General features: G+C 40.6%; 5 protein-coding genes and 16 non-coding genes across 30 annotated transcripts in view; 15 read left to right on the top strand and 6 right to left on the bottom strand.

Moving 5' to 3' along the window:
• TRIM55 (tripartite motif containing 55) overlaps nucleotides 1-23,984 on the bottom strand; it is a 38,367-nt gene extending 14,383 nt beyond the window's left edge. The window contains exons 1-9 of the mRNA XM_010198116.2: nucleotides 23,796-23,984; nucleotides 23,249-23,421; nucleotides 15,709-15,874; nucleotides 13,921-14,016; nucleotides 9,301-9,534; nucleotides 8,230-8,252; nucleotides 8,006-8,130; nucleotides 5,595-5,845; nucleotides 3,426-3,707 (exon numbers count right to left, since the gene is read on the bottom strand). Of these exons, the coding sequence (XP_010196418.1) occupies nucleotides 3,426-3,707; nucleotides 5,595-5,845; nucleotides 8,006-8,130; nucleotides 8,230-8,252; nucleotides 9,301-9,534; nucleotides 13,921-14,016; nucleotides 15,709-15,874; nucleotides 23,249-23,421; nucleotides 23,796-23,984 (1,539 nt within the window). The remainder of the gene's footprint in view (nucleotides 1-3,425; nucleotides 3,708-5,594; nucleotides 5,846-8,005; nucleotides 8,131-8,229; nucleotides 8,253-9,300; nucleotides 9,535-13,920; nucleotides 14,017-15,708; nucleotides 15,875-23,248; nucleotides 23,422-23,795) is intronic.
• A 14,800-nt stretch (nucleotides 23,985-38,784) lies between these two features.
• TRNAR-ACG (transfer RNA arginine (anticodon ACG)) lies at nucleotides 38,785-38,857 on the top strand. Its single transcript has one exon. It is a non-coding gene; the product is annotated as a tRNA-Arg (tRNA).
• Nucleotides 38,858-42,384: 3,527 nt separating this feature from the next.
• TRNAY-GUA (transfer RNA tyrosine (anticodon GUA)) lies at nucleotides 42,385-42,474 on the bottom strand. The gene is given in 2 exon segments: nucleotides 42,385-42,420; nucleotides 42,438-42,474. It is a non-coding gene; the product is annotated as a tRNA-Tyr (tRNA).
• Nucleotides 42,475-42,651: 177 nt separating this feature from the next.
• Nucleotides 42,652-42,724, top strand: TRNAR-ACG (transfer RNA arginine (anticodon ACG)). Its single transcript has one exon. It is a non-coding gene; the product is annotated as a tRNA-Arg (tRNA).
• Nucleotides 42,725-43,961: 1,237 nt separating this feature from the next.
• On the bottom strand, nucleotides 43,962-44,034 carry TRNAR-ACG (transfer RNA arginine (anticodon ACG)). Its single transcript has one exon. It is a non-coding gene; the product is annotated as a tRNA-Arg (tRNA).
• Nucleotides 44,035-44,341: 307 nt separating this feature from the next.
• TRNAY-GUA (transfer RNA tyrosine (anticodon GUA)) lies at nucleotides 44,342-44,431 on the top strand. The gene is given in 2 exon segments: nucleotides 44,342-44,378; nucleotides 44,396-44,431. It is a non-coding gene; the product is annotated as a tRNA-Tyr (tRNA).
• Nucleotides 44,432-48,579: 4,148 nt separating this feature from the next.
• DNAJC5B (DnaJ heat shock protein family (Hsp40) member C5 beta) lies at nucleotides 48,580-71,953 on the bottom strand. Its single transcript, XM_061995643.1, has 4 exons — nucleotides 71,847-71,953; nucleotides 58,250-58,463; nucleotides 54,191-54,365; nucleotides 48,580-48,674 (listed from the first exon to the last, which is right to left on the bottom strand). Exons 1-4 carry the CDS (start codon nucleotides 71,951-71,953, stop codon nucleotides 48,580-48,582), a joined length of 591 nt encoding a protein of 196 aa, XP_061851627.1.
• TRNAA-AGC (transfer RNA alanine (anticodon AGC)) lies at nucleotides 62,008-62,080 on the top strand. The gene has a single exon. It is a non-coding gene; the product is annotated as a tRNA-Ala (tRNA).
• Nucleotides 62,777-62,865, top strand: TRNAY-GUA (transfer RNA tyrosine (anticodon GUA)). The gene is given in 2 exon segments: nucleotides 62,777-62,813; nucleotides 62,830-62,865. It is a non-coding gene; the product is annotated as a tRNA-Tyr (tRNA).
• On the top strand, nucleotides 63,157-63,229 carry TRNAA-AGC (transfer RNA alanine (anticodon AGC)). Its single transcript has one exon. It is a non-coding gene; the product is annotated as a tRNA-Ala (tRNA).
• On the top strand, nucleotides 65,831-65,919 carry TRNAY-GUA (transfer RNA tyrosine (anticodon GUA)). Its single transcript is given in 2 exon segments — nucleotides 65,831-65,867; nucleotides 65,884-65,919. It is a non-coding gene; the product is annotated as a tRNA-Tyr (tRNA).
• Nucleotides 66,229-66,301, top strand: TRNAA-AGC (transfer RNA alanine (anticodon AGC)). Its single transcript has one exon. It is a non-coding gene; the product is annotated as a tRNA-Ala (tRNA).
• Nucleotides 67,430-67,518, top strand: TRNAY-GUA (transfer RNA tyrosine (anticodon GUA)). Its single transcript is given in 2 exon segments — nucleotides 67,430-67,466; nucleotides 67,483-67,518. It is a non-coding gene; the product is annotated as a tRNA-Tyr (tRNA).
• TRNAA-AGC (transfer RNA alanine (anticodon AGC)) lies at nucleotides 67,828-67,900 on the top strand. The gene has a single exon. It is a non-coding gene; the product is annotated as a tRNA-Ala (tRNA).
• TRNAY-GUA (transfer RNA tyrosine (anticodon GUA)) lies at nucleotides 68,671-68,759 on the top strand. The gene is given in 2 exon segments: nucleotides 68,671-68,707; nucleotides 68,724-68,759. It is a non-coding gene; the product is annotated as a tRNA-Tyr (tRNA).
• TRNAA-AGC (transfer RNA alanine (anticodon AGC)) lies at nucleotides 69,069-69,141 on the top strand. Its single transcript has one exon. It is a non-coding gene; the product is annotated as a tRNA-Ala (tRNA).
• On the top strand, nucleotides 69,902-69,990 carry TRNAY-GUA (transfer RNA tyrosine (anticodon GUA)). Its single transcript is given in 2 exon segments — nucleotides 69,902-69,938; nucleotides 69,955-69,990. It is a non-coding gene; the product is annotated as a tRNA-Tyr (tRNA).
• A 21,329-nt stretch (nucleotides 71,954-93,282) lies between the features above and the next one.
• On the top strand, nucleotides 93,283-166,196 carry PDE7A (phosphodiesterase 7A). 6 transcript variants are annotated; one of them, XM_061994771.1, is made up of 14 exons: nucleotides 93,283-93,486; nucleotides 131,876-131,936; nucleotides 138,877-138,909; nucleotides 139,405-139,488; nucleotides 152,347-152,498; nucleotides 154,070-154,133; nucleotides 156,364-156,459; nucleotides 158,052-158,152; nucleotides 160,196-160,327; nucleotides 160,654-160,745; nucleotides 161,361-161,505; nucleotides 162,349-162,445; nucleotides 163,450-163,530; nucleotides 165,204-166,196. In XM_061994771.1, exons 1-14 carry the CDS (start codon nucleotides 93,349-93,351, stop codon nucleotides 165,407-165,409), a joined length of 1,482 nt encoding a protein of 493 aa, XP_061850755.1. In that variant the 5' UTR covers nucleotides 93,283-93,348; the 3' UTR covers nucleotides 165,410-166,196. The 6 variants fall into 6 exon arrangements, with proteins under 6 accessions (XP_061850755.1, XP_061850756.1, XP_061850758.1 ...); XM_061994773.1 differs by lacking the exon at nucleotides 93,283-93,486 and adding an exon at nucleotides 124,750-125,094; XM_061994772.1 differs by lacking the exon at nucleotides 138,877-138,909.
• A 3,386-nt stretch (nucleotides 166,197-169,582) lies between these two features.
• MTFR1 (mitochondrial fission regulator 1) lies at nucleotides 169,583-194,521 on the bottom strand. 2 transcript variants are annotated; one of them, XM_061994776.1, is made up of 8 exons: nucleotides 194,364-194,521; nucleotides 188,207-188,349; nucleotides 184,034-184,132; nucleotides 178,473-178,591; nucleotides 175,154-175,392; nucleotides 173,159-173,417; nucleotides 172,869-173,037; nucleotides 169,583-171,272 (listed from the first exon to the last, which is right to left on the bottom strand). In XM_061994776.1, exons 1-8 carry the CDS (start codon nucleotides 194,443-194,445, stop codon nucleotides 171,213-171,215), a joined length of 1,170 nt encoding a protein of 389 aa, XP_061850760.1. In that variant the 5' UTR covers nucleotides 194,446-194,521; the 3' UTR covers nucleotides 169,583-171,212. The 2 variants fall into 2 exon arrangements, with proteins under 2 accessions (XP_061850760.1, XP_061850761.1); XM_061994777.1 differs by having other exon boundaries at nucleotides 194,368-194,402.
• On the bottom strand, nucleotides 181,203-181,275 carry TRNAV-AAC (transfer RNA valine (anticodon AAC)). Its single transcript has one exon. It is a non-coding gene; the product is annotated as a tRNA-Val (tRNA).
• A 180-nt stretch (nucleotides 194,522-194,701) lies between the features above and the next one.
• ARMC1 (armadillo repeat containing 1) lies at nucleotides 194,702-228,278 on the top strand. 4 transcript variants are annotated; one of them, XM_061994709.1, is made up of 7 exons: nucleotides 194,702-195,295; nucleotides 197,878-198,078; nucleotides 201,606-201,697; nucleotides 221,619-221,808; nucleotides 225,220-225,336; nucleotides 225,421-225,495; nucleotides 226,034-228,278. In XM_061994709.1, the coding sequence occupies exons 2-7, from the start codon at nucleotides 197,905-197,907 to the stop codon at nucleotides 226,223-226,225; spliced, it is 840 nt and encodes a 279-aa protein (XP_061850693.1). In that variant the 5' UTR covers nucleotides 194,702-195,295; nucleotides 197,878-197,904; the 3' UTR covers nucleotides 226,226-228,278. The 4 variants fall into 4 exon arrangements, with proteins under 4 accessions (XP_061850693.1, XP_061850695.1, XP_061850691.1 ...); XM_061994711.1 differs by having other exon boundaries at nucleotides 197,875-198,078; XM_061994707.1 differs by lacking the exon at nucleotides 194,702-195,295 and adding an exon at nucleotides 195,610-195,774.
• Nucleotides 228,279-288,358: the final 60,080 nt, after the last annotated feature.

The following is a 288,358-nucleotide window of genomic DNA, read 5'->3' as shown; positions in this document are numbered from 1 at the left end:
TGACCTAGAGAAAAAAAAAAGGCTTTGCCTACAGGAAAACATTTTAAAAGCATGGATATTTAAAAGCACACACACAACTCTGAGTGTCTAAAGGGTTGTGACCCCTCTGTGCCCCCCACCCCGGCTCCAGCTGCATGGGCATGCATTTCAGGGCCACATGGGGTACTCCACACTTACTGGCAATGTGTGAGAAATGACTTTGGATGCCTTTTGGTAGAAAAAGGACCTGAAGATGAGTCCCAAATGTGAGGAGTGTGTTGTGTGGGCTGGAGTGGGAGGAGACTCCCTCCACAGTGGTGCTCTGATGTGTGGGGAATGACTCCCATGGGGACCTCTAGGGAGGTTGAGTCATCCCATGGGGACCTCTAAGGATGGCTTGAGCCATCCCCCCAAGGGAACACCAGTGATTTGCTTGTGGTGAGAAACTCAGGAGCAGCATTATTCAGTGGATTTTTCTTCCTCGTGTATACCCTACCTCACATACATGGTGACAATCATTACTCTCCAGATTTTCCTTCCCCATTTATTGGACTGAACAAGCTTGGGGCTCTTCACATCTCCTGTCAACCCACAGGTACTCCATCCTGCTGGTCATCTGAACAGCAACTGAAATATAAGCCCATAGATCTGAGGGAGTAAATTTCTCTTTTAATTTTGAACCAGGGAGATGCAGTGTTTAACCATGCAGGAGTAAGCTGAAGGGTGGCGTTTCAAAGGTGCGAGGAAGAAATGTTTAAGGCAGTTTGTATTGTGAACTAGCATGATGTTTCTGGATGGAAGGAAAGGGGAAAAAATCCTTTTAAATAATGTAGGAACAACACCAGAAAACTATTTCAAGTTAGTTAATGGTAAAACAAAATTTTTCCTACCCATGAAAGTACAAATCATGTATTGAATCAGATTCCAAAGATGATGTAGTATGATAAGAAATGCCAAAAGTAATATGCAGAATGCTAACTCCTGTGAGAAAATAAGAAAAGTGCTTCACCAGTGTTGTCATGACACAAACTAGTCATTATTACTACGTTCAATGAAAAAGCTCTGTTTCCACAGCACTTTTCCATGATATCCTTTAATTGGAAGTAGAGGGTAAAAACAGTGGTGTGAGCAACATGAGCCAGGGTTTTTAAAAAATAAACAAATATGGCATTTCAGAGTGGGTTATGTGAAAATCACAAGCAGGAAAAATACAAAGTCAAAGTTCACATACTTTAAAATGATCACAGAGGCCATTTTTCTCGTGACAGACACATTTCAGCTCAGATCTGCAAATCTGACCACGGCATCATCTCACGGCATCACCTGTCCTAGCTTGGTCACTCTGTTTTTTTCTGTTCTTCATTACACTCATCACCTTTCTGCTTCCTGAGCTTTCCTATATCTTTCTCTTTCTCCAGTCCATGGGCAAGATCATCCTCAACTGTGTCCCCTGCTCCTTCGCCTTCCTCCTGTCTCCAGAACCATGTACTACTCTTCTCAACATCTTCCTCCTCCCAAAATGTCAATGTCACTCATGATCTGGGAAAATATTGAAACACAGCACCCCCAAATTCCCATGCCAAGGGGAATTGACATCTTTCCCACACTCCTGTTTTCATTCCTGGTACTCGATGAAGAGAGCTGGGTACCAGATTGCTGCTTCAATGGGACTGAAAGCCACTGCCTCTGCTTTTTCAGATAGTTGGCCACGTCAGACCTTAGTTTTGGTCTTTTACTTGCTGCTGGTAAATTAGCACCCAGGGAGGCAGACCACTGTCAGGCAAGCTCCCAGGGAACTCACCCAATAAGGATCTTACCTGCCTAGGGTGAGGTTTGGCTGCCCATTCATTAGTGGAAATGATATGATGAGACAGCAGTGATTAATTTCATTGTGAATTTACATGCTTTTGCCAGCTTGTTTGGAATATACTGAATCACAGAATGGTAGGGGTTGGAAGGGACATCTAAAGATCATCTACTCCAAACCCCCTTTTCCAGCAGGTCCCTCTAGATCAGGTAACAGAGGAACACATTCAGGTGGGTTTGAGAACCTTCAGAGGAGACTCCACACCCTTCCTGGGCAGCCTGTGCCAGGACTCCCTCACCCTTACAGGTCATGGTAGATTTGGTAATTTTGAGATACTGTGGTTTTTAAAAAGCCCATTCAAATATTCTCAATTTAAACCCTGACTTGAAAAATAGCAGCTGAATTTGCGGATCAAATGTTGCTTTTGTTAAGACTGAATTCAGTGAAAATTCTTCCACCACTAAATTCAAGTTTAGCCTACTAAAGCCTCCAGCTAAAAGATGTGTCCCTTTTATCTATATGAACTCCTTCCTTTCCTAACTTTTTGCCCACCATGTGAAGGTTTATCATGGTAAAGGTTGTTTATGTATGCTATATGGTCAACTCCAAATTTAAAGGAAAAAGCACAAAATACTTACTACCCACTAGTGCTTTTTCACATACATATAATCTCCTCCCATCAAACAGATACAGGTAATTATTTTGTTAAAACATATGGCTTAAACCTGTAAATCAGGATGGTTTAATTTAGAGAGTGCTGCTCATGGGCTGGTAGCCAGGCAGTAGAGCAGGAGTTGGTGTAGTGTGCAGATACTTCACACAGAGCTCCTTCAACTCTGTTCCTTGGATCTTTGACCCATGCGTAGTTTGTACAAATATGTAGAAGAAGGAATGTTCAAATTTAGGTGATATCAACTCTAATATTGTAATTTTAAGAAAAATACCGTCCTGTACCAAACACATCAGTCCCAGTTATGCCATCATGCTGCTGGTAGTCAAAACACAAAACTGGGAATATATTCATGCTCTCCTTTAATCAAGTCCCAAGAATTCTTGGAGGAAGCTCTCTGCAAAAGATCTGAAGATCACACTACTTGCTAAAACACAGACACACAAGAAGGCTCCGTGTATTTGCACAGCTTTGCATTCACATGGAGAAGCCATAGACTCCACGTGCGGCCACAGTGCTGCAGAAGGCACAGCCAAGCCACAGCTGCTCAACCAGCTCTGGTAGAATGGCATGTAATGCACACAGGCTTTCAAAGGGTGATGAGAATAGTCTCATGCATTTGTCTGCTACTGAATACATGCAAATATCTGATGTGCAGAGACACAGTCAACCTCTTCAGCAGCTCCTGTGCCTCAGCAACTCAGATAACAACTCGCATAAGTGAGGGGCACTGGTGGTTAACCACACACACAGCCATCGGCGTGCTACTCTGAAGCTGAAAAGTCAGCCTGTCACATACTGAAACCATGGGGATTTGCTGAAATGACATTTTTTTGCTGTTTCCATATTTCTGCAATTATTCTTATTCTTTAGCATGCAGAGGAAAATTGAGTCACATTTTCCTTAACAATTGCCGTTCCCGCCTTGCTGCACATCACAGCCCTTGGAGGCGATTTCGGTAGCACTGACCTTGGACGTCGCTGCAGTGGTATTGCTTTCCTTACCACTCTCTGGTGCAGTCTCCTCGATTGCTGCCTCTGCTGGGGTTTCTGCCTTCTTTGCACTTGTTTCCAGAGAAACAGGAGGCCCTACTTTCTCCAACCCACTCACAGGGGTTGGACTGCTTGATTGCCGTGACTGAGTCTTATACCAGCTAGGGTAAAACAAAGGATCGATGGTTTCTGCTGTGGCCGGCACTTGAGGATCAGACTCTGCAGTCTGTTGAGAACCACCCGGTGTCACAGCCTCATCCTTAATGAGGACAGATAAAGAGAAGAACAAGCAGAGTGCAGCACGTTACCTTCCTGACGTAGCCACATTGCTCTGCATGCTGTGTTTGTTGTATCTCACTGCAAGGAATAGATTTGTCCTAATATATGATCCAAAAGAGTTACAATCAAAATATGAAGTAAAAGCAGCTACGATTTGAATAATACAGGTATAGGAATGAAAACAAGTTACCCCCACAAATAGAATGGGAGGGTAGAATTAGCTGGGAAGGGGAAGCAAGAAAGAGGAAGAAGTGAACAAGCAATTCCTTAATTCAAATAAAGACCCAACTCAAGCCTAAAAATACAGGAAATTCTGAATAAGGGCCTCATGAACCAGTACCAGTTATGAGCAACAGGTATAGGTACCTTCACATGGCTTGTTGAGTTTAGAATTAAGAACAACAGATTTGCCAATGAGTCTGTTGACTTGAGCAGTCAGAATAAGGAGAATGCAAAGACACTGGAGAGAAACATTTGCCCATCAGCCTCACTATTGATGCTGTAAGCCAGGCATGGTTGCTCTGCCAGGAAGAGGAGCAGCCAGCTGAATCACACCTCTTTACCTGCATCAGGCTCTTGGGGCTCGCCCACATGGTGCCTGCTGTCTCACAGCATTATCTGCTTTGCCTTTCTCACAGCAGAAGGGAAAAGCTGAAATATGGGTATCCCACACACCACAACACCCACATGCCATGTCTTACTCTACGTCTGACCATCTCCTGATAGCATTTTACAAATTGCTACAGCAGCATGCTGCACCTTTCCCATTTTAGCTTTAGAAGTGAGGGACTTCATCTTAGTGGGCAGAATCACTTATGTCTAGTTCTTGTTTGCATAAAAACCTACATCAGTTAGGCGACACAAATTTAGTCAGTGCAAATCTTCAGAAGACAAACCTTGTTTAAATCAATAAAGTCTGATTTGAGAGTATTTTCACAAAACTAGTGCAAACTCATGTATGTTTTAAAATCAAAGCAGTAATGAATCTGTAGTATTTATTTTCCCTTGTTTTATGTGAAGACCTTGCTACAATCAAAGATTCTTTATGTTCTCTCTTGTTTTCACACTGGCCTCCTCAAATATCTTCACAGCAGGTTTTACCCACTCAGCAACTCCATTGGGTAAATTGCATAAGAGGACATTTTGCTAAGTTAACTATATGTAAGGCCACCTAAAGTACCACACAAAATAATAGTTTTTATGTAGGTCTTTCAGAATACGTGGCAATTATGGTCTCATTCTAATTTCATTCCTTGAGGAAAAGTGCTGACCTAAATTATTGACACCCTGAATCTGTTTGCTGATAGGTTGTAAGAGGCAGTTTCCTCTCCTGTTTGGTGTATGATATCCCTGCACCCACCTAGATGATAATACTAGGATGAACAGAGAAGGAAGTGGCAGACATCATTCATAGAAAATAGATTAGAAATATGATCTAAAAATTGGTGGTGGAAAGCTCACTAAATCCAAAGGCAATGCTAAATTCTCCTAGTGTAAGTATTTTAATAGTCATTTCATTTACAGTAGTTAGTCCGAGTTAAATCACAGCAAGCACAACATCCACTGTAGCGTGCTTAACTCCCAAAGTCTGTCTCTTTTATGTATATCTTAGGTATCCCATCTAGGTCTTAATTTATCTAGCAGTGTAATTTTTTGCCTATCAAGCAATGTATACACAGGTTGAGAGGACAGGGTACAGTGCATATATATGCATATGGGCAATAAATCATTTTGCTCTCCAGTGCATTGACTCCCTTAGCCGTGCTCCTGATATACGGTGCCTACAGGCTTCAGGGGAGTGTGCCCTTGCCCTGCCAGGGTGCACTCGGCACAGCTGGCAAGGCTGCAGGGTACTGAGGGCACTTACCTGAGGTTCTGGGCTGGTGGGCACTGCCACTGGCACGGACACTGCCACTGGCACGGGCGCTGGAGTGGGCTCAGCTGAGGGCCCTCCCGCTGCACTCTGTGGTTCCAGGTCTTGCTGAGGTGGCTGTGATACTCTCTCTGCTCTTTCCTCCTCCACCTCTTCCTGTTCCTCCTCTTCTGATGACTCTGTGCGGACTTCATCCAAACCTTCACCGTCCACTGTCTCCTCCTCTTCTTCTTCTCCTTCCTCCTCTGATTGGACAAGCATGAAAAGATAGGGCTGAACGCCTTGTGAAGATGGCTATGGTCTTTATGTAACTAAAAGCCGTTTACAATTGCACAGCAAAACTACTGATAATCTGCTGTCTGGCAGGCTCGGGAGAGGGCATTGGTGAGGAGCCTGCTCCCACCAGCCTGGACTGGGCACTGCCATGGAGCTGCCAGCAAATGCTTTGCAGTGAGGAGGATACCATACACAAGTGCTTGTTAAAATCTTGAGCTAGTCCTTTCCATGGGAAGGAGGATAGGGAGTCCTGCCAATGCAGTTGTCCGCATGAGGGATGTCCAGCACAGCCCTGCACTTTTTGGAGAGAAGATACCTAGTGTGGCCCAATCGGCTAGGAAAGAAAGTCCTCTTGTAATTTTAGATATATGTTTGTTTTAAACACCATGGAAGCCATCATAATAAGTCTTTGCCAGATCAATGCTTTGCAATACATGACTGGAGGTTTGGGATACCAACTTCTCTAAAACCAGACTGAGCAACTTAGTTGAACTGTTGCTTTTCCATCATCTGCCACATTCTGTTGTCACCATTTGTGACTGGGCTTGTTTCCAGAGGGAGCTCTGTAACAATGATTTTTTTTTTCATAGTCACACTATTAACCCTCACCAACATCAAGTGTTGCTCAGAGTCATCATAACACTTCAGACAAATAAACTTAGACAATGCATTAACCCAAGATCCTAATTGTCTGCCCATTTTGCACAGGTTATGGTTATGCCTGAATATGTAGCAGGAATGTAGATCTGCAAACTAAATAGCACTCTTGTAATGGACAAATGTTTCTGCAGGCTAATACACTCCTATAAGCAGAGTGCTGAATCTCTGCTTCCATGTCCCCTGGCTGCAGAGAACTTCACTGGCTGTAGTAGGAGTTTCAAATGCTGGACTGAACTTCTGATTGCCAAAGCCCTTGCTAATGCCTTGTCCCTGAGAGCTGGGTGTCACATTCCCCATCACATGGTGGGGATGTGTGTCCAAGGTCATGTTCTTGGCAGATTCACGAGTATGGCAGGGATGTGGCAGCTGTGTCTGATCACAGGGCATGAATTGGGCATCAAGCTGTGACTAGGGGTTGTCTCTCCCAGGACAAATCCCTGGAGGTTCACGGCCCTGCAAGATACCACCTGCTCCTCTGCTGCTGACTGGTGTCACAGCTGCTGTCCTGATACATGGAGCCCTGTGCCAAGTACAGCTAGTCCATGGATCCCAACCTATGAAGCAAGATCTGCAAGCGGGCACACAAGGTCCCTCACAGGCAGCAGCCACAAGCTCTGAAGTTAGTGTAGGTTGTGGCAGGGGAGTAAGAGATGGGTGGTATCTGCATGAGACTTAACTGGGCTGACAAAGGGAAATGTAATTATACTAGCAGAATCCAGTGCTAGCAGGAAAGTTAGAGACATCCAGATGATTATTACTGATGTCTTTTAATCTGCTCATTTGAAACATTTTTCTCCATTAACTTCTTGTGGCTTACTCTGTAAGGTAGCATAGGTAAGCCTAGATTTCAGGCTACTTTGGTAAATGTAGGATTGCAACTTTGCATTACTATGTAGACATATCAAGCATATTTAGTCATGATGTCACGACAAATGACATGACACAAGATGTTTAAATGCATGAAAGATGATGACAACTTTTGCTTCTCTCTCTAACTCTGTGATATCGAATTGCAATTATGTTCCTTTTACATTTCTTGGTTATGATAAAAAAAGTTTTTAGAAAAATACCTTTCATGAGTACTTCCTTTAGTTGTAAAGATTCTATTACTTTAGTGACTTTTTAAGCAGATAGGCGATACAGTAATGGCATCTTTTAGGGAAAAAAGGACTTTGCAGACTGAGTTAAAAGCTCAATTTTGTGGTTTCTTCACATGAGGAGTCAGTAAAGAGCATGGGCTTTGGGAAGTGTTAAGCCTACATAAAAGGCAAGATGAATGATGTCAACAGATTATGTGATTTTTTAACTGTAATAGATTTTTGCTTTTGATTATAACTAATACAAGATGATCTTGTTACACTTTGAGATGGAGAAAAATATCCGATTCAAGTTTTCCTAGTCAGTATCATCATATAAATTACACACAGCTGCAATTTCAGAAAGCATTTCAGGTGAAATAAATTACATACCTCTGTCAAAATCAATTTCTCGTATTATCTTTTCTTCTCTACTGAGGTTCACTGTGAATTGGTTCATATTTTCATAACCATCCTCTAATTTTTCCATTTGAAATCCTTTAGATGCTTCAGTAATTCTAAAACAGAGAGACTGGTTATTGGTCTTTGCATTTGCAGATAAATTTGTACTTTGTAATTCATTATAAAGATCAAGAATCTCAAGTTTAAATACTTACTTTTGTAGCAATGTTTTGGCATTCTGTGAAAACAAAAAGAAATTAATTGACTTCTTAAATGGTTCCATTTTTTCAGAGATGTTATGCATTGAGATCTAATTCTTACACTGGTTGCTTCAAAACTCACTAATGTGGACCTCGTAACTGACAACCATAATATCTTTGAATGACATCAAATTTGGACGGAAATTAGTATGCAGCTGAGTAAACCCTTTAGTTCGTTTAAGACTTTTTAATTAAAGTTTGGATATGATGGGGAATATGTACAATTTCTACAAAAATGAAATGGAAATATTTTTGCTCTTTTTTGAGTATGTTTGTGGTGAAAAGTAATTGTTCTGTTACCATCTTTAGTCACAGTATGTATACTTGTGACTATCCATGAGGGCATACTTTTTGAGCCACAAAATGTTCTTTGTTTGGAAATAATATTTTACTCCTCAAAGGAAATTATTTGATGAAAATAAGTTTGTTTAGGGTTTTGTTTTGTTTGTGTTTTTTTGGGTTTTTTTTTTTTTTTTGGTAGAAAACAGCCTTCCAGTCTTTAATATAAAGGAATTATAAAGTTGCATGTAGGAAATTCTACACTAATAAATCAATTGAACAGGTTGCAAATGGTTTCCTGATCATCTCTCTTAAGTTTTTAGCAAAAACTAGAAGAATAAAAAATGAAGTAAAGGCAGAAAAATGTGACTTAGAACATAAATATTTAATTATTGGAAAGTTAATAATTAGGAAGCCTATAATTCATAGAACTTAATCTTCACATATATTACAGTGGTGGGACAATAGAAATATGTTGGAAAATGTTGAAGCTCCCATTTCTTCTTTGGGGACCAGAAATTCTTACACAGGATAGTATATTTTGGTGCAAATAGCCAATACTGACATTCTTGGTTTGGATACTACTCACAAGAAGACTAGTCTGTGCTGATGCAAGGGTTTAAAAAAGTGAACTTGTATAAATGTTCACTCAAAGAAACTCTGAATGTGCCTAAAACTGAGAAATGCTCAAACAGTATTTTGATAAACCCATCATTCTTTTTCTGTCTCTCCCTATAGACTTTATACCTGCAAAAACACAGCCATTTCTGGTTCTTCCATGAACTGAATTCCTGATTCAACCAGCTTTGACACAGCTTCCAAATGATCCGCATACTTCTTCATCAGAGAGCGGACGTGTTCCAGTTTCTCCTCTTGGGTTCTAGTGATTATTTGTGTCATCTCATTTTTTCTTTCTTCCAGTACAGAATAGAGATAATCAAATTTTTCACACAGTTGCTCTTTCTGTCGTCTGCAGCATTCCTGTGAATCATTTGGTTTATGTTAAACATGTTATGTTCTTAAAAGAGTTTCTATTTTTACAGTTACTTGGAAGCACTTTCATCAAAGAAATTCCTCTTTCTGAACAGTGCAAAGAATTCTGAATGACCCCAGAGACTTTTACAGTTTTCAAAGTCCAAGCTATTGGAACAAAAGTTTTAAAACTGTTCTGAAACTCTGAGTTTCAAGCCACTGAGAGCCCCCAAACAGGTTATTGTCAATCTGATAAAAAAATTGTGAAAGATATTTATAATGTCTGTAGCGTTACATCAAAGCCTGTAGAAAAAATACACCCCCCTGCCCATCTTAGCAGCTGGGTTCATTTGCACTGATAGAATGGTTTTTAAAGGAGTGATGATCTCAAATCAGATCTAGAGTTTTGGTTTTTTTTCTACTAGAGAACCTGGAACTATCCTTGCTGGGCTTGATTTTCACTTGCATCCGCTTAGACTCTGTTTTGACAACAGGTGTCCATTGTATTCCATATACTGTGCATTGAAGGAAGTGGAGGTACCACAAATTACATAGTGTGTGACAAAAGCACAAGGAGGAGAAATCAGTTTCTAACCTTGCCTTCAGACACTGATTTTCACATCATTTTTTGAGATACACTTAGTGTCCTTCCAAAGAGAAAACATGGCATATTTTACTGAGTAAGGAGGACGGATTTGATGACCGCTTCATTGAGTGCTCTCTAATACGAACACGCTGCACTTGCAAGGATTTATGAGGAGGAAATGGGAGACAAGTTATCTGTAATGTCTGAGGTCAACCAAATAGAAGTACTTGAGTCATCTGTGTGCCCTAGGGCACACAGATGGGCATAACCTTATTGTGGTTATGTCTGGTTGTGGATGGTGGTGATTATTTAAATCTTTCCTAGGAACTGAAGCTGAATCAATTCCTCATCTTCATCTCTTGAGGCATAATGCTCAGATCCTGGCAGCATAGGATTATTAACAGTCCCACAGTACTTCTGGAAGTGATAAGACTAATTATTCATAGCACTTGGCCAGAGAGAATCCCACTTTTTTCTTGACTTTCAGCCAGAGCCCTTTCCTACAAGTGGTGATAGTCTGCTCTGTGTGGTTCAAAGGAGAAAGCCTTTCAAAGTTAGATATGTGGCCAAAAATCGCTGAGGTGTGGGGAGTGAATACAGATCTGTTGCTTTGACTCAAGCACTCACCTCTGCTTCCCAATGAGAAAGTCTAGGCTAAACAGGCACTCCTAATTTAAAACTCCTTGTGGGGGGACAGGCTTGTCCTGCCCTTCTGGAGGTCCTTGCCACTTCCCAGAAATGCCTGATTAGTGAATTATAGGGTGAGGATAGGGAAGTTTTCAAACCAACTGAGTCACAGTTCCTGCCTGTTATTCTATTGTTCAGACCTCAATCTTCCTCTCCTCTTTCACTCCTCTCATAGTGTTCTCCCAGGGTTTCCCGCACTTCCACTTACTCCAGACTCCACTTTGGTTTAGTCTACAATGATGTCCTCTGAAATGTCATTGGGATCAATTGTAAAACAACCTTAATTTCAAGACAGGTGTGTGCTATCTTTGCCATTTGACACAGGACAAGCATTAGGGGAAGAAGAGTAAGACAGTGATAGTAGTCTGAAAGATCATTAGAGAGGTCTCTAAGCTCTAATATATATTATTTCCTGTCAGCAAACATTACAGAGTTTTGAATAGCAAGGGTGAGAGTGCAAAACAGGTTTCTAACTCCAAATGCTGAAATACTTCTGAAGTATTCTTTTTCTGTACAAAATGTTCCCATATGAAGTCTCTGCCTGATGGAATTACCCTAATCCGATTCTGAACAATTAAAAAAGGTTGACAAAACCACAACTTTCCATTCTATAAAGTTCTCAGCCTTTTTGGTTTTAAAACATGGTTACAGCAAAAAGAGAATTGTCCTTGCTGCTGAGCATGAGTCAAACTGCTTTTTCTGAAGTATCTGAATTGAGTGGCCTGCTCTATTAGCACATGAAATAAACACTGTAACTTTTCCTTCAGCGTTTGACCCATATTGTTTACAGGGCTAAACAGTACTTATTTATAATTGTTTTACAGTATTTAGCACTGTATATTCCCTTTTAAAAAATTTCCAGTATAATATGTGAATTTGGTCTACCTTGCAGTAAGTTGAAAGCTGTACAAGTATTATTCCATTTTGTGGTTTGTTTTTTTCCTGTATTTTAGAATTGAATAGGAGCAGTAGATAAATATAGAACTGTAGGCTATTGCTTACTCCAGCTAAAGGAATACAGGCATGTATTTTCTGCTAAAGCAGATATTTATTGCTCTCTGCAAAGTGCTAACCAGAGAGAAGAGACCATCCAGTATTATATGTGTTATTTCCACTTTTCTCAGTTCCAGCTGCATCTTTTCATCTTCAAGGACAAACTGATGGCAGTTCAGACAAAGCTCTTGTATGGTAGTAAATGTGATTTGCTTGAAATGTAGCATGGAAGTGCCAAAGTAAGCTCTAACATCTATTGTCTGCAATCTTTGACTTTAAAGGTGAAAAGCCAGTCAAAACATCTAAAGGTAAAATGGCTGAACTTTCTTTGGGCTCCCAGTTTAAAGGTTAGACTTTAAACTGAGTGGATGACTCTGAGGAAGCCAGTTTCAGAAACTGTTGTATTTGTTAAGGTATTTTTAGCACAGTGTTTTCTCCATGCTTTAGAATAAATGTTTGAAGTTTTGTTTCTGGTTCAGCTAGTTCAACGTAAATAAGTATAAGCTTTTGCTTTTGTATCATTCAAATTTCTGCAGTTAACCTACTTGAAAGGCTTTTATTCTGTCTGCAAAGTCCTGATAACAGTCAATTTCATCCTTCCAACATGGAGGCTTCCTGACTACAGAGTTCTGCCTGCTGCTAATGTGCTCTCTCATTTACTTGGGCTAATGGTTTTACATTCTTTGAACCAAACTTGGATATTTTCTGGTCTTCCTTGCTTTGAGGAAACAGGAGCCTTGGGCAATTGTGTACATAGATTGTGGAATCCATTTTTCGTACCAATTAGAATCTATACATCTTCGATTAACTTCTCATTCTCTGCCTTTTCTCTTTTCTGCTTCAGCTCTGAAGGGTCAATATAATTCTAATTGGGCTGAGAGAGATGCGACTCCTTCACTAGATGCTTCATCAACCTCTGATCATAAAATCAATTCATATGAGTCCCTTTCAGCCTGTTGCTCTGTGATGTTCAAATTGGTCAGAGCTGATATTTATATTTGCTTTGCTGGTGCAAACATCTTGGAGGAAACGAAAGCCACTTCTGCTATTGAATGACACAAAATTAATTCCAGCTGTGTCAGAATAAGACCTTTACCAGAAAATCCACTAAGAACTCAAACTCGTGACCCTCAAAACAAAACTGCTTAAAAGACAATCTAAGTGTAGTAAAAAAATTCTTCTGTGCAGCAACCAAAATAACCAAATACAGAGACATACCTGAGAGCAGCACTGTGGCTATTCTGTGGCTGGCACTAAGGCATAGGACCAGTCAGGCTCTAGACTAATACTGGTCCTTGACAGCTCTAAAACCTGATCTTAGATGTTAAATGAGCTGGGAGTTGATGGCATTTTGTTGGAACTGCTTGTAACTTTAGTGATATCCTAGCCACCAAGAAGTTTGAGCAATGTCTCTCACTATAAGGGAGACATTGTGGTGCTGAATGTGTTCAAAGAAGGGCAACAAAGCTGGTGAGGGGTCTAGAGAACAAGTCTTACGAGGAGTGGCTGAGGGAACTGGGCTTGTTTAGTCTGGAGAAGGAGAGGCTGAGGGGAGGCCGTATCACTCTAAACCTGAAAGGAGATTGTAGTGAGGTGGGGGTTGGTCTCTTCTCCCCAGGAATGAATGATAGGACAAGAGGAAATGGGCTCAAGTTGTGCCAGGGGAGGTTTAGGTTGGATATTAGGAAAAGCTTTTTCACTGAAAGGGTTGTTAAGCATTGGAATAAGCTGCCCAGGGAAGCAGTTGAGTCACCATCCTGGAAGGTATTTAAAAGATGCATAGATGTGGCACTTAGGAAAACAGTTTAGTGGTGGACGTGGCAGTGCAGGGTTAACGGTTAGACTCGATGATCTTAATGGTCTTTTTCAACCTAAATGATTCTATGATTCTAAGATGTGCTGATATGGATTACCCTTACCCATTGTGCTCAACTGCATGTCCAATGTCAGGGGCAGGGTGCTGAGCAGGATGTTTGGTTGAGGCAGTATGAAGCCATGGGCAATGGTTTAGCAAAATGACATAGAAATGCATTTGGTAAAGTGAGATCTGTCAAAGAATGATCATTACCAGCAGTTTAAAAGATGTGGCTTCACAGTGAAATAACTGCATTTAAAGAGGTATTACCTACCTCAACAGTCTTACAGGTTTCCTCCAGCTGCGTGACTATCCCTTGCACTCTGTCGTTGGTCCCCACCAGGACTGCAATGCCATCACTCAGCTCAGACTAGGCCATAAGGGGAGAGCAAGAAGGAAGGTGTTAGACATTGTTTGACTTCAGGCTCGCACATCTGACAGTGAGGAGCAGGAGACCACTGAGCTATACCAGTGTATTAGCGTTTCTTTCTGCCAGAACCAAGGAAAATTGGAGCTTTACCCGCTCACAAGTTACCTGCAAGTACTTTGATGTCAGTTTCCTCTCCCAAAACACCATGAAAACATCAACATTTTGAAACTTTTCCTGGAGAAGAAACTGTCATTTGGAAAGGAGGAAGCACTTTGTTCTAGGAGCCTCTTCTAGATGCTATTGTCTGAAGTGCTATGTTTCAATAGCCCCAAAATATTCCCTTTGGATTTGTTGAGAGAAAATACTTTGTCTCTAGTGGTTTTGTGGGTATTTTTAATATCAGGGTCTAGCTGTGCCACTGTGGTATTTCCCTGAGGACTGTAGCTCTTTGCCCTGGTAAGGACAAGAGGTGGTCCATGGACCTGGAGGGACCAAGGCATTACAGAGACCCTGATATGAGGGCAGTGGGCTGGGGCTGTGGTGAGAGGGGAAAGGAGAAGGGAGAGGGAAAAAGTGGAAGCTGAGCCACCGGTATGAGAGAAATGAGTGGAAGAAGGAAATGGCCTCTGGGGATGGGTGGGGGTGGGTGAAGTATCTTTGGAAGAGAAGAGACAGAGAACCTAGTCCCTAGGGAACTTGGTGAGGGTGCTGGGGAGGGCAAGGGACCTCTGGCACACCATTTTAGTCACAGAGGCAATGGTGTCCATGACCTCACAGCTTTGTAAAAGATCCTTTGAAGCACCTATCCTGAAGCCTCTGGGTTATACCTCCAGTCTTGGGCATGACAGTCCCTTTCAGCAGACAGTCTGAGAAGGAAACCACTGCTTGCAAATCTCCATGCAAAGAGAGTGATTGGGGGTATGGATTAGGTCCAAGAAACTTCTCCCCCTTCTCTCTCCTTTTTTGATTGAAAAGGATGTTTGTAAGTACTTTCCTAAAGCTACTTCTCATTTGTAGTTCCCACACACAAGCATCTGTGTGACAAAGTTGGAGGCTGGGATTGCAAACTTGGCCTGTCTGATTGCTTGCCCCACTGGGGCCCTCAAGAAAAATGAGCTGTTTATCTCAGGAGGATAACCTAGTGAGTCAGGTTTTGAATTAATACTGTATTAAAAATAAACAAGTCTTTTACTGGTGACAGCAAGGGCAGAGGATGTTAGGTACATCCTGTGCAGCCAACTATTGAGTATTCTTGCGTTCACTTGCAAGAGCAGGTTTTTCACTTAACTTTTCTTAAAAATTGAATGCTTAAAGGAAAAAGTGCCTGATAGTTAATTGTTTGGTTTGTAATGATCTCTTAGCTTTTCAGTTCGTATGTTGGAAATCTCATTTGTCTTTCTGATCTAAAAGCACTGGAAAAAAAAGCCTTGAAAGAGAGATCCTCAGCTTCATATCAAATCACCGTCTAAAATGTTTACTCACTATATAGACAAAAATTGGGTCACTTTAATATCTTTCTGTCCTGTGTTTCTAAACGGTTCCTATAGATTTGTGTGAGCCTTTCATTCATACACAGGAATGGCAAAGGCAACCCCAGTCCCCTTTGGAAACTCACAGCAAGCCCATGGGAATATTTGCCTGTCAATGGTCCTGTCATTTGCTGGGAAGACAGAGATACAAAAAGATATTTACCTTCTGTTGCTGGTAAACATTTGTGAGAGGAGCAACTTGACAGTCTTTGTGGGCACCAAAGACTTTGCACAAGGAGCAGGTGGGCATTTCACAGTTCAAACAATAGATATTAATTCTCTCATCTTCATGCTCTTCACACATTGGCTGGTCACATTTCCTTTCAGGTCTGCAGAAGAAAACAAGTTTAAAACAAACTTGGCGCTCAGGAGTTTCTGCTGACAACACTTATGGTATCAGCATGAAATACAGTACATTTGTATAGCAATGCTCAAGGCTGGCCTGAATATGCAGCATAGACTAAAACCTGCCACATGGGATGACTAAATACACAACAGTACAACTTAATGTCCTTACACAACAGGATGTGGTGAGAAAATAGCAACATGACTTCATACGGGGATTCCAGCTGGGAGTGTGACTGAATCCTTGCTCATATTTAAAAATGTAAATAACCTCACTTACAGTGAGCTCAGACTACTTGTGTACTTTAATTAGCATGTTATCTAACATCTGTCTGAAATATGAAACATATATAATTTCTTTTCCTCTTGCAAAACATTGGGCACTTAGCCTTAATTCAGCAAAGCTCTTATGCAGGGGACTCATTTGAAGCAAGAGTTGTAGGTATTGATGAACCTTTATGCCCTTAAATCTCTATCGCTGATGATGAGCTTGTGAGGCCCAGGTCAGGACTGTCACTATCAAAAAGGATTGGGTCCTTGCGGCCTTTACACTAGGCCAACCACCAAAATAAGGTCTCACACAAATTACTTTTAGTCAGATGATACATGTCTGGCTTGTACAATGTCAAACATTTTAACAGTATGTAACTTGATTGTACCTGTCACCAAGGGCATGGGTTACACAAGAAGCATTCCCCTCCTGCGCCAAGCCAGAAACTGTCACCAGACTATAGTTGAGTCCTAACTTTGTCTTCACCAAAATGATTTAACCATATACACACAAGCCATTCCCTGTCATTTTAGGAGCTTATCATTATTTTAGGTTATATTACAGTAGAGTTTTTCCATATAGTCAGATAGAGTGGGCATGGCATTTATTTTTTAATGACAAAGTACAGGTTTTCTCTTCCAAAGGGAATAGAACATGATCAATTAGATGTGTTTAAAAAAAGATAAGAAAATATCTCGTGTATTCATAATTTCTACTTTCAGGAGGGCACTGCAATTTAAAGGGCTCATAAGAAAAATCTGTAACTTGCAATGTAACACGATATACCATCACAAACCAAGATGGATGCTTCTGAAAGAAGCCCATATTACTGGAGTCTGATTTCCAGCCTACATTTACATAAGGCACTCAGTATGTCAAATCCAGCATTGTTTCAATGCTAGTCAAATGGGGTGTGTTTCCACTATAAAAATGTTTTGCATTGTTTGCAGATGAATGTAAACAGCCCTGTACATATTCATGTTACAGTGCAGCAGTGGGAGGGCAGTGGGAGTAGTGAGGGAAATAACATACAATGAGTTTAAAAGTGATTAATTAAGCCTGAAATAGCTGCTCTTCTTGCAAATGTTTACAAGACCAAAACCAGAAACTACTAGAATGTTATTTGACACTGGAATGGTGCCACATGAAAGACATAGTACAAAGCAAAAAGGTGATGGTGTCAAGCAAGTTCAGCCAGAAGTAGCCAACCTTCAAAGGTGCCGCAAAGAGCTGGAAGAAACCTGGCAGAACTCCCTGAACTAGTGGGGCCCTGAGAACACTAGAAGTAAACAGACCTACAGTTTCCTTCTCAGGCTGTGGAAAATAATGAGTGATTTTTTTAGTATAACATTCCCTGACTTTAGAACAGATCTAGGTCTGTATTCGTGTAACAAAGATCAAAACACAGCCTCTAAGTTTAAAATGGTGGCTGCTTCTGAAACAGGAGATTAAAGAGTAGCCAATAGGTAAAGGACAGCATGGCTTTAGCAGAAGAAAAGATGCATCACAGCTGTGCTTGTGACCAAAGAAGCTGCAGATTGCTGAAATGACCTAAAAGCCTTGTGCTCTCACTCTCTGATTCTACTCTTTGAGATGCTAAGCCTGTGTTTGATTACTACAGGATTATTCTTTTCCAGTAAAATTTGGTTTATACCTTAATGTGCAGAGCCTTGTCCATGTTTTATGGAGGGAAGGATTCTCAGCATTGGTAAGGCCACATTTGGAGTACTGGGTCTTGTTCTGGGCTCCCCAGTGCATGAGAGATATGGACATACTTGAGGAGCCTAACAAAAGGCCCTGAAGACATGTAATGGTCTAGACCATCTCTCCCCTGTGAGGAAAGGCCGAGACATCTGTGACTTCTAGTGTGGATAAGAGAAGGTTCAGAGGAATCTTAACAATGATCTTGATCTTACCAGTACCTTCAGGTATCTAAATACTTGAAGGGAGGACGTAAGAAGGACAGAGCCAGGCTCTTTCCAGTGGTGCCCAGTAACAGGACCAGATGCAACAGGCACAAACTGAAACACAGGAGGTTCCCTCTGAACATCAAGAAACACTCTTTCACTATGAGCGTGACTGAGCACTGGCACAAGTTGCCCAAGGAGTTTGTGGAGTCTCCTTTCTTGGTGATACTCGAAGCCATGTGAACATAGTCCTGGGCAACTAAGTGGCCCTGCTCAAGCAGGGGGGTTGAAGCAGGTGACTTCCAGAGGTCCTAACTAGGCTCAATCATTTTGTGATTCTGTGATTTGGTGAGGAAATACAAAGTTGCTGGGCACATAAATGAGCACACATGAATTAAGGACATAGTAAGACGTTAGGACAACTGCTGCTCACTTAGCATATTTTCCATAGGATTTACAAATCCATTAAAATATCTACTGAAATCCTGAATCCAAGTCTGATAGTGTTTTCAGCGAATACCTTAATGTAGCTGTAGCTCTTCCTGTACCACCACATCACCTAACATCTGCACCTGGTCAAGGGATGGAGAAAATCTGCATGATGGTATGAGGTACAGTCAGGTCGCTCGTGAAGATATGAAACTGCATTGGCCCTAATATCAACCTTGGGCATACATTACTAATGACTGGCCTCCAGCTGACTTCCTCTGCTCAAAAGGTCCTTTTGAGTCTAGCAGTTCAGCCAGTTTTCAGTCCACTTCACTCTAGACCTTATTTCATCAGTTTGTTGCTAAAGATGTTACAGGAAAGTGTTGAAAGGCTGGATAAACAATATCCACTGCTATGCTCACTTTCACTGAGTTATCTCACTATGAAAGGCTATCAGGTCAGCCAGGCTGTTTTCCTCTATGATGATGACTAAATCTATGATGACTATTTCTAATCACCTTCTTGTCTTTATATGTTTGAAAATGGTTTCCAGGAGGGTTTGCTTGAACAGCTTTCCAGAGACCAGCGTGATGAAAACCAGCTTGTAGTTCCCTGGATTCTCCTCCTTGCACTTCTTGGCGACTGGAGTAACATTTGCTTTCTTTCACTCCAGTCCTCAGAAACCTATTCCAATTACTACAACCTTTCAAAGATTCTTGAGAGTGGCCTTGCAGTGACATCAGTCAGCTCCCCCATCACTCCTTGGTGCCTCCCATCAAGATGATAAATTTTTTTAACATTCCCTAACCTTATTACCCGTCCACTGAGGGTGAGTCTTCCTTGCTCTAGACTTTCCCACTGGTCTTAAGATTCCTGAAAACTGAAAGCTGAGGAAGGCTTTGAGTTCCTTAGCCTTTTCTATGTTCTTTGTCACAGGAGTCATTGTTCCATTTAGCAGTGTATCCACATTTTCTCTATTTTTCCTTTTGCTGCTGATGTACCTGTAGAAGTTCTTGTTAGCCTTCAAGTTCCTGGCCAGATTCAGGTCCAGGCAGGCTCCGAATTTCTAAACTCCATCAGTATATGTTTGGACAGTGTCTCAAAATATTCCTGAATTGCCCACCCACCTTATTGAGCACCTTATTGTATTGCTTATTTTTTAATGTTTTGTTTGTTTGGGGTTGGTTGGTTGGTTTTTTTTTAATCAGGAGCTCCCTGTCAATCAATACAGGTATCCTGCCACCATTACTTGAGCTCCTGTGTATGGGGATAGACCATTCCTGAGCTTGGAGGAGGTGGTCCTTGAAAATCATCTGCAATGATGGACTCTCCCAAAAATGGTGAAAAGCTTGTCAATACCCATTGTAGAAATGGAGCTTGTAAAATGAGAAGACCATAAAAATTTATATGGACATAGGGATTTGTGCAGCTTCATTACACTTGTCTCATGGTGAATGCATGGCCCAAGGAAAAAAAAACCAAACAACAAAACATTGGCGCACGTGAGCTTGGGGCTTTATCTCAGTGGGTAGTTGGAGAAGATCCAGGTGATCTCTCTCCTTGTCTCTTTCACTGCACAGTCTGCAGAGTTCCTCTTGCAGTTCACTCACTTGGCAACCTGTGGGCAGGGAGCTCATCTCCCTGGCCCTATCTGAGATCCCCAGGCATCTCTGCAGCCCATCCTGGAAAGCCACATGCTCCCTTGGGAGCTCTGTCTGAGGCATCTGATCTTCCTGGGACAGCCGCTGCTAGCAGTGCTGGCCACCCAGTCTCGTGGCATGTCACCAACATGGCTGGGGCTCTGCTGCAAAGGCTGCTGCGCATACTGCTCCCTCTGTGCTCAGGGCTGCAGGGACAGTGTTAGGTGTTGCTATTGTTAGGTATTGGCAGTGTGAGGTCAGTGGTTGGACTCTATGATCTTACAGGTCTTTTCCAACCACAATGATTATATGACAGTCTGTGCCAGGCTCTCCCTGATAGGTGCAAGGCAGAAAGAGCGCTTGACCCTCCCTGTTCAAGATTCAGCTAGTAACAAAGCTCAAAGCACCTTTTGATCAAGAATAGCCAACCAGGCTTGTTAGAGGCTGTCAGAGCTTGTGAGAACTCACAGCCTCCTGTGGCTACCTGTTCCTGGTAGCAGCAGGCAACCTGATGTTCCTCAGATAATTCATGTAATCAGTGTCCTACAGGCTTTCAAAGACTGGTTGAATATTTTAGTCAACTCTGTTTCCACCGGGTTCGGCCCTTAGCCAGCCTTTAAAGTATTGTTGGAGCCATGTCCTGCTTGAAGTTATCTTTCCCTGTGTTGCTAATAGTTTCTAAATTGGGCAACAGGCTACACTGTCATCAGCTGGAATTCGATGAGCAATGGGATAAAAGACCAGATGACGTGATTTTTAGTAATAGGAGCTGCTGTGTGTGAGGCTTGGGTAGACCCACCCCACAAGCCCATAGCTCAGCTCCTGCCCCGGCTTTTATTTTAAAAACCTTCCAATTACTTAATTCAAACAGAAATTCATTTAAAAAAAATATTGTTGAAATAAATTATGTTTGCCTAAGCAGGAGATAAAGCTTGCTCCCTGGCTGTATTCCCCTTACTCTCCTAAGTTCAAGTGAAACGCAGTTGGGAGCTAGAGTCATTCTGGCACATGGAAAGGTGATTTATACCCACTGGAGGACCTAAGGGGAAAAGGCTCCTGTGTGGAAATCACAGGTGCTGCCACTTTGAAGGGTTGTCTTGGGAAGATACAAGGAGGCAAAAGTCGCATCTCACCCATTGTCTTATATATATCTGCCAGACCCCAGCCCTCAGTTTGGAATAGAGTAGTACAAAAGGAAGGAACAGAGAAGACTTGATTTCCCTTGACTTTTTGGTTTCAGTGGGACAGCACAGGGTAAAGTCATGACAGATGTTGCTCAGAGTCTCACGAGAGCCTGAGGAACGTTAGGTGGAAGGAGATAAGCAGCTGAGGCCTACAAAGTGCCAAATAGTTTAGATAATGCTGCTATGCATTGCCACTGCTACGTAATCCTGATGACAACTTTCATCCTGAGGACACGTACAAAGGTTAAATGAGCACCATATCAGACTAAATAAATGAGCCTTTTGGACAAATATCTAAGCAAATTTTTGTTCATATTTGGATTCTTTTCTATGGTTCCCTTTTATTCATCATGTGTTTTACTTTTGTGGAAATAATAATAAAAAAATCTACTAAACCTCCTATGTTTCCATTTAACTGAATTTTGTTTCAATTGCCCATGAACTACATGGGAAAAGGAGCTGCATTGCTTTAATTTTTAAGTTAAAGACAAGTGCGAACTCTAAAAGAACCAAAACCAAGAAAGACATGAGATCACACATGTCCAACTTAATTGGTCAAAAGCAAAGTCCACCACTGCAGCTTTGCTGATTCATTTCCTCTGAGATTTTCCTGACTAAAATAATATTTGGGTATCAATGACACACACAAGGGTAGCTGACCTTCCCCTGGCACTGAGCGTGAAGGGTAGCAGAAAGGACAATTTTGTGCCAACTTCGTGCTCTCTGATGCTTTGGACCTCCAACCTATGCCTAGCTACAACAGTCCCTGAAGGGATTCAAACAGCTGAGAACAGCCAAAGCCGCTCTCAGGCTCCAAAACATTTTCTCTGCTGGTGACTATCCTCCTCTGCCGGAGGACAGTAGAAGTGCCCTAAGCCATTCCAGGCACTGGGCTCTGACGGTTCAGCTCCTTCTTGGGTTAGGATGGGAAGACTGTCAGGCAGCGTGGCCAGGATTACACCTTTCTTCCATGCCACACAAAAACAGCTCTATGGATTCATGCTGGTGACACCGGGCAGCTTCCCTGGGCGAGAGCTGCTTGCTTGGCAGCCTGGGGCCAGTCTTAGCTTCCCCCCTACTAAGTTCCTCAGAGTGGTACTACACATCTGACTCGTATCAGGGAAAAAGAGATGAGAATGCAACATTTTTCTATTGCTGGGTCCGTTATATATCCAATGCAGGCAATTAACATTCAGGAGTAATCTTACTTTTTAGGATTAATTTGTTTCTCTGCCCTGAGGTCCCAATTCTTGTGCACACCACACAGCATTGACGTGTATTATTTCTGATTATTCCTTCTTTTTTACTGAGTCCTAAATAAGACTTGATTTTATGAGTTCACTTCCCAATCTGACAGGAATGGAGGCTTTTTTCTTTCATTGAGTTTTGACTTGACATTGTGATGCAGGGTATCTTCTATGTGAAATTCAACCTTCTTCTTATTTGCACTGTCTGTCCCTCGAATTTCTAACAAGATTTGAAATGTCTTTCCCTTCTTCAGCATATGAACACGCCAGTTAAAGACAAATAATAAATATATGAGCCACTTTTAAAATAAATGATGTGAACCTAGCTACTTTTCCCTTGTTCATGTGAGTAGTCATGTTGACCTTAAGGGCTTTGTTTGTGCAGGTAAGTGTTGCTCATGGGAATAAGCACGGCACAGTCCTCTGCTGTAAGTGGAAGCAGGGAAATCCAGCACCTGCCTGGACATGGATTTCTGTACTCAGCGAGAGCTAACTTCATTGCACAGCAAAGAGGTATAGACACACACAGCAGCACGATCCCTTTTCCACATTTCCAAGAGACAAAAGAACTAAATCAACCTCACATGTGCCAAACAGAAAGGTCAAAGGCTACCAAGTCTCCTAAACTCTGTCTGCTTTTGTGGCAAACCTCCTCTGAAGTGCTTATGTTCCCTCATTACCTTGTGGACTCCTGCTTGTAGATGTCGATGATGTTCTCCACCAACAGGTTCCTCTGTAGCCCGTAGACACCGTGCCGGTCTAGCACCACTTCATGCCTGCAGGAGGGACAGCGAAAGCGGCCTCCCGAAGCCACGGTTGTGCCTCCCCTGGTCGGCAGGTAGGGATTGGAGGCCTGCTCTTGCCAAGCAGCACAAGGAGAGGTGAGTAAGGCCATGCAAAACCACAAAAAACCCTTTCAAAGGCACCAGGGTGAAAACAATTTGTCAGAATGCCTAGGCAGCTCCAAGAGCCATACACAGGAAAGCACCTGGCAACTGCTGGGTGAGGGGCCAGGTCCTCAGCTCACACACACACACGGCCACGTCCCCGCAGATAACAGGTGACACCTTAATCTGTGGTGAGCTCAGCCCTTTGCCAACTTTAAATCACTCCTCCCCCAATCTTACCAATTTAAAAGCAATCAACCAAAACATGTAAAAAAACCTGCTTTTCCATTCATTTCAGCCTGTGCTGCTTGGGAAGCAGCAGTAGTAGGAAGAAACTTACCTGGAAAATGTCGCTGGCACATTTCCGGCAGAGGTTGTGCTGGCAGGGCAGGATGACCACAGGCTTGGTGAACATCTCCAAGCAGATGGGGCAAATTAGCTGTTTCTCCAGGTTATCCATGGTTTGCTGCTCTTTGGAGAAGGACTTGTAGCTCAGGGAGGTGCTCATCCCTAGCTTTTCCAGGGGCATACGCTCAGGATCACGGTCTCGTGGAGAGGTTTCCGGGTTAATTTCCCTTGAAGTAAGTCCAAGGCTGCGCTGCAATCAGAGGCTCTCTGGATTGCTCTGGCTGGAGGACATTGTTTAAACGTGGGGCTGAGGGGAGCTGGGGCTGTTTTTAGCAGCACAACGTCACAAGATGCCATCCTGCCGTGCCCATATAAGCGCGTGAGAGGAGGACAGGCTGGGACAGGTGATGGCTGGTGGGGGAACGGGGAGGGGGGGGGAGTGGCTGGTGGGTCCCTGTTTCTCCTCACTCACACATGGTGGCCTTCATCCCTTGAGGAGGAGAGTGAGCGATAAGCAAATGCAGTCCACTCCCCTCTCTTATGTCTGCATGGCAGCAGCGAGCACTGGGCTGCCCCAATCTACTCAGGCACAGGCTGCAGCCTAATAAATACTCTGCTTTGAGCAAGCAGCCATGGCTATGAGATGCAGGATGTAATTCTGTTCTTGCATTTTGGCAGGCTCCGGTATCTTCCCTTTTTCCAAGGTGTGAAGCATATGTGTTTGCTGGAGAAGACAATAGGAGTCATGGCTGTACCTGAGCTCAGACACTTCAGGGTGCAAATGTGTCACCACCTTGAAAATCAGTTGAAAAATCCCAACTGCTTGCCTATAACTGTGCTTAAGTTTCTTCTGGAAATGTTTTGTTTGTTTTAGGAGATGTAACATAAGAATCTAACTCAACTGTTCAAGCTATTAACTCCACAGTGGCTTAAATATGCCCCAGAAACATTATTTGAATTTTCTTATGAGGAAGAGACAGAAGAAATATAGTATGAAAAGCTTTCATTTGTACTGCTAGAGAATAGGTGCTAATTGTATAAGCACTCTCTCTGCATAGTTTAATTCAAATATATTTTCGTTTTCGGCACTGCTGTGTTTATATCTGTTTATTAGACACTGATATCCCTCTCAGCTTGGCACGTGTTCTAGAGTTATTTTTAAAATGACAATTTCCCAGATAATTTGTGGCATGTGATGCCTGATCTTAAGGGAAAGCCATCTGTGCTTCTACTTGTCAATAATTTGTCACACAACTGTACAAGGAATAAATATCTCTTCCTCAAATTTAAGACAAAGTCCCCACATGCACTGTATAAAATCACTTTGCCACTCTACTGTACATGTAATCAGAATATTTTCTTGTCTTTCAGTCAATAACCACAATACCTTCTCCATTAAGTGTTCTGAAGAAAGACCTCACATTTATTCCACTCTGTAACTGAATAGGGTTTGCATCTGAAATATGCTACAGAGCGACTGAGCAAGTCCCTTACGTGTCAAGGGGCAGACCCTGACTCCAAAGCAGGGCCCTTTATCTGTGTGCATACAGTCTGGAAACCATGCACTTCAGGGAAATGTAAAAGTGAAGGTTTTCATGGATTTCTTGCATGAAAATTAATAGTGTTCTCTACATGCAATGGCAAGGAATCATGTTAAATTAAATGTGTTATTGACTACCTTATTTTCAATGCCTTGCAGACTTTTAAGTGAAATGGGTGAAAAGTGAAAAGTGCCCCCATTAGCAGCCTACCAAGCTAGAATTTTCCCCACGTAAACACACATATTTGTCAGCAGTCACATAAAAACAAATGGATTTTTCTGAGGACTTGCGTTCATGGGAAATTTGTAACAGCTTAGTTAAACGCATTTGAAATCACACCTTTGTTCCAACTGCCTGGTTGAAAATCCTGGAGCCAAACAGGAGAGGCTGCTCCAGCAGCTGAGCCACGGACAGCTGGGGCTTTGGAGGAGGGCCGGCAGGGAGCCCTTCCTGGCAGCAGTGGGAAGGTATTTCTCTTCTTCCCTTCCCCTCTGTGTCCGGGTCAGAGGTGACTTTTGTGTGTGGAGGAATTCGAATGCCTCATTCCTGCCCTCCTAACTCTGAGTCAGCTGCCCCTTGCACACCACAATCTGCTTTAATAAGGGACTTTGAATTAAATGAGGAAAGCTGTCCTTGCCCGATGAGGCAGGCACGGGTAGAAATGGAGAGATTCTTGGGAGAAAAAGCTGAAGGTCAGAAATGTCAGTGCAGAGAAACACCTGCATATGGTGACGTAGGGATGGGGATGTTCATGGCATGGAAAAAAGATGAGGGATCATGATGCTGTGCTGGACTATGAACTGAGGCACTTCTCAGAGTGTAATGTGCCTCTGGGATGTAATTTTGGTGAATTTATACTTACCTGTGGTAGCCCAAAAGAAACTTTCCTTCAACAGGCTGAGTGTGACACTTGATGCATCTGCAGAGGACACTCGATGGCAACAAGGCAAGGGACGGTCTGCTGCTGGTTCTCCCCCTTCTGTGTGCTGAAGCACACTAACACAGAATGGATAATAAACATACGGGAGGGTAGTGCAGCCTGCCTTCAGCTGGGATTGCTCAGGCTGGACTTTGAAGAACTCACAGTGAGAAAGAGCTCGTCAACCTTCTGTATCTCCCTGACAGCCCTGTCACCTTCCTCTTCCTCCCCTTCTGCACCTGCAATAGAAGACCACCAAAGTATATCATCAGTATATGTCCAAAGAGCCACCAAGAAGGGCAAGAGGATCTGCTTTAACCTCACTCCCCAACAAAACTCTGGACATCTACCAGCCATCACCAAGAAGAAAACATCATTTAAAAATGGAGTTTTTTTGCAGGGTTGCTTGTCTGGGAACATTACCTGGCTTTGCTGACACGAACAGAACACTAGTTCCTAGAGACACACTTGCTTTTACAGACATTACTTCTAACTCCTCTATTTTTGCAGCTGAATAGCAGCTTGCAGGCTGTGGACTGATGGCAAGGAGAGCCTGTAAGGCTGGCTGCAAAGCAGTGGGTTTAGGAGGGGGATTTGGAAGAGGAAGGAGAGGTTGAACGATGTCCAGCTTCAGGTTTCAATGCCATAATGACATGCCTGGATTTTGCATTCACAGAATTCCCCTCTGCAACCTCTTATCTTGTACCAGTACTGCAAAGTTCTGTGCATCAGTCAGAGCCCTGTGGCTCTCTTGCATGGCTGGAAAACAAAGTGAAAAATGTGTATTTTCTCCAGAGGATAACTCCCGTGTGACTCACCTCCCCACTGAGCCCAGCAAAGACACAGCCCGCTCTGCAAGCACCAGGGTCCTTGTTCAGGCATCCTCAGTCCATGGTGGTGCCGTGGAGTTCCCTGGTCCGTGGTCGCTCAGTGCCCCAGCCTGCCACCATGTCCCCTCTCACTTGCCTTCATGGCTGAGCTAGCACCTTGCCAGCAGACAGGCCAGGGATAGGCAGACCCCTGTGTGCTGCTGCCTCCATTTCTGCCCACCTGAATGTGAGATTTAGACTAAAATGACAATGAAGCCTTCTCCTCCCTCCATCCTGATAGCTCTGCTTGTTGTTTTGACTGAAAATTATTTGCATCTTTAGCCAAGCATCCCTTGGGAAGGTAGGGCAGAGGCTCTCCATCCACCTCACCTTTTATCTGTACCCATTCATCCTGCAGCAAACAGTCCCTCAGCAGGGGATGGTGAGCACCAACACTCCCACCTACAGCTGGCATATTGCAGAAACTTTAATTTCAGTTACACTTGCAGCAACTTACCAAGCCAATGAGACAGCTAGAAAATGAAGCCCTCCTACCTATACAAGTGCAAACTGCAAATGGTATCTTGCATTTCATGATTGTACTGTGACCAGCCCACGACAAAACTACCAAAACTACCCTTGTATGTGACTCAATTTATGCAGCCAGAGAGAGTCTCTGCAACAGAGACAAGTAGTTTTGAAAACAGTTGCCTTTTGAGATTGACATTTTCCCACTCAACATATATATTTGTCTTTGTGTACCTCATACATGATGATGGGCCATATGCGGTCAGCATTTGGAGACCTTCTAAAAACAACCTGAGAGACAGTTTCAGATCTCCAGGAAAACAAGGACCAGCACAAGAGAGAACATCTTTAAAAAATTCCTTTTTGCATGTACAAAATCACAGCAGCAGGGACAAGTACAAAAAACATTTCTAAGGGGGAGTCACTGGGAGCACATCAAATGTGTAAGAGCACGGGATTTCAGGGGCAAGCTACAAAGAACAGTCAGAGGGATGATAGCTGCCCTTTTCTTTTGAATAGGGGATGGACACTGACCTGAGCTGAATTGTGTTCAAAAGCAGCCTTCTCTGGCTTGTCCATGTTCAAGGAGCTTCCACAGTTTCCAGCAGACAGAAACATGGGACAAAAAGGGCACATGAACTAGATTATACTGTCTATTCCAGATTCATCAGTAGTACCAACATAAGTCATAGCAGACAAACCTCAGAGATTTGGATTAAAAGACCCTGAAATGAGGAAAGTCCATGGATGAACCGCACTAGGGAGTCACCCACTCAGTGCCGTCAAGACACAAAGCTGTGATGGGGATCACCACCCTTGGCTGCCTGTCTGGGAGAGACAGACCATAGAATCCTAGAATCATAGACTCATTACAGCTGGAAGAGACGTTTAAGATCATCAAGTCCAGCCTTTGTCCCAGCCCTATCAACCACTAGACCATTTCCCTAAGTTCCACATCCAACTGTCTCTTAAACACCTCCAGGGATGGTGACTCCACCACGACCCTGGGCAGCCCTTTGCAATGCCTGACAGTGCTTTCAGTAGAGAAGTTCCTCCTCATATCCAGCCTGAACCTCCCCTGGCACAACTTGAGGCCGTTTCCTCTTGTTCTATTGCTTGCTATGAGGGAGAACAGGCCGACTCCTACCTCACTACAACTTCCTTTCAGGTAGTTGTAAAGAGTGATAAGGTCTCCTCTGAGCCTTCTTTTCTCCAGGCTAAACAGCCCCAGATCCCTCAGCCGTTCCTCAGATGAGATGTGCTCCAAATCCCTTCCTAGCTTGGTAGTCTGCCTCTGGATCCTCTCCAGCACCTCAATGTCCTTCTTGGAGAGAACGGGCCAGAACTTGGCACAGTATTCGAGGTGTGGCCTCAACCAAGTTGAGTACAGGGGAGTAATCACCTCCTTCCTCCTGCTGACAACACTGTTCCTGATCCAGACCAGGATGCCATTGGCCTTCTTGGCCACCTGGGCACACGGCTTGCTCATGTTCAGCCACTTGTCAACCAACACCTCCAGATCCCTCTGCCTGGCAGCTTTCCAGACACTCCTCCCGAAGCCTGTAGCACTGCTGGGAGTTGTTGTGGCCCAAGTGCAAGACCCAGCACTTGGCGTTATTAAAACTCATGGTATTAGCCTTGGCCCAGCCATCCAGCCTATCTAGATCTCTCTGTAAAGCTTCTCTACCCTCAAGCAGATCGACACTTCTACCCAGCTTGGTGTCATCTGCAAACTTACTAAGGGTGCACTCTATCCCCTCATCCAGATCAATAATGAAGATGTTAAACAGGAGTGGCCCCAGTACTGAGCCCTGGGGGACACCACTCGTGACTGGCTGCCAACTGGATTTAACTCCATTGACAACCACTCTTTGGACTCAACCGTGTAACCAGTTTTTCACCCAGGAAAGTGTCTGTCCATCCAAGCCAAGAACAGCCAATTTCTCTAAGAGAACGCTATGGGAAACACTGTCAAATGCCTTATTAAAGTCAAGGTAGACAATATCCACAGCCTTTCCTTCATCCAACAAGCGGCTCACTGTCATAGAAGATCAGGTTTGTTAAACAGGATCTGCCCTTCATAGTCCCATGCTGAGTGGACCTGATCACCTGGTTGTCCTGCGTGTGCTGCATAATAGAACTTAGGATGATCTGCTCCATCAGCTTTCCAGGCACTGAAGTGAAACTGACAGGCTTGTAATTTCCAAGATCATCCTTCTGTCCCTTCTTATATATGGGTGTTATATTTTGTGTGATTCTGTAACTGGGTCTTAACTTCCAGGGAGATGGGGTGACCCCAAATGGTGACTAAGATGAGGTGTTTATCCTCATCTCTGCAGCTACCTGTATTCTCTGAGATCTCGAATCAGTGAGTCTGAAAAGACAGACTGCTGGTGCTGCAGAATAATAAACAAGCGATGAGCAGTTCAGTATCTCCCTGAGCTATACACTTTACAAGCCCAGAGATTTCCCAAATCTGTCTCCCCTTGACATGTTAATGATAAAAAGAGACCTGCATTTCACAAGCAAAGCATAAGAGTATGTCCAAAGCACTGTATGGAGGAAGTACTGCTTGTGGAGAAGAAATAGCCCGGCACTACTGCCTACCTAAAAATAGGTCCTCTCCAGGGCAAGGGACAAGTTTCAGAGATAACAGGCACAGGCTTGCTTTTCCACACGCCCAAATATGCCCTGCAATGAGAATGAGATGTGAAGGGAGAAATGATTTATAAATAGAACAAAATCAGTTAGCAAAATGGCGTTTGCACAGGTTAGAAAAGTGGGAGAATCTTGTTTCTTGTTGGAGAGTAAGTGCTTTGCTATTTTAATGCTGTCCCCCACTTTTCAAATGCAGCCATGAACCTTTCCTCTCTACTTTGCTACCGCATCATCCCATGGGAAAATGTTTGTAAATCATGGCTACAAGTCTGCCCTCCTGGCAGAGAGGAAGGAATGATGGCTCCTCCCTGAGCTCCTGCATTGTATGGAAAAACACAGGTGTTTAGTGCCCATTAGCAGCAGAGTTGGTGCTGTGACAGCAGGGCTGGAAACAAGTGGCACAGCCAGGGCAGTGCTAGGGGCCCTCCTGAGGGTACCAGGATTTAAGGAAAAGGTGATTGTAAAGTTTTAGCAGTACAAATTTTGACTGGAGGACAGATTTGATTTCTGCTCTGGCCTTAATGTGCCACAGCACTTCCCTTTAAACCTTGCTGCCCCAAACCCAGCTGTGTCATTAGGAAAACAAGTGATGTTCAATAGAGAAGCAGCTTGCATTTCACTGTACAGATCCAGCTCAGGCTTCCCAGCTGGTGTCAGCTCATCACTTCACAGAGATATAGCCCTGTCCCAGTGTCAAGTTTCTTCCCAGCCTTGGTCTGCTCAACATAAGCCACTTGATGCTATTTCAGTATGTCCTCTCTGTAGCTCAGCTAGCAGAGCAGAGGAGCACAGGTACGGGGTTTTTTTTTAATCCAGGACAATGCTAAGTTCTTTAGTTCAAAGGAGTAACTGGTTTTAAGGTTATAATCAACACATCACTTTACATCATGAGACTGTCCCAGCTCCCTAGGCTGGTCTAGGTTATGTTTTTACTCATCCCCATCTTGAAAGTAATTCCTTCAGAACAGAATTGAGATTCAGTGCTGGAGGACAAAAGACCTAATGTTATGGTATTACAGCTAAACAAAAGTACCATGTGTGGGAGCAGGAAGGTTTTCACACATCAAGACACTACCCAAACTGGTCAAGAGGCTGCTTAATATGTGACTGGTGACAGAGATGGTACCTACATCCTTTAGCTCTTTTTCAAACACCTCTGTTTGCCTTGTAAATGCTCTTTAGGCATATAGCAAAACCAGCACGACTATTCATTTCTGAGTGTCGTTGCCTTTCTTTCTTTTGAAAGTCAGATTACAAAAACATGTTTGCCTTTTGGCCATTTTCTACACTCCCTCACGTGAGCTTCACGTTAGCTAGGTGAGCACAGTGCATGAGATGCACGTGTTTGCAAGGATAACAGCTGGGAATGCCTTCAAGCTGGGCTGGATTTGAATGAATGCACTTTAAGCTGTGATCAGGGATGCCATCCACTGTGGCACTGTGTTCACTGTACTAGGTACCAGTCTATTAGATTAATATCTTTTTGAATTATCACTTCAGGAAGCATCTCAAACACATCAGCCCGTGTCTGCACGCACAGTGTTGCATCCCCGTCTCCCGTCAGGCTGTTCCCCACGCAGGAGTCAGCCTTTCTGATTCTGGCGGAGTTTAAGGAATGCAAGGGAAGAAAGGGCAGACAGCAAGACCTTTGGCCACAGAACAAATCAGATTTCAGGTGCCTCTTCAAAGGCTTAGGCCTTGCCATGTAAGAGGCAGCTTTGCAGTAAAATCTGTCTTTTGCCTGGGCTGCCTGAGGATGCACGTCTCACTGTGAAGTCCTACCTCCCTGCAGCCAACACGAACAAGTAATTCATGGCAGAAAATGGCAGCATAGTAATCTCATACCACAATCTAGGGAGAAGACAAAGAGTTTGAGGCATTTTTCCTGCGCAGCCCAAATCCTCTCCCTGTCTCCACCTCACCCAGCTGAGCAGAGCCTGCCCTCAGCCCAGAAGGTGACTCCTGGTGAGCTCAGCATCAGGGTAGGCTACTCCAGCAGTGTGTGCGAGGGAAAGCATTGCTGCCTCCCTGCTCCTGTCACTGTGGCCACACAGGTGGGGAGAGAGGACACTGCTGACCCCATGTCTCCTGCCACAGTCACCCTTTGGGTGAGGACAAGACAGCTGGGAGAGAGGATAGGCATGTGAAGGGGGCAGGGACGGTGGCAAAGCAGAGCATAGGGTTGGTGCCAGAGCATGTGAAGTGAAGCATATAGCTGACTGCATGTAATCTGCAACAAAGAAGAGGTGGTGCAAAGTTGGTACTCTGATGCACCTGCTTAATGTGAATTTTGCCTCTTCTAATGCCATGGGGTTGGATCTGCCTCATCTCTATCCTGTTGCAGGTATGCAGGGAATCTTACTTGGGAAAGCTTGGGAGGCGACAAGCTGGAGCAGTACACAGCATGCTTCTGCTGATTCTGATAATCCCAAAGACTGTAATGAAAACATGAGAAGGGTAATAATAGATTGTTTGTATGTATGAGTAGACTACAAATCACATCTCTTCCAGTTATCCACCTAGTATGGCCTTGGTGCTATTTCCATCCCTAATCATTGCCACGAAGCACTTCACAATGAGGCAACAGCTTTGCAGCAACATCACTTTGTGAAGAATTTGTATTTGAGGTGCCTTTTAGGCTGTGGTTCCCAAATCCCAGAGTGATGTGTCTGCCACTTGCTACGATGCTGCTTGCTAGGAGTCTCTCTCAGGACCACATCTCTCACCCTTTGATAGCTAACCTCCCAGCGTGGAGGGCTGCAGTGCTTTCAGAGTAATCCTTAGTCACTGGTTCCAATTCCATCTCAAAAAAGAGGGGGTTTTGGGGTGGGGAGGAAGGTTCCTGCTCATCAACGGGCTTCTTATTGGGCTCCTGACAGACACCTTGAGGAAACTCAGGAGTTGAGCCCACAGCAGTGTCCCCGGTTACCTCTGCTAACAGAGGATGGCCTGCCATCCCTGACCTCCACCAGAAACACTCACTAGAGTAGCCAGAAATGCAGACAAAATGGGGCAGGCATGGCTATCACAATCCTTTAGCAGTCTGGAAAACATGCCAAGGAGCCCAACTTAGAATTAGGTAAACATAACTTTCGGCAAGCAACTCCAGCAGGCAACCAATAACACTGAAATCCCACTTAATCTAGAAGAGATGAAGCAAAATCGCAAATACTTTAACCATGAAAAATCCATTAATGTCAATCCAAATTAGATTATATTTATGGAGTACTTTAAAAAGCTAGACAGGCTCCTACCCTTGTTCATCTAAACAGGCAAGACCTTTCACTCATCCTGGGCTGGCGTGTGGGTGATTGCCCTGAGAAGGTTCAGTGCTTCCTGAAAAGCTGCCTCTGTAGGCCATGGCTCAGGTTGCGTTCACTAGGGCACACCCGGTGTGTCAGGCCTCAGAGTCAGCTCCTTGGGCTCCTGGAAGACTTGAATCTGAAATATGTCCAGACTGGCTGCTCACTCCCAGGAGCTGAAGTCAGCCATCACGGACTTCACTTCCAAGGAGGTATAAATGTCACTTTGTCAACCACTGTTACCCAGTCTGGCACGAAGAAGCTGACAACTCTCCCACCCTTTCTCTGGTGACTTCTTAACATGATCCCATGTGAAATGTTCTTTACATCTGACTCTCATATGTTGCATCAAGCTCTAAACTGAGAAATAAATCATCTGAAATGGCCAATGTCCACAGCAGTAAGCTCCACCTTTTTCCATCTTGGTGATCCCATGCCCATCTTTTCCTTCACTTTACAGCTGGGGAGCGTTTCTAAGGGAAGCATGCCCATCCGGCATGTGGGAGGCAGTGGGACAAGTGCTTCTGCTCTCTGGCTCCGGCCTGGTGTTGTCCCCACTCCTCCCTCAGCCCCACACGCTGTAGGAGCTGTACAGGGGGGCAAGAAGGGGGCTGGGACATTTCCTTCTAGTTTAGGGAGGAAACTACTGCCAGCTGGTTAACAGATATCTCCTGTGGTCCCTATGTGAGGCCCCTTTGTAAAACTAGAAGGAGAAATTTTGCAGAGGCAAGTGGAAGATGCAAATGGAAAAAAAATCACAGTAACAGGGTAAGAAAGGAGACCATATGTGTTTGCACAGCACAGGTGCCAGGATGCCCTCTCCATTGAACAAGATCTTTGAAGTGATTCCCCAAGACCAGCACAGCCCCTCCCCTATTTCCTCCCCCTACTTTTTACTGTGCACCATAACAACCTACTTGTAATCCTTCCCACATCAATATTCAGCTCCTTTGTCATCTGCCATGAAGGGAGTGAACCCTTAAGATTCTGTGATTCTGTGACTGTCTCACTCTCACCCCAAAAAGACAAGTCCTGTCAACCAAAGAGCAGCCTCTGCTTGAGCAGGCAGGAACTGCTCCGCTTACTCCTCGTCCTAACAGCAGCTTGAAGCAAGATAACCCCTCAAAACTATGGCTCACTACGTACACACACTTTGCCTCCAGTGTGCCCTCCAGAATGATGATAATAGGCAGGGCAAAGAAGAGATGTTTGCATTATTACAGGGGAAAAAAATAAATTAATTAAAAAACAAGGAGAAAACCAAACTGGTGATATTCAAGCATCAAGCCAGTGCCTTTCCCATGACAGCACTCTGGCTTAGCAATAGAGCCAAGGCATTGTTATCTGGGCAGGTAATGCTAAAGGAATGAAATCATTCTTTACTTTTGCCAAAAGGAAGGGCCAGCATGTCTCCTGGATAAGGAAGAAACAGGAGGAGCTTCATACTAAAGTGGCGGGCCTCCCTGGTAGGAAAGAATTTGGGTTTTGAAAAGAAATTAGACAGAAGAGGTGCTTTTTCACACACAAGGAAATACTTCTTGGTCAATGCAGCCTGAAGTGTAAGGTGTGGGGGAAGGTAGGTTCTCAGCTTCCCACTGTGTCAGGAGAGCCTGTGGCAAAATGCCTGGATATGAGAGAATGGCCTTGCTGATTTAATCTTCAAAGTCAGCAACTGAAGCCTGGTTTTCTCTCATTTCTCACCTACCTCTTTTATATCTGTCTTGGCAGCTGTGAGTAGATGTTTTTATTTGCTTTTTGTCTTAACCTGCCTTGAATTAAGTATGATTTCAGTGTAATTGGATACTAATGACTTGTTTCTTGCCAAAGGATGTGGTAAATCTCCACATAGAGCTTGGGGCACCTTACAAGCACTCTGGGTTGCCAGCTTGTTCTCTGTAACATCCAAAGGACTACTGAATGTGCCTTCATTCAGCTGCAAGCCCCTCCTGAACAGGCAATAACCAGGAGAGAAGTGTCTTCTAGAGATGTATCACACCTTCTAATTTCCAGCTCTTACTTGTATTCACTCCTTTCCCAGGCCACCAGACTGATTTCTCACCTCTGGCTCCAGCTTTTTTCAGGTGTGAGGATGACTCCCTGCTTGACATAGGTTTCACTTAAAACCATTATTTTAGTGTCAGCCCTCTCCTGGGTCCAATCAGGGCCCAATTTCACTGGGAACTGACTTCTGAGCTGCAGGGCACCCCAACACAGCTGCCCGTGTTTGCAATACATGCTCTATGAGTGGCCCTCTTTGCTCACAGCAATTCTTAGAAGTGCAAGGGAATCTGAGAAACTACCCTTTTCTAACATCATCCTTTGTCCCATCATCACAGCAAGGCTAAGTGACATCCCTGGGATCTCTGAACAAAGCCATGGGAGCCCTCTATCCTGCCTGTCCCGGGCATGTGGTGGATCATCTCTCTGGCTGCCAACTAGAGGAACAGGTGCAAGACCAAGCCACCCAGCTAGAAAAAGGCATTGCCTTCATCCTCTGTTTTCCTGTTTGCAATTACATTTTTCCTGATGTTAAACGCCCACCAGCCATTTGGACATCCTCATCTCCTTTCATTCACTTTGTGATTTTTCATGATTAATTCAGGAAATAAAACCCATTTGCAAAAGAGGAGCTATCTGCAAGTCTCTGCATATGAAGGAGCTGCTCCCCTCAGAGCTCACCCCTCTGCACTGGCCTGAGGCAATTAGGAGGAATTTCACCTCATCTTCCCCATACACCTTACTAGTGCCTGCAAAAAATCAAGAGCAAGAAAGAAAATAGAGGATGGAAGAAAATAACCCATCGTGAGGTGTCTGTAGAGGCAGATAGTGGCTCTACCTCTCATCCACTGGATACCTTCTTCATTTCTCACACCTTGCTTCTGCTTCTCCTCCTTGGGCTGCAGTTTAACAAGCAACTGCAGGCAGCTGAGCTGCTCTGGGCATCAGGATGGGGCAGCCTTGTGCCTCCTGCCTTCCTCATGCTGGCCCTGGCTGCTAGGCCTGGTCGTCCACTTTGCACCAGCTGAGCTGATTCACTTAATTGACCATTAAAAAAATTAATCACTTAGAAAAAAACCAACTTCTCTGCTGGATTATTGACTCAGGCACCTGGAGTGACTGCAGACCACCAGAGCAAGAACAAGGCAAACTGTGTAGCTGAGTGTGGTGGAGAAGAGGGGAGGAGAACTGAGACTGCGTTACTTTGGAACCAGGAGCTGATGAGCTGGCTCATCCTCCTTTCAAATTTTACCTTCAACATCATTGTTTTCACCCAGAATGTAAGACCTTCAGTACTCCACAAGATGGTCTATGACCTGAATGAGTGCTCCAAGCAAGCCAAGCCAAAAGCCATCACTTACCACAGCAGTCTGGCAAAATAGCTGCTGCTGAGGGCAGGTGGGCAGCAATGCAGGTCCAGCGAGGGCTGCAGGGAGTAACATCTGTCTCCAAGAGCTCCTGGCATTTTCCCATCCTGCTCCTAAGGAATGGAGAGTCGTTCATGTTTCTCTGTCCTCCCCAATGTCCGAAGCTGCCTAACTGGATTTTTGTTTGCCTAATGAAGCTAGGGATAAATATGCAGAGTTTGTTTTCAGTAGCTGGTGTCTCTTTGGCACAGAACAGCCCAAATGGACAAGTGTCAGGCCAGAAATCAAACAGCAATGAAAGGCTACCATTGAAAAGAACCCAGCAGCTCACTGACACTTTGGTTATTATCAGTGATGGGCCAGTAGGTTTGGCTGCTACAAGGTCACTGAAGGGCTCAGAAAAGCAGGCAGCAAGTGTCACCAAGAAGTCCTGAGTCTTAATCCAACATGTTCTAAATCTGTGAGGTGTTCTCTAGCTCTCCCTGGAAAAGCAAAACTTACTTTGCATCTGATTGACAAGGAAAAACTGGAAAACAAGTTCTGGGATGTTGTGGCCTTTGTGGAGCATGCCAGGTGACCAAGACCACAGTCACCGGGATGCTGGTCTTCTTCCTGAAGCACCAATGTGGTACTTTGAATGGATTCAAAGGCAAAGCCCCAAAGACAGTCCAAAGAGCGTTGTCTCTGACAGCCAAGTTTTGAGAAGAAAATGGTTCAAGCCAGATCAGCAACAAAACTCCACGCAGTCATTCACCCTTCTCTCTCCCCACATCTCACATAGGATGGGGGGAAATGGAAGAGAAAAATTCAGACCTGTGAATTAAGATAAGAACAAGAATTATAACCAAATTAAAACATAATAACAGTAAGAAGAACGAAATATAATGATAGTAATTAAAAACAAAACCCAAGAGAAAAAAAACCCCAAACTGAAATCAATGTGATTGCTCATAATTTGCTGACTGATGCTCAAGCAGCCATCTGTCCCTCCTGGCCAGCTCCCCCATTTTATGTACTGGGCATGACATTCAGTGGTATGGAATAGTCCTTTGAGTAGTTGTGGTCAGCTGTCATGGCCATGCTCCCTCCCAACTTCTGGTGTACACACTGGCCTCCCATCCTGCCTCCATCCCCAGCCCATTCACTGGCAGTGCAGGATGAGAAGTAGAAATGGCCTTGCTGCTGTGTGAGTGCTGCTCAGCAGTGACAAAAACATCACAGTGTTACTACATTCTCTTAAGTATAAACCCAAAATACCACTCTGTAGCAGCTACTAGGAAGAAAATTAACTATCCCAGCCAAAACCAGGACAGTGGGGTACAGACCAAGAGTTAACTCTGAGCTTGGGGCAGGAGCCAACATGCAGACATGAAGTCAGGCACATCATAACAGGGCAGGTATCGCTGTGACAGGAGAGTGGGGATTACCTGGAAGATAAGGTGCTGATGCTGTGTTGAGCTGCCCTTATCCCTCTGAACAGATAAACTCTGTGCTGCACCCTCTCTGACCCCACGGACCCTGCCTATCCATTCTGAGGTCCTTCTGAGGAGACAGGACCAAATGTGGGGTGAAGGTGTGTGTGACAGAAGCTGGGGTAAATCCCACCAGCTGGGATCCCTCCTCTAGATACCAGAGGAGTGGTGAGACTCTGCTGGCCCCAGGGACTGATGGTGGGGGTGGGAACAGAGTTTATGAGCCATGGGGCATTACGCAACACACAAGATTTGTGAACTGAGAGAACCGGGGTGCTCAGTACCGTGTTTTGGCAGGGTTGAAGCCCAGGGTCACTGTCCTCAGGGCTCCTTCCAGTACCCGGGAGGGAGCCGCGAGGGGGGGCTACCCCATCCCTACCAAATATGGGGCCAGTGGCGCAATGGATAACGCGTCTGACTACGGATCAGAAGATTGTAGGTTCGACTCCTGCCTGGCTCGGTAGTTAGAATTTTTTTACAACCACGTCTTTTCTTTCTGGGGGAGGGGATAGAGGGGGAAGAAAACAAACAAACAAACCTCCAGGTAGCCTGCAAAGGTTTATCTTCATAATCTTAAACTACTCTGAGATTTATTCTAATTCCCCTTTCTCCAGGAAATGAGACAACTTTTGCTTGAAATGCAAACCTTTTATTACAACATGGAAGATTAAAAGTTCTTTTTGTGGGAGTGGGTGTCTCTGCCTGTACCTGTCAGGCCATTTGACAAGCCCTCAACCATCTATTTGTCTGCCCATCTCACCGTGGAGCCCTAGTGATTCAAGGTGAAATGTCTTATGAACACAGGTTTTAAAATCACTGGTATCACAGAATCGCAGAATGGTAGTGGTTGGAAGGAACCTCTAGTCCAACCCCCCTGCTCAAGCAGGTCCACCTAGATCAGGCCACACAGGAACACATCCAGGAGGGTTTTGAAGACCTCTAGAGATGGAGACTCCACAACATCCCTGGGCAGCCTGTGCCAGGGCTTCCTCACTCTTACAGTAAAATAGCATTTTCTTATGTTTACATGGAACTTTTTGTGTTCCAGCTTCACCCCATTACCCCTTGTTTTATCACTGGACACTACAGAAGAAAGGTGTGCCCCATCCTCTTGACATATACTTTATAAATACTTGTATTAATGAGGTCCCCCTCAGTCTCTTCCAAGCTGAACAGCCCCAGTTCCCACAGCCTTTCCTCATAAGAAAGGTGTTCCAGTCCCCTGATCATGTTGGTGGCCCTGTGCTGGACTCTCTCCAGAAGTTCTGTCCCTCTTGAGCTGGGGAGCCCAGAACTGGACACAGGACTCCAGATGAGGCCTCACCAGGGCAGAGTAGAGGGGAAGAAGAACCTCCCTTGACCACACTCTTCTTGATACATCCCAGGATGCCATTGGCCTTCTTGGCCACGAGGGCACATTCCTGGCTCATGGTTAGTTTATTATCAACCAGGATTCACAGGTCTCTCTCTGCAGAGCTGCTCTCCAGCAGGTCAATCCCCAGCCTGTACTGGTGCATGGGGTTGTTCCTCCCTAGATGCAGGACTCTACACTTGCTCTTGTTGAACCTCATGAGGTTCCTCTCTGCCCAGCTCTCAAGCCGGTTGAGATCCCACTGAATGACAGCACAGGCTCTGGTGAATCAGCCTGTCCTGCCAGTTTGGTGTCATTGGCCAACTTGGTGATGATCATGCTTGACTAGGATATACGCACATAGCTCATTACAGGCCCTTGCTGGAGACCAGGCACAGAAATAATTAAGCATTTGCAGGTGACCAGTCACTAGTAATTTGCTCCTAAATGAAATATTTAGCAAGCCACCCTATCAACCAACTACTGACTAGGCTATTTTTGGATTAAAAAGCATTTGGTAAATTTAAATACATGAGCATGCCCTAGAAGAGTGGGAAGCCGAGCCAAGCAGTTATACTAATGTGAAAGGGTCATAGCTCAAGAGGCAGGATAGTTGCTTAGCTCCTAAATTTTTTGAGGGTTTTTTTGATTATTTTTTTCTTTTCTGGTTTTCATTCTGTTGTACTTCTATCTTCTTTTTTTTTCTCCCTGCCTTCCTTCTCAGTTGTGGGCAACACACAGTTACATAGAAATGCCTCTATGTTAATACTTTCTGGGTGGGTGAGAGAGAAAATATATCTTGGAGATGGAGATGGAAGAAGAAAAGAGATGGTACCTTCTCCAGAAGAATAGACTAGATCAGAGTAATTCAGTTAGGAGGGACCTATAACAAACACCAATTACTCCCCTCCCCCCTCCCCTCCTCTCCTCCTCTTGTGGCCCTCAATGGAGTCAGTGCCCTGTCCTACAGCAGGAGTGGTTGTGGATTTGGATTTGACTGCTAGTATGTGCAACCATGTCAGATAAAAGACTCCTAAGGAAATGAATGCCTTCCTCTAATTTGTGGCCACTGGGGTGCCCCTGTTTCCCGACGGGCAGGCTTTTCACACCTGGATTTCTCCTAAGATAATTCCTGAGAGGGATGCACTGCACCACACTGGACGAGAACAGAGAAAAGGTGCTCTGTGTGTGTCCCCATATGCATGCACAAAACTGCACTAATTCATAGAGAGGTAGCTGGGGCCAGGGATGTAATGCATAAAGCATGTAACTACAGTGCAGAAGCTTAAAGGTCACTTTAAGCTTTTTGTCACTTTCTGAGCTTCACAAGTCTGTTTCCCTGCTGATAATTGTGCTTGCATTATATTCCCACAGATAGTGAGTCTTCCTTGCTCTCATATCTGAAATCTGTCTCAGTAAAACACTCTCACACAGAGAAGACTCATTCTGGGTTCTTTTGAAGGAGAAAGCTTCCATTCTTCCCCTGCTATGTAGGCAGATGTGGCCACCTTCAGACATGTTGACTCCCTCCAAGCCAGGGGTCATTGCCAAGCATGTTCTTCTGCATGTCATGGGGCACCTGTAATGGAAAAGAAGACTTGCAGGGATGATCCTTGAGACAGGACCGCAACACCACAGAAAAGAAGACAAGGGAAAAGCAGCAGGGTATGAGTGCTGGCCCTGGCATTTACAACACCCTAAGCAAATCCACATCCATCTGCAATAAGCCCTTCCTGCATACAGGGCCCCTATGCCCTCCCTATGGCTCCACCTTGTCCCAGATCATCCTGTTTTCCAAAGAACAGATTTGCTAGCCAGTGTGCTCACCAATAATTACATACCAGGGAGAAACACTGATTATTTATTTCAGGTTTATGTGATCCCGGGTGCTCTGTGGGGAGCACCAAACCAAGAACACACCAACAGTACCTCCTGTGCTGTATTTATACACAAAACATCAGCATTTCTGTATTCTAATACATATGTATTTTTATTCTAAGTAGTGATTGGTTACTAGTCCTTCACCTGACATGTAAATGAATGAGTACACTGCTCAGTTCATTTTCTCAGCACTCTTCTTTCAGGACTGAGGTGTACACTGGGTAGGTGGGCTGTGAGTTGGTGGTCATCATTTGCCCCTGCCACCTTTACCTTTCCTCTGATTGCTACAGATTTTTGCTGACTTCATGCTAATTTGGCAACCAATACAGCCTTTGGGCCCTCTAAGGTAGGAGGTTTCCTCCTTGCCCATCTTTAGTCCCTCTTCAAGGATACAGAGCAGTCAGGTTCACACAATCACACAATGAAGCTGCTGATTCATGGTCATCCCAACCCAAACATTACTATATCATAGTCCTTCTTCTAATCACTAGAACCTCTTTCTCAAGATACTCAGATCCTTGTCCTTGCTTAAAAGAAAATCCCATTTTACAAAGTACATCACTCCCTTTTCCCCCTTATGACACAAAGGCCAGGACTCAAGGGAACGTGGTGGAGCACTTTTGTCCGCTCTCATCGAGCAGGCCGTGAGGAAGACGGGAGGAGCTGGCACAGCGGCTGCGCCCCCGTTCATCGCCGATGGGCCCGTAAAAGTCAAATTCCCCCAAGAAGGTAAACAAAACAAAAGCACAAGCGCCTCCTTCGAGCCGGAATCGAACCAGCGACCTAAGGATTCCCGCGGGCCGTGCCACTACAGTCCTCCGCTCTACCAGCTGAGCTATCGAAGGGAGCTGCGCGGCACCCCCCAGCGGCCGCCCAACGGCGGGCTCCGCCGCGCCGCCGGCCCCGCGCATGCGCCCTGCGGTGGTGGCGGCGGCGGAACGCGGCAGCGCCTGCGCGCGGCGGCCCGGACGCGGGACCGGGGGTCCGGTGAGGGGCGACGGCGAAGTTCCGTGGCGCGTGTAGGGCCAGTGGCGCAATGGATAACGCGTCTGACTACGGATCAGAAGATTGTAGGTTCGACTCCTGCCTGGCTCGGGCACTTTTTGGTGCCTCGATGGTGTTTCGTGAGGATACTTCTTCACGCACCCGCGGAAAGGAAAGCCAAACTAGCCTGGTTCTTTCTTTCTTCTCTCCCTCTGTCCCGGCGGGCAGAACACGGTGCCCCTTTTTTTTTTCTCCTTTTAAATAGCTATCTCCCAAGCCATATGCTCTCTAGGAAGCACTCCGGATATTACTCCCAGTGACTGTTATAGCCGAATGTGAGCAACAAGTAGAAACGGGAGGGGTCTCGAGGACTCATGGTGGGTGCCCTTTCCTTGTGCTGCCTTCCTCCTCCCTGCACAGCCTTGTACTGTGACTGTCAAGCAGCGCCGATCACAGACATAGTGAAATAAAGGATGGTGACCGCAAAAACTGGCAGCCCTACAGCGCTGCCTTGCTTAATTGTGCATGACAATAGAAACCAATTTTCATAGTAAACTTGTCCAGAATCCACAGATGGTGGCTACTCCAAAGCTGTGTTCTCAAATGTAATCAGTGGGGATGTCTCCTTCACCTCTCCTGGTTGCAAGCTGCTCTTTACACACTGCATAGCCTTTATCTATATAAAAAATACAGGGTTTTCATATGCTTTTCATCCAGCTGCACAAGGGTGCTCTTGCACTTCTCATGACTAATGGATAGTCACTATGAGAAAAGCATGACAGGCTTTTTTAGGAAGGTATCTGGAAGGGAGAACAGGATGCGGTAGGGAAGTCTCACTGCTTTAGCTGAGTCCTTAACCTTTCAGCCTAAAGACTTTTTAGATCGGGCTGGAGTTATCAGCCTTAGTTTCAACCTGGTGCTCTTTTGGACAAAATATACATAGAACTGAGACCTGAATGCTGAATCTTCTGCCTAACATAAGGCTACACTGCAGGGGCTGTATCAAGAACTTTGCTGCAGCATTGACCGCTGCCTTCAGAGTGGTTATTTGTTGCTTGTAAGAATAATTGTACAGTGTCAGTCCGACTGCTTCTCCCTTGGGGCCTAACAGATTCTTCCCTGTCCAATTTATTGGCTTGTAAATGGGGTTAATTTGTTGGCACACCTGATGCATTTGATGAGATGCTTATTTAGATCGTTTGAAAAGTTTAAACCTAGCTGGTGTCTGCTTTGGGAGACTCCATAACCTAAAGGATGTGCCGGTCATTTAAATGGAATTAACTGATGAGCTCTAATGTTCCCTTTGTGCATGTGGAACAAGCAGCGCCGGCAGAACGAAAAACAAATGCGAGCCAGGCAGGAGTCGAACCTACAATCTTCTGATCCGTAGTCAGACGCGTTATCCATTGCGCCACTGGCCCCACATTTTATGGTGTTTTCTTTGTTCTACTCTGTACCAGCGCCTGCCTCAGTCTTACTCACCGCCCTCGGCTCTGTCTCGGGCACGCCCGGCCTCCCGTCACGGCAGAGCGCGGCGCGGCGCGGCACGGCGCTCCCTGCCCCGCCCCGCCGGCAGGAGGCGTTCCCGCAGCCCCTGCCCTGCCACGCGTCGGTCCCCGCTCAGGGCTGACTCGCGCCCCGGGGTCGCCCGCCCCGCGCATGCACAGCGCAGCGCCCAGGCCCGGCCACACCACTCTTGGAGTGGGGCGGCGAACCACCAACCAGCTCCCTTCGATAGCTCAGCTGGTAGAGCGGAGGACTGTAGAGGCGCAGCCCACGGGAATCCTTAGGTCGCTGGTTCGATTCCGGCTCGAAGGAGATGCTTAGCTTTTTTCTTTTTCCTCCTTCACGCCGCACTCCTAAGTGGCTGTTAAACAGCTCATCTTTAAAACCAGTTACACTTGTTTACCTCGAAGAGATCCAGCTACGTTGCTAAAGGGAGACGCTCGGCTGTGACTCGCTGGCTTTTCGCACGAGGTATTGCCTGCTGCGTGACTGCCGACACGTCCTTAACTTCTACAGGAAAACAAGACTGATGTTGTTCTTTCTCCAACTTAACCACAAAGCAAGCTAGCACAGGAGGATACCTGTTAAGATCCTTTCGTCTCATCACAGTTAATTAGGATGTTGAAATTCGAAGGATCTTTTTTTCCAAACCTACTTTCTTCTTCCCAATTTTTCCCACAATAAGGGAGCATCATCCAGCCAGGCAATACTGGGCAGTATCTGGGACTCTGTGCAGATATGGGACAGATGTAAAACCCCCGAGGGAGATACTAGCCCAGAAAAGTTCACAGGACCTCTGCCCTTGTCCTCAGCGGCACGACAGTTTCAATTTCTGCACACTCCCTTTGCTGTGGGAAGTCATCTCATCCAGGAACCAAAGGCAATAAAACTATTGTGTTGCGTCGCTTCATCTGAGTGCTTGTTTTTGTTTTTGTTTTTAAAATGCACATAAACATCCTGCATTACATAAAGGCTTTGCAGTGTGTGTCTGCTTTGCATAGGTAGGCACATCTGCTGCCAGCTGCTTGCCACTCGTCAGGGTGCAAAGCCATAATTTTGGACAGCTATCTCAAAAGATTTTCTAGCTGTTACCAGAATGAAGTTTCTGATAATTGGGGGGGGAAAAAAGGGAGGGCTACAATGCATACACACAACCTTTATTTGTCACAGTGGTTGACAGCAAAGATATATTGGAAAATATAGTACTTTACATATAAATAAATGTAACAAAATGAACAAAAAATTAGACTCTGTATTTTTAGAAGATTAATGGATGTGCAACTGAACTTTACACAGAAACAGATCATGTAAGCATATCTATCTTCATGTTAGGAACTTTTCTGAAAAGAAGCGAATGAATAAAATGACACCAAAGAGTGTCGTGGTTCAACCCCAGCCAGCAACTAAGCCCCATACGGCCATTTGCTCACTCCTCCTGCCCCCCAGTGGGATGAGGAACAGAATCAGGGGAAAAAAGTGGGTTGAGGTAACAACAATTTAATAACTAAAGTGAAATCAAATATAATAATAACAATAATTGTAATGAGAAGAAATGTAAGAGGAAGAGAAATAAAACCCAAGAAAAGACAAGCGATGTCCAGTGCAACTGCTCACCACTCACTGACTGATGCCTGAGCAGCTATTTGCTCTTCCCTGATAGCTCCTCCCAGTTTATATACTGGGCAAAATGGTCTATGGTGTGGAATCACCCTTTGGCTGGTTTGAGTCAGCTCACCTGGCCATGCTCCCTCCCAGCTTCTTGTCCACCTCTTCGTTGAAATAAAAAAATCCTTCACTTAAGGATAAGCTCTACTTAGCATCAACTAAACCATCAGTGTGTGATCAACATTGATCTCACACTAAATCCAAAATACATCACTGCACCAGCTGCTAGGAAGAAAATTAGCTCTATCACAGCTGAAATCAACACAAAGGCCTAAGTCCTGAAATCCTTATTCATCCCTTCTCCACAGAATAGCTGATCCTGACAGCAGTATGAGAGGCAAATGCTCTGGTGTGCTGAAAACTAAGTTTGGAATTAAACCATGAGTTCAGACACTCAGATTTTAAAGCTGCAAGTCATGGAGAACCCACTCAGAGCTTGAAGACGCGTTTGTTCTGATGTCTTTAGCTAGCTGAGATGATAGGTTGTGGCTCTTCTGTACAGATCCCCATGTCTGTAAAAGGACTTCGGAAACACGTGGCAGCTTTTCCATCTTTGCATCATTCTGTGAGACTGGGTCAGAAATCTTTCCCAAGAAAAATCTCTCATTTAGACGGAGTAAATAAGAACTACATGATTTGTGCCACATCTGAAGGCCATAGGGATCATTTCCTTGGTTTCAGTAAACTTCAGCTTTGGCCCATAGAGTAGGGTCCTGAGGGTCAAAGGTGTTGCATGTGAAAAAATTCCCCAATCGCTTTTGCTAAGTCAGGGATTTGCCTTTCTACTGGAAACAGTCACTACGTAGCATTTGCACACTTTCACAGCAAATTCCTCTCCCAGTGAAGCTTAGGAAATTATTTCACCTGCAGATTTAGTATGTACTACGTGCTCTCCCTACTCCTTCGTTTGGTGATAACATCTTCCACCAGAGCAAACGCTGTGCCAGGTTGAAGAAAGCCAAAAAATGTGTGTGTACTCTTCTGTGAAGTAGAAAAAACAGGGCTATTTCTGAGTACAATGTGAGCATTTAGCTGGCCCCAGTGACTGCGCCTAGCAAACAGATACATAACCTGAACTGGAATTGATGGCTTTTAAAATGTCCATGTGTTATGGGAACTTTAAAGAAATGTTGAAAGTAGTATTTCTTGACTTTGGAGTTATTGCTGGTGCTACGAAACACTCTCTTTTCCCATATATTTAGTTGACACTGAATGGCATTTGATGTGAAAGGTGAGAATAGAAGGAAGATCATGTTTCACAACCGCAGGATCCAATTTTAAGGAAGGGAATAACACTTTCAACTAGCCATATATCCACCGGTCTATATAATTCAGTGGTACATTACGGCTCCCTTTGGACCACAGAACTGTGATTAGACGAGCAAAAGTAGCAAATGCACAGAACTGACAATGATTGATATAATGTGATTAATAAAAGAGAAATTCAGCTAAGGCTTCAACTAGCATGCCAAACCTGTGAAGTGCTAAGTTTAAGATCTAAGAGGTATTTTTTTAGCTCTTAGAAATTAGGGGCCTAATTTCTTCACTCTTGCTTTAGCCAGATCCACACATATGTTCACTGATTTGTGTAGTGTTACACCCGAACATACGCCTCATTCCTACCTCCATATTTAAAATCACACTATGTGCTCCTAAAGTCCCCGTGCCTGGGGCAGAGGAGAAGATCCAAGCTCACCCTGATGCACCAGGCCATGAGGAGGACGGTGGCTCCTCTGCTGCATGCATGCCCTGCAAAGTCCTTGCTGCTCCCATAGCCCTGGTGCCAGTACTGGCGCGATGGCTCGCAGCCCAGTGCCAGTGGGGCAGCGGGGCTGACAGCCAGGGGCACAGTGCAATAAGCAAGCCAGCAGAAAGTTGTTGGCTAGGGATCAATTTCCAGCAGCTTGAAGCTGCAGACAGAGGAGCTGGGGCCACCTGGCATGGGCAGCAGTCTTGTGCAGGCAGGATCAGCAGAGCTTTGCCACCGGGCTGTCTGTCACTGGCTATGGGGAGTGGAGAGAGGCTCTGAGGCAGTCCAGAGCCTCCCCCTCTAACATGGTGCTCGCCCACCATACCCTGGGTTTGCAACTTGTGCACGGGAAGACACAGAGCCTATGTGTGCTTCTGGTGCTGCATGAGGCTCCTGGATTTGGAGTGACTTGTGTTGTAACCAGCAGCAGAACAATCCCCAAGCACTTTGGCCTGGCTCAGGTTTCTGATTGCTGGTGCTAGGCCCCAGCAAGCTGCTAGCTGCCTTCCAAAGACTCTTTAATCTCTGGGAAGGACAGCCCTGGCTGTCTTACCACCAACTTTCCCTCTGATACCTGCTAAAGAGCATTTTCAGGGCTCCATCACAGGAAGGTTTCACATCCAGCAAAACTGCTGCATACAAGGAGTATTCCTGGGGCAGGAAGAGAGGGAGCCGGTGTGTCCAGAAGGGGATTCAGGACTGTGCCTGAGTTGGGAAACCACAACTGAGGGCAGGTAGGAGAGCAAGTCTACCAAAGGGTGGATTATTAGAGGGAAAGAGCATGCCAAGTCTGGCAGGTTGAAGCTGTGAGAGACCAGTGTGCTGGTCTGTAGAGCTCTCTACTGGCCATAGGTATCTCCTTGCAGGGCGCAGATACCAACCTATTGGAAGTGGCCTGGAGGGAGATTCTGCCTTGATATGAAATTACTCTCAGGTTACCGTTGATTAGCTTAAAGACAACTACATATACAGTCTGCAGGGCTTATCATGTTTTGCTTTGCTGTGACACTCAGTGGGAAGCACCTACAGGTCATGTTCGTCAGCTCTAGGAGTCTGTGCAGTAGCTCCGATGGCTGTCCCCTATGAGCTGCGTCTTCTCCGTTGCGTTAGTCGGCTGAAGCATGATAGGAGTTTCTCCATCTAAATTGGGGAGGAGGACAGAAAATACCTTAAGAATCCTTTCCTTGTTAACACCACATCTCATCTGCTGTTCTGGCTGCGGCTTAACCTTCACAGACACCTGCATGGGTACTGAAAAGGCGGCAATGCTCACACGGAGTCTACAGATGCTCTGACTCCTTGTCCACATGTAATGGCAACTTTCTGAGTGACTATCGCTGGTGTTATTAAACTGGACATTAGCTGTACCTGGTGCTTTGCAGAGAAGGCAGGATAAGGGTTCCTGCCTGTTCCCATTGCAAGTGCTTGTTCCTGCAAATGTCTGGATATAATGAGTGCTGTTGTGAGTCAGCAAGCACTAACCTTGACAGCATTTGTGAGAATGGGCCAGAAATGACTCTTGAAGAAGGCAAAGTTAACAATGAAGAAAGAAGAGAGTTAAAAGGAAAAAAAAATAGCGTGAACAATAATATACTTGAGGCAGAAAAATCACATATATCCTGAAAGCCAGCTAGCTGAATAAAAATGTTAAATTGCATTTTAAAGTCTTACGTAATATATATACAACAGGATTTAGAGAATTGCTGTTTTAATGAGTTCGGACTTGCCAAAACCTCATATTATCACTGTATAAATCCTTACTGCTTTGCACTTTCTCATTCCATGCAGTTACATGCTCAATTTCCCAATATATCTTTAAAAAAATGCGTTTGTTGTAGAGTGGAGGAAAGTGGAGTCCTTACAGAGTTCCCTGACGGCTGTTGTGTTCCCTCTGATAATAAACAAGGTTTGGCTGCCCTTCTCCTGGGCCTCTTTCCAACTCACCGTTTTGGGTGGGGGAGAAGGAGACTCAAGACTCAGAGACTGACTTTTAAAGGTTCAGCCATCTCAGTGAAGTGTTTTCATATGAAAAATCTTGGACTATCTATATCTTGATACTAGCACAGCCTTCACAGTAATGGAATACAAATGATTACTTTTTTTTGCCAAATAACCAAATGTTAAAAAAAACCCCTCATCTGATATTTCCTCCTGTTTACGTGACAGTTGATGGGATGAATCATGGGCAAAAGATGTAATGTACAGGAGTAAGTTAACCCAGAGCAGGAATCTAATTGCATACCATACGGCTTCCCCTCAGTGAAGGTAGTACAACTTTGACTCTGACAAGGTGAAAGGCAAGAATGATTAAATGCCAAGCAGCTTGTCTGTATGGGCAATTCCATATTTAGACACAAGGTCAAAGACAGGCATGTTTCATAACTTCTAAAAGTATATGAGTAATTAACACTTAGAGCTCAACTCAGCTCAGATTGGTTTGGAAGTTCTAATCTCTTTTTACTGTGTATTTCCTACATTTCTGAGCAGCACTCCCTCCCACCCTCTGCTGCCACCAAGTTGTTCGTTTTCTGGAAGATCATTGATGGAGGGCAGAGAGTAGCAGTTCATTTTGCAGAGATGCCCAGATGTGCAACAAGAAAATAAGGCCCACTGCAAATCTGCCACATTTCCTCCAGCTGATCTGCAAACAGTTCTGAGCTGACACCTTCACCAAGCATTTTTGCTGCTCACACCTTTCTAAAATTGACAATGGTTTTTATCAGATCAGGGACCCATGGTATACTAAACTGTACAAATTTAGCTTGCTAGTGGAGAGCTGCAGAATGGAGGTGCAGCAGAATTAACAGTTTAAACTGTTTTCTATAGATAGCTCCTGCTCACTGTTCGCCTACATTGGTATCATATGGAGTGTGGAGGAGACAATGAAGTGCTAAAAACTTACTGCTTCTGAGTTAAGAAAGTATTTTGTCATTCAGGTTCTTTTTCCTTTTTTTGGGTGGGGGTTGGAGGGTGGGGGGAGGGGGGGTTTGGTTGTTCTTCCAGATCTCATTTTCTGTCAAATGAAAGTTGGTCTAGAAATGATTTGCTTTGTTCTTACAGTGAAAACCAAACAGGAGAGAGGAACAAACCTGCCAAACTGCATTGAGTGCATCTTTGCAGCCTGAAGTACCAACACAATCCAAATTCCAACAGCACCTCCTCTGGGACCATGAAAGTCAACAAAAGGTTTGCCGTGGACTTCAGTGGAAGCAAAACCTGGCAACCTGCCCATGTGTCTGAGTGAAAGCAATGAACTGTTGCACGTGTCTGTGCTGGGGGCAAGCAAGTAAATCTTCCCTCTGCCAGTGTATTTTTGCAGGTCACCCAAAACATCATGGCAAATAGATTACTCTATTTGACAGTTTTTTAATGTCGTGCTTGATCTGAAATGCTAAAAAAGTCATGTTTAAAATATAAAGTGAAATATAAGATTCATTTTTTTTGGACCGTAGTCCTTCTGTGGTACAACTCAATAGTCATGGAAAGAAATCACTGTAACTTAAGTGCAGGCCAGGTCTTGCAAATCACTAAGGTTCTTCAGTTCTGACAGTAATCTGCCACCCATGGAACTGCATGCTGTAAAACTAATCTCTCATAGCAGATACACAAGCCGAGCACTACAGCTATTCAAATGTGTGTGAATAAAACTTTTTTCATCATAACTGAAGTCTTTGACATGTTTTTATGTTGATTTCAGGGACAACTTAACTTCTACATTTCACGGAACAGATCGCTGAGTTTTTGGCCTAATGAGTTTTATGGTATGCTAATTTTAAGGAATGAAATAAACTCTAACACCTTGATTTTGTTAAGGAGAAATGAGAGTGAATCTGAAAACTATCACTGTTGTGCCAATTCAAAGATGAAGCCTAAGTCTCGCCTCCCACAACAACACATATTGCCTCCTCTGTGAAGTACGACTGGCTCCAAGCAGCTCCCACCGAGTGCAGCAATAACCACCGAAGACTCACTCTCAGAGGTTTTTATCATCAGGAATGGTGATGTTTTATTGATGTTACATTCCTCAGAAGAGCAATGACTGACTACAAAGTATTTAGATAAATTATGGCCTCAGCATGAGAATATACTTTTTGACCTTAGTGAAAAAAGTTCTGGCTAGCAATAATACAGATACTGGGGACAGCAGGAAGCAAAGAAATTAATTACCAGCTAGAATGCTCAGTCTGTGGGCAGAGAGCATGTGAAGAATTTGGATCCTAATACGATTTCCTCTTCCAAAATTAAATCAGCTGCAGGAGTGATTACAGTTTGTTTCTGAGTTACCTACAGGAGCTTTTCTATTATTTTCAAAAAGAAGTCATGAGTATTATTTTCTATGACTCAACATTTGAAAATATTTGGTGGAAAAGCCCAATCTTTACCTTCCTAAGTCAGCTGCATCTTTTTGGACAGCATCCCTAAAATTAGGGAGGGTGAAGGAAGTCATGCAGTTTAAGCTGGTTATCATTCATTTGTCTAAATGCAGTGCCTGTTTTCCTTTCAGCTGCAGAAAAGATGCTCACATTATCCTCTGTCATGAAGTTTTTCCTTTTTTGCCTGATATGTTGTGCTTTTTTAATCTAACTTTTAAAATATAGAGAATCCTACTCTTCTGAGGCAACCTGGTTTTGATTGGTAGGAAAAGGTAGCAAGACTGAAGAGATGGGTAGGATGGCAGAAATATCTGTTTTTCTCCAGACCCTTCTTATATACTTAGTATTGTCTTCAAAACATGTAAACCATGTAATTCTACATTCTGGTTTTGGGTTTTTTTTCAGATTGGTACTTTGCTAAGCATTTACAATTATTTGTTTTTTAAATGGCATCTCACTGAAACTTGCTGGGAGTATAGGAATGGGAAGGTGGCCTAAAATTACTGAATGCCAAGAAACACCACCTTTGATGGAAGCAGGGAGGGAGACTTTTTTTTTTCCCTGTGGAATTTTGTGCTGGATTTTGAGAGCAAGCAAAATACCTGCCAAATTACAACAAAGGCAGAATTAAAAAATTATTATCCTTCAGAGTTCTGTCGTTATATTTTAACCTTGGCTTTGGTGTCATAGACCCAAAAATATCAAGATACATTTTAGATTTGCACTTTTCAGGCACCTAATGTCCTAGAATATATTACATTTCTTTCAAATGATGTATTGTGGTAATAAAGTTTCACTGATAGATTTTGTTGCCTTTGCAGCATGATCAGCTTTTAAACTGACTGTATTTACCTTGATGCGCCTTTAGGCAAATCCAATTTAAAAACACCACCACATTTGACATATCAGTTATATAAATAGCATTTGTTTCAACTGCTACAAATGTTTTGATACATATTTATGGAAGGGTAAATTTGTGTGAAAAGTGAGGGGGGGAAAAATTCTTTCTGCTAAGGGAACGTGACATTTGCAATCTGGCAGTGCTAATTTAAGCACAATAAACGTAAGAATATAACAGCGTAAGACCTTCCATAACAATAGAAGAGAAAAAGAATGAGCCAACTGCTTAAGTCCTTCCTCATAAAAATGTGTAATCCTAGTTATAATTTATGTAAATTTGCAACTGAAAAGCAGCCATGGTCTTCCCCTGATACCTTGCCCTCTTACTGCTGGAGCAAGGGTCATTGTCTCTCTCAGACAGTCCTGTAAATGTTCACATCTAGCCAGTTTGAGATGGTTTTGCTTTCCCTGAAGATGAAGGCAAAACTCTGCCCCACTTCAGCAGATTAGGACACGGGTCTTAGTTCAAAATACATAACTGATTTCCCAGTGACAGACTGGGAAATCACCACCATCATCCTTTGATATAGCCAAAACCTGAGTATGCAGCCTGGGGATGTGGCAAAGCCAAGAAAAGAGGGTGGCCTGCTACGCAAGGTGTCCTCTTGCCACTGGCCTTTGTTCCTGTCTAGGCATTCTTGCACCCTTTCTCTGAGCCACCTTAGCACTTGTCCTGCTCCACCATGAAGCATGGCAGGGAGTTAAATGGGAAGGGAACGGCACATATTTTTGAGAGGATTAGCTCTCACCTGGATGATATCCAAGTTCTGGCTCTTGGTAAGGCAGCACGATTGCTGCTGCCAGTACAGAAGCAAGCAAGCACCCTGGGGGCTGAATAGGAGAGTGGTGAAACTTTGGCAGCTCCCATGCAAACTTTCTTAGGTTACTGAGCAACCTCATTGTTGGAAACATTGCATCTTTTCTTGGAGCCTTTTTTTTGAATGGATACAGTTGGCCCATCATAGTCAGTGATAAATTTTACATGAATTAAAAAAAAAAACAAACAGCTTATTCAGGCAGGTCAGATATGGCAAACACCAGTCCAGGCAGAGCCTAATGTAAAGTACAGGATTCACGATAGGAAGCAACATAGGCATGGGGCTAGAGGGTAAACATCTCTTAATATGAGCCATGAGGCTTCTAATGTTTAAATGTCATATAAGAGATAAAGGAGATATTTAATTGCTAGTGCCCTAAGTTTGTTTCTTTGTTAACACATAACTTAGGAACTTCATCAGGTCCTGGTGTCAGCTAGTGTGAATTGGCATGTCTTCACTGATATCTGGAAGCAGCCTCAGCACCATGAGCAGAACATCTGGCCTACAGGCTTTTAAAGACTGTTTTGAACAGCTTTGCCACACAGTAAGCCTCTACAATACACACCTGTTTCCATGTCTTTCTTAATTTGCTCTTCCAAATCTTCTGGAGACACACAAAACTCCTGCTCTTCCCCTTCAGGTGCTTTGGGTTTACACTTTCCACAGCAGCAGTTGAAGCAGCAGCAAAGGCAGCAGCAGAGGTAGCAGCCTGTCAACAGGCCACAGACTGCAAACAGGCCCTGGGTTAAACACAGAGGGAGGAAAACCTTGTGAGCAATGACCTTCCTCAAACTCGTGGCAGCCTCTTACAGCTGAAGGCAAATTGTCAAAGGAACTCAGGGTCCCAAGTGCTTGGCACTCAGAGGAGTCCAGCCACAGGCCAAGTGCCTGAACAAGGGCTATGAGCTCCTACTTGCCCCTGAGGACCATGTCACACAATCACAGAAGACATCAAGCAACAGGCCCCTGCATGCTCAATTTTGAAAGTCTGTCTTCAGCTGATGGCCCTCAGAAAAACCTTCCAGGCGGTATGCAAAACCCCACCCACCTTAAAATGACTCATTTCCATCTTAAAAATGACTCATTTGCCCAATATCATTTTTGCACACACTTATTTACTGGCAGATTCTTGTCAATAAAAAAGCCAAGATAAAAAGAAGCAAAAACTCAGATGCATCCCACATAACTTTAGGCACTGAACTAAGGCATCCAAATTAGGACTATAGCACCTGTAGGCTCCCCACATATCCCATGGGAAATTTAAAGCCCTTCCAGAGGGTGATTCAGCCCTGGGAGGATTTAAATTCTCTCTCTCCACTACCCTGTGCAGGAGCACACAGGTGAGATCTCTTAAATTAGTCTCCTCGGTCTGTGGTTTCTTGTTCCAGGGCCTCAGAAGGCAAAAACTTCCCATCTGCATTACCCTCTGGTCACTCCTGTCCCTGCAGCAGAAAGTACAGAGGCTTCAGCAGAGCCAGCTCAACTGCTTGGGCTGAGACCAGAGGTCTTAGCTAGACTCGACAACCAGAAAACTTTGATTTACAGAGTTTTTCTTCCTCCAGACCAGGTCACTGAGACGGGGTTCACAACACAGCTCCAAGCTGCTTGCATTGGAGGCTGCATGCTGCATTGCAGCAATGGGATGAGAGGTTATAGGAGGGGAGTTCCTAGACTGGCACTGCCACCCCACGTGCCATGGGGACATGATGGCAGCCTGGCTCCTGACCCGAGGGGGATCCAGGCCTGAAATAAGATGTTTGTGGCAAAGGAGAAACTTCTATATCTCTTCGTGGTCATGGTGGTATAAGAGCAAAGGAAAGCCAGTGACATTCCTGAAGAGTGAATCAGAGCTGGTATGTGGAATGTGTATATAAAGCCAGCATAGCTTTGTGGCCACTAGGTATATATGGGTTGGAGATACAGCCTGGCTTTAGCATTATAAGTTATACAGTCTGCCCTTTGCTAACTGTTTGTTTTAGTCATAAGAACACATTATGCTGAAGAAGAAAGCAAGCACAAATGTCAGGATATTGTCAAACTCTGACAATGAAGCTACGTAAATAACAGCCAGTTATGTATGCATGTCTCAGACAATGTTAGTGGAGGCTGACTGGAGCATCTTTCAAAGTAGTAAGACTATTTATGTGCCTAATATTGATATAGTCATGCATCAAGAGTGAGCAAGGTGGTTTTAAAGGAAAAGAATTACTCTGACTTCTTATTTGAAAATGTTTTCCTTCCAATGGACACCCAAAACTGTCTAAATGCTGTAACTCCTAAAATAAGTTATCTGACTGTTTATCATTTATTCCAAAATAGAGAATAAATCATCACAATGTATAGAATAAAAAAAAGAAAGAATGAAAGTGTTCAGTGGGAAAAAAATGCTTGAATTTGTTTGTGATACCTTAAGTGTTTCAAGACTTCTTGTGCTTGTATTATCATTGTTAGTAAATCACAAATCTATTTATTAATATGATCAGTAAATTGTCTTCATGGTAGAAGGAGAATTGCTTTTTGCTAAAACAATTAAACAAACAACCTCTATGCCTGCCAGTGGAGGAGCAGCTCGGTTCTCATTGCCCATGTTATTATGTTCCCAGTTGAATTTGCCCGCTAATAAGTCTGGCATTCTGAAGAAAAGTAATTTTTACTTTGCATTTCTCCTTTCATTTGAGTTTCCTTACTTCTAGTGATACACCTCCTCAAAATTGTTAGCTTTTCTGAATGTGAGTGTGCTAGGGAAGGAATGTTTGTATTTGAAGAGGAAGATAATGAATTAAAGCTGTGGTCTCTATAGTGTTCTACCAGAATGGAGGAAATTAGGGGTCCAGAGGTCATCTGCAGATGGTTGTACCTGATAGTATCGTGCGACTAGTATTATGATGGTCAATATTAAAATCTGAAACTGGCTCAGCATTTGTGAATGAGTTAAAAGGAGATGAGGAATACTGAGGTCAGATTGCAAAAAAACTACTCAGTGGACTGTTTATGCATTGGAGATGACAAGATTTTGGACTGGGCAAGGGCAAGAGAGGCCGTCTGTGACAATCCTCAAGTGAGTCTATATGCATTTTCAGTACAGAGTGCTTAAAGAGAAGGAAACAGTGATTACTTTTGCTGGGATATTCAGCATACCTCATCTCACCTCCCAAATACAGCTCCCTTGAAACAATGCTCACATTCCTTGTTTAGCTGTAAGGAACTTACTCTCCTTTTGAGCCAAAGACACAGTGTTCCTGATTTTCTAACCACAGAGGATTTCATACTTCATAAAGTCCCCATTAATGATCAGTAAGCAGAAGAGGAAATAAGCTAAAAAAGAAGCAAACAGTGAACAAAACCTTGTTTACCAAGACCGTTAAATGAGTCAATACTGCTGAACTCCCACTTCTAAGTCAATGCCTCCTGGTATCTGAACTGTGACGGAGGCTGAAGAAGAGAGTGGACAGCGAAGAAAAGGGGGAATGGTCCTGCTGTGATGGGGAATCCAGCCTGCAGCAGGACATGTCACAGCAGCTGCAAGCACACAGCCTTTAGCCTGCTTCTGAGGATGCAACTCTGCCTTTGCAAGTGTAATGGAAACACTAGTATTTTATTCATTAGTTTCATTTACTGTTCTGCATTTGAGCAGCTTCTGCCTCATCCTGGTTCAGCAGTCAAGTTACGGCTTCTCAGACCTTCAAGTTCCCAGAGTGACTTCCAAATGACTGGCCTGATCAGTGCTGAACACAGGAATCCATGTTCTATGGTTCTCAGATCAAAGCTGTCACAGGGTGCTTGCTCCACTCAGTACAGGTCATTTTCCTGTGCATTCCTTGCTTTGCTGTGCTTCTTTTGCTTTAAATAGGTGGCGACAACATGGATTTTGCACTTTTGCAATTGTTTGTTCAATTTCTGTAACATTTCGATATTTGCAGAAATACTCAAATTTAACATATGCAAACAGCAGAGGATGCCAGTGACATAATAGAACACATGAACACAGCTCCTTTATGACTACAGCAGCCCATGATACATTTTTCTTTTAGCAATATGCCAGTTTTGACGTATCATTCTCTTCCTCCACTCCACCATTCCCACCTTTGCTTCTACTTCCTTTCTGTTACCCCCTCACCAAGGCACATATATGACACCATTACCACAGAGGGTTATGTATTATTTTTATTGCTTACTTATGCTATATGCTATATATAGCAAAGAACACAGCTAAATTTGTCCTGTAATAACTTATTAACTGGTTGTCACATAAGTGAGATTTTTCATTTTTGAGCAATGAGTCATTTTATTTAGTCATTACTGAAAAGAAAGTCAAAATTAACCTGGAGCATTGGATTAAAATCTAATTAATGTCTGAAAGTGTTACAAAACATGCACTTATTTAACTATTTACCAAGTTAAAAAGAAACACATTCTACATTAGCACTATTCTGAACCTATGTTACGTTCTGCAACTGTCAATTTTCCAGATAATGCTGTTTAATTAAGCTTTTACTAGCAATTCAGATTCAGATCCTACTATTTGTTAAGCTTATAGAGACCATGTTTCTCAGGTGGTTCCTTGTGTATGCAATTGTTTGTTTACATTCTAACATTTGATTTTGAACAGGAAATAGCAGCTCACCTTTGCCCACCAGCTTGAGAGCATGAAGTAAGTGTTAACATTTTCCTCACCGAACTGTTCTGCCACATAGAGCCCTAATGATCCATACTTGTCATATATGTTTCGCTTGGACAGATCAGTCAATGTTGCATGAGCACTGTTGATCTCTTTAAATTTTTCTGCAGCCTCTGGATTGTCTGGATTCTTGTCAGGATGATATTTCAGAGCCAATTTTCTTAAACATGAAAAAAAGCAAACAGAAAACAGAAGGAAAGTAAGTCGTGTGTATGTATGCATGTATACAGACACAAAACATTACAAATGATTTTAAATGAGATATAATCATTCTGAAGAGTGTGTTCAGTGTTCTCTTTTTTTTTTCCAGTTTTGCTGTACTTAGTGGAAGAAAGTTTTTGGTAAACCAGGTGCTCATATTACATTGAGCATGAACTTTGTGTGTTGATACCTAGTCATCTAGCATGTTAAAGGACACAGTGATATATGCTGAAAGCACAGATTGCAGCATGATAATAAATCACAGGCATTTGTTGCATTATGATTGCCAATTGATTGCATCAGGTTTCAACAAAGATAAAGATTTTTTTAAAGGTTGTTTAAAAATATGTTGATCACACTGGTTATACCATCAACATTATCTTCTTTATAGCAAAGAAAACTCTGTATTCGATTGCTCATCAATAGTAGCTATATTAAAATTTTGGAAACAGTGTCTATGTTTGCAGAAGCCCAGACAGTGATGGTGGAAAACACAGTTGGGAATCGTAAGAGAAAGGGAAAGGAAACATCTTTCTGAAGCACAAGGTGGAAAAGCATAGTGAGTTAGCCCCAGTTTAAAGTGCCTGTCCACACTGTTGCACTTCTAGGGCAGTCTTCAAAGCAGTGGAAGCTGACTTGTCAACTGGTTAGGGCTCTTTATAGTGATGGGAAGCCTTTGCTAGGACAGGGCTCAGTACTGCCTGTTTTCCCTTACTGTACTCAGTGGTATAGCATCCAGAGACAGGTACAGCTTGAAAGGAACAGTGTGGGGCTGTTGCCTTGCAGGCAGCAGTGTGGGAGCACAGCTTAGAGAGGAAAGGGTTTGCTTCCAACCATACTGAAGCTCTGGCAGTGTGAGCTCACATTGCACTTGCAAAACAAGCGTAAACAGAAGTGCGTATTTTCAAAAATCTCTACTCCCTTTGAGGAACTAGTAGGATTTTCCAGGACATTTATTTAATGACTAGTGCTGGCCTCTAGTGGCATCAAGAGTGATTTACTAGTGTTTTAAATACCGTGATTCTCACTTCAGTCAAGTTATGCTGCATTTTGTAAATATTCCTCCCGAGTGTTTCAGGAGCTAGCTATAACCATTATGCCCCAAAATATTATTGCATTGTGAAGGCAGCGTACCCATACTTCTTCTAACAAATTCATCCTCAGAGCGAAGTCTTGCCTGGCTTTCCACTGAAGTCTCAGTACAGATTATTCACCCAGTAAAAAGTTACTGCAGTGCTCCTGATGACAGCTCCTGCCTTAAGGATATTCTGCCAATATCAAGACTGATATGATTCTGGGAAAAGCCTCTGTCAATGATCTCTTCAGTCGTGTATGGTGAACTCAAATCATCTTCTCATAGTTCACAAATAACTAAGTGTGTCTCCAAGAGCATGAAGCATGAACCTTCAGTCATATACTGTGCATGTGGTACCTTAAACATAAATTTTCAGTCCTATTTAACATGTGGTACCTTAAATGTAATAAAAGATTAAATAGGAGAATTGAAAAAACAAGCTATGTCTTGCATGACTAATGACATCAAGTGCTGTCGAAATATTGAAGTAGTTTATACAGTCTATCCCTTTTCTTATCTGGAACCAAAACCCAACAATTAGAATAATAACTTTTAAAAAATAAAATGAAAAATGAAAGTGGTATTACTTTCAAAACCCATGTGTGGTGGCAGCTATTGGACAATCAATATCCAGCTTTTTTCTTTCCTTTCCCACAGACTCAAAGACATTTTTTGCCCTCTTCATATCGTACACAAGCTCATAAAACATAGAAATTTGAACAAAATGTAGTTTTGAAGAGGTGAAAGACATTAGTTATATACTCATGTAGTATTGTTTTCAAATGCTAACAGAATTACTTTGAACATACTACAGTTAACAAAAGTTGAGATACATTTGTACTTCAATTTTGGAAAAAATGTCCTCATATTACTATATTTTAAAAACTACTCCCTGCATACCAAGATGATATATACTAACTAAATATGATTTAGGAATGCGTAAGAGATTTACATACTTGTGGTGCAATTTGTATCTGTGAGAAATATTATTTCATTAGGTCCAACACAAGAAACAATAAAAGAAAGGAAAAAACCTATATAACATAACACGAAGTATCAGCTATGTAGAAGATTCCCTCTGAGTCTCTAGAAAAGAGACTACTATGAGTAGTGGAAAAGGAAGAACCAAAGAATGGAGAGAGAACTGAACAAAGGAGTTTGTTGGCTTCTTCCCATAATAAACACATGGATATATGTCCATTCAGATACTTCTAATGATGAACGGCGTTTTCCTTCACCACCTTGAAAATACTGACCACGGCATCTCTTCACAGCAGTAAGCAATTTGATGTTTTTGAGAAAGAAAAATGACAACAAGCACATAAGCATTGCCCACAAAATGGAGAGGCCACTCATGGAAATAAAGTCAGGGAAATGTGCACAGAAATTCTGATGCTGGGAGACACGGAGTAAGAGGTGAGATAAGACAATCAAGGGCTGTCTGCCTTAAGCTCTTGCCTCAGCCAGGTACGACAAACAGCCAAGGCCATGAGTTAAATAAGGCCAAGTGCTGAGCTCTGCACTTGGGCCACAACAACCCCCAGCAGCACTACAGTCTTGGGGAGGAGTGGCTGGAAAACTGCCAGGCAGAGAGGGACCCAGCAGTGTTGGTTGACAGCAGCTGAACATAAGCCAGCAGTGTGCCTAGATGGCCAAGAAGGCAAGTGGTATCCTGGCCTGGATCAGGAACAGTGTTGTCAGCAGGAGGAGGGAGGTGATCATTCCCCAGCACTTGGCTTTGGTGAGGCTGCACCTCAAATATTGTGTCCAGTTTTGGGCCCCTGTCTACAAGAAAGATATTGAGGTGCTGGAGAAGATTCAGAGGTGGGCAACCAAGCTACTAAAGGATTTGGAGCACGTCTCATAAATAAGAAATAGCTGAGGGATCCGGGGCTGTTTAGCTTTGAGAATAGAAGGATTGGGGAGACCTTATCCCCCTGTACAACTACCTGAAAGGAAGTTGTAACAAGGCGAAGATCTGTTCTCCCTGGTAATATGCAATAGAACAAGAGGAAATGGCCTCAAGTTGAACAAGTGGAGGTTCAGGCTGGATATGAGGAATAATTTATTTTACTGAAAATGTGGTCAGGCATTGGAATGGGATGCCCACAGAGGTGGTGGAATTACCGTTTCTAGAGATGTTTAAGAGAGGTAGGATGTTGCACTTAAGGAACAGATCTAGTGGTTGGCAGGGCTAAGACAAAGGCTGGACTTGATCTTAAAGTCTTCTTCCATCTGAAATAATTCTGTGATTCCAGGATACCAAGGCCTCCTGCAGTGAAGCCCAAGGAGGGGATAGTGTTACTGAGTATTGTGGTTGAATGGTGGCGGTTGGAAGGCAAAGTCAATGGAAGGCCCATTGTTTGGGTTTAGGGCAGCCTGGGTTAGGGCTGTGTGCCTGGGAGGGGAGACATCTTCAAGCAGGGCTGGGGAATTAGCTCAAGTGGTAGAGCGCTCGCTTAGCATGTGAGAGGCAGCGGGATCGATGCCCGCATTCTCCAAAGCTTTTCCTTACCCTTGCTTGCATAGCAGAACCTTGGTATGGTGGACAGGGTCCTGACTTCTCTGGGGGCTGTTGAGAGACCTGTACCCAGGAGGCTTGAATGAGGAGGATGACCAGGGCTCTATCAAGACCAGTAAGGAGAGTCCCACAGAGGAACTGATTTTCTTCCCCTTTGCTTGACAGTCACCAAACATCATCTCCAGTTCTGTGTCCACCTTTGACCTCCCCCACAAATAAAAGGATGAGGATGACGACATGAAGGATGAGCTGAGGACAGTAGGCATGTTCAGGTTGGAGAGAGAGAACCAGAGGGCTTAGGTAGGACCTTGCAGCTTGTAGAAACAGGTTATGGATTAGAGGAATGGGTGTCCATTTGGCTGGTGCTTGAGCAGTGAGCAAATGACAGCACAGTTGAAGTGGAATCTAGAGAAGGTGCAACTGGATAGGGGTGAGGTCCTGCTTTTTGGCCCTGAAGGGAGTGCAGATGTAGAAGATGAGGTGGCAGGAGCTTGTGGAGATGTTCTATTTCTGTGTTGATGACAGAGCAGGCTAGAGGGTTGAGCAAGGTGGTGTGATGCTGGTGCTGAGACAGATTGAAGCAGGATGTTGGAATAGAGGCATCGTGCCGTGCTGTGCCTGGGGAGGTGTTGGATGAGTGTGTGCTGGGCGAGGTACTGGGCATGGCCCCATGATTCCTTCGATAGCTCAGCTGGTAGAGCGGAGGACTGTAGGCTCCCTTGCACGGCCATCCTTAGGTCGCTGGTTCAACTCCGGCTCGAAGGAGTGTCCTTTTGGCTCTGGCCCAGGACCCATGAAACCTGCGCCTTTTGGCCCTGCCTGCCTGGCTCCCCTTCAAGGACTGCCTGGCCTTCAGTTCTTGCTTCAGCTGGGCAAGATGACAAGTCAAGGCCTCCCTGGCTGGAGCATGGGCACATTCCATCAGGCAAGTGAGTGGTTGGGGTGGTGCTGGTTGGAGGCCAAAGCCAATGGAAGGCCCATGTTTGGGTTTAGGGCAGTCTGGGTCAGGGCTGTGTGCCTGGGAGGGGAGAGGTCCTAAGGCAGAGCCTGTGGGCTGGGGAATTAGCTCAAGTGGTAGAGCGCTCGCTTAGCATGTGAGAGGCAGCGGGATCGATGCCCGCATTCTCCAAAGCTTTTCCTTCCCCTTGCCTGCACAGCAGACCTTGGTACGGGGAGGTGGGGCCTATGTCGTTTGTAGGGCATGGCACCTCTGTGTTCATCTGGGCTGCACAGCAGAGGACGACCTCCAGGGCTGTAGTGATGGCACCATGTGCACTGAATTGAGGGAAACCATTCTAGTACTTTGCTTCGCATCTGATCAATGGCATTTGGAATGCTGTGCCAGGATATCAGTGTCCATGTCTAAGAAAGACCTTGACCAAGTGCTGTGACCTCAGAGTAAGGCCAGCAGAACAGCTGGGAGCAGGTGTGTTTGCCCTGTGGGGTGAGGCCAATGAAAGTGGGCTTGTCCAGGGTTTGGAGAACAGAGGGATTTGGGGGAGTTAAGCAGTGCCTACCCCAGTGCTTCTCAGCAGGTTATTACCTCAACATTTAGGCCTTTTACTGGGATGATGGGACATGGAATGAGAGGCAGTGGGCCAGCGCTGCAGCAGGACAGGTTCAATGTTTTTCTGCCCTCAGGACAGCCAGGCATGAGACGGAGCATGCTCTGCAGTGCTGTGCTGTCTCCATACTTGGAAGCTGACTTGAGCTGACTGCATGAAGCCTTGGGAGAGGTGGTGTGATCTGTGAGCTGGGAGTGCCTGTCGGAGGAGGTTTCATAGAGATGTCCTGAGGCCACATGCAAGCTGGTTTCCTTGACAGCTGTGTCATTGAGGCAGAATGAGGAGAGGGCCCTGTGGGTTCATCCATAGCTCTGCTGGTGAAGCGAGGACTGCAGGTTGCCTTGCATGGGGACCCATCTGTCTTCTTTGGGCCTTGATTGGTCATATAGACCTGACTGGCCCTGACCAGTCTCATGTGAGGTCTCCACCTCCACAATTGAGCACATGACTTCTCTTTCTATTCAGCTCTGGCATTGACAGTTTTTGGTTTCTGCATTGTAGGAATCCTGGTCTTCATCTCAGTCATGGTGATGGCCTCAGTGAGCCTTGATGCAGATGCTGAGGTGGATGCTGTGGCTTGACCTCATGCCTTGCTTGTAAGGGTGGAGATGCTAGTCTCTGCGTAGAGGCTAGGGTCACTCTGAGCTATGCAATGAGTGCCTGGCATGCAGTTATGCCATGTTACCATGATGGTAGAGGCTTCTGTTGTGGATGCTTGTTTAGAGGGAGCCAGAATGAGTGGGTCTCCAGTGTTAAGGTGTTGTGAGCTTGTGAACTTATGTGCAACTAGAGGTAAGGCAAGTGTTTCTTTCTTCCTGCTGATGAGAGTTATGCAGGAATGCGGGACAAGTGTGAGACCTGAAAGGTTGGATGAGAGTGTGTGATGAAGGTGTGTGGCATGAACATCCCATGATTCCTTCTATAGCTCAGCTGGTAGAGCGGAGGACTGTAGGCTCCTTGAATGGCCATCCTTAGGTCACTGGTTCAACTCTGGCTCGAAGGACTGTCCTTTTGGCTTTGGCCCAGGCCCAGTTACACACGTGCCTTTTGGCCCTCCCTGCCTGGCTCCCCTTCAAGGGCTGCTTAGCCTTCAGCTCTTACTTCAGATGGGCAAGATGACGAGCCAAGTCCTCCCTGTCTGAAGCATGGGCAGGGAACAGTGGTCCTGAGCACTTGAGCTTCCTGGGGACACTTCCATCAGGCAAGTGAGGGGTTGGGGTGGTGCTGGTTGGAGGCCAAAGCAAATGGAAGGCCCACGTTTGGGTTTAGGGCAGCCTGGGTCAGGACTGTGTGCCTGGGAGGGGAGAAATCTTCAGGCAGAGCCTGTGGGTTGGGGAATTAGCTCAAGTGGTAGAGCACTCGCTTAGCATGTGAGAGGCAGTGGGATCGATGCCCGCATTCTCCAAAGCTTTTCCTTCCCCTTACCTGCATAGTAGAACCTTTGCAGGGGGATCCCATCTTCACTGGGGGCTATTGAGAGATGTATTGAGAGAGCCTTGTGTACCCAGGCAGATTGGGAGAGGAGGATGACCTCCAGGGCTCCATCAAGAGCAGTACAGAGAGTCTTAGGGGGGAACCGATTTTCTTCCTCTTTACCTGATAGTTGCCAAACGTCATATCCATTGTGTATCCACATTTGAGGTCCCCTGCAGAGGAAAGGCACCCAGGAAATAGAGCAACCTCAGAGTAGGGCAGCCAGTAAGCTCAGGGAACACAGAGATTTCTCTTGGAGGATGAGCTGAGGACGGTGAGCATGTTCAGGTTGGAGAGAGAGAACCAGAGGGCTTAGGTAGGACCTTGCAGCTTGTAGAAACAGGTTATGGATTAGAGGAATGGGTGTCCATTTGTTTGGTGCTTGAGCAGTGAGCAAATGACAGCACAGTTGAAGTGGAATCTAGAGAAGGTGCAACTAGATAGGGGTGAGGTCCTGCCTTTTGGCCCTGAAGAGAGTGCAGGAATAGAAGATGAGGTGCCAGGAGCTTATGGAGTTTGTCTGTTTCTGTGTTGATGACAGAGCAGGCTAGAGGGTTGAGCAAGGTGGTGTGATGCTGGTGCTGAGACAGATTGAAGCAGGATGTTGGAATAGAGGCATCGTGCCGTGCTGTGCCTGGGGAGGTGTTGGATGAGTGTGTGCTGGGCGAGGTACTGGGCATGGCCCCATGATTCCTTCGATAGCTCAGCTGGTAGAGCGGAGGACTGTAGGCTCCCTTGCACGGCCATCCTTAGGTCGCTGGTTCAACTCCGGCTCGAAGGAGTGTCCTTTTGGCTCTGGCCCAGGACCCGTGACACGTGTCTTTTAGCTCTGCCTGCCTAGCTCCCCTTCAAGGGCTGCCTGGCCTTCAGCTCTTGCTTCAGCTGGGCAAGACGATGAGCCAAGGCCTCCCTGGCTGGAGCGTGGGCAGGGGATGGTGGTCCTGAGCACAGTCCATCAGGCAAGTGAGTGGTTGGGGTGGTGCTGGTTGGAGGCCAAAGCCAATGGAAGGCCCACGTTTGGGTTTAGGGCAGTCTGGGTCAGGGCTGTGTGCCTGGGAGGGGAGAGGTCCTAAGGCAGAGCCTGTGGGCTGGGGAATTAGCTCAAGTGGTAGAGCGCTCGCTTAGCATGTGAGAGGCAGCGGGATCGATGCCCGCATTCTCCAAAGCTTTTCCTTCCCCTTGCCTGCACAGCAGACCTTGGTACGGGGAGGTGGGGCCTATGTCGTTTGTAGGGCATGGCACCTCTGTGTTCATCTGGGCTGCACAGCAGAGGACGACCTCCAGGGCTGTAGTGATGGCACCATGTGCACTGAATTGAGGGAAACCATTCTAGTACTTTGCTTCGCATCTGATCAATGGCATTTGGAATGCTGTGCCAGGATATCAGTGTCCATGTCTAAGAAAGACCTTGACCAAGTGCTGTGACCTCAGAGTAAGGCCAGCAGAACAGCTGGGAGCAGGTGTGTTTGCCCTGTGGGGTGAGGCCAATGAAAGTGGGCTTGTCCAGGGTTTGGAGAACAGAGGGATTTGGGGGAGTTAAGCAGTGCCTACCCCAGTGCTTCTCAGCAGGTTATTACCTCAACATTTAGGCCTTTTACTGGGATGATGGGACATGGAATGAGAGGCAGTGGGCCAGCGCTGCAGCAGGACAGGTTCAATGTTTTTCTGCCCTCAGGACAGCCAGGCATGAGACGGAGCATGCTCTGCAGTGCTGTGCTGTCTCCATACTTGGAAGCTGACTTGAGCTGACTGCATGAAGCCTTGGGAGAGGTGGTGTGATCTGTGAGCTAGGGGTGCCAGTCGGAGGAGGTTTCATAGAGATGTCCTGAGGCCACATGCAAGCTGGTTTCCCTTGGAGGATGAGCTGAAGACAGTGGGCATGTTCAAGTTGGAGAGAGAGAATGAAAGGGCTTAGGTAGGACCTTGCAGCTTGTAGAAACAGGTTATGGATTAGAGGAATGGGTGTCCATTTGTCTGGTGTTTGAGCAGTGAGCAAATGACAGCACAGTTGAAGTGGAATCTAGAGAAGGTGCAACTAGATAGGGGTGAGGTCCTGCCTTTTGGCCCTGAAGAGAGTGCAGGAATAGAAGATGAGGTGCCAGGAGCTTATGGAGTTTGTCTGTTTCTGTGTTGATGACAGAGCAGGCTAGAGGGTTGAGCAAGGTGGTGTGATGCTGGTGCTGAGACAGATTGAAGCAGGATGATGGAATAGAGGCATCATGCCGTGCTGTGCCTGGGGAGGTGTTGGATGAGTGTGTGCTGGGCGAGGTACTGGGCATGGCCCCATGATTCCTTCGATAGCTCAGCTGGTAGAGCGGAGGACTGTAGGCTCCCTTGCACGGCCATCCTTAGGTCGCTGGTTCAACTCCGGCTCGAAGGAGTGTCCTTTTGGCTCTGGCCCAGGACCCGTGACACGTGTCTTTTAGCTCTGCCTGCCTAGCTCCCCTTCAAGGGCTGCCTGGCCTTCAGCTCTTGCTTCAGCTGGGCAAGACGATGAGCCAAGGCCTCCCTGGCTGGAGCGTGGGCAGGGGATGGTGGTCCTGAGCACAGTCCATCAGGCAAGTGAGTGGTTGGGGTGGTGCTGGTTGGAGGCCAAAGCCAATGGAAGGCCCACGTTTGGGTTTAGGGCAGTCTGGGTCAGGGCTGTGTGCCTGGGAGGGGAGAGGTCCTAAGGCAGAGCCTGTGGGCTGGGGAATTAGCTCAAGTGGTAGAGCGCTCGCTTAGCATGTGAGAGGCAGCGGGATCGATGCCCGCATTCTCCAAAGCTTTTCCTTCCCCTTGCCTACACAGCAGAACCTTGATATAGTGGGGAGGGAGGGTCCTGTATTCACTGAGGGCTGTTGAGAGACATGTTGAGAGAGCCCTGTGTACCCAGGCAGCTTCTGAGAGGAGGATGACCTCCAGAACTCCATCAAGAGCAGTATGAGTGTCTCAGAGAGGAACTGATTTTCTTCCTCTATGCTTGACGGTCAACAAACATCATCTCCAGTTCTGTGTCCACCTTTGAGCTCCCCCACACAGGAAAGGCACCCAAGAAATAGAGCATCTTCAGTGTTGGGCAGCCATCAAGCTCTGGGAGTTCAGGGATTTCCCTTGGAGGATGAGCTGAAGACAGTGGGCATGTTCAAGTTGGAGAGAGAGAATGAAAGGGCTTAGGTAGGACCTTGCAGCTTGTAGAAACAGGTTATGGATTAGAGGAATGGGTGTCCATTTGTTTGGTGCTTGAGCAGTGAGCAAATGACAGCACAGTTGAAGTGGAATCTAGAGAAGGTGCAACTGGATAGGGGTGAGGTCCTGCTTTTTGGCCCTGAAGGGAGTGCAGATGTAGAAGATGAGGTGGCAGGAGCTTGTGGAGATGTTCTATTTCTGTGTTGATGACAGAGCAGGCTAGAGGGTTGAGCAAGGTGGTGTGATGCTGGTGCTGAGACAGATTGAAGCAGGATGTTGGAATAGAGGCATCGTGCCGTGCTGTGCCTGGGGAGGTGTTGGATGAGTGTGTGCTGGGCGAGGTACTGGGCATGGCCCCATGATTCCTTCGATAGCTCAGCTGGTAGAGCGGAGGACTGTAGGCTCCCTTGCACGGCCATCCTTAGGTCGCTGGTTCAACTCCGGCTCGAAGGAGTGTCCTTTTGGCTCTGGCCCAGGACCCGTGACACGTGTCTTTTAGCTCTGCCTGCCTAGCTCCCCTTCAAGGGCTGCCTGGCCTTCAGCTCTTGCTTCAGCTGGGCAAGACGATGAGCCAAGGCCTCCCTGGCTGGAGCGTGGGCAGGGGATGGTGGTCCTGAGCACAGTCCATCAGGCAAGTGAGTGGTTGGGGTGGTGCTGGTTGGAGGCCAAAGCCAATGGAAGGCCCACGTTTGGGTTTAGGGCAGTCTGGGTCAGGGCTGTGTGCCTGGGAGGGGAGAGGTCCTAAGGCAGAGCCTGTGGGCTGGGGAATTAGCTCAAGTGGTAGAGCGCTCGCTTAGCATGTGAGAGGCAGCGGGATCGATGCCCGCATTCTCCAAAGCTTTTCCTTCCCCTTGCCTACACAGCAGAACCTTGGTACAGGAGGACCTCATCTTCTCTGGGGGCTGTTGAGAGATGTGCTGAGAGAGCCCTGTGTTCCTAGGCATCTTGAGAGAGGAGGATGACCTCCAGGGCTCCATCAAGAGCAGTATGAGTGTCTCAGAGAGGAACTGATTTTCTTCCTCTTTACTTGATAGTTGCCAACCGTCATATCCAGTTGTGTATCCACCTTTGAGCTCCCCTGCAGAGGAAAGACACCCAGGAAATAGAGCAACCTCAGAGTAGAGCAGCCAGCAAGCTCAGGGAACATAGAGATTTCCTTTGGAGGACGAGCTGAGGACAGTGAGCATTTTCAGCTTGGAGAGGGAGAATGAAAGGGCTTAGGTAGGACCTTGCAGCTTGTAGAAACAGGTTATGGATTAGAGGAATGGGTGTCCATTTGGCTGGTGCTTGAGCAGTGAGCAAATGACAGCACAGTTGAAGTGGAATCTAGAGAAGGTGCAACTGGACAGGGGTAAGGTCCTGCTTTTTGGCCCTGAAGGGAGTGCAGATGTAGAAGATGAGGTGGCAGGAGCTTGTGGAGATGTTCTATTTCTGTGTTGATGACAGAGCAGGCTAGAGGGTTGAGCAAGGTGGTGTGATGCTGGTGCTGACAGATTGAAGCAGGATGTTGAAATAGAGGAATCGTGCCGTGCTGTGCCTGGGGAGGTGTTGGATGAGTGTGTGCTGGGCGAGGTACTGGGCATGGCCCCATGATTCCTTCGATAGCTCAGCTGGTAGAGCGGAGGACTGTAGGTTCCCTTGCACAGCCATCCTTAGGTCGCTGGTTCAACTCCGGCTCGAAGGAGTGTCCTTTTGGCTCTGGCCCAGGCTAAGCTGAGCTCCTTCCTCATATTGGGAAGATGATCAGCCAAGGCCTCCTGGTGTGAACACTGGGCAGGGGACAGTGTTCTTTAGCACTGTGTTTTCCTGGGGTCACCACCAGCTTTAAAGTGATAGCATTAGCTTCAGTACCATTTCCTTTGGGCTTACTAGGAGCCTGTCATATTTCCAGAGAATGACAGCTTGCAGGGCTATATGAGGAGTAGTACAGTCCATTGGCCTATGCATAGGAAGTGACTATCACTCCATTTTTCAGTTTTTAAATTGTATTTTGAGTGCTAAATATCTCAATCATCAATATCTACTCTCTTACTGAGACGTTGTTGTACTTACTTTTTGTAAAGAATCTCTCATACTTTTTTTTTTTTAAACTTCTATGGAAAATATTAGAATTATATTATGTCCTTGCTTATTGCCTCATTGTCAGACTGGAATAGGGAAATGAAAGCCCAGTTTAATTTAATATGGAAAAAAAAATGAAAGATTAATTTTGTAGGGTATTGACAACATATCTCCTTTGAATTTCTGCTGATTAGAAGCATGTTAGCTTTACTGCTTGGTATCTTCAGCTCTGCCAAACTACAAATAAAAACACAGAGTGATACCTTGGTCATGTTTATTAAAATTAAATTTTTCCCTAAGCTGTGATAGTATGATTAATAATGACTTAATTAATAATGACAGGAAACTCAGAATCAAGAATTGCTGGTTTTATACCTTGTACTAAAGAACATCCATTAGATATTCTCAGCAGCAGATTTTTGGATTAGCATAAATTAAAAGATAATTAAAGGAAATCTATGAGACTGACTCATCATTTTATCTTGCAAATATTTACAGCTACTCCATTAAAAATATATCCCTCTGACATTTCCACTTTAGTGAGAAGTAGTCTTTTTTGTGTTATAATTACTAATAAAGATGGATAAAACACAATTGTCTGTTTTACCATAGATCACTGTGTAAATAATCTGTATTCGTGCTCAGCAGTAAATAAAGTTAATTCCATTCTACATTCTCTCATGACAACTCTATCCTTTGGGAATAAAGAAGGCCTCCTTTCTAGAAAATTAAATCTAAAAGCAACAGGAAAACAGGAGGTGTGATACATAAGATTGTTTCTGCAGCTAGGGTATACTACAGGGACAGAAAAGGTGCAAGTCATGAGTGAATTTGATACTGTAGTAAGTTTATCCCTCAGTGATACAGTTATGCAAGAGAACAGAACCATGAGATGTTAACAGTTTTCCTTCCATTACTTGAAGAGTTTGGACATTCACTATTTTTCTCACCTCCATTGAATAGATGCTTTCAGGAAGGAAAAGCAGAGAGAAAATTTTTTTTAAAAAAACATAGAGAACAGAGTCCCAGCAAAATTCAAACTAAACAGTGATGCAAGTAGATGTATTTCCTAAGGCCTTTCATTTTAATTATATTCTTACATTTGATAGGAATAGCAAGCTTTATTGAAGTTTGACAGGTAATACCAACAACACTCAGAATGATGCTATAATAAAAGTTTTACTACAACTTTTAAACCTGCAAGTACACGTCTGGCATATTTTGATGTTAAGAACATCTGTTTTACTCACAACATTTTAAAGTTTTCCTTGAATAGCAGCAGAATAGATTTAAGAGGAAAATTACCTCCTTCTAGTCTTACTTCTAGGTCCTGATTCTTTTCAAGTTCACAGTGCAAAAAATCCCCAGGAATTGTAAAAATAAATGTCAACCGTGCAGGTAACTCAAAAAGTTTTACCATCATAATCATGCCAGACACACAAGCATTTTTATATATGTTGCAAAGAACATTTTACATACCTATAGGACTTCTTAATCTCATCATGTGTTGCTCCCTTCTCTAAGGCCAGGATTTCATACAATGCTTCCCCTGACGTTGACAAAGCACGTTGCCTTTGTTCAGTCATGTTAGCACTGCATTACCAAAGCTGCTAATGTAGAAAAGAATTTGCAATTGTAGTGACTTCAGGTATACATGGAAAGTATTTCTTATGGTTCATTTTAAGATATTTTAATCAGATAGTAAAAGGTTAAAAATACACGACAGTAAAACTAGAATGAAATCTCCTCTAAATTATTCTCCATCCCTTAAGGTATTTTACTATTATTTGAGAAGATAGAAAAGCAAAAAAAACAAAGAACAGAAGTTCTTCTGTGGGATATCACTCTTCATCTTAAAGGTTTGACGTTGCTCTCATAGAAATGAATGGCTTAATTTCCTACGGCCTTCATACCTGCACATTGTATTTCCACCTGGTTTTGTGTTAGTTTACACCTACCTTTTCTAAGTCTTAAAAGAATATTCTACTATTTGTTAAGGCTATTGACTTCTTGCAGTGGGATACTCAGTGTATCTCTGAGTATAACCCAACATAACACAATGGTGAATTTTTGCTTTCTCAACACAAGGATTCTAATTCAGCCTAACCAATGTTAAGTGCCTAAGTTGAGCAATCAAGTTTGAAGCTTAGCCAACCTCGACTCCTTACATTGTCAATACAGATACATACTTGGATGACAACTGACCAAACACTTTCTCTGTATTACCTCTATAGTGTGCTCCGGACAACGTATTCTCATCTCATGTGCCTGAATACAGGTGGAATGAAACTGGACCTAGGCAATGAGACTAGATACCAAGAAATGATCTCAGTATTATAAAGGAACCATTTATTGCAAATTTATGGGAAGTACTGATGTCAATCAGGGTCCTATCTTATTTGAGATACAAGACTTTGGGCTGACTTCATAAGCTTGTGATAAATTTAACAGCCACAGTACAAAAAAAGACTAAGCATGGACTGACGAATTTAGTTCACTTCTGATCTTTTGCTCATTCCTCTTTCAGCACAGAAGCAAAGCAGACAAACAAATGATTCTCCACCAAGTGGCTCTACTCCTTCTTTACTGTTCATCCTTCTGGATTTGAAGAACCAAATATTTTTAAACTAGACCTAGCTAAAGACATGAAGAAATTCCTATAAACCATCATTTAAAACACCAGATACAGATACCTATATTCATAAGGGAAAGCTTCAGCTCTTTTATGGCAGACCTACCAAACAAAATCCCACCACAATCTCTTTATTTGTATGTTGCACCCTTCTCCAAATGTTGAGATGTGATTACAGAAAAAGCCTAAAACACAACTGAAACCCCAGCCACAAGAAAAAATTCTGAGAACCTGTGTTTTTAGATAAGACTACCCACTCTGCTATTTCATCTCTTGTTGCTGAGCTAGAAACACTATCTTACCATTATTCATATATTATTTACTAGGCCTCATTTTGGTTGAGAAACAGACTTGTAACACTTAAGCTCTTCAACTCTGCTCAATACCAAAAATAAAACCAAATACCATGTAAGTACACACAGAAATATAATCCATTGAAGAATTCTGGCTACTGATTTGCTAAATGGTCTAAACGTATTCTTATGTACCACAATGTTTTCTTCTTCTTCCAATAAGCTAACATGCAATTTAGGGTCTTGTGATTTACTGAAAAAAAAAAAAAATCCTTTCTACTTTTAAGTGCTGTACACAAATCATCAACTAAATGGACTGAACTTTTTAACTTAACAATTAAGAAATTATATATGAGCATCTAGATATTATGTACCACCTGTAGTAGTTACAGTGTTGCTTGTTAATAATATTATGCCCAGAGTATGTTTAATATAATCCTGGGATCTATCCTGATCACACTGGAATCATGAAAGGCACATAAAGCTTGCTAACACAGAAGATAATGGTGGGCAACCATGTAAAATCACAGATGTATAGCATTATTTTAAAATTTCATTACATAATGCTGTTTAGCTACATGACAACCGTGAAGCATTAAAGAAAAAGTTGTGATGGATCTTATTCTGAAGAACTAAAAAGTAATGTAATTTATATTTCATCATAGAAGAATTTTAATAACCTAGTCAGCTATGGAAATTTATACTCACTAGCCTATTTGGTCTTCCAGTGACTAATCACCTTAAAAGTCTAGCTACTCAAAATTATTTCTTATTGATTTAAAGCAGTCCTATAAAATACTAAAAGTACAATGAGATTACACTTTCCTAGAAAAAGTTATGCTCTCTTTAATAAAGAAGATAGAACAGCTACAATTTTAGTACTAGATACATTTTGGATGGCTGAAATTACATTAGAATCCTATTTCCAAGCTGTGTATTTGTGTTCCAGTAGAATAGAATAAAAAAAAAATAATTTCCTTTCTTCGATGACAATAAAAGACAATAAAAGACAAACCAAATTCTGATAATAATTCCACATGTCCTAAGTGGATATGACCTCAGTTAAATTCATCTGTTTCTGTACAAATTTTGTACTATCTGGTGTTAATTGTTTTATAAGGGGTTGCAATAATATATCTTTCTTCTACAATACCCGTAATTCCTTTGGATTTGCACTGAAAAATAAGGCAAGGTGAGAATAACATACCTGCTTCAAAAAGTGAGCACACTCTGGCACATATAAACTCACAACATCATCAGTTCAATATCTTGATGTCTTTAAACCAATGTAATCCAAAAGGAAAGAAGCAAGTTCCATGAGAAGCCCTGTTCCACAGAAAGCAGATGCTGCTTTTCATCCTTCACAATCAAGGTTAAACAGGTCAGTGGAGTCTGATTACTCCTTTTGTTTGTTTGTCCAGTATCCATTTGATTATCTCTCAGAAAGATCTATGAAAGAACAAATAAAAAATTCATGAGCCTAAAAGTTGATATATCTGAGAGTTAATGACACCAAAAAAATGGGACGACTGTGTATTTAGTTATTTGCTCTTCTGTGCTTTACTCTTAATAGAGTCTTGAGTTTGTCTTTTTGTTCCCCTGTAAATGTATTAAATTTATTTAAAGATAAAACAGTCTACCTCTTAAAAGGTTCACTTATTTGACTTATTTCACTTTTCACTGTTTTTTCTTCATGGCTTAGGCTTAATATATAGTCTTTTCCAGAACAGGATTAACTGAACAATTCCCATTAGGACTTCTCCTGAGTGCTTGCAAATTTTTATCAAAACAAAAGATGTAGGATGTCTTCTCTTGTTCTGATGGAGCTTATCCTCTGACTTATACCATGAAAAAATCTGGAGAGCCATTCCTTTCCATTTGGAATAGAGAAGACAATAAATGCCAGAGGCATAAAAAGCCCAGTTGCTCAAGTTATGTCATCCTTGGAACCAAATAGTTCACCTTTTAAACTCCAAAAGTTAGTTTCCCAGATCATTCAATTCCAAATTATAAACTTGGCTGTCTGACAGACCCCTACCTAATTTCTGTCTCATTCCCCCTTTTTAATAGAATAGTATGAGAAAATAAGATTAAAAGCTCATAGATCAAGATAAAGACAAGCAAATCACTTACCAATTACTGTCACGGGCAAAACAGACTCAATGTGGGGAAAATTAATTTATTGCCAATTAAAATAGATTTGCATATTGAGAAACAAAGACAAAAATTAAACACCTTCTCCTCACTAGTCTATTTCCAGGCTCAAATTCACTCCTTCATTCCCCACTCATCTACCCTCCCTCACTCCTGAGTGGTGCAGGGCAGACGGAGAATGGTGGGTTGTCATGAGTTCATAACAGCTCCTCTCTGCTGTTCCTTGCTCCTCAGACTTTTCTCCGGTGCCAGAATGGGTCCTTCCCACAGGCTGCAGTCCTTCACCAACTGGGAGTCTTCCACAGGCTATATTTCCTCTCTGGAGAACCTGCTCCTACATGGGCTCCTCTTCATGGCCCATGGTTCCTTCAGGAAATATTCACCTTCTCTGGCATGAGGTGGATGGGTTGCAGCAAAATACTGGCTGCACCGTGGCCTTCTCCACGAATGAATGGAAATACCTGCTCCACCATGGCCCTCTCAACAGGCTGCAGGGGACTCTCTGCTCTGGTGCCTGGAGCACCTCCTGCTCCTTCTTCTCTGACCTTGATGTTTCTCACACTTTTCCCTCACTCCTTAGTGCAATGTAGTGTTTTGCTTTTTCTTAAATATGTTTTCCAGAGTTGCCATCAGCTTGGATGATGGGCTTATCTGTGTCCTGTGGCAGGTCTTGTGGAGCTGGCTGTATCCAGTGCCTGATTTCCTCCCATGGGTGTTTCCCTACAGTGCTCTGCTACCTAGATCTTGACTTGGACACCCAGTACAGTTTTACATAGACTAAAGTCCTGCAAATGGATTAATGGAGCCCCATAACCCAGTTAAGTCTGCTTTGTCAAGAGTCAGTGAGTTTGTGCTTGATTGAGACTGTAACTATAAATAATTTTTAAAAAGGAGTGTAATTAATTATGATTACATAAACACCACTATTTATGAAACAAGAAGCAACAGTATGACAGATTATTAAAAAAAAAAAAAAGTGGATGCTGTGTAATGTGAAGTATGGGATTTTAACATTTCTCTTGCTCTAGGGTATATTCTTTAATTTCAAATATTCCATCAAATTTCACCTTTGAATGGGGACAAGGCAAGACACGTCAACTTAAAATGTGAGTGTTTTTCATTCTTATAAGAAGTCAATATAGCATAGTTAAAGTATCTTTTCCAGGACATAAACAATAGAATAGGTATAGTTAATTCTATTACATTGTATGAACACAATGAACCAGATAACTCAATCTACTTCCTTGATCTCAGTCTTTGAAATTACTTTATCATTCTTCCAAAAGAAAATAAATCAAAAAGTACACTTTTTAATGGTAAGAAGTAATTAAGGGGGAAAATATAAAGGGAAGAAAATAAACACACTTTCAGGTTACCCAACTCTTCTGTACTTATACATCCTATCATTAAGAAAAACACCACTGTTCTGCAGTCCTGTCATATACCTCGACCTACAGTTCTGTGTGAACGCAGCTCCCTCTGGTGTGTTGAGCTAACACTGCTCTGTAATGTGTGTTGCTTTTCTGATACGTATTCTTGTTTTATTTGAAGGAAACAAACGCAATCTCTGCAAAATCATTCTTTTCTTTGGGGATTCTGTATCCTGGGTACATTCAAATGGATCTTTAAAAGACTTATACTGTAACAAATTGTCATAATTCTTCTATCGAAACATCTATATAGAGTAATAAAATATATACTTCAATATTTGTTCACTCTCCTCATTAATTTTTAAATTTTTTGTATCACAAAAACTAACAGTACATCTCAATGCCACTGTGGCAGGCAATGCAAAACTAAAAGACAGTCCTAGTCCCGAAGGACTTAATATCTAAAATGTCTTACTTTCATTTATATGGTACATGTATTTCAAAACAGACAAATCAGAACATGTCTAGAAATGCGAAGTTGCATATCAGCCTATAAAAAATTTGAAACATGGCTGAGACAGAGCAGGAGATCTGGGGTTGCTTCAGGAGTCTCGAGTTACATACAACCAGAGCTAGGGGTTGAAGAATTCTGAGTCACTCTGGTCCTTCCTCCCACCACTCCCTACTTTTCCTGGCTCATAGCAAGTTCAGGAACTAAGAAGCTGGAGCTGAAAGACATAAATGGATGAAAACACCCAGCTGAGCAAGCTAATCAAAGGACAAAAGACAGAGCAAGTGGGGAAAGGGTGCTTCTGCCAAGAAGTGCTGGGCTTCTGGCTCAGGCACAAGGATTGACTTTTGTTAAGAAGGAAAGAGTACTTCTGAGGCAGATATGTCCCAAAATGTTCTTTTTGTCCCTTCTTTCTAGCCAGTTCTACTTCACGTGCCCCTAGACATCCAGTGCCCTGTCTGAACTGTATTGCATGCTACCTGTTAGACATTCAAACAATCTCTTAATGAAGAGAGAACTGTTTAAGGTGCTTCCTTCAGAGTGAGACTTTTTAGATCTCAGACAACAATTCTAGAGCAAGAAACTACATTCCTCTTGTCACATTTCTCTGTTACAGATTAGTTACTGTTATTATGGCTACAAAAGTAATAACAGAATTGATTTGGATAATGTGATTGTATTGCATCCATTTTTAAATACATGTAACTATATTGGAAGAAAGGTATTCCATCTGGTAACCCATCTGCAACTCCATCTATACAAGATGTATTCATAAGAGAACATTCATATATTTGAATTTTCTGAACATATTGTGACCTTCTGTTACTATTCATGTCGAATATCTCAATTCAAATATATGTTGCACTTTTAATATCTTTCAACAACTGCAGTGTTGGAAATAAAGCAGCAAACTCAAGAAATGTGAACTGTAAACGAAGGTTCATATCAGTTGCATATCCAAATTGCTCACACCTTTGAGAGGTCAACTTGACAGAGAGAAGCAATCTAAAACTATAACTGCCTAGCTCATTCCAGTAAGTCCAGTGCAAAGGCTTGGTGGACTATAGCAGTGGCAGGATATAAACATTTCTTTCCCCTGGAATTATAGGCTTAAAAATTATTATCCTCCCTAATTTAGAGTGGGTCATGCTTTTCAGTTCCTACTTTGTAAGTACCAGAGAGATTATGATGAAATGCAAAGGGTAGGAAGTCCCTACTTTATATAGCTTTGACCACTCAGGGGTGAGTTACCTAGAACTTCAAGCAAAAGTGAAGTAAAAGAGTTCCTTATTTAGGCAATGTCTTGGTGATTTATTTTGCAAACAGATGTGGCACTTTAAGGCAGTATTCTACCACTTCTTATCATAAGTTAACAAATTCACAGTTCTGGTAGCAGTGGTGTTCGTTTTAGCCTAATCAGACTCACCTACGAATCAGGAAGATTAGCTAGAACAGTATAAATAAGTGCTTTGACCTATTTCTCAGGTCATTTTACTGGAAACAGCAGTACCACATCTTCTCGGTACCTGCTCCTTTGGAATCAACAGCTGCTTTCAGTCCTCCCCACCAGGTACAACCTTTTCATAAGCACCCAACAGTTCTCCCCACTTGTTCCTCCTTCACGTAGTTTTCTTAATCAACCACTCTTTGACATCTCCTGCAGTCTTTGTGTAAGCAACCTTGTCACTAAAATCCCCAACATAATCCTCAGTTCTAACCTGTACCTACTCCCAACTACTTTCTCCCAAATTCCTACAAGCTTTTTCCTTACCTACCTAGTCCCCAGGAGGGAGGGAGTGCAGCTGGGGAGATGGAAGTCAGTAGCTATTTCTTTTCACCGCTTCATTAGTCCTCACATAGGATTTATTACACTTAGAGATGCTCGCTTAATTGATGGCTGAGAAAGGTAAACTCTTTCTAACATGCTGATGAGTAACTACCTTTTCTAGTTCCAGAAAGAAATGTCTCTTCAGTGGTTGAGTTAAAACTCAAACAATTAAAGCAATATGCAATCACAGGAACAGAGGAACTACAGATTAATGGATGAGAAGGAAAAAATTCCTAAAACTGTATTTAATTAGTATAACTATTTCACCAGTAAAGAAGCAAAAGTATAAACTCCAATGCTATTCTCCACATACTAGGTGTAGAAAAAGCTGCTGGAAATATTTCCCAATAATTCAGCAGACTAAGATTTCAGTAAATTAATAGCTTCATTGTTTACCATTTATCACAACTGTTCTCAGGGGGTTTTTTCCCCCCTTACATGACCTTTCATCTGGAAAATACTCAGAGCTGAAACTCAAAGTCTGAACCCATGGGCTTACAGTTGGCTTAAGGCAATCTAAAGGCTGCCAGCAAAGGAGTGGTTCAAACTTTCACTGATTTTTTTTTCTTTCCTTAGTTTTCAGTTAAATCAACTTCTTAGTCTGACTCAACCCATGACTGGCATTATTACTAGAGCTGATGCAATGGAAGTGGTGACATAAGACCTTTTCAGCAGCAGTAAGCCTTACTGTGTCTTCAGCTCATCACAAAACCGCACCTTAAAAAGCATATAGGGGCCAGAATACTAGGCAAGGGTGAAGCACAAGTAAATTCTGTGGAAAACAGCATGAATGAGGAGAACTAAGACTTCACCGAACTAGACTGTGGCTATGGAATAGGCCAATGTTTGACAGTATATTAAATATTTTGGAGGCTTCTGCTCTGCCAGCTTTACAGTGCCATGGGTGCGTGACACAATGTGCTGTTCCCATTTTTTTCTGCCAGTTCAATTTGTTCAAACAAAACTCTGTCAGGTTAACTTTGCCCCGATGGGAGGACTGCTACAACAGGCACTGGTTGCCCACACAGCCCTAACCCTCTGTGGTTCAGACACCGCATGTTCCTCATCAGTCAGGATAAAAGCAGACAGGCGGCATAAAATCCTCACGAAGTGCTCTGCTAATTTGACATAAATGTAATCGTGTGCCCACACCTGATTCAGATCAAATTTGTACTGCTGGGTGATGTGGCATGGCCCAGAGCCAGCGGTAATGATTGTGGAACCACAGCACTCGGCTAAGTCTTCTCCTGTAGATGAATTACCTGTACAGGAGACTGTAAATAGAGAGTGTGGCCTATCACTGTGGAAACAGCTTGTGCAGGCTCCCCAGAACATGCCCCGATATGCACAAGAGAAACATAGCGTAACCCCTTGCCAAACCACCTTTCTTTCTACCTTTAGAGGGAGGGTGCTGGCTTAGCCTCTGACTGAGAGCATTAAGCAGGGGAGGAAAAAACCCGAGAAAAAAAAAGGAAATTACATGTCTGAGGTTTTTCTTTCAGGCAAGTCTCTTATAAAAACAGAGGAGTGTACAAATGTCTTTGTTTCCCTGCCAAATTTTATAAGAACTAATTAAGACCAAGGAGAGTTTCATTTTCCTGTTTATTTCATACATAGAACAGCTAATGAATTTAACCTATTGATGATTTTGCAGCTGCCTGCTTTAATTTGCTTATGACTGAGAAACAAAAAGTCAGTGTAACAGCAACAAGTTGCCAAAGCCGCAGAGCAGTCATGGGTGTGTGATCCAGCTGTGTGATCAAACTTCAATTAGGCAGCTGTGACAACAGAGTGAAGGCTGCCCTTCTGAGCAAGAAACCAGTCCTAAAATTATGGCCACTGCTCTAGTAGCTGCTTGATTCCACATTGGATTTGCCCATAATAAGGTCAATATAATCACAGATGTGTAGAGCACTGGCATTTATTCCCTGATAAAGAACAATATGCACTTTTCAACTTTATGATTTATCCATTGATTGCAACAGAAAATTCAGGCCACAGAATTCAGCAGCAATCGCTATCAATAAATGAAGGGTTATGCATTACCAGAAAACAATCTTCAGGGGTAAATATTCACAGGCTTTAGCATAACTCCTATTTCTTAGTTCAGGCAAATTGATTACAAGGCATTTATTATGCCAAAGAGTCCTATGGACTGAAATCGTGCAGAATTCAATAAAAAATTTTATGGCTGCTATAAAACCCATAAAATAATTTTTAATGTCCTTTTGAGGTGAGGTCCACCCCTCTATAAATCACTGACAAAACTCCCAATTGAGATTGACAGAAAATAAGCACCCAATCACTTGCAATCTCATATATAAAACTTTCCATAAATTACTCTGCGTGACTGGGCAACCTTATGGGTTTTACTCACATTAAATTCTACAGTTTGGGGTTTTTTTCTTCAAGACTGATGGAAAGGATGATTCACTTCAGTGGAAGCGAGGTACTTAATCTTCTTGCTATCCTTAAAAAAACAGCTCTTCGAACTTTAACATCCTATTTCGAAATATTATTTCAAAACAATTTACAAATATTATGCAGGGATTCACAAACTGTGGTATCCTAGCACTGAAGTACCTAAGCTACTGTGCACCTTGGGAGCTCCTGCTGCCCTACTATTCCCCAAGCCAAGGTTAACTCTGCCCCAGCTCATGCATGAAACTATGTACAATTCTAACAAGCAGAAACTAGAATATTGAATAACAGCTAACTCTCCAAGTTTGTCACATGTTTATTTTATTCTAAACTAAAAAACCAGGAGATGTGAAGCTTTTCCTGGGAAGTTGGGTGAAAGCTGTCTCCTTCCAGCAAGGAGAAATTTGCCATCAGCACCCTCTGGAACGTAGCAGTGTTATAAAGAGTTCTAGTGTGTGCATGGAGTCTGTACCATAGAAAGGAGGAATAATTTGCTGCAGTACGTATGTCAGATTTGAGCAGAACAGAATCCATATTATATATTACTTGGTAACAGTCAGTATATGCTGCTACTGTTTGCCTGTGTTGCAATCTCCTCTGCTGGTGCCAGGCACCTGACTTTGCAACCTTTCATCATCAGCTTTTGTTGTCACAATTCAAAATCGACAATTTGCAATAACGGATTTTACCAATTCTTCCTTTTCTTATTTGTATATTATTTAAAAGTCACATGTGATTTAAATTATTGTTACAAATTACATACATACAAATACATACAACTCTTGTTACTACATTTGATAAGAGGCAATTATAAATAAGTTTGCATGATGAACATTTTTTCTGAGTAATGTTTAGAAAGATCTATTTCATCGATTGTTTCTGCAAATGGGCATTCATACATATAGACACGATAAAGTGATAAGAAGATAAAAATATATCTGAAAATTGAATTATGCTTTGAATTCGTATGCTGCTTGGGAGCATAGCTTCGTGCTGTATGTTCTTTTCCATATCTTGCAACAAGCCAGTCACTTGTAATGCAAATAGTATTGACTTGCAGTGTATTGGTATTAGTTCTGACGTCTAACAAATTGAAGTCAATTCTCCCATTACCTGGGATTCTATTATCTTGACTACAGATGCAATGTCACGTTGCCTGCCTACAGATCATTGAGGTCAAGATCAGCAGCAATATAACCAAACTTTCACCAAATTATTTGGGCCTATTGGCTTTCAAATCTTTGTGTCTTACGGTAAAGTATCAGGATCTTTCTTTAGAGGATTTACACACTTCTTATCTGTATAGACTGATTACAGGTACTGCAGAATATGTTTTTTTCTACTTATTCTGTGTAATCATGAATTGAGTGCATAAGTAAAATCTCCTGCATTCAGCTGAGCAAATGTCATGGTTTTCCCTAGTTTTAGGCACTCTACAAAACATGCTGTCTTGCAGGTTTTGAACAATTTGCAAACTAGTACATTCGTTTGGATTTTATACATTTTAGAATGAAGCTGCTTAGTAAAGAATTATATTCACAAATATTCAGAGTCCAAGGTGGCTTTATACAAAAACAACATTATAAAAGGTGCCTATTTTCTTAGGCCTGTACCTGTAAAAATATTCTACAAACATCTAGTCATGCAATTTAATCTAAAAAACTGCTGACACGATATTGATTTATGTAGATTTAACTGATGTTCTGACACATGACTAGAGGGTGTTCACCATAATCCCAGCTCAGCAAAGCGCGTAAGAACATGCACAAAATTAAGTACATACTTTGTACCACTAGCACTTTATGCCAATTAACCCACATTTGCATGGCAAATTCTGCTGTTTTGTATCATAATCATATTACGTATATATTCCATTTATGTTATATATTCCATGTATTTGTTAGTCCACATATCTGCTACGTATTTCAATACATTATACATATCTTCTAAATAATATCTTTATGTGGGGTTTCAAAAGTAAATTTCTAAAATTAACTACGTTTTGAATTGTATAGTATTAGAGTAATCTCCTATACAATCCTGATTTACATCACATAGGTGAGTTTTTATGATACAGAAGACATGGTATAACTGTGGACTGATTCCAAAAGGGGCACTCCTATTGCCAGGTACATACCTGCATCTTGTACCAGCTGTGCCGTTCCGCTGGTCTCACTTTTGGCAGGTCATGCTAAGGTTCATTTTCTGTCAGCTTAACTCCTTAAACTTTCTAGTCTTACCCTGGAGCTCATCATCAGTGTTAGTAGGAGCAAACAGCCAGGAGGAGTGAGATGGAAGGGCATGGCCCCTCTGCACAGCAGCATCTAGCTTAGCACAGATGCATTGTAAAGCTATAGTTACAGTGCACTCCACAGCACTAAGAGGCCCAGCCTCTGTGTTTTAATGTACTACCCCCACCCCAGCTTTTAAGCAAGAGATGTGTCTCCAATTACATGCAAAGCTGCTTTTAAGAAATTGATTGAAAAATGTTCTCCTCATACTCAGACTGGCTTTTATCTGAACATAAAAGTCAGTTTATCAGAGTTCATCTTTTTAGTATGCACTCATCTTACAAGAATCATTCTGTCATTTGGTCAAGACAAAAGAATTCAGCAATTTCTGTAAACTAATCCTCATATTGCAGTTTTTGTTGACATACTGGCAACAATCCTTCCAGTTTTAATTGGATTAAACACATAGAAATTTAGTGAGTTGTAAATCAGACAGGATTCCAGCTACTATTTTGCTATTGTTAAAAACAAAAGGTCTAGCAATGAATAAACCTAAATGCAATCAGAGGCAGTCTCCTGAAAGTAATGAAATCTTGTCCCTGCCTTTGCTTAGGTAGTTAATAGGAAGATTGGCAGATTGACAGATGTTTTTCCAGACTTTCAAGGAGAAGTCATGTTAATGTTAACCCAGATACATTCTTTCCTTCATAAAGAAACATCAGGATGTTAACATGGCGGAAAGCCATGAGTTGCTGCAAATACTTGATTCTTTCACTTCTATGCATCTAAATGGGATTACCTTCTACTGCTGTAGGTTTTGATAGAAGAGCAGTCACCAATTAGCTAACAAGCAAGCATAAAAAGATGCAATACCTGATTAATTTTTTAATTAAGCTCAAATTTAATGGAGAAACTGAAGGAGGATATTGGAGTTTCTTTTGAAAAGGCAGAAAAAAATAACTACTTGGAGTATAAGGGAGTAATTTAATTTGAATACTAATTAGTATATATTTTTACTGCTAATGTGATTCTCTGAATGTAATTGTTAATTCTAATTGTAGTTAATATTTATTTCAACTTAACTTTTTTTTTTTTGTGAGACAATAATTGCACAAAATGGCGCTTCAATAAAAATAAAATTGAAGGCTAAAAAAACCAAAATGCAAGAGAAAGGTAGGTGTAAGAGAAAGACTGGTTTCCCATATTTAGTCATTCATCAGATGTGCAAATGCTGCAAGTTACTCCAGTTCTGATTTCTGATTTGCTTCATCCACCAAAGGGAGATTCTTGTTTATGTGTATTTTTTTGTTGCTAGGAATTTTCCAGTAATTTTAGCATATATTAAAAAGCAACTATTCCACATTCTCATACAAATAAGCTTCGGCAACGAGGGAGTACACCATCTTGAATATTACCTGGAATCAAATAAAATGTTCTTTGTTTGAAAAATTCTAGTGTTATTAAGAAAGGTCTAAGTTTTGAGCTTTAGAAAAAAATGCTTTCCTTTAGTTTTTGACAACACAGCACAGTGAGATTAACAAGATACTGTTGCTTCAATACCGTTGCTTCAGTCTAATTGATGATCAGGAACTTTAGCTTATTATTTCACTTCAAGCAGCATTTTATATTATCAGTTTTAATTTTAGAAGACATCTTCACCATATTCCAATAGGCTAGTAAAGAATCAGATGGGACACTGGGAACCTAAATACAACTTCCAAATCCAAACCTAACTCTCAGTCCCTAATTATTGGAATACTTACTTTTTATTTTTTTTAATGCAAGCCAAAATTACATTTAATTTTTAACATTTAACCTAGTTAAATTGTACTGAAAACTACACCTTCACATAAAGAAATCACGAAAGGATGTGCAATTTTAATGAGGTATTAGGGCAACGTATAAAACATTTTTAAAAGTTAGAAAACCAAATTTAAAAAAAACCCCACATTTTCTAAAGGCAGAAAGGGGGATTGATGCTGTACAGCTTATCACGGAGCCTACCATGTACTGTGCGCTGAATGGTACACTGAGGAATGATTCAGCTGGTGAACGTGCAATGCATTCGTTATGTCTGTTCATAGGGGTCCAAACCCATTTCCATTACCAATAAAGAGCTGTGCATTTTCAGCTTCTAATAACACCATTAAATTTGTGAGCTGCACCTCTGAAACTGCACCTGTGGTTTTCATATCCTCCCACTCTGATATTAAAAATATTCTGCGCATCAGCTGTTATTATGCATGCGAAAATGACACAAAGAGAAGCTTTCTCCACAGGCTCATGCTGACACCAACGCCCTTAGTCATTTTAACACTACTGTAGTATGAGGATTTTTGTCCAGGCAACTGTAATCACTGAGAAAACCAGGCCTTTAATGGCTGAGACCATTTAGGCTGTGTGCACTGGAGCAAGTTTTCTAGAAATGCATTTAAGAAAGAAAAACAGTGTGAAAAGAGTCACCTTTTCATGCTGTTATTCCCAGTAATATCTTCAGTGCAGTTACAAAAATCTGTCTTTGAACCAATGTTAAACTTTTGATAGTCTGCATCTGTGTTCAGAACTGACTTCTTCCACAGTCAGTCCCATTTCTGGAGGCTGTAACTTGTCAGTAGGACTCCAGCCTTAAATTAAGCATAAAGGAGAATTCTAAGGGCTGGAAGCAAAGAAAAATTGAAATCCTCTGGAATCACTCTTCTTTATGTTTCAGCTTGCTGGGTTCAGCACCACTGTCCATTCAGTGAAACTCCAGTTATTACAAGTATTGAAAATATTCTAAACAGTTTCCAGTATAATATTAAAAATACCAGAAATTGAACCAAAAGCAAACAAGCAGTCTGCCCAAGCAAGTCAAACCAACTTAATCAGCCTCTCCAGCAGTGACAAAACATGTAGCTAATGGGAATGTGGTAAAAGTGATGTAGCCCATCTTCACTCATACTTCCCCATCTACACTGTCCACCCTGACACTAGCATAAACAAAATCACATATTCCCACTTCATCTGATCAACTTCAAGCACACAGAATGAAGAGTCTAAATTAGGAGAAAATTTGGCTGTGCTGTGTTCCTTCTTTTCAGTGAAGAGAAAGACAACTTCAAAGAATAACTTGAATGGCCTGCTGTCTTTCCCTTAATTATTGACTATGAAATTAGCCTTAGGTAACTACTCTCTAGGTTAAGCCTCTAAAGTTAGGAAAGATGAGCCTGGGCCACCGAGTAGAGGACTACTGCTTTATCTGGGTGTCAAAATGCTTGGAAACCATTTGCAGAGGACTATCTGAGGCCTTGACAGCACATACTAGATACTATTTTTCAGGTCTCTTCCAGACCTTGCACTTACTGTTGTGGCTTTATGCCCTGCCAGGTACGAGGACCACGCAGATGCTCACTTTTTCTCCCCCACCACCCATGGCAGGATAGGGAAAAGTAAAGGTAACCAAGGGCCTCATGGAGATCCCCAAGGACAGGGAGGGCTCACCTACCAATTACAGTCCTGGGAAAAACAGATAAGACTATTAGTCTTGGGGAAGAAAACAAAATTAATTTGCCACCAACAAAAGGCATAATAAACAGTAAAATAGAGGGTATGAAGAGTATTGTAGTGCCTTTGCCTGGGCCAGATTTTTTGGCAGTGGGGGAGCTACACAGGTGGCTTCTTTAAACAAAGATCTGCCAGAAGCTTCCCCTGTAGCTGACAGGGCTAATGCCAGTCAATTCTAAGATGGATCCCGCAGCTGACCCAGGCCCGAACAATTAGTGATGGAGTTAACGCCTCTGTGAATAATGTATTTGACAAGGAGAAGAAGTTGCTGGGCAGTGGCTAAACTGCAGCAGCAACAAAGACTGAGAATGTGAAAACATCTCCACAGACACCAAGGTCAGTGGAGAAGGAGGGGAAGGAGGGTGCTTAGGCTCTGAAAGAAAGGCTCCCCTATGACCTGCCGTGACGACCATGGTGAGGCAGCTGTGCCCCTGAAGTCCATGGAGGCCACTGGGGAGCAGAGGTCCACTCACAGACCATGAGGGACTCAGGCTGGAGCAGTCTGTCCCTGAAGGACTGTTCTCCCGGTGGATGACCCACATTGGGGCAGAGTGTGAGGAGCTGCTCCCGTGGGAGGCCTCATGCTGGAGCAGTTCATGAGGAACTGTAGTCCACAGGAAGGACCCACGACGGAGAAGTTTGGTAGGGATTGTATCCCATAGGGAAAGACCCCACACTGTACCAGTGGGAAGTGTGATGAGGCCTTCCCCCTGAAAAGAAGCAGAGGCAAAATCCATCTGTAATGAACTGACAGCAATCGCTGAGGAGGAAAGAAGGAGAGTCCCAGGAAGAGGGAGGGGTGCGGGGAGGTGTTTTAAGATTTGGTTTTATTTCTCATCTCCTATTGTTATTGTTCCTTTAATAAATCAAACCTTTTTCTCCCCAAACTGAGTCTGTTTTGCCCATGACACTAATTGCCGAGCGATCTCTCCATCCTTAACTCACAAACCGTTTTTTATATTTCTCTCTCTCTGCTGTCCAGTTTAGGAAGGGGAGTAATTTTATGACTTGGTGGACACCTGGCTAAAGCACCACAAGTATGACCAGCCCTTTCAGACCACTTTCCCCCATACCTCTCCATGGGCTCAAGCATCTGATCCTGATATCTTTACCTCCTCCCCCTCTCAGTGGTGCAGGAGGGGCAGGGAATGGGGATTGTGGTCAGTCCTGTTCCACTGGCTCCTGTGTTTGTCCTCAGGGGATGAGAACTCCTCACAATGAGCAGTCTTGCTCAGATCTCTCACATGTGTATTCGTCCCTGGGGCTGCAGCTCCTCACTACCTCCTGTGTGGGTCTCTGCAGCCAGCCCTCCACCCAGCCAGTCCTGTTAGATAGCTGTCTCCCCACACAGTCTCTTGTCCCTCTGGACAAAGTAATCTCTCTCTGCCGTGGGGTCCTCCTGGAGCTGCTGGCAGGTCAGTCGTGCCACTGCCCTCCACAGGTGACAGGGGGACAGTCTGTCTGCTTGCTGAAGGCTACAAGGGGATCTCTGGTTCTCTGGTCTGGCACACCTCCATCCCTTCTCTCTTCCTGACTTCAGGGTTCCCATAGCAATCTCTATCTTGTCCCACTCCTTCCGTCTCCTCCAGCTGCAGATTTCTCTTCTTAAATAGTGATTGCAGAGCCACCAGATTGGCCTGTCCAGGGCCAGAGCCACATTTAGATCCAGAGAAGTTTCGAGAACTCCTTACAGGGGCCAGCACTGCAGGCCCCTCCACATTACAAAGGAAGAAGCAGCTCCACACAAACTCAGCACACTCATTCATAGAATTTGTACTGTTGACCTGACTGTTTTTGAGAGTAGACTTATTAAATCTGCAGATGACAGCCGGGAAAGACTGCAAGTATACTGAAGGACAGGACTAGTATTCAGTCTTGACTAACTGAAAATAATGGGTTGAGGAGTCAGGTAAAGGCAAGTGCAAATTATCCCACTGAGAAATGGTGAACACAGTGAGGGCTGGCTACAAGTTCTGCAGAAAATGATCTGAGAGTGCAGGGGATGGCAAACCAAGCAGGAGTCAACAATGTCATATAGTCACAAAAACTCAAGCAAGCCTGACACAGACCCAGGGCAAGGGAGAGGGAAGGGACACACCAAAAGGGCATGCTTCAACAGGGCTGCCAGATGTTTGGAAAACCTATGGAAATATATAGTATTCACACAGACAATAAATGGGTATTCTAAAAGGATGTGTCTGGATATGTGCCAGAGAAACGGTATATGCCAAAAACAATACCTAAAAATGCAGCTACTGAAGATACAACAAATGAAAAGATATTTTTCCTGTATCTAGACATAACCCTGCCTTTTATACCGTTTAACTTCTTCAGGAAAGAAGAAAAGGTAAAAAGTTTCTTGTGCTTGTCTTAATCATGTATCTATACAAATAAGTGTGTTCAGAGATTATGCATTTTATGCCTTTGAGGACCCCTATTTTCCACTTTGTACACAAACATGGGAAAAGCATCCTCTTCTCTTCAGAGCATTCAGTTCTGCCAGTGTTAGCTGGCTATGCCCCAGGGTGGCACTCTGTGCTGTGTGGTTAACCCAGGAGATGTCTTGCTGGAGTACCTGTGTCATTTCATCCTCTTTTCATAGTAACCAGGAAACTAAACTTTGATTTTATGATCTTCCATCTCTCTATTTTCATGTGAGTGCCCCTTGGGGCCATCAGCAATGCTTCCTCCTTGTTAGACAGCACCTTGAAAATGATAATGACATGTAAAAGACATTAACTATAAATGTATTAACTCAGCCTAAGTTTTAATAAATTCTGATGCTAAGTTTCTTAAAGTCTGTATGATAAAGAAGCCACAATACACAGGGCTTATGGAGGTGGAACTACACCACCTCATGATGTCACATGACGCATATAAGAATTGCACTATCGTGGTGCTCAAAGAACTCCATGCTTCATATGGAGAAGAAGTTAATTCAAACAAAATGCAGTGAATAAAAACTTTGGTGTTGCTGTACTTCTATAATAAAAATAAATAAAATACTCTTTTCTGTGCTACAAGCTCTTAACTGGCAGCAAGATAAGCCAGTAGACAGAATAGGCAGGATCTAAGACAGGTAATGTGCTGCTTTTTTGTAACAAACATACTGAAGCTGATCATATGTGACTTGGCTGTAATTCTAAGGCTTTGTCTAGCACCCTAAGGTGGGATTCTTCTTTGCAAACTCATTAAAAAAAGTCACCTGGCTAATATTAATATTTCCTGTAGTTATTAAAATGAATAACATATATTTATTAAAAGTGGTAATTTCCCCAAAGCAGAACAATTATGAAATCAGTCCCTGCCTGGAAAATCTATGCTTACTTCATAAGAATATATTTCAGATTCCTTAAAGGTGTTTATGTAACATGAATTAGAGATCAAAGATAACTTGATTATTACTGAGGGAAAACACTGGTTATGTTATTTAAGGATATACTGGCTCAGACTATGCGCTAATATGACCTTCAAGAAGTAATTTCAACTAGCCAGATGGAAAGTATGCAGAACTGATAGGAACCGTAAAACACAGTATCAATCTTTATTTATAGTTTGACCTTGTAGAATTAAAATACACACTATGTATATTAATTGAAAGTAAGTTCACGCTTTTTTCCCTTACAAAACATGATATATTGTTCATAAATTGAATTTTAAATTGGCTAGAGTAAAATTCCATCCTTGCAGAGTACAGAAAACTAATTCGTTATTAGTAGGCAAGAAGCAATTGTGTAAAATGAATGGAGGAGGGAAAGCCTGACTCCAGTGAAGCTCGTGGAGTTCTATCAGTAGCTTAAATGCACTGCTGATTTAATGTAAGCTAGTGAAATATAAGTAATCTGTCAAACAATGTGGAAGAAAACCTGACATACCTTTACTCTTGAAAAAAAACCTCAAAAGGCTTTATTTGGAATTATTATGTGCTTATCATGTTTTAAATTATTCCATGTGTGTATTATAAAATCATACAAATGCTTGTGATGTTTTTATTTCAAGGAACAGAAGAAAAACAGATAAAGCTTTTAAGATGAGGCAGTTGATTGTCCCCTCTCTCTCGTGTCCACATGTCCTTGTGAATATCCACGAGACAATGTGGGATTGCAGCTCTGCAAAAGAAAAAGGTGCATTTCTTAGCTTTGAAGATTGAAGTAAAATGGCCATCAGTTCACATCTACAAAATAGGTTTCTATGTCTAGAACAGATGAAAATCCTCCATATGAAGCATCCATTCTTTCCAAATGAGTTCCTCCTAAGCATGTCACTGCCTATAAATAACCATTATCATGTGAAATCTAAACCTTTCTGCCAGTATGCAAGTACTTATAAGAACAATGTATTATGCAAAATTAAATCACATGAATCATTTTGCAAAATCTGATTTTTAAGTGGGTACAGGCACTTCATATATTATTCAAAGAACAGAAATGTTCCCATGCCTATTATATTTAGGATTTTTTTTTTTAATGACAAAAGAGATAAAAAGTTTAAAAGCTGCTGCACAAAAAGACAAAGGGAGGCTTAGACTTAGAAACTACAGCAAAGTTTAGTTCTAAGCGTTAACGTGATGTACATTTCAATGGACCACATCACCTCACGAATTACTGTTTCTTCCTTAAAGGTCAATTCTCGGAATTCTGTTTGCCAGGAATGTCATCTCCTGTAACAGAAGTGGCATGGTTGTACCTCTTCATGTTGCAAAAAAAAACCCTAAAAAATTAACGTCAAGGATTTAAATGCAAATACAAAGTTCTCTGTGTATTGCTTCCGATAATACATTTTAAACTGTCTTTGTAAGTTTGATTTTCGAGTAGCTGTGCATTTTGGGCGCTCAAGGCTGGGCCATACAGACTGTTGCCGCCCCCCGTGGAAGAAGCGACAGAAAGTGGATCCTGCCCCAGGCAGACCGCTGCACCCTCAGCGACGTGCCCTCAGGACACAGCCCTTTGGGGCACCGACTCAACTCCCGCCACGATCCCCCTTCCCCGCTGGGACCCGGCCCCCTCAAGCCTCGCCCGAGCAGCGCCTGGCACGGCACGTGCTCAGCCCGCCGGGGGAGGGGAAGGGAAGAAAGGAGGGAGGCAGAGCGAGAGGAAGGCGCCGGCTCCCGATTCCACATGGGCAGCACCGCCAGCCGCGCCCTCTCATCACCTCCCCAGCGGTCCCTATCCCGGCCTCGCCGGCCACCGAAGGCGCGAAGAGGAGGGCGCATGCGCCAGGCGCGGCGCGCGGGGCCCGCTGGCGGCGCCGAGCCACCCTGCTGCGCGCGGGCGGGAGGAAGGGGAGAGTGGGTAGTTACGTGATGACGCTCTGCGTGTCGCCAGCCGCGCGACCCACGCAGAGTCCGTCGGGCTTGTGCCTCCTCCTGGGCCGGTGCGCTCGGGGCTGTTCCGAGTGGGGGCGGGCGGGGCGAAGGCTTCCTCTCTCCTCCTCCTCCTCCTCTCCCTCCTCCTCCCCTCCCCTCCTGCCTGCGTCCCCTCTCTGAGGGCCCGGCCCCTTCCCCCCGGTGGAGTGGGGCCGTGCGGCTGCGACGCCTCCTTCCTCCTCCTCTCGGCCGTGCCGGACAATAGGGGTGAGCGCGGCGTGTGTCTCACCCAAAGCGGCCCTTCCCGGCCGGCCTCGCCTCCATGCGCGGCGCCCGGCAGCGGGGCTGACAGCGGCTCCCGCCAGCGGCACCGAGGCCAAGCGAGCGGCGGCGGCTCCGGGCCGGGACTCGTCGCCTCGGGCGCTGACAGAGGCGTCCCGCTTCGCCGCCTCCCCCTCGCTCCCGGCGGCCGTTCCCGCCAGGCTTTGGCGGCGGAGGACAAAGGCCCGGGGCCCGGCGCGGCCCGGCCCGACCCCCGGAGGGGCGCGGGGGCGGTGAGGAGGCGCCGGGCCCCCGCGGGGTTGCGCCGCGGGCTTCCCCCCGCCGCCCCGCTGCGGCGAGCCCTGTGCGGGCAGGTGCGGCGGCGGGCGAGGCCGCTGCCCTGCGGCGGGTCGGCGCACGGAGGCTTCTTCAATGGAAGTATGTTACCAGCTGCCGGTGCTGCCGCTGGACAGGCCGGTGCCGCAGCACGTCCTCAGCCGCAGAGGGGCCATCAGCTTCAGCTCCAGCTCCGCTCTCTTCGGCTGCCCCAACCCCCGGCAGCTCTCGCAGGTAGGCACCGCCACGGGGCCCGCCGGCCAGCCCCCACTGTGCCGACGCCGGGGCCTGCGTTGAGTGCCAGCGCGGAGCCGGTGGTGCCGGTGGGCTGGCGGCAGAGCTGCCCCGCGGGCAGCCGAAGGGCCGCGGCGGGGGCGAGCGGCCTGCCGCCCCGGCCCAATCACCCCGGCCCAGCCGCCCGTCGCGCCTTCCCCGCATGCTACCGAATACCGGCGGTGGTGACGGGAACGTGCGGCATTTTACACCTTTATGGCTAGTTGTTGTTGAGGTTATCTCTTTAGCGTTGATTATAGTGCGAGCGGATGATTTCCTTGGGGTTTATTCCCAGAGCCAGTTGATTATTTAGGTGGTTTTTTTTTTTCTGTAATTTTAAAACTTGGGCTCTTTTCTGGCTTTTCAGCTTGAAATTCCTTGAAGGGTCTAAGTTTCCTATGGGGTTGCCAAAAGCAGCAGTGACTTTACTGAAATAATGAACATGCGTTGCAGTGTTTTATTTGGGATGCTAAGCTGTTTCTCCCTCCAACTATGAAGACTTGGCAATCCCTCTAGAAAGAGACAAAGATCCTGAGCTTTTTTCATTTCAACGGTATTGTTCTCTGCCCACATTACATCAGCCACAAGCGAACTATGCTGTATTTTGTTTCATCTGATCATGTTGGTAATACTACAAAAAGGGTCATTATAACTGTCAGGACAAAATAAAGGTTTTTCTTGAGAATGCTGCTCTACATTTCTGAATATGCGTTAGTATAGTTTCCCAGAAAACTGATAAAATTATATTCTGGTGGAAGTCTCTGTAGAAAACTTATAGTTACAGTGGAAAGTGTGTGTTCTGGTGGTAAGTCAACTGGTTTTGGCTTCTAGGGATTACCTATAATGTCTTGATTGAAAGGTCTCTTTCAGTTTTCTGAAGTATGGTGTCCTTACAGAAGATATTGTCTTCCATCTTTATGTGTCTAATGGTCTTTTTTTGTTCTTTACACTTTTGAGATATCTTATTAAGTTATTTTGGGGGTTTTTTTGTGAATTATTCTGCTTAATATATACAAATATAGAAAATATAGAGCTACCAGTCTCTTTTGGCATTGGCCCTGGTTTGGTAGCAGTGAGTCTCTACGGGTGTGTGTTTGGGAAGTAGGAATCAACAAAACACTGTGTTAATGACCAGGAATTTGAATGCGTATGGAAATAATTATTAGTAAGCAAATGAAGATGAGCATACGTGTACAACCCTCCCTTTCCAGAGCATGAATGTAATAACTAACAAAAACGTTGGGTTTAGGACCAATTAGTTATTCACGTAGCAACTGGGTTAGGATGTTTTTTCATTTCTACCACTTGGTCTGAGCTGTACTTGATAATGGTGAATTTTCTGTATGTATAAGTCATCTTGAAAGTCCAACCTATTTTAGTACCTTTTGTCCTGTGCAAATCTTTCTTGTTTGAAGCATTTAAGGCCTTCTGAGAAAAGGAATAAGCAAAATGTTCAAGGTGATGTATTGTATTTATTCTTTTTCTGCATGGTCTCCAGAGCAGGTGATACATAAAGTGTATACAAGCTTATCATATGAAATATGTCATTGACATTTAAGTTGGGTTGTATTTTTTCAAGCTTCTCAATGGATTCCCTGTTTTCTGAGCAATATGCTGCATATAAGTTAGTGAGTCACAGGAAGAGGTGCTCAAGTAACTTGTAAAAAGGTGAAAACTATATGTATGCCTGACCAAGCAGTATTTCTTTTGAGTAAACCTGAGAAAGAAGTTTATGCATTAATAAAAGGGAATTGAGACATCTAAGTGAGGAAGTCTTTACTAATATCCGCCAGTGGATTAGAGTACAGTTATGTGTTCCTGTCTTTACCTTTTTTCCTTTCCCTGAAGTCTCCCACAGACAATAGAATGTGAATGTCTACCAGATCTGCGATCTCAGGCTGTTCTAAATGATGGACTGAGAAGCAGTGAGATTAATGAATCTGAAATTAACTTCACCTTGCCAAGTCTTCTGTAAGACTCCTGGTATTCCAGTTCCTTTGCTGTTCAAAGAGGTCTGAACACTTACCAGTCTGTGATTTTCAGTCTTCTGCTCAAGCTAGCTTTAAGCAATAGTAAAACTGGAGGTGTGTATTCGCAAGTGCAGGGAGCCAATATATACAGCTAGAACTTCACAGTTAATACACATCTGGCAGATTTTCTTAAAAATATGTACAGTCTTGAAAATCCATTTCCCACTTAGAGATCAAAAGTGGAATGATTGAGGCATAAGATATCTGAGGCTCATCCTTTCAACAACAAAGTATATGGGAAACACAAGTGAGAAATTTGTGTGACATTAGACATAGTGTTTAATTGTGACAATCCTAAGCAAGCAAATTTATCTCTTTCAGTATATTAAGTTCCATTTCAGTTTACTGTTTTGTTAGTTTTGCTAAATGGGCTCAAAGTGGGCTGGGTGTTGCTTTTTTAAAGCTTAAAGTGAGTGATGCTGGGAATGACCTTGAGAATTCTGCTCTACTCCTCTCAGCCCCAGAAAGGATAAATTGTACTTACAGTAGTATTAGCAGACATTTGTCTAATCTGTCTGATCAATTTGTTTTTTAAGATACAGTCTTGTGAGATGCAGTGAGCTGACATAACTCATTATTCCTGAAAGTTAAAGTCCTGACATTGGGCATGTATTATGGCTACTTCCTTTATGCCATCTCTGATGCTTGTCAGGTGTTTGCTGATTCAGTTCACTAAAAGAGCAGAAAACCAATACAAGCAGGAAACAACATAGCTCTGCCATCTCTTTGAATAAAATAGGCTTAGTGAAGTTTGTCAGAACTAATGTAAAGGAGGGGAATGTACCACTAGTCTTTTGAAAACCATAAGAGCCTCAAATAATAGAAATTACGCAATCCTATTAGACAGCGTAACTGTTCTTAGTAATGCCTAACTGTTCTTGTCATAAGAGTTCTTAATAAGGAATTCACATCTTCCTTGTGATTTACACCTGTTACTGTCCCCAGTAAATGTAGAGAAGAGCTTATCTTTTTTCTCCTTGTGGTTTTATTTTATGTGTGAATTATTCCCCTGAAGTATTCTTTTCATTAATTTCGAAGTATTAACAACAAAAGAATAGTAGAAGTGACATCTGTTACCTGGAGGTTATTTGTGATATTCATTGTTCAAGTCCAGTCAAGTGAAAAGCTGCTACTGTATGGGTTTATTCAATTGAGTTAATAATTATGTCTTTGAACATGAAATAATATTAAATGCTAGTGTTAAAAGCTGTTTTTAAGGGCACTTGAATGGGTAACTGTTGAAATGACTAGGACGTTTCACGCTGGTGAGATTGAATTTAGGTTCACTTTGAGGTCAAGTGGATGTTAAGTAGTACCTTGGATTTTATGTTTAGGTTGTTCATTCCAAATGTTATTAAATGATCTTTTTTAAATTAAAGTTGAGCTTTCGGAGGACAATTTTGTATTCTTTGCCTCATCTGGTTTTTAATGTGTGTTGCTAATAGTAAAACTGAGTTTCTAAAACTAGTACTTATTTTGCATGAAAATTTTTAGTCTTTTTTTTTTTTTTTTAATGAATAAGGGTTTGTAATGAAAGCCACTTCACAAATTTAGCTGCAAGCAGGTTTAGATTGTGTCCTGTGTTGCATGCCTTCCCTGTCTCCCAAGTTGAATTGACATAAACAAATGAGTACGAAAACTTTGGCCTAACCTGCTATTTTTGACTCATTTCCATCACTGTGCCTTGTAACTGGTTCTGCACTTTCTTCAGCGCCTCCAAAAACGGCATCAGTGGTATCTAGGTAGCAGTGTCTGAATAGAAGTAAAGATCTAGTTTTGACCTTTCTATCCTTAAATGTTTTAGATTGATGGTAGAGAAAGATATCTCCTGAGGATGATACTATGTGAAGAAGGAATTAAGCAAATAATAGAAAACTCCAGAAATGTCGATGCTAAGTCTCTACCTAAAGCACCAATTGCTACTGTGTACCAGGTAGTACCAGGAGCTGCTACTTGGTATTTGATAACTCCGTTTATGATCCCTCTTTATTGAATCTCCATTTCATGCACTTAAGCAATATACCTTTATGCTTTCTGATTCTCCATGTGGTATATACCTGAACAGTAAACTGCAGATCATATTCATGGAAGTCTAGATTTGACTTAAAGAGGATACGGTGGGGGAAAAAGTTGCCAGGAGCAGGTGAGAGTATGCTGCACTGATGGATTCCTTAGTGAAAGGTACATGCATCCCTAGAAAAATGTATTGCCCAACATAATCAAGTGCTTGTCTCACCTTTTACTGTGTAACTCATCTTTTTAGTATTTATCACCTCATGCTATACGAGCGTCTTTCATTTTGCATGTAGCATTACAAGGTACCAGATATCATTGAGAGGTGTATTTTTATGATCCAAACACAGGCATTGATCTTTAATCCCACAGTTGCACCTTCTTGCTGGGAGAAATGGTGGCATGACCTATTTCTCCCTTTCAGCTGCTCATTTCCGCTTCTGCATTTTCCTCTTCTGCATTTTCCTCTTAGTTGTGTGAACTTCTCCCTCCCCCCCCCCATTTTTTTTCTTTTTTGTTATTTTTCAGCCCTGTCTGACTCATGGTATGATTGTGCCTGTTAGTAAGGAGGAAGCAATACCCTACAGTGCTAAACCAGGAGTAATGAGCAGTTGGGAGGCAGAAGGAATGCCTTAGGTTGGCCCTGGTACTGAATGTGGAACCTTACCGTAAACTCCTTTCTTTCCTCACCTGCTGTTTTTCATAACTTTTCTTCCATACCTTTATAGTCCTCTCCATCACTGTTTCTCAGTTGCTTACTCTTTTATTAGCTTTCTCCTGCAATTTCCTATATCTCTACTGCATGACTAATTAACAAGCTAAAATAGTGAAATGATTTTCATGATGTGATTCCTAGTCTCTGGATTAATTCTGTTGCTGCCATTCTCTTCATCTTGTAGTGTTTGTATCTGGTTGCTGAGATTGCATCTATTCATGTGGGAGACAGAAACTGACTCTCCCTACACACAGCATGGACAAGTTCTGATTGGGGATTTCATGCACTGCAGTAGTTTTATGTAGCGATTCATTTTTAAAATGCTCCCTGAGCTTTATGACCAATTAATTTTTTCATATGTTGTAGTGTAAAGCAACATTTTTACTTTCATTCTGCAAAAGGTCATAGCAGCTTATTTCATGGCCTATAATTGCTTGTGTAAGGTCAAAGCAGAATAATAGAGTCCCCATTAATTAGATTGTCTTAAGTCACCAGAAGTTAATTCTTCTTTGTCCAGATGGTGTAATAGTATGTTTTGTGCTTTGTATGAACTTCAGTTTTCTGATGCCATCTTTAAAGAGAAATTGGTTTGAGAAAAAAAGATTTGTATGTGCCACTTAAGTTGTGAAATACTGAATTTTAACCATAAACCAATTTTACAACAAGTCTGCATTAGCATATATGTATTTAGTGTTCCAGATGAACTAATAATCTAGTAATGTAATGCAAATACAGGTTGTTGGAACTAAAAATGTTTTGTATAGGGTGTCTGTTTCAGTGGCTTTTCTCTAAAAACCAAAACCAACCTGTATTTGCCAAGTAAGTCCGTTTTCTGTGGTTTTTGTCTTGGGGTGTGTTTTTTTTTTTTTTTTAGGTTACTTAGGAGGAGCAAGAGCTTAAGGTTACTCTTGAGTCAGTATGGTAATATGCTCAATTATGAGTTGTTAGAGTATCATAAAAATCATGTAAATTTCTGACATTTCTATTGTTCTACTGTTTTGGCATGTTAAAAATAATGTGGAGGACATCTGCAGTTGAATCTTTATTTCTTCAGTTCTTTGATTTTCTGCAAAGCCTACAGGGAAAGAAAAGCCCTGGTAACCATTAGAACGGTGATTTGTTAGAACAGTTCTATCATGTCAGTTACAATTGACTTATGGTTTTCTTGAATTTCTCTAGTAGCTCAGTATCTACAAGTTTTTACTGGTTTTCTACTAAAGTTGTAGGTTTCTGAATGTACTCGATCACTTCCTAGCACAGAGGATCTCAGATTCGTGACCATATTTTCAGGCCCTGCCTGCCAGTTTATGGCTTGTGTAAGAAACACCTTTTGGATTGGACCAAAGTTGTTGCATTTGCCTGCCTTAAAAATTCACTGAATATGCCTGGAAATAGTGAGTAATTTGGCATCTCAAATTAGATTTTTTTGTTTCCAGAAGTGTGAAACCAAAGTAGCAGGATTTCTTTACTGTGTAAATCTTTTAACACACATCAGTATTTCCACATGTGAATTTGTACAGCTGGGTGTCTAAGACACAGGTTCATGTATCTCATGATACAATTAAAGGAATGTTATGTATTCTGTTGGAGTATCCTTTTCTTATAATTGAGAGACTGAGAATGGACTTGAAGAATTTAATCATCTTGGAAATCATACTACAGAATGCATTTAGTGCAAATAGTCCTTTGTGTGCGTTCACAGTTAAATGAAATGGCAATTCTACTTGAGAGAATTCTTTTATATAAGCAAGTACAAATCATAGAATCATAGAATGGTAGAGGTTGAGAGGGAGCTTTAGAAATCATGTAGTCCACTCCTCCTGCCAAAGTAGGTCCACTTAGATTAGGTCACAAATGCTTGGTGTGTACATGGAAATGCATATAGGGTCTCGCAGGAAGCATGTGTCTGGACCAGGAGTTGAACCTAGACTTTGCAAATTCCAGTTCAGTGTTAGGCATGTAAGACCTCACAGGAGAACTTGGAAGAGTTTTTGTTTCATTAGATGTGAAGTTTTCCTCAGTTTGTTCTGATTATGTCATTAACAAGTAACTGCAGTGTAAATAAGCACCCTGTGTAATCCAACAAGGCAGCCTGCCAAAGACAAAATATTTTATTATAAAAATGCAATTCTGGAAAATTGGATATAAGGATTAGCTGGGGAACTGTTTATTTGTATGTTTCATTCTAGGTATATTGTAAGGAATTTGTAGCCAAATGTTTTGTTTTCAAGTAAGTTTGCAGCTCTTATCTCACCTTCCCTGCCCTCCCCCCTTCCACAGTCTGAGACTGACATAAGTTGAACTCCTGTTTTCCTCCCACTTCCCTCTGCTTTGTGTACCTGTGATAATGGCAATCTGATTTATTATCTTCCTGACCACACTCCCACAATAATTACAATTAAAGAGATTCGCGGAGTCTGCTTTTCACTGGAAGGTAGAGGGCAAATTCTTTTCTAAGCTCCTAGCTGAAGGTGTGAAGGAGCCAAAATTTACAGCAAGCCCTCATTTTCTGCATGCCTGAGCATCAGAAGGAGTGTGCTGCAATGGGAAGAATGAAGGTTGCTCTGTATTAGCAGATTTTACTATTTGTCCAGCCCCTTGCTGACAGGTGAGATATGTGGAGAGACAGAGAGGCTGTTTCCTCTACCAGTGGTTTTTAATTTTTTTTCTTCCCTGTAGCAGACATAGCTGGAGGCTACCCTAACTAGTAAAACTGGATATTTAACACATGTGAAATACAAGTTGTTGCCTCCTTTAGGGCAAGGGGTCAGTTCTGTCCCAAGGAGAAAAAAAAAAACCAAAGGAAGAGATACAGGAACCTGTTCTAAGGCTCTGAGGGAAAAGTTTATAATGGGAAGCTTGAGACTAGGTGGCCCCAGCCTTGAAACAGGAAAGGTTTTAGCGTCATTGTGCAGTCTCTGTCTGATGTTCTGGATCTTAGTTATGTTAGAAATTGAGGTGCGGATGGTGTTGGCATGTTGACAAGTATTTTTCTGAGGTACTCAGTTAAACTTCTAGATCAGAAAAAGTTAACACTCTTGCAAAAAATACTCTTGTTTTTTAATAATCTGGTAGTAGAGGGGCCACAGCTGTCATAACAGGAATGACACTGGCCTGTGTTATTTCTTACTTTATGTTTGTAGCTAATATACTCCATATATTGATGTCTTGGTTTACAGCAAGCTGAGGGAGTTTCATGTTTAGTCAAGCGTGAAGTTGCTCTACCATTTTTAAAAACTTTTCAGTAAATCTCCCATGTAACAGTGATCTAGTGATGCTGAAATGCCTGTATGTGGTAGTGGGGTCTTGCTGATAGTGCCCTGTCTTAGCTTCTCTTTTGGAATGGTAAAGCCATATAACTAGTTTTCCAGAAATCTGGAATACTTAAATTTCCTTGATTATTATCTGTGGAATCTTATACTTCAGATTTCAGCAACTGCAATAATTGATCACTGGAGCCCTGGCACAGGCTGTCCAGTGAGGGTGTGGAGTCGTCTTCTCTGGAGGTTTTCAAAACCTGCCTGGATGCGTTCCTGTGTGACCTGATCTAGGTGGACCTGCTCAAGCAGGGGGGTTGGACTAGACGATCTCTAGAGGTCCCTTCCAACCCCTACTATTCTGCAATTCTGTGATCTTTTTCTGGTATTGGATAAAGAAAAATCCATACAGTTTCTTTTATAACTGCAAGCTAAATAAAAAATGTCAGTGTGCAGACATAAGTAAAGGCAAAGAGTTTTCTTTGATATTCTTACTATGGGACATCTAGAGGGTAACTTTGGAATTTTGTTCTACCATTTCTTCTGTCGTAAATCTGAGCTACATTTCCTTTAGCATGGTGATAATGGGAATTTCTGCACTTTTCACTGCATCTAAATGGTATATTTATTCAGCTTTTTTGGGCTTGTTTTCATTTGGACAAAATAAACTGATTGCATCTTTGTCCAGATAAAACATTAGTATTTACCCTATAAATTGGCAAGAGGAAATGTTTGAACTTTATCTATTGCCTTAATTTTTAAAAAAAGAACACCCTGAACACCCTGAGGTTTTTTTACCTTAAGAATTCCATAATGTCCCAAATACTTACAATTATTGTTCCCCCAATTTTTCCTTCTCACTTTAAAAAAAAAAAGGTGATTATTTTCTGAATATTGTCACCTTATATCTTTATCACCAGATTATTGTGAGTTTTTTGCAACCTACCATAAATAAAGACTAGAAGTTAAACACAGCCAATTGCAGGTACTAAATTCCTTAAGTTTTGCTTGCAAGGAGTGTTTACTCTGTGATCTGTGAGTTTTAGGCAGGCTGTTTAAAGGAGGAGAAAAGCTTCATCTCCCTAGGAATGTTGAATGGTTGAAGCTATGGGTACCTTGGTGTTTTTCATTTGATGTTATAGCATTATTTTTGCAGCTTAAGTTGAGACCTGAAGGGATTTTTTTGTGCCTTGGTTAAAATTGTTCACCTACCACCTTTTGACACAGTAGATGGTAAGTGAAATAATTTGCTCTGCACTACAAGGCTAATCCATTTCCACAAGGTTTTTAGGAAAAATGATTTGAGAGGATTAGATGGAAAGTTATTATCCATGATTGGATGACTAAGTAGGAAAGACTATTATGCCTAATGAAGTTTAAGACTTTTTTTTTAGTCCTTCCAACCGTTGTATTCATATGACAGAATAGGAAAGAGACTATGTAGTGAAAAATCTGTTTGGATTGAAACCAATTTGGGAGATATAATGTAAAACTTTTTTCTATGCTGAATATGACAGAGGATCTGGTTAGGTTGGAAGGAGACAAAGATTAGTAAGCTAAAGAATACGTCTTAAGTTAATTTCTTAGTGTAATAATACACCTTTTTTGTATTTCTTTTGTAATGAAAAATAGGACAATTCCTTTAATTCTACCTGGCTTGACACTGCTGAGCTTGGTGCTTGGAGAGACATGGTTGTTGATGATTATCATTGACTGGAGCCGTAGTTTTTATTTCTAGTATTATTTTGAACAGATATTCTTTTTCAGGTAAGAGTTTTATTTAAAGTCTCCAGTCATAGTTTCAAGGCACTTACGGTGTTAAATGTAAGCAATGCTTGCACAGTAATTGCTTTTAGCTGCATATCTTTACTCCTCCTCTTGTGTTGACATTTGCACTCGTCTGATCCTGCAGAAAGCTAGTTTACTGAGCTTCAGCAGCAGAAAGCCCTTTCCTTTTTTGTAGAACTAATTTTTCAGCTGATCTTGCTTCTCCCTGGCTTTCTTGCTGGGTCTGAGGAGTGCAAGGAAAGGAACAGGAACATGCAGTCAGAGGCAGCACAATGTGTGGCAACACTGACTCAAGTTGTTTCCCTTGCAATTGGTGGAATGTCCAGAGCAGCTGACAACTGTGTGGAATTGTTTCACTTTCTCGCTAAACAAGAGTGGGATGAATAATTCCCTAGTGTTATTCAAATCTTCTAATGCACTGTATTATGCTACTTAGTGTTCTTGGAAAAGCATTGTGCACTGTCTTTTATACATTGTTATTATGTAACTTCAAAATCTGTAATTTCATCTTTCTTAGATGACTCCATGCTTCCGTATTTTTCAGGTATTGGCAGATAATGGAGAGATTTGACTTGGTAAAAAGAACATTTTAAAAAGGTTGTTGTTAACCTTTGAATAATTGTTTGATAAAGTACACTAAGTGAAAAGAATCTCTAGTTCTTTATTTGACCATAAAACATACAGTTTCGAAATACAGGTTAATGGACTTCTTCAAAATATGAAATTTTGTTTTTGATATATACATGAGTAGTACATTTAGAAATAATGTACAAATTAGAGGTTATTTTCGTATGACACTGAAAGCATATTTTCTTTCTGAATTTTTCTACTGAAAAATAGCTACGGTTGTTACAGTTTATAAATGAAATGTGTCAGAACATGAGGATCAATCATATCTTTTGTCTTTGCAGAATTGCTTAGAATAGTTAAAAGGCTTTCTGGTGTGTGTGGGCGTGTGTATATATATTTATATATTTATGTATGCGTGTGTATATATGAAAATAAATATATAGATATACATGAAAATGTGGTACTGAATAAGGGTCTGGTTTGTGCTGCATAGATTTGGAAAAGAGAAAAAGACAGTATTCATTGTACCATTAGCTACCAGGTTGTCCTGCATCCAGCACGTCACAGGACAAAATCATCTCCTAAATATATAAATTTCTGGAAGACTTGTTGCTATTATTTGGTCTTTGTAAGCAAGGAGTTTGTTAGCTCATTAGCCTCTGTCGTTATCAGTAAGGGGTTAGATGCATTTGGTCAGAATGCACCACAGCTAGAGACACATTTGTTTTACTGTGTTTGAAGTGCTTCAGGATGTTACCAGGTAACTCTTGTGTTTGCTCTTTTGAGTCTTTTTTTTCTTCCTTTTTTTTTTTCCTTTTCTTTCTCCAAATTCCAAACTGTTAGGTATCTCCTTCAAACTTTGCAGAGCTTGTCCTGAAGCATGTCTTAGGCCAAGGACAGTCATACCATAATAGCTCATTCTCTATGTTACTGAGTTGCCAAGTCAAACAAATTTGGATTGACTGAGTACATGTGTGCACAGTTGTTCAGCCATCCGTTTCAGCTGAATTTAGTAGAGCACGCAGTATGCTGATTATGTTGATTGGCAGAATTATTTTGAATCCCAGCCTGAAGTGCATCCAGTTCTGTGTAGGTATTTGTGGGTGGGTTTGTTACTGGGCCTATGTGGAACCCAACCCCAGTCCTAGGAGAAGTGCCTTGAGGGTGTTTGGATACCATATGCTGGCCTGCCCAGTGTAGCACCATGAGAACATTCCTGTGAGCTATCAACATACAGGAGATAAGATAGGCCCTGCTGCTGATATAGCTGTGGCAATAAATGTATTGGCTGCCATTTCATGCATGCTGGCATTTGTGAAAGAAGTCGTCATTGGTAGCAGATGATTGTTCTGCAGATCAAGTCTAACTTGGGGATGGCAAAAGGTCTTCAAGACTCACCTGGACATGTTCCTATGTGACCTGATCTAGGTTGACCTGCTTCTTCAGGGGGATTGGACTAGATGATCTCTAAAGGTCCGTTCCAACCCCTAACATTTTATAATTCTATGAGCATCCTTTCTTAGGATCTTTTCATGTATGCTGTGGAAGGTGTCTTGTAGAGGTCTTATCTGAAGTTTTCTTTGTAATATTTGTGAAAGCAAAGGGTGAGGACTGACTAAAGATAGGGTGTGAGAGTTGTGCCATCAGTATTTTCTGAGATTTGTCCCCCTTGGGAAGAAGTGGAAATCAGATAATTTGTGTGAAGTGCTTGTGGCAGAATACTACCTCTGCAGTTTGTGAGATTGTTATGTGTGATTTTGTTGAATGCACACATTGATCTCTTGTGCTGTCTTGCTTCTACTGCCTCGGTTGTGGTATTGCTTTCTTCAAGTTCCTATGTGGTGGCCCAGGCCCAGATACAGTCTCTCAAATGCTCTGTGAAAGTTTCAGCTGTCCTTATGGGTCCTGATACATCACTTTAGTCTGTAAGTGCCAAGGAGAATGAGTTTGGTAAATAAAGGACATGTATCTATTGCACAAATATGGATTATTTATTATAGCAATGTGTAATTAAGTTTTAAGCAGCTCTCTGCTTTTTATGAGTTCCACTGATTTCATTGCTTTGTGAAGGGAAGGAAGCAGCTCTGGTCAGAACAGAAAGCCATGGACTTAAAGGGCTTCCATGGCCATGTAGACTTGTGTATGTTGTTACATAGTGGCACGTATTTTGATCCTTGCTTTGCCTGAAGTGGTGTTCTTTGCTGATTATAGGCTATGCCACTAACTCTCAGCAGGGACTGAAAAGAAGTGTGTGCTGCAGAGAGTATGGCAGTAACTACACAGTACAGAGAGGCCTCTCGTGAGACAGTAGTTGCTCAGTTACAGTTTCCAGCTTGCTTCTCAGTTGCTTCTTCACTGTCTCTATATCAATTTTCTAACCTGTGTTTAAACCATATAGTGGCCTCTAGCACTGCCAGAGCAGTGAGACAACTCTTACTCTTTTGTTGCAGTGATCTTCTACGCCTCTCTTGGGGCCTCACAAGAATGAAAACTGCTTCACATCCATCTGGTCAGTGGTATTGTCTCATGGATGACAGAATAATCATACTCTCAATTTGGACCTTCTGTGCTGCTGCTAGATCTTGTAGTTTGAGCAGATCCAGGACTGCTGCCTGCATGCAGCTGGGATAAAGGGGCGGCATTTCATGTGTGCCTAGCACATAATTCACTGGTAGTTTCAGTGGCCCTGCCTTTATGGGGGGTGGTGCAGGATACAATATTAGGTGTAAAAGCTTGTGCTCTAACTGTGGAGTGACAAGTGTCTTTTGGAGCACTGTTGCTCAAGCACTCAGTAATTGGGGAAGTGAGATAGTTGTTAAGAGTCAAGGTGACTTAACTTGAAAAAGGAAAGTGGGAAGAAAAGACAGAGTCCCGGTTTTGTAATTGAGCTTGATTCTAGCGAGTGTTCAGATGAAAGTAGGATTATAGTTTCTAGTTTCTGTAGCTTTTTCCAAAACCCTAGCCTTCCTTTGACTGCTATGGGTCTCTGAACACCCAAGTCAACCAGTAGAGTATAAATTTGAACTAGTTGATAGAGGGATCATGAAATGTGCTTTCTTTTTTATGTTAAATTCCAGGCATCTTTCAGGATTTTATGGTTTAATCAGACCTTGATCCTCCATTTTTGAGTTGGGGAAAAATAAACATGTTAGTGAAAATTCATTGTTGCATTCATGTTGTAACATTTGGAGATCACGTTATGGAGATCTGGAGATGAAATGTTTTTGTAGATGCAATGGATATATAGTGAAGAGCTTATGTTACAACGAGATCAGGAATGAAAATACTGTTAAATCTGTGGCTGAGAAATTGTAGAAGAACTGTAGGTCAGGTAAGGGACTTTGTCATCTCTGCCTTAATAGCAGTGACTTTTCATGTCCTATGTGATCTGGTTCAAAGCTGCTGCTAGAGCACCTGTGTCCTCCAGCATCTCTATTCCCATCTCAGCATGCAGATACCCAGAAGTTTATCCCTTCACTTAGCTGTTATTGGAATCTTTCCTCTTCATACGTTCCCTTTCCAAGTCTCACAAAGTCTTCTGTAGCCTTCTCTGTCTACCACAGAATATGGTAGTTCTTCTCCGATGCTTTTGAGGGAAAGAGGGACTCTCATGCTTAGGGGAAGAGGGTCTGATCAGTAGTCTGTAGTCCTTCACACTTTGAGACAGAGAAGAATGAAGACACATGTGAATATTCTGGGGTCTGATGATACAAGCTGAGGCCCAGGACCAGAGATACAGAATTGCATTACTAGAATTAATAGAGCAAATATGTATTGTTTAGGATGAGTATGTGCACTGTGCTTTTTAATGTTAAATACAGAGAGGTAAAATATTTCAACAGTAGTGTGAAAGAGAAAAAAGCTGTTTGTGTAAAACTAGCAGGAAAGTAGTAAAGTACATAGTAGACCCTATCATTTAGAATGAAAAAACAAAGAGGGGGGTGTTCATTTGTTAGATTTTTCAAATATTTCAGATAGGAATTCCTATATAGTGGCTTTTAAGAACTACGCATGTTTTGGTTTTGTCCTTTGATTAGTCCTTTTGTCCTTTGATTTGATTTAGTAAGGATATTAAAGGTGGTTGAAGTGCAGCCCTCTCCTGGTTTCTGTAGCCAGTGGTAAAAAGACAGACTTGATCGTTTATTCTCTCTATCAGGTGCACATATACAGGCACACACTTCAACAAAAAAATAAAGGCATTTAAAAATCTTCTGTGTGGATGGACAAGCTTTGGAATTAAGAATTTTCAGATTTTCTACTTTAAATTTCCTGTAATCACAGAAAAAAATATGACAGAAAGATGCTCTTTTGAAGATGATTAATGAGTTTTAAATATTGTAAGAGCAACTCTTGAGGCCATGAGGCACAAACATGTTCTACACGATGGAATGTATCATTGAGGTTTCTAAAACTTTCAGTTCTATAGGGTAGATATCCCAGTATGCTTCGCAAGATATCTCACCATGATAGAATCCGTGAACTACCACCTGGAGAGCGATTCTTTAAATTGCCAGTCTGCTTTGTGATGTATATCTCCAAAGCCAGCTGACAAGTCAAAGCACTTGAACATCTGCAGGGACCACATTACATAAATGTGTTGGCACCATGTCAGTTCTTCCCACATATTCAAATAAAGCTGGTGTGGCTGTGCTGTATCTTCTTAATCAGCTTTGTCTGACCATCTAGGTGATTTGTCTTTGGAAATTATGTCAGTTACTTAAGAATTTGTGGTACCTATCATATTGACAAAGAAAGTGTGGTTGTAGAAAACTGAGCAGGAAGAATGAAAGCTGAAGAATCAGTGATCTAATTTCCCTTCTGGAAGATGAGACCTACAGAATGTTTTAATTATTGTGTCTTTTTCTGCAAACTTGTTTCAGGCTACTCCAGTTTATTAAAAAATAAATTTAATTTTCCTCTGAAGTGAACTTCTAAGATGTTTTTGGGGGAGTCTGTGTTGTTTATTGTCTGGAAAAGTGAAGCAACTGAATTTATTGCTAATACTAGCTGTCTGGAGTATAGGGTCCAGAAGCTGTATCTGTACTGATAATGTAAACAACTCCAGTTGCAACTGGAATATTTTTTACTATCTCAGAGTTTACAAGTTCATATAAGCTGGTTAAATTCTTTGCTGAAAAGTTAACTGTTACACAACTATGATACATATATTATAATTTGCAGATAGTATTGATTTAAATAATTTGGTGAAAAAAGAACTTTGTGCGTCATGGCAAATAAAAATAAATTCTCTGTCCTATTGCTTTCATTCAAGTACAATAGGTGAAGCATCATAATTACAGCTACTGGCATGCACAAGTGTTTTTGTTCCCAGGCTTGCTTTCATATTAGTGGAGTGCACTTTTTTGTTCAGCTGCTCTTTTTTCAGCTTTCAGTTAAAGCTTTCCTGTTTTCAGTAACTCTTAATATTTCACATCAAACCTCAGTATTTGTGTAACAGTTAACTTTCTATTGTTGGAAAAAAAGTGGAAATCTTACTTTAGTGTCTTTAAACTATAAACCTTAATAGGTGGTGCATAAGGTTGGTGGATGATAATTAATTTTTCAGGTGATTTATGCTTTCTAAAACAGGTTTTTGTCTTAGTCATTATGTTATAACCAAGTATATTATTCTGATAGTATTTTGACATGGGTTGATGCTATTCCTGAAAGTAGTCTCTTGATAGAAGATACCTAAGAGAGTTTGAGGATCTGCTCTTTTGGGGATGGCTAGGGGGCAGAAAGAGCCTCACCAATCACTGCATTTCTTCTGTGATGCTATGAGAAACTTTGTGTGTGGTTTAATAATTTTAGTTCCATTAATAGACTGTTCTCTTACCTGCACAATGAAGAGCCTAATGTAAAGTAATCATCACACAGATCCAGAATCTGGCACCCTTTTGTAGCGTACCTGAAGAGGAAAAGGTGGTTATTGGGAGGTAGTCAACATGGATTCACCAAGGAGAAATCCTGTTTGACCAGTCTGGTAGACTATGAGTGCATAACCAGCTGGCTAGATGAGGGGAGAGCAGCGGATGTCATCTACCTTCACTTCAGCAAGGCTTTTGACATTGTCTGTCATAACATCCTCATCCCCCCTGAAATGATGCACGGACACATAAAGGAAATGAGTCACCTAGTACTATCTATTGGAGAAGGTGGTAAGGAATCTGAGGAGCCTTCTGCACACATGATGCAGGTTTGACATGCATAGATTTAGTGCATACACGTAGACTGTTCTCACATTCATGAGTTCTAGACTGTTCTAGACTTTAGCAATCAAATGACTGCAGTGGCCAGAATATGCTGATGTGCTGTATGTGATACTAAGTTGGTCTCTGAAGGATTTCCAGATATCTGGCAGTCTAGATTAATAAATGAAAGAAAACTGGACAGGTTACTACTTAAGAACTTTGTCCAAATTGATGTAGTTCCTAGATGTCCTACTGCATACGCATACCAAAATGGAAACTGTCAGGCAGGGGTGCAAAAACAGTCTTCTTGCTGCTTGTTGAGGGAGGCAAGAATATGCCTGCCTTTCATTCTGGTTCCCTGTTTGTGTGAACTGTGAAGTAGACCCAAGTTTCTTTTGGATTAGTCTGATGATGATGGTGTTAAGTCTCTTCTCCTGTCAGTGAGTTAATTGTTATGAGAGGCAGTTAAAAGGCCGTGGGTGTTGTCTTCTCTTTCTTCAGATGTATACAGCATGTGAACTCTATGGATTCTTGAAGTCAATCACTTCTCCCAGCTCCTGCAAAAAGTTGGGTTACTCTTCTGAGTTCGCAAACTGTTTGCTCATTTTACTTGAGGCTCCTATGCCTTGTAACAACCCTGAAGTGAATTTCTCCAGCCTCCTATTTTCTAAGCTCTTGGTTAATGAACTCTCTTACTCTTAGGTTTCCTGAGCAGTTTGCAGACCTTGTTAAAAAGGTTGTATTGCAGCACAGAAGCTAAAAGGTAAGATCAACTAAGTAGCATTGTCGAAAAGATTGAAAAACATTCATGTATATTCTTCTGAAATTTTTAGGTTGGTTGTATTTTGACTAGTGCAAGAAAAAGGTAGGAAGTAAATAAAACCAATTGAAACTGAGGAAACAAACCTCTGTCAAATCAATAATGTATAGTGTGGGGAGAAAAACCCCAAACACAAATTATGGTTCCTTGAAAAGTGTATTTGTCTCAAATTTGTTCTTCCTTCCATTTTTTTCATGTTTTAAGAGCAAAGAAAAATAAGTAATTCTGATATTGATCTTTCTCACCTGTTTTTAGTCTTATCTGCAGTAGAGTGGGGAGTCTTTCAGTACAGTTGTTCATTGAGTTTCTTATGTTTTACTTTTTGTATGAATAAAATAACAAAAATACTGTCAGTTACAAAAATCACAACCCTTTCTATTTGAAAGGAAAAGTCTCAAACTGTTGCACAGAAATTAACCATAGCTGTTATGGGGGGAAAAAAGCTAACAAAGTAATTCATCAAATGAGTTTGTCAGGACATATTTTGTGGTACAAAGTGTACAGAAAAAAATGAAAGGAAAATAAGTATGTTGTGATATTTGGTTAGAGAACAGGGGTTAAAGTCCTCTTTTGAGGGATTTGTGATGTAACTTACAGGGAGGAAGTAGTTGCGGGCTGATAAGCTACTTGCTTAATTTTGCATATGGAATTCCATTTTATGTGGAATGATTTCCATGAAAATATCATGAGACTATCCACCTAATCTCATATGCCAGTGTGAAATAGTTTATTGTCCTTACAGCTGGTTTTGTGGGGATATCTTTCTGACCTTTATGTAACTTTGCATGCAAAGGGTTTTTTTTAAGCTTCTAAATGTCTTTATTTTTATACAAAAAAAGGAAAATGCTAATAGTATTGACATGAAAATGTATTTTTTTGATGCAAACTGAAATTTATCCTGAGTGTTTCACAGATGTATGCTGTTTTTTAAACATAGCCATATTTTTCTTTAATGTAATAATTAGACTTGCCTTTCTAAACCTTGAAGAAGTTACAGTTCTGATTTCAAAGCTGTCTTTCCGTTGTCTGTTTCATTATATGGTAATAGATACCTGCTTGCAAAATATTCAGCTGGGCCTCTCTTTAGGAGCCCTGCATTTCTATAAGCTTATCCCACTCCTTCACAGCATGTGTGGAATTGGGAGGAGGTGAAATGGTATATATTGCCCTAGGGCAAGCAGTGTCTTGGTGGAAGATGGAAAAGTGTGCAGCTGAAGGGTGGCAAGCCTCCTGTATCACATCTCCACAGTATGTGGGAGGCTGGAGCTGGGAAAGGAGTTCAACTTATTAATTGTACTTCTTCCTACTTCTGGATGTGAAGTGGTGTTATATTGATACCTGCTTTGAAAATTGGTAAATAAAAAGCTGTAACAATGTCATCTCTTGGAGGTGCAAGTCAACGTCAGCCCTGTGGGTGCTGTACCCCATGCGTCCATACTGTTACAGACAGCATAGCCATCTCTCAGTTCCAAGTGATCATTAAATACTTGGGATAGTGATCTTTTACAACTAAACACAAACCATAACCTGACAATGACAGACATCAGGTTTTCAGATAAAATCTGCAGGTACAGGGCAGTTTAAAACATTAAGCAATTATTTTTTTTATTAAACAAGGAAACTTAATTATAGGAATATTTAGTCTCATTGTAATTATTGCAGGGTTCTTAAGAAGCTCTCAAGCACTCTGCTGTGCTATTGGAAGCTTTGTACAGTGTTAAATTCTCAGACTCAAAGGCATTTTGGTGTGAACTGTGCACTTGGAAAGTTTTTCTCATCACAAGGGACAGGTTACTTTACAGCTAATGCCCTGTCCATGCCTAGCCCCAATTACTCTATCACTTAAAACTCTAGTAGGCGTTGTGTGTTGAACTAACTTGCCTAGAGGAAGCAACTTCACACAAATTCCAAACCCAGGAGTTTTTAATTTTTTTAACTTCAGACTTTGTAGATAATAGAAGCAGCTAATCCTGTATTGAAAGTTCAGTTGTTCAGGGAAAAGTGTAAATAGCTCAGGTCTAGAAGGATAAAAATGTGTAGGTGTACAAAGCTACGTGTTTTTTTTTTTTTTTTTGCATTGTACTGCTTGCTGTAAAAAGGGCGTGTGTGCTGGTTAAGAATAATTGCTTTAAATTTGGGCTTTTTTTTTTGCAAATACAGCATATATGGTGAGTGTATTTGTATATATGTAAAGATGCATTACTGTATTGCTCCAGAAATATTTTCAATTTGTTAATTTTTAAAATAGATTTTTAATTTGTTTTCTGTTGTTAAAAGTGATGAGTTATGTAGTTTATATCTTAACATAGCAAAAGTGGCCTTTGAGATGAATCTAGAGCTTTCAACTTTTTTTTTTTTTTTGGAAGTTACATGGGTAAAGTATGTTCTAATCTTACAGAATTTCTTCGTTTGGTGGTTGGTTAGTGTTTTATTTTTTGGTTTGAGTTTTTTTTGTGTATCTTTTTTTTTAAATGTAAAGATTTCTTCCATTATGGATGTAATGCTAAAGACAAGCACAGCATTTAGGAAATATGTATTTGGATTGCCTGTGCAATTCATGTTAATATCCTTACATTCATGCATTATGAGGTTTTAATTTTGTTAATATTTTCCAGGAAATCTCTGCCTCCTTTTTATTGCAAAAAATGTACTTGCTTTTGTTGTGAGAAGCATTACAATCATTCCTTGAGTTCTTTGTCTAAGAAGAATGGAGGATTTTGTGTACTTATAAGGCAGCTAAATGCACCTCTGGAGAAAATGATTATTTCTTACACTATTATCTTGTAATTGCTTATTACTGCAGACATGCAAATCAAGCTTTTCCGAGATCATGATTTTTATGCCTTCCATTTGTTAAGTGCTTGATGTGAGATCTTGCAATGTGATTTGCCTTTCCTGCCCTCTTTCTCCCCTCCACTCACTCCCAACAGAGGAAAAAGCTCAGGTCAGGGAGCTGTGCTTACATGAGGGCATTATGTGATTAACAAATTGTAATACAGTTCTAGTGGTCTTAAATTGGGTGCCCAGAATAATTGATATTTGGGATCTGATCACTTTGTGCTGGGCTGAGGTTTTGAAGAGGAATACTTGTGCCTTTGGATTTGGAGCACTTGGCAATATGTAAAGCCTATTGCAATTTCAGACCTTTCACTTCTCTTTTTAAGTAAAGAACGCCCTCTTCTTTTTGTAATTAATTTGTTTTTTGAGTGAGGTTAGAATTAAGGGCATCATAAGTATGGATTATAAACAGCTGACTAGCTTGGCCAGTAATTTATTGCCATGAATACCTTTCAGTGCAGGGTATTGCCCAAAATGTCTGTATCTCTTGTCTAGAAGGACATGTCCAAAACTTTCTTGAAAGAAATAGAAATTACTTAATAGAAATATTTATATCTCTCAAAGATGAGTAGAAGTCCAGTGTTGAAAATGGATCTGTGACTTTCAGGATTTGAAAAGAATTGCTCTTCACAATTTGGAAAGCGAATGGAAGACTTGTAAAAGAAAGTTAGTCTTTTCACCAATGACTTGCAGGAGAGTTCTCTGGCATGGTATACAGCAGAACTTTCACCAAGGCTCACGAGTCAGCCACAGTATATGCTACCTTTCCTTTCCTGTTTTCCTACACTGTTATTTGGTGGGTTTAATACAAGAGAGGGGATGGTAGAATGAGAGCGAGTTGGTTGATTACATGTGGAAATTGTGGGTTAGAGGCACGGGGAGAGTTTGTAATGTGTAGGGAGCAAAAAAAAAAAGTTGGAGTAGTTGTGGTAAAGTTACTGATATATAGCATAGGAAGCAAGGCTCTGCTCTGTGTCAGAGGTTGGCTGTCCATGTCACTATCCCCTAAATCCCAGAGATCTTGAACTACAGCCTGGATTGCATTTTTTCTATTCTACTAAGTCTTTGGGGGTGGCCATAGCATTTAAAATACTGTTCCCTTCAGGAGGAAAGACATCTATATTCAGTAACTTATTTTAAATCAAAGAATGTTTTTAGTCTTCTCTGTTATTCTCTTGTTCTGCTCTTTAGTTTTACACGCTCATCTATATTTCCATACGTCTTAAAATTCCTTCATAAGGTGAGAAGGGCTTTAATTAAATTGAGCCTTATGTCTATCTTCCATCATATTTGCAGAAGTAACTGACAGCAGATCCTCCTTTCCCCCGGAGAACGCCTTTTGATCCGTAAACTCCCAGCTCTGACAGAGTGATGAGGAGCCTGGAATTATCCTACAGTTGTGCAAGTTACTCCTGTCTCCCTCATTTTCCAAATTCGTGTTGGAAGTTGCTTGTGTAGCTTAATTGTTTTGCTATTCTGCTTTTTTCCAAAAGTCCCTGTTACAAAATTAGATCACTACATTCATAAGGAAATTACAATTCAATATACTAGACTTTCCCCTTACTGCCCAAGTCATATAACATTAATGAAATTGTTTCTTGATATTAGTTTGTCATGCACAAACAGCACAAATTTAGTACTGGAGATCGTATAGCAAGCTGAAATGGCTTCTCACAGAACAACGGGATGATTAGTGACACTGAATTTGAAAGCAGAACTGGGATATGGTATTAAAATTTGTTATTTCTATATACCTGAAACTTCAAATGCTCTCAAATATACTACACGGAACCTGTTCAGGGTCTTCAGTTAAAATGAAAGCTTTTAACATTAGCTTGTGTGCAAACAGCGAATACTGCAAGTGGACTAAACCTGAGACTTCAAATAATAAATTCACCCAAAGTAGCTGTTGCCTTAATTAGATATAGCTTCAAAGTGTGTGCGAAGATTTTTCCACTACAGCTTTTCATCACTTCCACAAGTTCAGCATGCCCTATACAGATGCTTAATTTGTATGCTGGGCCTTGTGATAAAGCTATTTCTGTCGATGAGATTCCAAAATTATAGACACTGATGTCAATGCAGATGAGGTTAGCCTAATTTGGTCAAGAGAGGGCTATGCCATGCAAAATCTTCTTTACATGGGCACATAAAGGCCAGTGCCAAGACTGACAGGTGTCCAGTGGGTGGCAAGGAGCTTCAGAGATAAACATTTTTGTTGGTACTGCTACAATTCTTGCTTCTTTAAGAAACAATATAATAATTATATGGCTTTTTTTCAGCATCCCTGCAGGATAATTAAGTAAAATGCAAATGGAGCTCAATTTTACAAATGTAAATCTTTTAAATCCTATTTAAATAAGTTTTTAATGCTAGATTTTTAAAATTCAGAATCTGTTTTACGTTAAAGCTTGACAGTAAAAGTAGCATCTTGTTAGCTTCAAAACTTAAATGTTAAATTTGGAGTTATGCTGCTGTGAAATCCCGATAAGAAAAATTACTTGAATGTGGCTCGTAATTGTAGGAGGTCTCAGTGTTGTAAAAGCAATTAAATGCACATAAGGTTGAATAATGAGAAGTTTGTACAAGCGTATTGTATTTCTGAGAAGACTCTAGATATATATTCATTGTAGTTGAAGTCCCTAAACCTTTTTTTCTACTAGGTTTACACCTTTTTCCTATATTAGTGTCAGCTGTGAAGTGTTATCAGAAAAGTAATTAATGTGTTAATCTACTAATAGAACCCCCTTTTTTTTTTTTGATGCCTGTTTCCATACCTCCTTCCATGCCTCCCCCTAACAGGAGATTGCAATCATATCAAAATTTTTGCCAGGGATTTTTTTTTTTTGGTATTGGTTTTGAGCTTGAAATTATTCTATTTCTTTGTCAGCTGCCTCATAGTACTGATATATTTTAAAAAATGAAAAAAAAAACCCAAACCCTCTTTCTCTGTATCCAAAGAAAAATGTCTTATACTGACATCTCTGTAATAGAAGGCTGAATCTTTTCAGTCTATGTCAGTTGAAAACACAGTAGCCTTTTTCTGTTTAACACCTGCAGACTAAGCTGCAACACAACTGAAAAGCGCTCTCTCTTACTGGGTCAGCTTTATCTATGTTGGGTAAGATGATGAAATAAGTAGAGCAGGTTTTTGATGAAAAGTCTTTGGATGCATGGATTGCTGGTACCTACAGTCTAACAGAATATTAATTGAAGACAATAACTACATGTTTTACAAATGTGTAAATGTCTACAAAATAATAGTTTTGCATGGAAATGGCTGTACTAAACTTCATTAGCAGTTTTTTAAAGCATTCGCTCTAAGTTTCCATCTGCTACAGGTGAGAGAAGGAGAATTTGGAAGTATGCAAGATAGGGTTGTATTGGTAGCTCAGTAAAATAAAAGATGAGAAGCTGGCAACAATATATTGCTGCCTGGAAAATGAGGAAAGGTGTTGCAATGACAGGTGTTGAACATTTGTGGCATTTGGAAGGCTGGGGTTTTCAGCTTACTGTCTCATTAGAGCCTTTCCAAGTAGTTCAACTGAAATTGGTCTGCTTAACCAGTTCAGTTGAAATTGGTCAGCTTAACCTTAATGGGTGTACATTTAATTAGTTCTTGGGAAAATGCATGGAAGACTACAAGCATTTTTCGGTATGGTGCATAGGCAAGTTTTGAAATAAATGTTTAGTGCAGGTGAGTCTCTAGATGAGTTTTCTCCAGAAAGAGTATTGTATGAGAAACTGTAACTCTGCTAATTTTGTGTTTGGTTGTTGTGGATTTTTTTTAAGCTTGAAACATTAGATTGTTGAGGTGAAAGAAGTTGAATGTAGCCAGTCAACTTTTTTTTGTATTTCAAATCTTAGTTTTGTGTTTTGCTTTTTTCCTGTGAAATCCTCAGGCATGGCCAATGTGATCTTTCTACGAATCTCTTTAATCTTTATAAACTCTGTGATGACTATTTCAGTTAATTATTATTTTCATTGGTAATGCCATCCTGTTATAAATAAAATACTATATTGGTTTGTGGATTTGACAGCAGATGGTGTAACCAGTTTCAATGTTTGTCCTGTGTAGTCTTTCAGTTATTTTAATGGCAGTGATCACAGAATAGGAGAATAAAAGCGAGACTTGATTTATTTGAGCTGTTCTGTTGCCATCTCTGCTTAATTTATTAGCATGAAATTTCCAGATTTCCCCTTGAAATTTAATCTTTTTTGACAACATAATATTTTCATGTAATGGCTAGCAAGGAAGCAGCAACAAAGATGACTGTATTACTGCCTTTTTAATGTTTAGCGTGTTTTTTGAGCTTTAGCAAATGCCTGTGTACATAGGGAAATTCTGAAATGTACTTTCTCTTTGGGAACTTTTTTTTTTTTTTTAATAAACTTTGAAGATAATATAAGAAAATCCTTGCATAAAACCCCATTTACAATAAATGGAAGCTGTGTTGTCTGGGGAGTCTCAATAGGTGTCCATATTTAAATTTTATGTAAACTGCTCTTTAAATACTTCCTACAAAGTGAATTTTAGTGTATCAGAAGGGATTAAAAGCATCTTTTAGCAATATAGGAGTAGGGAAAACTTGCTAGTCAAGAACTAGGGAGGCAGATGTTTCTTAGGCTTGGAGGGAGGTGAGCCTTCATAGTTACGGGAGGTTGCCCATCACTTAAGAGCCAATAGAAGCTCTTAGGGGTTTATTTATTTTTTTTATTCAATCTATTAATTTCTGATTAATTTTTTTGTCTGAAGGAGAAAGAAGCCAGGGAGCAAGTCAAAAGGAGGAACTCATATTGTACCCTGTCCTTGTCCCTTTTAGCCTTCATTCCTTGCAGTGAATTGCTCTCTTCTTTGAGCTCACAAGTTAGACAGATATATCTGTCGAAATTCATACATACACCTGCTGCCTGGGGAAGCTCCGATTCCTTTCTGTGCTCCTGCTTTCCAAACACGCTTCTCGGAACTGTGAAGCTGCAGAGGTGAGCTAGTAGTGTTCATTTAAGAATAAGAATTATTGCACAAGCTTATCTCACAGGAAAAAAGATTAAACTTTGAGTTTACAGGACAAACTTCTTGTGTCCTTGGTGTCTTTTGTAGTAGTTTCTGGAGAATTATGAGGTGCAACTACCGTGACTTAAATTTCTGTAATTTCCTTCTCAGGTGTTGTGATGTGTTGACAATTTTGTGATGATGTATTTCTGCAAGATTGTAACCTCAGTGTTTTTTATTTAGGTTTCCAGTTAAATATAAGACAGGCAGTAAGACAGTCTTTCCCTGTTCAAAGAATATCCTTTAGAAATAGAACATGTGTTTTATTACAAAGTCTTAAACAGTGGTAGCTTTCCTTGTCACACATTACTGTTCATCTGTTTTCACTTACATAGCCAGGTTACTTGCAATATGTGAAGTATGTGGGAATTTAAATGGCTATTTGCTTCCAATATGCTGTTCAGTCTTTGAAGGTGTGTTTCATAGTGAAACATGTTAACTCAGAGCAGCTGAAACTCTAGCGAATGGATTGCAGACTGAGGCCCTGCTTTGTTTTGTAACAGTACCATATTTTGGCTCTACAAAATCACAGATGAAGGCACTCGTATTAAACTCTAAACCAGTCCACTCTCTTGCTGTGCCACAGACCTTCTATGAAGGAGCAGCTGATGGTATCTGCAAACACATGTGGACAGATACAAGCTGATGTAGATCAGCCCTGGCTGAGCATCTGTTTGACCATGCTAAAATGATTCTCTATCCAAGGTAATAAGCTTTACTATGTCCACTAGACAGTTGAAAAATGAATATTTCCTAAATATAATAATACAAGTATATGTGTGCAGAATGTTGTTATACTAACTTTTTAATACTCTTTTTATTTCTTTCAAGAGTATTTGGTAAAAGTGGAACATAGCTTCTTGCCAATGTCTCTTATCTGGAGAAAAGCAGAAATTTAAGTTCAGTGATTTAAACAAAGCCCTAAAATCCAATTGTAAGTAAGAAGCCTCAGAAAAAATGAATGTGTAAAAAAACTGAGAAAGAATACTGTACTCTGGAACTTCAGTTCTTTGGCTAGATACATTTTCATAAGAATAAGGGTTATGTGGTATGAACTGGCACAGTGACAAATGATTCAATTTAAATCCTTTAAATGCGTATATTCTTTGTAGAAATTCTTTTTCTACAAATTTATTAGGTAAAATAAGTCACCAGAAGATTAACTGAAGTTTGTGATATGACAGAGGCACTGAGACTATTGTACAAGAAGCATTTTAGAACTAATCTGTTCCTAGATGTTTAATCAATGCAAGGAAGTTAAAAATGCATTCTTACTCCTCAACTAAGATGTATATTTTTGCCAAATCACTTTGTTACGCAGCCATTTCTATTAACCTACGTAAGTGTGATGTTGAGCAAATAAGATGAAAAGTTAAAAACAACTATCAGAAAAATGCAAAATTTAATAACATGCTTGCTTTGGCGAAGATTTATATATAAAATACAGAACACCTCTTACCTCTTTTGGAAATACAGTGCCTGTAGCACAATCACAATAGTTTTCTGTTGCTACATTAGAACAGTTGATGAATGAGTGCTTGTATAGAAATGTAGGATTGTTGGGTTCCTTTCATTCACTGAGATTGGATACCCTCTTTTCTAAGGAGGGGTTTGTGTCTTTTTCTACCTCATTGAAGATTGATTTTCTTTAATTTTTCATGTTTACTTCTTGCTTACTAGGCAATATGTAACATTTTAATAGGCAGCCAGAATAGTTGAAACCTTGTACCTAGTTGCAAAATAGGCTAACATGGCAATTTTAAAAAATAAGATGATGAATTAAAAGTAAAAGGCTTAGATAACATTTAAAATTAAGACATGAAAAACTAGCATTTGTAAAAGTTGATCATTGCATATGCACCGTACAGTTCTGAAGGGCTTGTTCTCAGTATCCCTGAAAATAATAGCATCTTTTCCTTTTATTTTTTTCTTGAGTGCGCTGTTTAGTAGTCGGGTTGGGCTGCAGAAATAGCTACCCACATTTTCTACAAGAATACTCATATATTACCATTTAATTATTCTCTGTTAGTGAAGACTGCTGGAGAGAAAGATCACACATGATAGATAATGAGAAAGAAGAAAAGTGAATATGAAAATTAGTTTAGAGCTATGTGGATTTGTTTTCTTCCACTACATGCTGATGAACTGGTAAATGATAGGCTTATTTCTCTGCTGTCTTTACATACTGTTAATATAAATATGGTTAAGTTCCCTGACTGGTTCATAACAAGTAATATGCCAGTCAGAAATCTACTGTGGAAATGGATGTGCCACAAGCCACTGCTCTGGGCTCATGCTGGAAGTCAGTGTTTGAAGGTTAAAGGAGGCTCCATGAGGATCTTATTTTTGGGCCAGGTGTACAAGTGTGTGTGTGTGTGTGAAATCGGGTCATTCTGCAAGTAGGTGTGATTAGCAGTGAGTCTCGCACTTCTGCATAAAAGCTCATGTGGTGATGCAGATCTGTGAAGACCTGCTGCATTTAAAGAGGAGCATCATGTGAGACCTAATAATGTCTGTGAAATATGGTGCTATTCCTTCAGCTCTATATTTCGTATAGGTGTTAGTGAAACATTTTGGGAGAGCATTTAAAGGGGAGCATTTAGAGGCAGTTCTCTAGGTATAGTAGCTACTGGGGTTTGTAAGGCAATACTGAGTCATTCTTTAGGACTGATTAAATTTATTTAAAAAAAATAAGGATTGGAACAGATGGGTGTTGAGAAACACACAAGTGAATCTGGGATCCTGTATTTGGTACTTAAAATAATGGAGTACGCTAATAGGAAATTATAGGTTGCCATGTGGAGCCTTGCAGATCTCTAGGAGCGTATATGGGAATAGTTGGATCCTTGAAAATCGTGATGGCATATTAATGGAGAGCTACTTTGAATTGGTAGGAGTTTGTTCCCTGTGATGCAAATTTCATAATGAGAGCAAACAGATATCTTTACAGCAAGTTCCTTGGTGGAATCTTTGTAACAACTGTTGGAAGACCACAGGTCCTCTTTCTGCTGTATTGATGCTGAATTCCTGTCTTAAGGAGTTACACAGAAATGTTTGGTTGGCAAATGCAAAAATTGTAGCAAAACATGCCTTTTATGGTTTAGATATATCTGCAATGCTGCATATCATTAAATTAATATTGAAGTTGTTGCAGTATTTGTTTCTTCATTTGGAAATGGTAAGAGACAGCAATTGCACTTGTACATTTGAGCTGATGGTAAGGACAGAGTTGCAACATAGTGAGTATACTCAAACAGTGTTACTAGATGTAAGTACTGGAAATCTTGGCTTATCGGACATAGACCTCTGCAGGCATTGAGAAAATTAATTTTAGAAAAGGTGAAAAAGAATGCACTAAAAAGTGGGGAAGAAAAAGAGAAGAAAGAAAATGAAACAGCCTTAGGAACTTTCATATATTTAAAAGACAAAAAAATACAATGTATGATAGCTTTTGTTTTCAGTGTGCTCCTTCATTTCAAGGTGAGGCTGTGATGATGTCCACAGCACTGATTTCACTCACAGAGCTTTGTATAATAGGAAGTATGTTACCACGGAGGGAATGTAGTGCTATTTTATTTTTATGTAGTCTTGTACCTGAGAGTTTACCATAGTTGCTAATGACCTTGAATGATTCCTTTCATATCCTTAGAAAATATAATTATTTTGCCTTCACCTTCCATTTGTTAATAGGGTTATTTAAAACAGTACTTGCTCAAGAGAAGCATTTGAGCTTTTTTGTTGATTTCTCAACCTTATCATACAAGCCAGTGCATTATTTAGTCTTCCTTTGACCCCAAATTTGGAATCCTATTTATGAAAAGAGTCTTTCCATTTCTAAGTCATAGTTAAACTGAATAATGCTGTAGTGTTGCTTAACAGATGGCCTTAACAGTATTTTTATTTCTGTGTTCTGATATTCAACTTCAGCATAAGACAGTAGTTTTAAGGAAAAAAAAGTCAGTAGGAGAAGGCTAATTAAGTAAACCCGAGGGGAAAAAAAAAAGGATGGTTACATGGTGTCAGGGTGTTTTCCAAGATTGTCTTGTTCCTGATATCGGTGAAAGAAGGATTTGCTCCATGCACTCAGGGTAAAACTACATCCACACACTCCAGTAATGTCTTCATGTGTTTTGAGACGTGAAAACAGAAGACTGATCAGGGATTGAAAATAGTGGTGATGGAGAGAAATGCTTGACCTTTGAAGTATCAGGCTATTTGTGTTAAGAGTTTTATTGGGAGGAGAGTTCAATCTTGAAGCAAATCACCTTTTTGTCCCTGTTTATTGTGTCCATTTATTTGTTTTCCAGAGCAGTTTTGGCATGTGCTAATGAGGCTTGTTTCAAAAGAAACTAAGCCATTCCACTCCTTGTGTGCACCAAGTGTACCCTAATCCTTAAGAGGGTTTGACCAGTTATTGGTCATTTGAACCTCCCATGTTAGGGTCTGCTTCGAGGGGTTTGTGTAAATATGGCTTCCAAAAATCCCCCTCCTGGTCTTCATATAGTATAGATGTGAAGACCTCAGCAGCAGCTGTGTTTTGATCTGCTGCAGTTGAGCCAAATTGCTCATTGAAATAGTCTAATGCAGACTGTTGGTGACGAGTTGTCAGGTGACTTTGTCAAATTTGGAAAAGGTTATGTTTTAAAGTCTACCTCCTTGACGACTTGTATTTTGGGTGGAACTTGCCGGACCTTTGGATAAGGGGATAAATGCTGTATTCATTAAGTATGGTACTCAAAGATCTATTATGAATGTTCTTGCCTGTGCTTTTGATCTGGCTGATTTTGACAGGCATGGGGAGGGAAGAGAGAGCAGAAGATATATGTTTAAATGTAAGAACTCACAGCTGGTGCTGAGATCATGATTATAGCCTAAAAACCAGCACAAATATTGGGAATCATATTATAAAATACAAGAGCCCTATTCCCCTTACTCTTTGTTCAGTAAACATCCACTGTGGTATTTGTCCTCTTTTCCTATGGATAGGAAGAGAGTAATTTCTTAGTGCTAAAGTTACTCCTTTGGTAATCTGTACTAACTTTTGTGTTTTGTGCACATGTTGGAATTTGCATTATGATGTTCGTATAAGAAAAATAATTATACAAAGAGCAGAGTCTTCATGTAATTTTCCTTTCAATTATTCAGCTTCATCCTTTTAAACTCCTCAATATCCACCACACTTATTTTTTCCCTTCTGTAGCTACTTTTTTTCCCCAAACTATTTGAGATTTCTTTGTATTTCTGAAATGAAACATTTTGGTCTGCTTAAAATGACAAGAAATGAATCTCAAAGCTGTACCAAGTATATAGGACTTATTGTCTGCATAATCAATGCTTTTAGAGGAATTTACTCTGCTTTCCAACCCTGGAAATTGTTGGGTGGGGGTGCGGAGAGGGTTGTAAGGCAAGTTCAACCCTTGGAGCAATAAACGAGCAATATGCCTGTTCAGGCATGAGTATGTGTGGCAAGAAAGGTAGTATGAAGGATGGCTTGGTATTCAGTGGACAAAAGGAGAGATGAGAGAACGGTTTCAATGATTGCCTGTATTCAGTGCATTAACTTACAGTAAGCTGCTATAAAAGCAGTCTTCAAATATGTTTTGAAGTTCGGTCCATAGCAGTTCTCCACGTAGTAGCTATGGTAAAATCTGCTGGAAACAGGCTCTTCATATCATTTAAAGGCAAGGCAGTATTACAATATTACAATCACAATGAATTAGCTCAGGTGGTGCTGGAGTTTGATCCTGTAGTCTGGCATGCTTCGCTATATTAAAATATCCGTTATAAAAGCATGTAATCGTGGGGTTTTTTTCAGTTACTTTAGCATTTCTGTTGGGCTCAGAAACGTTTCACCGTCTGCCACGTACTCTGGCTGTAAAACTAACTTGCGGAGTAGGGAGGGGGGCAGCGCCGCTCTGGCAGGGCGGGTCGGCGGGGCCGTCAGGTGACGGCAGTCCCGCGCAGCTGTCGGCTGCACGGGCAGCCCATGCTTGCCACCCGCCCTCCTCTGCCTCACGGGCAGCCCCTGCCTGCCACCAGCCCTCTGCCTCACGGGCAGCCCCTGCCACCAGCCCCTGTCTGACACCCTCTCTCCTCCGCCTCACGGACAGCCCCTGCCGCCCGCCCTCCTCTTCCTCGCCGCGCCTGGGTCTGGGGCTCCGAAACTCGCGCCCAGCCTCCAGCACTGGCAGGCATCGGGGAGGAGATTATGCTTCAGGTCTTCAGGGTGATTCAATGGGAATTGCACTGATCTGGTGTTTAGCTGTGATCCTTATCAAATGGATTACTTCTAAGGTAGGCCATTTTATTATTCTGTTTTGACTAGCTGGGTTTGTAAGTAGCCCGAGAGAAAACAAGTCATTAAGAACTTCCCGAGTATTTATTTTGCTTTTTAAAATCTAATCTGTTTTGGAAACACATCATTCGCCATTTAAGATTGTGTTTCTTAAGTGTTCTTACATGATTTTTATAGCTCCCAGACTTTTGCCTGCCTTGAAGTGGGAAGAGTGTGTTTGTAGCAGTGCCAGGTAGGAGACGGGGTGGGGGGGGGGAAGGGATCCGAAATGGCTTCTGAATGGCACGGGTTGTTTGTCTCCCTTACTAGAAGATCTTAAATTTTGTAGAGCTTTTAAAGGCTTTGTGAAAATAAAAGCAATTTTAAACATAGTAAGAATAATACAAATTAGCTTTTTTAAAAAAAATCCTGGATAGGATATCCTTTTTGTATTGTTGATTTCAGGGTTACTGGAGTGAAATAACAGTTTTGTTTGCTTAGGGGAAATACCAGCTACTTCACTTTGTAGCCTTTCCATTTGAGATGCCCGTGTTTTGGAAAATGCATGCTAATATTAGACAAAATTGAGACTTCCTTTTCTCTCATTCTAAAGAATGTAAGTATCCTCATAGTGTGTATTGTCGCAGTAAATATACATGAGATTGGTGCTTGGGCATGAGACCAGGCTCTTCTCAGCTTAGCTCGTTGCATACCCTGGAATTAGTTCCAAAAAGAGGAGTAAATTTAAATTTAGGATTGTGAAGGAGGGCCAGATCATTGGAGAGAAAGAGGGAAACTGGGGAAAAAAAAATCGTTGTTCATACATTCATATATATGAATTAAATATATATGAAGCATGATTTTAATATTTCTGTATAATTAATAGGAGAATCTGAACAAATATGAATATGGATTTGTTGTGAAAACAAGCTTTGCTAGGTAACCATGCCTGTACTCTTCATTGCCAATAGCACAGTTCTAGGTTTACTAAAAGCAAAAGTGGTCAGGCTTAGATGCTAGCACTTCTGATGACTTTTGTCACATCAAGATACCCTAGTGGATGTTCACTTGTGACTGAAGGCAGATGCCAAATGCTAAAGCTTTACAGTCTGTTTTTTAGCCCAGTATATCATCCACATTTTACTGGCATACTGTCGAATCGCTGGTTTTCTGAAACGACATAAGAAACCTGCTTAAGGATTATGTCTGTAATTCATTTTGGTCAAAGGTTCTGTTAAGGTGGGAAAAATAGGAATTCGAAGTAGCTAAAATAATACAGTTAAGCATAAAAACCTCTGCTTATTTATGGTTGTGTTTTTTAAATGTGCTAATGGTTGTTTCTTTAAAAGACACTTTTTTTTAATGTTCATCCAATTACCTTGTTTTGCTGTTACTTTTTGAGTCTTCCTGCTATTCTGATTTGGTTTCTAAAGGTAATAAATACCTCCATGTCTATTTGTCCTTTTTTTAAGTCAATTGCTTAAGCTTTTTTTTTCGGTTAGGCTTTCTTTTCTAATAAAACTTCAACCTTTTTTTTTTTTTGCATAGTTTTGATAAATCTTGAAGTTTTTACGTTGATTCAAATTTTGACATCTTATGATGACATGTAATATAAATCTAAGGTGTGTAAGAGAAAATACTGTACAGGTGTTTGTCAGGTGTATGTATCACTTATGTTGATAGCTATCATTCAAACAACATCTGAGTTGGTAAATGATTGCCATCTGTCTTGGACGACGATCATATGAAGTAGTTTTATATAGAAGAAAATATTAAAAGCGCCACATTCATGTATCTGGGGGGTGTGTGTGTGTCTTACTGCTAATTAGCATTGCTTCCTGAAATTAATTTCATTTTCTTATCACTGGCTTGATAAACTTTCAAAATACTGCATTGAACTCCAGTGAAATATTTAAAAAATAGTAGTAGGAGCGTTTTACAGTGGCTTATCTGAGTTCAATGATAGTTTAAGTGCTTTACAAATAACATTTTTCCAGTGGCTTAGTGAGTAAAAACTTTGTGATCCTTTGTGAAAAACTGTGGATCTTACAGTAGTATGGAGCTTTTAATTACTTAAAACAGTTCTAAGTATTATGATAAATGACAGTCTTGCTTTTGAAGTTCAACAATAGTTGGAAAAATCTGGTCCAATCAGTTTGTAATTCTAGGGACTTTTAGCTGATAAACTGTCTTAAAATTTTAAATAGTTTCCAAGTGTGCATAACCAGTAAACTGTAGTTGCCATGACAGAACTTCTCCAAACTTTTTTCTTACTTTCTCTCTCTGAAAACAATTATTTGACAGGCAGAAAAGCCAAATAGTCAGAAATGTGTGACTGGCTGTGGTGCTGTCCTCTGGCCTTCCTTTCCTAACTTCTCTCTAAACAACTGAGTCACAGAGTGAGGGTCGCGTGCTCTATTAAAAACCACAGATGGTTCTTTCTGATGAGAAGTACTGAATTTTGAAGGCCAGCGGCTCTGCCAGCTGTTTTCTGCCTTTACAGAATGAGACAAGCAGTTTCACTTGACAGTCCAAAACCTGGCTAGCTGGTGCTTGCCTAAGTGACGTGCCCAACAGTAATACTGGTGCTCTGCTGTGGGATGGACTGGGAAGTCCTTGCAATAAAACTGATACATCAATGGAAATGTTTCTGTTTGGCACAAACAGCAGCAGGTGCTTTGTTTCCAAGTGTTACATGCATACGCTGTACTCACTAGCATCACTGAACTGGTTTCATTTTGAAGATATACGTGTGCTCTTTTCTCATGTCATTCGTGTTGCATGGCCTTTAATAACTTTTCCTGTAGCCTTGTGAAAGGATTTGGAGAAAGAGATGACTTAAAATATGGCTTTTGGTAGATACTCTTTGCCTGTTTTTCTAGAGTCCTTATATCATTGTTCTTCAAGGACTACCGGATCCTCCATTCTAGTTTGAACTTCATCTGTTCACTTTCCACAAAGATGTGACAAAAGACAGGAAAAATGAAAGCTTTTCTTACTGCATGGCCCTTTGGAAGAATAAATGACATTTTAATATGAAACTGAAATTCAAGGTGATGTTTACAAAGTGGAAGTCCAGTGTAAACAATCCTTCCCAGTCCTCTTTCTGACATGTCTCCACTGCTGAAGCAAAACAGCCCACCCAGTTCAGGTGACTATGCTTGTGTCTGGAAAGGAGCAAAGTGGTGAAGAACCTCACTTCGTTGTTTGAGGAGTTTGTTGAGTCATTTGGAGTCCAGCAGTTATTCCCAGCAGACCAAAAAGGGAATGTGCTTGAAAAGGGAACCTGCCTAAACACAGTAGGATTGTCTTCAGTTTGAGCACTACTAATTCTGTTTGCCTGTTATAATTATGGTTATTTGTTTTGAGATTTCTACAGAGGGTCAAGAAGTTCAATATGCTTTATGGTTATTAACAGGGACAAAACTTCAAGTTGGCCAAAGAGATGGCAGAGATCTAGAAAGGAAACTTTATGCTAAATGAGTTAAAAATACCGCCAGTAACGTGATATTTTGAAGTGCCAGAAGTTAGACTCTGTCCATTAAGTTTTTAGCCAAGGTGTCTGTAGGCTGAAACAGTGTATGCTATGGTCATCTTGACTGTGTAAGTAGGGTACATTTTTAGTGTAACTACAACCTTTATGTCTTGGTGGAGGCTACAGATTATGATTACGTGTCAAGACTTTTGATTAGCAATGAAGGAAGAGGCATTTTTGGTGGCTAACAAGGGTAGAGTCCTGGTGATTAAATTGTTTGAACTGTTGAGTGCTTTACAGAAACTTTAGTCCTTCAAGACATACTTGGCTTTCTGCTTCCAGTTCTGCTGCACATGACAGTTCACCTTTCAGTAGAAGCTGATGCGTTAAATCTGGTCCGTTTGCTGAATGTAAAAAGTAGAATCTGGGCAGAGTACCTTAAAGAACGACAGGCAGGGATGATTACATTACTTCTCTTTTTTGCTTCTTTCCTTATATTTTTTTCAAGAGTAATGTAGGGGATAGTGTAACAAATATGCTGACAGTATTATTTAAAGTGGGAAAATAGGTAATGTACCTCTACCTGCTGTACCTAGTCTGTTACCTACTTGGTACAGAGGATGACACAAAGCAATTCATGGCAGGGTGAGTGTATTATTATTTAATTTACTTACATGTCAGAAGTGACTAAAACCCTCTGTACTGTTAGCTCCCTCTTCTGTGACCACCCACTGCAGTGCTCTTAGCTATCTGTACCTTATTTATGTGGTCTGACCACTTAGCACAGATTCTGTATTTTGTCCCTTGATGAAACTTGCTAAGAAGTGTTTTCCTCCTATCCATTTTATGTAACAGATGTCATTGAATGGGACCTCTTTGGGACCTCTACTCTTCAAGCAAAATTAGCTGAAATTGTCCTACTACTTATGAAGTACTATTAATAAGGTTTATGTGATAGTCTGCCTTTCATTAGGAAACCAAACTTTGAAAAATAATTTGAAAAGATTTTGATTGCTCAAACATTCCTATGAGATCTTTCAAAGTCTTTGCAGAACGAAATAACTTGTTGGTATAAGTAACTGGTTTACGTTTTAAAAAATGTGCTTTGTGTTTGATATCATACGTGGACACACTATCTCACAAATAATGTTTTGGATCTTAAGGAGCAAGTAATGTTTTAGAATCAACATATTAAAAGGATTTATTTTTCAGTAAATTTTTACATATTGTTTTGCTTCTCAGAGACTATTGCTCCAGTTGGGCATGGTTCTTCTAGCTGTATGTGTGCTTAACTTTCTCCTGTATTAGATTACAGAACTGTACTGGACATGACCAGAAATCTGTGATAGACAGGTGCAAATTGCAAGTTAGCACTAAATTACATCACTGATTGTGCCTAGTCAGTGATATGAAATGTTCCAGGCTACTGAAAATACATTCAGCTGAGATTTGCTGATATAAAAAGGTAGATTATATGAAGAAATTTGAAAATGTTAGTGGCAAATAAGCATAATTTTCTGGTTGAGTTGTATTCCTGCCTTTCCCATCAGGACAGTCACATTGCTCTGACAAATACTATACAAATGTATTTTAAGGGAAGGATTATTTGCATGGTTTATTATCTTCCAAGGAAACAGAGAACAAAAGCTAAGAAAACATATAAGTGCTGTAAAGGGAGTTCTTCCTTGTAATCTTTATAATAGGTACTATAATTGGACCCTTTTTGGAGCTAAGTCTTTGGTCATTTCTGTAATTAAATATTAAGCTTACGTGTGGAAATCTCTTAATTCAAGTGTAAGGTTTTAGTTCTTGAATGAAGTTTAACTTATGATTTTGGTGTCTTAGCACATCGGTTGTACAAATCTCGCTGATAGAGGTTATTTTGTGATAGAGATCTTTCTTTGTATGTGTTCAGTTTGTTCTGTAGATAGATGCATTTAAGCAATTTTCCTTTCTCTCCTTTCAAGTAATTAGTATTTATTTTTTTCTTCCTTTTAGAGTTCTTTTCAATAGCTAACAGCTGCTTTTCTGTCCTGTTTCCTGACATGGTTTGATTTCCCATCTTTTGAACTTGCACAGTTTCAGGCTGTTGTGTGACCCTCATGTAGTGTTGTTCCTGCTACACAGAATAAAAATGGGTGACTGAAATCACCTCCACGTTGTTTTTTACCTGAAGTTGTCAAAGGGATATGATAACCCATTGTGGCACTGAGGGCTTTACTGTCCTCAGCGTACGTGAGAAGTGTGGTGAACAGGGAAAGGTCATAGGAGTTCTTAGTGTACACACATGAAAGAATCTTATTTCTTTAAAGATCAAATGTGAACTGGCAAAACTGAGGTCTGATTGTGAAGGTGATCCTCTGATCCTAGAGTTAAGAAATAACATTAATGAAGGGCCTAGGAAGTGGCAGAAGATGGTGAAAATATAGGCAAAGTGTGAGGCAGGGTGCTAAGTCACACCAGGCTTTGAAGACTACATGATGCCAGTGTTATGGTAGTATGAGAACATTCCTCTAGTTTTTAGCTATTAGAGGACCAGTTTGTCACACTTGGGGGAGACTTCTTGGACTGTAACTATTGTTGCATTAGCTGAATATGTATGGACCATACATGTTTTGTGTAGTAAAGTATAGTCTGTGCCTCAATGTCACGTGTGGATAGCTTAATGACTCTCTTAGACTTTAATCATCAAATGTGAAGTACCTGTTTCTTGTTTTCTTTAAAATATCTTTATGCATTACATTCTGCTTCAGTCATGCTGTGATTTGCATACAGGAAGTATGGGGTGGCATGAAAGTAACACGTGGCAGCCAAGTCCTGCCCTTACAGAATATAGATTGACTTCATAGGACTGCATTAATGGGGTCATTTGTGTTCTTCTGTTAAAACTACCTGTAGCTTTGAAAGATCGAAATACTTTGAAGGTAAACGCACATAAAAACGCACAGTTCATGGTTCAAGTATTACATTCTAGAAGGCTTGAGGGGCATGCTTTTTTGTCTGCTTACTCTTGTTCTGTGTCTTTTTGTTCTGAGGAATGATTGAGGAGCATTGAAAGAGAAATTCGGGGAGGGACAGTTGTTTTCCTACACTCTGGCCTTGTATTTCATAATCTCACCACTGCTAACTCTTGTTCTTCCTTTGTCCATTCCTAAAATAAAATCAATACATACATCTATTTGAAAGATGGATGTTCAGATTTCTCAAATGAATTTTGAGAGTTAAATTTTAAGTGGACAATTGACACTTCATTTTCATTTCAATATAAAAATGATTCACTTCTAACTTGCATCAAATATACCTTTTTGTTGTTTTCTTTTTCCCAGAGACGTGGAGCAATTTCCTATGACAGCTCTGATCAGACAGCGTTGTACATTCGTATGCTAGGTAAGCACACCCATTTCTGTATTGTAAGCTTCTAGTATTTATGATTAATTTGAAACATTTTTTCCTTTTTATATTTGAGTGTTGAATTCTTAAACTTATCTCCTTTATCCTGGATAGTATTCTTGTTAGATTCTTTAGCAGAGTTTGGGTTCTTTTGTGTTGACTTGGGTTACTTGGTTGTTTGCCTTTTTTCTTTATATTTTCCTGAGTTAACTGTTGTGTTGGATGTTTTACATTTATATTAAAAAGAACCCAAACGAACTTCTTATGAATAACATAATGTGTTTTGTGGAAATTAAGTTTTCCAAGTGATTCATGATTGATCTTTAGTTCTGTGATGGAATTGATCACCTCTAACATGAAAGATACCATGCAAAGCTGTAGCTTAGAGAAAATTTGTGTGAGAGTTACCACATATTTTTAAAAACTTTAATACTGAGGCTATGAAATGCTCAAGATGTTCTTAAAATAATGATATTAATTTAAACTATCTTCTCTTACTAATCCTAGAAGATGATTTGAGCAGGGAGAGGAGGTATGAAAGGGCTAGTAGTTTAGTTATCTTACTCAAGAATGTCTCCAGAGTAGCAACTACATAAAGGGTAAAGCCAAATTAAAACAAAAGAAAAATACTGGGAGAGGCAAGCATCCTGTGGAGACCCTCTGTGATACTGAGAATGGAGGGAGTTGAGGTCAGTCCTTGAGAGGAGAAAGATGCAATGCTCTTGCAGATCTGGCTGCCAGATTCAGTACTTCCTGCACCTTCTGGAGATTGCTGATGGTGCAGATGGCATGGGCATTGTCTACGTACTCTGAAGTCTGTTTCAGAGCAGATTTATTCCACTTAATTTAAGCCATCTTGAGCTGTGATGTTTGTGTTGAAATGGACTATGAATGCTTGTGTGATGTCTTGCAAGGCTCAATGAACATCAATAGCTAGCAATTATAAATTCTTACTGGCTGCAACTAAATCGGCCAGAACACATCTTTTAATGCCCTGAGTGTTTTCAATTGAGTTGTCTATTGTACGTTTTAAAGTCCCCAGAAATTCATGACTGTGGGCTCTATGGATTTGCAGTTGTAAGCTATATGCGTGTATACGCATGTGTGTATATATGGAGGAATTTATAGTCATAGCCTACGTATGCAGGCAGATGTCTGCTTAGGTATAGATCAAGTAGAAAAGCATTTCTGCTTTTCAGTTCTTTTAATTTTTTTTTTTTTAAGTCTGTGAAGTTGTTAATACAGTAGTACTAACTGTCTGCTGAGGGATTTTTGATAAGATAATGTAATTACTTTGAGACTTGTTAAGAGAAGCGGGACAGAAGATGCTGACTTCTAAATGATTGTTGAAAAAGCTGCTTGGCTTTTTTTATTGTAAGTAGATTTACTTCATTTTCAAATGTCAAAGTAACATCTTCATTTTTAATAATCCTTGCAGGATGAACACTAGAATTCTTCAAAATGTGATTTTTCTGCTCTAGTCATAAGAGTAAATTCAGGTCTAAGGTAGTTTTGTTTCCTTGATTTTGTAGTACTTTTAAAACTAAATTTATTTTGTGCTTTAATTAGAAAATACACTTTTTTTCCTTTGTAATCCAATAAATTGAGTACTTTTAATTCCACAACTGGGGATATACTTAATTTGTTTTTAAAATTCACTGTTATGCTTGAATTAAAGGCACTGTAAGTACATGTCTGTGTTTTTGTCTTTTTAAAATTAATGTGCTAGGGATAGATACTCAAGTTGTAAGAAAAAAATTCTTAATTTTTAGGGAGAATAATCTGATTTATTTTGCTACTTGAGAAGTTTAACTCTACCATGAAGTAGTTAGGCCCATCGGTTCTGCAGGAGAGTCTGTGATAAAGCTCAAGTAAGTCTAGAGGAAAGCAAAGCATGGTGGTTCTTGGTATATACACTTCAACTGAGGGGAAAACCTCATTTGTTTTGACATCTTTCTGTAACAGTTCTTATGGGCAGAAGTAGAAAATATTCAGAACGAGATGTTAAGCAAATAAAATTTTCCTTTGTTGTTGTATTGGAATTAATTACTAGACTGTGATTGATGCTTGTTATGAATAGCATAAACCTTGCAGGCATTCATTGCTGCTCAATGCTAGCTGTTCAGAGGCAGTAAGTCTTTTAAAAGACGTTTGACCTCTTCTAACTTCAGTTGCGGGGAGGAAGATACCAACAAGCAAACAAAAAATTGCTTATTGAGTGTTTGAATGAGTATGTTAAATTCATATTACTTTCTCACTTCATGGTGATCACTTTGTTTTCCTGAATGTTACATACACTGTCCTGTACAAGTTAGCAACTATTTACAGAGTTATTATTGTTGTATTCATAAATGGACTGTAAAAAAGACCAGCCTGAAAGCTGAACAGTTGCATGCATGCACTGGTATGCTGAAACATTCCAATCAGATCAGGAATGAACATATTCAATTAAATATATATAGATATATATGCAGTTTTGCAAGAAATATCAATTATTGCATTTTCTATACAGTACTCTAACTTTTTTTTTTTTAATTAGTACACTCTAGCAGAGTAAACTGTAAGGAATCCTCAGCTGTAACTTACTGGGAAGTTGGGCACAGTCATGAGAGGTTTTACCTTTTGGTTGTTATTCCAAATAGACTATATCTACTCATAAAATGTAGCTTGATAAAATGTTTATTTTAGCAGACTAAAAATATAAAGCTACAGGTATCTAGGACACCTCCCTCTGCCTCTGTTTATTTGTGCTGGCCGTAGAGTTGCTTCCTTTAACATTTTCAGACTTTTCCAATAGGAATTCAATGTAAATTCATTTGCTGTGAGTAAAGAGAAATTGGCAGTGTTTCCAGGTTTAAAAGATCAAATTTTAGGGGCATACAAAATAACTAACTCTTAATGGGCTTCATCAGTGCTGATGTAAACAAACAGTGTTGACTCTAATGACTCATCTGTCATACCCTATTCCCAAAATATAAACTAAGCCACTCCCAAGTAGTTTATCTACTATTTTAAAATACAGATACAGATGCAGCATTGTAGAATTTTTCTTTTAAGACTGCAGAAGGGCTAATGTACCTGCATCACCTCAGTCAGCTACTTCTCTCGACAACTGTGAGGAATTCTCAGAATTTCTTGGAAGTGCTTCTGTATAATCTTGATACTTCCTTGATTTTTCTCTGCTTTTCTGGTTTCTTTTTCTTGGGTGTTTTTGGTGTTTTTTTATGTTGCCCGAAATGCTTCTGTGCATGGGGTAGAAAGAGTGGAGCACTGACTATATTGGTATCACCTCTCAACTAAAAGTGGGGCATTTTACCCTCTCTTAGAGGTCTTGATCACTTCAAATAAGAAACAGTGGAGGCAAGCACACTGCAAGTGCACAATGCAGGTGCACTTCCTTTCCTGGTAGTGGTGGCTATATTGTGTCCCTTCCGCTTTAATTCTGGCATATTTGGCTGACCTGTCATCTTATTTCTCCAACAAATCTAATAGGAACTTTAATCTGGGAAGCTAGTAGTTCTTTCTGGAAATCCTGCTCTTCACAACGTCATGGCTTTGACTTGAGTGGTTTACCTTGAGGTGGCTGTCGTAATTTCTGCTCTCAGCTGTTCACCATGATCTCTGGGATTTCTGCCCCTACTCCAGAAGGCCTCAGCTCCCCGAGCAGCTGCTGCATTGTTACTGTGCTACACTGGAGTATTAGGGTAGCACAACGTATGTGCTATGTAACCCTAATGTGCAGGGATGTCAGCTATGGCATTTCAGCTGCCTCGTAAGTATCAGAGCTGTTCTTGTGGTGTGAGCAGGAATCGGAGAGAGGGGTAGGAACTAAACAATCTATCTCAAGGTAAGTTTTGTTACAGCCCTGATTCCTTTTCAGTTTTCAGTTGTAGCTGCAAACCTCCCTCTTACAATCTTTCTTTATCTAGTCTTCAGTTGAGTTCCTGTCTGTATGGCCTCTGTCTTAAAATGTAAGCAGTCCTGGTCACGTACTCCTATTCTGGAAAAAAAATTTCTAAGTTAAATAGCCAACAGAAACTTTGTCATGTTTATGCACAAAATCAGATTTTGAAAGGAAGGGTTCCTGTTTAAGTCATTCTTTGGATTCACAGAAACCCTCAAAGAAGAAAAAAATATTTGTTTCTGGAAGTGCGCTCTCATTATGATACTGGACTTGAATATGTTCCCCGAGGAAGCAGAAGAGTCTTTTCAGAGTGGCTAAAGTGACTAAAGAGGAGACACTTAAGATAAAAAAATGTCAGCTAGCTACCACTTCTGCCCCTCCAAGGAAATTTACCTGTAAGCAAATGGTGTGATCTGATGGTTTTAAAAGATTTTGTGGCCACTTTGATGAATGAGAAGTATAAGTTCTTCTGTTTTAGTTATCAGATTTAGTTGCCTTTTCAGCCACTGGTTCTGATGCTGGACTCTGTTGCCGTTTGAAGGAATTGGGTGACAGTGTCCCTTACTCTGATAATCTTAAATCTGAAACGTCTCAGAGCTTTTTTTTAAATTTAGGTTTAACAATAAGTATAAATATGTGTCTTCCTTAAAATTAAACTCTGTATCATTACATAGTCCCAAGGTTACAAAAACTTGTGCAGGATTTCCCAATCAAATCAATGTGAACGTTACGTTTAGTGCAAGCACAATGTAGTGGGTGCACTTCGGATCTATTGACCTTTGCAGGTCGAATTAACTGAACAGTGATGCATAGTGATGGTCCAGTATTTCTCGATGTTTTTGGGTCTAACTATACATATTTGGTAGAGATCAGTTTCATTGTGCATGTAATTTCGTAATGTGATAATGCCAGTTTGATGAAATTCCTTTTTATACTTCTGTGTACATAGAAACTTCAGATGGATGTATGATCTCTACATATTCTGCCTGTACCAATTTTTTCCAGGTGCATTTATTATCTGAAATCTTGAAATAGGCAGTAATTCTGTGCATTACCAGAGATAGCTCTGCTTTTGTTTAGGTACAATAGGGATTTCTGCTTTGTTTACTGTGAAAATTCCAGCCCTGTGGAAGTGATATTTTTTCCCAGAATAAATAAAAATGTATTAGAAAAAATGCCAAAGCATCCATTGTTGATATCTTGATTGTTGAGAAGATTACCTGTTGCTTCTGAATGGATCAAGGAGAGAGATATTTTGCTTTCCTTCCTGGATATTTCTTATTTGAGATGTATTCAGGTAAATACTCGTATTTTACCTTTATCTTATTACAATTGCCTGATTACAATTTGCCATGTGCATTTTTCTTGGCTAACTACTCCTGTAAAGAGATGCTTTAATAATTTCTGTTGAAAGAAATATAGTTAGTTTCAGTTCTGCATTTCTCTTGTACAGTTTTTTCTTGTTTTCCTACTCAAAATCCACAATGTTGCTTGCATTTTAAAGGGTAACAAGGATACTGCTGTTCCATCTATGCTGTTAGACAAGGTACTAGTAAATAAGAAAAGAAAGCAGAGAGAAATTTTCTGGTTATCATTTATCAGATGAACCAACTTGTTTTATTTGAGGAATTCCATGTTAGTCTTGAGGTATTTGTCTGTGAACTTTTCTTGACACCGAACGAGTAAAATCGTTCAGCAAAACCTAGTTTTATGCTGATTAAAATGATTTGCTTATTCATGTTATGGTTTGTAAATTTTGAAAGTTCAGACTACTTTGAAATATATAGTTGATTAAAGATGTATCACCTCTCCTGTAGAAACAGCAAAATCTCAACTAAAGGTTTCTTTTTCTTTTAATTCTGCTGGTGAACTCGTTCACACAGCTACAGCTGTGATTGATACCCAGATAAACATGGGTGAAAGGTAAAGGAAGTTGCATTTTCTTGTACGTAAATTGGTATTTTTTTACACAACTATTAATTAACACTTGTCTCCTCTTCTAAAAAATTGCTCAATTTTTCCTTTTTAATAATTTATTTTATAAATATGATTCACCAGTTGCTTGCGCCTAACAGAAGAGTTCTACAATTTGCTGCCTCTGTATTGTTTGGAACAAGATGAGCCTCATTCATTGTGCTCAGAGGAGAGCTTGAAACCTTTATAAGTAATATATTGTCAGTGGTCTCAAAAATAATGTTTACAGGTAGTAATTGGCTTACTTTCCCTTGCAGCTGTGTTAAGATTTTCAGTTAAAAAAACCCAAATGGAGTAATAACTGAAAACCACGTGTATTTGGTGTGTTTTTACAGATATGTAATGTTAGACTCATCGTTTAGAGACCCCTGGGCCTACTTATCTTTTTGTGGTCTGACCAGGGTGGCTAGCAAGATAAAATTAGTGAGAAGTGTGTCGCTATAGATAATGTCAGTGTGTCTCTAGAAAAATACTTAAGTGTGAAAAGAATACTACTAAAGTTTTAGTGTTTTTACCTATTTTCTGACAACTTGGCTGCTTCAGTGTTACAAATTAGCAGGTTGGAGGAGAAAAGGAAAAGAACACTTTAAAGATGTTATCAGTTGCTGGAAATTAGGTAGCTGAGTTTTTATTTTGTTCTTATAAAATCAGTCTTAATTCTTCATGTTAAATACTTAAGTTTTTCTTCATATGAAAATCACTGTGTTTAAGAAGAGTAGAATACTACACTTGAAGGATTTCCATAATTAGAAGCTAGAACACTTTTGCATCTTAAATTTCACTTATTTGTTAGGATTTGAAGAGGGAAACACTATTGCATTTGATCCTCCAAGGTTTGCCCAAATTTGCAATTGCCACAGGATTTTAAGTGAAATCTTTTAATCTAGGTGAACTACTTACATTCATACATACAAATACTAATAAAAAATACTGATCAGCTTTCAGTTGGTAAAATACTAAGTATTAATCAACTAGTATGCTAAGAGATTCAGGTTGAAGCTATTTGCAGTGCAAAATAGTTTGATAAAATTTTAATACTGAGTTTTGGTATTTTACTAGGCTCTTGTGTAATATTCAAACAGCTCAGCACAAGTAAGTAAATGCTAGTGGGAAAATATTCTATTATGTAATATAAAACCATACTGTAACTAGCTTATTTGCTAAAAGCTACCATTTCTAGAAGCTGAATCTTTTTTGTATTACACAAAATGTTATCGTTTTATGTGTGCTACTGAGGAACAAATAAATTTTCAGTGTTCTTGTTTCCTGTCATATTAAGGTGCATTTTTACCATACTGGTGTAGCAAGCTGTTCCTAATTTCATCTGAATGCTTATCACATGCTTCTGGCAACGTATGCTTAGGCAGGAGAGATTTTGACAAGAAAGCATGCAATTGCATGTTTAACTAGTCTTCAAACTTTGTTTTGAATTTCACCTTTAAAACAAAAATCATTGAAGTAGGCCTATTGTTTGAATAACCCTCCTTCATTAAGTACATAAATCTTTACCCCTCCAGGCTATGTTCATTTGCATTTTATCTCTGCCACTCTTCCACACTTTTATTTCACTCTTGACCCTGTTTCTAGGAGATGTGCGAGTAAGAAGTCGGGCAGGATTTGAAACAGAGAGAAGAGGTTCTCATCCATACATTGATTTCCGTATTTTTCACTGTAAGTATTTAAAAGCAGATAAATGACAAGTAAAGGCTTCCATTAGTTTTAACTACTGAGCCTCTAAAAATAAGGTTAGCAGCTTATTATATAGCAAGACCGTTTTTTATACTACTTAGGAAAGTCTTTCACCGTACTTTATTACCAAAAACAAGAGGAAAATGTAAACAACTACTTTTTCTTTAAAAAAAAAATCTAGTTTAAACTCCTTGGATTTAAATCTGTATACCTATGGAAATGAAGACTATCTTATGTGCAGCTACTGATGTGTGTGCCCAGTTCATTCTTGGCAGACCCAATCAATTGAGAATACTTTCCTGCTTTTATGAAGCAGCAGAAGGGCCTCATCCAGTATGTTTGAAGAGAATTATAGAAAATGTCAACATTATTGACCCTCTCATAATCAATTAATGTTATGTTTACTCAAACATGTAGTAGAACTTAAATATTTTGAACATGGACAAATCTTAAAGATTATAATGTTACAAGAAAGTAGCAGACTAAATTTTTTTTGTTTGGATTTTTTGGAAACATTTTTTATCAGTAGTGTGACAAGACTTTTTCACATTTTTCTCTACATCTATATTGTTATAACTAAATAATGCAGTATCCACTGTAATGTGAAAGCTTCGTTAACCACCAAATCAACATGCAGCAACAGTGTAGAGGATTAAAATATTAATTAAACTATGCCAGTAATATTAATGTATTATGTCATAAAGTATCTATACCACCATTGTACCAGCACAATTCCAAGTATTCTGAATGCAGTGAAGGGATTGAAAAATACTTACTTCAGGATTACAAGTGTGGTTGTTGTAATTACCTTATTAATAACAATGAGTGGCAGAAACTGGTCTAAATAATATTGTCATCTTAAGTTACTCTTTTGAAAAGTAGATCACTACTTAAATTTAAAATTCTTAGTTTCATTCAAAAGTTAGTATAAAATAGGTGAGAAAACAAAGTTTGAAGAGTATGCTATTGATTTTTTCAATAAAGAGGATGATAATTCTGTCTCAATTCCTGATTATTGAGTATAATGAAATTCTCTGTAGGAATAGCATGCAGTTTATGAATTACATAACCATGTCTTTTTGTGTGTGTATGTGTGTGGCATTTCATGCTGATACAGGAAAATACTAACAAGTATGAATTACCTGTTAAAATGCAGTCATGTATAATATTGTTGCTGTCTAATTCACTGTATTTTCTGTAGTACTCATCACACTGTTTCTTTCTATCCTGATGTTTGTGCATCAGGCAGATCATGACTAATCAGGAAAAGGATTTTCACACCCTTTCTTCTTGTCCCTACTTGTTCAGGCAGAGGCACCAACTTTTAGCAACATCAACTGTGGTGTCTGATGACAGCAAAGAATGTTGCTAGGAGGCCCAAAAAATTCTTTGGCTATAGCTTACCTCTGGAGTCAGCTGCTGTGGCAGTTTTCAGAGTTGCCATATTACAGTCAGATTTTTTTGCACTTCAGGACTGTGGTCTATTGGCTGTTTGCTCTTTGATTTAAGACTCCTGCTGAATTGTAGAGTTTCAGTAAGGAATTCAGCCCTGTCTCTTACCATTTCACTAGATTATCTGTTAATTTACAGACATGATTGAGTTGTCTTTTTTTAAATCACTAAAATATTTTCTTTTTTTGTGCAATGCTAATCGAGTTCTGATCAGTGTTTCCTTACCTGTTTTAAGCATCAGAGTTTTGGTATTGCACTGTCCAACTATGGGTAGAGAGAAGTTGTGGGGGTTAGATTTGACCTCATTTTTAGGATGTTCTTTTCACCTTCTTCAGAAGAAGAATTTTTCCACGTAGAGCTACATGATTGGAAAAACGTTCACCTGTATGAGCAGCAGCAGTCAGCATGTGAGGGGAGCCAACTGAACCAGCTGGCTCTTCTTTTCTTGGGGCAAAAGCTGGACTGAAAATGTTGTCTTCTGCAGCTGAAGCAGGCTAAAGCATCTGAATGTTGGCTTTACCTCACTACAGCTGCATACTGAACATCAGTAATGCATGGATGTGCTTCCTTCATGGTGTTTGTAAAGTTTCACTCTGACTTTCTTCCACTATTCACTAACTTTATTCTGTGGTTCTAAATATTTTGCAATCATCATTGCTTACCTGTTTTGCAGGTAATTTATGTACTGGCTATCATTCAGAGTGTTCAAGTGTTATTGCCTTTTTAAATTGTCCTTAGCTAACTTGTTGTTTAGCAGTATTTTCTTTTTCTGTCAATGACGTCTTGTAAAGAAATTAAATGTCTTTCAGGAAGTCCCAGCTAATAATCTGCTGACCAGTTCTTTTTCCAATCTTTTATTAACAGGCTTTTAACTCAGTATTTCATTAGTAGACTTGAAGAGAACTGAATTTTAAGTGCATTAGTCTTTTCTCAGGAAGTTACTGTTTCAGTTTTGTAATAATCACTTCTGTTTCATAGCACTATTTTTGCTTGCAACTTCAACCAGTGTTACCAAAGTAAAGTTAGCATTTAGTTCTTAAAACCACTTCTGTTTCTTCTTAAGGATCTTCATGACAGAGTTCTGTAACTGACATGTGACTATTTAGGTTTTTAAACTAGCCAGAAGTATTCAAATGGTAACTTCTTCATAGGAAACTCTTTTAAAATGTTTGTTGGAAAAAATATTTATTGTTGTTGCTAGAAATGGTGATATGAGTCATCAGAGGATTATTAAATGCAGGATTTGACTGATAATCCAACTTAAATTCGGGTGGTAGATTTTCTTCTGTGTTATCCATTATTCCAGAAGTAATTTTTTTTTTTATAGCTAATTGCAGGAACTAGCCAGGAAGAATGGCTCAATAAAATTTCTGTTTCAATGAGAATGCATCCTGATAAATGGGGAAAGTCAGACTTGTATTCTTCTTGTTGATTGGTAATTGGTTAATGTCGGGACATCAATTAGTAGTTTTTCTGTTACCGTAACCTATTGATTATATCTGTGTGGGACCATGGGCACAAACTCAAGTTGGCAGCTAAAAGCTGCCATTTCTGGAGAAGAGAGAGCAGCCATGTAACTTTCTTCCTCAGAAATAAAGTTTAACCTGAAATATAATGGTCTGGTTTTGTTAAGTGGATGTACATATTTCACAGTAAATTGCATACATTTTAGTGTTTTCAGAGTTGAATGTAGAGCACTGGATCTAGTTTTCAATCCTCAGGGAATAAGGAGGAAGTGTGGCAGTTTATTGTCTCACAACGCAGCATGTACTGTTTCATTTTCAGGGAAGTTATTGAAAAAATGATTGCAGTGGTTATAACCACTTTTTCTCTCTGCTGGTTTACAAGCAGACTACAGTTAATGTGATTTACTTTTTATTTTTTTTTTATGTTGCTCCAGACAGTAATTCATTCTGCGGTGTTGACAGAGTATGTTGATAAAAGCTGATGTAGTGTCTTTAGTAAAAGAATTGGTAAATGACAGTATAAAAATAGTCCCTTTTTTTCAGAAATAGCAAACCAGCAATAACATCTTAAGTTTTGCTTTCCTGGTACTGGGAGATTGTCAGTAATATCTCTCTTGTTTTTTATGTAGAGTAGAATCATAGAATGGTAGGGTTGGAAGAGAGCTTTAGAGATCTAGTCCAACCTCCCTGCAGAAGCAGGTCAACCTAGATCAGGTCGCATAGGAACGTGTCCAGGCGGGTCTGTGTGTGTGTATATATACACAAGAAACTTTGATTATATTTGTGAGGATTTTCTAGCAGGCAGAAACAAAAAAAAATAGTGTGACCCAAACACCATTTTACCTGAAAAGCAATAATCAGCAGACGTGCTCAGTCATATGTACAGTATATTATAGTGAGGAAGTGAAGCAGAAATTAATGAAGTGAGGCTGAAGTGGTGAAGATAGCAGCAAAAATAATGTGTCCTATGCAGATACTTCAGTGCTTTCAGACATTTTTTAGGAAAGAGTTGTTGGATATAGTCTGGAAGAACCAGATAAAAACTGAATACTTAGGTTTTGTGGAGAGGAAACATTTTTTTTTCTTTGTGTTTTCCTGTTGTACTCTAGTCTGCATGCTTCTAGGGGGAGATGGTGATGATGCCAACACGTGTGGCTCTACTTTGTGTTTTATAGATAATTGAATATATTACATCTGTGAGTTAAAATTTAGTAGAAAGGAGAAAGGTCTTTTTGAGTTAGTAATTTAGTTTTTGTAAACATTTAGGAATTAATAAATTTTGAATCAAATTGATGGTGGTACAGAGTAAAATGCTTCACATAGGAGAGAAAATGATGTGATAGGAACTGAAGACTTCATTGAGAACTTAGATGGTTCTTCTCCTTAGCTGTATATGGAGGTTTTTTAGCACGGGAAGAAAGGAAGAGTTAAGGTGACTTCTATAGGTCACAGATAAATCTAATTCTTTCTCTTCAGAGTTCAGATACATCAAGTTCCAGAATTTCTCTCCTATACAACTGTCAGACTGTTTACTTGAAAATTTCAGTTCAAGGAACATTTTATGTGCTGTTTTGACTTCTAGCAAAGTTGTCATCATTTACTGTTTACAATGTTTTGAACTTTCCAGGTTTTTTTTTTTTTTCTTCACAAATCGTTGTAAAAGGTTTACCGTAGTGAATTTAGACTTGGGTGAGAGGCCAGAAATCGAAGAAGAGAGTTCAAATCCAAATAGATTACCTTAACCAATTTGAGAACTCTTTGTGTAACAGCACCTGATCGTCCTTTGACAATAACATATAGGGACTGAGATAAAATTAACATAGTCCAGATGAAGCTGAATGCTGCCTTTGTTTCAAGAAAATAGAGGAGTTACCTAACTGAATCTGGTTAAGAGTAATAGTCTGTCTTGTTCAACAGTTTACTGTGCAAAAGGGTGAGCTTCACAGTGAATGAAGTCATGAAGATTTCTTTATGTACATAGGTTTAACAAGGTATTTGTTTCCCTGTAAAAATACCAGCACTGACGAGTGAAAAGCTTGTACTCAAGAGATTTCTCTAAAAGCTGCTTTTCTGTGAAGGATGCATCTGGAATTGTCATCTTAATAATTCACAACACAGAATATTCAAACAAATTGTTTTCCTTAATCTGAGAGAAATGTTGACTTCAGTTTAGTGTGGAGAATGCAGTCAAAACAAGAGGAAGTCACAGACAATGTCTTAAATACAGCTGTGGCCAAAAGAAAATCAAATATAAACTTCAGTGAAAAGTGAGCTTGGTTAAGAAAGATTTCAGGATAAAAGATTCCAATTAAGAATACAGGACAGATTTGTTTTGCTTTGTTTTTACTATCCTCGATTGTTATTTTACTTACAATTTATTTTTTTCAAGTTTCTGTAAAACAGTATGTGTGCTCTGGAGTCTTGTGCTGGTACAGCTCACTCAATGTTTTATTGCTGAGGTAAGTTTGAGCTTAGAGGAAGACATAGACACATTCTAGGTATTTTTCTTTTCTTTTGAACTTCTTCAATGTGTTCCTTCTCCAAGTAGCTTATTTTGAATGGCCCTTTTTTTAAAATGCTGGACTATTGGACATAAAGTACATGAAAATTCTTTCATTTTTGTCTCTGCTTCTAGTTTGACTTTTGTATCGACAGTTGTACAGACGCTTAAGAGAGAGTCTCTTTCTATCTACTGTGATGTGTTACTTTTTTGAATTCTTTTCTCATTTCCAAAAAGTATTACTTGATGGTTCTGTCATTCCAATGTCATAGAATTAAAAGATTGCTAAGGCACCCACCAAAGAATTGTTTTCTTGGTAGACATCAAGAAAAGGATGTGGTGATGATCTAGAATACATTATCCTTCTTTTGGGAAAAGAGATGAACCATTATGCATTGTATACTTGTTCAAGAGCATCAGTACATTGATTAACACAGCATAACCCATTTTTATAAGGGATGTATTTATATTCTGATGATATTCCTTCAAATATTTTACTTTAGTGAGGCTTCTTAGCTCTGTGCTTCTTCGCACTATGCTGTTAGCTACAGATTTGTTTTGTCCAGTGCATGGATTTGGGTAAAAAGGAAAGTATACAGTTGCAGGATTGCTGGTGTTATGATTCAGTGATTTGGTAGGGAAAGAATATGCCTTATAGAATACTCCTACTCCTAAGATAATTGCAAAATGTTAGGCAATCTAGCACAGGAATGACATAGTTCATATTCATCCTGAGGTGTTTACAAAAACATTAAGAGGAGACAAAATTCAAGACTTACAGGAGCAGAACCCTTTAGGTACCTTTAAACACTGTTTTCTTTACAGTTTTGCTGCTGTGAAATGGCTTGCAGTACCACTGGAGAAATGGCATTTAATTCATACTGAAGTATTGTAATCCTTGCAATTAGAATAATTTCTCTCAAATTAGTTCTGCTTTGAGCAGAGAATTGTATCAGAGACTTGCAGAAGTCTCCTCTGACCCTTCCAAGCTAAATTATTCTGCTGTTCCACAGCTCTACACTTTGTTAGGGCAGTATTTCCCTCTGTAAGATTCTTCAGGAAAGGAGTTATCTCTGATGAGGGGTGATACCTAGCAGTTGCCTTCCATCAGGGAAGTTCTATTGAAAACTACTAGAGTTTTGAATGAGGGTTGTGGTACTGTTTCTTGAAACTTCACATTTTTTTCTGATTCTACTCAGAAGACACTGGCAGAGCCATATTTATATAAGTAATCCGTAACTCATAGCGTACTTTCTGGTCATCATTATTATTTTGGGAAAAAAAAAAGTATGAATGTACAATATAGTAAAAGCAAAACAGTCTGGCTTAATTTTTTCTTTTAGAAAAAGAGAGAATATCTTGCCTTACAATGATGCTAAACAGGGCTTCAGAGTGGGTCTAAGGAAGAAAGGAAGTATAAAATAATTTAGACACCAATAGTCCATATGTAACTTTAAAATCCTTTCTGAAATTGTCTTCAAAATGAAATAATAGTTTTATATATGATTTTAGTACTGAACGTCTTTAATTTTAAAATTCAAGTTGTATGTGGAGAAATTAAAGAAGAGTTAAACAACAGGGCTTATTTTTTACAAATGTGCATGGATCTATTATTAATTTCTTAATGGCTTGATGGGAGTAGATGTGAAATTAGAATGCTTATGGGTCCCTCTAGTGGTCTGAAATGCTAGGTAATACTTTCAGATTATTCAGAAATGGGAAGTTATTTGTATCCTGAAAGGCCTTGGAAATATGGTTCTAATTGATATGTGAAATGGTGTATTTCTTTCAAACACTTATGCTTAGAAGTCGTGGAAACTTTCAGATATTATGTCAGATTTGGTGATAGCATCTCCTATGTAAACATGGTAAATGTGTAGTTGGATGTAGTGTGGAAAAATTGTGAGAGATTACTTCCATGACAGATTTCCCTGATTTTTTTTTTATTTCTTTAGGAAAAAACCTTCCTCTGGTGGACCTACACATCTCAGTTCATCACATTAAAACATAAGAAAGAACCATCCTCTGAAATGTTTTTTTTAAATTTCTTTTTTTTGTGTTAGGGGCGGTGATACCTGTGATGCTCAGTTAAGCTTTTTCTATTGGCAATTGCAAAATTATTTGCCTTTTGGGCTGTAGCGGGGAAGAAATGGAGGTACAGTTCTTACACTGGATAGCCTTGTTTCAACCAGGACTCCATCAGAGACTCATAGAACTTTTTATCATAGAGTCGTAGAGTCCTTTCCAGTTGGGAAAGAACTTTCAAGATCATCAAGTCTAACCACTAACCTAAAACTGCCACTAAACCATGTCCCTCAGTACCTCGTCAATGCATCTTTTAAATATCTCCAGGGATGGTGAACCCACTACCTCCCTGAGCAGCCTGTTCCAGTGTTCAACAGCCCTATCAGTGAAGAAATTTTTCCTAATGTTGAACCTAAACCTCTCCTGATGCAACTTGAGGCCATTTCTTCTTGTCCTATCACTTGTTATATAGGCGAGGAGACTAGCCCTCACCTTGCTATAGACTTCCTTTCTCCAGACTAAACAACCCTAGTTTTCTCAACCACTCCTCATCAGACTTGTTCTCTAGACTCTTCACCAGCTTCATTATCTGTCTCTGGACATGATCCAGCACCGCCATGTCCTTGTAGTGAGGGGCCCAGAACTGAACACAGTACTCAAGGTGTGACCTCAGCAGTACAGGGGAAACAGTCACTTCCCTGGTCCTGCTAGTCCCACTGTTTCTGATACAGGCCAGGCTGCCATTAGCCTTCTTGGCCACCTGGACACACTGCTGGCTCATGTTCAGCCAACTGTCAGTCTACACTCCCAAATCTTTTTTTGCAGGACAGCTTTCCAGCCACTCATCCCGAAACCTGTAGCGTTGCATGGGGTTGTGGCCTAAGTGCAGGACCCTGCACTTCGTCTTGTTGAACATACAATTGGCCTTGGCCCATTGCTCCAGCCTGTCCAGGTCCCTCTGAAGAGCCTTCCTGTCCTCAAGCACATCTACACTCCTGCCCAACTTAGTGTCATCTGCAAACTTACTGAGGGTACACTCAATCCCCTCATCCAGGTCATTGATAAAGATGTTAAATAGAACAGGCTCCAGCACTGAGTTCTGGGGAACACCACTGGTGACTGGCCATTATCTGGATTTAACTCCGTTCCCTACAACTCTGTGGGCCCAACCATCCAGACAGTTTTCCAGCCAACATTTAAAGAAATTTAAAATATTTTGCTAGGATTTAAGGTTTCTATTAATAAAAAATTAAACCAAACCATAATTACCTTGTCATTCTTCCTTTTCTTGTCTGTAATTACATATGAAAGACAAATTCTGAGAATATGTATATCAATGTATTATGATTTTGTGATTGTCACTTGTCATTTTTCTACTTATTTTGTATTTTTATTTCAGCATGAGAAAAATAAATAATATCCCTGTGAAATGTGATAATTTTATTTTAGATTTTCATGAAGTACAACACACTTAAAAGATTGGGAGTGGGAAGAGAGATTAAAATAAATGTCTAGGAATTCAGATGAATTCTGTTGCAGGAAGACAACCTGCATTATTACTGTATATGCATATTAGGAATTTAACTGAAGTTAGTGAACAGTTAATGTCCCTTTCCATTATTTTAGAGAAAGGGCTTTTTACGTTATACGAGTGTAAGATGCTTAGAAATTTAATAAAAATTAACTTGAAAGTAAAACATGAAGAGTTGGGAGGGGAAGAATGTCATAGGAGAGCTGCTGTTGAGTAGGTACAAGGGCCTGCAGTTTCAGTTCTATGGTGGTTTGCATTGAAGGCACATCTGAGTTCTGTAGCTTCCTTTATAACATGCGCAGCATCCTGACTTTGCTTTTGTTCTGTGTCAGTTCTCAAGACTGTGGATGTTATATACGTTTATTTTCTCATTCTAATTCATCCTTAAAAACTGCACTTAGCTCTTAAGAGTAAATGATCGCTGTTGGATATTGGAAAGGCATTTGGCACTCTGAAAGCTCCAAATGAGAGGAAGGTTGTTTGGGCTGGAGAGAAGGGATGTTTTTGCAGCATTCTTTTTCTTGAGCAGATGTAATATACTGTTCAATCTTCACTTTCTGCCCATTATAAATACATTACTGAACCTTGCTTTGGTAGAATCTCAGAAATTAGCATCTTGCTTCATGATGCATGAAAGAAGAGTGTAGGCTGACATCCTCTTATTAATCCTGCATATAAAAGGAATGAATTTTCTCCTTGTGCCAGGAGGGAAATACCAAGTGTCTGTTGCACAACTGTGTCATTCAGATTACCAGTCTTTCCCGTGAACTTGTCTTTGCTGATCTGGTAGAACACAGTTGATTTTTGTATCCTTCATAATAATTTACTTGTGAGGAAAAGAAACTGCAAGCATAGATGCTTTTGGTGTTCCTGCAGTAGAAGAACTTGTCTCTTCCCCCTCGCTCTACGCTGTGCCTTTCCTTGAAAGACAGCTCTTTTCAATCTTTCTTTAAAATTAATTACCTGTCAAACCTCCACATATGACTCACCTATTCTGAATTGCCCTGTAGCAAATGTTTAACTGTTAGAGAGCAATGTACTTTTTGGGTTGATACAGTCTCCCTGAATTAGTTGTTCTAGAACTGCAGAGTGCTAAGAGGGGCTCAAAATATTTGGAATATATTCTAACCATTGCAGATATAAATGGTAATAAGCTTGGTCGAGCTTTTGTTGCCTAACTTGGCCTATACATGTGGAATAACTATTAGTTGAAAGGGAAGTGCAAAGCCCAGCCCTTTGGGAGGAACAACCTCAGGCACGCAGAGGCTGGGGACTGACCGTCTGGAAGCAGCTTGGCAGAGAAGGACCTAGGGGTCCTGGTGGACACCGCATGATCCAACAACATGCTGTTGCTGCAAAGAAAGCAACTGGTATCCTGGGCTGCATCAGAGTATTGCCTGATGTGGAGGGAGGTGATTCTGCCTCTTTATTCAGTACTGGTGAGGCTATACCTGGAGTGCTAGTTTCAGGTCTGGGCTCCCTGGTACAGAAGAGAGACATGGAGAGAGTTCAGCAAAGGGTCAGGAAGATGATTAAGGAATGAGGAAAGACACAGAGGTGGGACTCTTCAGCCTGGAGACAAGAAGGCTCAGGTAAAATGTATTAGTGTATATAAATATGTGAATGGAGGGTGCAAAGAAGATAGAGCCAGCAGTGGAGCCCAGTAACAGGACCAGAGCAATGGGCACAAACTGAAAATTCACAGGTAGTTACGACTGTGACCATTGGGAGATGCTTTTTTGCTGAGAGTGACTGAGCATTGGCACAGGTAGCCCAGGGAGGCTGTGGAGTTGTCATCCTTGAAGATACTCAAAAGCTGCCTGGACTTAGTCCTGGGCAGTGTTTTTAGGTGGCCTTGCTTGAACAGAGGATTTTGACCAGATGATCTCCAGAGGTCATTTCCTCCCTCAGTAATCATAGAATGGTAGGATTGGAAGGGACCTTTAGAGATCATCTAGCCCAGCTGCCCTGCAGAAGCAGGGTCACCTAAATCATGTATTGCCAGGAAAGCTGGAATGAAGTAGGCCTTGTTGTTGTTTCAATTATATCAGCTGGAGGAGTGCTTTTTTTTTTTCTGGCTTAAAAAATTTCTATGTTAAACTATGTTTAACAGTAGCAGTTTACTAACTCTACAAACTGATGATAATTGAGAGAGTTTAAAAATATTAAGATGAATGTCTCAATAGGATATTGCAAAATAAAGTGATGACTGTTGAACTTCACAGGAAATGAATTCATTTGTCTCGGTACCCACATCATCATCAGAAAAAAACACTGAAGCAAGAACATTTGCAACTCCCAGCAGCTGTTGAACACAATATAGGTAGAACAGGTCTATACTGCTAAATTACTGCATTTCTGTGTTCTATTGTCCACTTTGCTGACCAAAGCTGTTTTCTGTTCGTATTACCAACATACTGTTCTGCCAAAGATCAGCAGATAGTGTCTGTAACAGACTTACTTCTAGAATAACAACATAACAACAAAAGTAGGTTCTTGTTAACCATGGATCTGTAAAAAGGTACTTAAGATCAAGAAAGCTATCTGTACTTCCAGAAGAGTGCTGATTTCTCCTGCTTAAAACTGAGATTTAATGAAGTTCCTGGACTTTGTGACTTTCTCAACATTTGAGATATTTTTGACTTAAATATACGTATTTTATAGTGCTTTATTATTTATGACTTCCGTTCTGAAATTGGGATTTTAGGGGACTGGATCAAGATTCAGGGGGAAAAACTTCTTACCTGAAACCTATGCTCTGCTAACAAGAGCAGCCCCCCGTGTCTCTGTTCTGCAGTGTGTGAGTGCTCAGACTGAAACCTCGTGTTAATGAATGTGATTAGAAATAGCGGTAGGATAATGCAGCACGACAGAATCTATTTATTTGCATGCTGTACACATGACTTGCTTCGTAAGCAACCTTTATCATATGTAGTACACCTGCTTATGTGACTGGGATATGTGGATGCTGCTCTCTTCAGTCATTGTGCCCTTTGCCTTGACTATGATGAAAGATGTTTGATGTGAAGTCATCTGTGTTATCCCTTTGAAAGTGATGAGAACCTCAGTTCATCTTCATGGAGGTATTTCAGGCATGTTTGCAAGAATATTGTGGTTTTGTCAACTTAATCTTTTTTAGCGCAGACTGTTGATTTGAAATACCGCTGCGTTTGATTAGATACATGTTCATACAATTGGCAGTTCTGTTCAAAGACAATTTACTAAATTGTCTTGGTAAATTGGAATATTGGTATATTGGATTGGAAGTTGGTATATTGATGAGTTAACAGAACTGAAAGTATGTTGAAACTTCTAAAGATTTACTTTATGTAAAACTAACCCACTTTCACTAGAAATCATAAAGGTTTTTAATTGAGGTTGTTAATAAGACCATGCGTTAAAGATTTTAGATTGACTTGAAGAACAAAAATCTGAACTGCTTACTTGACCAGTTTCTAGTATTCCTGGTTCTTGGGAGGACAAGAAGTCTGTTCTGGCTTATGTTGGTTCTGAGGATCTCAGTTTTTAGAAAGAGCACATCTGCACTGACTTCTCTACTTAATATGGTTTTTCCCTCTCTTCTCCCCTACTCCGTCCTTTCAGCATCAAAGTTTCTTAGAAATGCAAGTTTTAACTGTGATCCATATGTTTCTTTTTCTTCACAGGATGCTTACATTAAAAAAAAAAAAATCCCCCCTAAGCCATGTCTCTGTTGTACATACTGTTGATTAAAAATATCTGTACTTATGGTCGAAACGTTTGATACACAAAAAAATTGTATTGTCTTCATTATACCAAACCTCCCTTAACAAGCTTCTTTTTAGTAGTTTTTTTAGAGAGAGTATTTATTTTCTTTTTTTTCGTAGCAAACTCTGAAATCGAGGTGTCTGTGTCTGCAAGAAATGTGAGACGGTTGCTTAGTTTCCAGAGATACCTGAGATCTTCCCGTTTTTTCCGTGGTATCACTGTTCCAAATTCTTCAAACATTTTAGATGATGATTATAATGGACAAGCAAAGGTTGGTTGCTTAATTTTTGGTTTGTGTTGGTTTTTTTTAACTATGTTTTAAAAAAATATTTGCTAGTGTGTAACTCATGTTTAAGTGCAACCAAGTACAACGTTTAAGCATGTATTTTTTTATATGTGTGCATGTATTTTTTTAAGTGTATGTATGTATATATGTGTATATCTCAATAAGGTCTATTCCAAGTTACATAGTCTCTAACAAACTCTTTTATTGCCCACAAGTTTACTGGGATAATTTTTAGAGCTTATGTTTTGTTTTTATTAATAACTCCAGTGAATGGAGGATGCAACTTAATAATTGAAGAAATAGTGAGAAAAGGAGAGTGTATCTTTATTTAAGAAATTAATACCTACTTTTGAAAACTCAAGAAAAAGTTGTAAATGGATTTATGAGAAGATTATGATGCCAAGCTGATTTTTTCTTTGGTAGGCAAAGCAAAGCCTGATAGCTGTAACGTGTCTCTGCCGCAGTAAGGCGGGGAAAGCCGGTAATGGGAAGATGAGCAGTACTAAGAGAATGACTAGTTGGATGAAAGGCTAGTTGCATTGGGGAGGGAGGATGGGTAGTGCTGAAGAGGAGTGGGCAGGCAAAGGTTACTCAGGATCCCAAAGCTGTGTCATCGTACTGATTGCATGTTATGCTTTCTGGTTGTAATCTTGATGCAGAAAAAGGAATGTGCTTATGATACAACTAATATGTCTTTGCTGAACGTGATCAGGCCACTGCATAGGAAGAGTCTGATAACCTGGAAGATGAGGTTTAAAAAATGTGCATGTAATTTAATAGTAAAATATTAATGCTCCTGTTTGTTCTGGTAGCAGAGTTACAGTGGCTGGTGGAGAAAAGCTAGAATGTGTAGTTGTATCACAAGACAGCTCTACCAATCTATGAGAATAGGAGAAGGCAAGTACCTGTTGCAAAATGTGCTGGATAGGTATTTCTGGTAGGGGTAGGAGTAGGAGAGGCAAAGATTGTGACTGCTGAACTCTGGTGAGTCCTCAAGTACTGTTGGCTGTTCTTGTTCGTTCCCTGTTGCTGGAAGAGCAGTTCATGTGCAGCAAATGTGAAGTGCTTGTTTAGTGAAATGGAAAGTCAAAAGACTGTTTCTTTAAAAAGAAGTTAAAGAAATGAAAATGTCTAGTCAAGCATCTAGGTATTTCTCTATTATAAACAGAGAAAACAAGGTAAAGGACTACACGGATTAATTTAGAAGCTCACTGCAAAATTAAAGTGAAAGAAGTCTGAATACATAGTAGTTCCTGTTTATAACTTATGGTGTCTCTTCCTTCTTTAAAGAAATTGACTAAAGGATGAGAGGGAAATCTCCAACCAGTTCTGTCAAGTCACTTCTTGGGGTTTTTTTCTGTTTTTAAAATTTGTAACATGTACTTTAAAGTATTGAGTTATCAGACAAATGTAATGAATCTTTCAGTAGCGTTTTTTTTTAGATCTAGAAATCATAAGATTTGCATCCATCTCTGAAGTCTTAAATACAATCTAGGCTATGGGAAGATAGGCATATCCCGAGGCAAAAGAAGACAGCTTTTGTGTTTTTCTTTCAGTGTATGCTGGAGAAGGTTGGAAATTGGAATTTTGATATTTTTCTTTTTGATAGACTGACAAATGGTGAGTTTACTTTTGCTCCTTCATTTGTGTTTTATCTCTTAGCATAACTTACCATTGCTCTTACATGATATTGTGTGATTGCTTGTTCACTAAAAAGCACAAATTTCATTGGGTGGCACTTTTTGATTTAATAGTCTTTAAATCCTAGCTGCCTGGTGACTCTGTTAAAATGCTGTTACTGTCAGTACTGATAATAATCATTGATTTTTAGAAAAGTTACTTCTTATGCTTTGTAAGCTGCTGCTCTCTCTTACTGAATTGAAGTAATAAGTTAACAAGTAATAAAAATTAAGAAGTAATTTTGCTAACTTAGTCTTTTTCAAAATTGTAGAGTGCTGATAGTTTATATGGTTGTGTCCAAAAAGTCATTTATATTGAACAAAGTATTTTTCTGATAAATGTAGTGATGTGTAGAATAGTTCCAGTACTTTGCAGTGCAATAAGAAGGCATATTGGTATGAATGCATTGTAATTATGCCATAGGATAACTGGAGAACTTGCACAACATTAAAAAAGAAAGGAAGAGAATATTACGGTTAGTTTTGTGCACCTATTACAAAGAACAATAGGAACTACAGAAAGAGTTGATTAAAATAAAACATTTTAGTTAGAAAGGGATTCTGTAAGTGTGCTGGAAAGGAGGGGGAAGGGCTGCTGCAGTGGGTAGGGTGAAGTTTGGTATTACAATCGCAGCGATGGTAGCTGAGTTTTGATTAGACTGGAAGAAGATGAGTGAAGTCCAGCATCACAGTAAGATTTGTGCCAGTGTGGGATGCAAACGGAGAGCAGCTCTTGCACCTTTTATGTCAGTCAAAAGAAGCTGGTAGTAGAGATGCAGTAAGAGTGTTTAGAGTGGACAGAAAGAGAATTGAAGTTCAGAAAGGGAAATGTTGTGCCAAAAGATAATTTTCTCTCCTGTTTCATTGAAAGGATGATTGGCTCAATCTAGTGTAGAAGTAGTATCCTCACAATTTGATTTAATGCAGAACATGGATAGAAAAAAACCTGAAAAGAGCAAGTCTATTTTAAAAAATAGAATATTTATGTAGATGATGAACTTTAGATAACTGTGTGAGAAGGAACTACGTGTACAAGTCAACTTGTTTGGAAGCATAGTTTATTTTGGATTAGTTTATCAGATGGGAGTAATCTGAAGTCATCCTTTTTGTAAGAGGCCTTCTCTAATTTTAAATGCACTTTTTTCAGAAGCATTTAAAATACTACCAGTACAGCTTCTGTCATGGAAGCCTTCCTTTGCTATTCTAATTTAGTCATTTCAGAAGGACATTTTGAACAGGCAGCCTTGAAAGTTTTAAGGGGAGAATGCTGTGTATAAAACTTGGCTTGGTGAGCTGCCCTGGACAAGCCCGTAAGAAATGAATTACTCAGTAAATAGTGTTTGAGGAATTGCCCATCTTATTATGAGGAAGTGGCAGGTACATCTGAATACATTAAACCTAGCAATAAGCTCCATTTAGCAGAAATTTTTGCCCAGTTTCTGTCTGTTCTAGGTTCTTTAGTTCCTGCTAAATGAAAATTGTCAATGTACCAAAACTGAGTTATCTGCCACTACATATTGTTTGCAGAGTAAATAATGGGCAAGCTATCTCAAGTAAATATTTGCAGGATATTTCTCTCAGCTTTCCTTGTTTTACCACTGCAAATGATTACAGTCTTCCAGCTGTGAATAGACAAAGTATATTGTAAGCTTGTAATAGTATACTCTGCCTAGAGAAACTTAAAACTTTGTTCTCAGTGAAACAAGAAGTAATTTAGCAAAATGCAGAATGGAAATGAGTGACAGCGTATGTACAGTTTATGCTAATTGGTAATGTTGGCTAGTTTTTTTCTTTGCCTGATTATTTTTTTATTTGGTTTTCAGATGTGTGTCTATGATAACGTTGCATTGTCATACCTGTGAAGTCAAGTATCATTGTAATGGGTTCACATGTTGAAACCTGTTACTTTCGATATTGTTCAGTGATATTTTCTTCCTCTCAGTTGGCAGTGGACAATGGGTGAATACACTATGATTATGCAAAACCACTGGTTATTAGTAGAGGACATAGCTAATGGAATCATGTCATGCAGTAAGAGTTAAATGTTTATCATAAATTGGTGTAGAGAAGTTTGCTTGTGTGATTTTTGTGTATTGAAATAATATGTTTCTGATGAAAGAGTCACTGATTTCATGGCCTCCAATGAATTAGTATTTTCATCTCATTTTTAGGAAACAGTCTAGTCAGCCTAACCTTTCATCTGTTTAATCTTCATGGACTAATTGAACACTTCCAGTTAGATACGATGAAACTTCGTAGATTTTTGGGTAAATACATTATTAATACATTTGGGTAGATAAATTATTATGATGAATGTTGCTGTTTATCCACATGTTTGTACCTTACAGTTTAGCAATAATCATATAAACATGTGTGTATGTGTGTGCATGTATGTCTGCTTACACACACACACAGTCTTTCTGTGATTTCCAGAGGTCACTTGGTGATCTTTCCTCTTTTTCTGCGTATTTTCAAGTTCTTAATCCAAATTGGAACCAGGGGGAAAGAAAGGACAAAGTACTATGTTCCTGGAAACATAGGATTTGTTGTGCCATGCTGTTCCTGGCAAACTGTAATCAAAATACTGTCCCAGGTCAGCTTTATTAACATGAATTATTTAAGAAACATGTAGACTTCAGAGAGCTGGACCAGCTTATGAAGCCACAAAAAGGGAAAAAAAAAGCGAAGGCAAGGACATCTTCATTCATGCTGAACTGGATGTGAGGAATAGGTGAAACGGAATTCTACTGTAGGTTAATAAAAGCCAAAGATGCTTGTTTTCATTATTTTCCATATGAGGTATCAGCCACACAATGAGTACTATTGAGTTTACACAATGGTTACAGCATTTTGATTTTTCGTGAGCCACATCTCTTTGCAGATACCATGGCAGCAGTGCCCAAACTTTACAGTCCCAGTTACATAAAGGGTACTGGTTTGTAAACTGATAGGGAAAGAGGTTGTGGGCATATTTGTTGGAATGAGACTGGCAGACTGTAGTCAGCCTGGAAGATGTTCTTTTGAGGTTTCCTTGAAAGAGCTAATGTGTCATGTCAGGCAAATCTTCAGAATGTAGTTTGGTTACCGTGTGTCAGGTCTTCTCCCCCTCCATCTTTTTAAACGTTTTAGTTCTATGTGCTTAAGTTAATGTTAATGTCCTTTAAAGTATTCTACCTGTAATGCTTAAAGATATATATTGGAAAAAGCCAGGAAGGTGGAGAAAAGCAAGTAAGGAGTTAAATAGGGAGCATTAAATCTAGGAGTGGTTAGTCAGACCATGATCTAAACAAGATCCATTTCAAACTTGCATATAGACTCAAGTTTGCCTGAGTACAAGTATGAGAAGGTGCCTAAACTATGTGGAAGTGGCTTTCCATGACCACTTTCCTGAAGGGGAAAGAAAAACACTTAAATTGATGGGAAAGCAGCGCCTGATTCCTCTCATCCCGTTTTCAAGGCATGTTATGAAGTTACCCTGATGCTTGGGTAAATTGTATTGTCTTCATTTTGTATTCCAGGTGGCTTCAGCATTCAGACAGGCTAGGTTATCAAAAGGAGTCTTTCCTGGGAAGCTCTCAAAAGTCAAAGCATCTCAGGTTATATATTGATTTCAGGCTGTTTAATTTTTGCTCTGAGATGACTTTGCATGTGGTTGATTTCCTTAAGAAAATACTGTTTGCTCACATAAAAATCTTTTAAATCCGCGTTGTGCTTCAACTGGTGATTTATTACTTTGATGCTTTTATGTGGCTATAGCTTGTGACATTGCATATCTCTGTGCCTAACAAGGACGGAGAAAATGGTGCTTGAAAAAATTGCTGTTTTAGTCAAATTTGGATATTTGTTATTTTTCCTGCAGTTATGGTCCAAGAAGATTATCACAGTCAAAACCCTTATCATAATGCAGTTCATGCTGCTGATGTAACTCAGGCCATGCACTGTTACTTAAAAGAGCCCAAGGTAAGGGAGTGTTCTGACCTGTACTTCATGTGTATGCGCAGAACTACGTGTCTCTGTGTGTGCGTATACATGGGTGTGTGTACATATACACATCTATGTGTAAATGCACATACAACACTTTCTATTAAAAGCAAACCTAAAAACCCAACAAAAACCACTTTTGAACACACAAAGGCAGGGAATTACTTTCCATGTTGCTGAGGCTGTGGATCCACACTTAGAATCATAGAATGGTAGGGTTAGAAGGGACCTTTAGAGATCATCTAGTCCAACCCCCCTGCAGAAGCAGGGTCACCTAGATAAGGTCACATAGGAACATGTCCAGGCATGTCTTGAAGACCTCCAAGGAAGGAGACTCCACAACCCCTCTGTATGCTCTTCTTTTTACTCTCCCTCAGCTGGCTTTGTCTTTTGTGTGACTTTACATTGAACCAGACTAGGGAACTGAGTCAGACTGCAGCTGTCTAAGATAGCCTTGTGCCCCAAGACATATACATAGAACTGCAGCCCAGATCTGAGCTGGCAGTGATAAACCTGTGTGTTTGGGGTTTGGGGTAGGGTTTTTTGATTTGGTTGGGGCTTTGGATTGGTTTTTATTTTCTTGGGTTTTGTTTGTTTGTTTTTTTCCCAGAAACTACAGCTCCCCATGCTTTGCTCACCTTTGATGTTAGTGAGTAGTATGCTTCTGCTAGAGGCACCTTAAAGCAAGACATCAGTTCTCTTTCTTTCTGAAAAGGTGCAGTGTGACAGATCTTAAAGGAGCTGAGCTGTTTGAGTGTTTGTTTCTTATTACTGGAACTGCTGGCAGTCTGCTGTAGGTGGTCTTCTAGACAATTTGAGAGCTAAATCAAGTCCTTCTGTATTAAATTGCAGACTGTAGTGCTCTCTAGCGGGGTGGGATAAATTATCTACCTTGATGCAGATTATCACCAATCTGGTATTCTCTTGAATAGCATAGCTCTTTATTCTCCTTCTGAGGTAAAAACAAGTCAGTCCTGGCTCTGTGTATGTTTTTCAGAGGCTCTTTGCCCACTCCTCCCACTCAGTTTCTCAGTGATGCTCTCAGATCAATTGTTGGTGCAGTGAGCAGAGCTGATACACGACAAGGTTTTTTTCCGGCTTGCAGTTGGGAAGCTCTGAGTGTTTTTAATTTAATACCCGTGATGGAAGTTTTGTGATGCTTTGGATACAAGTATAGACTTTGTATTTTTAGTAACATGTTCAGCTACTGGTTCTGCTGCACCAAAGTATGTTATAAACATGTGAGGCATGATAGATGGAAATGCAACAGGGAGTATAAGCATCTGTCCTTGTATGGCATTTGCCGCATTTCACTTTGGTGTGTGCAGAACTGTCCTCTGTTTTAGTGCAAGCTGGACTGTGTTACTGAGTGTAACTCTCAGACCTCCCAGACAGAAGTAGGAACAGCTATGAACAGTGGAAATAAGTCCCTGCAGTTTTATGATGACTTAATTGCTTCTTGAAAGGACTTTTTTTTTTGGCAGATTTTCCTCCTTCAGTTCTTTTCCTCACAGACTTTGAAATATAATTTTGTGTAAGAGTAGAAATCCATTCTGAATAGTTCTAAAGTTTTCCAGAGCATCAGTTTCTTCCTTCTAAGATGAAAGAATTTTATGTTTCTTTTAAGTATGCTCTGTGTTGAAGGCAGAATTGACACATACAGACAAACTTGGTAAATGAGATGGAGAGTTTATTTTAAGCATTTGCCGATTTTACAGGATCTGGTTAGAGATAGTACTTCATTACCAGACAGAAAGTAGCATTTTGTGTGTCAGCATTTTTTAAACCTGAACTTTCCCCTTCAGAAAGAATAATGCTTAAACCATTGCTGAAATCTTGTAGCTTGGTGGAGGGGAAATACTGCGAAAAGTCAGTGGAATAATAGTTTTATGCTATTAAAGTTTTTTCTGAGTTTCTGTTGGCTTTTAATTACTAAATAAGAAAAATGTGACACTGATGCTCTTTTTCTAAAGGCACGCTTGTATTGCTAACAGAATGACATTTGTTGTTGTTACTCTACAGCTTTCCAAATCTTTAACTCCATGGGATGTTCTGCTCAGTTTGATAGCAGCTGCCACACACGATTTGGATCACCCAGGTGTTAACCAACCTTTCCTAATTAAAACAAACCATTACTTAGCAACTTTATATAAGGTAAGGACATAAACCAGTTGTTTTCTTAAAACCAGGTTTGCAGGATGCCTGAGCAGAACAGGAATGTAAATTGTGATGCATTTAGCTAGTGGTTGGTTTGAATCTCAACACTGTTTCTGTGCCACTGTGAATTAAAAACTGTGCAAGCTAACAAAGTGTTCAGGATTTGTGAGCTTTAACCTCCTTCGGGAAAAACAAGGAGGAAGAGCACTGCCCCCCCCACGAAAACCCAACAAAACTGTCTGGTACAGCTCTTCTTAGCATATTGCTCCTCCGTGTGAGAGCAAGTTACTGATTGATCCCTGTAATACCTTTTTCTTTTGCAGAATACCTCAGTATTAGAGAACCATCACTGGAGATCAGCAGTGGGGTTGCTGAGAGAGTCTGGCTTATTTGCACATATGTCGTTAGAAAACAGGTATGTTTATACCAGAGAGTTTCAGATACAAATAAGCTGCCACTTACATAAGACAGCCTTGCAAAAGAAGCTAAATTATTGCATGTCAGCTCTGCACACGGAACGTAGGTTATGATGTATTTGCAGCATTCCCGGGTGCCACACTGTGCTGTTGCAGAGGAGCACTTCGTGGTGCAATGGGATATTCAGGAAACACCCTTTTTTTGCCAGCACACTGGAGGAGTGTGTTCATGTAGTCATGCACCTGTTCAAATGAAACTTGGCAGCCCTTTCTCATCTTGCCACCACAACTGTAGTTTAAAATAGACCCTCTTCACCTACTTGAACAAGAGCTTTAAGCAATGATTTTGTGCATTTTTATGGGGGGATTGGAGGAGGGGAAACTAAAACTGTTTAGTCTTCCTGAAAGTTGCCAGCGAAACATCCTGATGCTTCTCTGGATGTTGTAGGAATTTTTCCGAGAGTGTGAAAACAAAAGAAACAGTTGAGTGAAAATGCTGGTTGTAAAGCTTGTGTCTATATACTAATGACTATGATAAAAAGACACCTCAATCTAGTGCTGGTAGTTGTTCTTAATTGTTATGCTTTTTGAATGTTTGGTATTGCTAATTTCAGGCAGCTGATGGAAAGCCAGATAGGTGATCTCATTCTTGCCACAGACATCAGTCAGCAAAATGAATATCTGTCCATGTTTCGATCCCACTTGGATAGAGGAGACTTATGTTTAGAGAATGCGAACCATCGGCACTTCATCTTACAGGTGATGTTTTTGGTCATATTTTTGGAAACAGAATTTTGATGTCAAAAATAGTTCACTTCAAATGCTAAATATGACTTCTGCTAGGCTAAGTCCTTTCAAAATGCAGTAGAAATATCTTCTAGACATTTTGTTACGAACAAAACGTCAGTCTCCCCTGTGCCCAGCACTTTTTCCCAAGCAACGCCAGAGTTGCTAAGGCAAGGAGAGATGTGTTTCCAAGACAAGGTTTAGTTCTTTTGATGACTCCAGTGCAGTCTCAGAGCTGTGGAGCGCTCTGTCAGAACACATTTTAGGAAAGGAGAGCACTCCTATTATTAATCAGTTTGCAGCGATGCTAGAGAAGAAGTTTGGTGAGCTGTAGAAACAAAACCATTGAGAGTCTCTTTAGGCTAATAGAAATTTTGATGATTAGGTTCTTACTGTGGATTACAAAAGAAAGGGAATAGGCAGAATCACAGACAGATGAGAAGTTCTGTCCTGTGCAAGCCATTACTAAAGGTGTGAACTTCTGAGCCAGGAATGGGAAATACCGTTTGCTTGCTTTGATGCTTCATTTTTCTGAATTTATTGTCGTCCCCTGTACTCGTGAATATACTCAATATAGTGCCCTTGAGATACTTCAGCTTGGCTGAATTTCCATATTACTCAGAGGTAATCATGAGATCTGATAATAGTTCCCTGAGGACTTTTAAATAATGACTGTAGAACATAACTTTAGAGAGAAGCACAAGTGCTAAGTAGGTTTGTTATTCACGAAACTTAATCAACTGTCAGGAAGAAAATAATTACAGATGCCTGTGTTGGAGGGAAAGGTGCTCTAACACTGTTACGTTAACTTACTAGATGGCTTTGAAGTGTGCTGATATTTGTAATCCATGTCGGACGTGGGAGCTCAGTAAGCAGTGGAGTGAAAAAGTAACAGAGGAGTTCTTCCATCAAGGCAAGTAAGAGTAGAAGTATCTGTTGGTACATAATGTATTTATACTGTTGAGAAAGCGACTGTGAGTCATAGCTGCTTGCAAATACAGGGATCTATATTTAGGACTAACAGAGATTTATGGTATGGGATGGGATCTTTTACTTTTCACAAGTTGTACTTCTTGTAAAAGGTCAGTCGTACTGAAACCCAACAAAGAATCTGGTTAGAATCTGAACCTAGAATGGCTGGTGAGATATATCCTTCAGCCTGAAAGGTGCTTCAGGTGGGTGATTAGGCTCACTTGGCATTTACCTAGTGGTTTCAGTAAATTATGAAATACATTGAGCATGCACCTTGGGTATTGTTCACTTTAGCTGTGAGGCCTGTTGATGAGCAGGTAAGAACTGGGGAGGTCATTTTTTTTTTAGTTACCGTGCAGTTAAGGCTACTTATTTATGTAAGTAGTTAATAAAGCTTTTCATTGACAAATGGAGTGAATTTTCTCCATTATTGATAAATTGTTTCTGTAATAAAGCGTGCTTCTTTCTTAAGGCTGGTTTAGCTGACTTGAGACCTGCTAATTTGTGCATGGAAATGATAAATGGGGAACAGAGTGTTTTATTTGGTGCTAACACTATGAAGAGTGTTCTTAGGTAAAGGTGAAGCACGATGACTAATTGCCTTTAGTGGGAAATTTGTGAAGGCTAAGCTTTTCACTTCCATCCTGCTAAGGGTGGGGTTGTGTGTGTTAATGTGTCATTTCTGTGGCAGTCTAGGAGATACTGCAAGGGAGTATGTTAATCCTTCAGGAAACCTGTGTTTGATGGAAAATACAAAGTACTGTTAGTCTCACTGATAGACCTACTTGTTTTCTCCTGAGAGATGGGGGAGAGAAGTAAACATAACAGCTGAAAGATACCATCCTTGTTAAACCAGCTGGCACAACCCATCTCTGTTAGTCCTTGATGACTCTTTAGGTCTGGACTCAATGACCTAACAGTTGTATTATCCTTTTGTTTCTTTAGGAGATATTGAAAAAAAGTACCACTTGGGTGTGAGTCCCCTTTGTGACCGTCAGACAGAGACTATTGCTGACATCCAGATTGGTAACTACATCTCCAGTTTTGATCTCTTATATAACACTTCCTCCTTAAATAGAGTGTTTACAAAAGGTGCTGTGCTCACAGACCTTGTACTTCCTCCCAGAGCAAGTACAGCAGGACAGGCAGCTGTCTGATTTTTCCCATGCTGCTGCTGAGAACTTCCTCATCTGAAATGTCCAGTCTGGGGAAAGGAGTGGTCATTCCCCTTGCCCCTTTAGTCTTGGGTGCCTTTCCCAGCGAGGTTGCCACGACTGTGTTCCAGCTCTTTGAGTTTAGCTTTCTGGGATGTTAACAATCCTTTGAAACACAGCCTCTGAAATGGTGCTGGGCAGAGTTTTGGTGGAGAATGGTGAACAGCTGTTGTATTAAACCTTTTTGTTCCTCATTTGAGTTGGATTTAAAGTTATAATATAAATATAGTTATTTTTAATGAAGTTGCTTATGTAGATTGAACGCAAATTCCTTAAAAGCACGGTAAAGAATATATTTAACCACATAGTTACGAACCAGTGCTTTCAATGAGAGCCAAACCTGATCTGTTTAAGCAGCTGCACAGTTTTAATCGGGAGTGTTAGACAAAACGTGCATTTCTGTAATTGACAGATTTAAATTTTAGGCATTTAACCATTAATTTTTAGTTAAGGGAAATAGTGTGAGTGCACATGTGCATACGCACAGACGTGTGTACACGGGCCCGTGTGTTCATGTTATGTGACCCTTTTGTTTGAAAATGCCTGTAACTTGTATTTTTAAGAATTTCAATCAGCTCAATATTTCCCCCCCTGTGTAGTATAGTTCAGAGAGCCTCTGAGGTGATTTGTTACACATTTCCAAAAGAAGGATTTGATGCTTTCCAGAGTAGTTTTTGTGACTTGGTGGCTGATGTTTAGATTCTTCCCCTGTGTTCTCCAGCGTTTTCTGTTAACCTGGTGTGGCTGTGGAAGAAAAGTGAATTTGTAATCCAGTAGAATGTTGGTCCTTTGACCAAATAGTAAAGTCTTTTACATTTTGAGAGATTATTTTGTAAAGATGCCCTAAATATTGAAATGAATTTTTAAAGGCAGGTCAGAGAGGAACAGTCTTAACGCAGTTGGGTTTTTGCTACTAAATGTTATTTGAAATATATAGTTTGAATTTCTTTTTCTCCTGTTCTCCTCTCTTCCCCTGTTCTCCTCTCTTCCCCTGTTCTCCTCTCTTCCCCTGTTCTCCTCTCTTCCCCTGTTCTCCTCTCTTCCCCTGTTCTCCTCTCTTCCCCTGTTCTCCTCTCTTCCCCTGTTCTCCTCTCTTCCCCTGTTCTCCTCTCTTCCCCTGTTCTCCTCTCTTCCCCTGTTCTCCTCTCTTCCCCTGTTCTCCTCTCTTCCCCTGTTCTCCTCTCTTCCCCTGTTCTCCTCTCTTCCCCTGTTCTCCTCTCTTCCCCTGTTCTCCTCTCTTCCCCTGTTCTCCTCTCTTCCCCTGTTCTCCTCTCTTCCCCTGTTCTCCTCTCTTCCCCTGTTCTCCTCTCTTCCCCTGTTCTCCTCTCTTCCCCTGTTCTCCTCTCTTCCCCTGTTCTCCTCTCTTCCCCTGTTCTCCTCTCTTCCCCTGTTCTCCTCTCTTCCCCTGTTCTCCTCTCTTCCCCTGTTCTCCTCTCTCCTTTCCTCTTCTCTCACTTGGAAATGTTTGGGTTTTGTTTTCCCTAGGTTTTATGACCTACTTAGTGGAACCACTGTTTGGGGAATGGGCCCGGTTTTCAAACACCAGGCTGTCGCAGACGATGCTTGGCCACCTGGGACTGAACAAGGCGAGCTGGAAGGGAGTGCAGAGGGAGCAGTCGGGCAGCGGTGATGACCCTGCTTTTGAGGAAATGGACTCAGACATATTACCTCAGGAACCTCGATTGTCCTGACCTCAGTCTTCACGACAAAACTGCCTCTTCTCTTGGTATCTGCACGGTTGGATTAAAAGAGATACTTGCCAGCCCAAGGTTTTGCTAACATGGTAAAATGATGCCAGCATTATTTATTTCCAAGTTTTCCTTTGACACAGACCATCTGAACCAGAATTTTTTTAAAACTTGCAAGATCTGAACATAGAGCAATATGCACCCGCCTCGGTTGGTTTTCGTTGGGAACCTTGAATATGCAAAGCACAGCAGCGACTGAGCCGCGAGGGACGGCGCGAGAGCCGCGTCCGTCGCGTGCCGCGCGCGGGCTTTGCGTCTGTCTGCTGACACTTGGAATCCGGTCTTCGAACGTAACACTTGCGATGGATTGTTCCACTCCCTCGGAATTCCGCGAGACTCGCGTACATGTGTTCAACGCCTACCTTCCACTCAGCCCCCCTTTTACTATGGAAATGTGAAGTGCCCATCCTCTGCTGCCTCTGGCGAGACTCGATGTTTACAAATGTACTCTGAAACTGTTGGTTCTAGACTTACCCTTTGCGCATGGCTGTGAAGGAACCACTAACTTGGGGTTTGGGGTTGGTTTTTTTTTTGCTTTTTTTAAAAGAAAAAGATGAAATCCGAGACTGCGGCTCTTGTTTCTTTGGATGCCAGAAAAGCCTCCCATTTGCCATAATTTTGTTTGTGCACTGGGAACTGAGCGTTCATCATAGAGCACAGCCAAGCTTTCCTCCAGTGCTGTATGGGAATGCAATTTTTTAATGTTGGAAAACACTTCTGAGTTTGGGAAGGGAGAAGTGGGGGGGGTGTGGGGGGGTGGGGGTTGGAGGGAGGGAAGCGTCCGAACTGCATAACTGCGATCCTGCAGTGGGAACATCGCATGTTGTTTTCACTATTGTACACTTGAACTGCACATGCAAGAAACAAACAAACAAAAAGGTGGAATGTCTAAACACCATAATCAGCTCAGGGTATTTGCCAATCTGAAATAAAGTGGGATGGGAAGCGTGTCCTTCAGAACAAGGGTACAAATGCCCCTTTCGCTGCAGCGTGTGTGTATGTGTGGGTGTGTGAGTATGTTTGGGCCGGGGGAGGGTGGGAGGGGACAGGGATGGGTTTGAACGGCACCATTATGGTTTGGTTATCTTGGTTTGCTTTGGTTTTCTGTTCTTGTGTTTTGGTTTTTTTTTAATTTTATTTATTCTTTTAGAATGTGACAATTTCATAAACAGCCACATTGGGGAGGAAACTGTAACAAATTGCTACAGATGCCTTAAACTATGCACAAAGCTAAGTGACCAAATTTGTTTTTGATTTGAAAAATAATAATAAGTAAAAAAGTGCATTGTTTACGTATTCCTCCCTCTACTGAAACATCACCCACAGAATGGGTTTCTGATGGGAAAAGGAGAAAATGTTTTTTAGGACAAAATTAAAGGACTAATTTTAAACTTAAAACATTCCATTTTTGTAATTTGTTTTACATTGTTTTAAGTACAGTAAGCACAACTGTAATCTAGTTTGAGAAACTGGTGCTTTCTTTTAGTTCATTTGTATTTCCCTGTTATTGTTGTAAAAGACTGTTTATTAATTCTGTTTACAGTTTGTTGCAACAGCCATTTTTGGGAGAGAGCTTCAGCGTAAAGCCATTTGTAAAGGCTTTGCCATATTCATTTTAATATGTGCCTGTTGCTGTTAACTTTTAATTAATAAAAAGAAAAAAAAAAGTAATCTTTTCACATTTTACGCTCTTGTACATTTAAGTTCTGACCGAGTCCAGCGTCATGGAAAAGTAGCTGAGGTTGCAGTCACCTTCCACTGTAAAACTAAGCCAACTTCTGGATCTCAAAATACTAGTCCTTACCTGCCAAAATGTATTGCCTCTTGGAACTTGGCCTTTTACTGTTTGAAAAGCAAGTCCTGACTTACTTGGTTGTTTCCCTTCTAAAATGAAGTTATTATCGGTTCATGTTCCCCGGAGTAGTACCGTTAATATCGAAGTGGCCATGTTTAAACAAATAAATTTCTAATGAAAGCGTTTTCCTGAACCTGCGTGAACTTCCTTCCTTTGCGGTCAGTGCGAGCTCTTGCTGTGGTCTGAGTGGGGCAGAGAAGGATCAGGTGCGACGGGGAGCTTTGGGGAGCACTTGCAGTGACAGAAAAGCTTTAAGACAGTGGCTCAAAAAGGGTGATACTTCGCCAGTGGTGTTTGGAGCTGTCGGAAGGAAGGGGTAACTGCTGCGTGTAAGTAACTTACTACAGAGAGACTAAGCTGCTTGACAGCCTGTTTGTAGCTGTTTGTAGGGTTAAGTGGGGAAAAGTACTGACTCACAGAACCACAGAATCAGAGAATCTTAAGGGGTGGAAAGGACCTCGAAAGGTCATCTATTCCAACCCCCCTGCTGGAGCAGGGCCACTTAGAGTAGGTCACACAGGAACTTGTCCAGGTGGGTTTTTCCAGAGAATGAGACCCCAGAACCCATCTGGGCAGCCTGTTCCAGTGCTCTGTCACCCTCACAGTGAAGAAGTTTTTCCTCGTGTTTCTTTGGAACCTCTTATATTCCAGCTTGTACCCATTGCCTCTTGTCCTGTCATTGGACATCACTGAGAACAGCCTGGCTCCATCCTCCTGACACCCAATTTGTGAACATTATGAAATCACAGTTCCTCTTTGAGGTTTCTGAATGAAGCACATGCCAAGCCTGCACCTGTTTTCAAAACAGCCGCTAAAATCAGTATCTGACAATGTCTTCCGAGACTCACATTTTGAGAATTGTGACGTGGTTTAAAGATGGGGCCTGAACAGCGATACACATTTTGCTGCTTGTTAGAGGCTGTTCATAAACATACTCCAATGTCACTTTAATGGCAAAATCCATGCATTTACAAATACGTATGCAACAACATTTAGATATAATACTTGTAAACAAGCTGTGGCTCTAACATTTTGCCACCTTCCTGTGGTGCTCTGATCGGAACCAGAGAACCAGTACAGCTTGTCCAGGTGCTGGAGTAAGACCCAATTAATTTTGTTCTAAGCTGCCTTTTTTCCGTTCCTGTTTAGTGTATGTGGAAGCTTCTGAATTTCAAATCCAAAGAAATGAATGCTTTCTTAGGAATGTGCTGCTTGGAAAAACCCTTTACAAATGGATATTGAACTTCAAACATTGCTACAGCCCAAAAACTTTCCTGTTGAGAGCCTGGAGCCTACATACATGAGTGTGCCTGATGCGTTACAGCCAGACAGGCCCATCTGAGCCCCCATGTCTGGGCTCCTCCTTGTAACTGGGTTGCAGCCCCAGGGAGCTCCCTGGGGCTGCACTACTCCTCACTCCCACAGATACAAACAGCCCTGAGGTAGTGCCTGAGGCCTCTGCCCAGTGTACCCGAGTGTCCAGAGTTGGAGTACTTCCCTCAAGATGTTTTTCCGTGGGCACTGGCACTGTGTATGTGACAGATTTCAAGTTGAAAGGTAGAAATGAAAGTACAGAAAAGCATGAAGTTATTTGATGGCAACCTTGCTTTTGTTCTCTTGTACAGATGGGAATTTTTTTACTACACTTTTACATTCCTATTCTATCTTGCCATGTGTGTTTGTATTTCTGAGGTGCTGGATACCTATCAACAATTCAAACAGATGATGTTTGTGGTGGGTCTTTCTCACGTGAGCCCACTTGAATAGGTCAAATGCTATCATAAGTTTAACAAGTTAATGATGTAATTGGACTTAACTTCCTTTGAACTCTGAAACAATAATTTAGGTTGAAACACTTTCAAGGTAGGTTTTGTCTATGAAGGAAAACTTCAGCAGAGGTTTTCTGGGCCTGTGTTCTGAAGCTCTGGCCTGTTGGAGGGAGGTGGTTGTGCCCCACCCAGGGACTGACAGGGAACCAACCCAATGTAGCAGGGGACAGAGAGACCGTTAAATGGGCACCTTCCTGTTGCGGTGAGGCATAAACCTCTGGGTTTTTTTAATCTGACTGTAACTGAATTAACAGTGTTGTGCTGTTCTACAGCTAGTTGGACTGTTATTCCTGCTGCACAACAAGGTAAGCAGTCCAGTCCCGAAGGAGACACAAGTTATCCCCCTACACTGATCCACAGTCACTATAATAAAATGTAAACTACATTGTGGCTGCTGTCCTTTCTAGAGTACGACAGATCACTCAGACACAGTTTATTTTAACGGCTTTTAATTTTATATAGTGGCAATAGAGCATTAAATATAAAACTGGAAGTCAAAATTAACTTTCAAAAAGGTGTTTTAAAGGCATTTAAAAACATAAAGGTTTAGTGGCCTGTCAGTAAGACTGATGGCAGAGCACCCTGGAAGGAAGATGCGTTGTGTACATGTTAACACCACTTCCAAATTCCACACCCGAAAACCTCCTCCTCAGTTATACAAGTCTACGTTGCAGTTACAAGCAGCAAAACTTATTCTATCATCTTCAGTAACCCCCTCAGAGCTGTTCAGCTGTATTTAAGTGCTGCTTTTTTCTTTCTCCAGAAAACAGAAGCTCCTAGAGCACTGGAACTTGTTCCAGGAGCCAGATTGACTTGGAACACTGGAATACCCAGACTCACCTTTCATTGTGCTCATCTACAGTCAGAGCAAACCTTGACTTCCTTTAAGTGTGTAGCTAAGCCATAGTTCTCTGGTTCCTAAACCTGAGATTTGACCTGAGATTTTAACTTTAGCTTGAGCCGTCTCTACCCCTGTGGCTGGAGCCATGAACTCAGGTGGTTGGTTAATGAACCAGCTCTGTCAGCAAAGTGCTGGCTATGGGAAGTCTCCCAAAGGGCCTTCCCTGGAAAAACAGGTTCTGTGCAACAGCTTGTACCATCTCTGCCCTGCTCATAGGACCACAAGGGCTTCTACAGTCCCCAGCTCCCAGAAACCCGTCCAGGGTCCCAAGACAGCTGGGGATGTGTCAATGAGCACAGCTGAGATGAGCAATATGCTTTTGGCAACTTGCACCCCACAGCACTTTGTACTTTTTTCTTGCCTACACCACTTCTATGCTAGTTAACACTGTGCTCTGATGCTATTTTACTCTGCTGCAATCTACTGGTTATTTTGAATTGACAAGGCTACCTATTGACAGAGGCTCCCTCCCACACCATGATTTACTCACTTGTCATGCACACTTTACCTTGGCCATGGGATGACACAAATAGGTTTTGCTCTCTTATCCTTGCAAGCTCTTTTGAAACAAAACAAAACACCTCTGCAGCAAACAAAAATGCTGCACAAAAATGTGTTACTTTTTAAAACGTCTCATACCAGGCAACCTCTGCAGCAGATTCAAGTTTGCACTTGCTTTCAGTAGGAGGCAAAACATATTGAGGATTTCTTTGGGCTAAAAATTTGCAAAAAGTAAGTTTAAAACAAAGACCTCGACATGATGATTTATGTACTGAACTAAACATTGTAGTGCAAGTTACAGTTAGAGCTCAAATAACTGATACTGACTTAAGGGTGTCACTCTTGTTAACATGTACACACATTTTTAAGGTGGTCAGTTACGCACAAAGAATCTGGGGGTATATAACTCAGTGTTAACCCAACCATATGAGTCTGAGTAGAAAGCCAGGTTTGAATACATAATTAATACCTGAGTGCAACGGTCAAATTTATTCCCCTCGATAAATTGTATACAAAAGACGTTTAGTGCCTCAATTCTACATTTCACATCAGGTTTTTCCCCGTGTTGTAAGAGACCACACTCAGCACTAGGGCTGTTAGCAATATACAAGATTTCGGATAAAACAGCTTAAGAGTCTTTCATGTAGTGATTTAATAACATTAAGATTTCTCCATTAAAGTCTTCATTTTTCCCGTAGACTTCAGCATGTGCGGTCCAAACTGAGAAAGAAACCAGAAACACGTTCAGATGGCTTTCAACAGAAATGCAGTTGAACTATTACCCATCCGAGCCGTGAGTGAAACTAGAACTTGGGCAGAGATGATTTCCTTTATCAACCTGCTGCTCTGCAGGTGAATTTCACCCACACTTCATAGCCACAAATGTAAAAAAGGGAAACTTGTGTCAGCGATCAGCTGAGATGGCTGAGGTGAGGCAGCTCTGACTACGGATTGTTCACTCTGCCACAGCAACATAAGAAGACAAACGTGGTCGTCTTTAGAAGCTGACAACCAGTTGCTCTGGAGACAGTTTAACAGTAGTTCTGTGCTGGCTCTACTCTGCATCTTGTGCAAGTCCTTCTAAAAAACTGTAGAGTGGGAGGGCTGATGTAACTGATGACAGATGTTTATCAGCTCATTACAGATCAACATTCTATGATTTAACAAGTTAAAAGCTTCAATTTTCTTAGCTTTTGAGGACCTGATGATCCTTAATCTCTAAAGATGGACTGTAAATTTCAAACTCGTGAAGTCATGAAAAACCCATGTGTGAGTAAACGCTGCCAATTCATGTTCTCTTCCTTAAAGCCTCAGAGAGGCTGCAAAAAAGTGTTTGATTGTTGGGGAATATCTGCACTTTTAGTTGTGAAGAACAGCCTGAACGTTACAGGAATATACCTTAAAGGCCCAAACCAGAAAGCACGTAAGTCTACATTAAAAAGATGAAGGACTCAGGTTCTGAGATCTGTGACCTTGGAGCCTTACTGTCCTCACAACTTAATTCAGAGTGCAGCCAGCTTTTGGAGTTTTGGATGCATTTCTCCAAATACACAGAGGGAAGGATAACTCTTTACTACCCTTCTTCTTGTTCTGTAGCACAAGGGTTCAAGGATTACTTACTAACAAAAGTGATCAACACTAGCTTGTTCTTCAAGTAGAGCTATATTGCTAGAAACTTCCATCTTGAACATTCACCACTTAAAACCTCCTTACTTCCATTTGAAATCAGTCTGGAACAAAGAGCCGTTAATTTCTACTATGATATGGATTTTAATTATAATTTCACTGTAACATTCTCACACTGTAACGAAACTTTTATTTACCCAGCATTTCCAGCTATTAGAAGAAAATTCCTGTGCCAAGATCCAGCAGCCGTTCTGAGCAATTTGCTTTCTGAATCCCTAGGGATGGCTGACAACATTTCGGGATCTCAGTTCAAAATCTGACGTGGCCTATCTGAAGGGTTTCGGTGGGTGACAACAGGCAAACTCAGTACCGATTTGACTCTGGTACGAACCCTTAGGAAGTGAGTTTTCAGAACACAGCTTGCTCGTGGCAACAGGAAAGGTTGTTATTTAAAGAAAGAAAAATGACAGGGCTTTTTAAACCTAAGGCCAAACAAGTACACAGTCTCAAGGCTCAGTACTAAACACACATGCTTGCCACAAATTGTGGCGAATCAGCAGCATGTCACAAGGCTCCGTGGACTGGGATGCCAACGCGTACGTATTCGCACGTGTTGGCAAAAGGACATACGTTGGTTTGCACGAGAACTAAAATTTAGTCCAAGCACGTGTTGAGAATCCCGATACTCACCAGCACTACCTCAGTCTTTGTCTTTGCTTCAGTCTTTGGAATCACTTTTTCTGCTTCACTCGGGCCATCGTTTCGGTACCGATAAGCAAACTTCTTTTTGAGCGCTTCTGCTATTAACGCTGCAGGATCTGTAGGGTCAGACACTTTAGGTTTCGTGCCTTCTGATGATCTAGGAAACCGAATGAGAAGCGTTAACAACAGTTGAAATTGAAGCTGTAGAAGCTGGGAATGCTTTTGCATCATTTGTATTAACGCAAATGTTAACACTTATCGATGTTTCTACTCGTTACCTCTTCACTGAGCGCAGTTTGACGCTGTTCATGTCTTTGAGGATTTCTAGCATGTTTGGTATTTCAGGCTTCTTTGGCCCGTTTTCTGTCAGGTTGTGCCCAGAGTTCGTTTTTTTGTTTTTCCTCTCTTTAATGAGCTCGATTGCAGACCTGCTCTGCTGTTGGCCTGGGGGAGGGAGCGGTGGCGGAGGAGGAGGTGGAGGTGGTGGTGCTGGAGGTGCAACAGGGATGGCAGCTGAAGCAGCAGGACTTGACACAACTACAAATAAAACATGCATTCCACATCAGTTTACTTGTAAATCCCCTGTCTATCTCACAAATGCTGAGGTAAGAACACAAGTGCCTCCCCCTCTGCCGCCTCTAGATGATCCCAGAACATCCTCATCCCTGAACCACCTTAGTAGACTCACATGAAAAGCCACATAATAAAAACTTTTCCTGAAGAGCCAGAAGCAGACTCTGAATTTCCAGTTCAAATTCTAGGTGCACTCCTGTCTTTACTGCAACAGGATGGACATCACGACATCTCTTAGCTCTGTTCCACGGCTAAGGCACCAGTATTCCACTTTCCTCTGAGAGTCGTGTTCTGAGCAGGAAGTCCCACACAATCTGCCACAGGAGCAGTGCCTCCTCCTCCCTCATCACCACAAACAAGAAATTACCATACATGATTTTTAAATGTAAATTTCAGAGCTCACGTAGCGCTTAAATTGAAGCTTACTCCAGCTCTCTGAGACTAAGGCTTTCTAGGCCAGATAACCATCTGTCTGAAGATGGAGATTCTCAGGATAGTCTTCATTTCAAGTTCCCTGTACTTTTTAGGTAAAAATTGATACTATAATAGCAGCAATACCTTGACAAATAAATGAAGAAACCTCTGCTTACAAGCACCTTTAAAGAAATCAGCATGGCCAGCTCAAACCAGAGCTTTGAGTCTTGGAGTATACAGTGTGTAAAGACACGTGTATACAGAGGACACAGAGGAGTTCTACCCTGTGTATGGTGCAGGCAAACCCACGGTGCCGTTACCACATTCTACCAGAAGAGGGAGGCAAAGGTGACAAAATAAAATGTTACGAATCAATTGTCCTAATAAATAGAGGCAAAGGGAAAACGATGGAAAAAAGTTATTAATTGCTTCACAAATAATTACAATTCCAGATTGGAACCATGTGATCCTTAAAACTATTTCACAGTTTCCAATAAGAACAGTTAAGGGAGAATAAAGCAACTGCTATTAACCAAGAGCAGATCAGAACTAAACAAGAGCACCTGAAGAAAGAATATGATTTTATACCTGAACACAGAAGAAACTGTGCTTTCACTCTGGAAAGAGTGAAAACCAACAGGCTGCCAAGGGCTGTCTCCCGCTCATCTTGAGAGATGGGAGACTTAGAACTGGAAGGCAGTCAGAGGTGAGGGAAAGGGGAGAAAGAAACCCAAGAGAAGAGGAATGGCTGTTTACTACCAGAAGCAGTGCCCAGCTTTTAGCTCCAGCTGGACAATGTGCCTGATCCCAGAGATGACCATAAACCTGAGATATACATGACATATTCCAAAAGCATAATTAGCCTCTTGTATGATCACCTCATGATATCAGTATTGCATTGCTGGATGGGAAGGCTTAAGCGTTAGTAATTGAAGATACATTCCCTCAGTTTAGTTTAGGCCCTCGTGTTTACCATGAGCTTTGCTCTGAAAGCTGTTTAATACTCTTTACTCATCCACAGATTCAGAATTCTGGCAGACTTTCACACAAACACGAAGACTTTTGGAATACTAGGAAACACAGAAAATCTGGCAGGTCTCTCGTCTTCAAGACCCGTTCTGTGTCCCTTGCTTTGTCTGCTATGTCTGTCTACCAAACTAACCAAAACAATATGGAGAAATGCTCAGTGCTTGCAGTATCTTACAAAAACAAATCAGCACATTGTTAATGAGAAAACGGACAATTTCATTAGGGTTTTTTTTCCAAATTTACAGCAAATTTAATACCTGCTGCCAGGTTCTGTTGCTCTTGCAAGATTACAATTTTGGCTATTTGTGCTCTTAAAGTGGCTAGCTCATTTTCCAGAGCACTGATCTTCTGCAGAGCTTCTTCATTTGCGATCACGGTGCTCCTGGACGCGGCTTCTTCTTCCAAAGGGTTTTGTAAGGACACCTGTCTGTGTGGGGACTTCCCAGAAGGATGTGGTTCACCTGAAAGAGCGGCTGGTTTTGACCAAACTTCTGACCTGTAAGGAAAATATCAAAAGATTCCTTTTTAAAAGGCTTTGTAATAGATAAAACTAAAGCCATGTCACAGATGAACCAGGAATGCAAGGTAAAGGCCTCACTTTAAACTCCCTTCCACCAAGATATTATATAGCTTAAATTGGGAGCTTCTCGTCCCTTTGGCTTGCATCACTAGCTGCATTTCTTCCCTATGCCAGCTTTTTGTGGAATCCCTGATTTCAGGAGAAAAAAGGAACACATTCCCCTTCACCTCAACTCTCTCTGCCTCATACCTATTGTACTTTTTGTTGGAAGTAAGAATATATGTTTATTATGCTGCCATTTTCCCCCCATGTACAGGCTGCAAATAGTCACTTGTTGATTCCTTTGAAGGAGGAGAAAGAGTTTCTTAGTTCCACGGCTTATTTTTGTACTTTTTGTGCTTCTGAAAGGCCAGTCCTCCATTTCAGTGGTGTTGGGGAGTATGGAGTACATGAAACAGCTCAGTGATGCAGAGGTTGTGTATTAGGAAATGAGAAAGGGTCTCGTGTCTTGTTTTCTAACATAAAAGTATAGACAAGAAAACTTCTCTCAAATACAGGCTGAAAGAGTTCGTAAGCTTCCCTTGTCTTTCTCACAAGAGCGAGAAAATGCAACCATCTTGCCCCTTTTTTACCCACCAAAGCTCAAGCTTTGTCAAATACTGAGGCATTACTGAGCATCTGCAGCCAAACAAACAACAAGAAAAAGTTATCTTCACTCAAGACACCACCATTTTTAAAGTTTATCTCAAGTACCTGAGCAACTTGATCCAGTTGAAGATGTCCCTATTCATGGCAGGGGAGTGAAGCAGATGACCTTTCAAAGTCCCTTCCAACTCAAACTATTGTGTGATTCTATCAGTAGAACTTGTAAGGATTAATGACAACAGATTTGTAACTCCAAAATATAACCCCATCCTTAACCCCTCAGTCCTCCTTAACTTCAATGCCAAAACTTCTCAGGCAGGTCAGGATTGAATTATTTACTCAAACATGAGAGTAAGAACAGCAGCCACCCATACGACTTTTCAAAATGTGTAGAGTAGAATGGCTCTGGAGTACTGCAGCTGAAGAGCCCCATCACTCCAGGTGCATGGGTTAAGTTGCTCTGGACTTGCATCACACTGGGTCAGCAGCTGAGCTAGACTTAACGCCAAGAGTTAAGGCCAGAACAAGGCCTGTGTTCTGACTTCCTCAGTCTGGGATTAGATATATATCTGAGTCTTCCATGACACTGACAATGTCAGCACAACTTGCAGAAATCTGGTTGAGAACAACTGAATATTATCAAGGATGCTAAAATGTAGGTGGTGTTATCTAGACGGGAATAGAGAGCAACTAAAGCTGAGAAGAGAACAGCATGCTTCCTTCAGCAGCCATCTTCCTGCTCTCTCCAAATAAGTAAGGTGGAAGGAGACAGTTGTCCCTTCACTCTTTAAAACCTGCCTTCTAGAAACTCTTCAAAGGAGCAGAAGAGCAAAACAACAAAGTATTTGCCACTCAGAGCAGTAATGATGTTTAAGGAAATGTCTTGATCAGAATCTAACACTGTGGAAAAAGAATATGCCCAAGTTGTCACTACTGCTCTGATTGGGGGTGGGGGAGAAGTGATCTGCCATTTGGTCGCCTCCTCTCTGAAACTGCATTTGCAGCAAAAATCCAATCATGTCTGTGGGACTGTTTGTTGAATTATACAGTGACTGTATATCTGACAGAAACACCTATGTGATCTCGTCAAGAAACAGAGACTTTCAAATGGCTGGAAAGCACCTAATACATACTGGCTCCACTACATAACACTGTGCTCTGATGTAATAAATGGTGCATGTAGAAAAGACTCCTGTTTCCCAAGCAATTCACTTACCACGCTCCATCATAAGCTGTTTGCCTTAAGGTCACTATATATCTGCAGGGTTATTTTAGTCTCATCCCACATCCATCTGTCCCCATTCCCCCATTCACGTGCAGACGTCTCAGCAAATACGCACGCCCTGCATCCTTCATAATCGGCTCTTTAAAGCACCTAAGAGCTGTTCTCCCTGTTGTCTGCACTAAATGTAATAGCTTTGCAGTTAAATCCTTGACAAATGTTCCTGTGCAAACAAAAGCAGCACTGGCCAGTTAATTTCCTTTGCATCAAACAGCGTTCCCCAAACAACTGTTGACTTCTGTCCTGCAAAGCCTCACTGTGTCAAGTCACGTTAGAGGCTGTCGAGGTCGCTGCTAACCTCTTCTGTGCTCTCGGATTAACAACAGTATCCTCCAGTATTCTGTGGAGCCCACAATCTGTGCCTTTGTCTGTACGGTTAGTTTGTTTAGAAGAAAAACCTCCTCTGTACTACAGGACTGTACCTCTGTTTCTGGCTGGTCTGAGCAGCAGTTTGGGAAGGCTGGAATAGGGAACTTCATCCCTTCAGCCAACCTGTTTCATGCAGTTACAGTGCTATGTCGTACTCCTGGTCCAACACAGCAGCTCCTTTCCCATCACTCTGGACACAGGTGCTCACGTGCTTCCCTGACAGTTTTCGTTATGAAGATCAAAGACAAAATATAGACCATCATTTTAAAATTGTCTTTAGCAGAGTGGAGAGCCTTAGCCAGGCAGGTGAAAAACAACGTGCCAACGTGGGATTGTCAGGGTGACCGTTGCTTTTAGTTAGGAAGCTGCACCACCCCATAATAACGAAAACCTCTGGGGAACTGGAGAATCGGTGTTAGCAACTGTGTCATAGCACAGCAGACATCCTTGTGGGGACAAGGCTGCTTAAAGCTGTAAAATGTAATTCTTTGCAATAAATAAGTAAATAAAACCCAGAGTCTTCCTGGTATAAAGCCAATCTCCTACACACTCTCCAACCAGTCTTTCATTCATCACTCTGTTAGACTGACCTCTGCTACTTCTTTTCCAGATCATATCTTTTCTATCACTCTCCCCTCTCTCTTCTCCCAGCATTCAAGCGCTGTCCATTAACTGCAATGCACGGTAGATTCTCACTGGAGAGAAAGTAAATTTCTTCTTCATAGTGCAGAAGGTCAAAGAGAAGATTTGAGGAGCATACCTGAGCCTTGTAGAGACTTCCCCTTCTTCTTGAGCAACCCATCCCACATCTGCAAAGGAGGCTACTGCATCTTCTCTAAGTTGATGAGGGTGGTTTCCTTCTGCGGCATGAGAAGTAAGCTAAATTTTAAAGACAAGATTGAGGGTTTAGAATCACTATTCCCCGCCCAAGTCACAGTTATTCTACCTGATAGTTTTACTGACGCTACATCTAACTATTAACACATACATGCACAAAACACACATCTGCAGACTTTGCACACTTATTTCTGTTCTGGGCTTGGTCCAGAACTATTTCACTGACTTCAAACTGTTCAGTCTGCTTAACACCTGGCAGAGGTTCACAGCTAACCACAGGTACTACCACATGAAACTACTGAACACTACCGACCTGATGTAAACCTTGAAGACAAACAAACATTGACTTTCTCAAGTAATTTGCTATCTTAACTCAAATAATACGTTTTTTAGTTACATTCATGACCACTAGTTAAAAAAGACATCAAGGCAACCAATACTTCCTAAGTCTTTTGCTCTGATCTACTATTATTTTGGAAGTGAAATTCTGTTAAGTGTTTCCCTTCCCCTACAACTTTGAGAATTTCTACACAAGAATCAAGGTGTGTGCGTTACACAGGAAAAAAAATCAAACCCAAAGGCAATGAGGCATTACTAGTAGCTCACTAACCACAATAGCTTTGAGAGAGAGGCCAGATGCAATCACAATAGAATATTTGCTAACATTCTTATTTACAGTACACCAAACAAACTGACCATTTTCCAGCATGGCTCTGCCGTTAGCTTTGTAACTGTTTGACCCCAAAGGTAAGGAAGGCTCCAGAGACTGGAGCCTTTCTTAAATTTACAGTTATGTGACCTGAATGGGCATCTGAAAAATGGCTTGAATCATCAATACACACCCCACAGCCACAACTACACAAAATGGTTTCAAATCAATTTGAAATACTGCCTTTTTCCCCAGGTTACGCGAGGGCACGTGTACTCAGCCACAGGACTACTGAGCATCCTGGTCTCAGCATCTTAGCAGATAAAAAGCTACTGAAACATCTTTCAGTAATTTCTTTTCCTCAGTCTGTCACCTTGAGTCATCTACCTTCAATGCAACTCTGCCACCTCCTTTGCTTGTATGATATACAATCCACAGGCCAAATTTGCATGTGAGTTGTTGCAGCTGTTCAAGTGCTGGCTGCTCCTGGTAGCAACCAAGAAACTAGTAATAGCTGACCAAACAGGTAGTATGTAACAGCCCGTGAAAACAAGCTTGGATCCAGTCTCTTAACACTTAGGGCAATTTTCAAGGCAACTCACCTCTATAAGAGGAAACTATTATGTAGCAGCAACTATGAAATGTTAGCATTAACCTGAATTTGTAGCAGACCTTTCACAGTAGGACTGCAGACTGGATGAGGCAAAACCATTTCTGAAAAACATCTACAGATTTTAGCTGTAGCCTTTGACATCCAAGACCCAGGAATATCAAAGCTGTGGGTTTGGGGTTGTTTTTTCCCCAGGAGTTGTTACAAACAGCTTTGGAACTCAAGATTAGTCATCTTCACCTCACACTCTCGCAACTTGTATGTGAGCCTCTATCACAGCTCCCAGGAGTGTGTATTGGCACAATCAGATCATTTGGAAACAACAGGGTTTTTTCCAGGTAGCATCAGCACAGATGGCAATATGTTTATCACATTAACAGTTGTGCCTAATACCATCACAGTCTGCCTCTCTTTACAACGGTCTAGAGAATACTATATTGCATGTTAGGATTGTCATTGTTTGAGGCTTCCTTGTTTTTTTTCTTTATTTTTAGAATAAAAAGAAACTTCCATGACCATATTATCTGTATTAATGCTAATGGCAATTTAAAGAAATCCCTAACACATGAGCCACGCCTTGCAGGCGATACAGACTTTCCTGGCAGTAATGGCTGCATGAGTAACTATAACCATGAAAGGCCTGAAGCCATATTTGAATAAAGGCACTACACATATCTGCATCAAAAATAATTTTATAAATCAATGCAAGGAATCCATTTGCCACTGCCAGCTTTCCTGCATTGTGAGATAAATAACTTGTACTCTAACATTTAGTAGCAAGCCTTCTGATATATTGTGATGCAAATTTCTTCTTACTTTTTCATTTGTATTTATATGTAAGCAGAGTCTGCTTGTTACCCCATATACAAATGTTTCTTTTCTCTGTCCCTAAAAACAAGAAGGCCTTCTACAGCAGTGGATTTCAAATTTGAAGTTATATAGAAGATTTTTAATTTAAAGGTTAAAAGCCAACACCCATCTCTTAAAACCTCCACCTGTCTGTAGAAGGATGTCTGAACAACTCTGTGACTACACTGTTTCTCCAGCCAAGAAAATGTGGACAGCTGCTCTGCCAGCACCTGAAATGGAGCACAGAGAGCTGAACAGAGAGGCCCAGTTCTACTGGATGGCAGAAACTGAATTAAAACCAAAACTGGCTTGCTTTTCCTTCTCTGGAAGCTATGTACTTGTTTCTGCTGCTTCTGCCTGTACAGGCTTTTTTTGCCTATTTCAGTGTGTGTGGTTGCTTCAGACTCGTGACTCCCTGAATTTCTGAAGAAAAAACACACGATGCACTGTTTTAGCTGCTGTCAGAGAATTATAGAACACTTCGGGTTGGAGGGGACACGTGTAAGGAATCATCGAGTCTACCTCGCAAAAAGCAGCCCGGCCGGTGTTTCCGCCCGGTTTCGAACCGGGGACCTTTCGCGTGTTAGGCGAACGTGATAACCACTACACTACGGAAACGCTGCCTGCGAGCCTCTCACGCCACCACCCCTGCTTCTTGTTTGCTCCAGGAGGTGGAAAGTAGAATTACTATTCTCGCACATCTAAGGACAGAATAAAACTCTCAAATCGCTAATACAGTTAGACATTAAGCATTTGGAAATATCTTCTGAAGACACATACTATGAATTTTCAAATCAGCCCCACAGATACTGACGTTTGCTACACACTCCAGTTCCTTAGGGGTTTGATATTGAGCTATCAGGTTTCCTGATACAGAGGGGACAGCTTGGCACTAGAATAGAGATACTGCAGCTGAAGATAAAAATCTTGAGAGACACTATTGCAGATTTAGTTGAATCTACCTAGGCTATATTGGTAAGTTTAGGTATTTTCTCTTAAAGGCCACAGATAAACCTAAAAACTGACATACAAAAACAACCACTTTTATTTGTTCATGCTACCTGGCATATATAAGGTAAGCTCTGCCACTGTTTCCTGAAGACATAAGCAGCATTTAGCAATTAATTTAAATGTTGACTGTGGCAAGATCCATAGAGATGGATAGTACAACAGTCTTCAAAATACTAGACTTCAAAATACAGACTTCAAGATACTAGGCTATTACTCTTTTCCAGACTAGCTGACCAAAAGCATGCTAGAAAAGAAAAAAGACTGAACATAACAGAGATATTATTTCGATGTCTCTTATCGATTTATCATAAGGAAAATGAAGACCTGTGGAAAGTCTGGTGCTCTCAGATGAAGTTAGAAACACTGATGATATACATGCACCCTCAGATGAGGCAAGTAAGGTTTGCTTTGGTTTTTAAATAAAGTGACTTACAGCAAGGTTCAGTGCATGGTCCTTTCAAAATATAGCTAAAGCTGGCAAGAAAGAAAGAGGAAGAGACAGCTATAGGAAAGTGTCAGTTGCAACAGCATAAAAATGATCGAGATCAGGATTGAACTTCACTATAGAATCTTAACTCAGAGACAAAGACATAAAAACCAGATGTTAGCATCACACTTTTACACGTTCAGCAGTTTATATATTAGAATAGCTTAAAGCCTGCATAAACCATATACATTTAAATGTGTTTCAAAGCTTCACTTTTGAAATTCATATTTCTAATTCAATCAACAGACAATTGTACTTCTAGTTTTAAGATCCTTTTGTCTTATAGAAGATACACTCAGTGTGCATAAAATCTATGCAAAGCTGACTTTACATCTCTTTAAGAGAAAAAAGGGCAAATATTTTATTTATTCTAACACAGAATTCAGATGAAGACATATACATATTTTTATTTCAACACTAAAAATATTCAAGAACAGATTCCCCAGATTTATCTTACAGCTCTCTGCAAGAAAATAAACCAGAAATGTCTTCTTTTACGTACTATATTAAGAGAAGGCAATATTAGGTTAACTATCTGCAAATGAGCATCGTCTTCCCTTGGATGGCCTTTACAGTACAGAAAATCAAACACATACAGGAGGACTTCACTTCCTTTCAAATCAAAGGCACATAGAGACTTATTGCCGGTATAACTGCTACTGATTATATAGCCAAAAGCTTAAATCCAGCAAGTTATTTTGTTGTCCTCTCCACCGGCACAAATCTCCACCCCCATAACACATATATTAAAGTTTCACCAAGCTACTAATAGTGGGAGATGGTTGCCCCTCTAGTTTCTCAGTGTAATTGCTTAAGAGAGGCAAAAGGTTTGCATGGCTTTTGCTATCACACAAAAAATGGTTCCTATGGTGATCTGAAATACCTGAGATCTTGCTACTATAATTTCAGGTCAAAATGTTATTCATATAAAATAAAGGAATAGTTTGAATGGTGACAAATTCAGCTATGTGGAAGTTACCTTCTCTTAGTGTGGGTGATGATTTCCACCATTCATCTTTACATTACCCACCCTTGCTCGGCCCATGAAATGCTCCTCTCTCAGCTGAGCTTCAGAGTGTCTCAGTTTCTGAGTTTCAGCCACTCAATTTCTCCAACCCTATGCCCACCCCCTTAACCCTAACACACACAGAGTTGAAGAGATTATGTGTAATAGCTTCCATTTCCCATCTGTTCCTGAAACACTTGTTATAAAAAGCAAGAGTTTTCTCCACCTAAAGGTTCCACCATCGCTTTTTACCCTCCCGCAATATGCAGTTGAAGTTAAGAGCAAACAGAAAGTCAGAATGCTGAACAGAACTGATGCTCCCCTTTCACCTATCCAGTGTTAGCCTTGTATTTAAACCAAAAGTAAACACTCATGTTATCTTAGTACTAATTTTTTACTTTCTGATAAAGTTGTTTATTTTCCCAAATACTTTTACGTATCTCAGTTCATCTTCACACACCTCTAAGCCCAGCTTAAAAGTACTCTTTATAGAAAGGCTTCCAATGTTTTTTTAACTATGGGTTTTTTTCCCAATAATAACTTTTTAATTGTGTATTGCCTCACTTCAGAAGTCTCAATTTCATCAAGGAAAAAATTTGTTTCGACTTTCAATACATGTGTTACAGCAACAGGGATTCAGGTTTTAGGTAGTACAGAGGCTGAAGAATATATATTTGAAAATACCTGACTGGAAGTGGGAAGAACTGAGGCAAGCTAATCCTCCTCTGTGTCTGGTTTATCACACTCTGCTTTTACACACTCTCTGGTAATTTATTTAAACAAACTGTGTATCTGATTAAAATCTTTTGATGCAAGAGCACATTCCTCTATCGGTACAGTGAAATATGTATTGTAAATTTGAGAAGACCTACCTGAAACTGAACTCTTGGACACTGTATAAGAGAGAGGTTAGTACCAATTTTCCTTACAATGCTCCGAGATGAACCATAAGGCTTGCTTGACCAAAGCACCTAGATGGGAAGGAAAAAGAAGCCAGCTGTAAGGTAATGGAGTTTTATATCAAAATAGATTTCTCTTGTCCTTCCACGTTTTGTTTGTGCTAAACATACTCAAAGCAATTCCTTTCATGTTAGAATAGAATATACATAGACTGAAATTTGTATTGGTGAACTCCTGATGTTCTATACTCCAGATGGCACAGAATTTGGTTTTGTCCAAATGTAGCGATGCCTTTGTGTTAAGTTTAAATTCAAAGCAGCAAATCAGGTAACACAGAAGGATTCGAGAACTGGAAGCATTTCAAAAGCATAACTTTTCCATTTTCAAGAGAAGGAAGAAGGAAGGAAGGAAGGAAGGAAGGAAGAACCTGCACTGGGTCAGACACCTCTTTTTAAGTGGTTTCAAGAAAAGCTACTCAATCATGACAAATCCATAAAGTTCTGTAATTCTACATTTCCCAAAGTATCTTTTTTCACCTTTTTTAAAAAAAAATTAAGACTTCTTTTAAGACAGGAATAGTGTCTACTAGTCTTAATAAAATGTTTGCTCTACCATTTACCATAGCTGTATGAAATGAAGCATTAATGAAGCATTAATCCTAGAAGAATATTCAAAATGAGACAGAAGGGAAAAAAAAAAACCCAAACAAAACCCCAGAGAGAAGTAGGAACAATTTCAACATAGGGAAAGGCAACACGAAACAATGCAAAGGAGAAAAAGAATAATGGGAAGACTCTAACAGAGAGTACATTGTTAGCAAACAATTAGACCTGTGTATGGTAATTAAAAAAAGCTTGGCCAGTGTTTACTTATGGCTGTAGATATGAATTTACTAATCGGATCTTAGTTGTTAAAGGCTCACGGCTTCAAGCAAACCCAATGTCCTATTACAAAGGTTGCCCAACAAAGAAAACTTAGATCAAATCCAGGCTACGGATGCTGGATCAACTCTTGTCTGGCATGGCAATACTGCTTGTGTGATTAGTGTAGTTCAGCTGTGGGAGTTTCACAACATTCAGCTGAATAACATTTTGATTTAGGGAGCAAAGATCACTATTCTTGGATTCTGAAAGTTCCATTAAAAAGGAAAATTTATGCTCCATGGTATTTTCCCCACACTACATTATGTCAGAAACCTCGTACAAACATTTTGCCCATTTCTAACCAAGTATCTTTCCTTCCTCCTATTGGAATGTATAAATTTTAACAAAATAACTAAGTGCTGCATATACTCTGTGCTAGACCCTTACATCAGAGCTGCAAGTTTGACATTAATTCCCTCTTTTTAAAGGCTCATTTTTTCCATCCTATACACATTCTCTTGCTTAATATGCTGATAAGTTTGAACACACTTTTTTTCAAGGCATAGTACTCTACAGATTCTGCACTTTGGATGCCTCACGCAAAGACCTCACATTTGTGAGTATCACGCTACTCTCCGTATGTTTGAGCAAAGAGCAGGTAGATCAGTGGCCTTCAAGAAAAAGCCATTAACAAACAGTACCACAGTAATAGAGCCTCACTATTCACAACTGTTCTGGTTTAGCAAGGAGCAGCTTTTGGCTTAGTAACAGGGGGAGCGGGTTGCAGTGAAGACTCGGTAAAGAGTTTGCGGACTCTCCCCTGGCTCCTGGGTTCAGACCCACCTCCGGCCCGGCTGGGCCAATCTGGCGCCTCTGCCATCACTATTTAGGGGACGGGAATTTGGAATGCGAGGCAGGAGGTGTAAGAGTGATACAAGATGGAGGCGACCACGTGGACCCTTCAGCCAGAGAAGGAGGAAGGAAGGAGAAGCAATAGACCAGAGACCCTTCTGCAAGCCGTGGCGAGAATGCAAGCTGTGCCCCTACAACCTATGGAGATCCATGGCAGGACCGAGAGTTACCAGCAGCTCCGTGTGGGTGAGCCCGGACGGGCGAGGGACTGTGTGGGGAGATGGCCATGGCCCAGGCCATGCTGGAGAGCCTGCGCGCCGCAGAGCAGCCCCACACGAGAGGCAGAGAGGAGCTGCAGCCTTTGGAATAAGTGTGCATCGGAGCAGCCCGTGCAGGGCTGCCGTGTGTGTGAGTTACCCCACGGACTTGCAGGGAGGACTGGTGTGGAGCTCACCCATCCTGAGGAGGAACAAATGGCAGAAGCTATCGGGAACAGACTAACTGAAACCCCCACTGCCTGCCCCCCCGAACCGTTCAGGGGGGGACAGGGTAAAAACACCGGGATCAGGGCTCTGAACCCGGGAAGAGGGGAGGGGTGGCAAGAAGGTGTTCTTAAAAAGGCTGGTTGGACTCTTCATTGATGTATTACTCTGTGTTGTTTCATTTTGGTTATGTTTTGGGTTTTTGGGGTATGTTTTAGTTGATGTTGCATTAAATTATTTTCTGTTTTCTTCCCCAAACCGAGTGGCCTGGTCTGTTTTGTCCTGAACCTTAAGCGGCAATTAAGCCCTCCCTGCCCTTGAGCAATTCTCGGCCTCTTCGGTACTCGAGGCTAATTGTGGCCTTTGTTCCCTGATGGGCCTAAACCATGACAACAACTATAGCCTAACTATTCACTATTCTTAAGTTAGAAGCAGAACTCAAAGAAATGTTGCACTGGAAATCAAAATAACACTAGTCAAGGGAAGGCTTAATTAATTACAGAAGTACTTCCATAACAGCAGAAGAGCCTACACTACACGCTTTCTACCAACATAACTGCATCGCATTTAAGAAGTGGTAAAACTTGTTTAAGGATTGCTCAGACCACAGACAAGATGGTGACTAGCACCCAGATCCTCAAAAAATATTTGGTCCCCAAATGCCCTTGCGGTTGTTCAACAGCAGTAGTTTGGTGCACCAAAAATTTCAATGACTCAGTTTTGGTAATTCAAGACATACCAGGACACAGAAGCTGTGCCACAAGGTAGGCAAATAAAGTCAGCACACTCCTCAGCTGAGCTAATAAGACTCAGCACTGCTCTACCCAAGTTCACACAGCTTCTTTTAACTTGAAACACTGGCAGAGCAAGTCTGCTAATATTAATTAGTCATACTCTCTTATTGCATCAGTGGTTTGCTGCTGTCCAGAACAGCTGCCGTTTGGAAACGTAACTGCATTATCATGAGCTTGACACAAGCAGAGAATGGAGGGAGACAGAGCAAAAAACTTTTTCTCTCAGCTATTTAGGCTGCAATGTTTTGCTGACCCAGCAACACCCATGGTAGTCCAGCATGGTCTTGTACTTCAAATTTTCAAAGTCACAGTGCATGACATTTCAGATCAAAGTTTGAATAAAATTATAAAATACAGTTTCTTATTGCTAATTTTAATTTACAGTGCATAAACATTTTGCTCTGCGTAGATTGCCAAATGGTTCTACTACAATAATGCAGACTAAGAAATGCCCTCCTGAAAGTGCACATAGCTGTTATGGATCTCCCCATTGTTAAAACACTAAAATATTTCAACAACTTACTGCATTACTACACTGAGGTCAACACTTGTACTAAAAATACCTTCCCAGAGGTCCCAGTGATAAATCAGTTGATGTATAGCAGATCTCTCTCTCTCCCTCTCTGCTAAGGCATTCAAAAAAACCCCTATACACACTTTCCTCCAAGAAGAGAGCTGTGCATGCACATTTCTCTTTTCACCCAGTAAAGAACACAGCTGTCTTGCTCTCATGTGCTATGTTTACCTCTCCTGAAAGTGTTACAAGATAATAATCTCCATTTCACGAAGCTTTTCAGATCTCCAAGGTAAGAGATTAAGAGAGAAATATGATTATTTAAGAATTAACATCACTGTTAAAAACCAGTTGAACATTTTCCTTCAGCTTCAAAACCCAGAAACCCACCATGAAAAGCAGTGTTTATAAAGGAAAATGTTTGTTACTGTAACTTGAAGGAAATATATGGTATTTTTAATGCATCTATTACTTAATACTTCAGCGTCCAAGTAGTAAACCTCCCACTTTTTCAGCGATGCAGAAGCATACAAGTATTGCTCAAAGTGCTCCGCTGGAACAGACAAGCCCAAACTAAAATATCTGAAGTGCTTTCTAGACCTGATTTTCTGGAAACCTAAAGCACTTCTGAAACACTTACCGATTCCATGTTAAATCCAACTTGCTCAAAGGCCATCCTAATTAAGCGCTTAAGCCAGCAAATCATCTGGAATGGAAAAAGCCTTTCCGAACTTGGATTTAAGCCTTCCGAACTTACAAGCCTGCAGAGGTTCCATAGTACTTCTGAAATGAGAAACAGAGGAATTTTTCATGCATCTTATGGAATATATACAAAAGTAACTGCTACATGCATTCCTAGAAAAAGGATAAGCTTTAGAAACTGTTACTGAAAACAAGACATGCCAGGTCACAATTCCTAGGACTGGAAACGATTGCTCACTTGAGCTTGGACAGATGATGGTGCTTAACAACTCTGAGCACCAAACACTATGGAATGCCTGCTGCTAAAGACTAGCACCAAGATTCAAGAGCCACAGTCCTGTCTAAAACTCATTTCTGTGCAGTGACAAACTACAGAAAGCTGATCACTTCATTCACATTTTTCTGACAGCTTTATTTTTCCCTTCTTTTTCCCAAAATGGAGGAGAGAAAGGACACATGGAAAAAATGACTAATGCAAGGAAATGACAGGAAATAGCGCAGATGAGGGATGTGAAAACATTAAAGCAATTTAATAAAGTTGGACAGATTTCAAATTCTATTTATATGTACCACTGTTCGCTTAAATCAAGATAGTTTTATTGCTCCCCTAGTGAAAATAATGTAGTTTTTCTTTAACTGTGTTCTACACCAGTCATAACTTGGACACTACTAAGAAATGTATGCTACCAAAACCAAAACGGGAGACAGATTTCAGTTTACATTTGGTTTGTGGATCACTCTGGAAACAACACTCTGTTGAACCACCCTGAGCAAAATAATTGCAGCATGAACAACAGTATTGCTGAAGCCACTACACATACACAGAGCGATGATTAAAGCAATGTAGCAGCAACGAACTGGTACTTGGGAAGTTTGAAGGCTGGGAGATGGAAAAGCTACGCTGTTTGAAAGTACCCACAAGCATTACAGTTAAACCATCATTGTTCCCATTACAAATGTTTTTTTTCAACAGTTTACAGTTCCTTAGTCATAACCTGCTTCTTGTGGAAACTTGGGAGGAACGGTGCAACTCTACAGTTTTCTTTTTTTAAAAAGACTTTAAAAAATCCAGGTTGATATTAGTTTCTTATCTCCACAGAAAGTAAAAGACATTTCCAAACAGTATTTTCTTCTCTTTCTGAATAAACTGGGAAGAAATTACTGCTCTATCAGCTAAAGGAAGACTAAAGGCAACATAAGATTAAAATGTTATTAAAAAAAGTGGACCAACCATCATGAGATTAGAATGGAAACTGAATTGTTAAAAGAAAAATCATCAGGCAAAATAATGGACTACCTACCAAACAGCCATGAATATAAGCCACAGTTGTACATAATAAATAAGTCATGGACTTCTTTACGGAAAGCTGGAACAGTCAACTAGGGAAGCATTACATTCTACTTGATCTATTCTTCTTTTAGGCATATGTTATTCTTCCCTTAGACAAGCTACTGTATGGGCTGTAGGGATCTTTGACCACATTGCAGCTGATATGTTTTTAGAACAGGATGAAAACAAGTCTGTCTGCATGTCCCGTATTAGATTTGGCAACGTATCTGGAACCATAGACACGTGGTGACATAAAAGAGAAACGATTGCTCCTTTAGAAGGGCAAACCTGTTCCAAAAGTGGGATATATGCGATCCACTCCACCTCATTCCAAAGTTCAGACTTGTTAATTACATAGTGGGGAAATCAAAGAGAAGAAAGATGGAAGCCCTGTCAAGATATTCAAACAAGAGGGAAAAAAAGGTTGAGACTCTATTGCTGAGCAACTACAAGGACATGGCTGGTTGATCAAGGCAAGCAGTAGTACTCTAAAGAAATGACTGTATCCTGACACATTGTTCTTTGATGAGATATGGTCCAAAGTGGGTTCCAATCCTATACTGTATTAGTAGTAAGAAAATCCTATACTGTATTAGTAGTAAGCAGGAGACAAGAGATACAGCATCAATGGAGCAGGATAGAAAGCAATGAGTGATACAGCTAGTCAGTATTTTCTGTGTTTTCATATGATAGAAAACACAGAAACAGATGCTAGAAGTGCTTATAGACAACTCTGAAAAGTAATAAGCAACCAGGACAACAGTGTCTAATGAAATAGCTGAGAAATTAACCAAAACAATTTCTGAAATATAACTTCTAGAAACTTGCTCAATGAGATCTAAAAGACCCAGGAATAAAGAGAGTGTGACGACACAAAGCGTTGGTAATAGTCCAAAATACTTATTCTACCCTAAAACATTTAAACCATTTATAATTCCAGATTCCAACACTTTGATGACCAAACACCAAAGAACACTCATTGAACAGAACAGTCTCTTCAGTAAAATGATTATTTGTACTTCACCCTACAAATCATTGCTTCTTCTGTAGCCCCAAGACAGTGGTCATCAACTCTTATCTTGTCCATGACCCGTTCTCTGCTTATGCAGATGAAGGCAATTGAAGTCCATCATCAAGAGTGTGGAATAGCAGCCAGTTCCTGGATTAGTTTCCTTAATCCTGGCACTAAGGAAAACCACTGTGTTTTAACAACCTCCAAATAATTTGTTAACCAACAGGACATTTAGAAGGAAAAGGCTTCTAAGTATACCAGCTTGCTATTTTTATGAGATCTATTGCTTTCCAGCCCCGGACAAACTTCATACTCATTTGTTCCAGACTATATTGCACTATACCTTTCCCCATAAATCTCAGTTATTTCACAGTTATTTTATTTGTCAAGAACAGAAAGAGTTAACTCCAAAAGAAACTGATGGACAGCAAGAATGAAAACATTAGCAATTTTTCCTCTCATGCTCTGCATACATGTCAATTTCAGCTGCAGGGGTCGGGTGTATATTGCTTTTAGTAAGCTAGAACAATATGTCTTTTAAAATACTAACACCTGATTTATTTGTCCTCTATTTTCTTTAAGCTACTTAAACTAGAAATAGTGGTAGCTGCATTCCCCTAAAATTTCCACAACTCAAAAACTACAGTAGAACTACTGTAGTAGTTTTTTGAGTGGCAGTAGTATTGCTATAAAACACAGTCCCTTCTGTGCTTAAGCAAAACTATTACAATGATAAGCAGCAGTCATAGGCAAAATTGCCAAAAGAGGTTAGAAGAAGAGTAACACAAAGAATTACATTTCACTGCATAAAGCATGTGGGGGTTGGAATTTCACGGGTTCTTCATTTATAAAACTCTACCTACATGGAAATTAGCAATGCTGAAGAACTTTCCTTCTGATATGGGAATATGCAGGAATTCCTTGGATCAGAAATGAGGCTTACATTTCTGAGTGCTGGGATTCTCACTTTAGCCTCCCTCAACTCTCTTTTGCCCCTGCTTTTCCCAACCACTTTTTCAGGTTTCATTCAAGACTGTCACATCAAATACCAGTCTACAAAGCTGAGCGATAATACCACTTAGAAATTACAAAATGTTCATTACATAAATACAAAGGCTCTGGAGGCTGTATACATAAGGCATACCACCTAGTAAATATGAAATAGAGCCCCTGGCCAGGCTTTCTAGTGAGTCCTACACATGAAAGGTTAAAGATGAAAGGAAAATCAGATGCAACAGCTTTCAAATTGAAATTCTTCTGTTTATTTTCCAATGCTGTATTTTGTCCAAGTCTCTTTTGAATTATAGGTTCTCACTCTTAAGAAGAAATATGATATTTGTATTTTTCTTACTGAAGGAAGTTACTCTCATTCATGTAAGATCTACATGAAAATAAAAGAGAATGATTTAATGGGCTCAGCGCAGCAGATCAGCCTTAACAAAGAAGATAGAAATGCATGGAACCTGAAAAATGAAAGGTCTAGTCTCTAAATTGAAAGGGTATGTTTAACATAAAGAAGTATAAAATTTTCAAAGCAGCACGGTTTCAAAGGAATACAAACCACATCAAAAATCAAATGCAAAGAGAGTAGGTTCCTCCTTATTTTAGCAGAAAACTAGGGCACACATATGTTCACAGTCTTTAAGACTGACACATGACCAAAGCTCACCTCACAAAATTATATCCATAAGGAAACATATCAAAGAAGATAAAGCCAACAAAAAAAATTATCACAGCAACAGTAAGCCCAACAGGCAGCAAAATATCTTCTGATAAAGGTCTAGACCCTCTCCTGAATTTACACAAATCGGATAAAAGTAACATAAGTATTTGGCAGATGTCACAAAGTCAAATAGAGAGGTCTATTTTTTTTTTTGTCTTGAAAGCCACAAAGAATGAACTGACCTACTACTTTCAGAAACACCTGTTTGGAAAGATATGCAAAGAGAAATAAAAGTCAGTGACCATTACAATAAAAGAATTATCTAAGCTAATACCAGCATGAAATCTTAAGAAAAAATTGAAATTCATACATATTTGCAATACAGGTTGCCAAAGCTTTCTTAAAAATATCACCCAATCATACATACGTCGAAGCACGAAACCATACTATTCACATCTCATCCATGTTACTATATCTTACCAACTAGGGATGGAGAACAAGCAAACAAAAATCTGTATTTCAACAGTAGTTGAATGTAGCTACCCTTTGTTCTGCAGTTTGTATCTACACGTTGCAATATGATACCATGGAGAGAATATAAGTACAATCCTTTGAGATCTCTAAACCATACAGTATTACACTATACAGACATAACCATATCCCTACACTTTTCTCCCAGACACACAGACCTCTAGTCATATCTGTGAGTGCCAGTCCTGCTACATTTTTGAGAAGGAAAAGCATGCAGTCTTTTCTTAAGAAAAAGTTTATTTGTTTGAAAAAGCATTTAAAGTGTTCAATTTCCAATCTCTCCTACATAAGGTGATTGTATTTCAGCTAGTGATCTCTGTGAAGAAAATTATTTTGCTTCAGTTACATTTAACTGGAACTTTTAGAGCTGATGCACAGAACACTCAGCTTCCTTCTTTCTTTATCACCAAGGTAAAAAGCAGTGAGTATCAGAAAACATAATTATTTCATTTGCACTTACTCTTTGTGAGTTTTATCTTCCTAAGAGCTACCGAGGACTTCGGCTGTTTGAGGACAGCATGTAAATATTAATGAAGCCTGGCTGATGCTGTCAGACAGAGATCAATATGCTACACTTGATGTCAGCATTCAAACTCTACCCACACTCAATATTTGGAAATTTGACAGCTTGTTAAACAAAATAAAAACAAGCACCTAGTAAGTTACTTATTTATATCAACTGCAGAAGAATTTGAGTACAGCAACACTATTACTAAAGGTATACAAAGTAATCATCGTAATGTTACAGAAAATAAGCACCAGACCCCTTAACACTAGGCTCTTTTTCCCCTCAATGTGCTACCTGTGTATTTGAAAGCTTCCTTAAAACACCTGTCTCAAACTTCTCCGTTTAATCTTTCACTCACATGATTTCCCTCGACCTGTATCTCTCATCACAGCAAGGTAAGAGGGTTTCGGTTTCAGTCAGCTTGCCTGCATAAACGACAGCTTCGACCCCAACACCCACAGCCATTTCTACACCACTCCAACTCCTCCGGAAAGGTGGCGCACGGCCGGTACCTTCTTCAGGCCGGTACCTTCTCCAGGCCGCTGTCTGCCCGGCCCCTGCACTGCACTGCCCAGGGTCGGCCCTCGCCGCTGCCAGCGGAAGGCGTCGGCTCCATCCCGCCTTATTGCTCGAGGACAGCAGCCATGAGCGGGGCCGCCCTCAGCGGACTCTACCCACTCCCAGACGAGCAGTACCCCCACTTCCCCTCGGCACACAGGCTCGGGCGCTCCGGAAGGCGGACGCTGTAGAACACACCAGCAACACCTCTCCCTACACTCACATACACAAAGAGCTCGGGGGCCCCGGCTAAGCCGGCGGAGCAAAGAGAGTGATGCCTATCCCGGCAGCAGCAGCAGCCCGCAGCAGATGGGGAAACGCTTACTGAGCGCTGCCGCCTCCGGGCCCGGGCCGCACTGCCCCACACTACACCGGCCCTCACCCGGCATCGGGCGAGACGAGAAGAGCTACCCAGAAGAGAAGTCGCCACGGGGCCGCCTCGGGGAAGGGGCCACCACCCGCCACGCCACCCCTCACGCCGTCCCCGCCTCACCTACGGTCCGCCACGGCCGCGCTCTCTCACCCGCTTCTTCCACCGAGTCTCGCAACACCCCCCGCCACGGCAGCCAATCCATGGCCGCCCCGGCGCCACTCCGACCAATAGTCCGCCGCGCCCGCGGGAGGCGGGACCCCGAGTGCCCTCCGCGAGGCTGCGGCGCGGTGACCTACCCGGCAGCCACCGGGGCCCGGAGGAGACAGAGGAAACCACCCGCCCCGTTCCCTCGCTGTCACGTGACCAGCCCTTCCAATAAGAGGGGCCCTGGGGAACAGGCCGCGGCAGCTGTGGTGGGGGGAGGCGTGGGAGGGCTGTCTGTGCTGTCAGTGCGGCTCTTGCGGTTGCTGGAATGGCACTGGGGCTACCTGCTCGTTACCGGCGCTGCCGGCAGCACCATCCTCCACCAGTGTCGGAATTGCTCGAGAGCGGGGAGGTTACGTAGCGCTACTTGGCAACTGCCCCTCGCGGCGCAGCCCTGCGGCAGCTGCTGCATTTGCAGCGCTCTGGGACGCAGCTGTGCTCCCGTTAAAAAGTGCAGGGAAGACAGCGAGCGCTGGGGCGCATTGGGGGCTGAGGTGTTCCTGTGAGATTGACGGGGGTGGAGACGCGCGCCGAAATAGCTGGGAGTCGAACGCCGCGGGGTGAGCTGCCCCGAGGTAGACGAGCTCGGGGAAAGGCTTCCCATGTGGAAGATTTAAGGGTTAATTAGGAGGCACTCCCAGTTCTAAAAGCTTTCCTGGGAACAGTGCAAGGCTCGAAATTCAGCTGCGGTGAAGGGAGGAATGTGAGCATGGTTAAAACCCCACCCCTTTGCAACTCAGCGGGGCAGGAGCCTGAACCTTCGGCGAGGGTGAAGAGGTGTTTGTGTGGAAGCAAGTATAATTGCTCCAGCTTTCGGCAGGGGCGTGGGTCCCGTGTCGTCGCGCAGGGTAAGGTGTGTGCCACACTATGTTGGTTTACAGTACACTTTACTCGAGTAGTAGACTAAAGTTCTGGCTTTATATGGAAAAAGAGCGAAAGTCGTTCTTAAAACCAACCGAGTGCGCAGGCAGCATGCTTTCCCCGGCCGGCGCCGCCGCGTCCCGAGCATACCGTTGCAAACGGACTGCAGCTCCCGGCTGGCGCCGCGGCGGCAGGGCTGGAGGGCGGGGCGGGCGCCGCAGCCAACCGCGCCCCGCTCGGGAACAAGCCGCGCCGCGAGTGGCGGAGAGGCGCGGCCCCGCGCGCACCAATGGGGCTGCGGGGTGGTGCAGGGTGCTGGGGTCAGAGCGGGCCCTGGCGGGTGGTGCGTGTGCGGCGGGCCCGGCTGCCGCCTCCGCAGCCTCCGCTGCTCCCTTAGGCCGTGTCGGCCCCGCGGGCCATGGCGGCGCGGAGCTGAGTTCCTCGGACGGGGACATCTTTTGCGACGGTACGGGGCCGGGGAGGGGAACGGGCCGCGCCAGTGGAGCGGGAACGGAGGACGCTGGGGAAGGGCCGTGCGAGGGGGCCGGCGAGGCCGGGCGGGCGGCGCCCTCCTGCGCTCCCTGACTACGTCCCGGGCCTCACGTCTATTGGAGGCTGGAGGGACGTACCTCCGCCAGGCGAGGGGCCCGGGAGCTGAGCCCCGGAGCCTTGTCGCAGCCGGAGTGTCAGCTCCACCATTTACAGAACGCTCGGCGTGACTACAGAGGTGTGAAGCTGCGGCGGCTCCTCTCCCGCCCTCCCCGGTGGGGACGCAGAGCGGAAAGGGAGGTCGACAGAGGTGCCTTTGTTAAGCTTTGAGAACAAAGCTACAAGGAGAAAAGAGCCGGTGCCTGGCTAACCTCTCTGCCAGGCCTTCAAATTCCAGAAAACTTATTAAAACTTTTAAAGCAGTCTAATGATTTTTTTTCATTCAACATTGCTGAGGGTTCTAGTTTTTTTTAAATTGGTTGTTTTAGATGATGGAGAAGGTAAGTTGTCTCCTCAGCTGTGGCTAAGGATAGAGGGAGAAGGAAGGACATGAATATGACCGAGGGTGATAGGAAGGGGGTGAAGTTTGATTCAGTGCTCTTCCAGATTGGAAGGAAAAAGGTGATCAGAAGGAGAGAGCTGTAGGGATGAGTGAACTGGAAGTCAAAGACTTTGTTTAGCATCACCTCTACAACAAACTTGATTTTTGTGATTTGAATAAGTTCCTTTGCCAACTATGAAAAGTAGTTAATACTATTTAACAGAGGTTGTTGATTTGAGTTGTTGTTTTTTTTTTTTTTAAATTTAAAGTAGTCTGCTTTGGAAATACTGCAGCTCAACAATAATTTGTATCTCCCAGTTCATCTGTTTTAGATTTTTGATAATCAAGAAGCATAACCTGGGAACTAACCATTGGCATATGCTTTTCACATGAACACTCTTTCCTGAAGAAATGACACATGACTTAGAGATTAACAGCATTTTTTAGCGAGTGAAAACGTCAGAAATTGCCATAACCAAATGCATGTTTGCGGTTTGTTAGTTTTGACAAATGGGGTTAATTTGTGTTGCTGAAAGGCCTACCTTCAGTGAGAAAACAATGTTTGTACAATAGGATTTGTTTGCAATGTGACCACTTACAAATGTAATTATTTTTATTTTTAGGCAGGGGAAAATGAGAGAACACAAATGAACAATACAGATTGACTTGCACTTCAGTGCTTTAGGAATTCCGTGTGTGAGTTGGTACTGGCAACACCAGGACTGCAGTTAACATTTAGTAGTTAGAGGCATGTAACCAGCCTTTTGAAGGGAACTAGTTTTTTGCAACAAGATGTGGCACTTTGTATGAGTAAACTTATACTTTTCTTGCTTGTTAAGTGGTTAGTCCTTATTAAGCAACTCTGGAGTCTGATACTCTCAAGCTAACACGTGTCTCCTTTGAAATTGATACGGTGACTTGGACTTTGTCTGGAGGAAGGCATGACCTGCTTTGCTTCTTTTTATTGAGAGGATACTCGTGAAAAGAAAAAGAATCCCCAAATCCAGCTTCTAAAGCCCTTTTTGTATGATTTTGCACACACTGATATTTGTATGACATTAAACTTATCTATATATCAATGTGTAAAACTTAGTATTCACTGTTCTTGATGTGCCACTGATCTTTTGCTGGCCTTTCTGTTTCATTTTTATGTAAAATGTTACTGTTGCTCAAGATATTCTTGAAATACATATTGATTTTACACATATTTGCACAGAAGGGTGTACATTGTTGAGAGAAAACTGGTTTTCTTGGAAATATTTGACAGTAGTGTAAAACACCCAACACAAACATATTTCTGTCTGAGAAAGTTATTAAACAAGCCTACCTGTTCTCCGCATAGGAAGTTTAGATTTCCAGTTTACGAATTTCAAGAACCACGTCCTTAGCAATTCCACCCGCATTACATGAGTTCTAGTCCTACTTTTTTGCTACTGTTATGCTTGTAACAAATCAGCACCTTTGTGCTTCTATCTTATGTGTGTTTTAATTGGTGGTAAGTGCTGTGGTATTGGTAATCAAGGTTTTGTCTTTCAGCAGGTATTTTATGTGCATGGTGCAGGAAAAATGAATTCTTCTATGAGTGAGGAGCCTGATGCACTCTCTGTAGTTAACCAACTCCGAGATCTAGCAGCTGACCCATTGAACAGACGGGCTATTGTTCAGGATCAAGGATGCCTGCCAGGTCTTATTCTGTTTTTGGACCATCCTAACCCTCCGGTTGTTCATTCAGCTTTACTAGTAAGTGTTTTTGAGATTAATTTTGTGTGTCAGTAGGATGTTTTGTAACTTTGTTAATATTACTTGAAACAAGTAGGAATATAAACAATAAACCTCAGAATTATGCTTTGTTGATATTCATTATGTGTGGTTTTTAAAAGCCATGTATTTAAAAAGTGGTTTGGCAACGACACATTATTCCTGGGGAATTTATGACTTTTGCATCAGATTAATTTACTTTGCATTTTTTCCCTAATACAGCAATTTCACTTTTTGTGTGGAAGGAGGTAAGCACTCTTAAGTCTCCTTCTTGAGACGAAATCATGGAATTTGGTAAATATACACAGGGGTTTGATGTTCATGTTGTAAAAAAAGAAAACAAACCCAAAAAACCCAAACCAAACCCCCATAGGATAACTTTGGTTAGAAACTACTTCCAGAGGTGATGAAGTCCAATCCCATACTCAAATTAATTTGCATGTAGATTACAGCTCAGTTGTATCTGCTTGATTCTTGAACATATTGAAGGATAGACGTTTTGTAACTTTTCTATCACCGTCTTCCAGCATTTGACCACCCTTGTGGTATTAAAACCAATACACTCACGCTCCCAAACGCCTAAAAAAGAAAACTCTAAAAATTTCTTAATATCTAATACAGCTTGTTCCAGCTTCTCATTCTAAGTCATAGAAGCTGGAAGTCTTGATTTTTCTCTTTATTATTCATTTGTGTTGCTTTCATTGTGGATATTAGCGGATTCTTAGATTTCTTTCAGTGTCTCTGATACGCTTCTGCATTTGGGGAAAGAGTTCCCAAAGTTGTGCTGGAAGGACGTGTCTTTGGATGGGAATGCGAAAGCTGTGTTCTTCCTTCTAATGCTAACATACAGTTGGAGTGAGTTGAGTCAGGATTTAGAGGAAATCAATGCTATATTCCAGTACCCTAGCTGCAGCCAGAAATAGATCAGTTTACTGTGAAAATATGTTTTTTCTCTGCTACTGATTCCTTGTGTTGAACCTCATAGGTTCTGTAGCTTTTATTATCTTTGCTGATAACTTTTAAATCTTAATTTTTGGGGTTTTTTCCCTTCTGAAAGGTCTTTTTGTCTTGTTTTTTCTAGCCATCCAAATTGTCAGAAAAGTGTTTCCATTTGAATGGGAATCATTAAATGTAATGATTTTTCCATTAAGTTTGTACCTAATAAAAGGATGTACAGCACTGACTTTAAATCTCTTACTGTAATATTCTGTGATTTTCATAGCTGAAATTATAAATAAGTAATTCCCTATTTAACTTTTTTGATGTGTTGTGGAATCTCTCAAGAAGGGTATTTTCCTCCATGCGTGCAGTTTCAATTGAGTTCTATCTGATCAAGAAGTGGTACAATTTTTTTATAATTGTCTCTAGTTTTGATTCCAGGAATTCTTTATGGTACTCTTCAAAGGCTAAAAGGTTAGAATTTTTAAAGTTAAAAAATCAGAAGTAACCCAGGCAATACATCTTTTTTTTTCCTCTAAAATTTGGAGTCAAATTCTAAAAAATAGTAGGACTGAAGTAATTAACATTTCATTTATAAAATGTCAATTAAGATAGATATCAGTGTATTTTTATATGCAAGTATGGAGGTAGTCCTATTGATGCTGATGAAATGATTTGTGAGTTTAAAGCCATTGTAGGTAACTGTTTCATTGAACAGAGTCTGAGCCAAAATCCATAAGAGTAATTTTCCCTATGCCTTGAGTAGATAGTGATCCAAGACGCATAAATGATCTCCCTTCTTTAGAAGTGCAGACCTTTCCGTCTTCCATGGTGGGAGCAGGAGCAATAAGACCTAGTGCTGAAAGGTCAGATCACTTCAGTAGTTGCGATACCTTTGTCTTTGGTGATACTTTAGTGAAAGTTATATTTGTGTGTAAAGAGAATGTAACATATGGAGAAGAGACTGCCTACATTTTCACTCAAATAGTGAGCTGTTAAGAGAAGGGGTTTTTCTTTGTCCAACAACATTGCATCCTTAGTAAATTACTTGAACAGAGATTAGTAAAAATGAGAAACTTTTTCCACCTTATAGTAAGGGTTCATTTCTAACATGAGAGTTAGTGGTTCAGAGCTGTCATTCAGGTATTTCCCCGTAGCTGAAAAGTAAGAAAATAAATTTGTATGCAACGCTTATAAACTGCAATTATCAATGCTGATTCACATCAGGAAACAACAAAAATCACACTTGATTTTTTTTGTATGCTAGACAGCAGCCAGACTTTCTCAAAAGGCAATAAAATGTTTTTGAATTTTACCTGATATGTGCTGAAGATGATTTTGAAAAATACCCCAGATAATTGATTCTCTCTCTCTTGGAGGCATTAAGCAGCATGTTATTTTTAAAGCAACTGTTGAGAAGCATAGCTATTAGATGACTGTATTTAAAAAATTGGTGCACTTCTGACCTTGCTATCACAGAACCCATTTTATAAACCCTTGTGTTTGTGTATTGCAGGATATGGCAAGTGCAGTTCTTGTACCTACGTCAATAAAACACATTAAAACATAACATATAGGACACCTTTGCAGATTCTTTCCAAGACAATTTTGTCCATCTGCACTAACAACAGAGAGATGTCTAATGGCTGATGTTTCAACTGAAAGAATTTTGCATTAGGAGAATCAGGGAAATACACAGTTGCTGACTAGACTCAGCAGTGTGACGTCGTGCGAAGAGTCTATCTTGAAGGTCAAATAAACAAAACCTCGAGCAACAAATAAGTGTAAATTCCCAGCTTAAGTAACAGAAACCTAAGTGAATTGCTGCTGCTTGTTCTTATTCCTGCACAGAGTGATAAATATTGTAATTAGTCTTCAGAGGCCTGTAAATGTGGTAGACCTCTTTGTGTGGACTGTAGAAACTCAGTGGTGGTAAGTTTTCTAGTCCAGGGGTAACCCACAGAATTGATAGAAATTATACTAAAGGCATGATGTATAAAGAATACTTTTAGATCTCAGATCACATAAATGTTTGTTGGAAGAGACTTCTGAAAGTAATTTGCTTCAGATTCCTGCTTGACTTAGGACGGTCACCAAAACTCAACCAGGTCAGTTGTAGCTTTGTCTTGTTGGTCCTGCTGTCCCACTAGGTCATTGTTACAGTTTTGAACAGCTTTCGTAGCAAAGCAACTTTTTGTAATACCTGATTTTTAACTTCTCAAGCTGCAGTTTGTAGCTACTCTGTCTCCTTACATTGTTTGCTGCTGTAGAGGAAAGTTTGGCTTGGTCATCTTTGTAGAGGCTTTCTGAGTAGTTGTAGAATGTTGTTAGGTTGCTCCTTTTAGTCAGTATAAAGAAACTGATTCTGTCAGCCTTTTCTCGTAGATTAGGCATCCTGTGCTTTCTGTGTATGAGAATAAAACAATTTTTTAATGTTCACAATGGGTAATAATACTCTTTGTCTTCTCATTAGAACTCACGTTGTGAATGTTTTGCAGGTGTGCATTAGTAAAAATGAACGATAATGTACTGGACATGTTGCTGATTTGCTGTGGTCCTCTTTCTTTTAGGCTCTCCGCTATTTGGCAGAGTGCCGTGCCAACAGAGAAAAGATGAAAAGTGAATTGGGTATGATGCTCAGCTTACAGAATGTAATACAAAAGTAAGTTTATGATGGGTTGTTGGATCCAAACAGTGTAAACATAACATTCAGATGAAAAGGAAAACTTTGACTATGAACCCGTACAGCAAATTTTTAATATTGTATTCTTCCTTGTTAAAAGTATGTGTCTGCAAGGAATTAATGGTTTTCATTTTACGCTGTATCAAAGTATTTAGACTGTAATCTAGAAGAAATATTAAGTGTCATTTGCCAAACAACAGATTTTTTTTCCCCTTTTTACAGATAACAGATTTTGACTCTTCCCTTCAGATTCTCTTATAATTTCTTTGACTTCCACCTTTGCAAAGGGAAATTGTATTTGTTTCAATGTGTTTTTGAAGGTATGTCTCTGCAGCTCAATGTTGAGAAAACATCTTGCAGATAGAGTAGAAGTTATTGAGGTTTGTTAGTGGTCTGTCATTTCTCTATAGAATGTGGCAACTGGATGATGTCTCTTAAAATTTATGACTGTTGTGCAGATTGCTAACTGTGGAATCTTGGACACTGAAAAATGTGTGGGTGTATGTACCCTGGAGAAGCTGCACATGTGCACTTGTTAATATAAATTAATATGATCAATTAAGATGAAACATGATTAGTAAAAAAACCCCAAACTCCAGTCTCCTTCAAAGATTAGTCTGTCATGGCAAAAATAATTTGCCGTCAAGTTATCAAAAGGTGATTATTTTACACACAGTTTGATAACATGCTAGTTAAATGAATTTTTCAGATGTGAGGGACTGTTCCATGAGAGGGGGGAAAAGTCCTTTTGCTTCACTGAGAGGAGTCTTAGATGAACATTTAGAAAATTTAGAAAAGAATGAAACAAAAGTAAAATTATATATTAAAAATTCAAGTGGAAAACTTTTGAATCTTTAATATTTTACTTGAATCTTTAATACATCACTTGTGGTGTAAGTTACAAGCTTCTTTTAGGACAAAAACAAGACTAGGCTTCAACGGTTCCTTGATCCCGTAGCCCCTCTAGATTTTCATAGAATCATAGAATGGTAGGGTTGGAAGAGACCTTTAAAGATCATCTAGTCCAAATCCCCTGCAGAAGCAGGTCAACCTAGATCAAGTCACACAGGAACACATCCAGGTGGGTTTTGAAGACCTCCAAGGAAGGAGACTCCATAATCTCTCTGGTGGTGTATCTCTCTGGTGCTGCTTAGTATCTAAAGGTATGAGCCTGGAGAAGTGGAGAGGAAATTCTGATCTATTCACAAGTTCTATATGATCCAAAAGAATCAAATTATTTACCCTGAAATACTTCATTAATTCTGCTGAAACTAACAACATTATGCCTAAATACTGCCTTATTGTTCATCAGTTACCCAGAACACAAGGATTTGAAATGGCTTAAATGGGACAATGAGCCAAATAACAAGAATTCAGAAGAAATCAGTTCTCAGTTTTTTGGAATAATGTAATCATTATAATTGTTTAAAATGATAGCTGTTTTTACTGGGATATATGGGGAAAACATGGAATTAAGTCTTACAGTAGTCACCTCTTCTAAGGACAAGAATAATCAGGGTAAAATAGAAGTTTTTGCTTGCTACTTTTATAGTAACAGTAAGAACTGCAATGTTTAGGTGATAGCAAAAGCATGTATTTCAGAAGAACTTATATTTAGTATAGATTACATGCCTATTTAGAACACAAAGACATCCCTAAGAAGTTGATGAAAGGGGAGTAGTAGTTCATTATCAGTCTCTGCAGCTTACAAATATTACTTGGGAAACAGTCATAATTAAAACTTTTGTTTAAAGAATTTTATGGAAATCTCTTTGGCAAGATTTATTTCTGTTTCAATTTCAAGGACTGAAAAAGCATAAAGTTCAGAAATGTGCAGAAAAGGAGAGATAAGTCCATTTTTTTTCAGTAAAAACTGGAAATCTTGTAGGTGTTTTCTTTCTAGATAGCTCTTTGGCAAGAGTAAGAACATACATTTGATTTATATGCTTCTAACATTTGGGAAGTGTGATATCATGAAAATTTAAATACATGGCATCTTCGAACACAAGACTTTGTCATGTGCTTGTCAGGATTTTGGGCTTTAATGTTGACAGAAAATGCTGAAGCTAAGTTTTGTATTGCCTGCAGAAATATGGAGAAAGATGGTAGAAAAGTGCTGAGAAGATAGATGTGAAATTATTTTTGTCACAAAAAACAATGATTTTGGGGTTCTGCTTTTTTGTTAAAGTCTATAGGGAAGAAATCAAGATGTTTACCTTCTTCAGAGTTTCTTTACAAAATGCACATTCTATCTTTTAATATGACTTCAGTTTACCAGAAGATATCATAGTCCTTTGAATTGAAACTAAGCATTAATAAATACTTTGGTCTTAATGATTTCATGCTCTGCGCTTCAGTGTACTTTCCAGAGCCTGCCTATCTAGCTCATCACTCTAATCTAAAATCTTGTGATTATTTCCACTATTTAAGTAGGGATTTAGATTTTTTATGGTTTTGATGATGTGTTATAAAAATGCAAACCATACAAACAGATACAAACTTCTGTCAGTGTTCTACTTTTCTTGTTACTGTACAGTTCTTTGAAGTGAGACAGAACCCAACCTCTTCTGGATCAGAGGTTACAGTTACAAACTTTTAGCCTTTGACAGGTTAAGCATACCCTGTGGTCTGAATCTTTCCCTTTCATCAAGGATTTTGTCACTTTCACTGTTCATTTTCACTGACTTCTCACTTAACATGGAAAGCTGTATGTTATTTAGTTCAATATTGAATCGTGACAAGCTGTATTTTGACAAAGCCATGTTAACTTCTTTTCAGGCAATGAAATGGAGCTCAGGTGCATAAAGACAAGTCACAGGCTGAATATTTGTCCCATTTCAGACTTAAGGTGATATTCAGCAGCACTGAACTGAAACTGTGCTTAGGAAGTCAAGAGTTTGTTTAGAATTCCGGTTCTATTTTACTTTTTATGTATATCTTGAAATTTGAGGGCTTTTCTCATCGTGTGAGTACATTTTTGTAAGCCTTGAAGATCTCTATTTTAGAGACTTCAGGTTTAGGTGTGAAATTTCTTGTTTTAACCTGCCTACATTCTTAACAGACCTTTAAGTGGTTGATGTCGTCAACTGGAAAATCATTGTAGTTGGTTTGCTACTTAAGATTTTTGAAAGAGCACATGGGACCCTCAGGCACAGGCTAAAAACCCTTTTGTTGCAAGTAATAGCTAACCAGTGGAAGAAGAATAAAGCACTTGTTTGATTTTGTTACCATGAAGGCAAAGTACTGTTTCCTTCGGAAAAGTACCGAGAATGAGAGCTAAAATGGAGTGCCACCTGTTTATCCAACGACAAGCAGTGAATTATACTGTGTACTGCATCATGGAAAATGGGTAGGAGATATTTGAGAGACATCCAAGTTAAACTGTAGTACTTTGAGGTACCTTCATATCTCAATTCATGACTATCAGTCTCCTAGTATCATCCCATGAGCGTTTTGGTATTTGCATTATAGCTGGTATGTGAAAATCATTTTACTGCTTAAAATGAACGTTTGACTCCTTAGTTGGTACTGCATTTCACCTGAGGAGCAAAAGATATGGCTTAGGTTCACTAACTGATTTTTGAGATGTATGAAGACTAGTTTTTGCCAACAGAAGAGTTGCAGATTTTAGATGTAGAAACTGGAGCTTGTAGGCTCTAGAGTAGAAATACGAAATGTCAGCTTTGAGGAGTATAGAATAAAAATTTGAAGGCAGGGAGATATTTATATATTTGGGATTTTTTTTCAAACTGAACTTGATTTGGAACACATGATTTTGAGATACATATGAAATGCTTTATACCTTTCCATGTTTCCTAGGACATGAGAAGCTGTTCAAGTTTCATAGAATACTTCAAAACGTTTCCCAAATATAAAATTCTCTGTTACCCTGTTCTATACTTGCTAGTTTGTTTGGTTTTTTTTTCTTAGCAGGGGAGAGTTCTGATTTATCCACATCTCCTTATTTTTAAGTGAAGCTTGATGCACCTTTCCATGTTATAAGATAGGAGTAGTAACTGTGTTGGAGAGCAAGCAGGCCTTTAAAACCCTTACCTGCATGCTTCTGGACTTTTTTTATGGCTGTTTCTGCTATATTGCTATCACAAAAATGTTTCACTCCCTCACCACCTTACCAAGTACCTGTAAGTGTATGTGTAGAAGTGTTTGCCTAAATAGATGAAAAGAAGAGAAATTGGGGCTCATGGGAAAATGGTGGTTCATTGTTTTCCAGCAGTCATCAGCAGGTACTTAATATTGAAAACTGGTTTAGTTGCTGGCATTCTGAATTGTATGGAGGACTTAATGTGTCCGTATGGACTTTATAAAATGTTATTAGCAGCTTCTAGAATTAAAATTAATTAGGGTTTATAGCCTACAAGGAAATGTACTAATTTGTGTTCAGAGTGAAAGTGACTTTTGATGGACAGTAAAGGTCAAAGTTCATAATTTTTTCATAATCTTCATGAGCAGCATAATGGTACTGTTTAAATATAACTAATGTATTTAAAAAAAAAAAACCCAAATGATGAAGAGTCAGTATACTAAATAGCTCATATTATGGAACAGCAAATTACTGAGAGTAAAATTCCAATTACTTAGCTAAAAGAGCTTTTCAAGATAGTCTTCCTTTGCCAGGGTGTCAGATTTAACAAGCTGAACTAAATCCAGTGCATTAATCAGCTCTTCCAATTTATTACTTGCCTAAGAAGATTAGGGCAATTAATATGTGTTTAATTAGAGTCCCTTGCAGAACTGGTAAAGTACATGCAGTCTATAATTGCTGACTTCTTACTCCATTTTAATTTTTGGTAGTCTTAATTACTTATAGTTTCTGAAAATTTAATTATTTGTTGAAAACAGCAAAGTTTAATTTATGATGTCTCAAAAGCGCTAAGTACTTCAGGTATTTGGTGAAATTAAAATGGTAGGAATGTAGCATCATGATTTTATCATTTTTGGTGTGTGACATACTACTTCTTTGTGAGAAAGAAGGAATGGTTGGGGAAGACAGGGCAAAGGCCATGTATTAATTAGCAAGAATGCCAACTACATATTTAAAGGGCTATGTGATGATGAAGGGGATGTTGCCATATTATATCTGGCTTTGCAAGAAATGATAGCTAAAAATTCTCTGAATGTTTCATGTTTACTGCTTTTATACATTTATGCTCTTGATTGGAGTATTTGGATTCTGATCTGCGAAGGAGAAGGAAATAGCTTTTTACAGACTTTGATTTATTTTTTTTTTAATATCTGAATCACTTAGTAATGTTATTTTTGTAACCCTTGTTATGTGGGGTATTTTTTACACATCAAAATTGAGAAATAGTTTAGCTTGGGTAATGGGATGCATGATTCTGTTGCATGATTATTTTTGGACTTTGCCATACTTACAGTTCTATACTGAGAAGTCATGTTTTTGGAGAAAAATGTGGTTATCCTCTGTGTTAAATATTACTTTGAGCAGGATATTCCGAAGACGTTATTTTTTGGAAATTATTTACAAATTGCAGTATATTACCTGAAACAAAAGTAATACACACATATCTCTGTGTGTTCTGTGTTAACTTTCCTGGTTTGTCATTTCCTGTTATTTTCCCAAGCCTCCTTGTTTTCATAGAATCGTAGAATTATAGAATGGTAGGGGCTGGAAGGGACCTCTAGAGATCATCTAGTCCAACCCCCTGCAGAAGCAGGTTCACCTAGATCAGGTCACATAGGAACATGTCCAGGCGGGTCTGGAAGACCTCCAAGGAAGGAGACTCCACAACGCCTCTGGGCAGCCTGTGCCACTGCTCCCTCACCCTCACAGTGAAATAGTTTGTTCTTATGTTTAAGTGGAACTTTTACCCACTTTCTAATATTTTGTCTATTAGAAAGTAAGTACTTCTAGAAAATTATACTATTGGTTATTAGTGTGTCTCTTCAGACTGGGGTTCTGGTCTATGCAGTGCTGTAGCAATGTGCTTGTTAATAATAGATGACCACAGCAGGAAGATCTCTGTAGGCTGTTTTTAATCAAAGTAGCTTAGTATTCCCCTCCCCTACCCCTGGTTTATGGAATGTTTTATTGTATCTTTTGTTAGTCTTACAAGTTTCAGAAATGGATGGTTTTTTAAATTTATTTGTAAAAGCATCCCCTACCCAAAAAACCCCAATAAAGTATTATGAGATGTAGGAAACATCAGTATGTCCACTTTAAATATACCATGTTATTTGTTCTCAGTAAAAGATTCTTGTTCTATTTGTTTGTTGGTCATGGAAAGCTAACAAGAGTTCAGACTTACTTTCAGTTCAGCAATTTTTAAAATATTTCAAGATTTTTTTTTTTTTTGTTCCTGCAGCATATTGAGCATTATGAAGGATATAAGAAGTCATAGTCTCGACACAGAGATGTGGGCACAGGAGCAAATGGCAACAATAACTAAAACACAAAAAACAGTGATGAAATTATGTAAATCCTAGTTTTACAGTGTTGCACTTCAGTCATGGTGTAATGGGCTTTATAGGAGAATCTTACAGGTTTTGTAAGATAAGAAAATAAGGTTTAAAGGGTTGTAAAGATAAATGTCACTGTAAGTCCAAGACTTGACTGCCAACAATTCAAACATAACTACTCATATGTGGAAATACTACTGGGGCTGATGGAAATTAGCAGTCATACAAAAAACTATTCTGTTTATTCTGAGGAACAATTCAGGTAGAGCTTTTGTTTGTGTATGTGAAATTGGTCACTGAGAAAAATATGAAAGTGTGACCAAATGAAAGGATTTGCCCTGTGTCCTACAAGTTGTACTCTGCATTCTCTTGATATACTTTTAATGTTCTGTTTTGGTATTTTTTATCTTGGGATATCTGCAATCAAAAAGGTATTAGAATTACAGAATCTCAAGGGCTAGAAGAGACCGAAAAAGATCATCTAGTCCAACTCCCTGGCCAGAGCAGGGCCACCTAGAGTAGGTCACACAGGAACTTGTCCAGGTGGGTTTTGAGTGTCTCCAGAAAAGGAGACTCAACAACCCATCTGGGCAGCTTGTTCCAGTGCTCCATCACCCTCATAGTGAAGAAGTTTTTCCTTATCTTCTTTGAAACCTCTGTTCCAGCTTGTACCCATTGCCCTTTGTCCTATCATTGGACATCACTTAGAACGGCCTGGCTCCATCCTCTTGACACCCAACCTTTACATATTTGTAAACATTAATAAGATCACCCCTCAATCTCTCTTCTTCAAGCTAAAGAGCCCCACCTCCCTCAGCCTTTCATCATAAGGGAGATAATCCATTCGCTTTATCTCTGTGGCCCTGTGCTGAACTCTCTCCAGCAGCTCTCTGCCCTTCTTGAACTGAAGGGTCCAGAACTGGACACAATATCCCAGATGTCCTCTCATGAGGGCTGCCCACAGCCATTGCCATTGGCCTTCTTGGCCTTGAGGCCACAGTGCTGGCTATGCTTATCCTGCTGTCCACCAGGACCCCCAGGTCCCTTTCCCCTACACTACTCTCTTAACAGTTCGTTCCCCAGCCTGTACTGATACATGGGGTTCTTCTTTCCCAGATGCAAGACTCTACACTTGCCCTTGTTGAATCTCATTAGATTTCTTCCTGCCCAACCCTCCAGCCTGTTCAGGTCTCATTGAATGGCAGCAAAGCCTTCTGGTGTGTCAGCCACTCCCCCCAGTTCAGTATCATCAGCAAACTTGCTGACAGTGCTCTTGGTTCCCTCAGTAAGGTCATTAATGAATATATTGAACAGTACTGGTCCCAGCACTGACCTCTGAGAGATTCTACTAGATACAAGCCTCCAACTAGACCCTGCCTCATTGATCACAACTCTCTGCCCTCTTTTCTTCAGCCACTTAACAATCCACCTCACTACCTCATCATCCAACCCAACACTTTCTGAGTTTTGCTGTGAGGATGCTGTGGGAAATGGTGTCAAATGCTTTACTGAAATCAAGATAAACCACATCCTCTGCACTACCACCCTCTATCCACCTGGTTACATCTTTATAACAGGTTATCAGATTGGTCAAACATTACTTCCCTTTGGTAAAACCATATTGACTGCTCCTAGTGACCCTCTTGTCCCTTAAATGCCTGGAGACAGCACCAAGGATAAGTAATTCCATCACCTTTTCAGGGATGGAGGTGAGGCTGGGTGTTCTGTAGTTACATGACTCTTCCTTCTTGCCCTTTTTGAAGACTGGAGTGACATTTGCTTTCCTCTAGTCCTCAGGCACCTCTCCTGTTGTCCATGACTTACTGACGATGATGGAGTGGTCTAGCAATGACTTCCACCGGCTCCCTCAGCACCTGCGGGTGCATCCCATCGGGGCCCGTGGACATCCAGATTGCTCAACTGGTGCTTAATCCAGCCCTCATCAACTGAACAAAAATTCTCCTTTAAGCTGACTTCCTCTGGAGTCTGAGGCTCCTGAGGACAGTCTCCAGCATAATAGACAGAGGCAAAGAACGCATCCAGTAACTGTGCCTTCTCTGTATCTTCTGTGACAGAGCACCTGCCTCATTCAGCAGTGGGCCTACATTGCCTCTAGTGTTAGTTTTATCTGCAATGTATTTGAAGAAGCCTTCTTGTTGTCCTTGACCTCCCTTGCAAGGTACAACTCCAGTGAGGCTTTAGCTTTCCTAGTTGCCTCCCTACATCCTCTCACGACAGTCTTATATTCATTCTAAGTGGCCATCCTTTCCTTCCATGATCTATAGACTCTCTTCTTCCACTGAGTTTGCCCAACAGAAAGTCATCGTTTCTTTTTGCATAGAACTTCCTTGCTTAGTGAGCTCTGTATGATCAGTACTGTGTACAGTACTCAACAGTACAGGTGGTTGTCAACCTCTAGATCTGGCTTCTGTGTGTTTCTGTTAATGATTTTTTCATTCTTTCATGTGTGAAATTCCTGTTACAATGTTTTTTACTGTGGTTCGGAATGCAATTTGATTTCACTTTTTGCTCTCCAAGCTACTACTTTTACTTTGTAACATTCCACTTGATATCTGACATCTGTATCAGGACTATTGGTTGTGTAACTGTTCATCATCTGTCTCAATTTGGGTACTAAACATCCATAGATTTTTTTTTTCTCAGCATGCTGGTTCAATACAAATCGTGTTCCAACGGATGAGCTTTTAGCGTCCTAGTTCCATACATTGGTACACTCGGTGCAAGAGTGACCCAGCTACCTTTGTTACTAGTTTCTGTGCAGCACTTGCAATTAATGCACAGCTTTCTTGGTACACCTCTTGACACTAGAGTGCTTGCATTTCAATGTTTTCTCTCATCTCCTTTCTTTGATAGAAGTATATAGTTTTGTTGGTATTTAGTGAATTCTAAGTTAACTAATTGACAAATAGTGGGGTAGCAAAGTAAGTAAATTTAATTGATCATTTACATAACGTAAGATTTGGAGACCACCTGTAAGTTCTTCAAAATTATGACCTTCAGGTTGTTTCATGCCTTGTTACCTAACCATCAAAGTGCTTAAGTTCTACAGTGGTGAGTTATATGCAATATCTGAAAAGCCACGTTACCAAATCATAGGTTCCTAAACCTGGAAAAGAATGTTTGCTACTTGTTACTGATTGAACAGGCGTTATTCTGGTGTTGCTTTTTTTTTGGCAGAGAGGGAGCCACTGCTGTAATTGCTTTGAGTGCTTTGTATTTAAAGGTGAAGAAATCAGTTGGAAAGTTAGAAAAATGAGCTATAGGTAAGTAATGTGATGGGTATTGCAGAATATAAAAAAAGAACTTTGAAACACTGATAAAAAAAGTGTGTGAAATATAAAATAGCTTTAATAAAAATACGTCTTTAAAAGCCTTTTGTGCATAATGTCTTAGCCGGTTTCTTCTTCATTTAGAAACTGGCTGGAGCAGAATTAAGTAATGCAGAAAGTAGTTAAAAGCTTAAGGAGTTCTTGCTTACTCTTTTTTCATGCAGACTTTATATTTTAAAATTTTGAATGCTGGGAAAAATTGATGATAAAATAAGAAATGGTTTAGAGTGTGGCACAATGTTTTGATGTGTGAAAGAATAGAATCAGAACTTATATTTAACTAATTGCTGATTGTATGGTATGAAAAAAATTACTGTAATACTGAACTTCAGACCCGCCTGTTACGGTGTGCCAAAAGGCAACTCTCTTCTCTTTTTGCAGTGGGATTCAGTACTGGGGCGTGACAGGAGAGATTTAAGTGTTTTGGCAGAAGAGTCAGGAGGAGTAATGACAACACCGAGTGCCTTTCACACTCAGTAAACCTTGTCATCAACTGGTGTTGAAAGCATTTTAGGCATACAGGGACCTTTGCTAGTTACTCTTGAGTTTACACAAGAAAGTACTGAGGTAAGGTCTTTGATATGCTGACTTTTTCTGGCAGCTTATTAAGATAAGCAAAGAAGCCTAAGATGCTTTGAAATAAAGATAGCAGGTTGTATTGTGAAGTATTTAATACTTTACTGCAGATGTGGATTGACAATATAGTAGGCTGGAGCCATTTATCTGTAAAAAATATATGTATATCATGTATCTATGATAGATACTTAGCACTGTGAGGTTTTTCATCTTTCCTTGCCAACATCCTATGTCTGCATTTTGGGTTACAGTGAGCTTTTCCACTTGGGTGATACTTGTCCCAGGTTTTTTTACCTGCATGCTCAGTATTACCAAAACGTGGCAGGTGTTTTTCTGTTAAACCATAAGTGTCTGGATTTCCCTTTTTTATTTTTCTCAAATGCTTCTCAAGCAACAGAGATAGTTAGGTGCTTGTATGTGATTAGTTAGTTAGATTACATAGTTTCATATGAGTATTACAAGCAATAAGTATTATAAAGAAAATGCCTCCAAATTAGTGATGAAGTAGTCTTCATTAGCAGTTTTTGAATGGAGCTGTTACTTCAGAAAAAAAGTGAATTTTACTCTGAAACTGCTTAAAAAAAATCCATTTCCAACAACTAAGTAGTTAAGAATATGAAAGATCAAGAACATCAAGAGGTGTTAGATATCTTTGAAATCAACTTTACCTCAATTCTCGGCTGACTAGATTAATATTAACTATATTAGCAAATGAGTCAAATACAAAGCTTACACACAGATATTCATGCATAGACTAAACCTGCATTTGTTTTTCTTTGGTAAAGGTTTAATAGTTTAATTCTTATTATTCACATGGATTTTGTTTAGGGAAGCCTTTATCTGTAAGCTTGCAAACTTTTACTTTCTTCAGTAGATTTCAGGGAAATAATCAGATGAAGCTTGTTTCTCAAATTAAGCTAAACTGTAAAGATTTTTAAGGCATAAAAGGATTTTCCAGATAAATGTATCATCATGTAATAATATATGATATACTTAATGCTATTAGCATGCCTTAATACAAGAAGTGGTATTTGGTTTTCTTCAAGATGTTAATAAAATGCTTCAATACAGAGTGTAATTCCAGCACTACCCATTCTTCTGCGTGGTCACTAAAGCATTATTGCTGGGAAAGACTGTGTTTTTAATGACATTATGTGATATCTTCCATCGGAAGAGACCAGAGAGAGTTATTACCCTTAAGATTTTTTTTTTTTTTTAAACCCAGATGCAGTTTGTTGAAACCATGTAATAAACATGATTTCTGCCATATTAATCCATTAAACGGTTACTGTTCACTAGCAGACAAGATGTTGGAACTAGGTACTGTGAAATTCAGTATGGACTTTGTGTATGTTATACAGACTCTTGTCTAGCAAATGCTACTCTGAAGCCTTTGGAGTTGAGTAACAGGCCTTGGGTGTTTTGTTGGTGGTTTTTTTTTTTCAGATGGAGAATATGTCCATATGGTAGATACCAAGCTGTGGAAGATCGACTCTTGATCTTCCATTTAGCATATAAATAGCAAGAGTTAAACAAAATTAGATGAATAGCTGGGTTAAACATACGGCATATGTTCAAATCTGTTACCCCATTCTTGAAAGTTCATTTTCTTTTTGTGATTGGAGGACAATAGAATCAGGGAAATGTTCCAAGCATGGGTAATTACTCAGTTTGCTAAATGTTTAAGATTGTCCTGCAGTCACTGATTTTTACAGCAGCTAATTGGATTGTCTTGTGATTTTACTCAGATTTACAGCTTTTAATATTTAGGCTTTTTTTTGGGGTTTCAGTAATCTTTAGAACATACCAACATTTACGTGGGATTTCTCTACATTTCTAGGGTCATTAAATGTATGTCTTAAATTGAGGTGGAAGTGCCTCTTGGAGAGCCAATCCTCACTCCTAATTTCAGTGACGTATCTCTTATTTAGTACAAAATTAAGCTCAAGACATCAGATTTCCTTGTTCAGTTCTAAACTTCTCGTAGTGTTCCCTGGTCAAATTGTCACAGCTAGTAGTGTGACCAGGATCTGGAAGGCTTGCCAAGTGGCAGGCATCTTCGAGGTCTAGAGAGCATTCTAAGAAAGTCTGACTGACCTTGCCTTGTTTCCATGGTGTGACAGTCTTGGAGTAAATTGCGGTAATGTGTAGCTAGTGCATGGTTGATTGATATCACTGGAGTGCGGTCACATAACATAACTGCACTCAGGCTCTACGTAGGTGTATTGAGAAGTCCAGCTCCCTGGGCTTTGGATTTGGAGATTCATAGGGCTGCAGCTCATTGTGTTGCGTCAAACTTGCTCAGTCCTACAGATTCTACTTTTTTTCCTGTTCTGTATTTATAAATTCTTTTTCTTGTTATTAACCCACTACTGTTCTTGATACATTGTTGACCAACATAACATCCAGCTGCCTATATTCTTGAGCATTTTTACTTCTTTCTATTAAGAAAGCAAGTGGTAATCTTTTGTCAGCTGTTGTATAATGTTATCTGGTCTTTACTGTGTGTTTCAGGGCTAGAGGGAACTGAGCTGTACTGTAATGGATAACATGGAAATGGCACCATACTGGGACTCTGGGAAAGTGTTGCACTGAAGTAATGCTCTTTTTCAAGTTGTTTTCAAATGACTTGCCTTTTGCCTGGAATGAGTCAGGAGAGCAGCCATATGCTTCTGAGCCCACCGTATCATGGGATGCACTAAAAGTACATAAGAAAGAGCAGCATTCTTGGAGATAAGAAAGAATCTTGCCCTGGCACTGGAGCAGAACCACCAGAAAAACAGCCAGATCAGATAACTGTCGTGAAACAGATTGCTTTTTCTCTAATACCATGCTCTTTCTTTAGGCTTGTCATTCATGCTCAAAGTTTTCATCAAAACCATGTCAATCACTGTGTCTCACTTGTAGAATCAAGGATTAGTGATTTTTTTCAACCCCCTTTATAGAATGTAGCAATTCTTTGGAGCTTATTGCTTCCTTTAGTTATTGCTAGAGGCAGTTTCTATCTTTAAATATAGGAAGAGTGGTCTCTGAAATAAATTGTTTGCCCAGGAACAAATAAATCAGTGGTCTTAAGGTGTAGTTGATATGAATATCAATTTGTTAGGCCTTTTAAACCATAATTAAATGATGAATCTCTACCAAGTATATGCTTTAAGATTTTTAATATGGCTGTATTTACCCAACAATGCATTTAGATAGAATTCACAGTAATAAATTCTTGCACTTTTTTGTCATGTTGGATACTACATTTATTGCAGTCAATGAGATTCATTACAGAAATAAAATGATGGATGAAAATATCACTACTTAGGATCCTAGGGAAAAATATTCTGCCTTATAGGGGCAGTATTTGCATGTATGAAAAGGATTAGGATCCAGGGAAACAAAAGGAGGGCTAAGGAAAATCTTCATCCTTTAATGGATACAGGGGGAAGCGTAGTGACCAAGGATGAGGAAAAGCCTGAGGTACTTAATACCTTCTTCACCTTGGTCTTTAGTGGTGAAACCAGCTGTTTTCTTGGCCAGAAGACAGGAACAGGGGACAGAATGAAGCTCATTTCGTCCATAGGGAAATGCTGCTCCATCTTGACTCAAATCCATCAGGCCAGATGGAATCTACCGGAACGTGCTGAGGGAAGACCAGCAGACTGGAGGATGGCAAATGTGACACTGAAGGTGAACCAGCAGTGTGCCCAGATGACCAAGAAGGCCAGTGGTATTCTGGCTTGTATCAGAAATAATGTGACCAGCAGGACCAGGGAAGTGATTGTCCCTGTCTGTTTGGCACTGGTGAGGCTACAGCACAAATACCGTGTTTGTTTTTGGACCCTTCAATACAAGAAAGACACTGAGGTGCTGGATCATGTCCAGAGACAGGCAACGAAGCTGATGAAGGGTCTGTGGAGAATAAGTCTGGTGAGGAACAGCTGAGAGAACCAGGGTTGTTTAGTCTGGAGGAGAAGAGGCTGAGAGGAGACCTTACCGATCTGCAACTACCTGAAGGGAGGTTGTAGCGAGGTGGGAGTTGGTTTCTTCTCTGAAGTAACAAGTGATAGGACGAGAGGAAGTGGCCTCAGGTTGCACCAGGGGAGGTTTAGACTGGAGATTAGGAAGAACTTTTTCACTGAGAGGATTCACTGAATGGACTGCCCAGGCAGGTAGTGGAATCACTTTCCCTTGAGGTGTTTAAAAGACGTGTAGATGAAGTGCTGAGGGACATGGTTTAGTCGTGGGTTTTACGATCTTAAAGGTCTTTTGCAATCAGAATGATTAAAACATTTTGTAAAGGTGCTTAAGTCATTCTAGAAATGGAATCTCTCAGACTAGTATTTTGAATGATGCACTCAGTCCAAGTGACTTTTGAGTATCTCCAAGGAGGGAGACTCCATAACCTCCCTGTGCAACCTGTGGCAGTGCTTGGTCACCCTCACAGTGAAAAAGTGTTTCCTGACGTTGAGAGGGAGACTCCTGTGTTTCAGTTTGTGCCCACTTCCTCTGGTTCCAGCACTGGGCACGACTGAAAAGGACCTGGCTCCCTCCCTTCAGATGTTCATATGCATTGGTACAATACTCCCTGAAGAACTATCTCAGCCTTTCCTCACCAACTCATAAACCTTCGTTGAACTCCCAGCATATCCATCTCTCTTGTGTACTGGGGAGCCCAGGCCTGGACCCAGTATACTCATGGTGCTGCTTCAGTGATACTGAGGAGAGGGGCAGGATCACCTCCGTGGACCTGCTGGCAACACTGCAGCTAAGGAAACCATTAGCCTTCTTAGCCACAAGGGCACATTGTCGGCTCATGTTCTGCCCTATCATCCAAATCATCGATGAAGATGTTGAGCAGAATTGGATCCAGGATTGACCCATAGGGTGCACTGCTGGATGCTAGCCTCCAGCTAGATTTTGTTGCCCTAATCACCACATTCTGGTCCTGGCTATCTAGCTGGTTTTCACTCCACCGTGCTCTCTGTTCATCACCAAGTCCATATTTCATCAGCTTCTCTGTGAGGATTGGGTAGGAGACAATGTCAAAAGACATTATCCACTGCTCTCCTCTCAGCTATGAAACCAGTCATTTCATTCTAGGAGACTGTCAAGGTGGTCAGGTATGACTTCCTCTTTGTAAGTCCATGCTTGCTTTTCCTGGGCATCTTCTTGTCCTTCATGCGCTTAGAGGTTTCCAGTTTGTTCCATCACCTTCCAAGGGGTTGAAATGATCATTGAAAGATTACCAAGAGCCTTGAAATTTCATGAATGGGTAATTAACTGATGTCTTGTGGGTAGTGGACAAACAGCAAGTAAAACGAAAAGCCAGCGTCCCTGTGGAAGTGAGACTCTTGGGGTTAAGCTACACAAATCTCCTTTTTATAGGATCTGGATTGTAGTTGAATCTCTGGTAAAGAACAATACCATCTGTAATTTTAAAACCTCCTGTCTCTGGGTTATAAACTCAGTAGAAACGCTGTAATGAAATTCCATTATAGTATGTTTATCTGCTTGACTAATGTGTCTTTAGAGTGAAATATATGCCAATAAGGAAATGTGTGTAATTGTTTCTGTGGCTGTGCACAGGGTCTGCTGTCCTTTGAGCAGGGTTATGGTTCCATCTGTTTGTTCTGATACAAGAGTGTGTATGTAATGTACACATATGTATAGGTACATATAGAATTATTTTCAAATATATACATAAAATAGCTTTAAAAATAAGGTAGTGTTCATATATATATATAGTTTTTATATATGTATATTTATAAACATATTTATACCTTATCTTTCTCCAAAGGGAAAAATCCACTATATAAATCTGGGAAGATCATTGGAGCTCTTCTGTTATTGTTTATGATGCTCTGTGTATACTTAAGTCACACATTAGTTGTACAGCCATAATGCTATATGCCACTTAAAAATTCTTTCCAGGCATGCATACTCAGCCTTCATCACATATACCTTTGGAGTTCTAGTTATTTTTAATTCTGAAGAAAATGAGAACTATTTATTGTATACTCTTGTGGCAAATACAGCACATATCACTTGGCTTCTCTGTTTGTATTATTTATACAGCCAGCCTTGGGTGAACATAACAGAAGGACAGGCAGCTATCTAGAATGACAAGAATTCAAGAAGACAGTAAAAATTAAAGGTTTGGATTTCTGACAGGCATCTTCTGAATCTTGCTGAAGTAATGTGAAATGTTACTGCCTCTGAAAGAGATGGTAACCAACTCTTACCAACTGTTACTCTGCTCTAACTACAGACTACCACTTCCCTAACAGAGTAGCAGAACACTAGTTATAAAATGGTAGAACAGCTCAAGCTGGAAAGGACTTCAAAAGATAATCTGGTTCAGCCTTTCCAGGGAAAGGGAGCCTGGTTGAGACTACCAAGTGCCCCGTTAAATCACACCTTGAAGACCTCCAGCAATGGAGACTGCGATATCTCTTGGGAGGCTGTTCCAGTGATTGATTGTTCTTAAACAATCTCTGCCTTTGTAGTAACTTTGTGGTGTATACCTGCACCTTCAGTGGTGAAAAGCAGTATACTGGAGTGTGAGCAAGGGTGGCAGACATATGAGCAAGAGTTTCTTTCTGCTGCTCTGATGGTGGCAGGAGGCTGGCTCAGACAGCTGTGAGCAGCAGTATCTGAAACTGGTGACATGCTGGAAGGGACTTTGTCAGGGCCCTCAGAACCCTCTTCAGATTGCTTTTTTTTTTTTTTTTTTTTCTCAAGCAACAAAACCACAACCCATCTGTTATCCTTATAAAAAAAACCCCCCAACCTTCCACTATTCCACTGTGTTTTAATTTCACATGCAGTTTTACTGTATTTATCTTTTCATTACTAATATAGTATATAAAGAAACAAAATCCCTGTTGAATGTCATCTTGGTTTTACAATAGAGACTTTTTTATTCCACTTGATTCCAGATGGCTACTTTCTTCCTGGAAGATAATATAATCATCATAGAATCATAGGTTAGTTTGGATTGGAAGGATGTTTAAGGTCATCTGCAATGAACTAGATCAGGTTGCTCAGAGACCCGTCCAGCCTGACCTTGAATGTTTCTACGATGAGGCATCTACCACCTTTCTGGGCAACATGTTCCAGGGTTTCATCATCTCGTCGTTAATATTGGTCTAGATAAAAGGTTTCTTTTCTTTTTGTAGCTGTTGTATACATTATGTATACTTTAATGGAAAGAGTAACAGATTTATGCACAATGTGTATTCAGACATTTTACCAGTATGCTTTAACGGTAGAAGGCTTTTTGTGGGATTTTGTACATCTTTGTTTTAACCAAGTTGCTGAAAGAGTCATATTGCATTTCTGCAGAATAAAACTGATTATTGTTTTGCAATCTGATATTCTTATGTGACATCCATTGTTCTTGTCTCTGTGGTGTCTGAGTTTCATGCTGCTACTTATTACAGTTATTTTACAACAGTTTCACTTTGTGTAAGATTAAAGTACTGTGGTTAGGATTTTTTTTTTAATGTAAGAAGAGTTACTAGACTTATCATCTGTAATTTAGTAGTAGGTAATAATCCTCTATTTGGAAAAATGGAGGAAATATCCCAGTAGCTCGTTGTGTGCATGAATGTGCTTAATTAACATTTGCCCATATGGACTTGTTTTAGGTTGACCTGTTTAACAGAGGTTGGACTAGAAGGTTTCTAAAGGTCCCTACCATTCTGTGATACTATGAAACACCTTAGAATACTTGTATTGAATAAGATCATCTTTATATTTGTGTTTTCAAATCAACAGGTTGTTTCAGTAATACAGATAATCTTAGGTCATTAACTTTCCAAGAACTATGTCAACTCTAATGTTGGGAGCACAAAACATGTCTGAAAGTCACTGTTAATTTTTTACTTCGGGCCCTTGCATATTTTGTAATTACTGACATAGTGATAACTTTAGATTGTCTTTTTTTTGTGTATGTGTGTGTGTATATATATATACACACACATATATATTATGGACAATATTAAGAGTATTTTCTTTCTTACTTGTTTTGCAGATTGTTTTAAACTCTGCAATAGTGCAGTTGTATTCGAGCAAAAACTCTTTACCAACAGCATAGTGGGTTCTGTCAGTGGGAGAGTGACATTTTCAATAGTGCACTTAGTTATCTGTATTTCAACTTGAAAACAAACAAGTCCTCTAAATCACTTGATATGAACAGGATTTTTGTTGTTGTTGGAAGAATTTGCAAAAATTGACGGGTGTGTAGATTTCTTAGTAGCTTGATGTCACTTTTGCACAAGCTAATTTATTACTATCTCAAGACATCAGCTTGTATGACTTTATCATCTGTTATCTAATAAATTATGGGAGATTGAAGTTGAAGTCTTTGTGGGTTACCAGCACTTGTTTCTATGAAGTAGCATAAGCATATTTTTTTACTGTAGGAAAGCCATATGTAAGCATGTATTCAAAACTGAACGTATGCTGAAATGCTTTCCTATTTTAGGTCTTGGTTGTTTGCTTACTACCTTCTTTTTTCTTTTGAATGCTATCAGTGTACCAAATGATCACACAAGAACTCATGTTTTCCTCTCCAAATGGATGCTGTTCAAAACAAGATGTAGAGAAGGGAAAAAAAATCAAAAAGGCTAGTTGGGACCCCCACAAGCTGAGAGCTCTAAACATGCTTGCTTTGGTGTTTGTTCTTATCCATATGGTAGGATGGAAAACGTGTACCTAAAGGTACTTTTACTTATTTAGTGTCTGCGAAACAAAGCAGCGAAGCAGTTGTTCATCATTTCAAGATTAATCTCAAGTTGATGTGGTAATAATTTTGTTTCTGCACATAGCTTTAAATCACTGGCATAATTAAAACAGGACTGAATTTGGACAACAGATTTATATTAGTACCCTATTAAAATTAATTTTCATTAATCATAAGACATTAATATATGTTTGATCTATTATCTACAATTTTTTCTGTCTAAAAAAAATGCTATCACGTAGTTCATACCATAAATTTTAGTCTAATCAGAAATAACCTTTGGATTCTTCAAGAAAATCTGGGACTCTGGTGTTGATGCTCAGTAACTTTGGAGAAGAGAACATTTGGAAATATCACAGTTCTACAGATAATAAAAATAATTTATGTTATGAGGCAAATGGGGGGAAACGAAACGTATCGCAAGGCAGTAGGAGATCTTATGTTTAAAAGGGGAAAAAAGCTTGATACAAGCAAAGTAACAGTGGTTCACAGAGCAGGTACTACCATATTCAGTTCGTAGTTGCCAAAATGATGCAAACTCTTCATGCTGTTTGAGAACACAGACTTGTTTATAATGATACTAGAATTAACAGATTGATGTAAAAACTGGAGTATGGGAAAGGAAATACTTCTACCTGATTTATCCTCTCCCCTTTTAAAATTTTTGCACTATGCTGGCTGTATAATTGCATTTCTTCAGCACGTGGAGTATTCTAGTTGCAAGGGCATAAACAGCAGCTGTTTGGAGTATGAATGTAAAAACAAATATTTCAAAATCTTAATCCCCTTTTTCTTTAAGGACCACTACACCGGGAGAGACGAAACTTTTAGCTTCTGAAGTCTACGATATCCTTCAGTCTTCTAACATGTCAGACATGGACAATGTGAATGAGATGAATTACCGTCGGCGGAAAGCACAGTTTTTCCTCGGCAGCACGAACAAACGTGCCAAGACGGTGGTTTTGCATATAGATGGCCTTGATGATTCGGTAAGGAAACCTTCAGCGTTTACCAAAGTGAGGCATGATGTACTGAGATGTATTTTGCCCACAAAAATAGTGGATTTGGGCGACTTGAGTGGGACTGTCAGTTATCTGCAGTTTCTGTGAACTGTATTTGGGATCACAAGATACATACAAAATCTTGTATAAATTGAGCTCATTCAGAGTGCCTAAAGATGATGAGTTTTCTTAAGGCATTTTTCTTGATGGCTTTTTAATTGCTCTAAAAAACCATTCTAATTCCCTCTGTCCTAATTTTCTTTCTTCTTTCAAGAGAGAATGGAGTAAACAAGGAACATTCATCAGTTTCACTTAAAAATATCATGTGCTTGTTTTGGTGTGTGAATCTAAAGTTTCATTGTAGTTATGAGAGATTTCAGACTTTTTTTTTAATTACTCTCAGATTAGAAATGCAATATTTTTTTTGAGCTGGTTTTGCTCCATCTTTTCATTGTCTGTAAGATCTTTTCTCCTGTAGTGACCAGAATGGCATTTGAGTTAATGAGGTCTCACTGAGTCTTTATGTAATGTCAGAATAACTTCTACGGATTTATCTACCATACCCCTGTAGATAACACCCCAGGGCCATGTTTGCCTTTTTACGGCTGCCAAACAGCATGTAGACTGTTTAAGCATGTTATCCACAAGTGCCCTCCGGACTCTGTATCTTCAGTTTTGTACCATTTTAAATGATCAAACCTGATCTTTTGCTTTGTTGCTTTACATTTTGCCAAGTAAGCGTGTCCACAGTCCAGTTTATCAACAGTATACCCGTCGTACTGTTTTCAAAAGATCATAGTTAATTCCTTTAGAAATAACATGCTGCTCTAGCTCACTTTATACAAAGGAAATATTTCTTTAAGGTTTTGTCCTTACAGCACTTGCTCTGTCTCGAAAAGCAGTAATTTGTCAACACCGTTGGACTTTTGTACTCAAGTTTTGGGGTTTTTTACTTCAGTCCAATTGGTTGTCTCCTGTGAAGTTTGTTTTGGTTTTTAAGCTTGTAGTTGATTTGTTTGTTCACAGGTAACTCAGAGCAAGAAACCTCATCCACTTCTACTTTTGAGTTTAGATATTCTGGCTATAGTCTGATTCTGTCTTAAACGTGTTTCTTTGTGTTCTTTGACAAATGGAACTTAGGGAGATTGGTGGAGTTTCTGTCTTAAATGCTGAGGCAAAGGTATTCTTGAAAAAAAGCAGGACATTTAGATATTTGGCTCCAGGGAGCAAAACTGCAGGCCTCTGTAGCTGTCTAGAGCACACCAGGATGTTTTCTTAGCTCATTGAAGAAAAGAAAAATCTGTTTGTGTACTGTCTGGAGATGGCTGTGTACAGTGTACATAGCTCTGTATTTCACCAGATGATTAAAGAGATATTAGTGATACTCCAGGGCTTGCCCACCAGTTAAACATCCCTATATTGTTCTTTTCAATGTCATAATAAGGTGGGACTGGGAGGATGATGAAGGTTGTGAACAATAAAAGCAGCAGTTTCATTCAACAGTTTATTCCCAGCTTAACAAAGAGTGTTGGGTGGCTCCCATGAGTGTGAAGGGCACAGTAAGCAAATGCATGACTCGAAGTGCTATGTTCTCAGGCTACCTCCATTTCGTCTTCTGGATTTGAAACGAGAAGCTGCTGTTGGGAACGATTACAAATCCTCCAAGTGCTCGAGGATTTTTAAACATCAAATAGTAGATATTGATTATTTCAGGAAGGGAGAGTGAAAGGTCATTTGTCATTTAGCTTGGAGTTGGATGTTTTTATTTTAAGATTTAATTATCGAATTTGATGCTAAGCTTGAAAAAGGGAAGAATGAAGCAGTACTTCAGGAGCCTGTGGCATCACCCTCAATGAGTTTTTTAGTCTATACACGTTAGCAGCATTTGTTGAGATATGGTAATCAGGGTTCAGCATGCAAGAAAATAACCTAAATTTCACCTGTCCTACCCTCTACCCTGTGCCCATGCTTCAGGAGTAGCATACAGAAAGATACCTAGATTTGTATTGCTGGGGTTTGTGTCTAACTGCCATAATTAGACATACTTTGCACAAGACATTTGTACAGCAAGGCCAGTGGCTGCCAAGCTTTCAGCTTTTTAAGGAGACTGGGCAGACTTTGGTAAATTTTATCACTAAGATATGATTCACTGAAAGCCTCATTTTGTATTAAACTGAGATGACTGTGGTTTAACCTAGGAACTCGGAGTAAAAAGCCAAATTCTGTCCCAGAACTGTAATGCACCCATGTAAGTGTGAATTTAGTCTAATGAGCTGTGAAAATGTTGCTTCTTGTGTCCAACAGTAGTTTCAACTTTTGCTCATGCCTGTCATCTTTCCATCAGATATTTCCTGTGTATAGGAAAGATACCTATCCAGCAAAGTTATTTTTGTAAATCTCTGAAATGGTTATTGTTTCAATATGTAAACTTACATGAATTGCCTTAATATATGCACTAAATGGATAAAACCCTCACTCTGTTCTTCCAGAGTTTAAAATAATTCAGTAGACTTGTGCATGAAACTGTCCCAAATACTGACCAATGATTATTTGATAGCTAATATGAATATGCATTGAAATAACTTCGTATTTAGAACCTCGCAGAAACTTGCAGTAAATGTTAGCTACATCATTATTTTGAACCTGTGTAAGGCTGTCATTTTATTTCTGGTACAGTGAATCTTTTTCTTCGCCTTATGAGTTAGCAGCCTCTCCAAGTATACTTTAATCCTTTTATTACAACCTTCTTGTGCAAATATTAAAAGGAAAAAAATAGAACACTGTAAGATAATGTAAAACAAATGCAACTAGTACAGGTCAATGTAATGTTACAGCACAGTAGGTGATGTCACTTGTTTTAAACATAACATTCTTTGGGTTATCAAGCCAGTATTTTCCCTTTGAAATAAGAATTACGCTTACTCTGTGCACTAGTGTCTGTGAGCTGCCACAGATGAAGCAGCTGAAAGATACAACAGCTGCTTTGATGCATTCAGTCAGTATGGAGGCAAGGTGTCTGATAAATAGCAACTTAAACACTGACTACTCATCAATGAGCACTTCACTCAATCAGAACTTAACCAGAGGGGACTGTTTAGCTGATCATACGGAGAAAAACATTCTTTGCTTTTCAGCACTTTTCTCTAATTATTTACAGTTGATTCCATCCTACTTTGACTTCTAAAGTGTAAGCATTTTCTTATTTTTCTTTTTTTTTTCTGTGGCAAGAGAGTCTAATATTTGTGCACTAAAATTGTCTTAGTTTTTCTTTTACAACAACGTGGTTGAGTAACCACCTGCCCTCAGACATGCAGGAATTATTAACATGAACATTATGAACATTTTCACATGATACCTTACAAAAGGTCTTTAGTTGTGTGGCTTTTGTTTGTTTTTCAGTCTCGAAGGAACCTCTGTGAAGAAGCCTTGTTGAAAATCAAAGGTGTTATTAGTTTTACCTTTCAAATGGCTGTTCAAAGGTGTGTGGTCCGAATTCGCTCAGACTTAAAAGCAGAGGTAAGCGCTCAATACCCGTTGAGACCCTCCCATTATTGCATTCTGTCACACTAAGCCCTTGGTTTCTTTTCTGTGTACATCTAGGCATTGGCAACGGCAATAGCATCAACCAAAGTTATGAAGGCACAGCAAGTTGTGAAAAGTGAAAGTGGTGAGGAGGTAGGATATGCATCTTTCAGAGTGCCAATTGTCTTAGCATACCTATGTCTCTAATCTACTCACACCTCAGTGCCATCCGATGCCAGGCAAAGTTTTTTGAGTGTGAGTGCTACACATGCAGTACCAGGAGAAGGAAGAGTATCCTTTGTCAGAATATGTGTCCACAGAAGAGTTTTATAGAACCTAATGTTCAGAAGAAAGGCAAAATACTGTAGTTGTTTTTCATGTTAATGATGTGAAAAGGGTCCCAGTGAACCTTTTTCCTTGCTGAAGTGGTTTTATTTCACAACTGCAGTGAAGGGCCATGGCTTCCGTTCTTTGATATTTTTTTTTTCTTCTGTGTTAAGCCAAAGCTCTTCTTGTGTGTCTGCTGAGCATAGTAGATTCCAGATACACAGCAGGTTCCATTCTTGCCATATAAGGGGATGGGGGAAAGTCTCACGACACACATGCCTGTCATCCTGAATGTGTACATACGTATAACTTTCATTCTTTTGAGTTCCACTATTTGACCTAGTTTTTGTCTGTGTTTTATCAGATGCTGGTTCCGTTCCAAGATACTCCAGTGGAAGTAGAGCAGAATACAGATCTACCTGAATATTTGCCAGAAGATGAAAGCCCTACTAAGGAACAGGACAAAGCAGTGTCTCGTGTTGGGTCACACCCAGAAGGTGCAGCAAGCTGGCTTAGCACGGCAGCAAACTTTCTATCGAGATCTTTCTACTGGTGACTTGTGTTTGGTGTTAAAAAGACTGTGTGAATGAACCAACAGGGGGGCCAGTTTTCCATTGGTGTGGTGAACTGCCAAGTGCAATTTGCAATAATCACAAAAATTTTAGATTAAGCAAATGTATGCTGCATTTTACATTTTATTGGATGTCTAGCCTGATAGGGCAGGGGTCAGAGGACAGAGGCCTCCAATGAAATTATTCTTTCATTTGTTTTTCAGGTAGATTTTATTGCTTCACGTTTTAAAAATGGGTCCACTGTTATATACCAAATGTTTATACATATAGAGCTTTAAGTTTGACTTCACCTGAAACACGTGGTAGGGAGAATCCATTTAACTCAAGTCTCACGTCCTCTGCGAAAGAAACAGCTCTAGCTGTGTGTTAAATAAAATGCCCTTTCTGTTCCTGCATCCCTTTGGACTAAAGTAATTTTGTTTCACTTTCTAGACTTTGACTCCAGACAAAAAATACAGTCTGCCTCTTTTTTTTTCCCTTTATTTTTGCCAGCCATGTTCACAGTGTGAGCATGACGTTCCCCTTTTGCTATTAAACTAGAATCACTGTAGACCTGAAACTTAAAAGTCTTCTATGTATATTGATTTTTTTTTTTTCCAGCCTGCCCTTAACTATTGGAGTGCTTGAGATTAAGAAATAAGGGATTGAGTAAACACAAATATGTATACATACATTGTACAGTAAATAAACTAGAACATATTTGTAATGATGGGTGTGACTGACTGATATATATATATATATAATTACTAAATACCACTGACTGCTTTTTAGGCTATCTGGGAAGACTGTAGCAAGAAAAGCTGTAATGGTGACCCATTGCAGCTCTGTCTGCAGAGAATAGAGGGATGTAGACTGGCTAAGAAAATGTGTTCAGTGTTAGCAAGTATTTAATGGTAACTGAAACTTGAAGAATAAAGCAGAACTGAATGCTTCTTTTGCCACAGTGCCACACTTAAAATTTTTTACTTTAACTCTTTTTATTTTTTTATCTAACAAATCTGATACATAATTAGTGTTCCCTCTTAATGTCTCTTAATGAGACTCCTGTGAAAGTACATCAGCTTTGATAGGCTTAACAACATATGCAAACAATTGTCTTTACCTTGTTACTTACAGACAGTGTAGGTTTAAAGATGTCTTGGTAATTTCTGTGACCAGAAGTGACCATTAAAGCAAAACATCTGTAGGTAGAGAGTAATACATACTGGAGCTGCTAGTAAACACTGTGTACCTGGGAGGATTCTACACACAGTGCTTGAAAAGCTGCTGTGCCACTGCTTTGTTACACCAATACAGAGAAGTACAGCTGAGAACTTGTAATGTTATAAACCTCGCTATACAAAGCTTTTTTGTGGTAATGTATTTGCTATAATGTTAATTATATTTACCACTTGGAGCCTCAGAAAAAAAAAAAAGGAATGAATGCATCAAAGTTATTCCTCTGTGCCTCTGCACAGGGATTAAAAAGAAAAAATTCACAGGCTGTCATAGTGCTGCAGAAATGCTGAGGAAATGATAATGTAAAATAATAATGCAGGTCAAAGTTCACCCGCCCAAGTTAATTGTCATTCTAGGATAAAGAAGAAACAAAAGCTTGTTGGCAGATTAGATATCTCATGTTTTTTAATATATCATGGGGGTTGTTTTTTCATTCAGGTTTACACGCACAGATTGAAAATACAGGCTTTTCAGGGCATGTATTGCTTTAAATATGTAATACTACTCATATTGCTGTCTAGAATGTTACAGTACCAAATGTGTTTGAAAAGTCCTCTGTTCTATAGCCATGAATGCAGAGTTTTGTTTTTCTGCATTAACATCTGTTTGCGTTTGCATTACTGCACATCTATTTACTAAAAGACTACACCCTTTGGATATTAATGGTTCAATACCAGTAGGTATTACAGTTTGTTTGTGCATTTGGTCTGTAGGTGTGCTTTTATGACAGTATTGCAGCTCTTGTAGAACAGTTTAAGGCATCTGTAAAAGTTTTTGAAATATATTGTAAAATAATAAAGTATAATATAATTAAACAAACTATGACTGGTTTCTAAGCAAAAGCTGGTGCCTTCTTAAATATTCTGATGTCCTTTTAAGCTGCTTGGGGTATTAGAAGCATATCTTTTTCATCTTTACTGAAAAAAATGAGGGCCAATGTCCAGTTATAGTGTGACCTTTATGTTTAGAACACGCTTGCATTCTAAGCAAAGCTTTTGTAAAATGAAGGTAAGTAGAAACTACTTAAGGTCATTGTCTCAAATTGAGTCTTAAGGGCTTTTTTCAGACATTAGCTTTTTGCTTTTTTTTTTGTTTTGTTTTGAAATAGCTGATGCTGTATAGGTCATATTTCATTAGGGAAATTAAGAAGAATCAACAGTCCTGGAGAAACCTCTTGTTTTGAAAAACTGAAAAAAAAAAAAAGACACAGCAGACATTTCTTACTTTTATGCTTGTACTTTTTCAGAGGCCAGATTAAGGAAAAGAAAGCCCTTTTTGTGCTGATCGAAGGAGATGACCAAAAAAGAAATTGCTGCAAAATTAGAGGCTTCCAAAAAGAAGCTGAACTGGGAAGCAGAGCACTGGTAGCACGTTGCACTAGTTGCAAAGTACTGGGTTGTCAAGGAAGCCACCACATACATCACAGTTTAAGCTCCTGAATTGTCCTAGGGTTATAGCCCTGTAAAGCAAAATAATCACCACCATGTTTCTTCCTAATAAGGAGTAAAAAGCAGATGGGGTAGGTAGAGGCAAAACAGAGGCTCATAACTGTGCTTCTGTGAACAGCTGTCAAGGCACTGTAAGCATCCTGCGGTATTGTGAAATACACTGTACTGGGGCTTTCCCACTCCACCATCACCTATGGCTTATTCTGTACAAAAATAGCTGATGTTGAGTTTTGCCATAGGCCATGTAAGCTGATGGGGAGGAGTACTGACTGTGGGGCTCATTCTGAAGAAAACGTTGAATACCTAGGCAGATGCAAACTGGCAGGTGTGAAGTACTCCTGTAACTGCCTGCAATGTAAAGTAAAAGGTGGGTGCTCCTTTTTGCCTGTGAACAACACTCCAGCTGTCAACTAGTGGAGTTTAAAAATGTACCTAACAAAAATTAGCAGCAACACTCCTTGCTGTATTTGTTTTACAGAAGGCAGCACCATGTAGACTTTCTTGTTTCTCCATATGCACCTGATAGAATATATTCTGAGCTCTCAAAATGCAAACAGATGTATTGGGGATTAAATTAAGGATTGAAAATAAATGAAGATGGACATGAAAAGAACTTCTCAACCCATCTCAGATTCTGATTGCTCTTTGGGAAAAGTTGAGAACAGATTATTTGGTGAAAGTGAAGGAGTGCAGGGGTACTGGAGACTTCTTCAGCGAGGTAGGGCATACGATTCCTGCTCTGAAACTTTATATTAAACCGCTACCAAAAGAAGCCTCATTTCCTGCAGATTACGTGGGGTGGGCAGTGCTCTACTCGTCTAGCCCGCTTCACATGCAGCTTTTGAATGGGGCTGAAAAAAGCTCATTTAAATTTGCAGTAGTTTGCATGTATCTTGGTTAAAACCCAGAGGTCATGGTCTGCCTCTAAGCTGATGCATGTGCTGCATCCGAATTTACATTGCCGTAAAATTTCTTGACATTATTGTTCATTTATGTGCACGTTGCACTAGGCTTGTTAGTGACTAGGAGAGTTAGAGCTTTCCCTGTGGAATAAATTAAGTTCCATTAAAGCAGTTAAAGTTGTCTGGATATACAAAAACATCTCAGAGGAGACGCACACTCCTACCATATCTCTGTGCCAATCTCCATGGTAGAAGTTGTTTATTATGTTAGTATCTGAAGTGTACTGTCAGGATCAAGTTCCCAGCAGCTCGATCTCTTTGTGGCATTAAGACTGCACAGAACTTCGTAGCTAAATAATTTCCAACAGTGTTAAATACTTGCCCAGTGCCAGCAGTTAGCCAGCAGTGTCAACCTGACCAGCATTTCTAAGGAGATGAGTGAAATCACAACTGGAACCAAATTTCTTATGTAAAAAGCACTTCCATGCCAGCAGTGTATGGCAATATGTCTGACTGGCATAAAAAGGGTCTTTTAAGTAGCAGATGTAAAAAAACTGAATACCACAAAACCACCATATGTCAGGATCGTTGCTTTCATTGCTGAGTGTAAGGGAGTGCTACTGCTCTGGAGTAAGGCTTTGCTGTTTCATACCTCCTCTCATTGAGCTGCTTGGGGAACCAGAGCCTGTGAACTCACTGGTGCAGGGAACTGCCCCTCAGGATGTTTGCTGGTGCAAGGGGAGGGCAAACTACCAGGAGAGCCTGTGGTGAGCTGTCAAGGAGCAGCTGGCGTGCTGTTCACACTGAACACACAGAAACACCAACAGCCATAACACCACGTCTTTACAAAAGTGTTTTTGTCCTAGCCTCTTTTTACAGACTGTACAACTGAGCCTCTTTATGCAGATTACTCAGGAATCCTAGGAGGTGCAAAATTTTGTGAGCTGTCTCTGTTTCTTAGTTCATGCTCTATTACAAAAATAAGCTGAAATGTCGTTTCAAGGGATGCCTTTGCACTGTCTGAGCTCCCCTGGCCTGGAGTAGAAGAATCAAACCTGTCATGAGCAACTTTTCTTATTGAGTTATACATAGGATTGCATTGCAAGCCAGGCATGTTTGAAAGCCATTTTTTCTTCTCAAAATAGCTCTTACTGATTTGTTTGAAGTTCTAGGTAAGGAAGACTGTGGTAACAGATACCCTTTCTAGTTGGTTTCCCCAAAAAACATTTAACTGTCTTTGCATATGTTACAGTGTATTTCAAAACCTTTGCACATGATTTATTCCAGCAGTGCCACCAGCAGAACGTGCCCAATTCATCTGCTGTCTTCACATGTGTTAAAGTATCACCCCTGCAGGGATGTTTACGCCCTTTCCAGCATTAATACCATTAGTGGTTTTCAATCCCTAAAGGTGTGATCTGCTTTATGGACTCCCCATATATATACCATCATGTAGCCAATAAGAACGTGATATTTCTTTGTTTTTCCAGAGCATGTCCCCTCCTCTCTCCATAGATAGCACATTCGCCTTCATTAAGGAAGAATCCAGCGTGTGTTGGTTTGTATTAAACTTTGAAGGGCAGGTGTGATCCAGCACAGGGACTCCTTTTTTGGGGGGAAGGGCAGGAGGGAAGGGAGGAAAGCTGGAAGCCATTTCCTAGAGAAACAGGCTTTCTGCTTGAAAAAGGCTGCTCCTCCTGGCCAGGGGAGCAGCACAGTAATTTAACATTACATGAGATTGTCTAAAGGTGATGGTTTCATTTGTATTATCACAAGATTTTTTTTTTTTCTGAATAAAACCTTAAACTACCATAATAGATTTTTGATTATAAACCCTTATATTGTTCATACGGAAGTCCCACATTTAATATGGACTAAGCTATTTGCGTTCATTACCTTGGTATAAACTGAAGAGCTGATATGTTGTCCTTGGTTTTCATGGCTCTGCCTCCTTTGCTGCAACAAATATGTGCTGTAATGTTTTAGCAAATAACCATTATTGTTTATACACTGTAATTCAGTGGGATGTAGTAAACGGCATATTTTAAGGAGTCTATTTCTTTGCATATAAAATACCTGTAAAGCTTACTGAAGGTGAAGAGTGGCAACTACTTAGCTCTCAATTGTTGGCTACATTACTGAAACAATGAAGATATATCACCCACTATAATAGGGAAATAGCAGCCATTTAACATGGTTGAACATTAACTCTGGCATTTAGGGTGCTGAAGCAATCTTATTATTACAGCCAATGTAGCTGGTTTTGTTTCTCCATATGTGTAGATGTTCTGGTGTATAAAATCGGTTGCCATTTGTAACAGCAAATTACATGTGCTTGAAGGCTACTGTTGCTATTTAAATGAAGTTATATCTGGACCCTTCAACAGAATAAGCAAAGATAAAGTAAATAATGACTAGTTTTGAACTCTTTTTCACTGTAGTAGATTCAACAATGAAAACGCATTGTACTATCCTTCAAAATGTTTTAAGAACAAAAAATAGTATATAAGCCTTTGCTGTGAAAACAGCTTCTTGAAATGTGATTTTGCAGTGCTTATTCCTGAAGAGGACCTTGTACATTACAGCTGGCTAGTCCTTCACCTGGTATATCTCCAAAGTCGTGACTGCCATAATATGATGTTTGCAGTTTATACTTGTGTGTCTGTGCTAAATGAGTTGAGAATGTCACATTGTGCTCTGTTCTTTTTTCCTTCAGCCTTTCATGTATGTATAGATATACCGCCTTCACTATAATGGACCCTGACTCATATGTCACTAGTGCTATAGCTAAATAGTCATGTACAATTCAATCAAGAGTCTATAAATTACAAAAGGGAAATGGTGGTTATTAGGGACATCCCCCCCCACCATAGCTTTAACACTTGAAAAAAATTTAACATATCTAACCTTAAAAAAAGCTTTGTTAACATGCTGTTCATAATATACAAGATGATACATAAGAAAGCATGATGCTGACCCCTGTGTAGAGGGGATTGATATCTGGTATAAGAGCTAGACCTCATTATTACTTGTGAAGCAAGTGTGTAAAAGTTACTTGTGTTATTTAAATTAATTGGAGTAGGAAGCGAGGGGAAAAACCTGATGCCACAAAATGAAGTGAACGTTTGACCTGTATCCCATCGCTCCCCAGTCCTTTCTGCCCCTTGTCTGACACTGTCACCACCAGACTGCAGCAGGGCCTGTAAACCAAGGGATGTGGGGAGGAACAGGCCTTTTGCTCATGTGAGACTATCATTAAGTGAAAAAAGATGGGGCCTATGGGTATTATTCCCATTAGCTCTACAGTTGCTAGTGCTTTAATATTCCAATAATGATAGCTCATAAAGATCCAAATCCTGAAAATAGGCTTTTGCCTTTCAAAGCCTCTCTTTGGCCAGCCAAAGCATTAAGAGCTCCAAGAATGGTGTTTCATGTGCAAGATCAGTGTTACGCTGTTCTAGCTGAAATAACACTACGGTTGTCTTTGTATTTGGCTTATTGGATAGTCTGCCTCCATGGGGGAAGAGAGGGAGGGCAGTCTTAAATTCTCCATTTGGAGAGCTGGAGGGATACCCAAGTTTGTCCTTCAGCTACGTGCCATGCTGTGTGCCTGGTCCTAAAAAGATGTGCCCCTAAATGCCACCAGTGAACATTTTGTTTCCTTCCCTCAGGATGGCAACACCCAAACCCTCACTGAATCCTGAGCCCCAAGCCAGCTGTCAGCTGCTGTGTGACAGTATTTGCTTCACCTAAATGGATGATAACAGGTACCCAGGAAACTTGCAATGTCTGGTCCCAGTGACTACAGCCCATCTCGAGTACCCACCTACTCCTAGACTGAAATGGCAGCTGGCATCAACCACTCAACCAATCCAATTTACTTTCAATCACACCATTACTACAACCTCCCTCCTCCATCTGTGTAAACATATGTCTTTGTTAAACACCACCATTTGTACAGGATAAAAATTGTCAATGCTGACAAAAATGCCCCCACATAATGCTGTTGTGATTGCAATGTTGTCCTTAAGCTGATTTTAAAGAAGGAGGCTGTGAGCTGATTCCATCTTCCAATGCTATTAGCGGGAACCTTTCTTCGATAGAAATAAGTCTTGTAAAAATGATTTTATTTTGTCCATGGTTAATCTTATAAGCCATATCATAAATGTTAGTAGTGGTTTGCAGTGCCACAGTAATGCCCCAAAGCAATTGCAGTTTCATGTGTAGTCTTTTCTAATATCTTGAACCTGCTTTAGCAGAGGGGTTGGACTAGATGATCTCTAGAGGTCCCTTCCAGCCCCTACCATCCTGTGATCGTGGCAAGAACATATTTCCCAAATTTCCTCTTCTGAGGCTATCTCTTAAGTGTGGCAAAGGAAATAGTTACAACTGTGAAGAAACAATTTTCTTATTAGTGATTGTTCCTTGCACCAGCTTTTATTGGAAATGACCACTTTTGGCCTCTGTACAGGACTTTCCCTCTTTTTCCTGTAGTAGGCTGCACTACAGCTGGGACTGTCCTACAACATAACTGAATCTCAGGAGGCCTCCACTCTCTAAACTTGAGCATTATAAAATAGTAGAAAGTGGATGAAGGTAGCTGTTTATACAAAGAAATGCTAAACTGCTACGTGAGACATCAAAATCAAAAACTGAAAGCCAAATCTCTCCCCTGCCAAGGAGAGAGCTGTTCAGCAAACTGGACACCTACCTGTGGTGGTTTAGCCCTGGCTGGGTGCCAGGTGCCCACAAAGTCGTACTATCACTCACCCCCCTTCTAAACTGGACAGGGGAGAGAGAACTATAATGAGAGCTTTGTGAGTTGAGATAAAGTCAGGGAGATCGCTCAGCAATTAGCATCACAGGCAAAACATGCTCAACTTGGGGAGAAAATGTTTGGATTTATTTAATGAGCCATCAGCACAGGGAGATGAGAAATAAACTCAAATCTTAAAACACCTCCCCACACCCCTCCCTCTTCCCAGGACTCTCCTCCTTCCCCCGCCAGCGGCGCAGGGGATGAGGGTTGTGGTCAGTTCATTACAGATGGGCTTTGCTGCTGCTTCTTCTCAGAGGGAGGCCTCATCACACTTCCCACTGCTACACTGTGAGGTCCCTCCCATGGGAGACAATCCCTCACGAATTTATCCAATGTGGGTCCTTCCCATGGTTCCTCATTAACTGCTCCAGCATGGGGCCTCCCACAGGGGCAGCTCCTCACACTCTGCACCAACGTGGGTCATCCACTTGGAGAACAGTCCTTCAGGTACCGACTGCTCCAGCCTGAGTGCCTCACAGGATCACAAATCCTGCCAACAAACCTGCTCTGGCGTGGGCTCCTCTCTCCACAGGTTCCCAGGTCCTGCAAGGAACTTGCTCCAACATGGGCTTCCCATGGAGTCACAGACTCCTTCAGGCATCCACCCGCTCCAATGTGGGGTCCTCCACGGGCTGCCAGTAGATCTCTACTTCCCGGTGGCCTCCATGGACTGCAGGGGCATGGTCCTCACCATGGGCCTCACCATGGTCCTCACCACAGGTCACAGGGGAGTCTTTCTTCCAGGGCTTAAGCACCTCTTCCCCTTCCTTCTCCACTGACCTTGGTGTATGTGGAGATGTTTTCACATTCTCACTCCCTATTGCTGCTGCAGTTTAGAAACTGGGCAACAACTTCTCCTTCTCCAATATGTTATTCAGCGGCGTTACCTCAATCGCTAATTGTTCAGGCCTGGGTCAAGTGCGGGATCCATCTTAGAACTGACTGGCATTAGCCCTGTCAGCTACCAGGGAAGCTTCTGGCAGATCTTTGTTTAAAGAAGCCACCCCTGTAGCCTCCCTGTTACCAAAAAACCTGGCCCAGGCAAAACCACCACACTAACAAATCTGGGCAGTACTTCTTGCCGAGCAATCCGGTAAAACACTGGCTTGGTCACACTAAGGCAGGGAAACTAGTTTTGGTTTCTGGACCTGAGGTCCTCATCTTGTTCCAGCATCTCTCAGAACAGAATGTTATATCCTTAGGCAAGTAAATAGGTATTTTCTTTGGGGCAAATCTGCTTCTTCTACTGCACACTTTGCTCCTTTCTTTTGTGCTTAGTACAATACTCATGTTGTTGTTGTTGTATGCATCCATCCATTCAGTCCTGGTTATAACAATCCTGTAGTTAACACAGTCCCACCATGAACTGGACTTAGATTCCTAAGGGATTAAAACCCAATAATTTTGTTTCATGTTAATTTTCTCCAGCCATTTGGGTATGCTAGAGTGCAGTTTCAAGCTCTTTTTTTCCCCATCATCTTTGCAGCTGTGAGGATTAGGGATGTTTGTTTTTTAATGAAGATTGAGACTTTGCTTCCTGTACAAGGCAGGGCTTTGCAAAAGCTAGCATCAGAAAAACAAAACAAAGCAAAACAACCAAACCCTGTAACAAGATTAAAACAGCTTACCACCCTTCTTTCTTTGCTAATTCACCCACTTCCTCACTGGCCTCTACTTTACTCTGCCAGTCTTTCTGCTGTTTCATACCACCTTTTCCTGTTTCCCTGGCTCAGTGGTTTTGTGAAGCATGCAGGGTCTTCTATATTTTATCCCCCATCCCCCCTCCCCTGCTTTACTGTAACTCTATATCTCACTTTCCAGCCAGGCAAAGCAGAGTAACAGGCAGAGTGCGCTCTGCTGTTTTGGGATTTGGCTAAGGGAAGTGCTCGCCTTAAGTCAGAACTATTTGACTGAGCAGCACACAGATGTGGAGGGTTCTAGTGGCAAATCTTATCCCACACATCTCATGAAATTGCAAAAAGTTGTTTCTAATGACCTCCCCTCCCAGATGATTCTTGTATAAACTAACATGTGACATATGAGTCCTTTATTCTGTGTTTGGAAATATTAGTGTCTCCCCCTGCTAGGGACCTGGGTGGCTGGTAGTGCAACCCACTAGCACTGACAGTGAGAACTCCTCCTACATTGTACTACTACCAGTCGAGACATTTTTGGGAGTTGCTGATTTGGCCTTATTCCTCAAGCTGCTTAGTGGTTTATGACTGCTGAGAGGTTATGTCATTTCTAAGGAAGATCTTTTCTTTTTATGGGCTAATCCTGCAGTTCTGATGAAAAGGAGGAAGTCCCACCCTGGTTGTGGGGTAGAGAAAGGGTGCTTTCTCTTCTGCTGGGCCTCTGAATCCACAGCATTGCTTGGATTTGAAGCTCAGTCTCCACTTCAGTGACCAAACTTCCAGCACCTGTGTAAAGGAACAAAAGGAAGAGAGGATCTGCTCATTTCCCACATAACCAGGTGCTCACAGCACCACCTTCTCCAGATGTGTTTTCACTCCAATGTTCTATCTCAGCCTTTGGAGTCCTAATGTGTCCTTTTTTCCTTACTTTAAAAGGACTTTTAATTGCTTGCTTGGCCACACAGATCTGCTTCATGGGAAGAAAGTCCACTTTTATTGTACCTCAGGTCTTTGTGCTTCTCTTGGCTGGTGTGATCTGTGCTTATTCTTGTTACTATTTAATTTGATCCTACATCAAACATAGAAACTGTAGGCCCAGGCTTTGGCAAGTTGATGAATTGTGGTTCTTCCCTCCTAGCCAACATTGGGTACCAGCTACTTAAAGGAGGCATTTCAGCATAGAATCATAGAATGGTGTCAGAGTTGGAAGGGACCTTAAAGATGATCTAGTTCCATCACCCCAGCCATGGGCAGGGCAGGGACACTTTCCACTAGTCCAGGTTGCTCAAAGCCCTGACCAGCCTGGCCTTGAACACTGCCAGGGATGGGGCATTCACAACCTCTCTGGGCAGCCTGTTTGTGTCTCACATCCTCACAGTGAGTATGGTTCTTCCTTATATTTAATCTAAATCTACCCTCTTTCAGCTTGAAGCCATCGTCACTTGTCCTGTCACTACATGCCCTTGTAAAAAGTCCCTCTCCAGCTTTCCTGTAGGCCCCTTTAGGTACTGGAAGGCGGCTATCAGTTGTCCCTGAAGCCTTCACTTCTCCAGGCTGAACTCAGCTTGTCTCCATAGAAGTGCTGCAGCCCTCTGATCACCTTCATGGCCCTGCCCTGGACTCACTCCAACAGGCCCATGCGCTCCTTACGTTGGGTGCCCCAGAGCTGCATGCAGCACTGCGGGTGGGGCCTCACCACAGCAGAGCAGAGCATCCTGCTGAAAATGCCTCTGCCGGTGAAGCACGAAGGGACGCTAACTCCTCCGTGTCAAGCAGCCTGGCGTTGCCGGCGCTGCCGCGGTGCGGGTGCGGTGGCGGTTGGCGGTGCCGGTGGCGGCGCGCGCGCTAGATGGCAGCATGGGCGTGCCGTTGGGAGGGCGCGCGGCGCGGGCGAGCCGCCGCAGGCTGCTGCTGGCCACGGGCCGCTCGCCGGCGGACGCGGAGGCTCCGGCTGAGCCGCAGCTACGGCTCCCGTTGTTCTTTAAAAACAAAAAAATACAAAAACATTAAATGTATTCTTTTACTTTTCTGCTGAATTTTGTGCGGTCGTCAGAGGAGGAGTATTGCACTCTTTGTTCTCACATGGATCACAGAACCATAGAATGGGAGGGGTTGGAAGGGACCTTTAGAGATCATCTAGTTCAGCTCCCCTGCAGAAGCAGGTTCACCCAGATCAGGTCGCATAGGAACATGTCCAGACAGGTCTTGAAGACCTCCAAGGAAGGAGACTCCACAACCCCTCTGGGCAGCCTGTGCCACTGCTCCATCACCCTCACAGTCAGTTTTTTTTCTTATAGTTAAGTGGAACTTTTTATGTTCCAGCTTCATCCCATTACCCCTTGTCCTGTTGCTAGTTACTATGGAAAAAAAGGGATGTCCCAACCTCCTGACACTCACCATTTAGATATTTGTAAATGTTAATAAGTTCTCCCCTCAGTCTCCTCTTCTCCAGACTAAACAGCCCCAGTTCCCGCAGCCTTTCCTCATATGAAAGATGTTCCAGACCCCTGATCATTTTGGTGGCCCTGCACTGGACTCTCTGCAGAAGTTCCCTGTCCCTCTTGAGCTGGGGAACCCAGAACTGAACACAGGACTCCAGATGAGGCCTCACCAGGGAAGAGTAGAGGGGAGAAGAACCTCCCTTGACCTGTTGGCCACACTCTTCTTGATGCATCCCAGGATGCCATTGGTGGCCTTGTCCACAAGGGCACATTGCTGGCTCATATTTAGCTTATTATCAATCAGGACTCCCAGGTCTCTCTCTGCAGAGCTGCTCTTCAGCAGTTCAACCCTCAGAATCCCACCGTTAGGCTTCTTTAATGTTGAGGTTTGGTGGGTTTTTTTGTTTGTGTTTTTTTTGTTTGTTTGTTTGGTTTTTTGTCTTTTTCTTTTTAAAGGTATTTTATAAAGTAACACTTCCTATGGAAGAGAGTTTTTATCTCTAACTAAAGATAATCATTTATTTATTTATTTTTTACAATCAATTTATTCATAACTGCATATGCAACACTACAGACAACCTTAATGACCCATGAAATGGAATTGATAGTGAGGATTGTACATCCATGTGTAAATATCTACATATTTATGCCCTATGTACCACCCACTTGGGTGACAGAAGCCCTGATCTGATCTGCTTGATAGCAATGTGAGCATGAGCTAACTTAATCTTAGTTTTATCCTAAATACAGAGCATCTTGGTGTAATTGAAATCAGAATTTAGCCCAGGTTCATAGAATCATGGAATCATAGAATGGTAGGGTTGGAAGGGACCTTTAGAGATCATCTAGTCCAACCTCCCTGCAGAAGCAGGTTCACCTAGATCAGGTCACACAAGAACACATCCAGACGGGTCTTGAAGACCTCCAAGGAAGGAGACTCCACAACCCCCCTGGGCAGCCTGTGCCACTGCTCCCTCACTCTCACAGTAAAATAATTTTTTCTTGTATTTAAATGGAACTTTTTGTGTTCCAGCTTCATCCCATTACCCCTTGTCACGTTGCTAGATAAAATAGAAAAAAGGGATGCCCCAACCTCCTGACACACCCCATTTAGTTCTTTGCAAGTAAGTGCCCCCTTCTAAGACCATGCTTTGATTCCAGAGCAAGGGACATTTCTTTTACTCCAGCCTCCAGAGCAGCCTTTGTGCACAGGCCTCAAGATATTGCCCCAGAGATTACAGGTTTAGTTTGTATAAATTGGCCACAGAGGCTGGTGGTCTGCTCTCAGAACTGAACAGCATACTGCTAAATCTTCTGCAATGAGTCTTCACCCAATGCCTCAGGAGTGTCCTTGCTGCTAGTTGACTTTATCATACAGGAAAGTGACCAATTCTTCCCTCTTTCAAGTGTTCTGCTGTTTCTCATGGCAATACAGGGTGGAAGAGCATCTACATAAATGAGGAATTAGTGAGAGGCACATAAAACACTTCCTGGAAGTGGCTATAGTTTAGTCTGTGTTTATTAGTATTTTGGACTGTGTTGTGCCTTATTCAGCACTGGGAGCAGAAAGGGCAGCCTGGCTCCTGACCCTTCACTGGGAGAGCCAATTCCCCTGCCAGGATGGCACCAGTAGTACAAGTGCCTCCTGGCTGCTGTGGCTGTGGGATGAGTGGAAGGGTGAACAGGGAAAAGGAGAGATCTGAGTAAGGGTCTGTACCCTTTAGCTATACTCGTATAGATGAAGTTGTGTGCTGGATTAATGAAGCCAAAATTTGAGATCCAATTTACTTCTTTAGAAAGTGCTGTCCTTCCACTCTGTTGGGCTTAGCCTCCAAAAAACAGAGGTACTAATTGCAAAATTAGGGAAAACTATCCCCACTGTTATTGAGACAATCATTGCAGAAGCTATCTAAAGAGGTAATTTAATTTAGAACCCAGAAGACATGCATTGATCTTTTTCACAATGCCCTGTATGCATTTTATTCCAAAAGCTGGCAACTGCAAACTGCTGGTTTTTTTTCCTGTTGCAGTCCCCATTTAAAATGGTTTAGTAGAAGATCAGTTGTCTTAATGGATGTGGATGCAGATGTGTAGGAGAGAAAAATGCTGTGGGTATTAGTTCAAAGAAATCTTTTTGTTATTCAGACTTTCATGAATAGCTAAAAGTCTGTTTGTAGACAATATGCCCCCTCAGGGCATATTCAACAATCATGTCCTGTGCAATACGTATATCTAAAAATTAAATATCATCAAACTGATACAACAGGAAATGCTTTAATATTCTAGCAGTATGTAGTACACAGAACACACACTCATGGTTAATGTTACTTCCCTCAAAGGACTTTTCCAACAGAAATCGGTTTGGCGTGTGGGTAGAGCTATTGACCAAGAAAACTGACCTAATTTTAGAAATGCCTTTATCTCATGATCCTCTCTGTCTTTGTATCAGACTTGCTGGTTGTAAGTGCAACTGCAGATGTTGATATAAAGTCTACTGATGCTTGTAGTGGGTTTAAATTCCCTTCTCAGGTCTCTAGGAACTTCCCTGGAAAGGGTCTGATGTATTACTAGAATTGGCTGCTCAAAATTAGGAGTCTCATCACCAAAGTGAAAAATAAGGATAAAATAATGCATGTAAAAGTGGATAACGATACTAATATTCCATGGAGAGAGAAGTGATAAGTGAAAGTTGTGGGTGTTACTGACTATGCTACCAAATATTTTGATACCAATTAAAGTGTAGTGCCACTAGAGACGTTTTCATCACAATATAAGACAGAAGTACAAATACTGACTCAGAGAATGACAGTGGGGATATGTGCTTGTGCCACAACAGATGTATAACAGCAGAGGCATGTATAGCAGAGTGATTCAGAAAAACACAGGCACAGAATTGTGTGTTGTGGAGATGACAAGTTGAGATTTCTCTTGTGGGGACAGAAAAGAGATCTTCACCTGGCAGTCAGGCAGGAAAGAGAATTCGGTCTCAGCCTTTAGAAATGTCCCAAGTGACAAGGAACACAAGTGACAAGTGACCACATAGCAAGTCTAGATGACTGTGATCCAGTGACTTAGGCTGAGTTTCATAGTGTAATACTTGGGCTTTTAAAATTTTCTCATGGCAAGCCAAGCAGAGCTGTTGCATGAAAACCTCCAAGATGCCTTACCCAAAGACACATTCTCTTGGGCATTTTGTTCAAATTGAGATTTACAGTCTGGAGCTCAAGAAAGTCTCCTGGGATTTTTGTTCATATTGTATGGACACCATCAAAAGGAAATTCAAAGGGTCTGAATTCAATTTGGCTTCAAATGGACAGGTTTCCAGGGAAAAAAAAATATTCACATCAGCTTGTATATTGTCTACTTCACAGTGTAACAGTTCCATGTACAAAGACTGTTAGTTCTTTGTTTATACCTCTTACTGTCTTACTAGCAAGATGAAGAAGCAACAGTGGGAGCTGAAAAAAGGAATAAACTATTGAACACAGGCATTCAGTAGATCCAGAAGCAAAATGAGCTTTTTTTTTTTTTTTTAATTAATATTTTAGCAAAACCAGATTCTTTCCCCAAAGAAAACAATGCTGTAAAATATCACAGATTCAACATCTGCTAGATCTTCATTAGTTTAAGTGTTATGGTTCAGTTTCATGGAATTTTATCAGCACCAATTAAGACTGAAGTAAAGAGGATATTTTTTCTACAAGCACCTTTGTGTAATGGAAACTTGGATCCATTTGCCGATGATTTTTGTGGTACTACTTTAGGATTAACTCTTACTGCTTTTTCTCTCTCCAGATAGGAAGTGTCGTTCTTGTGAGCAGTAATTTTTTGGGTGATTATCCCAGGGCTCTGTTTCCTGCTTTACCTGTGTGATCTGGGGAGATCATCAAACCTCTCATGTTTTAGCTCCCACCTGGGAAAACGAAATCATTGTGTTTCCCTCCAGGATATGGAGGTTAATGACACTGTTCAAGACTGGATGCAGCTGCCGTGGGAATGGCTTGGTAGAATTGATCTGTGTGAACTGATGCATGCACACCAGACAGGGACATATTAGCAGGCAGTCAAAGCCCTTTGCAATGTTGTGCCCACTAAGACCACGCATAATAGCATGCACACATACTTGTACAACTATGCAGAGTTTATATACAATCCTCAGATTTGTGTCTGAGAACTCTTTAAAAGTTAATCTAGCGGTTTGGGGTTCCTCAAATCCCCTCTGATTGGATTAGACCAGCCTTAACCTTCTTCTTTCCAATTGACCCTAGAGATGACTGGAAACACTAGAGACTTCTAGAGACTAGGATCTTCAAGAAATTGAAACACCAGAGTCTTCTTCTATAGCAAATATCCCTTCCTTTATTACCTTAAATAGCTATTTAATGTCTAACAAAGACAAGCAAATGATGATCTTTGCACAAATTCCACTGGCGTGACTTCACATGTGTATACTTCATGTTGTGAGCAGAGGAAAAGGACGATGATGACCTGGCTCCTTAGGTCAGCCAGATGTGTAACAACCTCTTCCTCTTTTATTGTCACTAGCATCTTCCTAGCACCAGAAGTTCCAGAAACAGGGCTTTTAAGGAAGTTTTGTAACTTGAGGTAGAACAGATGGACTGAGGTCTGCAGAGTTCAGCCCAAACAAAGGTGTCATGGGAAGGCAGGGAGAGAGTAGGATAAGTAGCTACCACTGGGTTGTCAAAGGTGGCAAAATCAGTGGATTGGGATACTTCAAATAATGACAAAGATGACAGGATGAGGTGGCATGTCTGTCAAATCCCAGCATTATTAAGTCCAGGATTTGATTAACTTTTTACACAGTCAGTTGTAACTTGGAGATGTGGGAGTCATTAGCTGTAGTTCCCTTCAGACACTCCTATTTTCCCCTCACAGGATCAGCTCTTTGGCTGTAGTTTCATCTTAGAATACCCTATGAGGTTCAAGGGTGCTACCTATGAAAATAAATACAAGGGAAAGAACATAAAACATTGCTGAAAATAGAGACACGAAATTCAACCTTATTGAGCTGAGCAGCAGTGATATATAAAGTCAGAAAGGAAAAAAAGATGGTGCTTTAATACCTTTCTATTCTGTGCACCACAATCTGCTTGCAAAGCTGTAACCACTAAAACACACAAACACCTTAAAATAATGTGAAATCAGAGGAAACTTGAACTGACCTTGGTGTCTGGTAGACAAGGAGATGGCTGAAATGGAGGATGGGATAGTACCCATCATTACTTCTTTTGCTAACTTTTTGCCTGGATGAAATAAATTCTCAGAGTGCTGGAGTTTCGTTAACTGTTTACTGATAAGCTGTCTTACTGCTTACTTCTTATTTGTCTGGGAAGCAATTTTTCACTGCCTGGCTTGAAATCCTGAAGAGGTGAGCTTGCTGTTTTGTATCAATATAACACCTGAAGACCCTTCTTTTCAATTCCTTCTCTTTTCAGAATCTTAACAAATGCTGCTGTGCTGACTATACACAGACATAAATCTCAGGTTCAGAGCTCATGGGCTCACACAAGGAGAGGATTTGAAGGAAGGCTTGATACAGAAAACAATGCTGGGCTGTCAGTAGGTGGTGTGCCAGCATGAAGTTGAGTAAGGCATAACACACATGAGTGAAGCTCTTTAGTTAAAAGTACAGAGTAAAAGTGATCCTGCCTATGAGACTGTAGAAACTCTTATGAATCTCTTGCAAACACAGAAATAGAGTTAATGTCCCGGTTGACAAGGTAGCCCATGGAAGTACATTGTGTGCATGTGCACATGTGGCTTCTAGTGTAGTAATCCAGGCCTGATTTGCATATTAAAGGCTTTCACGCAGCACACACCAGTTTTGTAAGCATGTGTCTAATAGGTAGAGCTTTGGACCACTTGGTTGAAGAGTCCTGTGTATGTGTCATAATCACATAAGTTAAATTCAGCTTGCTGCTTGTAGAGCTGTCAGCCTGAATGCTCTTGAAATTAAGCTTTCACAGTTTGCCATCTGGGTCCTGTATGAAGGCAAAAATGTTTCCCATCTCTAGTACCGCATATTAAGAGACAAAAATTGAAGTTTTCTATACACCTGCCAAACCCACAACTTGGTACCAATTATGGTTGAGAGTTTTCTTGGAAAAACATCCATATAACAAAATTAATCTTTCTGATAGAGTATTGGATGCATTCAGTTCAGAAATTTCAAGTTACGCGTGACTGGAATTGCACGCTTGTCTTCATAACTGTAGTTAAAAGTCTTGATCTCTTTACTCAGTTCTGTTCAGGCAGGAATCCTGTTCACTAAGTGGACTGAAAGGCTCGTATGTTCAGTAATTAACTCTCTAACATTAGGATACATTTGCCACTGAGCTTTAATTCAGTCTGTCTTGACCCCTAGGAGTGGCTTTGAGAAAAAATATAAGGTGACTTTTTTGAGTGAGTTTTTGACAGGTAAAATAACAGCATTTTGCATTTTTTAAAAAAAGCTGAAATGATTGGCATAAATCTTGTTCAATTTTTAAAGGTTTTTCTACTTTTAGTTTCCATTTCCATCTACCACTGACCATCTTGAGAAGGTCCCTTTCTCTTTCTGTATTTGTGAAATAATGAACAGGCCTTTGTTTGGTTTGATTTTGTGACCAGATCTAACTTCATGAGACTGCAGGGAGATAAAGCCTCTTCACAGCCATCCACCGGTTCACTTCTAAAGTATTTATATAATGGAGATGGCTACAGTGGAGCATCGGACAGCACCATGCGATTGCTACTGCATTTCATAGAATCATAGAATGGTGGGGATTGGAAGGGATCTTTAGAGATCATCTAGTCCAACCATTCTCAAGCAGGTCAGCCTAGATCAGGTCGCACAGGAATGCATCCAGACAGGGTCTTGAAGACCTCCAAGGAAGGAGACTCCACACCCTCCCTGGGCGGCCTGTGCCACTGCTCCGTCACCCTCACAGTGAAATAGTTTTTTTCTTATATTTAAATGGAACTTTATGTTCCAGCTTCATCCCATTACCCCTAGTCCTGTTGTTAGATACCATAGAGAAAAGGGATGTCCCAGCCTCCTAACATCTACCATTTAGATATTTGTAAATATTGATGAGGTCCCCCCCTCAGTCTCCTCTTTTCTAGGCTAAACAGCCCCAGTTCCCACAGCTTTTCCTCATAAGGAAGATGCTTCAGCCTCCTGATCATCTTGGTGGCCCTGTGCTGGGCTCTCTCCAGAAGTTCTCTGTCCTTCTTGAGCTGGGGAGCCCAGAGTTTTGCTAACTTTGTGCCTAGATGAAAGAAATTCTCAGAATATTAGTGTTTCATGAACAAAAAGGTAGATAGATGGAAGGGTGAATGTAGTCACTGGAAAATATTGAAGTAATACATTTCTGTGTCTACATTAATAACACAGATTTAGCTCAGAGGAGTGAGATGAAGTATGTGCCTTGCTTCACTGCAAGCTATCTTAGTTCCTCCATGCAGACTTTACAAGCAGGAAATCCCATGGCCTTGGTATAGATAGATGGGAGCCAGCTAACGGGTGGTTAAAACCACTTTGAATTCCCAATTTTGGTTGTCTTAGAGCTGCTATGTTTCATTTTCTATAGAAGTCACTTTTCTGGGTGCCAGTACACACCACTGCCACGTCCCTCTCTCTCAGTGATCCCAAGTTCCCTGCGTGCCATCAGGGCCCTTCTAGAGGCTGGTATCCCTATGATTCAAATCAGTGTCCAAAAGTACTGAAAGCATGATGGTTGCTACGTTGTACACTTTATGATTATATATAGGTGATATTTTGATGATTCTGCAGGAGATGTCTCTGTTGTTTTGTTTTGTTGTTTTTTTTTAATTAAATCTTGATATTGCATACCTGAACTGTAGCCCTAATAACTGGTAATATCAGCAAGTGTAGTTTCAGAAGAGCTACAGCTCTAGAGGTCTCCAACACATCAGTGATGGGTCTTACAGATATATTTGCATCTGATGGGAGCTACATACATATTTAGTTGCATATTTACATCTTTGCTGGTGACAGCATATTAATAAGCACTTGTCCATTTATTAGCAGAATCCTGTTTTAATTCAAAAGGAGAGAAAAAGCAACCAAGGCTTATTCACTTAAACTACAGCAGCAAAGAAAAAGAATCAGAATCAGCTTGTGAACGAGTCCTTAATTTAAAAAAGGCAACATTGTTATGTAATTATATTTTTAATTATTTGACTAATTGTTGACTAATTGGCTATAAGATGTGAAAGCAATCCTAGCAAATCACATCATTGGGAAGTGTTTACTATCAGGATATAACGTATCTTCACAAACAGTAATGCCAAATGGATATTTCTAAACTGCCTTAAAGCTGAGTGTCATTGGTGAAAATACAGTGTGAATCTTAATCGATTTCTGTAATTCTTTCTTCCACAGCATGTTCTTAAAGTCAAAGTATAGGGATTGGGAGAAACAGAAATTTTGATTTGCAAATGAGTATGTTTTTTTCAGAAATTGTTAGGATTTTTTCCCCTATCCATTTCTGTATTCTAGAATCCTTGATGTAGATAATGTAACACTAGATACACTATATATAACTATATAACACTATAAAACTATATTCTATCTCTTTTCTCTAGTGGAATCTTTCACTAGGGTTATTATCACAACTATTTTGCTGCGTTCCATGAAATTAACGTGGATTCCATTTGTTGAAATCATATGGAGACTGCGACTGCACTCTGCCTTATTACCAAACGAGTACAGTTTGCCCTTCAATAATTCTCTAAACTCTCAAATGCCTTGGAAATAATATGCTGGAGTGTTACCGAACTGTGACTGAAGCACCATTTGTGCGAAGTGTGACAGGGCACGAATGATATTCCACAATAAAAGTTCAAATGACATTAATCTTTCACAGAGGTTCATCGACTGGGAAGATGCCTCAAATACAAAATAAAGCCACTGTGGCCACAGTTTGAATTATTTCTGAGTGATTCCTCTGTATCAGTCCTTTAGAAGGGACTGATTAATTTCTCTGTAATATACTTAAATGAAACCAAGGAGAGATTTAAAAATGATAATCACTTATTTCTGCAACTGCGACAGTGAAAACTTTACATCTGTGTTTGCTGTTGAGAAATCCTCTTGGCAGTGGTATCATTAAGTATGTAATGGTAGGCAGTGTAATCCTCTTGTTTTCATTCTTTATGGATGACAGTGCATAACTAATTTTGTGGTTTTGCTTCCTTTCTCCATCTTGAATTTCAGCCATTACTTTGAAACACGGGGGCAGATTCTGACCCCAGATATTTTCTCACTGTCTTTCTAAGATGCCAGTACAGGGAAGAGAAACTAGTGCTGTCTAAATGGAAGCTTAAATTTAAGTGTGTCAGTTTTGGAAATGGAAGGAGTGACTGTTGAGGGACCGTGAAATTTAGTGGTAGGGACGTGGGACAGGATGCTGTGTTATTTCACTTCCAAACCCTTCTATTTTGCTTACTTGGGTTTGGCCCTTGGACATGTCCTCGGACATTTTACATCTCTCCCTGGTGAACTGGAGATAAGAAAAGCATTGCTCCCCGTGTCACATGGACATTTGAGAATCGGTTACTCAATATCTGCACAATTCTTGTAGTAAAACTTCTTGAAAAGTGTCTGTCAATATCCAGTCTTGACTTGAAAAACTAAATTTGTGTGGAAGATGTAGGCCAAGGTCAGTTGCTAACATTGCGCCATCACTGTTTATCAAAGGTGCAGTTGTCCTAGATTGTGATCCTGCAAAGTAAATATCAATCTATTTTTTCCTTCTCTGATTTCCATAATTTGTTTAGCTCCATATCATTGATCATTCTGTGCTCCTTTGAAAGCCAAGAGCCCATCTAAACTTATCAATGTCATCAGAGGCCAGAATTCACCTTTTATGTCTGTGATTTTGTTGAGAAATGAAGAGAATAATCCAGGCCCTGGCAAGAACACATACTGTTTGCTGCAGTACTCCTTTGCTCAGTTGCTCAGAGCCTGCATGGGGAAACAGACCCCAGGGACCAGTGGAATCCTATCCTCATCTTGGAGTAAAAATTGATTTACTTTTCCATTTATCAGCAAGGAAATTGCTTTCTTTGATTGTGATGAACCAACCTTCTGACATCACATGGGAGATTAATTGCTTAAGACCAGAAGGGACTGCTATGACCATCTAATCTGCCTTCTTGCATAGTACAGACCTTTGGATGCTCACTAAATAACTCACACTTGAAGGCCTGTGTATCCCCAAGGAAAACAGCCAGTCCTGATTTTATCTCCAGAGCCCACCATAGCTCCTAGCACATTTTCCAACATTTTCTGTTAACTGTTTTCTGGTCTTTGTTAAGACCAATGTGTGCTGTGTTCATTGCATTTTTTTCTTTGACTTTTTTGATCAAGAGCTAGTCAAAGACTAGCTAGATCTCTAGCTAGTTCTGGACTAGATGATCTCTAAAGGTCCCCTCCAATCCCTACCATTCTGTGATTCTATGAAAGAGCTTCCTCTGTTCCATCAGTGAGGAGGAGGCTCTTTCAAGGTAATCTGGTTCCTGCTTCAGGAGGCTTCATATTTTTCTATGGACTTCATGAAGATTTCTGAGTGACAGAAACCATGAATCTGCAAGCAGATTCCCTGTTTGTCCTCTGATTTAAAGAGTCTTGCATATAAGCATGTAGCAGGAAAAGAAGGCACAATTTCAACAGACAGGGAAAATCCCCTCCTGATGCGTAACTTGCATGGTGGGGTACTCTCAAGGAAGTGGGAGCTGTGGGATTGATTCTCCTCAGTGTGGAGTAGAGCTCAGGTTTTTAAGACTCCTCTTCTGGATTTGGGAACCTGCCACTATGTTGCTGTGCAAATGCAAGTGATCGCTGCTGCTGCTACATACATCAGAAGAATAAACTACTGAGTCCTCTCTGAGCAGATGGTGTTGCAAAATTACACCAAACCCCAGTGCAGACCTACTGGGAACCATTGTTTTCTATCTGCTGGAGGTAGTTAGCTCAGCATTCAGGAAACCTAGAGGACCAAGGGGAAGAGAAAAAGATGTAAGCTGAATTAGATCCCCCACAGACCAGCTGGGAAGCCTTTGCTTTTACATAGGCAGCTTGCACCATCAGGCTGGAACCAGACATTTGTTTTTTGGGTGTTGCAACTCTTAATATTAAGTGCTTAGAAGTAGGTGGTGAGAATATAGTTCATTTCTCCACGGACTCCAGTGGTGCTGAAGTGGTGCTGGGGTAATGACTATGGGATGACTGGTACTGCAAGATAATTCTGGGGGCTATATGAATGAAATCCCAGAGAGGTGGGAAAAAGCAAGAGAATGCAACAATCATGGATCCTTCTAGCCAGATTTGCCTGTGCAGCTGCTCTTCATGCAGCTGAGTCACTGTTCCTGTCAGGACTGCTGCTTACCTATGAATCTCAGTCATAGTATTTTGTTGTTAAGGACCATCTCTGCCCACACTCTATAGTCAGCTGTATTTGCAGCAACAAAGATTAATAAGCTACTGGGTGATGAGTAAATATTTAACAATATTTTTCTTTGCTTTGCTTTATATGTAAAATAAATATATTTGCAGAATATTCATTTTCCCTAGGTCTGGCAGCTTCCTAGAGACTTTCACTTTTGACTTTTAGCAGATATGTTCATATGCTGTATTTAAAAGGATGGTGAGGCAATCTTTATGTTTTGCATATAGCAAACATTATGTTTCATCCCCCTTTGAGAAAATCCCTTTCTGAGGTTTAAACTAAATGTGTCTCATCTTCATATTCAGTATGGCTCTACTTATGCTGCAGCTTCCAAATTATTCTAACCCTTGTGTGCCTTTTTTTAGTTTTTCAAGAATTTAGTTGGTTTTTCTTTTTTAGATTTTTCAAGGATTTTCAAGTTCAGTTTTGTTCATAGTAAAATTTCTTGATGAGACAAAAGGGCTTCCTTTTACGGATGGAAATGATACTTTTATCTTAATCAGCCTTCCTTATGCTATAGTCCACAAAACATATTACACTGCCAAAATCTTTATTCCCTAGATGAACCTTGTTTCCTCTGATATACCTGATTGTCTTCAGGAAGAAGCATAGCAAACAAACCTTGCCACTGGTAATTGGACTTTAACCATCAACTGTGGGATTTGTTGCATTTCTTCTGAGTTTCCTTCAGCAAAATCCTATTAGTTTGTTGGTGGCAGTCTACTGGTTGCCCATTGATAGGTTAGTATTTTATGAGACTGCAGGTATCAAGAGGTCCAAGACTTGCTATGCTGCACAAAAACATTATAAGAGATTGTACAGAAGTTTCATTTTCATGGAGAAGTGGTGAAAGACATTGCAAATGAACTACATTCTGGGAATAACCTGAAAAATCTGAACAGTTAATCAAGGAGAACTCTCTTTCATGTCGACAAATACTTGATTTCTATCTAACTTTGACAGCAAGGGTCCCAGGCTCTGGAAGCAGTGAAACAGAGCTCCTTTCTTTCACAGATGGAACTAAGAGAATCTCAAATTTAAGAAACAATTACATTACAGCTTTCTGGCATTATTCAGGAAATAAAACACTTCCCCTTCGTGATGAGAAAAAGATTGTATGAGAACGGTTGCTGTACTGAGACCAGGGCTAGATAGACTATTTGAATAAAAAAATTAATGTCCCCAGTGTTGAAGAAGGTTTCACTGACACCTTACAGCTTTAGCAGGAAACTGTCCACAGTTTTCAGTGGTGGTAGTGAGCTCTTCCCTAAAGGTGTAATCAAGTAAGATCCTTGACAGCAGACTGATTGGAAGATGTAACTAAGAAACCTTTGAGTTAGTGTGTTCTTTTTTGCCATTCAAATATAACAGACCTGGACCTGTATCTATGTCCTTGATCGGACTAGAAATTTAAAATTATGTCCATAATTTCTTTGTTAACTGCCCAATTTTTATAAAAAATTATTTGAAAGTGCATGTGTTGGGTTTGTGTGGCAAGGTTTTGGTAGTGGGGAGAGGTACAGGGATTGCTTCTGTGAGATGCTGCTGGAAGCTTCCCCAATGTCTGACAGAGCCTATGCCAAGATGGCTCCAAGACAGATCCATGGTTGGCCAAGGCCAAGTTCATCAGCAGCGGTAGTAGTGCATCTAGGTAACATATCTAAGAAAGAGAAAAAAGATCCCTGTGCAATTACATCCAGAAGAGAAGAGAGGAGTGCGAATATATGAGAGAAACAATTGTGCAGACACCACACTGGAGCTGTGGAAGAGTGTGAGGAGTCCGTCCCTTGAGGGGGAAAGAGTGACGGATACAACACGTGATGAACTGACCACAACCCACATTCCCTATTGCCCTGCATCAGTGGAGGGGAGGAGGTAGGGAATTCTATGCATTCATTCACTATATTTGAAGTTCTAAGACAATTGTAGTTTAATGCCAAAAAATGAAGTTTCCCATTCCTGATCCTTTATCCCAAACTTTATTTGATCAAATTGTACACTTTCATATGGTCATTTATTACCAAATTTGAAAGGATGCTGTCCAGACATACTGAGTCTTGTTTCTTTTGACCTACGCTTTTTGTTAATGATGTGTCTTTATGAAGTAAGTGTTTTCCTTCTCTATTTTTTCCTTTTATCTTTTTTTTTCCCCCAAGGGAACAAAACAAAATGATTGGTGCTTCAGGACACTTGGAAAGAAAGCAAAATATCACAGGGAAATTCTTTGCACTAGAGAAGGAGGAGAACAAAGCCTTTGAACAAAAGCCTTAAATTCCATCTGTCATTTCCACCCACTACTAAATCTACCAAAGACTGAACATTTATCCCACTGAGCTGAATACGCTGATATCTAACCATGGTGCTATTGATCACTGCAGAGCATAGGCCTGGCTTTTAAGCTTTTTGAAACTGTTAACACAGATTTAAGTGCAACAGAGGAGGCATGAAGCCATGAATGTTTTATTGGAGTGCTCCAGATCATCTCTCAGCAGGTGAGTTCAGTGCCATCACTTAAAAGATTAACCTCCTATCCCTACAACAGCAATTATGACAGGAACTGCCTTATTAGGTAAAACGTGTTAGAGAAATTGAACTCTAACTCTACTGATAGGTTCATTCAATAAAGCTGACCTCATGGCTCCCAGGCTACATGGAAAAATCTGTAGTTGTTGTCCTTTCATGCATTGGAGTCAGCAGACTGATGGACAATTAGTGAGTACCTATGTGACTTAAAGAGCATATTAAGAATGTATCTGTTCTGCAAATGTGTCACCTTTTTTGTGTACTGTACAGCCTTTGGGATCTCACTTTGATAGTCAGGCTCAATAGTTCATTAACAGGTGTTCCTTCCTTTCCTAGGAAGGATTTGCTAAGCAATCGTTCCTCTGAGACAGCTTCTTCCAAGAGTCTCATATTATTTCTAATAATTCAGTTTTGAATTCAGCTTCCTAATGCCCTGATGTGTTGAGCAGGTACAGTGCTTTGTCTCTACAGGGGAAAACTCAGAAGAAGTGTTGTTAATATCTAAGTTTTCAAAAGCAGTGGAAGGCTCCAGCTTTGCTTCACCAACTCGGATGGAGTTGATGTATAAGCAGGTTCCTGTAAACTTTAGAGGACCTTTCAAAACCTCTTCCCGGGTCTGAGAGTGCCTTGCTCTGTCTGTAGGGGCAGTAAATCCTAAAATCCTGACAGTTCTTTCTCATTGTGACATTAGATTATTTGTCTCTTGATTGATGTGACACAAAAAGTGTTAGGCAGATATTATGTGCTTAGTGCTGCATGTTATTACAAGAACCTTTCACTAGCTTAATTTATCATTACCAAGTGCTAACACCCTAACTTTATAGGAAAGATTTGAGGTACACAATCTTTAAATGACTTGCTGAAGGCCAAGCATGAAACTTGAATTTACAGAGTCATTTAGATATTGAAGGTCTGTTGAACTGAGTGGCATTGGGTATCTAAATATGAATGTGGATATGGCCCATGAGTTTTAGTAGAAGTGAAAACCAAACCCAGTGCTACTTGATTGGAGTTTCTGCTCTATGTTACTGTGGCTGCAGCAATTTTGGATTGCCAGAGTCCAAAATATATTGGCTTAAGTTCTGCATGTAAAAGCAGAAGGGTTTGGAAGACTTTCACAAATGTTTCTTTTCCTCTCAGGAAACATCACATATATCTCTGGTTTATAGGGTGACGCTATTCTCTTAGTGTTTTGTCGGATTGTGCTAGCATAAATGCCTTTTATAGGATAGTGAGATGAAAAACTGGAGACCAGTCAAACACTAGGCTTCTCCCTGTAATTAATTTGTGAGGTGCGAGAACTGCTCTTTGTGTAGGAAGATGTGTGACAGCCTCCATGTACCATGTGTTTAGTCAAACTTGTCCACGGTTGGTTTGTCTGGATATCAGAACATCTGAAAGTTTGCATGAATGTATTTCTCTGCCTCATCAACTCTATCTCTTTTCAAATCTCATCTTAAAACATATCTTTTCTCCTTTGCCTATGTCTCTTAATTTCTCTTTCCCTCGGCCATTGACCTTACGACTGAATGGTTTAATTTATCCACCATGCAATATCTTTATGAAGCTGTTTTCTGTAATTTATATCAGATACAAGACAGTGGACAGTGTTATTTCGTTCCATAAGTGGCTTTAGGATGTCATTTGAACAAAAGGTTCTTATGAAATAAAGTCGTGAGTCTGCAAAAGACTTATTCATGCAAATAGTAACATTAAAACCTGCTCATGTGAAGAAGTTTCCAGGTTGAACTCTAGTGTTTTGTACCTGGGTGCCTAAGCATCCAAAGTGGATTATATGCTGAAAGTCTTCTCAGGAATTTAATTTTTCTGACAGCTTGTTGACTTATAGCTGGTTCATTTACAGCACACTGTGAGTCGAAGGATTTTATGGTCATGTTGGGTGATATCTACCTCAGAAGACTTTAATTGTTCTGGAGAGATGCATAGCTTGGAGCTTGGTCACTGTACAGTGAGCTGCCTTCAGGAGTCAAGTTGGAGTATAGACATTGAAAACCTTCTTTTTCTCATGTGCTTTGTAGGAGGAGACCCCTAAAGTAAGATCTTCTTGCTGTCCACAAATAGATGCTTCCTAGAGGCTTGCTAAGTCTCAGGCAGCTATGCTTTGGCTTGGAAGGACCTCCTGTTATTAAAAAAAAAAACAAACCAAAACACATACTTTGAATTTAGTTTAGAGCCAATGCTTTTAAAATGTATGTTTATTCTCTATTTTTTTTTTTTTTTGAGAATGTCTTATTCTTCTGTTGGGTGTTCAGTGGATATTTAACAGACCAGAATCAAAGGAAAAAAATTAAATTAACTCAGAATTAGAGAGGAATAGAAAACCCCAAGGCTCTGAATTTTTGTCTGAGTGTCCTTTCCGTGTTAGACCAATCTCAGTTGTGTTAAAATATTCCCTGACGGCATGTTTCTTCTCCCAGAATATCTCCAGTTCACTAGTCTCAAATTATGACATGTATCCCTGAGTATGAAAGCTTTTGGCTGAGCCTGAATAAGCTTTCTGGTAAGACAGATGTTCACTCTTTGGATATGTAATAGAAAACCCATCCAATGTCTCATCAGTACAAAACTGATGATGTGATCCAACTTCAGGTGCTTTGTCTCCTGCAGAAACTTTTATATCTATTATCTGGAAAATGGTATGATGATTTCAAATTGGATTCTAGATGCTTATAGAGGCTGGGCCCTGACTCACTGACAATATCAAGTATTTCCATTTATTACCTCTCAGCTGGAAGTGAGACAGGCAGGAAAGCAAAAAGAATAAAGAAACCCTTCAGTTGCATTTTTTCCTTTTTCTTTTTTTCTTTTTTTCCCCCCACCTTTCTCTTTCATAGTGTTTCTCTTGTTCTAAAGCAGACACCTGACTTTTCACTCTATTGCATGATGAAGCAGCAGCCCCATCCAAGCCACAAAGCAACTCCTTGTCCTGATTCTTACTTTTGCATCTTAATTCTCTCATATATGACTTCCACTGTCTCAGGATGTCACCTTAATCACACTGATTGTGCTAGCCAAAATCCATCAGCGTGCTTGTGTGGTTTTGCCCAGCCAGCAATGAAGCACCATGACAGTCTTTCACTTGGTGCCCCCCATTCACCTCCACTCTCATTAGGATGGTGGAGGCCCCAGCGAGATGGGAGGAGACAGATAACCAAGGATGTTGTCGATTGAGACAACAGCAGGGAGGGCTCACTGCCAATTACAGTTCTGACTTAAAGAGGCAAGTAGGAAAGTTTATTCTACAAGAAACAGAAAGGAATAAAAGCAAAAAGAGAGTAGGATGATGAGAAAATTACAACCAGCACTTTAAGATCTCCCTCCCGCATCCCTCCTTTCTTCCCAGGCCCAGCTCACTGCTCCCGATATCTCTACCTCCCCCCCACATCAATGGCTCAGGGGGGCAGGGAGTGGGGGATGTGGTCAGTCTCTCACAGATGGGCTTTGCCGCTTCTCTCTTCTTAGAGGAGGATGACTCCTGGCATTCTTCCCCTGCTCCAGTACGGGATGCCTCCCACAAGATACAGTCCTTAACGAACTTCTCTGGTGTGGGTTCTTCCCAACAACTACGGCTTCTGCTGATACTGGGTCACTCACACGGGACACAGTCCTTAATCTCTGACGTGGATTCTTCACCACAGTTGTAGCTTCTGCAAATACAGGGTCCCTCCCACGGGACAGAGCCTCTTCTGGGCGTAATTTTAATGAGCTTCTTTGGTGTGGGTTCTTCTCCACAGTTACAGCTTCTGTGAATATGGGGTCCCTCCCACTGGATACGACCTCCTCTGGCCATAGTCACTGCCCCTGATGTGGGGTCTTTAAAGAAATGCAAACAAATCTCAGCTTCACCAGTCCTCTCTGTAGAATGCAGGGGAGTCTCTGCTCCAGCACACCTCCTCCTCTCTTCCCTCACTGACCTTGGAGTCTGCAGATTGTTTCTCTCACTCTTTCCACTCCTTCCACCACCACCAGGCAGAAAAAACAGAAAGATCAGAAGAAGGAAGAAACAGGAAGAAGCCTGCTCTTCCGGCTTCTTCTTAAAAAGTGATCGTGGAGGCATCTAATTGTCTCAGCCCCAGAAGCAGGTCTGGCTGAGAGCTGGGGAGAATTTGGAGCAACTTCTTACAGCAGCCATCTTTACAGCCCCTTCCCCATTACCAGAAACAGTGTCATGTCAAACTGTGACAGTGCCTTGTGGATTCAAGGCTGGAGAGTTAGAAAGACAAATTCAACTGCTCAGAATAATAGATCAGGTGCTATACAGACTTTTTCCCTGAACAATGAGACAGAGGTTTTGTGAATCAGCTTTTGGGGATGGCATTGAGTAATCTATTCAGTAACTAACTTGTCTGATTTGTCTTTTTCCCCCCGTAGCTTCCTATTTTAAGACAATCAAGACAAATAAAAAGCAATTCTTTACATTTTGATGTAAAAATGATGAGAAAAATGTAATTTGCTGAGGGTTAAGGTATGTCATAATGTTTGTTAAAAATGAGACCTCTTCTTCTATAAAGAGCAGTGACATCATGGGGCTCTTAGAGATGATTTAGGTGAGTGGACAGTTTTGTAGCCTATGTTGGGCCTCACACAGGGTTGTATCCAGCCGTGACATTTAGGTATTTTTTAGATAATTTTTCCTGAATCCTTCTTTTATAGTTACTTGTCTACGGAGCCATTTTTTAACAATCTAGGTACCTGTTAGGTGATTAATTTTAATCTCATTTTGAAATTTATATATTTTGCTCCCCTGGAAAAAAAAAGAAATTGATGTTTGAGCAAGTCTCCATGTGTCTCCCAACACAATCTTATTCAACTATTCCTTAAAATAGTTTGATGAATCAAGGAAAATAAGAAGTATTTCAATTAGGAGATAAAAATTACACTCATACAACAGACTAATGTTTATGCTAAGTCTTGTATCATCTTTTATATTCCAACTTGGTTTCAGGAGATAAAGATATTGGCTGAAATGCAAGCTTTTAATTTGATTTAAATGAGGCATTCAAATGCACAAAGGAGGCAGAAGGAAGCTCTACTTTCCTGGGCCAGACAAGGAGAAGGCATCCCATGACAGGAGAAGGGATGCTGATCCCTTGTGCAAGCATTCCAACATAGAGCAAGGAAAGTGTGTGCCCTGGCAGTAGGGATGCCGAGCAGCATGAGTTCAGGAAGAGTGCAGTTATGCAGCTTGTTGTAAATGAGTGCTAATAAGACTAATATACCACATGTTACCTACACCATTTTACCGCTGTCTGCTGTTCCAAGGAAAAAAGCGAAGTGGAGGAGAACAAAAGGGTGGGAGTGACGGAGAAGAAAAGAGGATTGCTGCTGCAATCAGCATTTCACTGAACTGTGAATTTTATCAGGTTCTCTGTAGTTCAGATTGTTATTTTGTCCACTAGGTACCTGTACAAGATAATGATGACGGCTGTCAGAATGTTGCAGTACAGTCGAATTCTCCTGGACTTTGCAAACGTGTCTCTTGTGCAGTATGCTTCAACCTATATGATTGCAGCTTAGTCATATTGCCACATTGTTTTTGATGCTACATTTAACTTTATGAATAAACTGGTTTCTGAATTGCGAACCAGTTGTCTGATTAGCTGCTGCAGATACCATTTAACCTAAGTGCTCAAGTAAAGCGTAACTGCTGCTTTTATGATATTATCAATACCCCTGTCATGTCTGTCTAACTGGCATTTATGCAACCTATGCTCATATGATAAAATTCCTTTAGAGATCACTGAAGAAAAGTAAGGGCCTTTGTGAGTAAACCCAGTGGTTATACTTAGTGTTTTGTAAATAGTACATGCTATCCTATGACTTAATGGCTGGTTGAACTTCAGTGCAAAATGTGACAAACTGTGAAGCACAGGAATGGATCACATATCCTTTGTTCTTTCTCTCAAAATATCTTCTCTTCCTTCCCTGAGAAGTTAAGGGTATATTTTTTCAGTTTATTTTCCAGCCCTCAAGAAGTGGCTATTTTAGTATTTGTGTGGTAAAATCTGAAAACATGGGATTTAGCTTGCATTCAAAATGAACTAGGGATATAAATATAGCTGCTGATTTTCTAGAGATCTGCAATTTGTTCAATGAAAGCAAACATTATGATCACTGGTCATGCCTGTAAACAGAAAGCTGATCACCTGATAACGTGCTGGAATACTTGCAGCTGATGAAGTGGGCCTTGTCATCCTCATTTCATAAGGAGAGTCACAGAAAAATGAAGTTGCGTTGTGCTCTGGGAATATGGACAAAGCACAATAACACAAAGATGATGAGCAGGTGCTCACACTGCCCAGACTAGATGCCTGTGATGTGAATTATTTACAGTTAATGAAAAGAGAGAGAAGCTCCTCAGAGGACCATTCGGAGCTAGCCCTGTGAAGCTGGGTAGAATAAATACTTTCTGGTCTCATATTCCATTGGCAGCTTTTTCATAGTTTAGGTTTAAGGGACATTGGAACAAGACACAAGGACCAAACAGAAGCCATAAGATATAATAAATACTATAGACTTGTCAGGATGAACACAGACTTGATGGATGTTGGGCAGCATCACAGGAGGGTAGCTGCTCCGTGTCACAGGATGTGGAGTGTGTTGTTAACCAGCAACAGTTAATGTGAAGAACATCCCCTCCCCATCCTTGTGTTAAATCTGTGCCTACTAGCTATTTCATTTCTCAGTTTATCATATGTACCTCTGGTCTTGCTTGCTCAAGGTCAAAATATTGTCAACACGTGGTAGCGAACAATGTGTTTTAGCTTGTACTGTTCTTTGTTGTAGGGTGTTTGCTTTTCTCACAGCATAAAATGGTTAAACATGGTGTTTTGCCTACTTATGGCTAGAGCTTTTATACTTGCTTTATATGGTTACCTGAGTTATTTTCCATCTGTTTCCTCACATCACTTTCAACTGGCTTAATCCTGATGCCTGATTGTGGCACCTTCCACGATGCAGTGTAATTAACCACAGGCAACTATTCAACATATTAGAGATGAAAGCAACGTAGCATGTTTTTTTTCCTGGCTTTGTGACATGTGAAGGCCAAAAGAACAGCTTTAATCTCTACAAAGATTCTCTACTATTCTTCAGTGTGCAATGAGAACATTTTTAGATGGCCTTGCAGGTATACAGATATGCCTAGGACATCTTGCAATAATATTGCTTTGGCCCCATAACCAACCTCTCAATGCTGAAAAGAGGGGAATGTTGGCAACTGGTTAATATGTAGCAGAAGAAATTAAATACCTCTGACAGTAATTGCCTGAAGAAAATACAGAAGATGAGATTGCAACAACACAGCAGACACAAAATAACTAGATTAAGAGCACAATAGCCATATGTCAACATTGTAGTAAGAAAACATTGCTTAATATGGTAAGGTCAGAACCTTTGCCAAGAGCCTGACGTGTGGTTGACAGACTAATTTTTTTGGAGAGAGTGTATAGAAACAGTGCAAAAACCAACATCCCCCTATAGACCCTATGATTTGAAATCTCTGTGTGTCCAACAGATTGATTACTGTAATTGATGAGGAGTATTAATGGAGGAAGGAAATGTTAAAAATTAAAACCAATTCTTTTTTCATTTCTCAGTCTACTTAGAACTAAATGATGCTAATAAAGCAAGCCATAGTAGGCTAACAAAGTAATTTTTTCCTATGAAAATCCTGAATCTTAAAACCTTTGTATTGTGTTATGATCTCCTCTATTCTACAACTAGCATGAGTAATAAATGAGTAACTTGCTTTAAAAATGAAATTCCTTTTGGGTTGTGTGCTTCTGAAAAGACTGAAACTGGTGATACCTAGGGAGGAGGTTTAGTTTCAGGCCTTCTTACATTTCAATTAATCATGGTGAATTCTCCTACCCAGTAAAAAATATCCATCTCTAGAAAGCATGAATATAGAGACCACTACCACAATATCATTTTCAGAACAAAGATACAGACTCTTTTTTTGGTATCACAGGTGTTATATACACCTATCAGTTAAATTGTCTATCTTTTTTTTTAAATCTTGGTACATTTTGTTGAATATCTATCTGTACACTACAAGTTTATTTTTCCTATAAAATTTCAGTCTGAACATAAGGAAACACTTTTTCACCAGGAGAGTGACAAAGCACTGACACAGGTTGCCCAGAGAGGTTGTGGAGTCTCCTTTATTGGAGATACTCAAAAGCTATATGGACAAGGTCCTGGGCAACCAGCTCTGAGCAGTCCTGCTTGAGCAGGGGGATTGGAACAGATGACCTCCAAAGATCTGTTCCAGCCTCAGCCATTCTGTGATTCTGTAAAGAGATGACTGATGCAAAGTATCTACGAATGATCCTTTTTTGTTTTGTAGGGAATCACTGGTACATGTCTAGCCCTGCATGTCGTCTTTATTATTTTGATAAGAACAGATAAATAGGCAGCCTGCTGTGAGTTGCCATAGTTATGTAGTTTAGCCTGTTTGCTCTATCTGAAAGCCAGAAAAAGACTCACCCCAAACCTCAGTGAGTATAAGATATCCGGATACAGATTTAACCAAATCTACATTAGGTCTTTTAAAGCTAAAACTATCAGAAAAATATTACATCCCAAACTGACATAGTTATACCATTGTGAATTTTTAGATGTAGATCAACACTACTATATGTAAAAAGGGTCATAGGCTGCGGTCCAATTCCTTTAACAAAAAATATTGGCAGAAACCTCTGCTTCCAGATTTGGTAGTGCAGGATCTGTATGGGCATGCAGACTGATTCAGCCAATTTTTTAGAGGCACTTCTTCAGACCAGGAATACTCTATGCGAGAGAGTCATTGTTAGGAAGTTTGCCCTACTGTTGCACATTTAGTTAGGGTATCTGATTCTATGCACCATGTGACCACGCTCACAGGGACTGTGTATGCAGATGCTGAGAAGTTCAGTAGGACAAGTCATATTCCCTATCTGTCCCATCTTCTTTACAGGTGCTGCTGCAATGGTAGCACTCGAACTCCCAACAGCTACCTCTTGGTCTGGATATTTTGCACATACATATAACCAGAAGTTTTGCCCATCATACAACATAAAAAGCATGCAATTTTCAATGCAGCAGAATGTGTTCATTATTCCTTTGTTGTCTGTTTTCTAAGGCATTTGCCTCATACTAACCTTTTCTAAATGTAACACCTAGAATTGTACATTTCCCCAAACAAAAAGTGAAGTTACTGACTAATTAGCTGACTGTAAGATCTGGGGTTTTATGAGAAAAACAGAGGATTCACTAGAATTCAGAGCTTGGCACTGCAATGTACAAAAAAACCATTTTTGTCATTGGTTAAATTATCACTTAGTCATTTTCTTCAGTCCTATTAAAAAGCTAAGTTGGAACAGCCTGTTGCTTAAAAGAACATACCTCACCATGAATATGTTGTTTTGATTCCATGGTTCTTTTTTTGTTAAATCTGTTTATGAGCTGAAGGAAGTGAAAGACAAGTGAAAAAAAACTAGCAGTTGATAACTCTAGTTCTGACTTGATACGGCTACGTGTTTAATATTTAATATATCTTAGCATTACAAATAATCTTTATATGTATGCAGTACTGAAATGGTAGATACTGCCTTGCTGGGTAAGCATCTATAAAAATAACAGTGAATGTAATATTTAGTAGTCACTATTGTTTTAAAAGGCATTCTTTTCTTTGAAATACACAGGTGACTATTTGGTTTAATAAAAGTTCACTGTAACTAGTGATACACACTTATAAAGAGTCCAAGTGTTCAAATCCAAGCCATGTTAAGGCTTTTTCATGTTTAAAATCCATCCATTAGATTAGGTGGAAGGGTCGTAAAGCATTCTGTGAAATCAAGTGCTGATATATCACTCTTGAAGGGTGTTAATTTGGTTCTCCAGTACTGATTTGTTTGGAAGAACATATTAATTGCTTGTTAGACAGAATTAAACCATTTCGTGCTACAAAAGAAAAAAAAAAGAAGAGAAAAAGAGAAAAAAGATAAAACAGAATCTCTGATAATAAAAAGCTGGATATTTGCAGAGCATTTTCATTCTGATTACAGCAGCCAGAACAAGATAATTCTGTCTTTTTGGATCTTTGAACAGCTCTGAGAAATAAAGTCGATACTGCTGAGAGATGAGAAACAGAGAATTTTATTCCTTGCCAAAAAAACATTCTTAAGGTCACAGTATTATGTGGTCTGCCTCAGCACCTCTCCTGGCTCACAGCTCAAGTAGTCAGGAAAATGACTGCAGAAAAGCTATTTCACTTGAAAGCAGAAGTGTTTGGTTCTGTTGTAGCTGCAGAGATGATTGCACCCGGGGCTTGATCCTGTGTCTCATGAGCCAGGACAGCATCCCATTAAAATTAATGGAGCCTAACTTAGGCACAAGGACGTACATGGTTTAAGACAAGAACAAAGTCATAGCCACCAGGAGTCCAGACAGAGAGATCTCTTAAAAATTAAATTCTGCCATGGCAGTGTCCCTTTAAAAATACTAGCCATTTCAGGCAGATATGTAGGTTCATGCTCTGTCTGTAGCATGGCTGTAGAGAAGACAGGGACTGGACAGGCAACACAGTGAAGGGTAAACATCCTCATACTCTCATAAAGTTATTTTTAAAGAAATATCATGGTCCTGAATTAATTTTCTAGAAACATGTAGAATTCATGCAAAATCATGTAGAACATAACAGACCCATATTCCCACAGTAGAATTATAAACATTGATTTAAAAATGACAAGGTAAAGCTGTCCCTCTCTACTAAACTGCCCAACATGTTCTCATGAAGGCTACCTCTTCTATCAAGTATTACTCAAATTCATATATGAGTAAGAGGTACGTGCTGTAGGAAAGACCTATCTATTTGCATGAGCTTGCCCTCATGTCTCATTGTGTTTGAGCAGAAGTTCCCAGTGTGATTAGTGCCACTGCAGGAAGCTTAACAGGAAATCTTAGGGAATATGGTGCTTCTTTGAGGTAGACCATGTGAAGATGAGAAGTGACTTTGTTTTTCACAATACTAATTGATTTCTAATATATTGTGTTACTATTATACCATTCCCTATAACAGTAGGTAGATAGCAAGAAGGCAAGTGTATATAGCTGCATGCAAATCTACCAAAGGCCTAGCCATTTGTGGGGGCTTGATTGTTAAACTGCGAGACTTAAACTATGCTATTCCGTTTTTCAGAAGGTTTTTTGTTTGCTTGGTGGTTATTCTGTGTAGGGTGATCCTCCTGTGTAAATTTTAATTTTCCTTTTGGTTTAGTTTGGATCTCTGGCTTCTTAGGAAATGTTATGTTTAAAGCTGGAAGGTCACTGATCAGCTTCTCTTGATAACGTCACTTTGAGATGTTGCTCTCAAAGGAGTATGAAGAATCCACTTGGGAATTTCATGGTTTCGGTATTTGTATGCAGTACACTTTACAGTTTAAATATTATGAGGATCTCTTTCTAAATCTGAAATAAACATGCATAGATACAAAATTTACTTTTTGTGCTGGCCTTACCATATCTTGACTCTCTGCCTTAACTACTTCAATTCTTATGTCTCTGTCAAAGAATGATCTTTAGTATCTTAGAAACCTCAATGGGATACTTGGTGTAATTTTATTTTGTATGCCTTAAAACTAGTGATCCAAACCTTGTGCTTTGTTGCTAACAACAGTATGTTTTGCCTTTTCCTTCTTAACTGTTTATCAGCCTACCAAATATCTTGTTTTGTCTGCCTGCTGTATTTCTGCCTATTCTCACCCCTGAGCTCTGTAAGCTGTCACCTAAGCTTGACATTGTCACTGCAAGTCAGTCAGTCTTGGCTATGAGTCCACATATGCTACCAAATGCAAAAAAAACTCCAAACCCACACATCTCCTTTATGAGGCCCAATCTTACCCTTAGTCAAGACAATCATAACCATTTTTTGGCATGATTTTTTTAAGGCATTTGGGATATTTGTGCTTTAGAAATTATACGTTTTGGCCATAATGATTAGCTACTAACTTACATCACTGGATTTAAATTTAAGTGCTTGGCTCAAGCAGAAATACTGGAATTTCTCCATTGAGGGAAATAACTTTTGGATTTTTTCTGAATTTCTGTAACTTTGTGAGATAAAGGTCATCCAATTTTTCAGACTCACTTGTCTAAACTTATTTTGTCCATCTGTTTTTGTCCTGGCATGCATACCAGTAAATCCTTCATGTAAGTGCTGTTTCATTGTTCTTTCAGAGCACTCAGGAATATTATTACTAAATAATATTCTTGAGGATGAACAGTCAGGAATATTATTGATCTCTAAATAAAATAGTTCTCATTTTCTCTAAACAGGAAAATGTTCATTAACAAGACAGATAGGCATGTGAAGTTCATATCAAAATAACAATCCTACATTTTTTAGTAATCAAGATGAAAATATGGCTTCATTTAAAAAAATATACCTGATATACAATGAAACGGCAGAAATGTAAATAATTTAACATGTTTTAACATTGATATCTATTCTTTTTAGGTGTTCTTGAAATTTCTGAGGCACTCATTCATAGCTATCTTCAGATTTAGTCACAATTTAGTGGACATGTATTTCAACTCTTTGCAATGAAGCAAATTTCTTAAGCTTTTATATATTTCTAAAATACATATGAATTATAAATATGGTATATTTTACACTATAAAAAATGAATAGTCATTGCTATTGTCACCTCAATGGGTAGGTGGAAATAAATAAAAAGTGTCTGTTAATTCAGAGTCACATTCTGATCCGTATTTAGATTTGCTAAATGACAGGAGTACCAGTGATATATCAACGTCAGAGGCATATATATTGTTTCAGAGAAAACTGAAAATAGGAATGCCTTAAATTGTTAGAAACTAATGACAGTCAGTGTGGGTGAGCACTGAACAAAGACAGATATAAGGCAGAACAAAATATTTCAAAATGTTGCTGTTTTCTGGTAGTAATGCTTTTTGTACCTATGACGGGGAAATAAGTGACCCTATTGTCACATTAAGTTGTCATCACAGGGGCAGCAAATAAGACTTTCAAGCAGAATGGTCTAGATCAGAGTTCTACTTGAGGTGGCATACAAGGGTGAAGATGACAGGTAAAAACATTTCAACAGGGCATGTCAAAGCTACCACGAAGGACTTACCTTCTCTTGGCAGCAGCCCTGCTACACTGTGGAGCTTCAGCTCATGCCATAGCACAAGGCACAGCAGAGCCTGGCTGGAGCTAGTATTGTCAATTCCTTCATATAAATGCTAGTTGGCTTAAAAAGTTTTTGCTTTTTTAAAAAATAAATAGTTGTATTGTATAATAGCTGCTGTTGCATATCAGCATGGGAGGTGGTGTGAACAAAACTCTTTCTGGAACGTCTCTTTGAATTGTTCTCTGGAAAGCATTCAACTAAGAATCAAAAAGGCCATGCAAAAAACCCATAGTATTTGGGTGAGATTGAAGTAAAGACAAGCAAAAGACAAGTTAATGCATCAAAATTATTTGTGTAACGCAGCAGTAACAAATTTACATAATTTCCACAGGAGAAAACATGGCCTATGAATTTTCCTTTTCCATGTCAATTAGCTTTCATCATGCTTCAACAAATGCCTTTAGCAGCACCTAGAATTATTGTGATAATGGAAGCCTAAGTTGGCAAGAGGCAGAGGAATTCAGTCAAGGCCAGAATAATGAAGCAAACCCTTCACATTGACAAGAAAAGAAATATCCCTCTCTCAGAGTCCTGGGCTACGGCACACAAGTGTTCATGGAGCACAGTGGTTGTTTGAAGTGATAAATGGGATTTTTACAGGCTATACCAGCCTGAAGAGATTTTCCTGCAGTCAGTTTGAGATAAAATGGGCTGGATTCTGGACTACGTCGACATCAATACTATGTGGTTAAGGAATCGACTGGATGGTCACACTTGTGAGTTGTTGTGGTCAATGGCTCAATGTCCAAGTGGAGGCCAAAGACAAGTGACATTCCTCAGGGGTTTGTATTGGAATCAGTGTTGCTTAATATCTTTCTTGGTGACATGGACAGTGGATTGGGTGCACCCTCAGCGAGTCTGCCAACTCCACCAAATGGTGTGGTGGTGCAGTTGATGTACTGGAGGAAGGAGATGCTATCCAGAGGGACCTTGGTAGGATGGAGAGGTGGGCCTGTGCAGAAGTGCAACAAGGCCATGTGCAAGGTCCTACATCTGGATAAGGGCAATCCTAAGCACAAGTACAGGCTGGGCAGTGAATGGGTTGAGAGTAGCCCTGTGGAGCAGGACTTGGGAGTGTTGTTAGATGAAAAACTGAGTATGAGCCAAGAATGTGCACTTGCAGCACAGAAAACCAACCATATTCTGGTCTACATCAAAAGAAGCATGTACAGCAGGTCAATGGATGTGATTCTCTCCCTCTACTCCCCTCTCATGAGATGCCACCTGAGTACTGCATACAGATCTAGGGCCTTCAACACAAGGAGGGCACGGACCTCCTTGGACTGAGTCCAGGGGAGGGCCACGAAGATGATCAGAGGGCTGGACCACCTCTTCTACGGAGACAAGCTGAAGGAGTTAGGGTTGTTCAACCTGGAGAAGAGAAGGCTCCCAGAAGGCCTGATAGCTGCCTTCAAGTACCTAAAGGGGCCTACAGGAAAGCTGGAGAGGCACTTTTTACAAGGGCATGTAGTGACAGGACAAGGGATGATGGCTTCAAACTGAAAGAGGGTAGATATAGATTAGATATAGGAAAGAAGTATACTCACTGTGAGGGTGTGAGGCACTGGAACAGGCTGCCCAGAAAAGGCTGTGGATGCCCCATCCCTATCACTGCTCAAGGCCAGGCTGAATGGGACTTTGAGCAACTTGGGCTAGTGGAAGGTGTCCCTGCCCATGGCAGGGAGGTCAGAACTAGATAAGGTCCCTTCCAATACAAACCATTCTCTGATTCTATGATATCCAGTTTTCCCTGAAAGTTTTTTTCCCTTTTCACTTGGTTGGTAGGAGAATAGCACTTTACCACTTGCTCAGTCATTTGGTTTGGCTGATGCTTGCTCCAGGTACTGGGTCTGACCAGGCTGTGTGTGTGCCCTGTAAGCCAGCTGGACATTGCACAGATGAACTCTAAAGGTACAGTAAGCTTGAAGTTCTTACTGTATAATATCCAGTATAATACTGTATATATAATACTGTACAATATACTGTATAACAATAATATACTATTCTTTTGATATAATCCTTATGATCAGCTCTCTTGTACCTGCATTACAGAAGAATCAGGAGCAGAAATATGGCAGTCCTAGATACGGGCACCCGTTCACATGCTATTATTTTTCCGTTGCTACTCTAAGTGGGAAAATTTCACTGTTTGCTGCTCTTAAGACTACCTTCCAACTGCGGCCACAACAAATTTTAGACATTTTGCTTTGCCATATTCAGGCCTTGCCATACCAATAGATTACTACATACCGGGATGAGTTTTCTGGATACTCCACTGGTAAGAATCCATCCTCTGGTAAGAAAAATAAAATATTTTGCTTATAATGGTAGACAGCACTGAAGCCTCACCTTACAAGTACTCTGAATTGAATCCTCAGCTGATGCAAATTGTCTCCACTCTGCAGGGGAACAGCTTTTCTGTGTGCCAGTGCTCCCAGTGGCTTCAATGGGAGCTTTTCACACTGAGCATTTGCAGAACCCGTGATAAATGTGCCTGACTTGAATGTGTTTGTGAGCATAGATAGATCTTGCCATGAACCAGAGAACAAATTTTATTTGAACTCTGTCCCCTTGTAACTTTTTCTTTGCAATCCTCAATATGTTTTTGCATTTAGGGACTGGAGAGACCTTCTGTAGCTGTGCTAGCACATGCCAGTTCCCCTGGGTTGGACTAAAAAGCTGTTTAGCCTGGTAAAATTTCTCACAGCTGTTAACCAAAGATTGTGTTGGATGAGGGGCATGCCCCATATGTCAGAGGGTGACAAGTTCACATGTTGATAGGGTTTCACATTTTAATGTTGCTCTTAAACCCACAAATAACAAAGACAAAACTGCAAGCCTCCCAAGGCAGAATGATTGCAAGTAAAAGCAAACTATGATTGCTTTTAGTTTGACAGCTGGGTATTGTTTTGCCTACCTAACCCAGGAGCACATAAACATTCACCAGAGAAAAGAGTGACCTTCCTTATCTTTTGTCTTGCAAAGTCATTTGGGCCACAGTCCTGCAAAGAAAAGTACATGCTCAGCTTTCAATATGAGGATTGTGGTTAAAAGTAGCTTTATCTCTTCCAGAACAAAGCTGGCTATGTACACTTGAGTATGAACACACATCTGAACACACCATCGAGTTACAACACCTCTACAAGCAATGGCCCATCCACTGCATATTATAATTGATAGTGTGTGAGTTCTCTCGTTTCCCATGTGCTTACAAAGTAAAATGCATTATTACAACTGTTTTCATTAGGATTTAAGCTGAGTTTCAGTGCTATTTCAAACTTTCATTGCATGGTTTAACAAAAGTTTAAATGGTCTTTTCCCAGGATACCAATATATGTTATAAAAGGTTTTATATTCAATTGAGGAGATTTTCTGTCCTTTTTGGTGAAGTTCCTTTTACCAGTAATTCAGGGGGTTACTTACTCTTAAATGGCAATAGAAAATCTGAACTACTGATTTATACCAATTCAAAGGGTTTTTAATTATTAACAAGAAACATATTGTTCAGAGTACAACAAAATTAGGAATGCGCTTGCGTAGCAGTGTATGAGTTAATTCAGACTGACTTAGAAATGAGAACTACCTTGGGCAAATGAAGAAAGCAAAAGCAAGTCTAAATCTTTCAATAAAGTAGACGGCAGCTGTACTGCCAAAGCCTTCTTTCAAAAGCGAGTGATTTGCCTCTCCAGCCTGGTGGCTTAGCAATGTACCAATTGCACAGGTACGTGTACCATTGCCTTAGGTTTAATATAAAAGTGTGAACTCACCCTGTATATTGGAAGCAAATACTCTGAAGGTCGCTTGTAACCTTTGTTGGATCGTGCCTAGCTCTCCGCAGCAGGTAAACACCAGCACAGGTGTTGATTTTAAACCTATTAAGCTTTCATTCAAGTATGGGTTTTCACAGGGAAGTTGCATGTTTCGTTACATTACACTGACTTACATCCTGGAATACCTCCCTTAGCTCTACAGATGAATGAGAGTGGTGGATTCACTCCACTGGTCAGAGTACCTAGCAAGTTTTCAAGATGATCTTGTAAAATTTTACATGCAATATTTAAAATTAAATAAGTCATTGTAAATGCAGCAGTGCTATACATCCTTTCTCTTAACAACTCCCTTAAACTTTAGCATGAATGGTAGTGATGGCTACACAAGGAATAATGATTAAAAATTACTCCAATAGAAGGGAAAAAAATGATCATTTTGTCCTTCCCTAACTTTCTTTCCCAGCCTAAGAACACTTATTTGTGTAGTTTAATTTAATTTATGTGTCTAACTGTGATCTCATGGAGTCATCTAAATGAATCCTATGAGTAAAATTAAGAGGTTTTATTTCCATTCTTCTTTTTCCTAATCACAAAATTATGTCCAATAAAAAAGAAACAAGATTTTAAATATTTAGGATCTGAGTTTAGACTGGCAATACACATGAAGTTTATAGGCCAAAATTTTAAAATATTATGGCTAATTTTACATTCCTGATTTGCCTCTTGCATAAAAAAAAGCCACCCCACCTTTTGGCATTAAAGGGAAATACAGGCACTTAGTGGTTTTAAGTCACACCATTTTTGTGCAAATATCAGGTTCAAAGATAAGTCCAGTCAATTATTTCTAGGTCTTGCTTTAAATCTCCACAATTATACCCATAAAGATTCTTGCTGGCTACATCACTCCAGAGCTCATAACTTTTGGTTGGAATGACTCCCCAGAGCCTGCAGCTCTTCCCTGGATGCTGAGAGCAATCTCCTTCCTAGCACAGACGGCAGAGCTGCTCTGTTACCAGCCCGTACCTTGGCATAACACAGATCCAGCAAGATCATTTTTGGCAATGCTTGACTCCTTCTCTGTGGTAACAGCAGGTTTCTACTGAAATTCTGTAAGGCTCCTCCGCACAGGGCTTAGCCCTCTTTTTTGGATAAAAGCTGTAAGACTAATCTGGGTTCAAGAGTCTGCCACCAGGCACTGAGTTTGAAAACTCTGGTCCAACCTTTTTCAGGTCACTCTGGAGTTGTAGATTTCTGCTTCTGCTTTTAAAATGAGTGCTCATGTCTGTGTGATAGACGAGCTATGAAATCTTTCTCTAAATTTGTTTTATTACTTTTATGTATCATATAAAAGGCAGAATATTTTACACTCTCCATATTAAACTCTCCAAAGGTAGAAGCAGTTGAAATTTAAGCAGGTTGGGTTACGTTCCCTATATGGGCATGAGGTTACCAGTGTACAAGTAAAAAGTGCTTTTACACTCTGCATCCTTAACCTTTTAGCATGGTAAGAATAAAAGATACAGTACATTACAAGAGGGCAAAAGAAGAAGGAATAATATTTTATGTGGGTTACAATGAAAAATGAATTAATGGCTTAAGCTCAAACATGAGAGCTATGAATTGCTGAATTTCTACCTTGAATTTAAGAATATGACTTTTTGACAGGTTGCTGGCAGTCAGATTTTTAAAATTTCTTCATTTTTCCACTTAATTATTGTTGGATTGTGTAGACTACTAAATATGCTTAATAAGCTGAAGAGGTAAATGCTGGCACTCTATATTTGGTGCTTGCAACATTACAGCTAGTCATCAGAATTCAGGTGGAAGTCATGTCCTCTGTTTCAAGAAGTATTTTAAAGAACCTGTCACCTTTGATTTCTTATAAAACAAAAGGCTAAGTCTGAACAAATGTTATTGTTAATGAAGTATTCTGTGTTTATTGTACTGTAAATCTGTTGTATTGCTATTAAAAATAACTATAATTCTGATGTTATAAACTTGAACATTATTTAGACTGCAATACAAATGCCTTGGATTGAACTCTCTATAGGTAAATAAAACAAGCCAAGGTGCTAGTAAGGCAATATAAAATGTAGCAAAGAAGAAATAAGTACAACTGCAGGACCTAAACAATGTGATAATATATGCTGAAGGACCTGTAACTATAAGGAATCTGATCTGGGTCAGAGCAGTTAACAACATTGTTCCACTTTGGTGGACGTTGCTAGATTTGTCCCAAGATGATATTGAAAATTCTAGGACTGATGATCTGGAAGTGTTATAGGGATCAAATTAACTGTTTATAATCTGGTGTGTAAGTTCTTCATGGTCAGGTACTCTTGTGTTCTGTAAAACAAAAAAACACCACTTACACACTGAAAGACGCAAGAAAATGAGGATATTTTGACTTTATTGTTGTATGTTATTGCATTTACATTAGCATTGTTTATGAGTTTTTTAATCACAATAATATAGAATTCAAAGGTATCTTAGAGAAGACACTGTATGAAATCTGTAAACTTATTTGTTTGTCATGAATGCATTTGAAGAGCTTCTCACTGACCTGAAGAATGGCAAAAGAATGATTATTTTCTTGCTATATTCCATTTTTAATTTCTTATTGACACACGTGCAAGAACTATAACTTTTCAAGAGCAAAAAGGATTTTTCCTCAAGTCTGTTTGGATAAATCCATAATAAGGAGATAATAATAGTTTTCATCTGAGTTTCAAAAGCGATTTCATGGTCACCTAGGAAAACAAGCATTTGTCCCCAAGAGAATAAATATGGTTATAAAATGAGTAAGAGGGATTGCAAGGCAGTTGTAAGTTGTAGGGTGAAACTGGAGGAACTTAGGTACCTGGTCTCACTTTTAACCCTTTCTAATTAATCAGCAATTCTCCTTTTTTTTTTTTGTTTATTTTATATTAAAATTTTACGATAATTTGAAGTAAATCTTGTACCTTGCCACCCATCCTCAAACAGGTCAGCGACTCACTGGCCCTTTGCTGTGATGGAGTATAACATAGAGCTTGCATTCAATGTACAGCAGGACTCAGCCCATACACCAGACATGTCTTAATGATCCTCGACACAACCACCCCAGAATGGTGTTACTTGGGCTCCTGTCATCTTTGCTGGCCTCAGAGGGCTTGTGGAGCAGGTAGTCACAAATGACCTGGCAGAGATTTTCTTCCCACAAATGACACCTTCCATAGGAGCTCAGAAAAAGCTGCAAATGTCCAGAAAAATCCAGCCTGGTTTTGCAGCACTTTCAGATCTATCTGACTGAGCTATCTTGCTTTTGTTTTATGCTAAATGTCTCCATCTGTCCTTTGTGATAGCCACAATAGATTTAAAGCTCATGTGGACCTGCAAAGTGCAGTGAGTTTAATAAGCTGTTTTCTGAAATCTACAGTGGAAATTGTAATTGAAGAGAGGAGGAGGGGGACAATAATTGCCATTTTAAGCTCCTAGCTAGCGGTTGATGATCTTGACTCAGAATGTTGAGACTTTAGCTCATAGTCACTTGTGTGCCAGCCTTTTCAGAGCAGGGGGCACCATGATTCTCAGGCAACCTGCAGTGTCCATGTCAGTGCCTTAAGCTGATACTATTCTGTGTTAACCAACACTAGGCAGCCTGGAGGTGTGATCCAGCTCTCTTACTCCATAGCTGCATACCACAAGCACTAATTGTCAGAGTCAGTCCACTGGAGGTTTGAATGACTGTCTTACGATCCAAAGAGAGGATGAAATGGTTCATGAAATGTGAGAAAGTCTCTTCCAGTTTTCTTAGTGCCAAGTGGATTTAGCTTCTCCTTCAAGTCAATTGCAATAAAAGATTTCATCAGCCGTTGAGCACCAGCCTTGATCCTGCTAAGCCTTATTTAAAAGAGGAATCTTAACTCATGCATGTCCCACTGACTTTGATGGAACTGCTCACATGTGTAAGAGTCTGCAGGATCAGCAACCCTTAACTAACAAGTGAGTTATGTAAAACTGAATGGCATCTGTAAATAAACACAACACTACAGACCCTGGTGTGCTGCTCTGCTCCTTTTTGGACATACTATCCTATCTTTGCTGAGGCAACGTCTTCCCTGCTCTCTTCGCATCACACAGATGGGATCAAAAAGCTGAAGAAATGCTTTTTCATGACGGGAGTCCATCACAGGAGCATTGCTATTAGTCTTTGCTAACCATCAATGTCTGGAAATTTCACAGTTAAGTTGCCAGTGATTGTATTGAAAGGGTTTGTGTGTGGGTGGTTGAAAATATGGTGCTTGGCCTCTGGTGCCAAACTTTCAGGCAGTATCAGCTGTCTTTACAGAAGTGATGAGGCAGAATATGTTACTTTAAGTTTAATATTCAGAACTTTGTCTGTCTTGCTGTCAAACAGCTATACATGTGGAGGGACTGCTGACTACAGAAAGCACATAATTAAAATACTTCAGCATAGAAGATGAAATTATGTAGTTTTCATGGGGAAAGGTGGCATGACGTGATTCATTGTTTACATATAAGCTAGTCTCTTGAAATATAGATTTTTTTTGTTGTGGGTTTTTCTTGTTTGTTTATATATATATATCATCAATTTCTTGTTATATCAATAGTATCTAAATTTCAGACTCTCTGGTTGTGTGATTAACTTTCCTGTGTTTTATTATTTGCACACAGATAGTCAGATTCTTGGCTTTGCCCCCACTTAGTAGAAACTTTCCTGTTTGGTTTTTACTTATTTTACTGATTACATAGAATTACTAAAAACATGGGAGAATTGAAACTGCTAAATTCTGTCTCTTCTTTTTCTATTATGAAATTAAGTGATTTATAGTTTAAATGTTGGGAAAAATGGGAGCAGGTTTGAAAAGGGGAAAGGGAGTCAAGAGAGAAAGGGAAGCCTGAAGAGAAAGAGAGTGGAAAAGGCTTTGAAATCCATCCAGTGTAGCAAAAGAAGGCTAAGGATGAAAATGTGGTATGATGTATGTGTAAGCACAAGGACACTGGCCATAATAAAAGTGAACATCAAGGAGAAGTGGAGAACAAGGAGAGGGAATGTTGGGTTTTTTGCAGACCATTGCCTTTACATCAATGTACACCTTTAATGATGTGCATTTTGTTATCTTTTCTTTTACAACACTTGTGAATGCTGGCAATACTCTCCAAAGGACATTCAAAACATGGTTGGCAGGACAACCTCTTTTGGGTCACCATTTAATCTATGATATAGGAAATAGGTAAGATGGTAATTGGTGCTTCTCTGGGAAAGATTTGTCATGTATTCTACTTGTGAATATCTGTCTATGAATGTTTTGATGTTAATCAATTTTCAGTTGAGAATGCTACTCTCCTCTTTCTCTGCAACATGCTTGTTTGCATACCCATGCTTTGCATAATGGCCCTTGAGCTGCTTAAACAAACAAACCGGACACTTTTCTTCATCTTTTCTTAACTATTTTAGCTTATTTAACTGGTGTGAAAAAAAAAAAAAATCCCTAAAAACATAGACCCATCCCTTCAGGATTTAGTGTCAGCCTACAGAAAACTTAACAGTGGGTAGTTTGGAAAAAGAATAATATATACGTATTTAAAGATACACTGTTCTGTATTTCTCTCTGCAGCAAACCATATTGCTGATTAACCACTGCTTTCATAAACTACAAGTGGGCCATTTAAGCTGTTTCACTGCTGCTTAATGTACTGTATTGTGCTCCCTCTTTCTACAGTACCTAGCTAGTGTTTTGTTTTTATTAGAAATTCACCTATCCTTGTCTACTGAGGAGAAAAGAAATTACACTACAGAGCCCTACAGCCCATAAAATGGCAGAGCTTCCTAAATAAGACTGGCCAGAAACTGAAACCTCTGTCTGCCTGCACTGTAATGAAATGCATGACTACAAGAGATAATAATAATTGCAGCAATAGCTCGTTACAGCTCCCAGATGATTTGGTGCTGTCAGGAGTGCACTGTCCTCTGACATCCCAGGAGGTGAGCAGCATCACTGACTGCAGGTCCTGATTGGTGTGGTGAAATATTGCTGGCAAAAATTAAAAGGTCTTGGTGTCAAAATAATTCATGATATGCATATCTTCCGTTCTGATGAAACGGCTGATATCCGGATTAGCAAGATAATAAAACTGATCAGGCTACAGTTAAACAATTTAAGCTGGAGAGCTGTTCATTTTGTAGGTGTCACTTGTCAGATCAAGGGGTCAGAGCAGGATGAAAGGCTCTCCCCAGTAACCTTCTGATGATTTGGATCTGGAATGTTCTTCATGATTTGTCCAAAGTTTTCATCACTGTGCTGCCGGGTAGCATTACCGCGGCAGGCTCTGTTCTGACATTCAAATCCTGGGAATGACAGGTTATTAGGAGAAGAGAACTGGCTGTACATACATTAAGCCCCGTGTCTTTGACCTGTAATTTGAACTGATAGTGATATTGTAATTGAGTGAGTAAAAAAAGGAATTTTTTATTAAAACACAGGAAGATGAAGAAAACGTCTATTTTCAGGAGATTTATGGGTTCATAAAATAAGCTTTTCTGATGACGATTTATTTTACAGCTCTTGAAATGCTGACCTGTGTGCTTACTATTTATTTTATGGAGCAGTTATTTAAAATAACTCAGCTTCCTATATATTTCCAGACTGTCCATCAGTACCCGAGCCCATGCAGATGGAGAGATATGGGTTTCATATGGGAGTTCATGTATTTGAATAGTTCAAGGATTATCCCAATAAAATGGATTTGGGAGAATACTGCACCCGGTTAATGCTCATTGCTTCAAAGACCCCTAATGTCCTTTCTTGACACCTTATTGCAGGCTATTATTATACAATGGCTCTTCAGTCATATGGTTATAGGGAGTCGGGCAGAGCCAGGCTATCAGGGTAATTGACTCCCGTGCATGGCGGTGTTACACACTTGAGTAACTAATTTAATGGAATGAGTTTTCCTGTTCTCCCACACAGCTCTACCCCAGCATAATTCTCCTCTCAGGGCCCCAGCAATTTGGGACAGGTGAACAGTGGTACAAGGGATCTTGATTTCTCAAAGACAGGGCCAGAGGCCGAAATAGAGCCAGATCTCATGGTAAACCTACTTCCAGAAAAATCTTGCCTCTGATCCCAGTAAATTAATTGTGGTTATGAAGAATACACTGCTCCTAAGGAAAATGGACTTCCAATACTTGTATGGCAGTTTCTGTTGATGCAGATTATTAGAGTTTATGAGTGTTGAGCTTTGTTAATCAGTTCAACAATAATGGCTTGGCATGGGTAAAAAACCTGAATGACCCAAGGGCAGCAGGAGTCAAGCTGAATATTTGGTGCAGAGCTCTGCACTTGTGTGAAAAATCCAACTCCCTTGAAACTCTAAGAAGTTTTGCACTGTTTTTGTGAGGACATAGATTCAGGCAGAGGCTTCATTTTTTTGAGGCAAATATGGGAAAATGCAGAGAAGAAGAAATGTCTTGCTCTCTAAAGAAGTCAGCTGGATTCTTAAAATCCAATCACAAAGGATTGTGGTGGTTTGTTGATGCCATTTTTTGCTTCTGAGCTGTTCTTAGAGGTGCAGTGAAGTGAGCATCAAAAATCACTGTCAATAAGTATTTTTGTTTACCATTTACTATGGTACAATTGTTATCTAGATGCTTGGTCGTATCATAGGCATTAATAGAGTACACTTGATTACTGTAAGATTACTCTCTGTTAATTTTCACAAGCAAAATCGCTGTTCACCGAGAAGTTACGGATTCACTGCGTTTACGTGGTTTCTCCTTCTGCATAAAGGGTATCAGCTCTAGTATCCATATATCAATCTTATATTGAATCGGAATCTAAACCCTGCAGACTTGTACTGCATTCTTGTCAGGGAATCATTGTCCTGACTTCATTTGATATTCAGATATTTGAATAGGTTGAAAAGAAAATGCTTCACAGAAGACTTTTACTTAATTAGCCCCCCACCAAACAAAACTACCTCTTATTTTCCTTGTAATTGTGTCACAGTTGTTGAAGTTTATGTAATTAAAGAATTGATTCTTAAAACATAGTATCACTATAGTAATACTTGTGTAATTGTATCAAAAAGAGTTTCCAGAATGTGAATTTAATGGCCAGTCTTTCAGAGGGATTTATATATGCTTGCCCTTACTGTTGGATCAAATACAACAGAAATTTGTGGTCTTACTCTCATGAGTAAAGTTAAATAAACATATATTTTCCGTACTAAACATATAGGTTCTCCCTGCTGCAGTCTTCCTAGAGTACAGTGAATAATATAATGGTCTTTAGTGATAAACCCTTTTGCAGTTTTTGGAAGCACATAAAGTTTAGACATTGTAAGTAGTTTTGCTTTGTTCTGTGTCATTAAGATGCACAGTTTGCTTTTATGATATTTGCTGTCATTTAATTATTGATGCATCAAGATCATATTTCCAATTCAATTAAGTTAAAATTAATGGTTATTTTAGGTTTGAAGATTTTGAGATGTTGCAATCTCTGTACACTGAGTATGCTCATTGCCTAAATTGGAGGACCATGTACTTGAGGACTGTTTGATAGACTGTAAGATGTAGCTTTTTTTTATTTGTTAATTTAAAAAATGGAACTGGTGGAAATTAGTGTGGAGTTTGGCTACCTGCCGTATAAACCAGAACAGTTTAGGAAGGGTCTATAATAAAGCTTAGGGGCAGTTTCACCTGCTCTTTCTCTCAAGCGCAGAAAGTCCTCTTTGGATGTCATCACCGGTAAAGCCTTTACTTTTGTGGAAGGTTTTGGTGGATATAGTCAGAGTGAACTATTGTAAATGTCTTTCTAATTGTGATATAAAAGCTCTATCAACCTTTCCTTCTCTTAGTTTTTCTCTCTGTTAAGAATCAGCACACAAAGGACTCAAAGTTCCATTAAATATTACTGTCATGTTTTAAAAGATATGACACGTCATGCTCTGTTATTTTGCACTGTCATAAGGATATTTGTGTGGCTGGCTTTCCATAATTTTAAACAGAATCAATAAAAGAGAAAGGCAAACTACTTTTGAGCTTTTTTTTTTTGTTGAAAATCAATGGGATATTTTCCATGTTAGCTTACCAAAAATTTGCACAGAAAATCAAGTGCATTCCTGATGGAGGCCAGATGAAGAGGGAGGCTAGGAAAGGCCTGGACTTTGCAATTTTTCCATTTTGAAATACAGTAAAAACTGGATTTCATCTCTTAGATTCCAATTAAATCCAAACTGCTTGATTTCAATAAGTGCATTTGATTCAGATTTATTTCTAATAAATAAATGTATGTAAGCATAGATGTCAACCCAATTAGAAAACAATAGATACTCAGTGGATTTTATGTACAATATATATTGTTTGGGATGTGAAGTTTATATTCGACTCTGATATGCAATTAAACCATCTTGTAAAGAGGACAGATAAAGTATTTTGCACTTCCATTAGATATTTTCCTGTGTCGCAGGCAGGCATGTGAGTCTACACATACCAGCAAGATGCAAGAAGATGTGAAAATCAGGGGGAGATCTGTTGATTAAATGCATAAAAAATATGAATTCATTGTTTCTACATCAACTGTACATTTTGGGGGTACCTAAGAAATGACTCAGTAGCTTAGCTTATTGGATTCCCTTGTAGGTTGTATGTCTTTACCCCATTTTAATTTTTCATCAGAATATAATAATAGCCACAGGAAAAAATGATTTGATCTGTGATCTATTTCATTATGTTCTCATCATAAGGGGAGAATCTGAAGTGGGAGAGCATCACTAATTTTTCGGCACAGTAATTTATTCTACAGTATTTAAATGTTGTAATTTTCACACTGAGGCACATGCTGCCACATCTATCGTCCCCTGGACCAGTCTCTGTCTTGCTCTTTCCTTTTCATCTGTTTTGTTTTTGCATTTTTTTTCATAAATTCGACAGATGGCCTCTTGATGAATCCTTGATAATACTGTCATGTAAAGCAGCTAAGACTAGAAATCATCTCACAACAATTTTTCATTGCAAAGAGAAAATTGAAGGCAGACAAACATCGCTAAGTCCATAACAGCAGCAACAAAATATCCACTTCATGTAAATAAAGAGGACAAGCTTTCCTTGTAATGCTCAAACACTAATGCCAGTATCCTTTAAAGCCTCTGGATTTTTTTTTATGCTACATTTAATTTGTCTTTCAAGCCTTGGGTTTGTTTAGTATTTTGTTGGTTTCATTTTCAGAAACATTTTCCCGGCTCTTAATGTGTTCTCCCTCCTCCTTAGTCCCCCTCCTTTTAGGTCTTTATAATTGTGGATCAGGTGAAGTTTGCTTCCCCTCATTTCAAGGTCATGCACCACTAGGACCATTTTCCTGACTCAGAGGGCACGTAATTTCACAGCCGTGTACTCCTCATTAATCCACCCTGAGTGGGTGCTCAGGAAGTTCCAGATCACAGATTTGTTTTTGTCTTGTTCTCTGACTCAGTGCTTCACAAAAGGATTAGATTAACCCCTTTTGATTGTATTTATATCTTACTGCATCGTGATAGAAATAAAGTGATTTCTTCTTCTCCCCATGTAACCCTCGTGCCCCTTCCACCTCTGCACTGGGGACTCACAGCATTTCTTTCAAATAGGCTTCAGTTAGTTAAAGCGAAGCTTGTGCCAGACGGAGGGATTTGTTTTCGTCTTTACTCTCTTAATGCAGCTTTAATGCATGAATCTCTTTCTTTTCATTTGCAGAGACTTGTTTATTAACTTTGAATGGCTTCTGATTGACTAGAAACTGCTGCAGTCCACTGACTCTGAAGCTGGTCTCATCTGGACCTGAATTGTCCTGGATACAAACAAAGAAGAAAACAAAAAAAGGAGACACAGTGACTACTGGGGAGGATCCATCCTTTCCCTCATGGTATGGTGCCCCAGTACACTGCATCAAGCAGTCCCCTTCGTCCAGGAGCTCTGTTTGGCCTCTGTTTGTTGGCAAGTGCCAAGTGATTCCTTAGCCCTTGCTAGTGGAAGGCATCTCTTGCTTGCTGCTGCAAGTGAGGGCTCTCCCCCCCAGCTAGGGTCTGCACTCACTGTTGTGCCCTTGGGAATGAGGAACTGAGCCTGCTGGAGCACTCCAGAGGGTTTTGTGTCCATGGGCCTCAGCTGCCCTGTGGAAAAATACAAAGTGTGAGGTTGCTGTACTTAAAAGCTTTGTGCCTCAGATGCCATTATAGTCAGTGGAGCCTGCAGGGTTATTGAGCAGACGGGCTGTAGGTAGACAGCTCACAATCTCAAGTTTTTTGTAATGGGAATTTAGGTCAGTGGTGCACTTGTAAATACCTAAATTCAGGTGCCTTAGTCTCAATATGAGTCCATCCTTAGTGTCCTTGTACTAAATCTGTCTTAAAAATATATCCTAGATTATAAATTACTTATACTTAGTTTGTAATTTCTCTTTTCTTATTATGAATAATTATGTTTCCTATGGAGGTGGCTGTCAGCAAATCAAGAATGGAGTTCCCTAACTTTAGCTATTGGTCAAAATTAAAGTGGCTAGTGGTCCCATCCACCAAGACTGTCAGTGAAACAGACTAGATTTAAATTGGATGTTGGGCTAAAGGGATGCTGACAATGACCATGGGAAATACCACAGAAACTTCAGAGATTTGGCATATGTAGTAGTTTAGCCAGCTGTCTACCAAGTCATAATATCACTCCCCCTTCTAACTGGACAGAAGAGAGAGAGAAATATAACAAACAACTTGTGAGTTGAGATAAGGACGGAGAGATAGCTCAGCAATTAGCATCACAGGCAAAACAGACTCAACTTGGGGAGAAAAAGGTTTGATTTATTAAAGGAACAACAAGAACAGGGAGATGAGAAACAAAACTGAATCTTAAAAACACCTCCCCCCAACCCTCCCTCTTCCCAGTACTCTCCTTCCTTCCCCCGCCAGCGGCACAGGGGGTGGGGGATGGGGGTTGTGGTCATTTCATTACAGATGGACTTTGCCTTTGCTTCTTCTCAGAGAGAGGCTTCATCACACTTCCCACTGCTACACTGTGGGGTCCCTCCCATGGGAGACAATCTCTAACAAACTTCTCCAGTGTGGGTCCTTCCCATGGACTACAGTTCCTCATTAACTGCTCCAGCATGGGGCCTCCCACAGGGGCAGCTCCTCACACTCCGCACCAACGTGGGTCATCCACTGGGAGAACAGTCCTTCAGGTACCGACTGCTCCAGCCTGAGTCCCTCACAGGATCACAAGTCCTGACAGCAAACCTGCTCTGCTGTAGGCTTCTCTCTTCCCAAGGGCTCCCAGGTCCTGCCAGGAACTTGCTCCAGGGTGAGCTTCCCACAGAGTCACAGCCTCCTTCAGGCATCCACCCACTCTGGCGTGGGGTTCTCCATGGGCTATGAGTGGTCCTTCATGGACTGCGGGGGCACAGCTGCCTCACCATGGTCCTCACCACAGGTCACAGGGGAGTCTTTCTTCCAGGCCCTAAGCATCTCTTCCACCTCCTTCTCCACTGACTTTGGTGTCTGTGGAGATGTTTTCACAACAACTAGCAACTGTGCAACAACTTCTTCCCTTTCTCCAACATGTTATTCACAGGGGTGATACCTCAATCGCTAATTGGCCAGGCCTGGGTCAGGTGCAGGATCCAGCTTAGAATTGACTTGCCCTAACCCTGTGGACTACAGAGGAAGCTTCTGACAAATCTTTGTTTAAAGAAGCCACCCCTGTAGACTCCCTGCTACCGAAAAATCTGGCCCAGGCAAAACCACTATAGGCATGGAAGATTCGAGAATGATGAAAAAAAGTTTTGGTCAACTGAGATGAACAGAGAATTGAAAGCAATGCAGAAAAAGGGAAAAGAAGACAGGGACACAAACTCAAAATTAGTTTGTATTCATTGGTCTTATCAGAAAAGTGAGCAGCTTGGAGGTTAATGGGCTTTATTAATCAGCTAACTGGAGGGACCTGTTGTGTGCAGATTTCTCACTGGCCACAATCAGACCATGGCATGGAAGACTTAATAATTGTGCTTAATTTTGCTTTTGTGATGTATTAGACATGTACATGTCACTGGTCCTTGTGATAATTAGAAAGGGATAACTTATGACATCGTGGGGGTGCAATTGCTTATTATTTCCTATCAAAATCTGCAAAACAGGATGGGGAAATGCCTAGAAAAAAAAAAGTAGAAAGTTCTTTGAATGTCTTCCTGCTTTGGCTCCTTCTGGCTTTCCTTGTGGCTTCATTGATTCATCCAGGTTTGGACTTCTCAATATAAGTAAGACATCAATAAAAGGGAGCATTTTCAGCAGAGGGCCATTGAAATTGGAGCACTTTTCCTGTGAAGAGAGGCTGAAGGAACTGGGCTTATTCAGTCTTCAGAGGATCTGATGTCAGGAGGACCTACCAAAAGTGTGGCAGAACCAATGAGGAGATTATCAAGAAGATGGAGCCAAACTTTTGGCAACAAGATCTCTTGAAGGACAAGAGACAATAGACAGAAACTGAAACAAGAAAAGCTATGTTCAAGGGAATACAAGGAAAAACTGTTTCATCATGAGAACAGTGAAACAGTGGAAAAGGGTGCACAGAGAGAGTGTGCTACCTCCTAACTTGGATGTCTACAGGTTTGCCAAGAAAAATCTTTGAGTAATTTAATCTAATCTCATAGCTGAGCCTGTTTTAAGAAGGATGACCTTTTCAACCTGAACTGCCCTCTGAGTTATTCTGGATGGTAAGGAATTTCTACCTTGTTCTGATCTCCCCAAGGTGCTGGAAATAAGCCTTCCTTTTCTGCAACTCTGAGTCTAAGATGGCACAGATAGAAGGTATGAGCCCACTGGATCTCCATTTTCCTTTTACCCTTAAGAAAGTCTCTGTCATTACTGGTTCTGTAGGATGATGTTATAAGGAAGCACAACAGAGTTTGTGCCTGTGGGCTGTGGCCAAAAGCAGCTGCACTTCTGGAGGTTCTTACCCTGTACCCCCAGATGCTGCAAGCAGTTTTGAACAGAGAGCACAAAAGAAGCTTTGTCTGCATATAAAGTTGTGGAAATTTCAGAATATGTTTTTATGACTTCTTTGGGTTTTGTTAAGGGAAGAGGGAAAATCTCAGATGAGATTTAGAGGAAGACTTGGTCCCAACTGGGACCTCTATCATGTGGAATGCCATTCACTGTCGTGCAGATGGCTGTTGACTTCTTTCTATGAAGGAGGACAATTTTGGGCTACCTGTGAGGTATGCAAGCTTACAAAAAATTCATAACATAGAGTCATTTGTTTTGCATGGGAAGGGATGCTACACTGCAGTTACTCTGCAGCTGAGCTGACTGCAGAACACACAGATACATCCTAGCTAGATTTAAACTAGCTCTGCTGGATGCTCTGGATGGCAGAAAAGGGAAAGCTCCATGCAGGCTGTAAAGATTTTCTGAGGAATTCAGCAAACACGGGGATATTTAGTCCCTCTCATTTCTGTGCCACAAGAGCTATCACGTCCCCAGGACCCATGTAGTGAATACAGTTCTCTCTGCCCAAAGTGCAACAAATTCAGTATAGGTATACCCCAAAATACTGTTTCTTTTAAAATATGGTTTGACAGGATTCCCCTTTCTATAGAATGCTTTTTTTCTCTTTGCTTCTCCACCCTGATCAGAAACACCAGTTTCATTCTTTGGAATCATAGAGAGAAAAAGCCATGACAAGAACATGTCTGGCATTTAAATGATGTAATAAGAGAAGAGTAGAGCTGTGTGAAGCAACCAGCCTTCTCCCTTCCATGTGGCAGCTGCTCAGAACATTGAAATTCACTTGGAGACAGTGAAATTTGGATTCTTGCTTACTTTGCCACTTCTGGGTGCTTTTAGTGCTGCAATATTTGATAAGGTTTTTCTCTACGAACAGTCTGGTTTTGAAATGGTATGAAACACTAGGAATTGTCAGTAGATAGCACCCTGTAGGGGATCGTATCTGTGACTCATAGGTGTTTTTTCCTTAGTCATTATGCCAGTGTTTTAGATATAAGAAAAAGGTACAAGTTTTCCTAGGGAAGCTAGGCTTACACTGGCTCAAGCATCAAAGACATGAAAAGATTTATTGAAATATTGGTGTAAATGAACAATGCAAGAAAAAAATCCGAAGTGATTGTTAGGTATAGTGCAAAACTATTTAGTCACATTTAAATGGGATTTAGGTACTGTTTCCATAGTAAAAACAATCAGTGTTATTCACAGTTTCTCTGAGTTAGCAACTTCACAGAGCATGCAAGCTTGCAGCAGATAGGATTTACACTGGATTAGGCAATGATGTGCAAACAGAAGGCCAAACACATAGAGACTGACATCACCTTCCACCACAGAACCTAAAACAAAACTTGAGGGTCCAGCTCCTTGCTCATTTTCCAGCCATATATCCAATGCCCTTAACTATTTGCTGTATCCTCTGATTGTATCATATAAGATTTACAAATGTCCTTATGTAGCAATTTTCTGTTAGACTAGTTAGATTTTCTGTTAGATTGTTGGACTAGGCTGTCCAAACCAAGCAGTGGAGGACCTGCTCTGGTTCAGGGGGGACACTTGCACTAGTAGGTCAGTGCTCCAATAGATCTAAGGTGTAAGAGAGGCATTAGCACCTGTTCACTGTGCTGACACTTGTGAATTTCCTTCACAAGTACCAAACATGCTTTTCAAGGAGGACAGAACCATCTCTCATAGGGTTCTGGTTTCATAATAACACAGATGATAGGATAGGGTTACAGTGCTTAAGTCTCCTTTGATGGATTTGATCCATGAAACTTAAATCCATCAACTCTGCTTGGCTCAATGAAACTGTGTTTAAAGATGACTGTGTGGTTACCATCTAGCTGAAGCTGGGAGGTTAATAACTGGCAATCAATAACAGAGGAAGAATAAGTACATCTGGTGTGGATTTTGTAAACAGTATATCTACTGTATCTATAGATGGCCACTGAGTGTGAATAGAGTGTATCCATACTACTATTGAGTTTAAAGTTATCGTACTTTAAGTAATATAACTGAGTTTTAGAGAGTGTTTTATAGTATGATGTGGCCAAATATTAGGCAAAACCAAGCAAACAGGAATCAGAGAGTTCCCAGCTAATGAAATGAATTCTGAAGATGCATGAGAGGGTCCTCTAACCAGTGGGGAAGCTTTCTCTGCTTCATTTTTTGCTGTGAGGGGCAGTAGGGAGCTCAGCAGAAGGTGGTGGTAGTTGGCAGAATGCAGCTCACTTTGAGGAAGGGACGTGGGAGCATCTTGTGTCTCAGCTTGTTGATGCTAGTGATGTTAGGCTCCAGTCTTGTGGTTCACTTTGAGAGCCGTGAGTAGCCTGATACAACATCAGTACTTACTGCTTCCTTATTACCTCTTTACAAGACCTCAATAAAGAAGAGAGACAAAGAGTGCAGTGCCTCAAAATGTCATTTCTGTTTTTAATTTTCATGACAAAACCCCTGCATATAGAAAGATGAAGTTAGTTTGTGTTTCCATCCTGAAGATCCTTTTCAGTTTTCTGCTGTATTTGTTCATGCAGGCGTCTTCTTCATATGTCATTTGCTCCCAGGCTTTTATGCTACAAATAGGAAAGAACACACATCATCATAGGCATCAGATGCACTTTGTGAAAAATAAAAAGTTTTGGGAAAAAGCTTTTCTTCCCATTGAACAGAAACAAAGTAGGTAGTATTGCTCGAAGCAGTTTGGGAAGTGAAATGGATTTCTGCTTTGCAGGCTCTCCGGGGGTCACACTCTTTCTGCTCTGGGAATGAGTGAGCTGCAGGCATTGCTGCAGTGCAAATCTCAGCCACCACTTGGATCTAGAGTTTCTTTGCCAGTGCCTAAAGCTTGGAGAGGCCCACATGGAACAAAGCACTCCTGGACCCTGCTCTGTGTTTGTAGCCATACACAAGAAGCGGCATAGCTGCCTTCTGGAACCCTGAGAAGTTCTCTTCTTTCCTCTTTTTTCTTTTTTTTTTTTTTTTAAGCACTTAAGCCCAACTGCTAATGGAATTTCATGATTTTAAATAATTTACATTTCCATCTGGTTTGAAAAACACCAGGTGGAGATTGCAGATTAGGATGAGTCTAAGTGGAAGGAAATGTTTGTTTAAAATATTAAAGCTAAAAACAAACATTTATGTGAACCACATTTTTACTGTCCACTGTGCTGTGTTCTTGTATCTTCTCTACCATTATTTTAAATGTTCAAATAGTATTTTGCTTTTAATTGGATGTTTTGTACGTGTTACTTACTGTAATGATTGTAGGAGAGAAGGACATCGTGGGATACAGAAGGGAACGAAAGGCCATACAAAGGATGAAGGAACAAGGGATGGCAGGATTTCTTCAGTGTGATTTAGATTTTTAGATTATTACATTATTACATTTGTTCCTCCTGCTTTTTTACAGACCTTGCTATCTTGCTTATTTGGAGGCTGAAATAAATTTGAAGCTAGGTTGCACAAGGGTGATTTTAAGGGAAAACATCCCAAAGACTGATGAGAGTTTTGTTAGGGTAAAGACTGAAGGTTTGCTGGTGCATGGTCCAAACCACCCACAAGGACAAGCACTTTCCTTCTCTCCCACTTGCCAGCTGGCAAGCTTTTATTTAAAATGGGGTATACTGAGCTGTGGTTTGGAAAACTGCTTATAATAGTTGATCCTTGGCTGCCAACTCCTTGATGCCATTTCCCAAGTGCAGCATGCAAAAATGAACTCACAGTGAGGAGTTATGCTAACAGCACTGTTCCCAAAATCACTGTTCCACCTTTTTCCTGTACTTTGGAATATGTGATTTTGTGAAACCACATCTGATAGTAATCTTCAACCCTGCCCCTCTCCCCTAGCTGACATCCTCGTGTTTCAGTTCTCTGGAAATGGAATGTTTTTCATTTTGTAGTATGCAGTAGGAGCTGCAGAGACTTTCTGGTGAGTGTATGCCTTAGTATGACATGATTCAAAATCACATTTACACTGTAATGTTAGCATGTAAGGTTAAACCTTGTCTTTGCTGTACAAAGTCTAGGTACAATGTTATGGAAACGATTGGTGAAAAGCATGAATAATAAGAATCAAGGTTGCATGAAGAAAGATGTGTTTAAATAAAATAAGTTAAATGCAGACCAATAATGCCCATGCTTGTAAATTCCTGATCCAGAGCTGACAATGGCTCAAAGAGAGCTAGCTCTACCAGCCTATAATCTCACCCTGATTTATTTACTGCCAATAAAACAACTACTCCACATGCTCCTAGCTCTGTCCAAAGATGACAATACTGCTCTTCACTTTACACTGATAGTCTACATTTTCACCATTCAGAGTTCTGTTAGGACATAAAAACTCTTTGCTACTGTGATCATATTTGAACAAAAAATAGGAATGCAACATTGGCTTTTTGTCTGTCTATTGTGAACCCTCTTACTGTAAGACACTATCAGACAGATGAAGAATGATGTAGACTGAAAGTTATAATATCCCTTGGTAGATCCCAAGTGTAATTTGTTGTGAGTCTAGGTTCAACTATACTCCAAAGGACCAAAGTATGATTTAAAAAATAAAAAAAAATAAAATACCAGAACTTAATATCTTGTGAGGATTTGTTTCCAAACCCAAATATTCTGAAAGTCTTCTGTACAATAAATTTGGTTTG

This window comes from Colius striatus, chromosome 4 (assembly GCF_028858725.1).
Source record: "Colius striatus isolate bColStr4 chromosome 4, bColStr4.1.hap1, whole genome shotgun sequence".
NCBI lineage: Eukaryota > Metazoa > Chordata > Aves > Coliiformes > Coliidae > Colius > Colius striatus.
Note: the sequence above shows the minus strand (reverse complement) of the source record. Positions and strands in the feature narration are given on the sequence as shown.

Excerpts from the sequence above, each read along its gene's own strand:
- DNAJC5B (XM_061995643.1), bottom strand. The coding sequence starts at position 71,953 with ATGACTGAACAAAGGCAACGTGCTTTGTCAACGTCAGGGGAAGCATTG. Across the intron at positions 54,366-58,249 it reads TCTCAAGCTGGTGGGCAAAG|GGCCTGTTTGCAGTCTGTGG; the intron begins GTGAGCTGCTAT and ends TGTTTAACCCAG. Across the intron at positions 48,675-54,190 it reads TAAGAAAGACATGGAAACAG|ATGGAGAAACTCCTATCATG; the intron begins GTGTGTATTGTA and ends TCCCCAATTTAG.
- PDE7A (XM_061994771.1), top strand. The coding sequence starts at position 93,349 with ATGGAAGTATGTTACCAGCTGCCGGTGCTGCCGCTGGACAGGCCGGTG. Across the intron at positions 138,910-139,404 it reads ATTCAAACAGCTCAGCACAA|GAGATGTGCGAGTAAGAAGT; the intron begins GTAAGTAAATGC and ends CCCTGTTTCTAG. Across the intron at positions 139,489-152,346 it reads TGATTTCCGTATTTTTCACT|CAAACTCTGAAATCGAGGTG; the intron begins GTAAGTATTTAA and ends TTTTTTTCGTAG.
- MTFR1 (XM_061994776.1), bottom strand. The coding sequence starts at position 194,445 with ATGGATTGGCTGCCGTGGCGGGGGGTGTTGCGAGACTCGGTGGAAGAA. Across the intron at positions 188,350-194,363 it reads GCGGCCGTGGCGGACCGTAG|AAGTACTATGGAACCTCTGC; the intron begins GTGAGGCGGGGA and ends TTCTCATTTCAG. Across the intron at positions 173,418-175,153 it reads GCAACAGAACCTGGCAGCAG|TTGTGTCAAGTCCTGCTGCT; the intron begins GTATTAAATTTG and ends TTTTATTTGTAG.
- ARMC1 (XM_061994709.1), top strand. The coding sequence starts at position 197,905 with ATGAATTCTTCTATGAGTGAGGAGCCTGATGCACTCTCTGTAGTTAAC. Across the intron at positions 221,809-225,219 it reads TAGATGGCCTTGATGATTCG|TCTCGAAGGAACCTCTGTGA; the intron begins GTAAGGAAACCT and ends TTTGTTTTTCAG. Across the intron at positions 225,337-225,420 it reads GCTCAGACTTAAAAGCAGAG|GCATTGGCAACGGCAATAGC; the intron begins GTAAGCGCTCAA and ends GTGTACATCTAG.